Source organism: Moschus berezovskii, chromosome 15 (genome assembly GCF_049115385.1).
Source record: "Moschus berezovskii isolate FMDL1 chromosome 15, NW_MosBer_1.0, whole genome shotgun sequence".
Taxonomy (NCBI): Eukaryota; Metazoa; Chordata; class Mammalia; order Artiodactyla; family Moschidae; genus Moschus; species Moschus berezovskii.
The window spans coordinates 62,774,346-63,062,703 of NC_142474.1; the positions used below are offsets into that span (position 1 = coordinate 62,774,346).

The 288,358-nt window shown below is 39.9% G+C and overlaps 1 protein-coding gene and 1 long non-coding RNA gene across 2 annotated transcripts in view; both read left to right on the forward strand.

Annotated features, from left to right (window-relative positions):
* LOC129554606 (uncharacterized) overlaps positions 1 to 1,170 on the forward strand; it is an 18,858-nt gene extending 17,688 nt beyond the window's left edge. Inside the window, exon 3 of the long non-coding RNA XR_016039190.1 lies at positions 1 to 1,170. This exon is cut by the window's left edge and continues 7,758 nt beyond it. This is a non-coding gene — a long non-coding RNA (uncharacterized LOC129554606).
* A 40,946-nt stretch (positions 1,171 to 42,116) lies between these two features.
* On the forward strand, positions 42,117 to 172,559 carry NEBL (nebulette). Its single transcript, XM_055428212.2, has 28 exons — positions 42,117 to 42,770; positions 42,860 to 42,931; positions 50,301 to 50,405; positions 52,536 to 52,646; positions 59,966 to 60,076; positions 71,390 to 71,491; positions 72,396 to 72,497; positions 82,374 to 82,487; positions 84,054 to 84,155; positions 87,943 to 88,047; positions 89,783 to 89,890; positions 92,722 to 92,832; positions 99,648 to 99,758; positions 102,204 to 102,314; positions 109,763 to 109,873; positions 110,040 to 110,150; positions 115,113 to 115,217; positions 118,491 to 118,583; positions 121,590 to 121,682; positions 124,978 to 125,070; positions 126,728 to 126,820; positions 129,010 to 129,102; positions 130,318 to 130,422; positions 131,382 to 131,553; positions 132,911 to 133,003; positions 134,365 to 134,514; positions 165,031 to 165,137; positions 167,183 to 172,559. Exons 1-28 carry the CDS (start codon positions 42,690 to 42,692, stop codon positions 167,357 to 167,359), a joined length of 3,042 nt encoding a protein of 1,013 aa, XP_055284187.2. The 5' UTR covers positions 42,117 to 42,689; the 3' UTR covers positions 167,360 to 172,559.
* Positions 172,560 to 288,358: the final 115,799 nt, after the last annotated feature.

A 288,358-nucleotide genomic window follows, 5' to 3' on the forward strand; every position in this document is an offset into this window, starting at 1 on the left:
GGAAGCCTGATGGAAAAGCCCTTTGTATGATGCAGAAGAAAGGCACTGTTAAATAAAAATGTGAAACCAGGCTCGTGGAGATGGGTAAATGGAGGGATGTTTGGCTTTCCATTTTTGGTTTTTTATAATTTTGTTAAAATGCCATTGAGAAACCCAGGGAAAGCAGTGTAGACTGGCTTGGGAGAGTCAAAGGGAGATGTGTGTGTGTAGAGGAGGGGACTCTGCACTTGCCAGATGCTCTCTGAAATCCCTCCAGATTACACATGGAAAACCAAGTGGTGGTGATTATTCCTGAGGATCCCAAAATGTTATATTTTGAAATGGGGATTAATTCTGGGCAAAACATCCTCTGTTTTATGAAAGATCCCATTTTCTTCTTCCTTATGGTTTTGTTCTTTTAAGAAGAAGTTTTGAAATGAACTGATGTTTCTGGCCTTACTTAACCTTATTTAAAAGGTGGGAGGATGTTCAAATCTGTTGAACAATGTTGGATGACAAGGTCATTTTGAAGGACAGAATAGTCAATAATTAGAACAGAAAGAAATTAAACGATAATGAACAGTAATCCTAAAGAAGATTAAAACACGGAAAACACTGCATTATTTATTTGGATTCAGTGCAAGCGTGCCAAGGGAGAGGCAGCTGGCTTTCTGCTTTTTGGAATGTTTGTAGACTAGAGAAGAAGCTGTCAATCAAATTTAAGCTCTCACTTGATTCTTGCTCTCAGGTCAGATCTAACTGTAAAGTGAAGTGGGGAACAGACACAGTTAACGATGTGACTCAGGCCAGGAAAGACATGAATCGTAGAGATAAGCCGACCTGGGCTTGGATTCTTCCTATACATATTTCCTTATCACTCCCTGCTATTTCCTAGGCTCTGTTCTCAGCAGAACTTTGGGCCTTAAGAGCTGGTTTTAGAGGCAGCAAAGACTGGGGTTCGAATGACAGATTTCCTTTTATAACCTCTTTTTCTCTAGCAAATAGAGTCATAAAGTGTCTCTGCTTCATTTATTTCACTGTATCTAAGTTTCCACATCTGTAAAGTGGAAATTAAAAAATACTTTAACTTGAATGATTATTATGAGAATTAAATATTAGCTCTTGTAATTAAAACACTTGGCATAGTGCTCAGTGACTGATAGTTTTGTTATTATTGTGAAATAAACTGAAAATTGAGAAAAAATTTTGGCATGAAAATGTTTAAAGAGTCATTTTGTTTTTGTGGAAACAGTATCTCCAGTCTTCAAATTTATTACCATGTATAACCACTTTTTATTTTGTTTGGACATCCTCAAAATATTATTTTGGTTATGGTCACTCACAGTTTTGTATAAAATGTCTTCATTAAACAACATGGCAAAATTTTCCTGGGAACTAATGTCTATTGTAGAATTTTCATGGATGACTGTAGAAGTTTGTCCTTTCATTGACAGTGTGCATACTGATTTAATGATTCTCATGTATTGAGGTGAAAAAAAAAAGATCTTCTCATTAATGCAGCTCGGCACAGCACATGTTATAAGTTCGCAAATGAATTGTTTCCCAGTTTAGACTCATGTTTGGCTTCCTCACAAGCATTATGATCAATATCAGGGTTATTTAAATGCCAACTTCTAAAAAGGATAGAGGAGGTGGGTGGAGGATGAAGAAAACCCATATTTCTGCTGGAATTCTGTATTTTAACTTAAAAGGGTTGAAACTAACACTTCAATCCTGTTTCTGCTTCATCAGAAGGCACAGATTCCAGATTCAGTCTTTGATCTGCAGGAGGAGATCTGTCAATGTGCATGGCTTTGTCCAGGTGATATGGATATTTTAGGGCAGGTTGCTGCAGTGGGCTTGCTTGTGTTGGGGTTGGAGAGGGTGGAGATGGTGGAGGGAGGGTGGCACCTGCAGTTCTGTTATTTCTGTTCTTCTCCTGTGGTGCTTAGCGACTTCGATAAAGACATGCCGGGAATCATCGGCAGCGTTGGTTAATATCAGCAGTACTTGTATGCTCACGGTTGATGTTTATGGTATTTAACACAGTCATGGCAGAGTCAAAATTTCTGCTATTTTTCATCCAGAAATGGATTTGTTTCATGACCTTTGTTATGGATACCCGGGTTGTGTATTGCACAAAATCTACATCTGAGAGGGGATTGTCGCTCCTTCCTCAGGGCGACTTTTATAGCATTTATCACACTTTGGCGAAGAACTGATTTAATTTTCTTTCTCCCTAGTCAGCTAGACTGTGGTTCCCGAGCCCAGGGCATGTGGCCTGTCATATATTTAACCTCAGCACCAGACATTGTGCCTGGCATGTGTTAGCATCCAATAAATGTTTTAATGAATAAATAAAACTGTGTGACACTTTACTTCACCAATGCACAGCGTGTCAGTTTATTTTTCTACACTCCTTGATCTCCTCTCCTTCCATGTGGCTCCTAGAAGAGATATGTTATAATGTCTTAAAGATTTACCTATTAAGGAAATGTTAGCTATATTGTATGTGCTATGCTAGCAAATTATATGAATTGGAGTAGATGAACCTTTGAAATAGACAATCCTCAGATCTGAGCATAATAAAGTTTATTCCTCCAATGCAGTGGTGGTGGTGATGGGGGTGTGGTGTTTAAGGATTCTGCTCCATGGAGTCATTCAGTGATCCACCCCCTTCTATCTAGTGTCTCTGCTCTTGCCTGGACCTTGGACTTCCCCACTATGAATGAGCTACATCTGGCACGCAGTCAATCACAGAGAGGAACCATGGTGGATTATGGAAGGTGTTAGGGGCTTGGTCTTGCAGTTGTGTATATCACACCCATCTATATTTCACAGGCCAGAATTCAGTCCTGTGAACTCATTTAACTTCAGAGGGCTGGAAATACGGAGTAGTGGTATGTCAAGGAGAAAGGCAAAAAATGGGTATTAGTGGCTATGGTCGATTTCAGCCCTACAACCTTTTATCAAAAATCTGTCCTAGTTCAGTTCAGTTGCTCAGTCCCCATGGGCTACAGCGCACTAGGCCTCTCTGTCCATCACCAACTCCTGGAGTTTGCTCAAACTCATGTCCATTGAGTCAGTGATGCCATCCAACCATCTCATCCTCTGTTGCCCCCTTCTCCTCCTGCCTTCAATCTTTCCCAGCATCAGGGTCTTTTCCAATGACTCAGTTCTTCGCATCTGGTGGCCAAAGTATTGGAGTTTCAGCTTCAGCATCATCCTTCCAATGAATATTCAGGACTGATTTGCTTTAGGATGGACTGGTTGGATCTCCTTGCAGTCCAAGGGACTCTCAAGAGTCTTCTCCAATACCACAGTTCAAAAGCATCAATGCTTCAGCGCTCGGCTTTCTTTATAGTCCAACTTTCACATCCATACATGACTACTGGAAAAACCATAGCTTTGACTAGACAGACTTTTGTTGGCAAAGGTCCTAGTAGAGACAGAAAAAGTGTCAAATGCTTTGTGTGTCCTCTCAGGCTCTAAGATGCTCATCTTGTTCTCATAGAGCTGAATTTGAGTTTCAGGGAGAACTAAACACTCTCCATAGAAGAAGTGATACTTTGGCTTGAAAACTCTTTCTCTTGCCTTTGTGAGAACTGTGGACCTGTCTCTCAGGTCTGGCTCAGTCATGGATGAGACTAATGTCCAATCTAAAGTGGGTAGTGAGATCTTGCAATAATATGATAAAGAGGATCTAAGAAGTTCAACTATGAAATGCAGACTTGATTTTTTTCAAAGTTAATGAAAAATAGTCTAAAGTGAGTCTGTGTTTTCCCAAAAGTACAAAAACAAAATGAAATCCATAGTGTACCCAACTGGCCATTTATTGAACTGAGAAGTCCAAAATGGTCACAAGGAAGTTAATTCCTAGTCACCCATCTCTCCCAGATAAGAATTTTAGCTTGTCCCCATTTGAAATTGGAAGCTGGATGGAGGACAGGAGCCTACTGCCAATGGTGCTGTATCCAGATTTACTAAACTGTGGGGCATAGTGTATTGGGGGGGGTACTTTTTAAAGTTTACATTTACCTGACACCTCTAAGGATGAATCAGATGTATAAAGTAAAGGTATACAGCTAAGCCTTGAGGGTGGTGTTTTGTGAAAATTACTTTTGAGATATCTTCTTTATGAAAGAGTTTCTGAGTCCATTTGGTGACCTTCAAAACTGACAGTTCATTTGAGGTCATGGGTAACAGTTTATAAATTTACTCTGAAAGAGAATTTTAGCTTTCAGACCAGGAGAGATGCATGCAAATAGTGAATTATAAGTAACCTAAAGGCTTCAACTAGTTTGTGTAAACTCCTAGTTTACACCTATGAAACGCCAAACACATTGAGAGAATATAGCCTCTTCGAATGGATTGTGCCTTTTTTTTTTTTTGGTCATTCAAACTTGTGCATGTATTTTATGAAGTGTTAATACAGTTAGTATCTAATGTTCCTAATTTATGCAATTGGGTATTTCATAAATGGGTTTTCTGCATGCAAGCATTTGTACACATTAATATTTATGCAAGTATTCAAATCAATGCAAGGGCATCTGTCTGAGTATGTGATAAAAATATGCATATGCATGAACATTTGCACCAGGGGATAAGGCCCCAAAGTTAGTGATTGCTGAGGTTACAGTTTTCAACTTTTGTCCTTTTAACAAAATTTCCTTGACTGGAAAAGGCATGCACAGAAATAGCACAAGCACTAATATTGACAAATGAAATGGTTTTATTTAATGGTATTTAATAGATGTGTGTAACAAGTCTAAAGACTTGTTAACAATGTGATAATTTAGAGAATAGAATATGTATTTTAGAATATGTAGCAGTTTCACAAAGGGCTTTTATTCTCATACATTGCCAGTACAAAAAACATGCTATGAGTAATGAACTAATTTTTGTAAGACATATTCTATTGCTTTATTATTTATTTCTTTATTTTAGCTTGAAATCGACTCCCGGAAATAGTTGGCTCAGTTAGAACAGGGCTTCCTTTACCTTTTTTAAGGGTTCATGTGAGAATGTAAAAGATTAAAGAATGGATGGGGGGTTGGGTAGAGAGGAAGTGTTCCAATTTCACCTTCAACATGGTCATTGTTGATATGCGTGTCCATGTCATCTCAGGTGAGTCTGACTTCTGGAATCTTTCTCACACTGGAAAGCCTGGTGTCTGGGGTTCAGACTCATCAGGCAAGCTAAGGAGTCTCCACAAGGAGACCTGGACATTTCCAGGAGACTGCCATGAAGCACAGGGGTTGACAGACCTTACTGCTTGGTAATCTACTGACCCTCTTCCCTGTATCTTTGCTAATCTAGAGGAAAAATCTCTCTTTGGTCTCTTTATAGTTCTAATTCTGCTCTTTCTCATTATTAGGGTCAACTGACAAAGTGTTTTTCTTGGTTTATAAACTTATTTGTTGGTAAACTTCCAGCTCCCGATGTGAACAGTTCATGGTAGGACAAGAATAAACAGAGTTGATTCTGAAGTATCAGTTTTGTAGTTTAAAGATGTGTGAAAGATTTCTTTTTTTGCATCTCATTGGCTAGGAATTTAAAAGCTACCAGCTGTTTGGAAGAGATTGAGAATGATGGTGTGCCTTTGTCATGCTTAAGCAACATCTTCCCAGTGAAATTTTACTTAGCTTATTTTAAGCTGAAATGCCAGGGAATTAATTTTTTTTTTCATATGGAAAAGAAAGGACTGAGAGAATTATGAATGACTTAGATGTGAATTTGAAAGGAATTGCTTGCTCAGAGTTAGACTGTCCTTTCTTGAAACCCAGATAGTCTCTTTTTCCATGATTAACTGGGTGAAGGTGCAGATTTTTATTTCTGTGCTTCATATGTGGAGTTCAAGGCTATCATTATTTGAATAGCAGAAATGGCTAGTTAAAATGTTCCAGATCTCTAACAGGCATATAGTGTTACCTCTTTGAACATTTTCTAGTTAAATCATTCTAGGAAAGTCCTATGGTATAGCATTTGGAACCTAAATCACATATTCTTCTCTGTGTTGAAGGAGGCTTGGAACCAATTACAAGGAGGATTTTGTCTTCCTTGTGAATATTTGCTTGGTCAACCTCTAAGGAGAGGTCATCTATTTAGGCTTAAGACAGGAGTAGCTAGTGTAAAAATTTTGCAGCAGGAAGGAGTTTGGTATGTTGCAGGCAAGAAGAGAAGGCTAGAGAGAGCACAGGGGAAAGTGGCATAGGATTAAGGAAGAGTGTCTAGGCAGGGTCATGATAAAGAGTTGGGACTTTACTGTGACTATTGTGGAAGCTGTTTAAAGTTTTAAAGTAGAGGTGTGATCCAACTTGATTTATATCTTCAAGAAGATTACCTTGGCTTATGGATGGAAATAATGGATTGTGTGTGGCCAAGAATGAACACCGGGAATAATTATGGGGCATGGGTAAGATATAGTAGTTTGGACTAAGCTGGTGACAATAGAAATGAAGTGAAGTGAAGTGAAAGTCACTCATGTCCAACTCTTTGTAACTCCATGGTGTACACAGTCCATGGAATTCTCCAGGCCAGAATACTGGAGTGGGTAGCCTTTCCTTTCTCCAGGGGATCTTCCCAACCCAAGGACTGAACCCAGGTCTCCCTCATTGCAGGTGGATTCTTTACCAACTGAGCTGTCAGGGAAGCTGGTGGCAATAGAAATGAAGAAAAGAGGACAATTTCAAGCTTTACTTTGAAAGTAAGCCTCCTTCAGCCACATACTGAAGATGAGATGTTGAGAATGAAGGAGCAGAGAAAAAAACAAAGATGTCTCCAGAATTTCAGTTCTAACAAATGATTGAATGGTGTGGTCATTTAACTCAAATGAGGAAGACTAGGGAAGGAACAAGTGGAAGGCAGAAATTCTCTTTGGATATGCACATCCAAGTGGAGGCAGCCATTAAACTCTTCTCTCTACGTCATGGCACTCAGGGGACAGGGCAGGAAGGAGATACACATTTGAGAGAGTCATCAAACCTTGGATGGTACATACGGTATTTCAAACCTTGGAAAATGGCTGAGGTCACCTAGAAAGAAAGTGTAGAGATGAGAAGAGGAGCCAGAACCAAGCACCAAGCTCTCCACGCTTTAGAAGTCTGGTAGGAGAGGGAGAACAAGGCAAGATGGGTCTCGTGAGATGACAGAAAATTAGGTAAATGAGAAACAGAAGCCAGGAGAAGAGTTTTTTAAAAGGTCAGAGGTCAACTGGCAAATCCTGTTAAGGTGGCCAAATAAAGGGAGGATGTTGAAAGGCTCGTTAAATTTGGCACCATCAAGGGAGCTGCTGACCTTGGCAAGGGTAGTTCAGTGTAATGGAGGTGATGAATTGGAAATAGTGAATAGAGGCCAGTTGTTTGAGAAGTTTTGCTGGGAGGGGCTGGAGGTGGAGGTAAATTTAAGGTGAAAAGATTTGTGTTGTATGTATCATTTTTGATATTGTTTGTTTTTTGCCTGTGTGTCTGTGCCAAGTTGCTTCAGTCATTGTCTGACTCTTTGTGACCACATGGACTGCAACCTGCTGGACTCCTCTGCTCATGGGAATTCTCCAGGCAAGAATACTGGGGTGGGTTGCCCTGCCCTCCTCCAGGGTATCTTCCCAACCCAGGGATTGAACCTGCATCTCCTGCGGCTCCTGCATTGTGGGTGGATTCTTTACCACTGAGCCACCCGGGAAGCCCTTTTTATGCCTGTGGGAACTACCAGACTTTGCTAACAGCAAAGTATATTGCTTCCATATTGAAAGGATGATAATTTGGATATGTAGAGTTAAACCATATTGTTAAATTAATTTCAGTTGATTTTTTAAAATTTTCTTTTTAAAAGTAGTTATTAGAAAAATTTAAAGTAAGACTCACATCATGTTCTATTGGGCGGCACTGTTTTGGGGCTGTGCCTGAAAGAAAGGCTTATATCTTAGGTGTATGCTTGGTCATGTCTAAGAGCAGTTCATTTCTTACCACAGCTCAGGAAATTTGGCCTCAGAGGGTTGATGCTACTTGCTTAAGGTCTCAGGGCTGCAGAACTGGGATTTGAACCCTGGCTCTCTGGCTGCCTGCAGGCTGTGCCCTGGACTGTTCATCACATGGAAGTCATTTTGTGCATTCTTTCTCTTGAGTTATTTCGTGTTTATACTAGCAAAGGATATTTACATGGACACTTAAAGAACAGAATTTGGTTTTGAACTCAAGCAGTTGAAATTATGACTCTTCGGGTATGGTTTTAATGTACTGTTAACTGACTTTGTTTTGATTTAACTGAGGATACACAGTTTACAGTGAGGCCTCTCCCTGGCCTTGAACTCAAGGACTAACAGTCAGCTCTTTCATGTTTCTTATTTACTACTAATGATGACCACTGTTTGCTCTGTGCACTGGATCTGCTCTCACCAGGTGCTGGCATGCCCTCAGTCCATTTTCCCACATTTGATGATACGCTCCTTTTGTCCTTATAATTGTTAAATTCATGAAGAAAAGAGTTATTTATTTTTTATAGGACTAATTTAAAGTTAATATAAATTTTAAAGGGTTATGATCTACCACAGTAATCTATGGGCATCCGAAGGCCAGTGCATTTCAGACCGCTCATTATCCATTCCTCCTCTTCTTTTGAATTCCCTGTCTTGTTTAATGTCATTGTTGCACATCTAGACACTGAAGTCAGAAACCTCAGTCTTCTTCAACTCCGATTCTCTTCCATCACCCCCGGTAAGCCATCCTCAATCGTGGTGAAGTGATTCTCCACGTCCTTCCTGTCTCTCTCATCCCTTCTTTCAACCCACTGCCACTGCCAAGTTCAGATCTTCAACATCTTTAACTTTTCTTCCTGCTCCCATTCACTCATGATTGTTTACGTATTTATCTTTCCCATTCATCAGTCTCGGGAGAGGGGCCTTTATCTCTTTTATCTTTGTGTTTTTAGGTCTTAGCTGAGAGCTTGTGCTGTTGCAGGAATGTTCACAGGTTGATTCTCTTTTCATGTGCATCCTTCCCTCCCTCCCTCCTGAGTGCTGTTAGCGAAGCTTACTCCGTGTAACTCCCAGCTGGATGCACAGTCAGCAGCACTGTAGCAAGCCCTTCCTGAATGTAAGATCGCTCGCTGTACCCACGTTCCCACTTAGCTCACGGGGATCCAACGAAAATCTCGACCTGGCTACTCCAGCTAACAAGGGACAGATTGCTTTCTTAAAGCCTGAGTAATGTGTCTCTAGGGAATGGAATTGGATAGAAGTCCCTAGAATATGATATCTGATACTCCATAACCTTGGGACAAACTGTGGATGATTTCCATGTAGGTATATAGGCAGGGCATTTGGCCCACTGTTTATGAGCCAAAGCTTGCAATAGAAAACTAAAGAAAAAGTAAAAGAAGACTCTTAAGGAAGTATAATTCCATATAATCAAATCACAAGTTTAAGTCCTCTGAAAAATTAGTCAAATTTCATAAGGACAGCAAAAGAATGCTCTTAATATAAACAATGCCTGGAGTTCTGTGTTACCAGATTACTTCAGCATCTACTTTGAGTCTCTATCCAAAAGGGGTATAATTTCAGAAATGAGTCTGCATCCCTCCTGCCCCTGGTGAAAAATGAACAGTTATTTCTGTCTATAATGTAGCAGCAAGATGAGAGTAGCCGCTCGGGCAGGTTTCTGTGCATCTGATGCAGAGATATTGGTATTTGTATATGGCCTGTAGGATTTCATAGGAAGTATAATAGTTTAGCTAAACAATGTGTTCTTTTTCTGCTCTTTCTCAATTTTCTGGTGGCAAGTCTCAGAAAGGTGGGTCCCTATGTTATAAATACCCGTTTTTACACAGATGTGAGTGATCACACCTGCCTACTGAATAGGCAGTACTGCCTACTGATCACAGACAGCCTATTGATTTTTTTTTTTAGTTTTTTATTTTTTTTTACGGACTTATTTACTTATTTTTTTGGTAATTAATTTATTTTTTATTGGAGGCAAATTATTTTACAATATTATATTGGTTGGTTTTGCCATACATTGACATGAATTCGCCCCGGGTTTACATAAGTTCCCCCTCCTGAACCCCCCTCCCACCTCCCTCCTCCCTTTATCCTCCCTCTGGGTCATCCCCGCATGCCAGCCCCGAGCATCCTATAACATGCATTGACCCTGTGATTCGTTTCATATATGACAACATACGTGTCATACGTGTTTCAATGCCATTCTCCCAAATCATCCCACCCTCACCCTCTCCCATAGAGTCTCAAAGACTGTTCTATACATCTGTGTCTCTTTTGCTGTCTCGTATACAGGGTTATCATTTGCATCTTTCTAAAGTTGGTGGGAATGCAAACTAGTACAGCCACTATGGAGAACAGTGTGGAGATTCCTCAGAAAACTGGAAATAGAACTGCCATATGATCCAGCAATCGCACTCCTGGGCATACACACCGAGGAAACCAGAATTGAAAGAGACACATGTACTCCAATGTTCATTGCAGCACTGTTTATAATAGCCAGGACATGGAAGCAACCTAGATGTCCATCTGCAGACGAATGGATAAGAAAGCTTTGGTACATATACACAATGGAGTATTATTCAGCCATTAAAAAGAATACATTTGAATCAGTTCTAATGAGGTGGATGAAACTGGAGCCTATTATACAGAGTGAAGTAAGCCAGAAAGAAAAACACCAATACAATATACTAATGCATATATATGGAATTTAGAAAGACAGCCTATTGAGTAAGAGTATTCTAAAAAAGCTTAGAACTTTGGAACAATAATTAGATGTTTAGCCAGAGAGAAAGAAGAAACTGTCCAAACTAGGGTCAGTTAGAGACAACTCTGTCAAGATTCTTTGACATGAGTCAGCAGTCAATATGGTAACCCCCCACTCAAAATTGTGTGCCCTTGATAGCTTCTTTTCTAGCTTCTTTAAAAATTTTTTTTTGTTATTGTCCTCCCTGGAATTATAGTAATTGTGTTGAAGTTAGTTAGCAAACATCTCCTTTTCTAAATGTGAGAGTTAAGAACTTGTCAGTAATACATGTAATAATCAGTATGAATCAGGTTGCTTTCTTCACAATAAAGTTGGTGAGTGAGGTCAACCACTCTGAAAGGAGGGAGGTGTGATTGGTGGAGAGAAGTACCTTCTTAGGAGCCTGGAGGCTTTGGGAGAGGGGACAGAGAGGAACCGGTCAGTAGAGAGGAAGTGAAGCGTTGGGCGGCTCTGCCCTTGGGGTCTGGGGTTCTGGATTGTAAGAGGGGAAGGGTAAACGTTTGCTTTTTAAAAGTGTTCCCAGGAGGCATCCTAATGCTGACACAAATGGCACATCCATACGATGGAGTATTCTGTAGCCATTAAAGAAACGAGGTAGAAAATTTATGATTAAAAAGAAAGTGAAGAACAGACTGTGTAGTATGCTTCCATTTCTGTATATAAATTTGAAAGATTATATAGGCACATAAAGGGCTTCCCTCGTGGGTCACACAGTAAAGAATCTGCCTGCAATGTGGGAAGACCCCCTGAAGGAAGGAATGGTTACTCACTCTGGTATTCTTGCCGATGCATGTATCTGTGTGTGTGAGTATATGCAGAGAGTGTTTCTGGAAGATTTGTATAAATAGTAACTTGGCTCAGGGAGAGGAGGCTGGGAATCTGGGTTTGAGAGAGGATCTTTTTTGTGTGTACAGTTCTTTGAGTACAGTTTGAATTTCTATGCTCTTTACCTTTAAAATAAGAAAAGAGAACTAGTTAAATTTCTAGGGTTATTCTCTTACCCTTAGGAAAGTTGGTGGGGGAGGGGGAGGTGGGAGGCGGAATTAGGGAAGTGGGGGACAGATAATCCCTGTGTCCTTCTCGCTTCTGAGTCACAAAACTCAGGGCTCTGGTACCCCAGGACTCCTCTGGTTTTATTATCTCAGCAGGATTATGGTTAAATAAGCTTTTCTGGGCTGACCTGGAAATGAACTACTCTTTATAACCTCTTTCTATGGGGAAAACTCTACAGTGTGCCAGAGAACATGCTAAACTAAATTGTCTCCCTCATTCTTTCTCAATTTCATGTCTATTATCTTTATTTAAAAAAATAAGAGGACTTCAGACTTATTCCAGGAGAACCTATCTGACCACATTCTCACTCAGCTCATCAGAAATGACAGAAACACTATATGCAGTTATGTGCTTGAATACCTACTAGTTTTTTTTGTTTGCTAGTTTGTTTCCAACAAAATACCTTATGTTTTGCACTTTCTTCTCCAGCTGTCTTGTACTGTTTTTTCAGAGGAAGGGTAATGCTTTTTTACTTGTTTGCATACCCGGTAGAGAGCGACAGGCAGGCAAACGAGTAAAAAGCAAATATCTGTTGGATCAATAAGTTAAAGCGTGGATGCTGAAGCGGGCTGGTCACTGTAAACTCATAGATAAAACTTTCATGGCCTCAGAGACACTGCAGAAAAAGCTCTAATCTAGCACTGGGCTTCTTGACATGGGTACTGTAGACATCTTGGGTGGGATAATTCTTTTTGTGGCTCCACTGTCCTGTGCATCACACAGGATTAGCAACATCTTTCCCCCAAACCACTGAATGCTAATATGAACCCCCATCATCAGTTCAGTTCAGTTCAGTCGCTCAGTTGTGTCCGACTCTCTGCGACCCCATCATCAGAACAATAAAAAAATGTAGACATTGCCAGATGTCCCGTGGGGGCCACACCGCCCTTGCTGACAGTCATTGATTTGGAGTGATGTTAGATTTGGTTTTCAGTCTCCAAGGATTGTTCTTTATTGAAAAAGAAGTCGGCAAATCTCGGAGACCTAGAGGTGGGGTAAATCAAAGCTTCCTGAAAGTGTATGAAGTGCTTCTGTGTAGAATTAGAAGAGGTACCTCTCTATGCAGATGAAGTAGAAGAGGGCTCAGACAATAAAGAATCTGCCTGCGGTGCAGGGGACCCAGGTTCAATCCCTGGGTCGGGAAGATCCCCTGGGGAAGGTAGTGGCAACCCAGTCCAGTATTCTTGCTGGAGAATTCCGGGGACAGTGGAGCCTGGCTGGCTAGCGTCCATGGGGTCACAAAGAGTTGGACACGACTGAGCGACTAACACTAGGGGCTGGGGTGGATCCTCCCATTTGTCCCTCCTGTTATTTCCACTGGGTTTTTGGCTGCAAGGACTTCCTGTGTTCTGGGGCTTTGTCTGGCCACCTACCTGAATTGGTAAACAACAGATTTCGAGAGCAGCTAGGAACCCTGTGGAAAGATGGGGATGGAGTGACAGCTTTAACCAACTCTTTAGCATTCAGTTAGCTGTATTGTGGTCACTTCCAAACAGCTATCCAGAAAACACTTCCTCATGAATATGAATGAGAGGCAGATTACACTTCTCAGCTGTAGTCACCTAACCCATGCTTATTGAGGAGCTACCATGTGCCAGAAGGGAAAACACTCTTCTCCACTCCTCCCTTATTTCTGTGTGGTGTTCTATTTCTGCATGTTTGGTATGATCATTTTATTGTATATTATTCAGAATCTTTCTTATCAACACAAAGCCTTCTCTTTTTTCCCTTGCACTTAATTTACTTGCTTTCTGAAGGACCAATTATAATTAAAAAGAAGAGGAAGGGCAATCAGAGGATGGCTATAGTTTTCAGCAGCCGCCTTAGCTGTGTGTGAGTTCTCAGTGCACACACGCTGGGCTGCATGCTGGAGACCCTTCTCAGCTGTCCTTGTATTTATAAGTTATCCTACAGTGCATTGGCAAGTCAGCTGCTAAGGCAGTTTGTGGACTCTCCTTCCCTGGAGGTCTTTAAAAATAGAACTAAATACCCATCTGTCCAGAATGGTTTTGATGTGGTCCCACTGATTAGAAGGAATAGGCTAGGTTGTTCTGTCAAGGTTCGTTTCTGTCTTGAGTGCTCTTAAGTGAATCACTTTGCTTTTTGGTGGGGGGAAGGTGGGATGTAAAGTGACACTCTATGAATTTATTGATGCATCACGGTACACATCCCGGTGAAACAGAATACATTATCTCCCTCTGGTGCTTTTAATGTCTCTGAAGCACTCGGTGCATTTGGAGCCTCCCAGTGACTCTGTGAGGTGGGTGGGGCCCTTCTTTGGGTGCCTGTGTCACAGAGGAGTTGGCAAGGCATCCAGATGTTGGCTTGTTGGCCCAGAGCCACAGTCTGCCTGATGGAGAGCGGAGATGCGTTCCTGGCTGTCGGCTCTCCAGGTTCACGACCTTATCTCTTGACCCTTGTACTTCTTTGTGTTTTTGGTGTTTACTCTGTCATAAGGTGTCCAGACATTTGATTTAGAGCCAATTTTTCTTTCTTGTTAAAAAAATCTTGGTAACTAATTAGGACCAATACTTACTCTGTTTTTCCTGCCAAAAAAGTGCATTTTCAGATGAAATTGTGATAAGGGTTATTGCCAACTTCACACAGACACATATGTTCATATTTATGTATTTATTTGTGTATATATATGTGGTTGTGTGTGGATATAAGAATATAGGAGAGAATGTATGTATGTTTAGATGTGGATATGTAGGTATAACTCTATGTGTGTCTGTGTGTGTGATCAGGGTGCAGAAAAAACAGTAAGCCCACTTGATAGCAAATACATTTACTGGGGTGTTGAGGTTGTTAACGGAACAGGCACCCAGAGACTCAGAGAGTCATGACCGCATGTTGGACTGAAGCCTGTGGAGAACTGGAATCATGGTATCATAGCTGGGAGGATGAAGCTCTTACCAGAGACAGGCCATGCAGGAACGAGGGATCAGGCAGGAAATACCCGCACCACTCCCTTCCTCTCCCTCTAACCTTCTTTCCCTGCCTTCCACAAGTAGAGAGCCTGCCAGGAAGTCCAGGAGATGGAGTGCTCAGGTTTTTCCTCCTAAGGCAAATGGAAAATAACATGGGTGTGAGTGTGTGTGTGAAAGAGAGAGAGAGAGAGAGAATCTGTTCTTATTTTTCTAATTTCACCTTAAACCTGAAAAATTTGCCACAGATCAGCACTACTCTGGATTCTCTTAACAGTTTAGGTAAAATCTCAACATTTGTTCCCCGAATTAGAAAAAGGCGTAAATTCACTCTCAATGATTATCTCAGTCTGTTCATGAACACAGATTGAAAAGTCTTTTAATATTTTGATACCCATACTCGCAAGAGTCGGACACCCATTTTTACTGGGTTGTCATTACTTCTGGGCTTTCCAGCTGGCATAGTGGTAGAATCAGCCTGCCAATGCAGGAGACACAGGAGATGTGGGTTTGATTCCTGGGTGGGGAAGATCCCCTGGAGAAGGAAATGCAACCCACTCCAGTATTCTTGCCTGGGGAATCCCACAGACAGAGGAGCCTGGCCTGCTACAGTCTGTTCAGTTCAGTTCAGTCGCTCAGTCGTGTCCGACTCTTAGCGTCCCCATGAACCACAACACAAAAGGCCTCCCTGTCCATCACCAACTCCCGGAGTTCACTCAAACTCATGTCCATCGAGTCGGGGATACCATCCAGCCACCTCATTCTCTGTTGTCCCCGTCTCCTCCTACCCCCAATTGTTCCCAGCATCAGAGTCTTTTCCAGTGAGTCAACTCGTTGCATGAGGTGGCCAAAGTATTGGAGTTTCAGCTTTAGCATCAGTCCTTCCAATGAACACCCAGGATTGATCTCCTCTAGAATGGACTGGTTGGATCTCCTTGTAGTCCAAGGGACTCTCAAGAGTCTTCTCCAGCACCACAGTTCAAAGAATCAGACATGACTGAGCAAGCATGCATAGCATTACTTCTAAACACTGTGAATGGACAGGGCTAATAAACATGCATTTATAAGAAAGAAAATGTAGTATTGGCAAAATAACAATGTTAGTGATACCAAGTATACTGAATGCAGCATGTCAGAATACTAGAAATAATTCTTTTCTCTGTGGTTATGCTACTTAATTTGATGCATAGTTAGGTCCTTTTTTTTTCCTGTTTGGTTTTAAATTTTGAAGTTTGCACTTTGTAAGTTTTGGTTATATTTTCAGTTATATAACATGTTTACATGATTTTCCACAATCAGTTCAGTTCAGTTCAGTTGCTCAGTCGTGTCCGAATCTTTGCAACTTCATGGACTACAGCATGCCAGGCCTCCCTGTCCACCACCAACTCCCGGAGCTTGCTCAAACTCATCTCCATTGAGTCGATGATGCCATCCAACCATCTCATCCTCTGTTGCTCCCTTCTCCTCCTGCCTTCAATCTTTCCCAGCATCAGGGTCTTTTCCAGTGATTCAGTTCTTCATGTCAGATGGCCAGAGTATTGGAGTTTCAGCTTCAGCATCAGTCTTTCCAATGAATATTCAGGACTGATTTCCTTTAGGATGGACTGGTTGGAACTCCTTGAAGTCCAAGGGACTCTCAAGGATCTTCTCCAACACCACAGTTCAAAAGCATCAATTCTTCGGTGCTTAGCTTTCTTTATAATCCAACTCTCACATCCATATATGACTACTGGAAAAACCATAGCCTTGACTAGATGGACCTTTGATTTTCCAAAATCAAAACTATGAAATAAAGTATTTTAGGAGAGATCTCCTCCATTTCTTCCTTCGTGGTTGGTCCCTTTCTTGATAAATATTGTTTTATTTTTTCTTCTGATCAGTTTTGGTTCATCTTTTCCTTGTTTCTTCTCAAATATGTTAGTTATTGTTGAGGCACGAAGTCATGTCTGACTATTTTGCGACCCCATGGACTATAGCTCGCCAGATTCCTCTGTCCATGGGATTTCTCAGGCAAGAATACTGCAGTTGGTTGCCATTTCCTTCTCCAGGGGATCTTCCTAACTCCATGGGATCAAACCCGTGGGATCGAGCCTGCCTCTCCTGCATTGGCAGGAGATTCTTTACCATTGACCTACCTTAGAAGCCCCAAATATGTAAGTAGCTGTGTTTATGTAGCACATATTTTTCCCTGTGTGACATTCAGTATACAGTCTTCTGTATTCTATTCATGTATCCTGGAGAGCAGTCCATAGCAGTATATGGGGATCTGCCTTATGTACCTGACAGCTCCCTTGTGTGGCTGTAGTTTATTTAACCAGTCTCTTGTTGTTGGACATCTATTTCCAGTCCTTTGCTGTTGGTCTTGTAATGAATAGTCTTGTACATACATTATCTCATATTTTTTACTACTACTTTTGGGGATTGATTTTTATAAGAGGAATTGATGGGTCAAGAGTAAATCATATGTAATTTTGATAGAAATCACCCAATCCACCTCCACTGGTGTTGAATAGTTGTGTGTTCCCAACAGTAATATACAAGAGCTAGTTTTTCCCATCAACAGAGTATGTTGTAAGCTTTTGGAACTTTTGCTAATTTGAAAGGTGAGAAATGGGATCTCATGTTGTTTTAACTTGTACGTCTCATATCATTAATGAAGTTAAACATTTTTCTTATGCTGAGTACTGTTTGCATTTCTTTTTCTATGAACCGTGTGTTCCTATTTTGTCTGAATTGGGCTATTGATCTTTTCCTTCTCAGTTTCCTTATAAATTGGGGCTATTATTCCTGCATGATATATTATGTTTTTTTCTCTACTGTCATTTGCTTACAATATTTTATTAAGTTTAAGTTTTAATTATTACTTATTTTTATGCAGTCAAATTTATCTTTATGTAGTTATTCTTTTCCCCATTGGATCTGGATTTTGAGACAGGAATAGCTTCCCACTTCCAGGTTATAAAGTAAGCCCCAGCTGTTTTCTTCCATGTTTTCATTTTGTACATTTAGATCTCATTTGGAATTTGTCTTGTTGTGAGGTATGAGGAGTGGATCCAATTAAATATTTTCCCATGTAGTTCTGACATTATTTACTGAGGCATCTTCCTTTTTCCCAATTGCTGGAACACCCTTTATCATATGTACTTGTGTCTGCCTCTGGATAATTTATCTTATTCTATGTATTAATGCTCCAGGAGCATAGAGTTCTAATAACAGAAGCTTTATGTGTCAAAAATATTTTTAAACAAAAGTCATGATGCCTTGATTCCTGTGTTTATAGAAACGTGAAGTTTGAAACAGAAACATTTTTAGAAATACACTTGAATGAGCTGCTTTGTTATTTGCAAAGATGGGAATTAGGGCTTCCAGAGGTCATATGCTGCTGCTGCTAAGTCACTTCAGTCGTGTCCGACTCTGTGCGACCCCATATACGGAAGCCCACCAGGCTCCCCCTTCCCTGGGATTCTCCAGGCAAGAACACTGGAGTGGGTTGCCATTTCCTTCTCCATCCAGAGGTCATATAGACTCATCTAAAATTACCAAAATGATTACCACATAGCCAGCAGTGAGACTAGAACCCGTAGTCTCAGCTAATACACTGCATGATTTTCTCATAAAAATTTGGTTTTCTCAGATAATATAGGTAAGGAGTCTCCTAGCAGGGACCTAGACCCAGGTCGGATACCTTCTCTTGTTACAAAATATTTTCTTAGTGTTGAATATTTAAAATAACTTAAGATTTAGTTTATTTTACTTATAATATGTTCATTTTAGAACATTTAGAAAAGAATCCTACTACTGATTCCCAGAAATATATTAATATTTTGGTCAGTTTCTTTCTGGAATTTTTTTAAATGCCAAAATATTTTGTTTATTATGAGAGTGTTAACTGAAAACAACTTTGAGAGGATGGCAATAACGTTAAGCATTTATTAAGCACTTACTTAAGTACTTTGATTAAAGTGTTCTAAGTACATTCTCTGATTTAATTTTAACAGAACCCATCTAGGGATGCAGTCTTATTATTTCAATATTTTTTATGAGGAATGCTTGGCTCTAAGATGTTAAATAATTTGCACAGTCTCATAGAGCTGATAATAATGTGTTCTTCCAGTCCCTATATTTTAACCACTATGCCACTATGTCCCCTATATACAATTTTGGACCCTATTATTTTATTAATATTTTAATGGGAATGTTTGTTCTTGCTTCCTCAATGGTCATGTTAAACTTCATTTGTAATACCACCTTAAGAAGATGGAGTTAAAATATATTTGTTCTTGTTTTTTTTTTTCTTCAGATATTATTCATAAGATCTTGGCATCTACACAAAGATGTATCTTGGAAATAAAATAGAATTATTATGGCAGAGGCCAGTGTGAGACAGAAAAGCACATTGATTTTTTATAGACATGGTTGCTGCCTAATGTTTTATATAAGGTTCAGAGGGAGTTTACTTTCCTAAGTCGACCAAACAACCTCGCTGCAAAGTTTGTTTATATTAAATTTGCATAGCTACCTTTTTTTTTTCTCCAGTCTTTCCCAGATCCAAGTTGTCTCAAATTCTGAGTTAGAGATGAGGTACACTTTGCATAGTGATGTGTGGCTAAAGAGTGAATAGTTTGAAGCTCTATGTGTAGTCAGAAGTAAATAAAATAGAAATTTCTTGAACCTGCCTCAAATTGCATCCTGGCTCAACACTGTACATTCAGTTGTGATATCAATAGACATATCAGTAAGAAAGATGAAACATGATAGAGAAGACATTTTCAAGAGGGTAATGCTTTCAGTCTATCAGGCCAGTGTAAGTACAGTATTAATGACTATTACAGAAACAGTGGTTGGCTGGTAGCATTTTAAGTACAGTTTTGTATGTTTCTAGGCTAGGAGAGAACACAGCAGTAGATTCTGGAGTCACAACCTGCTTTTTAACTGTGTGAAGAGTTTCTACTTTCATAAACTCTGTTCTAGGTACACATGGGTTATTAAGCTAAACCAGGGTAGTTTCTGTCATCAAGGAGTTTACCAACACAACACTGTAAAGCAATTTTCCTCCAATTAAAAGAAGTTTATGGTTTAGTGCACCGAACTCTTCTTTTTCACCATGCAGTGCCTATCAGTTAATAAAATTCTGAGCTCATTTCTTGGTATATTTTATATGGATTGTAGCCTACCGGGCTCCATTGTCCATGGGATTTTCCAGGCAAGAGTACTGGAGTGGGTTGCCATTTCCTTTTCCAGGGGATCTTCCTGACCCAGGGATCGAACCCAGGACTCCAGCATTGTAGGCAGACACTTTGCCATCTGAGCCACCAGGGATGCCTATAAATTACATGTGCCATCAATTAGTAAAATTTTCTATCTTAAAGTTCAAGAGTAAAAAAAGTTGTTGATAGACATTGTCATGATTTTCCCTGCATGTCAGTGCAGCACAGGATGTGTGTTTCCTGTTTCAAATACCATTGATCTGTCACTCCAGTGGTAGAGGATAAAACAGTCTACTGCCATGAGAAACTTCACCTGGGGACATATTTTATCCCTAAACAAAGTTAGAAACTTTTAATCGAGGGAGTATTTGAAAGTTAAATGTTTGATTCAGAGTTGCCTAGGAAGGATTTCATAATAAGACCACAGATATTCCTATATTTAATGTTTTTATACTTTCAATGTGATAATTTGCTACTCTTTCTACCCTTCCTTCTTTTGTATTTGTTCCAGTATTGTTCTGTTTCAGAGTTGTATAGACTAAAATTGGGAACTCCATAAGCAAAATTCTGGTCTGTAGTTCTAGAATTCTGACATTTAGCAATCTGTACTCATGGCTCAGCTGGTAAAGAATCTGCCCGCAATGCGGGAGACCTGGGTTCGATCCCTGGATTGGGAAGATCCCCTGGAGAAGGGAAAGGCTACCCATTCCAGTATTCTGGCCAGGAGAATTCCATGGACTGTATAGTCTATGGGGTCGCAAAGAGTCGGACACGACTGAGCGACTTTCACTTCACTCATCAAACATCTAGTTAAATTAGATGACTGATTAATCACCTTATGATTCATTATGTTTCACTTCTCCCAAGAAAATAAAAAGCTAGTTATTTCTAAAATTAGGGATGACTTAGTTAATAAGGCGGAGAAGGCAATGGCAAGCCACTCCAGTACTCTTGTCTAGAAAATCCCATGGATGGAGGAGCCTGGTAGGCTGCAGTCCATGGGGTCGCTAAGGGTTGGACACGACTGAGAGACTTCACTTTCACTTTTCACTTTCACACATTGGAGAAGGAAATGGCAACCCACTCCAGTGTTCTTGCCTAGAAAATCCCAGGGACGGGGGAGCGTGGTGGGCTTCTGTCTATGGGGTCACACAGAGTCGGACACGACTGAAGTGACTTAGCAGCAGCAGCAGTTAATAAGGATTATAATATAAAGATAATCTTTTTTGTCTTTCTGGGCTTCCCAGGTGGCACAGTGGTAAAGAATCTGTCTGCCAATGCACGAGATGTGGGTTCAGTCCCTGGGTTGGGAATATACCCTGGAGTAGGAAATAGCAACCCACTCCAGTACTTGCCTGGAAAATTCCATGAACAGACTGTATCTATGGGGTTGCAAAGAATTAGACATGACTGAGCACACATACACACGTATGCTTTGTAACTGATAAGGTTATTATAACATTTGAAAATGAGTCTTAATAATTATGTTTTTAATAGAGTGTTCATTTACTCTTTAGACCCAAATATGTTCTGTTAGCTGCAGGTCTAATTTAAAACATCAACTTTGAAAATTTTAAAACCTAGTGCCTTATATGGGGCTTCCCTGATAACTCAGTTGGTAAAGAATCCGCCTGCAATGCGGGCGACCCTGGTTCGATTCCTGGATCAGGAAGATCCCCTGGAGAAGAGATAGGCTACCCACTCCAGTGTTCTTGGACTTCCCTTGTGGCTCAGCTGGTAAAGAATCTGCCTGCAATATGAGAGACCTGGGTTCGATCCCTGGGTTAAGAATATCCCCTGGAGAAGGGAAAGTCTACCCACTTCAGTATTCTGGCCTGGAGAATTCCATGGAAAGTCCATAGGGTTGCAAAGAGTCAGACACGAGTGAGCGACTTTCACTTTCAAGTGCCTTATGTAGTTAAATGTCTAAAAAAGTATTTGCTGATGAAATATTATTATCATGATAAGATCATTTATTCTTATTCATATTTTATTAGTGGACCCCAGCTCTATACTATAAAGAAGTTTTATTAGGAAAATATATAAAAAAGAAATCTTGAGAGCTAGTTTAATCAGTGTATGCTTAATTGGCTATTAAAGTTGTCCTGAAAATTTGAAATCATTTCCATTATTTTTACTCTCATACATTTCTTTTAAGGTTTGAACATCCGTTTGGATGTGTACTTACCTCTAGTTCAGAGTGATTAGCTTATCAATAAATTAACAACCCATACTAGGCCCTTAAGTTAATAAATCTGGTAAATAAAACAGATTCTAAAAGAAACATGTAGTTTACTGAAATTGATATTAGGGGAATTAGAAAAGCTGAGCAAAGTAATAACTAAGGAAAACATTGAAAAATATCATGAAATAATTATAAAAGGCTCCTGTCCCTGATCTTTTTTTAGGGATGTTTGATTCTAAGAAATGGCTAAAGGAAAAAAATGGATTTTTAGGCAGGATCTAGGATACTTTCATAGAAAGGAGTTGTAACATGTAAGGCTGAACTTCATGGGAACTGTGAAGTTCTTGGAAAGCAAGTCTCCTTCATCATGTGTTCAAGGGTTCATACGGTTCTTTGTCTATTTTTCTGAGCACAAGATTTTTTAGTTTGCATATTAGCATATGGATGAAAAATAGCTACCCACCTGAATCTACCTGACCTTATAGCTCTAGCTCTCATCACCATCTGATTATCTGCAGCTTAATATCTTTTGGTTCAATCTCATAAACCCTGTTTTATTGCTCATTGAATGGCCAATGCATTTCTCCCCGAGTAAGGTATTTCTGAGCTATAGCTGAATAGTCAGGTCATATGAGTCATAGTCTCATAAGAACCTGGGGCCTGAGAGTGGTTCACATAGGTAAATTTATTGATATGTTTGCTATAGCTTATTTATGAGTCCATCCTATTTTCAAGGAACAACTATTTCAAAGATACATAAATTGGCAGAGAGCACACAAAAAGGTAACAGCCTCAAAAGAAACTCCAGTTTGTAAACATAATGACTCTAGTGATGAACACATTTACATAGTTGGTCTATGTATTATTATATAAACAAATGCTATAAAATTGTGTTTTTTCAAAGAATAATCTATAGAAAACAGTATGTAATCTGAGAATGCAAGGATGGTTCAATATTAGGACACCTGTTAATATAATATAATGAAACCAATATGCTGTCTGTACTAAAAAAATCGAATAAGAAATGCTATCTGATGCTGAAAAAATATTTGGTACAGTTCAACAATTCCTGACACAGTATTTAAAAAACTTGGCTTTTATGCTTTTTGCTATTTGCAGTACACTATGAACATTTATTATTTTTATAACCAGAAAAAAATATGTAAAAGTTTTTAAAAGTCCTTTCAGTTCAGTTCAGTCGCTCAGTCATGTCCGACTCTTTGCGACCCCATGAATTGCACGCCAGGCCTCCCTGTCCATCACCAACTCCCAGAGTTCACTCAAACTCATGTCCATTGAGTCAGTGATGCCATTCAGCCATCTCATTCTCTGTTGTCCCCTTCTCCTCCCACCCCCAATCCTTCCCAGCGTCAGAGTCTTTTCCAGTGAGTCAACTTGTCGCATGAGGTGGCCAAAGTATTGGAGTTTCAGCTTTAGCATGAGTCCTTCCAATGAACACCCAGGACTGATCTCCTTTAGAATGGACTGGTTGGATCTCCTTGCAGTCCAAGGGACTCTCAAGAGTCTTCTCCAGCACCACAGTTCAAAAGCATCAATTCTTTGGCGCTCAGCTTTCTTCACAGTCCAATTCTCACATCCATACATGACCACTGGAAAAAACCATAGCCTTGACTAGATGGACTTTTGTTGGCAAAGTAATGTCTCTGCTTTTTAATATACTATCTAGGTTGGTCATAACTTTTCTTCCAAGGAGTAAGTGTCTTTTAATTTCCTGGCTGCAATCATCATCCGCAGTGATTTTGGAGCCCCCCCAAAAATAAAATCTGACACTGTTTCCACCGTTTCCCCATCTATTTGCCATGAAATGATAGGACCAGATACCATGATCTTTGTTTTCTGGATGTTGAGCTTCAAGACAACCTTTTCACTTTCATCAAGAGGCTTCTTAGTTCCTCTAAACTTTTGGCCATAAGGGTGGTGTCATCTGCATATCTGAGGTTATTGATGTTTCTCCCTGCAATCTTGATTCCAGCTTGTGCTTCTTCCAGCCCAGCGTTCCTCATGATGTACTCTGTGTATAAGTTAAATAAGCAGGGTGACAATATACAACCTTGACGTACTCCTTTTCCTATTTGGAACCAGTCTGTTGTTCCATGTCCAGTTCTAACTGTAGCTTCCTGACCTGCATACGGGTTTCTCAAGAGGCAGGTCAGGTGGTCTGGTATTCCCATCTCTTTCAGAATTTTCCACAGTTTATTGTGATCCACACAGTCAAAGGCTTTGGCATAGTCAATGAAGCGGAAATAGATGTTTTTCTGGAACTCTCTTGCTTTCTCCATGATCCAGTGGATGTTGGCAATTTGATCTCTGGTGCCTCTGCCTTTTCTAAAACCTGCTTGAACGCCTGTAAGTTCACAGTTCACATATTGCTGAAGCCTGGCTTGGAGAATTTTGAGCATGACTTTACTCACGTTTGAGATGAGTGCAATTGTGCAGTAGTTTGAGCTTTCTTTGGCATTGCCTTTCTTTGGGATTGGAATGAAGACTGACCTTTTCCAGTCCTGTGGCCACTGCTGAGTTTTCCAAATTTGCTGGCATATTGAGTGCAGCACTTTCACAGCATCATCTTTCAGGATTTGAAATAGCTCAACTGGAATTCCATCACCTCCACTAGCTTTGTTCGTAGTGATGCTTTCTAAGGCCCCCTTGACTTCACATTCCAGGATGTCTGGCTCTAGGTGAGTGATCACGCCATTGTGTGATTATCATGGTCATGAAGATCTTTTTTGTACAGTTCTTCTGTGTATTCTTGCCACCTCTTCTTAATATCTTCTGCTTCTGTTAGGTCCACACCATTTCTGCCCTTTATCGAGCCCATCTTTGCATGAAATGTTCCCTTGGTATCGCTGATTTTCTTGAAGAGATCTCTTGTCTTTCCCATTCTGTTGTTTTCCTCTATTTCTTTACATTGATCACTGAGGAAGGCTTTCTTATCTCTCCTTGCTATTCTTTGGAACTCTGCATTCAGATGCTTATATCTTTCCTTTTCTCCTTTGCTTTTCGCTTCTCTTCTTTTCACAGCTATTTGTAAGCCCTCCTCAGACAGCCATTTTGCTTTTTTGCATTTCTTTTCCATGGGGATGGTCTTGGTCCCTGTCTTCAGTACAATGTCATGAACCTCCATCCATAGTTCATCAGGCACTCTATCTATCAGATCTAGTCCCTTAAATCTATTTCTCACTTCCACTGTATAATCATAAGGGATTTGATTTAGGTCATATCTGAATGGTCTAGTGGTTTTCTCTACTTTCTTCAATTTAAGTCTGAATTTGGCAATAAGGAGTTCATGATCTGAGCCACAGTCAGCTCCTGGTCTTGTTTTTGCTAACTGTATAGAGCGTCTCCATCTTTGGCTGCAAAGAATATAATCATTCTGATTTCAGTGTTGACCATCTGGTGATGTCCATGTGTAGAGTTTTCTCTTGTGTTGTTGGAAGAGGGTGTTTGCTATGACCAGTGCTTTCTCTTGGCAAAACTCTATTAGCCTTTGCCCTGCTTCATTCCATGCTCCAAAGCCAAATTTAGGGAAGATAATTTTTTTTTTTGTATTCCAAATTTCTTATTCATCTAATCGTGTCTCAATAAATATTTTAAATGAATCATCCCATCAAAACAAAGTAGTCTAGGTTTTGAGAATTGTTAAGAAAATGAAATAGAATTTTTCTTTTTCTCTCAGAACACCTTGTTTCAGAAGTGTACCTTTTCCTGTGTACAGCATGAATGACCAATAGTGTCCTTTGAGGGTGAATTGCTTTTCTTTTAGAAGATGCCTTTGAAAATTGTTCTTTCTCCACGATTCGCTTCTGTGGACTCTGACCTCTTTTCCTGAGCTGAATCTGTGCCCAAATCTGACAGCTGTGCCTATCTAACTGATAACTGATACTCCATCTGAACAATTCCATCTTAGATTCAATATACTTGTGCCTGAGCCCATTTCCCTTTTTTTCCAGACAAGTAGAAATTCCTTAGAACAACCTCTCTTTCATTTTCACATCTTGTCTGTTGCTCAGCCTGCATTTTCAGTGTCTTCTGAATCTTTATCTCCATTAGCTTTCATGACCCTAGGTATAGGTTTTTATTTCTTGCCTGGACTGTTTTTCAGAAGTCTTCTGATATCCTCTTTCCTTCCACTTCAGTGTATTTTACCCACATTACGATTAATCTTTAAATATTGGATTTCTATGTCACCCCCCTGCTTAAAACTTTGTGAAGCAACATCTATGATTGGATTATGTTTAAAATTATTGGCTTGGAATTTGAAGCGGTCTTCAATACTGCCTTTCATGTATTTCTTATTTCTACATCTTCCCCATGCACGCTGAATTCTTTTCTCACTGAGGCCGTAGGGTGGTCATTCTGTTGTCTTTTCTCATACTTTGCCTTCTAGCCTCCCTTTTCTCACTTAAGAAAAACTAATTCATCCTCAGAACATGCAGATCCAAGACAATGTGCATGAAACTTTAGAGACTCCCTGGTAACTTGTGATTTCTTTCATTCTCTGAGCTGTCACAATGCTCTGTAATTCTCTGGTGACTTCAGTGTATTTCTAATTGTTTTATCTCTACTCATGGATTAAAAGCTCCTTGAGTATGATGGTTTTGAACTGTGGTGCTGGAGAAGATTCTTGAGAGTCCCTTGGACTGCAAGGAGATCCAACCAGTCCATTCTAAAGGAGATCAATCCTGGGTGTTCATTGGACGGACTGATGCTAAAGCTGAATCTCTAATACTTTGGCCACCTCATGCGACGAGTTGACCCACTGGAAAAGACTCTGATGCTGGGAAGGATTGGGGGTGGGAGGAGACGGGGACGACAGAGAATGAGATGGCTGGATGGCATCACCGATTTGATGGACATGAGTTTGAGTGAACTCCAGGAGTTGGTGATGGACAGGGAGGCCTGGTGTGCTGTGATTCATGGGGTCGCAAAGAGTCGGACACAACTGAGCGACTGAACTGAATTGAACTAAACTATGAAAACTAGATTTTATTGTTTTGTATTCTCATAATGCCAAACATTTATATATAATAGTTCAAACATTAATATTTTGAATCAAATACTGAACTATTTGAAAATAATATATTTATGAGCAGCATACATTTGTATTTCAAACTTATCAGTGCCACTGACTCCAAAGCATTCCTTTGGGAGATAGTAATACAACTGAAAATATAAAACAAAACTAATAAAGTTGATCATCTATTTTGCATTGGTCATCTAGTATCATTTTTTTAAAAGTTATTTTTATTTTTTCACACATTTACATTCATATTTGTAGGAAACAAATATTATTAGTGTGAAGAATAATAAAAGTCATTATTATAACATTGAGAGAGTATGTTAATTAAAGGGTAAGGAAAGGTAGTACTTAAGATAACAACTTCTCTCCCCATTTGTGATAACATGAAAACTTTATTTCTTTATTCTGAGTCAAACTGCCAAGAAATTCTTGCAACAGATTGAATGCTATGATAAATATCTGCTTTTTAGAGCTTTGGACAGTGTCATTGCTTGAAAAGCTAGCTTGAACTCCCCGTGAGATCATTGGAGAGATAAATGCTTAAAAGCTTTTCAAAGCAATACTCTTGGCTCTATCAGAATTTAATTTTCCACTGATTATGTTTATATCAATTTTGGAACACATGGCTAGGAATATACTCACCATAGTTACAACACCAGTGACTCCATGCCTTGGGACTACATTACTGTTTTATGTGCATATGGAATCCACTTACATTTTCTTATACATAAGTACCTTGATTTAAATACTCTGTTTTTAGACTAGACTATGAAAATGTTCTTGTACTGGTTTAAAAGCTTTGTCTTTTTAATATTTAAAAACATTTTGATGTGTGTGGGAACAGGCTTTATAAATATTCTGCACTTTGTCAGCCACTCAATCATACCTGATTAGGTTCTGAACTGTAGGCAAATACACAGGGTGTTTTTAAAAGTAGATTCCAGCTGTATGACATCACAGGGTTGAATTCACACAATGGATCTAAATGGTGTGGCAGTGCAAAAATATGTATAAGATCTTGGTCCTGATGATATTTTAAGAAAATACTGCATCCTTTTGAGCTTCAGTTTAGGGGTCCTGATAGTATTTACTTTCCAGAGAGTTGGTGAGTATGCCAAGAAATGAAACATGTAAAGAATGGTAAGAACTTATCCTAGTGTCTGCTATTCACCATAGGTGACTTCTATTTCTTTTGACCAAAAAAGCAAAACAAAACAACTGATTTGATCAAGAATTTGTTGATAATAATGTTGTCATCTTTGAATGTTTTATACCATGGTGATTAGTAGATAAGGTAAATTTGGTAATCAGATAATCATATAATCTCAGAACTAGAAAGGCTGGCCTGTTTTTACAGTTGAGAATATAAAGGACCAAGGATGTAAGTTGAGCGCCCCCCAGCCACCACACAGCAGGTGAATAACAGACTGGGGTTTTGAACCCAGATCTTGGGACAACTCCTTCTGAGGCACATTTTCCACTCTACATATCAGAACGCTTCCTCCCCAAGTGATGGCTCTGTGACTGCAGTTCATTCAGTGAGCAGTTAGTGGGCTTCAAATCTCTTCTGTCAGTCATTCTTGCCTGGCCACTTGTAGTGTTTTTGCCAGGTTAAAAAAAAAAAGTAGAATAAGTTCTGCATTTTGGTGTGGAATATGATCTGATGCATGTGTTCTGTTTTTTTAGTATAACATAAACTTAAGCAGAGAAGCCCCATTACAACTTTTTTCATGAGTCAGTTATGATCTTCATCAAATTACGGCCCAAATATAACCCTGGTCCTGTCTCTGAGTTACAAACATTATAAAAACCTGTAATTTACTTTAAAAGATACATTTTTGATGATATTTTGAAAACTATTTAGTCCTTATAAACATTTGAATATTTAAACAAAGATACTGTTTTCACTCCAGTACTCTTGCCTGGAAAATCCCATGGACGGAGGAGCCTGGTAGGCTGCAGTCCATGGGGTTCCTATGAGTCGGACAGGACTGAGCGACTTCACTTTCACTTTTCACTTTCATGCATTGCAGAAGGAAATGGCAGCCCACTCCAGTGTTATTGCCTGGAGAATCCCAGGGATGGGGGAGCCTGGTGGGCTGCCCTCTATGGGGTCGCACAGAGTCAGACACGACTGAAGCGACTTAGCAGTAGCAGCAGCAGCAGTGTTGTTTTTGGACAAGTAAAAGAAAATGCTGAACTTAAGATATAATAAAAAGATAAATTAAGTATAGAACTAGTTAAAGCATAATCTTTACAACAAAGTCTTGGCAACTCCATCCCAGTAGGTTAGATTTCATAATACAGATAATTTACCCCTTACAGGAATTTGCATTTTGAGTTGGCCACGTTTAATTGGCAATCAGGTAGTCTCTAAAATTCTTATAAAGTTTATTTAGATAAACTAAAGGTATTATAAAATTTATTATTATATTAAGCCCGTACAGATGAATAAGAAATTATACAATCTAGCTATTTAATCATTAAATTAAAATATGTGGTTTCCTTATTCATGACTATTTGTACAAGGGAATAATATAAATACCATAAATAATTGTCAAAGGAAATAACATATCCAGTGATTTTAAATCATAACATAAGAAACCGAGTACAACCTTGATCAAATGCGCATATAGTGATATTTCTATAAGAAAAAATATTTCATAGGTTTATGACAATAGTGATGTAGTATCAAAGCTTAATTAAAAATCTTGAAACAAGATGTCCTTGTAACTTTATTAAAGTATGTCAGTAAAAGTACCTGCTTTTCAGCAAACTACACCTAAGTAAAATTTTTACATGAAAAAGAAAACCTTCAAAGTGGGAATACTCTTTTTAAAGTTCACTTTTTTGGAGAGTTTATAATAGAAAAGCTTAAAAGTAGCTACTTCATGCATTAAATATGTAGCTCTACAAGAAATGGCTAGAGAACATGCATTTTAAAAATTATCCATATTGGTAAATGAAGTTCTCGTTTTCAGCTCAGGAGTGCATATAAGGCCAGTATTTCTTTACAATTACGATTGCTCTTAAATTTGGGGATGAATTATTCCTAATATTCTAGTCTAAATCTAGAGAATTTTTTAGTTTCTTTTTTTGTAAGTTATCTTCATCAGTTTTGTGTACATCAGAAAACCCTTACCATAAAGTCATTACTATCACACTATTTTCAATGACTACCTACTATATTCTTCTGAACTGTTAAGTATTAAATCTCATTAAAGAAAATACACCAGATCTTTTTGGGTGTCAAGGCAGCAATGCAGAAAGGGTAGGCTCTATTTGGATACAATGAAATCTGCCTGTTAAATTATTTTCCATTCTGCTTCCTTCATTTTGTGTTGTTATACCTTACATGCATCCGAATCATCATTAAGAGGACCACAAACACAGACTTTATGATCTCAGTACGTGATGATCAGAAGAGAAAAAGCACGGCTCAAACAAATCTGAAATCTTATTGTTTAGAATGATTTCAACATGCAGGTAAGGAACAGAATAGCACTAGGACATACTGGTTTATCTTGCAATGACCATTTTAAAATTTGGAAGGTTAGTCTCTCAGGTTGCCTGGCCACCCACGGTCCATTCACCGTAGGCTTTTGTTGTTGTTACTCGTGGCGCTTCATGTGTGATGCTCGTCACAGCTCATCCCATTCAGCTGTGCTCCACCCTCCCTCCTTCCCACACTTCCTTCTTTGCTTCCATTCTTCCCCTGGGAGAGATGGTTGTTAAATGTTTGCTGGATCACTATTGCTTATAAGTGTACCACTAATGAATGAAAAGTAGGAAAGCTTCTCAAATTAGGTTCCTGTCAAGTCAAGGATGCTCATCATGCTTTCACTGTTACCTGCTTCTACTTTTGCTTCTAACTCAATTGTCTCCGAACCACAAGTACTCTTCCTTTCAAGAACCATCAGTAATGACCATGCCTCTGAAGCTGGAAATTGAAAAAGATAATTGAAACTAATATTGCTAAAAGAAATCAGTTAGTAAGTGCTCTCTCATTGCTTTATGTTCTAATCGGTTTTATACTCTCTGAGTCAATATGCAGACATGGGTTGGAATCTCTTACTGTGAGAACTGAAGTGAGTTCCTTCTTCATCTCAGTGTCTCAATAGGGAAATGGACGTTGGGAGGATTGAGTAGGATTCTGTGTGTAACGCAGTGCTTTGCTTGTGGCTATTACTCTTTCATGTCCTCTCAGAGGACCTGGTAGGAACCAGGAGAGGGACTTCTGAGAGTTCTTGACTACCTCCTTCCATTTTTATATGAAGTTCATTTTTCTCCAAAATTTTCAGCAGAGTTTGTATGAGGGATAACACAAATGAAATTTAAGGCTTTGGATAGCATTTTATGTTGCAACATTTTTGATTCAAAGTGCTTCTTGGCATTTGGATATTATTAAAGACTCAACAGTTTAAAAATATCCATTTTGCTGGCTCCATTAAGGAAAGAAGCTGGGTCCTCCGTGGAACAGAAATAAGAGATGTTGTGTTTCCCCTCATTGCTCCAGATCTTTTCTGTTGAGTATTTGAGAAAGTCATATTTTTAATATAAAGTCTAACTTCAGTAAAATATTTAGGTTGTTTAAGTGATCTATCAGCTTCTTTATTAAAATCTCATGCTTCACTATGACACTGCTTTACAACATGGTTTCAAAAGAACTTATCTGGCCAAATTGATGAGCAAATTGGTGGCCTGAATTGCATGATGTGAGTTAAAGAAACATGAGAGTATTGATGGAGATATTTCACCATTTGGGCTTTTGTTATTTAGACAGAGAAAGAGAGAGTGAATATCTATTATTCATTCACATAATTGTCTATTTATTAAATATTAAGGAGTGAATATTTATCCCAAAAATTGCTGGAACTTTTAATTGTGTCATTCTCATTAATGAAACAAGATAGCATTTTGAAAATACGCCTTTGGTGAAGTTAATTAAAACATAATTTAAAGAGTTAATTCTTTATTTATAATAACAATTTAAACTTCTAATAAAATACATTCCCATGTAAAGAACTCTGATTTGGATAGTTCTGGAAACTAAAATAGCTTGCAGTTTTTATTTCTTGCTTATTAGGATTCTGAAATTCTCATCTTAAGTTTAATTTTATTTATTTATTTTTTTTTTATAATTCCAGAAGCACACTGTTACAGATAAAATTCATGCCATGTGGATTAGATGGTAAGGAGGGTCAGTCCTTAAATGCCATCCTAAACTGACAACCATCCATCCACTTGTTGCAGATGACACAAGATCCCACTGGATTCAGTGTGCTTCTGGAATTAAGTTTAATTTTAAATGTACTTTTTTTTCACATATTTTTTTGGGCTCCAAAATCACTGCGGATGCTGATTGCAGCCATGAAATTAAAAGACGCTTACTCCTTGGAAGGAAAGTTATGACCAACCTAGATAGTATATTAAAAAGCAGAGACATTACTTTGCCAACAAAGGTTCGTCTAGTCAAGGCTATGGTTTTTCCAGTGGTCATGTATAGATGTGAGAGTTGGACTGTGAAGAAAGCTGATCGCCGAAGAATTGATGCTTTTGAACTGTGGTGCTGGAGAAGACTCTTGAGAGTCCCTTGGACTGCAAGGAGATCCAACCAGTCCATTCTAAAGGAGATCAATCCTGGGTATTCATTGGAAGGACTGATGCTGAAGCTGAAACTGCAATACTTTGGCCACCTCATGCGACGAGTTGACTCACTGGAAAAGACTCTGATGCTGGGAGGGATTGGGGGTGGGAGGAGAAGAGGACGACAGAGAATGAGATGGCTGGATGGCATCACTGACTCGATGGACATGAGTTTGAGTGAACTCCGGGAGTTGGTGATGGACAGGGAGGCCTGGTGTGCTGTGATTCATGGGGTCGCGGAGAGTCGGACACGACTGAGCGACTGAACTGAACTGAAGTTATAGATGTGGAGAAGGAAATGGAAACCCATTCCAGTATTCTTGCCTGGAGAATCCCCATGGACAGAGGAGCCTGGTGGGCTACAGTCCATTGGGTCACAAAGAATCAGACACGACTGAGTGACTAAACAGCAAGGTATAGATGATCAAAAATGAAAAAAAAATAGCTAGTGATTTCCAGTTTTATAGCATCATGGCACAGCTCTTTTGTCCACTTTGGAGTCACTATCCAGTAGGGCTCATCTGAAGTGAGGTGTGCTATATCTGTAAAATTGAGACACACTGAATTTCAGAATATAAATAGGGTAAAATATCACAGTACTTTTTTCTACTGATTATATGTTGAAAGATTAAATCTGGGTACATTGAGTTACAGAAAATGTATCATTAGTCAATTTAATCTGTTTCTTTTGTGGCAACTAAAATATTAAAATTACATATGTGGCTTACATTACAGTTCTGGACAGAGATACTCCAGAGAATGATTTTGGAAATAGTTAAAACAACATAAATAAAGTTTTCCTGGGACAAGTCACTTTATGAGCAAATCAGAAGTAGGCCAAGCATACTGGGGTTATAAAGAAAAATCTTGCATACACAATTTAAGAAAAAAACAGGTAGATGGAGAAAACCACTTGTAGATATAACTAGTGTACAAAACGATAACAAATTGATAGCTACAAAATTATTTGAACATTGATAAAAAGCTTTTAAAAGCATGCCACATTTTAAAATGCAGTTTTATTGTTTGAACACTTAAAAATTGAAGTATAGTTGATTTACAATACTGTTAGAAAATGCAGCTTTTTAAAATCCAACAAGTTTATCATAGTATTAAAAATATGTATTTTAAATTGAATATACTAATGAATATTGATTTTCACCTGTATATTCAGTATCTGAAATATTGGAGATATATATGAAAGCTAATACAATGCCTTACAAAGTATATAGATGCTCAATATGTATATATTGAATATATGTAATTGAAATAGGAAGTGGTAGAGATTTTTGTTGATGTTATTCACCAACATTATCTGAGTATGTTAAAATTAAAATAGTGCCAGACCCATAGAATGCACACAAGAAATATTTGTGAAGGGAATGAATTTGGACACACACACACACACACACACACATGCACACACACACTAAATCAGAGAGAATCTAAAGTCCTCAGTGAGAAATTAACACCAATATATGTTAAACTAGTTCTCACTAAAAGGTACCTATTGTTTTAAACATCACTAACTTTATAGCTGTCTTAATGATACATTTACTTTAATTATGGTCTTATTTTGATAGTGTCTTACATTTTGAGTTACACATGAAGGAAACTCCATGAAAACAGTGGGAACAAAACTCAGGAGTTAGTGCTTCAAAAGTTACAAACTTGTAAGGGTCAGTTGTGTTGTTTTCCTGGTCTTAACCAATAATGAAATCATAACTTCAGGATAGAAATACTTAACCAGCTTAGGTACAGTAATTGGATGCTTAAGGTTCAAGTAAATCCCATGGATGGAGGAGCCTGGTAGGCTGCAGTCCATGGGGTCACTAAGGGTCGGACACGACTGATCGACTTCACTTTCACTTTTCACTTTCACACATTGGAGAAGGAAATGGCAACCCACTCCAGTGTTCTTGCCTGGAGAATCCCAGGGACAGGGGAGCCTGATAGGCTTCCATCTATGGGGTCACACAGAGTCGGATACAACTGAAGTGACTTAGCAGCAGCAGCAGCAGAAGTATCAATAACGTTTGTATAGTAAAAAGTAGAAAAAATGTGTGCTTTTTAAAATATAAGCATTTTAATGATAAAATCGTAATTATAGCAATGTAGAAGTGTGAAACTTATAAACACATTTAACATAATTTCAATTTAATTGGGGGGGATATATATACGCTTTTGAACTGTGGTGATGGAGAAGACTCTTGAGAGTCCCTTGGACTGCAAGGAGATCCAACCAGTCCATTCTAAAGGAGATCAGTCCTGGGTGTTCACTGGAAGGACTGATGCTAAAGCTGAAACTCCAATAGTTTGGCCACCTCATGCGACTCACTGGAAAAGACTCTGATGCTGGGAGGGATTGGGGGCAGGAGGAGAAGGGGACGACAGAGAATGAGATGGCTGGATGGCATCGCCGACTCGATGGACATGAGTTTGGGTGAACTCCAGGAGTTGGTGATGGACAGGGAAGTCTGGCGTGCTGTGAGTCATGGGGTCGCAAGAGTCAGACTCGACTGAGTGACTGAACTGAACTGATATAATACAAATGTATTTCCCTTGTGTATTTTTCTTCATTAGATACAATTGGGGATAATTTTTTCAGTATGAGTCTTCATAAAGTCCAGGTAAGGGGAATATTTCAGTTGGCCAGTGATAAAATGAAGGGGTAAAAATTAAATTCAAGGCACATGAAGGTGTAAAGTAGGTGTAAAGATGTTTCTGCGATTAGTTGACCAGGAAATGTGTTATTTTAAAAGTTTGTGACTCAAACCTACTTACAATCACTGTGTTAGGTAAGTAATTCCTACACATACTACGTGGAGTTCTCCCTGCCTCCCTCATCTCTCCCCATTTTATGCTCCAGTAGCATTGAAATCTTGGTTCCTCCAACTTTATTCTGGGTCTCTGCAAATGTTCTTTGGATGTCTTCCATATACCCCATTTCTTTGCCTAATTCTGGCTTAAGTTTTCTCTCTACTTGGTTTCTGCTAGATCTTCTTGCTCTGAGCTCATGTAACTCCCTACTTGCATTTTAGAGACATTGTTATACTTTCTCCAAAAAGGGCTGAGTTGTTTCACATGTGTTTACACAAGTTATTGTTCCAATGACTGTTTTCAATATGGCTTCAACTCCAAAGCCTTTCCCTTTTTCCTTGACTATAAGGACTTCCTCATTATTTCTATGTTTTAATGTATGATTCTTCCCGTCTGGAAACATGACAGAAACAGCTTTTCTCCATAAATGACTAGGAAATTATTTACTGTGTTTTCATAAAATCCATAAATCATGTAAGAAGGACATGCTATGAATTAATTGGGAGGACATCTATCTCTGAAGGGTTAAAGAATTGCCAACACTGATCAAGCCCACACTCTGGCTCTTGATATGGTGTTGACAGCCAAGCAAAGAGCTTCTTCAATAAATCCACTCTCATATTCAAGTTTTTCCAGATGTGAGAAGTAATTAAGTCTTTGCATTTATTGAAGCCTTGTATGCTTTTCAAGAGGAAACTGGCAGCTGTGATGAATTAACTCTGCTTGAGTGCATGTGTATGTTATGTGTGTGTGTTTTGCGTGTGAATGTACATATATACAAGCACACATGTGGCATTTGCCAATAGTCAAATGAGATCAGACCTTTTTAAAAAAGCAAAACAAAACAAAAAGCTAATTTTCATACACACCAAAAAATTTTACAGCTATAGCTCACAATTTAGAGAATATGGCTTTATCTAATATGACTTTCTTAATTTTTACTTTTACTGTATGTCAAAGGGAAGAAATGAAATTATTTGCATCTGTTAAAGGGTTTTCTTAAGGTAAGGTGAAACCAGGATTCTCATAAAACATAAAATAAACACATTTCAAAGATTTTAACTCATTAATTGAGGACACCAGAAGATATTACAATAGGTTAAAAGGTGAATTTGAAGAACCAAACATAAATAATGGGGGATGATGAATTGAATTTACAGATGGCTACAAAAGGATCTATCAAGAAGCCAATAATCAATTACTCTTCCTCAGGACACAATTAATTTGCATTTGTATGGCTAAAACATCATTAGCATTGTTATCAGTTTTCAATAATTTATGGTGTGGGTAAGTAGTTTAAAAATGGTGAGAGGCCAGATTAACCAGAAGGTAATGCTAGATAAGACATGATGTATTTTTTTTTTGCCAGTTTCAAAGTCGTTCACATTTTTCCCTGACACCTCTCACACAAAACTCTAGGAAAGGCATACTCTTTCAGAATAGTCAAGCTGTTTTTTTGGTGCTTGACACTTTGGTTCTGATTACAAGCTACACAGTAGCCATTGAAACCTTGGTCTTCTGTTGGTGGGAAGGATTTCAGAAGTGCTTATGGTTTTGGCTTTGTTGTTATTAGATTGGAACAAATAACTCAAGTAAGTAGCACGTTGAACCAAAGTCTTCTTTCAGTTCACTGGGTGCTTATGTTAATGTAGACTCTGAATAAGAGGACTCTTTTTTTTCCCCCTCTTGTCAATATACTTAGAAGAATAGATATTTAAAATTTTGGCATCCCAACCATCCCCAACCTGTAAATTGTTGTGCCAAAGATTATTTGTGGTTTCTTGTTCTTCTCTTCCTCCAACACAAGTGTAGATGTGTGGCTTTTGTTTGTGAGTAGGATCTATATTTGTAAAAATGGGAAGTTCAATACAGAAAAACACTATTAAATCTTATTTTAGCAGAGTTCCCTGTGCTATCCAGTAGGTCCTTGTTGGTTATCTATTTTAAACATAGCAGTGTGTACTTGTCGATCTCAGGTATGTGGCAGCACGGATAGGAGGTGGCCGGGTCGCTCTGCTGTGCACCTGAAACTATCACAATGTTGTTTATCGGCTGTGTTACTGTTGTTGCTGTTTAGTCGCTAAGTCATGTCCGACTCTTTGTGATCCCATGGACTGTAGCCCACCAGGCTCCTCTGTCCATGGATTTTCCAGGCAAGAATACTGGAGTGGATTGTCATTTTCTTCTCTAAGGCATCTTCCCAAATCAGGGATTGAACATGCGTCTCCTGCATAGGCAGAGGAATTCTTTACCACTGAGCCACCAGAGAAGCTTCATTAATCAGTTATACTCCAATATAAAATAAAGTTTAAAAAAAATCTTATTTTAATGGCAAAACTGGTAATAGTGACAATTATTCAGTTGCTTTGCATGCTTTAGATTTCTAATTAACAAACAGTAATGAAATAGCCATTAAGAAGGAGAGGAAAGACTTAATGAGTGTTAACTGTAAAAATAGATTGGGCTAATAATAAGCAGAACTCTTCTTTTTTATAAAGAAGACAAATTGCCCTAGAGAGCTTATATTTCTTGTTTTAAGAAACGATTTCTCCCCCTCATCTATTAGTAAAGTTCTCTTTTAGATAGATGCCAAACGGTGAAGAAACACATAAGGCAAAAGTAAAATAATCAGGGATTCAACTGAGAAGCAAGAACCTTCTGGGGATAGTCATTAAAAAAAAAAAGGCAAAATGAGTACTTGAAAAGACTGCCAAGGCAGGCAAGCTTCTCTCTCATTTACCATGTAGGGGGAATATATTATTATAAGATATGTTGAATTAATTTTTAAACTGGAAATATTCAGTTTATCTCTAAATATCCCTCAACACAAACCTGAATCTCAATCTATTTCAGTTGTTTATTGTGGGATTTCATTTACAAGTCACTCATCACCATGTTAGGGAAGAACCACATGTTCCATCACTGCAGAGAACAGAAAGGAGAAAAAAAGTGAAATAAATATGAAACACTTCTCAAAATTCAAGAGATTCTTATTGTATGTGACCTTAAGAACAAGAAGACAGTCAGACACTGTGTGACTTGTGATGATGGTGTAGACTTGCTTCCTTGGCCAGTATCTGTGTCTCCAGAGACCTGAATTACCCCTGGGACCTGTCAGTTATAGAAATAGACTTGCTTATACATAAACATCAAGCTATAAAAATATGGAAGACTTCTATACTACAAATACACAGATTAGCTCTTGTCTTTGGATTGTTATGCTGCATGAAGACTTCCTGGCCTTTAAAAACATATTGAAGGTTTAGAATTTACTCTTTCAAATGAGACGATCTTTGATATCAAGTTCTTTCCCTGGAACTGTGTACCTTTATTCGATAGTTGAAAACTGTTGTGTTTGTAAGGGGCTTTCCTGTTTTTAGGTGCTTTCCTTTTATTAACCTTGGGCAATTCAGTTTTTTTGCTTAATGATGGAGACTTTGAGCCAGAGAGGGATTAAATAATTTTCCTTAGAGGATGTGGTAGAGCCAGACCTGGACGTCAGAGGGTGTCTGACTGTAGATAATGTGATCCCATCCTTGGTCTCATCCTCAATCAGGGCATGGGTAGAGTAGGAAAGTAAAAGGTAGATGACAGAAATGAAATGCTTGGTAAGTAAAAGGGCTTAACAGCTACAGATGTTCCCTTTTGGCTCAGCCTAAGGTGAAAATATATATTAAAATACAGCATTTAACATGGTTTAAAAAAAAAAGAATATTGGGGAATTTTGAAACATGATAGCTATCCATGAAGAACACTTCCTTCATATTCCCAAAGTCCCATTTTGGAGCTATTAAGAGACCTTTACTGTGATGAAGTTCAGGGCTTAAAATATTTAACAGAAAATTTTACATGAATTTTATATTATACCTACAGGTAAAAAGGAAAAAAATGCATTCAATCAAAAGCAGTAATGCATTTAGCTTGCCAAACATTCCATTAAGGAGTTCCTACAGCAAGTTTTAAATGATTATAAAAAAAAATTTCCTACCTCATTTTAGCACAAATTAAATTTTATCCACCATTGCATGTCTAACATCAAATTCAATGTATGGAATAACCACATTTCTTTGAATGAATGAACGTAGGGCTCTAGTTAAATTTTGGTCCTAATGCTTCACTAGGTAAATTTGTGAATAAGAAAAATAATTAATTTCTGTTGACATCAATTTTGTTGTGTATGAAAGAGAGGGCCTTAGCAGGATAGACTTCTTAAGGACCATAGTTTTAAAATTCTGATTTTAAAACCTTACATGGAAAATTTGTGTTCAAGTTATATAAGGCATTTGGTTTTGATTTTCAAATTTTTGTGCATAATCTCAACAGATTATTTTCTTCCAGCACAGTGGAGAGACAATAAGAATTTGTCGTATGATGGAAAATGAGAAAATAGCAGCCACTTGGGGCTTCCCTGGTGGCTCAGAGGTTAAAGCGTCTGCCTCCAATGCGGGAGACCCGGGTTCGATCCCTGGGTCGGGAAGATCCCCGGGAGAGGGAAAGGGTAACCCACTCCAGTATTCTTGCCTGGAGAATCCCATGGATGGAGAAGCCTGGTAGGCTACAGTCCACGGGGTTGCAAAGAGTCGGACACGACTGAGCGACGGAACGGAACGGAACTGAATGGAACGGAACGGAAGTCTGACCAAGGTAATTCACCATAGAGAGGAGATGTCACCATGAGCTTTGCAAGTACTGTCACCTCAAACACTAGCCAGGCAATGCATCTCAGGCAGCTTTGGCAAGATTTTCTTCCTATGCTTCTAGAATTTTGCAAGAAAAGCTTATAAAAAAATATGCTTTTCCTATTTCCAAATAAAGATAATGTAATATAGTTTCTATAGAATACTATAATAGACATGAGTTTGAGTGAACTCTGGGAGTTGGTGATGGACAGGGAGGCCTGGCGTGCTGTGATTCATGGGGTCACAAAGAGTCGGACACGACTGAGCGATTGAACTGAACTGAACTGAGTGAAACAAGTAGAGTCCACACATTCTTCTCTTTTATGGAACAAATATAACATACAGAGAATTTCCTCATAGAATTCTCTACACTAGCATGACATGACTATGATTTTATTTATTTATTATTTTTATATTTTCTTGACCACGCCATACAACATTTGGGATCTTAGTTCCCTAACCAGGGATTGAACCCTCGCCCCTTACATTGGAAGCATGGAGTCTTAACCACTGGACCACCAGGGAAGTCCCCATTTCTGTGATTTTAAAGTTAAAGTTTCCAGTTTCAGAACCCTTGGGGCAATTCTTGTCATTTTGCTGGTAAGCAGGTTATGTAATGCCACTAAGTTAGCATTAAAAGCCGTTTCTTAAACGATCAAGAACTCTTAAAGAACACAACCATTTTTTTCAGAATAAAACAATATTTCCCTAAGTAATATTTCACAGAAGAATGTTAGTTTTCTGCAGTATCAAATGTCAATAAAAGAACAGATAGGTAGGTAGGTATGTAAGTAGGTAGTAGATAGGTTAGATTAGATTCGATGAATAAGCTTTCGTTTTGGGAATTGCTGGGTTAAGCAGACTTAAATAGTTCTTGGTTGTGGTTCTAAGGTGTGGTGTGGGAGCTTCTGCTGTGTCATTATGCCTTGTGGATCTCTAAGTGGCAGGGGTATTGATTAGTATACAGATTTCCCCAGACATGTTTGTTTAAGAAACTCCCTTTTCCCTTTCAGAGTGTTCTGTATAAGTTTAGCCTCATACAACACAATTTGAGACATCTATACATGATGATTGTATAGAATTTTTTTCTTTTCGGAATTTTTAGGCAAGGCCAAGGCAATTTTAAAAATTTAAAACTAAATATGATACTAACACAACATTGTAAAGCTATTATACTCCAAAAATGAAAAAAAAACCTAGATATGCTATTAAGAGAAAACATTATTATACTTTTCTGCTTGGAATGTATTTTTTGATTAAAGTTATGTTTTATATCATTTGTTTCATTATTCACCATAAGGTACTTTTTATTAAGTCCCACATGATATACTGCGGCTTTATAAATATTGATTTATCCTAGGATTTAAAAAACCAAATTGATAAATTGAACTGTATAGTCTTAGAACTACCTCAGTTGCCATTAAAGGATTTGCTTTGAGAAATACATTTTAAATTATATAACTGGTGATACATACTGCATTGTAAATATTGTTATAGTTTATTCTTCTAAACCTTTCCAAGCGTGTATTACACATTGAGAAATATACAAATATCTAGTGAAATTTGTAAAAATTGACCCAATAGGCAGAATTGAAAGAGGGTACTTATTATTTTTTGAAATAATGATGTTTCTAGAATTCTTAAATAATATATCAACCCATGTTAACTATAGCTTCTCATGTTTAATGATGTTTACAATTAAAATAATACAATAGCAATGTATGATTAACAACCATAATTACCTCAGAATAGATTCTTCGAAGTGGTTCAAAGGGCTTTTCATGATAAATTACTAGCCTTTAATCAGCTAATATAAAGTATTTTTTAGACTGAAAAAGTATATATATGTCTCATAAAAATTTTAATTTAACTTAATGAAATGAGTTTAATGATCCAGATTCACCATACCAACTCTGGGGTATGTCTGACATTCCAGTGAAAGCTTTATTTAGATGGAGTTGAGGAATCTTTGAGATAGTAGGCTTTACACTGTGTTATCTTGAGTGTTATAGCTGAGTGGTTTTCCCAGAATCTCCAAGTCTTGTTCAAACTATTTTATGAATGAATTGAATTCATGAAATGTTAATAAACTTGTCTCAGTTTAAAGAATGTTGACTTGAAAAGTTCACAAAATTGAATTTGCCTATTAAAATATTCTTTCCTCTTATGAGGCTGGTCCTTGCCAACCTTAGTGATCTGGTTCTATCCACTCACTCACAGCTGTGATAAGGAGGGTGAAGAGTGAGCTAAATGGGGAGGAGGGCTGGGCAAGGTCATTTCTGCCAGAACACAGAGATGCCAAGATCTCAAGGGTGCTGCAGTATATAAAAAGGTGCTGCACTTGTGAATTATATATATATATACCCACACACACATATATATATAAGGAGTAAAAATGAGGGTTCCTGTATTTGAGGATGTGAAAGATGAAACTGAAGAAGAAAAAACAGGGGAAGAAGAAAATGAAGAAGACAAGGTAGGTGAGAAGGCACTTGCTAAGGCTTGGTGTTTATTCCTTAAAGCTGATGATGAGAAAAATATTTCCTTTCCTTTTTCCCTGGGCAGGTATTCTTTAAGCCTGTTATTGAAGACCTGAGTATGGAATTGGCCAAAAGGTGCACTGAACTCATTAGTGATGTAAGTGGCTTAAGAATTTTTATCTGTTTTGCCTTGCGTATGTGGCATGATTATATCATAGAATCAGAGAGCTGAGGAGAAAACCCTGAAATCATTTATTTAAAACCCAGTGATTTTCCAAATCATGGAACTAAGTCCAGAAATGTTAGATGGTTTTTCCAAGGTCACCTAGACAGATAATTTCTGTGGGGACATGTCTCAATGTTCTTAAGCCAGAATCTGGTCTCTTCTTGAACACTGTCACTCTGGTGTGAAATCATAAAGCATCAAATTTCTGACCATATTCCATTGAGAATACAAAGCCTTTCATAATTCGTGTAATGATGTAGTTTGTTTTGAGAGGATCTCCATCTAAATGAATGGTTTTTAGCATTTTGAGTAGCTTTTATGGAATCTGATGAATCCAGTAGTTTTCTAGACCAGAAACATGAATGTTTCTATGTGCATCTAACATTTATTAGCAATTTAGGATTCACAGTTTACTGAACTGCATGTTGAGAACTCTGAACTGGATGTGGATGATGCGGAGCATTGTTGTTGTGACTTTTTTTTGTTAACTGGGATCAGTTTATGTTGTATATTGAGGGAATCCTAGAATTACAGAATTAAGTAATATGGGCAAACTCTGGGAGACAGTGGAGGACAAAGGAGCCTGGTGTGCTGCAGTCTTTTGGGTCACAAAAAGTCAGACACAATTTAGTGACTGAACAACAGCAATCTATATATTTTCTGTCTACCTATTTATCTGTAGTAAATATGTAAACTAGGATGGTAGAAGCAAGGGAAATGTGTTCTTCTCTGGGGATGAGAATTTAGAGAATTGCTGGTACACAGGGAAGATGGCTCATGAAGTGTGAGCAGGTGCCTGTCTTATCTAGAAAGGGGAGCAGAGAACTGGTTGTTTCTGTTGTTGTTCTTAAGCAAGATGATCAGAATAGTTTACAAACTTTTATTTGCAGAGGAAATCAATCCTGGGCCATATAGTCAGTATTCTCTGAAATCGGCCTGCCTGAGTAGTTCAACAGCAACCCTGGGCAGGCTGGCAGGACACAGTTCCTCAAGGGAAGTGTTTAAAATACTAAGATTAAGAAATAATAAAACATTTGAAGTGTTTAGTAAATTGTCTGGAATATTGTGAGTAAAGAGATGCTAGCGGTTATTAACAATTGTCTCTATAAATTAATTTTGTATCCATCCAATCACATTTTATATATGATTCTGTGCTCTCTTTTGGTTTGTTAGAAGAGCTGGTATGGTGGAAATCAGACCCCTTCCTGTATACATGACATGTAATGTAATTAAATTTTAAATTGAGTGTTTCTTTGTGCCATTTCTTAATATTCATCACAAGCTGCTATATGTAAAAGTTCTTTGTCAGCTATAATAATAATGAAATGATAACAGCAACAACAGTGATAGTAAAAGCAGCAGCAGCTAAGATTTATTGAGGACTTCAGTGTTCTTGCCTGGAGAATCCCAGGGACAGGGGAGCCTGGTGGGCTGCTGGGGTCACACAGAGTCGGACACGATTGAAGCGACTTAGCAGCAGCAGCAGCAACAAGTGCCAGGTAAGGCAGCTTGTGAGGCAGGTCCTCTTGTTTTCCCATTTTAGAGGTGGGGGAAAGGAAGGCTAAGTCCGAGAGGTTAAGTAGTTTGCCTGGATCACACAGTTAAGTAGTGGGAAGTAGGACTTGAACATGAAGCCCTGTCTCTTAGCCAGCCTGCCATGTTATCTGTCCTATAGCTTTCATGCAAAGTTTACCTTAGCTTTATTATTATGTATTACACAAATATTAGTTATGTGACTGTTTAAAACTTCAAGTTCCGTAACACTGGAGATAGTACCTCTTCCAGTGTTGTTTTGTTTGAGGTGTGTTTGTGGCTGAGTCAAGTTATATAAGCTATTAAAGTGACAACTTTAGTTAGTAGGTGATAAGAACATTTCTCAGTGATTTCAAAACCAATCTTGTAGTGAGGGGCGATGGCCTTTACTGTTTTCACAAAGCAAAAGCCGTGTTATTTCACTCTCATGTAGATGAAGTCAAATACGTGAGAGTAATTTCTGTTTATTATAGGTTTATATTGTATAGCCTGTTCTACTTAAATATTTAGATCACACTACTGTGGTCTAATTTACATCTGTGTACATGTTTACATTTTGTTTCCAAAGAGAATTTCATACTTATTAAAATACTGGTTCAATTTTTGAAGTTTTTATATTTACCAATGAGCAGTCTGAACAATTACTTTCTTTGTCTCTTAAAAAAAAAAAAGAATCAAGAGTTTGTACAATCATTTTAAAATCAGATTTTAATTTACCCTTTCTGGAAGAGTTTCAGGGATTGGACTGAATCAAATTTCTATTGTTTTCAGAAATGTAATTAAAGAGTATTATTAAGTAATAACTTGTTCATTCACATTTGGTATTATCAATGTTTTTATATGGAGCAGATTAACTTAAATTTGAAATTCTTTTCTTTGTTGTGTTGTCTGCATGACTAGATGGTGGTCTAAAATGTATATTTGAAATTGCATCAATACGGAGCTAAAAGCAAATATAGAAAGGACGAATTGAGTTAGATTGGAGTTCCAGTCAAGTCTTTATTATGTCTCTGATAGTGTCCATCTGTTCGTGCTCACATTTAATTTAGTCCACCTGTCTTTGCCCCAGTCTCATTCTTAAAGACAAACCTTGAAGGACTTTAGTTTTGTTTTATAATCCTTTATATCCCAAGGGGGAAATCCATGTGTTTACCTGAACATTTTTGCTTGTTTGAAGGCAATCTGTTTGCAGCTTGTCACCATGTGAATTTGGTTTTCTGTTTGCCTGCTTTGTAGAGTCCTACATCTTGAAGCTTTAAGAAGCTGGCTCACATTTTCTTATTTATGTTTGTTTAGCTGCATCATGTCTTTGTTGCAGCATGTGGTATTTTTCATTGCAGCATATGGACTCTCTGGTTGCAGCCTGCAGTCTTAGCTTCTCCATAGCATGTGGGGTCTTAGTTCCCTGTCCAGGGATTGAACCTGCATCCCTTGCATTGCAAGGCTGATTCTTAACCACTGGACCACCAGGGAAGTCCCAGGCTCACATTTTCTTGATCAAATCACACAGCTAGTGAGACACTGACATGGGATTTGGAACAAGGTCTATCTGACTCCCAAACCTTGGCCACCACGATGTCCTTTCTCTGCTGTTGTGTGCCAGGCACTCCACATGAAATACTGCATTCATTTCATGCCACAGTGAGCTAGTGCCATAGGCCCCGTGAGCCTTAGTTCAGAGGTGGTGAAACCCGGCATCGAGTAGCTTGTCCTTGGCCACCTGACTGGTCAGGGATGGGGACAAGAATCAGGTTTAGATTTGGCCAAGTCCAGCGTCTGGCTGGTAGCCCCTCACAACTCTGATCCATTTTCCATATGAGAAAGTTGGTTTCATGGACTTCTCTTCATGGCACAGTCTCTCTATATCCTCTTCGTTATCATTCTGATCATTCCTCTCTGGATCTCTTCGAGCTTTCATGTGTCTTTATCAGGATGTAATAACGAGAACTGTGTGCAGAGGTCCAGATGTGGATGGCTGTGATTATGAGTAGGGAAACATACTGTTTCCTGCCTGCTTTGTGATGATATTTGCAGTTTCTTGGACTAAAGGGGGCCACAGAAAGCTGTTAGATCAGCCTCAGTAAGGACAGCATCCTCAGCCATTTCCAGTCCTATTTTCTGACTTGTAGCTGATCATGTAGGGCCCATCCTCTTTTAATAGTCTGAGTGATTTTCCCTTGCTAGAGATGATCTAATCTGTAGTGGCCCACCCTCTCGCACAGCCCTTTGAGAGCTTCTGCTGTTTGTCTCTTTCAGTTTACCATCTCCCTCTCCATAAGAGTGAGAGGTCATCAGCAGACCTGCAGACTTCGCTGTATCATGCCCCTGCCAGACAATTCATTAAAATGTTAAGTAAGAATGGCCTAGAGATAAGTCCTGGAAGGCTTGCACTATTTAGAATTCTCCATAGAAAGAAATGTCTGTTTTTCAGATCAGATGGCTTCATTTTGGGGATCACTATGAGGCATTTAAAAAAAATTATTTTTTATTTATTTTTTTTTGCCTTGCCTAGTTTCTGCTTTGCACATGCTCTGCCCATACTGTGGGGTTTTCCCTCTGCATAGCTCACTTCCCAATCTTGAAAGACACCTGGTTCTCTGAGGCAGCCTTTTTTATTTTTCTCTTAGCCATGTTTTCATTTCCCCAGATATCCTCTCTTTGGTATTTTGTCCTGTTACTCAGCAATCTAATCAATTCCTTGAATAAATCAAACCCACTGACTACACTGAGCAGTCAGCATCATGGATCTGGGAGCCTTTTGTAGGGTGGTCATAAAAAATAGTAGGTTAAAAGGGACCCTTTGTATGTTTCTTGTAAATTAGGATAAAGAGTCTCTGCAGAGCAAGTGAGCCCGCATCTGCCAGAAGCCTCTGACTCAGTGTTTTGATTCAAACCTTTTTAGGGTGTTCATTTGTGTGGCAGCAGGAAGAACATTTTCCAGGCAAGTGAACATTGTTTATTGTGGGTAACCCTTCCCGATGCTGAAAACATGGGATTCCATGGTTACCCCTCCAGAGAAAGCTCCAATGGTGTTCAGAAACTTGGGAGAGCAGCCTTGGCTCTGAGCGCCTCAGTTAACATACAGTGCTGGAGCCGCAGTTCTGTCTTCCAGGGTTCATTGTGTTTAGCCAATGTGGTTCCATTTGTGAAAAGACTTCCTAGCTCCTTCTGGTTAAGAATGCTTGTAAAAGGAAATACCCTCTAACATTTCTACATCTGTCTTCTGCTTTCGGCCATTAGCTGGTCTCATACTAAAGTGAAAGAAACTAGGCTAAGAAGAGGAAGCACATTCAACTAATTTAAGTTGAACTGTAGTTGAGACATGGTGGGATTAATGGGTGAGGTCAGCAGAAAGTAAATTATTTAGGGCATCTTATTGACATTAAATCATCACCTTTGGATTGTGTTTTGGTTGTGAGTGCAGATGGCTGCACAGAACATGCAAATCCTAGCACAGGGTCTTAACAGATAGATGACTATTATTTTGAGATGAATCCTGGATCAGCCTTGATGTTATCGGTCTCTCAGGCTCCTTGCCTTCTGCTCTGCCATCATTGGTATGGTGGTTTATTGTCTTGTGATGGCCTGGTTCCTGCTGTTTTCCTGTGGTTGGGGAAGACAGAAGGTGGACGGGTGAGGTGTCAATGGGCTGTGTCAGCAAGTCTCTCCCCTTGTACGAGCGTCACCAGGAATAATGCTGGGGAGACTTCCAAGAATATCTCATGGCCAGAACTGGGCACCTGTCCTCCCCAACCGATCACTGGCCAAAGGGAATGAGAAAGCCATGCCTGTCTCAGAGCAATTTGTCCTTTGCGGCTGCGGTAGGGGCGTATCTCCTCCCATAAATACACTTGAGTTCTATTGTTAGGAAAGAAAGGGATTGGACAGGCAATCTATCCAATAGATGGGGCCATCTGTTAGATTTGGAATTGACTGTCTATTCAGTAATTTTTATTTTACCTAAGATTTAGTATTAATCATCGACGTGGTTCCCTTTCATCTATTTTTTCTAGTTCTCCTAGTATATGAAAGCTACTAATTTGCGGTATTCTTTATATAAAAATTTAAGATCATGTGCTTACTGTCTCTCATATTGTAAAATTCATTAGAAATACAATATGAGTGACAATAAGCATATAGTAGCTGTATGTGTGTGTGTGTATCTTTTAAATAAAGACCAAAGAAAGGAATGGAGAGCACACTTAAAACTGAACTACTTGCCTGCATAGCAGAGGAAGTAAATGCTTCACCTTTATCCCTAGCTCCTGTCCTGAGCATTCTGCTCAAGTCAGAGCTTATCAGAGGCTGTAGCCACAGCACATACCACTGCTGTGAAGAATGTGAATGGGAGAGGGAAGAGATGGTGGCGAAAGATAGAAATAATGAGCCAAACTTAAGCCTAATGATAGCTTATTTTCTCTCATGCTGAATTATAGAACGGAGATACTTTTTTTTCTCCTTATGATCAAAATAGCCTACTATTTATCATAGTGCCATTAACAGTTTAATTACTAGTGACTAAGGATGGTGATTTGCAGAGACCTAAAATTATGGCTAATCTCTGAGAAGAAAAAGCAATTTAGTGCTCAGATAAGATAAATATGTTCTAATGTTGATTTCATGAATAAAGCAAATGTTTAATGTGGTCAGCATCTAATATCTGAGTCATTACCATGAAATACGGCATTGAAAATAACGTTACTCAGTATGTTTGTGGCTGGTTATACCTCAGGTCAAATAATGCCCCTTAGGTCTGTTCAAATATGGTAAAATCTCTATGTCATGTTAAAGTGTAACATCAACATTAGTCATGTTCTTTAAGAACCAGGTAGTGTATACCGTTAAACTTCACTTTTAGGCTGTAATTAGAGAGGCCATGTAATTTATCATCTGAACTATGACTTTTTTTCAGTCTAAGTATTTACAGTCTTGGGTAGATAAACATGACTTTATTACAGGGTGATACAACTTTCAGCAAATTGCCTTCATCCTCCCAAACAGTCATAAGTTTTGCCTGCCCCGTTTTCAGATTGGATGGCAATTGGTGTGACAGTGGGATTACATTTCAGGTCCCTCTCTATAGTTCCTGACTTCTTTTTGACTTATCTGTCCATGCGGGATCTTCTCGCAGAGTAATCCTGGCCTCTCCCAAGGGGAGAAAGAGTGATTCCTCTCACTAGCGAATTGGAAAGAAGAAATGAGGATTGCTCAGCTAAGCATTTCTGAACTTTGTCCCATTTGTCTGCGGGCCACCACAAGGGGGCATTCTGCAGTGATCTCCACAGGTGACACGCTTTCTGGGTGGGTTCTATGCTTGGGGGAGGGGAGGAGGTTGGGGAGGCCTATGGGTTCCCATAAATTGGATATTCAACCTTTGATTTGAGTGTAAATAAGTTGACACATTGGAAAAGACCCTGATGCTGGGAGGGATTGGGGGCAGGAGGAGAAGGGGACGACAGAGGATGACTGACTCGATGGACATGAGTTTGAGTGAACTCCGGGAGTTGGTGATGGACAGGGAGGCCTGGCGTGCTGTGATTCATGGGGTCGCAAAGAGTCGGACACGACTGAGCAACTGAACTGAACTGAATTAGTAACCAGAATCCCACTGTGGCCACAATTTATGCCCCCTCCTCTAATCCAGCATGTCTAGGTAATACCATGGAGTATTTATTTCAGAGAAGAGACTTGCACAGGTTAATTCTTCTGTTCAAAAAGGGAGCGTTAAGTTGTTTTTTTCTCTTATGTAAAATGTTCTCTCTTTTAGATCCATTATAAAGAAGAGTATAAAAAGTCTAAAGACAAGTGTACGTTTGTGACTGACACGCCTATGCTAAACCATGTAAAACACATTGGTGCTTTTATTTCTGAGGTGAGGTATCAAAACTTTTTAAATGACTTGGATTATTTTCTATTTATGTAGATAAAAGTTTGTGTATTAAAATTAGAGAATCATGTTTCAGATAATACCACTTAATGTTGATATTAATAATATCTGTATATGTAATTCTATGCTTTATGTCAATTAACTTATGTAAACTGGTAGCTTATCATCTATTGTTGATACATTTTGTTATATATAACTATATTGACTCTAACCTTTTTTTATTTACATCAAATAAAAAGGATATATTTTTATTCAATAGAAAATACTGGCAAAATAGTCTCAGAAGTTCCATTATTTTATTTCTTAACAGACATTAGATATAAATGATCCAATCTCATTTTGAAAATAAGTCAAACTTATCAGCAGATTCCATAAAATGTGGTGCTTTGGTAAGTAACTTCAGATCAATTTGAACTATTTTTGGTTAGGATCAGTTCAACAGAGATACCTGCTATGGAACCATAGAGTAAGAAATGCGCTATGTTCATTTTCCAGCTGAAAAATGTATAATCTTTTTCTGAGCGCATGTAGAACTGCAGCTTATGTTGTCTTATAAAGCACAATGTTAACAGTGATTTTTATGATGAGGCAATGCCAGTGTCTGTGACTAGATCATTTTGAAGAGATAAACTCGAAAAGAAGATGATTAGATAGTGTTGTAGATGACTGACCTCTAGTGTTTCGTAAGTTATTGGAAAAAGATCAACATGACATTCTTGGGATTATTTCTGCCAACATGAAAGCATTTTGAAGAAAACTGGTAAATTTTAAGTATGAAAATCTGAAGAGTTATGGGAGCACAAGGCTTACACAAGCTATATGCTCAATGAATCAACACTCAAATCTGGCTCCAAGTAGGAGTAACATCAGGGACTTGTGGATAGAGTGGGGAAAGCCACAGTTTTGTTTACTTGGGTAAGCTATTAAATATTATTTCTCCTTCACAGAGAAATGCTTGGTGTTCTTAATTATTAATTGAGTTTTTTTCCTGAAGGAGTTAACTACAGAGAAAAAAAAGGAAGAGGGTAATCTGTTACATTCCTTTGAACCTAATCTTCCCAAGAGGAAACAGTGAATGAGTGTCTCTCTTTATGAGTAATGACTGAGATCATTTACAGGCAGTGCAGATTGTATGTGGGAAAGTGCAAAAACAGCAAAAAAGCTCCCCCACCTCAGCACCCCACCATTGTGGTGGAAGAAGCTAAGAAGACTTGACAAATTCTAATGACTTGTGTTTTCTGGAACAGCTCAAATGTCTCATTCTCATATATTTTTTGATGATCAAGTATATGAAATTGTTGATACACAAATAGAATTACTTTTAGAAATGTGCATGGGTTTAAGTAGAAAAATAGCCATTATTTAACTAAATTGATTTAATTAAATTTTCATTTGAGGTATAATTGACGTGGAATATTATATTACAGGATTCCATATTTGTATGCACTGTGAAAGGACCACCACAATAAGTCTGTCATCATATGGAGTCACACATCTTATTTCTTTTTTTCCCCTTATGATGATTACTTTTAAGATTTACTCTCTTGGTGACTTTCAAATATGTGATACAGTTTTATTAACTGTAGCCACCATGCTGGATTTTATGTCCCCATGTATTGATTTTATGACTGGAAGCTTGTACCTTTTGACCGCTTTGCACCTATTTCTCCTATCCCTCAGCCCCCCTCTTCCAGTTGTTATTTTCTTGCATGTTTGATTGAAAGGTTTTGCCATGATAAATTGGATTTATTTCTTCTAATGGGACCATCGGGTTCGGTATCTGAGATTAAAGTTGACTTTATATATTTAAAAATATTTTATTGGAGGATAGTTGCTTTACAGTGTTATTTTCTGCCGTACAACAAAATGAATCAGCTATTCGTATACATATATCCCCTCTTTTTTTGGATTTCCTTTCCATTTAGGTCACTATAGAGCCTGGAGTAGAGTTCCTGAGCTATACAGTAGGTTCTCATTAGTTACCTAGCAGTGTATGTATGTCAATCCCAACTAATTTGTTTCCTAAGAAAGTACTTTTCTTTATTCTCTTTCAATATTCACAGTAAAAGGAAAACTAAGACATATTTATTTTTCTTTTCTTTCTTACCCCCCTAGGCAAAATACAAAGGCACCATTAAGGCAGACCTTTCCAATTCTCTTTATAAGCAGATGCCAGCCACAATTGACAGTGTCTTTGCCAGAGAAGTTACCCAGCTACAGAGTGAGGTATGGTTCTCCTAAATTATTATATGATTATGTGAATCAAATATATACCTAATACACATTGTTTAGCATTCTATAAAGATCTGTTTGTCTTAGATATTAAATATGGAGTGAAACATTGGAAGCAGCTGATTCATGTTCTGTCCGCAGTCACGACAGTGACGGTCACTGATAGTCGCAGATCGGAACAAGGACCTGCCCGTGTGTTAGTTACATGGTACAGTCTTTCCTGGTCCCATTCACCACTACTCACAGAGCAAACATGAATCTTATTTAGACAATCTACTTAGATTACAATCTTATAGCAAATATTAAACTAGTCTTTGATTTAACTTGTGAGAGAACATACCCATAGCTTATTAAAAGTCACATAAAGAGTTAATGGTTAACCAAAGTCAGGACCCACAGATCTGTGCTCCCTCAATTAGATAAGTGGTTCCTGAATTTTTTTTTTTTTTCTCGTGGATGGTGTTTTCACTTAGACTTTCTCAGGCTCCCAAAAAAGCCTCCACCAGGTGGAAATGGCTATTTTAATGATTGCAAGTTGCAGACAGACTTAAGAACTATCATCATGTAAACTCATTTTGAATCCATGAGAGTTTAGGAGTAATTTTCCTTTTAGAATACATTAACACGGAAGGTCCTTAATGCATTTAATCTACTGTGTTCCTTAAAACAGAATTTCGAAATAGAATATTTCACCTCTTTCTCACTCATATTATTGCTATGTTTTCTTCATAGTACACTCTGATTTTTTTTTTTTGGTTACTTTATTCATCCATAAGAGAGCAGGAACCTCATCTGTCTTGTTCCCTGCTCCATCTCTGTGCTTAGGAGTCTAGGGACTCCTAGAACATAAGGGATGTTCAACAAATACTTGTAAAATGGATTTTTGTTCAGTTGATTAATTTTTTAAAAAGAAATGTTTCCTTTTACATAGTTTATATTTTTCATCCTTCATTTTTGGTTAATAATAAATACATAAAAATGCTCACTATGTGTCAGGTACTTTTCTCTTCATTTCACATATATTTATATCATTTAATGCTCACAACTCCATGAGATAGTCTCATTTTGGAGATGTGGAAACTGAAGCACAGAGAGGTTAGGTGACTTGCCCAAGGTCATACAGCTAACAAATAGCAGAGCCAGCATATGAACATGGGTGAATTTGCTCTAGAGTCTGGGTTCTAAGCTCTATCCATTACCACCTCTTTCTTACTATTTCTACCCGTCTTTTTTTTTTTAAATTAAACAAGTTCACTTCTTTCTCCAGAATCCTTTTATTTTTAAGTAGAGGATACATAGATAATTTAAAAATAGTCTGAAAATAGATTACTCTTGAACAACACCAAGTATAGTTATTCTTTGAAGAATATCTTTAAGTACTTCATTATCACAGACTTAAATGTCCACTGTGTACCCAGCTTGGCAGTAAGCTAATCTCAACTGTGCAACATGAGGCTAAAAATATATGTCAGGGCTCTGCATGGCTGACCATGACTAATAGGACCGCCCTTTTTTTCCCACCCAACATCTGGTAACCCAGCCACTTGCTAATCATACAGAGTACTTTATAAAGCAAATAATTAAAACACTTGATATTTGACAAGATTTTTGCGATAATAATTATAAGCATCAGTTATACAATAAAGAAAAGAAAAATCTTTTCTTAGTTTTATACTTACTTGGGAAGGTAACATTTTCAGATATTTACATTCTTAATTACTTTGGAAGTGTACAACTTTCCTCAAATTTTTATGGCATAAGCATGTCTATAGTACACAACTATGTGTACATAGAACTTAGCATAAAAAGTAATCCATATTGGACATTTTGGAATCTGTTCCTATTTTTTTCCAGAATTGTCACTTAATTGGTAACAGGTATTATTTCAGAGGAGAATATGCACCCTAAGAAAGAAATATATGTGCTCTCAAGAAGCATCACTGCCCAGGGTCATAATTAGTCTTTGAACTTGTTAGAAAGGGAATACCTGGATTCTGAAGAGGGTGTCTATTTCAAAGATTTATGTAATTATAATAACATTTCTTTAGATACACATAAATCTATTTTATTATTGTTAAAATTGGAATTCTCAGAGCTTACCTGATAATGAAAGGCAAGAAAGTAGAACAATTTAATAGTATCTGTGATAATTAAAGAACTAACCTTTTACTGTGTCCAGATAGTATCAGATTTGTGGCAACCTGAAATAGAATATGAGGCAAATTCTAAAATGTAAGCATGTTACAGTTTCTAGTGAAAACTATCCTAAACTTTTGATATTGGGACAAATTATTATCTTCAAATCAATTTGCAAACATTCTCAAATGCTTATATTCAGATTGAAGTGACAAGGTTAATGCTCCTTATAGAAAATGACTGATACATAGAAATCCCTTAAAAAAAGAGAGACAGATATAGAGATTTTAGGAGGACATATTGTTAGATAACTCTCACTAAAAATTTTACAAAGATCACAAAGAAAGTTTCTGGAAATGGATCGACTGTGCCATGAAGTGGTGAGACCCTTCTCACAGGGGCTGTCTCACGCTGAGGCTAAATAATCCCTTATTATAGAAGTGATACAGGCTGCTCAGGCATCTGAACGGCGAAGGTTTATGAGAGCTTATGTTTGTATCTACAGTGGCCACAAGGTCCTTTTCCCGGAGCTTCAGGGTTGCTGTTATGGGATTGGCTTCCCTGATAGCTCAGTTGGTAAAGAATCTGCCTGAAATGCATGAGACCCCGGTTAGATTCCTGGGTCAGGAAGATCTGTTGGAGAAGGGATAGGTTACCCACTCCAGTATTCTTGGGCTTCCCTTGTGGCTCAGCTGCTAAGAATCTGCCTGCAATGGGGGAGACCTGGGTTCAATCCCTGGGATGGGAGGATCCCCTGGAGAAGGGAAAGGGGACCCACTCCAGTATTCTGGCCTGGAGAATTGTATAGTCCATGGGGTTGCAAAGAACTGGACACGACTGAGCCACTTTCACTTCAGTACCTATATAGTAGTTATGAAATATACTGCAAATCAGAAATATAATACATCTTTTATATATGTAGAGATGAGATATAAACATATAAGATGAAATATATAAGATAAATGTATATATTCCTTGTGTAAACATATTTACATATAGTTTATGTAAGACTACTGCAAATATGTTCCCCTAGTTAGGTGTCTAGTGCCATAGCAACCTTAACTCACAAGGTATGAAGAACACAGTGTTAACCTAGGGAAATGCTGCATAATAACGACACATCCTAAGAAATCAAATTTATTAGAAAATTTATTAGCTCAACATACGTTTCCATTAGCTATTTTAAGGATGAAAATTAATATGATAAATTAAAGTTCAGCTGCCTCCAATTTGATGTAATCTTAATTCTAAAGTGGTGCTTAGTAGCAGCTATAAATGAAATGACTATTTTAATGCAGCAAGTAGAAAATTACATAGCCTTTTTAAGAAAGAGTGCTCTTTAAAATTGGGCTTGATGACTCACTACTTCTATGATAACCCACAAAACGATCAGCTGCATTGGTTATGTTTATAATGTCACAAGTACCACGGTCAAAAACACAGAATCAACCCAGCATCCAGCAGAAAGGAGACAGGCATATGCTAGTTCTTTTTACTTGTAGCAGATCTCATAAAAGTTGTTCCTTGGCTTGAGAGACTGGGCCACCCATTAAACTCCTCCCCCCACCGAGTTATAGAATGTAATGGAACTGGGATGATGGGCTTTCTCAGCCTGAATGGAGGTTCTTAATGGGTTTCTGTTTAACATAATTAATTGTTGAAAATTTTAAAGATATGTTCATCAAAATTAGATTTCCTGGTGGATTAAATCAGTGAACAATTTCTAGCAAGATGAATTATCACTGGAATAATATGAGGTGCTATATGGGAGGCTTAATAATCAGATGTAGGAACAGAGCTAAGCAGGAGTGAACAAGACTTAGGGGCATTTGTTGACAGAAATCTCAACATAGTAACCAAAAGGAAATTGGCATGATCTATGCAAGGAGATCCAACCAGACCATTCTAAAGGAGATCAATCCTGGGTGTTCTTTGGAAGGACTCATTCTAAAGCTGAAACTCCAATACTTTGGCCACCTCATGCGACGAGTTTACTCACTGGAAAAGAGTCTGATGCTAGGAAGGATTGGGGGTGGGAGGAGACGGGGACGACAGAGAATGAGATGGCTGGATGGCATCACCGACTCGATGGACATGAGTGTGAGTGAACTCCGGGAGTTGGTGATGGACAGGGAGGCCTGGCGTGCTGTGATTCATGGGGTCGCAAAGAGTCGGACTCGACTGAGCGACTGAACTGAACTGAAAGGTTGATCAACGAAGAATTGATACTTTTGAACTGTGGTGCTGGAGAAGACTCTTGAGAGTCCCTTGGACTGCAAGGAGATCCAACCAGTCCATCCTAAAGGAGATCAATCCTGGGTGTTCATTGGAAGGACTGATGCTGAAGCTGAAACTCCAATACTTTGGCCACCTCATGTGACAAGTTGACTCACTGGAAAAGACTCTGATGCTGGGAAGGATTGGGGGCGGGAGGAGAAGGGGACAACAGAGAATGAGATGGCTGGATGGCATCACTGACTCGATGGACATGAGTTTGAGTGAACTCTGGGAGTTGGTGATGAATAGGGAGGCCTGGCATGCTGTGATTCATGGGGTCACAAAGAGTCGGACACGACTGAGCGACTGAACTAAACTGAACTGGACCGATGGATGTATTAACAGCATATAGCACATTAGAGATGATCCCTAGATTAAACTGAAGAATTCTAATTAGGACCAGTCACGTCATATCTGGTATATTGTGGACACCTTAACAAAGAGGTGGAACAGTTGGAATTTGTACTTTTGAGAGTGTGTAGAGTATACAGGGGTTTAGTGCCTTAATCTGCACAGATAGTCTGGGAGTGATTGAGAGCTGGATTCCCACGTTTAGAGTTCTGTCCTATAAATTAGAGTACTCCTGTATGGCCAAATGGTTGCATTGCTGGGAGATAGATTTGAGTTTCATTAAAGGAAGAATTTTGTGTCAGAACCTGCAAAATTTCAAAACTGTGATGCCCAGGTTGAGTTCTCTTTCACTGGAAGTTAAAAAAAAAAAAAAACTTGGGTGGGGAAGTCAGAAAAGCAATTTGAACTTGGATAGTTGTACTAAGCACTAAGCACACATATTTTACACCAAGTAAGTCCAATTTCATTTAACATCTTATCATTAAACTTTTAACATATATTTTAATTTAAAAGTAATTCATTAATTTATTCTTGTTTTATTCTCAGTCAGTTCAGTTCAGTTCAGTCGCTCAGTCGTGTCCGACTCTTTGCGACCCCATGAATCACAGCACGCCTGGCCTCCCTGTTCATCACCAGCTCCCGGAGTTCACTCAACCTCATGTCCATCAAGTCGGTGATGCCATCCAGCCATCTTATTCTCTGTCATCCCCTTCTCCTCCTGCCCCCAATCCCTCCCAGCATCAGAGTCTTTTCCAGTGAGTCAACTCGTCACATGAGGTGGCCATAGTATTGGAGTTTCAGCTTTAGCATGAGTCCTTCCAAAGAACACCCAGGATTGATCTCCTTTAGGATGGACTGGTTGGATCTCCTTGCAGTCCAAGGGACTCTCAAGAGTCTTCTCCAACACCACAGTTTAAAAGCATCAATTCTTTGGCGCTCAGCTTTCTTCACAGTCCAACTCTCACATCCATACATGACCACGAGAAAAACCATAGCCTTGACTAGACAGACCTTTGTTGGCAATGTCTCTATTTTTTAATATGCTCTCTAGGTTGGTCATAACTTTCCTTCCAAAGAGTAAGTGTCTTTTAATTTCATGGCTGCAATCACCATCTGCAGTGATTTTGGAGCCCCCCAAAATATAGTTTGACACTGTTTCCACTGTTTCCATCTATTTCCCATGACGTGATGGGACCAGATGCCATGATCTTAGTTTTCTGAATGTTGAGCTTTAAGTCAACTTTTTCACTCTCCTCTTTCACTTTCATCTAAAGGTTCTTTAGTTCTTCTTCACTTTCTGCCATAAGTGTGGTGTCATCTGCATACCTGAGGTTATTGATATTTCTCCCGGCAATCTTGATTACAGCTTGTGCTTCTTCCAGCCCAGCATTTTTCATGATGTACTCTGTGTATAAGTTAAACAAGCAGGGTGACAATATACAGCCTTGACGTACCCCTTTTCCTGTTTGGAACCATTCTGTTGTTCCATGTCTAGTTCTAAGTGTTGCTTCCTGATCTGCATATAGGTTTCTCAAGAGGCAGGTCAGGTGGTCTGTTATTCCCATCTCTTTCGGAATTTTCCACAGTTTATTGTGATCCCCACAGTCTAAGGCTTTGGCATAGTCAATAAAGCAGAAATAGATGTTTTTCTTATTCATTTATTCACTTATTTATTAATTTATTCACTCACTGAGCAAATGTTTATTGCAGTTTATGTAATTCTGGGTTATAAGGATTTAGTGAATTAGACAATTGCATTCTAGTAATAGGAGACAGAAAATAAGTAATTTTACAAAGATGAAAGCTTGTAATTTAAACTTATGAAGGAAATAAACAGGATAATATAGGAATAGACTACCTGGAAGGGGATAATTTGCTGCCTTAGGGATCTTCTTTAATTTTTAACTCTGTTTTTGAGTTTGGTTATTTCTACTTCTGAAGTACTTCTGATTATTCTCACGCCTTCTCTCCAACCAGGTGTGGGGCAGATTTAACATGGTAGCGATGGGTGGCATTGTGAAGGTGCTTATTTCTCTAACAGAGAACAAGGCTTGACATATGTGAGACTTTCATTATATTTTCTCCTAAAGGTTAGGGCTTTTAATAAGGTTTATTTAATATTATAGTTGTGCCTCCATAGAATTATAACAGTCAATTAAAAAATGAACAATTCACTTTTAAATATCCAATTGTTTCCCCAGTTTTGTCATTTACTTTCCCAGGATTTAAACCTTGGACATATATTACCCTAAAATAAAACCTCTTGGTTGTGGAAAGATTTCCCAAAACTGTAGATGAGATTTAAGCTAGAGGAATACAAGTAGGGATTTTAGCGTGTGGACAAAAACTTGAAATAAGTGACACAGAGTTGGAATTAGTCTAAACAGAAGCACAAAGATTAAAGTATTGTGTATATTATTTCGTTATAAAGGCTTAGGCAAATTTGACCAAATACTACGTAAAATCCTAGCAAAACACTGAAATTTAACGGGTAAGAAATTTCATACACCTCCAAATGAAACCAACAAGTTATTTGTTTTCTCCTTCAGATTGCCTACAGGCAGAAGCATGACGCTGCCAAAGGAGTCTCAGATTATGCCCACATGAAGGAGCCGCCTGAGATCAAACATGCCATGGAGGTCAATAAGCACCAGAGTAACGTAAGCAACCTATTCCTCATGATTTTCTGGAAAATTGTAGTTAACTCGCGTCAGGGCTAGTGGATAAGTTGTTGAAGTTTAAATGTTACAACACTCCTGTTCAAAAAGGACTTTAAATCTTTTTTTTATCTTTGTCTCTCCATGTCCATTCAGAAGCACATCTGAATGATTCTCTCAGCGGTTATTAGAACCTTGTAAAATGCCTTTAAAATGTCACATATTTCTAGCAGACCTGGAAATTGGGTTTCCAACAGCCTTTCCTGTAGCTTCCTTGTCATGATGGCGATGTGCCCGTGTTTTCCAGTCTAGAACTGCAGAAGAACTGGGATGCTAGGGAGACTAAACCCCACTACAATTTCTTTTGGAATGCGGGTGGGGGCAGATGGTCACAAGACCAAAGAGAAGCAGGAAGACAATAGATGCCTGATGGCCAGCTTAGAAGCAGAAGCCCAGAGAGAGAGGAAACTAGCTTGTAGCAAACACGTTTCTTCTTTGGGTATAAGGTAGCTAGTACATCAATGCTTTTATGTGTTTACTTAGCTATCACTACTGTCCTGGGAACCTAGAAGAATATTTTTTCATGAAATTGCAGTGGAAGCTTATTTGTCTCCTTATCATGAATTCTTTGCTTTCTAGAAGGAATGTAGGAACTGTTTGTCAGGTTCTTTATGGGTTAGAATCAGTGAAGATAAAGTGTTTGCCTTTGTTGGGTCAGGAAACTCCCTTTTCTTTGCAAAGTACCTGAAGCATCTTTGTCATCTCACACAGGCTCTGCCCCATCACTTAGTTCTTTTACTGAATTGTGCCTCCAGAGCCCCAGCTGTGCAGCATCTCTTTGTAGGATGGCAACAGTCATCTGATACTAAATTGCAACAGGTCAATGCTTAAGTAAGAACTGAGTGAGGTTTTACATTTTAATTCAAATGTATAAACATATGCCAATACCAAAAGTGCTTTTCTAAGGTGGTTTAAGATTGATAAGGGACGAAGAAGCTACATGTCTGTAATTACCAGCAAGGCCATTTTATCAGGAGGCTTTGTAACAAGTAACAACTTCTTCTTACACAACCACTATCACAGCCATAATAACAACCACTTAGTGAGCACTACCGTGCATGAGGAACCGTGCCAAGACTTTGATCATTTCCAGTTCTCACAGAATCCATGTACTGATTCCCATTTTGTAGATGAAGAAAATGAGACTGAAGAATCAAACTCCCCGATCCATTCTTTCTGTTACAATCTGCTGCTTCCTCCTTAAAGGTCACGCTCTGGTTATTGTGTCAAGATTTTAAATGAAATTTTTAAAATATAGGTCAAAATAGATTATCATTAGAATTCAGATCAATGGATCCAGTGCTCTTGTGGGAGAGAAAAGTGGAGACCCTGAGCCTCCACTGTTTTGAGCTGAAGAAACTTTGAATTTCTGTAAATGGTGTGGGTTAGAAGGTGGTCGTGGTGGTCTGGGGAGGTGGCTGCCATTTTACAGACCCTCAGGAGACACTATCTAACTCTATAATTCAATGAAATTCAAATACAGAAGTTCCTTATCATGGAGCTGAGGTTATTATTTTAACTCTGCCTTTTCTTTTAAAAGGTCTTTGATTGAGGGATTGAGGGAATAGAGTAGAAAGCCCCTTTCTCCTCCATTCAATACTGTGTACTTATGGGAGAAGGATGTGTTTACTTACACTCCTCTGCCTGCTCGGCTCAATCTTTACATGCAAAGTTTGTACATATAATAGGATTTAGAAAGTGTTTAAGACTGTTTACTCAGATTTAAAGTGAGAATGATATTTGTATTCTACCTGTGAAGTAGTTGATATTCCCCTAGAGTCAAGTCACTTAGAATAATACATTTGTTGTCCCTATGATATGAAATTTGATCGTGGGTCTTGAAAAACACAGGAAAGCAAGAATATCTCTTGGTTCAGTAGGTGAGGCCACAGCATCTCCGTGAAACACAAAACTGTGTCTCCCATAAGACTTCAGTAAAATGAAATTCATTTGTAGAGAGTTCAACTAACAGAATTACCTTTTCATAATGTGAAATGTCTCTTTGCACTGTATTAATGACTTACTAATTTAAAACAAAATGTGTTGTCACATGTGTATCTGATTTTCCTAGAAACAATACACGTCAGCATCTTGGCTTTTCTTTTTATGTCTCCACCAAAATCAAGTCAACTTTCTGATGTCTGTTAGAGAACCAAGAAACTGGAACAATTACAGTTCAAAGCTTTTAATTTCTACCTCCTTTCTGGTCAGATTTTTTATTAGAACATTGATCAATGGGCCCAATGGAATCATTTTTCTTTCAGAAGCTGACTGTCCTTTATACCTTTGGAGATGTGAATAAGCAGGCTGGGAAGAGATTCTTTGTGACTAGCTGACTAAATTTCCACCTTGGAATAACTGAGAGTTCCAAGGGGAAGAGTATTCTGGGGGCAGTGGTCTTTTCTTTCACCCCCAAGTTCAATGATCATGAAACAGGAAAATATAATTTCTCATAATATCCTCCACTGTCACATAGGTCAGAAAAGGAGTTGGGAGTCAGGCCAGGGATAAAAGGCTTCTTTTGCCATATGTTGCCGGGATAACCTTGGACAAGTTACATGTATCTCCAAATCTGTTTTTTTTTTTTTCATATGTAAAATTGGGGTAATGAAATCTACCTCAGAGAGTTCTTGCAAGTGATAAATTAGATATGTAAAGGGCTCTGTTGAAGAGCCAGTTCAGAAAATACTAGTTCTGTTTGGTCCTCCTTCAGTTTTAAAGAGTGATTTAAGAGTTTAGGGTGGTTATCATTGTTAATTCAAAACAATGAAACGAGGTTAGATTTCTAAGAAGGCCAGATCAGTATGAACTTTATGTTAAGAAGCATTTAGGTCAGAAGAGCATATTCACAAGGTTCCTGAACCCATTTAACCACCTATCTTACTGTTATCAAAAAATAATTAAAAACAGCTCATCTGACTTTTTTTTTTTTTGTATCTTCAGGGATGTACCCCTGCCAAATTTTTCTAATGTAAGTAAAGAAACTGGAGATATTCTATCCTGTTACTTTCCCCTAAAGATGGGTTTGAAATGAAAACCACAGTAACATTATTAGTTTTCATAAATCTTATCAAAGGCATGAAGAGCAGTACTTCTAAAGTTAAGTTAAACAAATTTTAGCTGCCATTTTAAGTTTTATAAATAATGTGATCTGTGTAGATTTGTGATGAAATTAGAGTGGTAAGCTTTCCCAAAATACCATATTGGTAATCAATTCAATGTGTATTAGAAAGAGGTATTCATCAGGGGAAACCAAAGACATAACGCTCTTTTCAAGAATAATATATGTACTTTCTTAACATTAAGAAAAACTTATCAGTAGACAAAATTTCTATTCCATCAGAAAGAGAAAAATCTTAAGGATAAGTAAATCACTAAAAAGATATTGGAAAAACAGTTATTATCCTGTAATTCCCTTATGTGACTTATAGAAACAATGCTTTTAGAATTTAGTATTAAAATAGGTATATTAGGTTTTGTTCATCTCTAAGTACAAAAAAGATCTTCATGACCCAGATAATCACAATGGTGTGATCACTCACCTAGAGCCAGATTCCTGGAATGTGAGGTCAAGTGGGCGTTAAGAAGCATCACTACAAACAAAGCTAGTGGAGGTGATGGAATTCCAGTTGAGCTCTTTCAAATCCTGAAAGATGATGCTATGAAAGTGCTGCACTCAGTATGCCAGCAAATTTGGAAAACTCAGCAGTGGCCACAGGACTGGAAAAGGTCAGTCTTCATTCCAATCCCAAAGAAAGGCAATGCCAAAGAATGCTGAAACTACTGCACAATTGCACTCATCTCACACACTAGTAAGGTGATACTGAAAATTCTCCAAGCCAGGCTTCAGCAATACGTGAACCGTGAACTTCCAGATGTTCAAGCTTGTTTTAGAAAAGGCAGAGGCACCAGAGATCAAATTGCCAACATCCGCTGGATCATGGAGAAAGCAAGAGAGTTCCAGAAAAACATCTATTTCTGCTTCATTGACTATGCCAAAGCCTTTGACTGTGTGGATCACAATAAACTGTGGAACATTCTGAAAGAGATGGGAATACCAGACCACCTGACCTGCCTCTTGAGAAACCTGTATGCAGGTCAGGAAGCAACAGTTAGAACTGGACATGGAACAACAGACTGGTTCCAAATAGGAGAAGGAGTATGTCAAGGCTGTATATTGTCACCCTACTTATTTAACTTATATGCAGAGTACATCATGAGGAACACTGGGCTGGAGGAAGCAGAAGCTGGAATCAAGATTGCTGGGAGAAATATCAATAACCTCAGATATGCAGATGACACCACCCTTATGGCAGAAAGTGAAGAGGAACTAAAGAGCCTCTTGATGAAAGTGAAAGAAGAGAGTGAAAAAGTTGGCTTAAAGCTCAACATTCAGAAAACTAAGATCATGGCATCTGGTCCCATCACTTCATGGGAAATAGATGGGGAGACAGTGGAAACAGTGTCAGACTTTATTTTTGGGGGCTCCAAAATCACTGCAGATGGTGACTGCAGTCATGAAATTAAAAGACACTTACTCCTTGGAAGGAAAGTTATGACCAATCTAGACAGCATATTAAAAAACAGAGACATTACTATGCCAACAAAGGTCTGTCTGGTCAAGGCTATGGTTTTTCCAGTGGTCATGTATAGATGTGAGAGTTGGACTATAAAGAAGGCTGAGCACCGAAGAATTGATTCTTTTGAACTGTGGTATTGGAGAAGACTCTTGAGAGCCCCTTGGACTGCAAGGAGATCCAGCCAGTCCATTCTAAAGGAGATCAATCCTGGGTGTTCATTGGTGGGACTGATGTTGAAACTGAAACTCCAATACTTTGGAGTTTCCATCTGATGTGGAGAGCTGACTCATTTGAAAAGACCCTGATGCTGGGAAAGATTGAGGGCAGGAGGAGAAGGGGATGACAGAGCATGAGATGGTTGGATGGCATCACTGACCTGAGGGACATGGGTTTGGGTAGACTCCGGGAGTTGGTGATGGACAGGGAGGCCTGGCATGCTGTGGTTCATGGGGTTGCAAAGAGTCAGATATGATTGAGCGACTGAACTAAAGTGAACTGAAGGCAGAATAGTTAATAATATCTATTCTGCTTTCTTCATACGATTGTGGTGGTTATAAAATTAATCATAAATATGGGAACTTTTATCAACTGTAAAATGCTTTTATCAACAATAATAATACTGCTAATAATAATAAAGCTCCATCATTTAGAAAATTGAAAAGAATGTGTTTGTTGATGAATATCAGATCCTCCATTTACTTATATTTCAGAGATTTATATTTTATTTTAAAAATAATGTTTACAACTTATTTAATAGTTTTTTGCATGCAACATACCTAAACAGAAATAAGCCTTATTAAGATGATATTTCCAGTCCATGTGCCTACTTAATGACACTTGGAGAGCTTCTTTAATGTGAAAGTTTATGACAAAATAATTTCTCAAGGATGACTAAACTGGTGTTTTGAGATTATGACTAAATACAGATCATACTATTCACTTCTGTCCTACAAACCTATCCTATCCAGCAGTTTCTTCTTACCAAGAATCATTTTAACTTTCACCAGAGTAGTAAAGGGAATGAATAAATTTGGGGCCAGTTGGATTTAATTTCTTTTACTCTATCTGCTCACCTTGCCCTTGGCTCCACAGGTGTCTGTCTCTGGTTTCCATGCTGCCTGCCATCTCTCAGTTCTCAGTCTTCACATCTCCAAGTAATTGCATTTCACTAAGGACCATCATGGTGGAGGTTTGGCTTTTTTCTAGTTTATTAACTCACCTATTGAAGAATCTCAGATCACTGTTGTCAAAACATGAAAAGCTTGCTGCAGAGTCACTGGGAGTCTTTTGCTCAGTGCTCAGTCTGGCTGCACATGGATAATAAAGGCATCCATTTCACTTCATTTTCAATATCTAATTGAAAGTTTCTCTTATTGGCCAAGTACAACTGAGAATGATACAAGAAAGAAGATTCTTCTGGATATCTAGTTCCAGCCTTGGGAGGGAGAGTTGATGGAGCTGAGTTGAGTACAGGTTGGCACAACAATGGTGAGGCGAAGATTTACTAAATTCATGTGTACCTGGCATGTGGGATACCCTGCGTGAATGTAAGGAACATGCAAAAGACATGTCCTTATGAAACAAAAGTGGATTGATTATTAGGGGGGAATAAACTGAGGTTAAAAAACAATAAAATGAGATGAAAATGCAAGCTGAGAGGGAAAGTGAATATGGTAATATAAGGAAGAAATTCCATGACAGATTTCGATAGAATTAAAATTTTTAAAAATTTAACTATAATTGATTTATCAATATTGTATTAGCTTCAGGTGATAGAATTAAAATCTTTATTGGAGGCAATAAAGAATAGATTTGACATTGCAGAAAAACATATGAAATGGAGACTACATTTGGAGTTTGTAGATTCAGTAACAGAAATCCATCTCACATTAGCTCAAGTGAAAAATGAGAATTTATTGGTTTGTGTAAAGCTGCCTTCAGGCATAACTGGCTCCAGAGGCTCCACAGCGTCATGAGGACCCCCTTCTTTCCCTGTCTCTTGGCTCTTCTTCCTTTTCCATGACTTCATTTGCAGATCAAATCTGTCTAGCTGGTCTCAAGATTGGTATTTCCAAAACTAAATCATCTTCACTGTGGCCGATCCCAGAGGAAAGGACAGCATTCTTTCTCCCCCAGCCTCAGATCCATCAGTGACTCTGACCTTGCTTGTCTGCCCTCTGTTTAATCAGTTTCCAGAGGGTTGGGGTATCTGATTGGATAGCCTGTCACGTGGCTACTCCTGTCACCAGAAAGGGAGGCTGCTTCTGATAGCCTCACCAAATCACACGGAGGGAGAAAGGGAGTGGCAGGTTCCAATAAAAAGTACCTGGAGGATGTTTGGGTTTCCCAGTGGTGATGAATTCGCCTGCAGTGCAGGAGATGAGGGTTCGATTCCTTGGTTGGGAAGATCCCCTGGAGAAGGAACTGGTAACCCACTCCAGGATTCTTGCCTGGGGAACTTTCATGGACTGAGGAGACTAGTGGGCCACAGTCCACGTGGTCGCAAAGAGTTGGACATGGCTTAGTGACTAAAACAACAACAAAAGGTGGATAAAAAAAAACAAAAACGAACACATGTCCACTACAAAGAAACAAAGGAGTAATTTAGGAGAATGATACAGATTCATGGAAATGAGCAAAGAAGTAAATTCACTGGGGAAAATAAAAAGAGATCAAGCATGGATAATAATTCTAGGTGCTCCTGAGGAATAAACCATAGTTGGTCTTTTTGAAAATTCTTTTTAAACTGCTAAAATATACAGCAGTTTATCTTGAGTACAAAATAAATGTATAAACATGATATTAATGTCATAGTTGCTGTGTTTTAACCTATATAGGACCTATAGAAGATAAGGATGAAACTTCATTGAAAGCTATAATAAGAGATATAAAGAAATGGAGAAATGTACATTTTCCTCCTGGGAACAGACTAAAATATTGTTGAGATATAATTTTCCCTAAAATCATTTGGTTGGTTTAGTGCAGCGTTCATTAAAAGTCCATTTATTTCCTTTGTGGAACTTATTAGAATTAGTCTAATATTCATTAGTGAAAATAGCTAGTTTAAATTAAGAAAAAATTTGAAGTAGAAGAGTAATAAGGCAACTTGGGTTTAATGAATATAAATCCTTAAGAGTCATTCATTTAAGAAACGTGTGAGTGAGGCAGTGAATGTGAAGTCCTTAATATGTACCTGCTACATAATAAACTGGGCTTCTCTGTGGCTCAGCTGGTAAAGAATCTGCCTGCAACGCAGGAGACCTGGGTTTGATCCCCAGGTTGGGAAGATCCCTTGGAGAAGGGAAAGGCTACCCACTCCAGTATTCTGGCCTGGAGAATTCTATGGACTGTGTAGACCATGGGGTCACAAAGAATCAGACATGACTGAGCGACTTTCACTCACTCACATCATAAACTGCCTAAAAGGACTTCTTATTTCTCCTCCTTCTTTCCCCATCTTCTTCCTTCTTCCCTCTTTGCCCCCTTCCCTTTCATTGCTCCTTCCTCTGCCTTGTTTTTTATTCTCTCTTGTCCTCTGAGGACACGATAGGGAACGAAACATTACGTAAAACGAGGTAAGATAATCATGGGCCCTCAGGCCTGCACCTGTCTTGGGTTGATGACTTTTAGGAACCACTATCTTTCTTCTTATTCAAAGCAGTTTTATATAGAACACCATCTTGCATGAGAAGATTGCTGGAGAATGGGAGCCCATGCATTGTTCCAATTCAGTGAGCATTTAAGGTTTGAGTATTCAGAAAACACTGCATTTAGGGTTTGGATTATTATATATATATATACACACACACATATGTATATATATACATATATATTCTATATAAAATATATGTATATATATTTTATATAAAACTGAATATATATATATTGTGATACACACACACACACATATTCTGCTGCATAACATTTTTATTCTTTCCTGGTTTGGATGGGCTGAAGAAGGGAGAAAATACATAGTGCAGACATTTGAGAAATGTCATGAGTTTCCCTCAGTCCTAAGTCACAGGTGAGGTGGAGGAAGGTGAGTAGTCTGCGCAGGCCACATTGTCTCTGCACCACCCATGTTCAGACATCCTTGCAGGGAGCACGGAGCGGGAGCTTGTGGCTCTGTGTGCCTCAGCATCAGCCCCCGTTCCCGGGGAGTATCCCCAAGCCTTGATATCCTGGGAGATCTTTTCTCCTGTGTGGCTCCATGGTATCCGCTTGTTTGAATGTGCAGCTCGTGTCAATCTTAATATTTGTTTTGAGTCACATATGCCGGCCTCTAATTTGCAATTTACATGGATGATGGGGCCCCATTCATTGTCCCAGTCCTGTCTCCTTTGTGCTGTTCACCTCTCTCCACGCAGTCATTAGGCTGAACAGCGTATAATTAGGAAACCCATGTAAAGCATACATTTCTGAGAGGTTGCAGCTCTTTTCAAAAAGTAGGGGTTTCCATTTTTTCACTCATTCTTTTGTAAACAAAAAGACATTCCCCCGGATGGCTTTCATCTGAATGTAGTAACTTAGAAACAGTCATGTAGGTGGGTAGTAATTTTGGTTTGTTTTCACCTGAGAGTCCATTTTTGTTTACACAGCTTGTGTTTAACTCTGTGCAGCCTGAGGTTGATTGGCCATCATTTGTAGATCAGTGTGTTGCTTTTTGAAACCAATCAAAAGTGGCTTATTTTAAATCCCTGGAGATTTTAAATTTACCCACCCAAATAACTCAGTTTTCAGCTTATATCTTTTGCTACCTGTGTGCACAAAACTGACTTAAAAATGCTTGTTAAGCCTATGAAAATAGAAGTGGTGAAGAAAACAGATGTTCTTGCCAAAATTATGCTAATTATATTTAAGCTGTGTTCACTTGTCAGACAGGATCGTGATTATAATCAATGATTATAATAGTTTAGTCAAAGGTGAGGCCAATGCAAGATCTTAAATAGAAGTGTATATACATGCTTCATTGAAATAATATAATGCATTAGGGAGCCTATGAATGTATTAACATATTATCATTCCTTATACTTGATATTATTATTTAAAGAAGTAAAAAAGTACATTTTTTAACACTGTAGAGTTGAAAGGAAGATAACAAGATACATTACTATTATCTAGAACACTGATTTTTAGTGGTCAACTAGGGAATTCATTAAAATGCAGATTCTTGGGCCCCATTTAGCAAAATTCTATTATAGAGGATTGAGGATGGACCTCAGGAACCTAAATTTTTAATAAGTACTCTAGATGATGCTACTACAGAAAGTTTGCAGGCAACATTAGAAGTACTTGTTTTGTGGAATTTCCTAGAGGTCCAGTGGTTAAGACTCCATGCTTCCACTGCAGGAGGGTTCAATCCCCGGTTAGGGAGCTAAGATCCAGAAAACTATGTGATGCAGCCAAAAATTAAAAAAAAAAAGGATTATGTTTTGGGAAATTTGTGGGAATTCCCTAGGACTCCAGGCTTTCACTGCCAAAGGAGCAGGTTCAATCCCTGGTCTGGGAACTAAGATCCCAAGATCCCACAAGCTGCACAGTGCAGCCAAATGAAAAGAGAAAAATGAAACACCTGTTTTGTACAAATGCAATTAATTGTGACTTCTTTATAAATGTTCAGTTTTACTTTTCTGTGTTCAACCTTTTATGTCTTGAAAAAGTGAAGACAAATTTTGAAATAATGCTTAGCATTATAAATTTAATAAAATCTAATGTAATGGACAAGTTGACCAGCCCACTTACTGGTGAATTTGCCAAATAGAACTTCATCTTTTCAGTTCATGACTGGTCTCAGGAAATAGAGAAGTAGGTAGACAGTGAGATGTTGCCCATCAGGGGTTGTATGAGTTGGCTTCTGGTCTCTCCTCCCATTTGTCAGTCAAGTTATTCTGAATGACAACTGTCACCTGAAGCATATTTGGCAAAATTTATATATATATTTCTCTTTAAATCTCTGTTTTCTGTACTTTGGTTTGATTGTATCTAATGTGCATTCAGAGGACAGCTATTTCTTTCTTTTTTTGATGGCTATTTCTTAATGTGAATCCTTTTGTTGTTGGAGGATCAAGTCATTGCAATGATATTTACTGGAATAAAACTATCAGCACCCATCACTAGGCCTCCTAGATAAGGGGCATTTGAAGAGTCCAATCAGGAAAGGAAGAGAAGGTGTGGTTGGGAGTGTGCAAGGAAGAGTTCCAGAGTTTCACATACCCTCACCCCAGGAAATGACTTTCTACATTTGTGTACTGGAGCTTATCCTGTATCCGCTGGGAGTTAAGACTGTGTGATCGACAAGTTAATGCCCTTGATTGAGGATACTCTATATGTGAATATGCCTGTATACATTTATCCATAATGACATGCTTTTAAGGGTAGTGTATGTAAAATCCTATAAGCTTGGTTTTGTGCCTTGGTCTTGGAATTATAGTTTTTATGTTGTATGAATTCAGTTCATATGCAATAATGTCAATGAGTCACTGGTATAGTAAAAAGAGAATATAGTTATCCAAATAAATGTTGCACATAATAAAAAATTTTTAAAAGTTATGATCAGTGACTTTCTTAGATGATTATGGTGAGGATAAATTACATTAGGGACATTAAAGCTAGCAGCTGTGTGACATTACTCATTTCCTTTTTCTTTTTTTTTGATCAAAACTGTCTCTTCCATCAGATTTTTTATAGAAAAGATGTACAGGACACCCACATGTATAACGCAGAGCTTGACAGACCAGACATCAAGATGGCGACGCAGATCTCCAAGATCATAAGCGATGTAATCTCTCTTTTTTATCTTGAGCAGAATTGATTTCTTATTTTGGTGGAAGACAAAGCATGGCTTTGGTAGTTGGGTGATTAATTTAATTAGTGAAATTTATCAATCTGAATTAGTGACATCTCAATTTTTATCTGAATTATCTCTTTGATATGTGCAGAAATTGATCAAACTTGACTTGACTATGGCTTGTGTTGTAATACTTTAAAAAAAATAACTACTACTCAGGCCTAAGATAACATTCACGTGTTTCAGCCTGAGAGTCAAGTTTGTCATTCGTCTGGTTCTGTATTATCTCTTATCTTGTCCTAAAGAACTTCACTTTGGCCTTTTTTTCCATCTTGTTGCTGTTAATTGTGCGGGTTCTTGTTAGTCAGCATTTACCCATGCACATTTCCTGTGCATCATGGCTGTTTTTCTCTTCCCTAAGACATCCATCGTGGCAAATACCATTTTACTTAAACATATCTTACATTCTGGTTAAAAAATGATGACTGGAACCAAATGATTAAGTAGCATAGGCTGTACTCATCTTAAAAAATCAATAATTATTTACTAAATTCAGCTGCATGTTAACCAGATGGGGTTAGTTATTAACTCTAAACATAAAAGACATATATATGCAGAATGCAGGGTCTTAATTATCTAGAAATTCCTCCTGGATAACGTAAACACAATGATGATGATGACTGGATTCACAGACTCAAACTTAGTAATTATTTTACTACAAAAAACACTGTTTTCATACAATCAGTTTCTTCTTAGTAGTCAGCATTTTAGAATTTGTTGAGGTATCAGGAATTTTTTTTTATCGGCTGATGGTCTATTAATTTTATTTTGGCTATTGTCAGTGTGATTTTTCACTGGAAAATAGAAATATCTGACATTTTCTTATTCATTTTAGGCTGAATACAAGAAAGGGCAAGGAGTAATGAATAAAGAGCCTGCTGTAATTGGAAGACCAGATTTTGAACATGCTGTGGAAGCTTCTAAACTTTCTAGTCAAGTAAGAATCTAGCGATATTTCACAATGATTTTATTCAGAGATTTTGTTTCTAGCAGCACTGGAAAATATTTTACTTTAGATAATGTCTTTAATGGCAAGAATATATAAAGATAATGTTCCTGTAACCATATCAGATAGGATTACAATAATTGTAAATTTCACTAAGGGATAAAATATGTTCAGTTTTGAGCATGAAACTAAGTGTTCTTTTCTCCTGGCTCAAATTCTAGCTTTTTCCAATGAGTTCAGCCATGTTGTTACATTTCTTAGAATTTCTGGAACTTAGTGATAGTCATGTCAATTAGATTAGATTAGATGAATAATTAAATTTCTATCTATATGTTCATAAACAGAATTTTTAACTTAGTAAGAAAAACGACAATTTTCTCAATGTTTAAGTGCTTTAATCACAAATTTGAAACTAGGTAATGACAATAAAGAAAACACTGAAATCATTAAAAGGATCTGAAAAAGTATACAGACATGCCATATTTTTGGCTGAACATGTTGATAGATAAAAATTACAACTTTCCCCAAATTAGTACTTAAATATCATGCAATTTCCAATTAGAATCGAATAATTTTTTTGAAGTTTGGATAAATGATCTTAGAGTTTGAATGGCAAGGAAATGCCTTAAAATAGTCTTCAAAAGTATTAAAGTAAAGACCAGTGAAGGGGAACTGACATTGTGAGTTACTGAAATTAAATCAATATGGAATTGATATATAAGAGATAAAATAATCAGTAGGTTAGACTAGGGAATCCTGAAATAGACTCTAATGTGTATAAGAATTTAATATATGATAAAAGTTTTGGTTTAAGTCAGTGGGAAAAAGTTGTATTAGTTAATAAATGGTGCTGACATAACTGGCCATCCTTCAGGGTAAAAATAAAATTGGACCTGAATCTTCAACCATCTACAAAATAAATTCCAGATGGATTAAAGAATTGAATGTAAACAAAAAAATTTTTTTTTAATCTTAAAAGAAAATCCAGGAGACTGTATATACCACATAGGGATAACAGAGTTATTCTTAAAATGGAGATCCAGAAGCTCCAAAAGAATAATTAGACATGCTTGACTATATAAAAATTAACAATTCTTTCAATGGAAAAAGGTAACATTTGTAAAGTCAACAATGACAGCAAACAGTAATTTTTATGCATGTATATAGTGTTTTCAACCTTGAAAATGTCCTTTCTTCAAGTTGCAAATGTCTTAACTAGGTTACATTTCAAAATAGATAGACGTAAATGACTCACTGGAAAAGACTCTGATGCTGGGAAAGGTTGGGGGCGGGAGGAGAAGGGGACAACCGAGAATGAGATGGCTGGATGGCATCACTGACTCTGTGGACATGAGTTTGAGTGTACTCCGGGAGTTGGTGATGGATAGGGAGGCCTGGCGTGCTGTGATTCATGGGGTCGCGGAGAATCGGACACGACTGAGCGACTGAACTGAACTGAACTGAACTGACTGAAATGAGGAGAACTATAAAATATAGCTAAAGAACATAAAATAGTATCTGGACAGTTGAGAAGACCTGCTGTGTTCTTAGCTCTGGTGGGCCTAAGAAGGGCTGTGATTCTGAGCTTTTCTCGGTCCAAACAACACTTGCTGAAGTGGGTATTGGCACGCACCTGGTAGCTCTTCCAGTATTGCTTTAGATTTTCTGATTTAGGATTTCAGCCTTTTCTGGGGGCACAGAGGTCTATTGGTGGTGTAGAAAAGCTGTGCAGCTTGGCTGGGTAATTAATAAAAGGGCTGTGGAGCTGGACCCCTGAGCTCCTGGTTTTGCTGCTGGCTCATCGAGTGACTTTGGACAGCTGGCTTAATTTCTCCATCTGTAGTTTCCTGACCTGTAAAATGACATGGAGTAGTACTGCTTCTTAGGGTTGTTGTGAGGATTAAATGAACTACTGTGAGCAACTTAAAATATTGCCTGACCCATAGAAACACTGCATCATTTCCCAGGAATAATTTTACCGTAGCTATTCAGAAGAATTTTCCACTCTGTTTTTTTTTTTTTTTAAAACGAATTCATGCACAAAATGAAGTATAGTAAGACTGGCCCTTAGATTTCAGTCTTAAATTTTTTTCTTCACAGTCTTATTTGCAAGTCCTTAGAAAAAGTTTTAGGGGCTTCCCAGGTGGCTTAGTGGTAAAGAATTTGCCTGCCAGTACAGGAGATTTGGGTTTGATCCCTGGGTTGGGACAGTCCCCTGGAGAAGGAAATGGCAACCCACTCCAGTATTCTTGCCTGGCAAATTCCATGGACAGAGGAGCCTGGTGGGCTAAGGTCCATGGGGTCACACAGTCAGACACGACTGAAAAGACTGAGCATGCTCGCACTTTTTTTTAGGCAGACTTAAAAAAAATCTGAAATCATTTAACAGCTGAATGATCAGATATTTAAGCAGATTGTAATTTGCAAGTTACATTATATCTGTCATCTTCGCTTTTCAGTGAACTTTTTGCTGATCTCATGGTATATAAACTCATCAGAAAAGGGAGAAACTGGGCAGATGAATATTCAGAACTTCTGGAATGAACTCAGTATGATCTTTTGTATTTTCAGGTGTGTTGACTAAAAGCAAAGGCAGAAAGTGTAGTTTCTTATTTTCATTGACAACTTTGAAGATCATGTATTCTCTTGCTCCTAAACTAATGACAGATTATAAATACAGGTTCACACAAAGGCAAGCAAATATGCAGAGGGGAAATAATTTAGGAATGTAGTAAGCTGGGAAGCTAGGGGCAGAATGCAGGATGCCAGGGGGAAAGGGCAAGACGGGATTGTGAGAGAGAAGGCGATGATGGACAATGCCCGTGGTGTGGAGAGATAAGGGACCCTGGTGACAACACAAGGAGAAAGCGAGAGGGCACAATTCTCCTATTTTATCTGGAAACTGAGCTCTGTGGGACTGAATCCAGAAGAGGTAATGAATGGAAACAAAACTCATTCCTAATAGCTTTGCTTCCGTAGTTGTAAACTTTCCCTTTTTAAAGTCTAGGGGGAACATGAAATAATGGCCAAGTAATGAAAAGAAAATCAGTAAGCAATAAAAGTGAAATCTCATCTGCCAAGATAAAGAGATATATTTACAAATATCTTAAGTATTAGGGCAGTAGTTATTGAAGTCATCATCTTAAAAAAAAATCTTCTGAGTGGTTGTTTTGTTAGCATATTTATTTATCATCTTAATTTATGAATTGAAATTTGTTTATGTGATGAATGAAATATCTTTAGTTTTATAATATCAGAGAAAAATTTATATTTATAATGATTAGCATTTGTTCTAAAATTGCATGTGATGTATTTAAAAGAGTGGGTTTTAAACCTAAACATTACTTCTTAGATTGCTGTTAAAACTGAATAATAAGTATTGTCCTTCAGTTGTAAAGGTATTAATTGGTTTGAAGGGTCTCCCATTCTGGGCAAGCACATACCCTTCCAGCCTCCTTCCCCCAAACTTTTGGCTTAACTGTCACATCCTTGACTTGCTGATTTAAATTATATTGCTCTATTCCTCTTTATTCTGCTTTTCTTTATAGTTCTTAACACAGTGTGTATTAGTCATATAAAGGTATGTGTGTGTGTGTTAAATATCTGCTTCACTACCACTCAACAGGCTCTGTGGGGACAGGGTTTAATGGCATTAATGGCACAGAAAACGCTTTCAAGAAATACGTAGAGACCGATTAAACACATTTCTCTAGATCATTCACATTTGGTACAAAGTCAGTAAAATATTATTTTGTCATTAAAATAAGAGCAGGGTATATTTTGTGTAAAATTCAGACTTAAACACACTGACTTTATGATGACTTCTATGTAAAAATCTGTTTTTACTCTCCTCCTCAACAGCCTTTAGTTCAGTTTCATCCAAAATTGGAGGCAATTGCTCCCATGGATGTGTGGCATTGTGTTGTTGTTTACTTTTCATTTTCACTGATAATTAAGTGCACTTATCCTGTTTCCCATTTCTTTCCTAGCATTTGCTTGTGTGGCTCTGATGAAAAGCTTTCATTCAGGGTCTGCTCTTTTTCTGCTCTTCTGGCCCTTTGTGAAACTGAGCCATAGGTGATGCCATGAAGCCCAGTACCCCTTGTGCTGAAAGCTTTGAACTACTGAGTTGGGAAATCAAACTTTAGCCATTTAAACACAGCCCTGCCTGGATGCAGTTATGAGGGGCTAGGTTAAGTTCAGTCATTGTGGTTGAGCAATTCTAGTGTTTTCTCCTAGTTTGAACCTCTGAAAGTTCTGCTATCTGTGAAACTTCCTTACTCAACTTTTAAGTTTCATCCCATTTGCCTACCCTGTATTTTTCAAAAAGTTGGTAGATACCAGGACCATTGGATATGATATTTATGAGTAAAATCAGTAATAGGTGAAACTTTTCGTTTGTTTCCAAAGTGATTGATTTATGTGTAAGGGGTAACATTGTGCCTGAAAACCATAGCAAAGTCACCCAACACCTATTTCCTCTTGTCTCAAGTGGTCTTGAAACCGGAAGGAAAAATACCATGTTCCATGGTTGAGTCACCCATTATAATGAAAGGAAAGCATCCTGACCTCTTAGGAGATGTGGGTGTGCGTGAGCAGGTGGACACTTAGATGTGTGAACTGTGGATTGATGGTAAGACAGAATGTGCTGTGTATGTGTAGTTAGTGAGTGAACCTGTCAGAAGGTGAGTGATAGGACCTGTTTGAATTATTTGGCTATTTTCTTAGTTCATTTATGTGCAAACCTTACAGCATGATAAGAAACAGTTGAGTGTCAGTGTCTGGTAGTTGTATTTTTTATGGAATTCAGTTGTTTTACTTTTTGGTTAATTAATGAGGGAAACTCTTGCATTCTTGTTCTTTAGGTACATTTTGAATCAGATAACGCAGAATTCTGAAGGTTCAGTTCAGTTCAGTCGCTCAGTCGTGTCCGACTCTTTGCGACCCCATGAATCACAGCACACCAGGCCTCCCTGTCCATCACCAACTCCTGGAGTTCACTCAAACTCATGTCCATCGAGTCGGTGATGCCTTCCAGCCATCTCATTCTCTGTCGTCCCTTTCTCCTCCTGCCCCCAATCCCTCCCAGCATCAGAGTCTTTTCCAATGAGTCAACTCTTCGCATGAGGTGGCCAAAGTATTGGAGTTTCAGCTTTAGCATCAGTCCTTCCAATGAACACCCAGGACTGATCTCCTTTAGAATGGACTGGTTGGATCTCCTTGCAGTCCAAGGGACTCTCAAGAGTCTTCTCCAGCACCAAGATAAATTTCACAATACTTTGCTGATTATTAAACTCATTAGAAAAGTACATGGAGGACAGGTACACTTTAAATCATTAATGTTTAAATAACCTAGAAAGGTTATTTCCATTTTAAAATTCAAATTTTAAGGTCTATAGCCCCAGGCATAACTTTAAGAATAAAGTTTTTTTTATAAAAATCTATTACAAGGCTATTAAAAATTTTGGAGACACTATGGAAGTTACTTGGTCCTGATTTTCAATGAAATAATCCCTTCTCAATGTAATCTATCCATTTATTCGTTCAAGCAAAACAGTTACTGAACAGACATTACATCCTTGGGGTTAGATTTTCAAGGGTGAACAGGAAAGATATAGCCCATACCTTCACTGAACTGAGAGTCTAATGGGGAAGATCAATAGCCAGAGACAGTTTTACAAATAATTGCAGCAATGTATGATGAGGGACCACATAAATTTGGAGTGATTCAAAAATATATCAGCAGTAAGTATTCTAGATTGGAAGGTCAGAGAGGGCTTTCAGAAAGAAGTTACATTTGGTCAACTGCAAGATGTGTAGAAATTATTCAGGTGAACATTGGGAGGAGGTAGGGAGCAGTAATTGAGCAGGAAAGCAGAAGATAGTTCTACTGGTGGACAGATCAGCTGATAGAAAACTTCTGTTATAATCGGCAGAAATCTTGTTGGTCAACAGCTTCTGCCTGTCAACACTAACTTTACCTTTGGTTGCAGAACAAATGCTATTTTTCTATTTTTGCAAATATTTGAAGACAGTTTCCCACCGATTCCCAAATCTCTTCCAGGATAGCACTCTTTAAGGGTAGTAAGTGATGCAGAGTGTGCACTAGATAAGTAACTCCTAAATGAATTAGTTAATGAGGAAAAGTGTGGCACACTTTAAAACCACACTTTTAAAATACATATTTTTATGTATTTAGTATAATATAGACGCAATGCATTATTTTTATATCTATTATTTTAAATTTCCTTTTACCTTTTTTTCTCTTCCCAATAGATTGTTGTTCAAATCAGTTTAGCAATGACTGTGGGGATTGTGTGTTGGGGGAAAAGATTTGGGAAATTAGAGTATTATGCAGCCATGAAATTAAAAGACGCTTATTCCTTGGAAAGAAAGTTATGACCAACCTAGATAGTATATTAAAAAGCAGAGACATTACTTTGCCAACAAAGGTCCGTCTAATCAAGGCTATGGTTGTGAGAGTTGGACTGTGAAGAAAGCTGAGTGCCGAAGAATTGATGCTTTTGAACTGTGGTGCTGGAGAAGACTCTTGAGAGTCCCTTGGACTGCAAGGAGATCCAACCAGTCCATTCTAAAGGAGATCAATCCTGGGTGTTCATTGGAAGGACTGATGCTAAAGCTGAAACTCCAATACTTTGGCCACCTCATGCGATGAGCTGACTCACTGGAAAAGACTCTGATGCTGGGAAGGATTGGGGGCAGGAGGAGAAGGGGACGACAGAGAATGAGATGGCTGGATGGCATCACCGACTCGATGGACATGAGTTTGAGTGAACTCCAGGAGTTGGTGATGGACAGGGAGGCCTGGCGTGCTGTGATTCATGGGGTTGCAAAGAGTCGGACACAACTGAGCGACTGAACTGAATTGAACTGAATATACCTGAGGGTGTGAGTGTGAAAAGATGGTTGATTGCTTATCGTTTTCATCATTAATCTATACATTTCTTTAAAGAACATATATTAAGTGCCAGATCCATTCAAAGTACTGTGTTGGGTACTAGGGATACAAAAAATGAATAGAAATCTATTTCCTGCTCACTGTTTAATGGGAGAGCAGATATTTCAACTATGTCCAAAACTTAGAAAATAGTCTACTCTTGTATTTCCAGGGAAAACTCACCTTTAACAATAGGTTACTATTCACAACAATATACTTGTAAAAATATACTTCAGATTTTTCTTCTATATCTTTCAGAAATCAATGAAAATATTCTACTTAAAAAATAGGTTACTAAAGTTTGTCCTGTAAAACATCAGGTGAAAAAATGCAGGGTTCTGTTTGTATTGAAGTATTTAAATCTAATCAATTAATTCAGCTGAGCAGTGCTGGCTTGCATCAACTTTTCTTTCAGTTATTCATATTCTTAAACCTCAAGTATACAACAAGTGTCTTAGTTATATATTAGCTAAATGGCAAGAATAGGTCACATGATGCTTGAGCACAGAGGGTGCATCGTTCTGCCTTTGTACCCCCTGTAGTTCTCAGCATGTTACACTAGGAGCAGACACAGCACGAAGTGGGGCTGTTAACTTGGGAATTCGTCTGACACTTTCTCAACTGTTAACTAAACCAGGCGTTTGCTCTTTCCGAGTAATTGTGTATTTCTGAAAAAACTGTAACCAGTTCACTGGTGATGATTCCTTCCTTCCTCTATTCATTAAACACTGAGCCTGCATTGGATTCCTACTTTGAGTTAGGATGGGTTTCCTGCCTGAGTTTGGGAATGCTGATGTGAGCCCAGACACACTCGCATCAGGCCTGGAGCTGGTAATCTCTTCCAAAAGCAAATCTGATGGAGTCACATACGTGCTTGAACTCACTTCTGGTTGGGCTTAGCGTAAACGACCAGGATCCCTAACAGCAGCGGGGTTCAGTGGGACCTGACATTCCCAAGTAATACTTCCTTCTGTGTTGCCTCTGGGCTTAGTGTAACGGTACTGAGAACTGCAGGGGGTACAAAAGCAAAATGATGCACTCTCTGTGCTCAAGGATCATGGAACCTATTCTTGCCATTTAGCTAATACATAACTAAGACACGTGTGGTGCCTGAGGTTGGGGACTTATGAGTGACTGAAAGGATACTTGATGCGAGCCCATGTTACACAGCAGGATCAGTTGATTAGATGGAAAGAACTACCAGCTGAGAGTGTTCCTGCCACCGCAGAATCGGGCAGAATGTTTTCCTTGATCGCTGGACAGTGTTGGTGGATCTGGCAGAGTCGGGAGTGCCATTCTAGGGGAAGTCAGTTCAGAGAGTCTACGACCATAGTCAAGTGAATACCTGTCAGGCGCTAAAACCTAGACGAGACAAAAACACAGATTAGAATGTTGTGAAAAGCGCACAGCAACGGGGTATTGAGTGGAATTGCGTGTTTAGCAGAGGACCAGGTAGGGAGGATCTTGGCTTTGGTGCCAGTTTCTGTGGACAGTAGTGAAGGAGATCTAAATTGACTGCATTGGTGGTTTTGTCCCTGACTTCAAGATAAAATAATTTTCTGAAACTTGAAGCTTTTCTTGTTTTAGGGAGGCCTCGCCTCTTAATTATAATAAGTGAGATTTTGCTTGAAATTATAAGATGATGATCAAAAAGTATTATTAGCAAATGAAGCTGCAAGAGAAACTGTTGCATATGAACTGTCTTGAAATGTCTTCCAAGTATATTCCCACCAGGATTTTTACCAGCTCCCTTCTGCAGGTACCAGCATGTATCCCTGAGGGTGACCATCCCCCAGTACACACTAGATTAAAAGAGTAGCATGAGCCGTTCCCAAACCACCTTTTTTTCTAAAGGTTTCTGCAAGGCAGAGTCTTAGGATGTATGGATAAATGTGCATTCTGAATGTTGTAAAGAAAGAAAGAAGAGAGTGTAAGAATCATAATATAATAAGATATAAAAGGACAAAACAGCTTACTTTTGCTTTTGCCTATCTGCGTCCTTTCCTGGCTACAGGAATTAAAGCAGTTAAATAAATAAATGAGACTAGCTATTTTTGTTTTATTTTAGTAAAGAATTGTTTAGCTGTGTTCGATTCTTTGCAGCCCATAGACTGTAGCCCACCAGGCTCCTCTGTCCATGGAATTCTCTAGGCAAGAACACTGGAGTGGGTTGCCATTCTCTTCTCCAGGAGATCTTCCTGATCCAAGGATTGAACCCCGGTCTCCTGCATTGCAGGAAGATTCTTTACCATCTGAGCCACACGGGAAGCCATTTGGTTGCCTTAAGACTAGTTAAAAAAATAAATCCACAGTGAAAGTTGGAGATGGTTCTGCCACTGAACACAACTGTTGAGTGAAAGCAGAGAAATAATAAATGACATTAAATAGGCCCTGGATGTTTCAGAATACATAATCCCTAGCAATGAGTTTTTTAATAAGTGGGAAATGATGAGAAGAACCATGGTAGGAGCTCTGTCTTGCATTTGCAGTCATTCTTTTAGGAAAATTCATATTCAAATTCTGATATTTGGGACCTGTTTTCTAAATGTGATAGATATTAAGACATCTGGGGTCTCAATTTCTAATTGATCATAGATGTTAGGAATGCAGAAATGGAAACTGACATTTTAAAATCCTGAGATTCTATATAATTCTTGTTAATAGGATTTGAGTTCATGCATAATTGCATTTATGATCCATGTTCAAGTAGAGGTGTTTTTTTAATTAAAAAAAAACCTTTACGCCTAATTAAGCTTTATATGGGGGAAAAATACTAGGTATTTAAACTCTGCTGTCATACATTTTTAAGGTAGCTTTTATCTGATCTAATTAGAAATCAAATGTGTTGCTTTGAAAGCTTGAAGGTAAATGTGCTATGTAATTTTTCCTGTTTTTTTCTTTCATGGCAGATTAAATACAAAGAAAAATTTGATAGCGAAATGAAGGATAAGAAACATCTTTACAATCCTCTTGAAAGTGCTTCTTTTAGGCAAAGTCAGCAGGCCACTGCCCTGGCGAGCAATGTAAGTTGCTTTCTGCCTCATGATTGGTAATTTGCAGAATATTATTTTCAGTATGTTTTGATTCTTGTTTTGATAGATTTGGCTGTGTGGTAATTGTGATACTTAATCAAGATCATGTAATTTCCAAATAATTTTAGAAAACACTGAAGCCTATTTTCTTGAAGCTTTTCTGGGGGGAAAAAAGTGTTACTGATTACTAACTAATAAGTAGGAATAGTTTTATTAGCAAAACTATTAGTATTATAGCTGATCAAGAGTAGAAATAGATTATAGAGTTTTTCAGAAAAACAGTGTGTAGTATCATAAATGAATGATTATGACAATAGTTAGCTCATATAATTATGCTCATGAAATTGTGAATATTGTAAAATATACCTGGAACATAGTAGTATATCACAAGGAAATTTCCAGAAATTGTACTTGAGATGGCTAAACAATTCTTTCTTATCCCTTATGTAAATTCTGTGAAATACCTCTTCATGAGATTTGCTTTAATTTCATATCTCTAAAAATGAAGTTTCAATTTATAAGAAAAGATACCTTAATTTTTAATTAGAATTAGGAAGAATATAAAAACAGAAACATAGGAAAAATTAATTACTATAGTTGAATGATGCATAGAGTAACTTTTTAAATATTAAGTTTGACTGTTGTTGAACTGTTCCTTTGTTAGAGCATTTAAATCTTTCAATTCCTGTTGTATCTGGGGGACTTAGTATATTTTACTTTCGTTCCTGTTTTAGAAGGTACTATAATTTGTGTTCATTATCCAGATTTTATTACCAGCAATTGGAGTGGGTGTTTCTGTCTTTTAGGACCTTTGGGAATATTCTAATAATTCATTTTTTCTTATTTGATTATTTGTGTGTGTGTACAAGCATAAAGAAAATAGGGCAGGAATATATTTAAAAGAACCTCCAGCATGGTATTGAAAGCTCAGGGTTTAGAATCGGTGGTCTGGATGTGAATCTTGCTCCACCACCTAATATTACACTTTCGTCTCTCTGTGTCTCAGCTTCCTCCTCTGTAAAATGAGCATATTTAGAGTATTTACTTGCTAAGATTGTGGAGCGTACTTAATAAAGTGTTTAAACAGAAAAGTGTTTGACTCACAGTAAGTGCTTGATGTTTCCTGTTACTAACATTTTATATTTCCAAAGCAATTGATTGAAAAGAAAAGGTCTACATAGTAATACGATGAAAACTACCAAAGGTTCTAAGATTGACACAAACTATAATTGGAAGACAGTGGTAATTTCTAAAGAGTAAAGCTTCTATTTTCTTTATTTTCTGAAAGTAGAGTTTCAGTTAAAGTTACTTGTTTCTGTTAACATCACCCTTTCTGAGCACATAAACAATAAAAGGAGTTACCAAAATACTTTCAAGTCCCTGGGAAGTTTTATTCATTCAGCAGTAAATGAGCACCATCTAGTGGCTACTTGTGAATTCATTTAATTTAATACCATTAAATAATATTTGGTTGTGTTTAAAATAATAATGGCCATAATGCAAAAGCATAGTATTTTCTCCTCCTAGATGGTATTTTGTTCCATGTTATTTTCATAGGTGAAGTACAAGAAAGACATTCAGAATATGCATGATCCAGTTTCAGGTCTCCCAAACTTGTTCTTAGACCACGCTTTGAAAGTCAGCAAAATGCTAAGCGGAGTAAGTGGTCGTTTGTTGGCTAGTGTAGACCTGTGACTCCGTGGCGCCCACGTGTCTGAAGTGCTTATGAGCGCACCTGCTTCCTAAGGCGAGCCTGGCCGTCACTGCCCCTTCAGTAACTAACTTCATGGAAACTAGTGTCTGTTGCTTAAATCCCACCCAGGCTGTTGCTTTACAAAGCTGGCTCTTTAATATCTCTTGAATACAAACTTTCTTGTGGAATAGCTACTCTTCCAAGTGTTTATGTGGGCATCCTTTCTGTCTTTCTCCTTCCCCTTTCTTTGTAGTAGATTGAAGTCACTTGGAGGTCAGGCTCTTAAGTCAGCGATCTTTTATTTTATGCAGGCTAGAGCAGAGTGTCTGGTACTCAGAAGGTCTCAGTAGCATAAACGTTATCTTAGTCTGAATTATGTCTTCTCTAAAAATATATCTCAAGAGTGTTTGCACTGCTGTTGTACTTTTAGTCTTGTGAAGGTTTCCGTGTTTTCTTCAGCACAACAAGGAGGGGAGGGTATCCTAATTAAAATATCTGTGTCCGCTGCCCAGTGGCCCATTGCATCAGAACTTGGCTCTTAGGTGCTCTTTCCAACAGTGTGTCTGAACCCTGATGTCACTGGCTCTTATTACTGACGACCCTGGCTCACCTGTGCCTCTGTTTCCTACATGTCAGAATGCCCCATGTCAGGATGATGAACTCTAATTTGACCGCAGGTTATTTCTATGCCTATTTTAATAATGACTCACTCAAAAATTATCCGCATTTATTATATATCTGTCTTGGATCAGGCACAGATTTGATGGCAAAGTATACCGTCAAAGATCGTGAAAAAGTGAAAACAGTCATCTTCAGGAGATGTGCCCACAGTCATGAATGAGAAAACCCTGTAGTTATAACCTGCTTCCCGAACCATTAAATAATGAGATAACAACTTCAGTTCAGGTTTAGAAATGTCTACATTTGGCCTTGATATGTTGAAACTTCTGTTTGTTATTTTGTAATCGTCTTCTTGAAATGTTATCTGTGTGAATTCATATTTATGGAGGAAGTTAATTAATTAATTATCACTGGTCTTTGGAGGAAAAGCAGCCCATTATTCTTTCCCATCTGTTGAGCAGGGATCAAGGTTGGGAGACCGTCAGGTGTAGAATTAGACTAGGTCCTTGGACACTTAATTCCTGCTGTCTTGCCATTTCAATGCTCATCCTCCTCTGTACAGATGCTCCTGTTTCTTGAGCGACTCTTTCAGTTGCACATTTTTAACCACGACTCAGAGGTGTGCTTCTGAAAATCAGTATGTTTCTGAGATCAGAGCCTCTGATTTTTTCATCGGCAGTCTTTGCTTATCCAGCTTGATCATTGCAGTCACGCTTGATCTTGATTCTTCCTCATCCCTGTTTGGGTTAATTTCCTTCGGATGTGAGGATTCATGTATAAATAAGACAGCAAAAAATGTCATGGTCATAATTCAGAATTTTGGGTTACCGTGAAAAATGTAGGCCACTCATAGGCAATATTTCTTTTTGAAAATATTGACCTTTATTTTATAATAGTGGTGAAAAACAGTGATAGTAATTGTTTCTATTTTCTCTTTAAGAAAACCCATCAAATTCATATAATACACTTGTTTTATATAACACTTGTAAAATTTAAAACTTCATTTTTTCTAGATCATATTTTTTCTCCATAGAAAATTGTAACTGACCGGTTGCTTCATGAAGAGAAAATCTGAGTCAAAAAAGGTGTTACTCTGAAGTCTCTACTTATTAAAGTTGCACAGTATTACATTGGTTCAAATTTATTATATGTCAGAATTGCCTTCTTTTAAATTTTAATGTAAAGAGAATTAGAATTTTGTTGATTTATAAAGGCAACGTAATCTTAGTAAAAGATTGAGTAAGAGAATACTTAAACAGGCATTCTACCAGAATTAGTTGTCAGTTTGTTATAAATGGCTGGTTTTTAAAGACCTCTAAATGTCTTTGATATAAATCATAATTTGAAAATTTTTACTGCGTAGAGTAAAATTAGTGCCTTATTAGTTTGTACAACCATACTGATTAAATTGGGGAGGGGAGATATTTTTCTTTGGAAAATAGAACACTGTTAGCTTTCAGTTTTTTTTTTTTTAATAACTTTACATGAATTTTAAAAAGTGTATATTGTGTTACTATGTGTAACTCCCACTAGGAGGCAACAGAGACTATTATATAAGAAAAAGCAAGTATTGATTATTCTTTTGCAGATCTTAGTTCAAATAGGGTGATTTTCTTTGGTTTTTAAAACAGGAGTTTCTGAAATTCTCTGTAACTAAAATAGATCATTAAGTGAGGGGCAGTATTTTTTGTCCTTTTCTCAATCTATAACCATTATTCCAGATATGGTTCTAGACTTTATTAGTTCTGGATTTTAACTTAGTAATGGAATGTATCCTTGCTTGTTACATGCATTTCATACCTATTTTATAAATATATTTTATAAAATTACTTCTAATCAAATCATGACATCTCTAAGTATATTGTTTTTCTTTGAAATTATCTTTTAAAAAAATTAGCAGAGAAGCTAAAATCAGAACTTGTTCTCTTTGGTCAAGATGTACTGTGTGAACATTTTCATGAGCTTCCTGGGGATGCTATTCTCCCTTAACGTATTCTGGTTAGAGTTTGGGCGATACACGTCTTAGTTCCCTAATTGACCGAAAATGCCTTGGGGACCTTGCTGTGTCCCTAGGGAAAGCAGTTTTCCTGTGGAGGCCACTCAGACCTTCCGTCCTTCCCATCCTTGGCGCCGAGGCTTCCTCTTGTTTCACTCTGGATCACTGGAGCATATCTAGGCCTAAGTGTCCTAACTTGTTCCTGCTCCCTTTCTAATGCTGCTTACCTCTCCCTCCACTCTACACTAAATTGCCATTTTGATTGAAATCCTCATTGTCTAAGAAGTGACCAACTCTAGCTTAAGTCTCTGTATACCTGAGTCTTTGAGAATTACCATTTACCTCTAAAAGTCTTTTTAATAAGGCAAAATTACTAACTGTCCAATCTCCAGTGGTAAAAATCATAAAGCAATGTTTGTCTATTTGCTGCCTGCTGTGTTTACACTTGCCAAATTTGGCATTCTTATCCATTCTGTTCTCTTCCAAATTCACCTTTTTGTCTGTATGTATAAAAAGTGTCTTAATCCTTAAAAATTTTCTTCACCTTAAAAATTCAACCAACCATACCCAGATTCCTTGGTTTCTCTTTCAGCCACCTCCTACCTTCTCCTTTTAGGAAGGTTAGTTGAATTATTTCTCTCCCTCTCATTTTCCTTATGATCCATTACATACAACTTTTTTTTTTCCTTTCCTGCCTCCAGCTTTCCTTTCATCTGTTCTTCTTTTCTTTCCTTCTCTTCTTGTAGATGCGGTTATTAATAAAAACATTTCTGTTCTAGGATAAGGGCAAGACAAATTGCCTTTATTTTGCCCACTTTGCCTATTCACACAGGTTATGGGCTTTTCCACTGTCACTTCCCAGTGCTGCAAATATTATGTTGTTTAGAGCCAGTAGTACTCTGCTTCTCTTGAGTGTTTTAGATGCTCTTCACATGGGCCACCTAGAGCTGGTCTATCTCCCGTTGTCGCTTTAGCTCAGGGTCAGTAACCTACATAACCAGCTGACGGCAGATGGGAACTTAGTAGCAGCTTTGCAACTCTTCTTTGCTTGCATTTTTCAGTGTGCCCTCCTAAGTATTAGTTGCTTTAAACAGACTCCTCTATTCTTACTTTATTTTTGTGTTCTTTTTTTTTAGCGAGAATATAGAAAGGTTTTTGAGGAAAACAAAGGCATGTATCATTTTGACGTGGATGCTGCAGAACACCTGCATCATAAAGGCAACGCCATGCTCCAGAGTCAGGTACGAGGCCTCCCCTGCCTGGACTCAGTAACACTCACTGCTGGCACCTCCACCGAGAACGTGCAACCGCTGGGAAGGATGTGCGTCGTGAGAAAAATCTCAGACTCTGTTCTCTCTATATTTATTAGGTTAGGGAAGCTTGAACCACGTTTCGACAGGCAGGCATTTCATATTATAGTTACTATACACAATTTAAAACTTACAAGATATGAGTTAATTAATTAATGGTCAAATCTCATAATAATGAAAACTTCTATATTGTACTGGTCATTTTGAGCTGCAAAAGTATAATTTTCCAGGCATAAAGTTTATTATAATTTTTCAGCTCAGTTGTAAATGTGTTAAAAATGGGAAATTATCTTACCAGTGTATTCTGCCTTAATGTTTCTTTCAACTGTGAAATTCTATGCACTCTCTGAAAGAAACTTTTAAAAATATCTTTTTCCTTGAATACATTAAAGTTGATAGCTTTTTAAATTCTGAATTTCAGTAATTGAAAAAAGATATTATTTCTAGCATCTATTAAGATAAAATTTAAATCACTCTTTTAAATATACCCCGTGGAACATAAATTCCATAATGATTTGATACCTATCTTCATGTATTTAAAAAATATACAAACCAGCTCTCCTTTAAGGTATGAAAGTATACATTTTTTTCTCTTTGCATTTTAATTTTTATTTCATTTCCCCACAGAATTTTACCCTAACGTAGTGTTCACTTTCATAGTTCACTTTCATTGATCATTGTTCTCTAAAACAAAAATATTCCTAAAAACAGGAATTTAAAAATTGTTATATGTCCTGCTACCACAAAGCTCTGAGTTTTGAAAAGATTCTTTTGTATTTAAATACCATTAAAATTATTTTTATTATAATGCAGCTTAAGAACCAATTTTATTAGTAACTTTTATACATAAGGATTTTGGTGAAAATACATATCTCAATAAAATGAATCATGATCAAAACTATGAATTTAATTTAAAAAGGCGTATTGCTAAAAAAACCAACCACTCTTGCAGCTTGCGGAATAAAATTCTAGTTTTTGTTTTCAGGAGATAGAAAATATTGATCACTTTATAAACTGAAATAGATGAAGATTGGTTATAATAAATAATGCATGATATGATGTGATTAAATAATGCTTAGCAAGACTGAAGGAAGTCACTTAAAAGCTCCGCATGTGTGTTTCCGTCAGTGTCTATAGGAAAATTCATCAGTCCCAAAGAACACTGTCCTTCCTTTGTCAGAAAGACAGACAGTCACAGCTCCGGTTTTCTTCTTGTTCATGATTTACTGATAGGCATCAAAGTTATCACAGTGATCTCTCTTTGTTTCTTTTTCCCTCTGTCTCAGCCTCTCTGTGTCTTCTCTCTCTCTCTCTCTATCTATATATGTACCTATACATGTGTGTATATTAATGGCATGTGTGTATACATGTATAACTCACGTGTGATATATATCTGTCTATCCCAGCTGTTTACATATACATGTCCTAGAACTACATTATTTAATTCTAAACCATTCATATCCCTTAAAAACTTTAATATGTTACCTGTTTACTTTCTTTGTATATCATTAACCACAGGGAACCTAGTGATCAACCTAAATGACCAGAATATTGTGATTTTTAGAAAATAGGGTGATCGATTTTGTGCATATAGTTATTTTACTTTGCTCTGTTTGTATAAGGACTTGTGAGCTTTATGTGCCATTTATACTTGTTTTCAATGAAGGTGAAATATAAAGAAGAGTATGAGAAAAATAAGGGAAAATCAATGCTTGAATTTGTTGAGACACCGTCATATCAAGTTTCAAAGGAGGCTCAGAAGATGCAGAGTGAGGTGAGTCTTTTTGTTTTGCTATCAACTGTTTAGTGCAAATTTGATGTTTTGTCCTTGAAAGGAACCATTAGAGTGGTTCAGAAGGTTTAGTGAGTCTGGAGGAAAGTATACTGCACTGGCCAGACCAAGGGATCTGCACTATAGACCCAGGCATCTAGTCCAGGTCATTGATTTTTTCCCCCTGGCCCTCAGTTTTCCAGTGTTTCCCATTTGGCAAATAGGAATACTAGGCCAGGTGAACTCTTGCATTCTGTGATGATAAAATTGACACTTTCAGGCTGTGTCCACGTAAAATTACGATGAGCAGATAAAAACTAAAAGGAAAACAAAGGGCTGGTTCCTTCACTTACCTTTTTTTTTGTAATGAGAATTTGTTAAGTACTTACTCTGTGCTAGGTGACAGGCTGAATGTTTTATATATGCTGGCTTATTTAATCTTCTCAAGGTAATGATCCTAGGTAAGTATATTCCTAGACTGATAATGCATCCACTGAAATTAATTGTCTTACCTAAAATTACATATTTAATAAGTGCTAATGGGTAAGTTGACTCACTGGAAAAGAATCTGATGCTAGGAGGGATTGGGGGTGGGAGGAGACGGGGACGACAGAGAATGAGATGGCTGGATGGCATCACCGACTCAATGGACATGAGTTTGGGTGAACTCCGGGAGTTGGTGATGGACAGGGAGGCCTGGCGTGCTGTGATTCATGGGGTCGCAGAGGGTCGGACACGACTGAGCGACTGAACTGAACTGAACTGAATGGGTAAAAGTCATAAATGATTCCCTTTTTGCTGTTAATTTATTTAACTGATTCTCCCCTACCCCTGGCTAATAATCAGTGATATCAGAAAGTTTCCAGGAAGTTTCAAGACATCAAGAGAAGAGATCAATTATAAGTTGTTTATTTTTTTCTATTTATCCATTTAATTCTCTACTTAAGATAATGCTAGGTCACATCCACATAGTCACCTGACACTGGTTTCTGTCTACACCAGTGAGATTTCTTCTGTTTTTTTTTTGGGGGGGGGTGGCAGTGGGGGTAAGGTTGAGCAGAAGGGAATCAGACACCAGACACAGATGGTTTTGTCTACAGACACATCCAATTTCTGTGGGTACAACCAAGTTTTTACTTCAAAGGGACAGAAGTAGTGGGCAGTTACTATCAGCTAGTTACAACCACAGTGCTAGACTCCAGACATGCTCAATGGGCAAATCTTTTCTAGTTTTTAAAACAACATCAAAACAGGGCAAAATGATAATTTATTTCTTCTTTTTATTTGGCTGCACTGCGGGGCTTGTGGGATCTTTGTTCTCTGACCTGGAATTGAACCCCAGCCTTGGCAGTGAAAGCACTGAGTCCTAACCACTGGACCTCCAGGAATTTCCCAAGAAATGATCATTTCTAGACAGGAAAACCCTCCTAGGAATTTAGTAAACATTACTTGTGCTTTGTTGAAATGTTATGATTCATCTTCTAAGACAAAGGGCATGTAGATTACTGTGGCTTGTTGAATTTCAGAGTTGTTTAATTTCTTCTTCGGGGGAGAGAGGAGAAAATGATTACTTGTATTTTTCATATCTCATATTTTCTTGAGCCAATAAAGGGGAATTTGATCAAGAACGGTTCAGTGACTGTTTTACCTGAGTCAGTAATTTCTTTTTAAGTGAATTGACAGAGCAGGTAAACTTGATCAAAACTCAAAAGGCCTACAAAAACTCACATTTAATGGGGTGGCTCACTGGAATATCTTTTGTTCTAGTCTGTTTGGGCTGCTCTAACAAAGTACCACAGACTGGGTAGCTTAAGCAATAGAAACTTATTTCTCATAGTTGTGGAGGCTGGAGGTCTGAGGTCAGGGTGCCAGCATGCTGAATTCTGGGGAGCAGACTGCTGCCTTCTTGTATCCTCACGTGATGGAGGGCAGGGAGAGGAAGGAAGCAGGCTTGTTAGTGACTCTTTGAAGGACATGAGTCCCGTTCATAGTCGCCCATGTATGGTGGCCTCATCTAATCCTCATCACGTCCTGAAGGCCCCACCTCCTAATGTCATCATGTTGTGGGGAGGTGGGGGTTCGACATAAGGGTTTTGGAGGGACACATTCAGTCCACAGCACCTTGTCTGCATCTTGAGAACAGTCTTTCATGTATCCTTCACGTCACCTTCTTCTCTTTCATTGCTAGTTGCTGTTAGTGCTCATTCGAGTCCGTCATTGCAAGTGCCAGATTTCGAATTAATTTCCCTCTGACTTGTTGTGAGTGATCCACAGCCCAGATAAAGGTTTCTACTTTCACGAGCCATTTGGGTTCTCTGGAAGTTTAAGACTACGTGAAATTGTCAGGTAAATTTACCTGAGAGACACAGGTCTCAAAAATCATGTTCCTTTTCTGACAACGACACGAAGAAGGAGGTACTGGTGTCTCAGGGTTACCCTCCCTCTCTGCTGGCCCTGCTCCGCTCCGCTTCCCTCTACCTCTTCCTCAGCCACAGCAACACCCACGCCGAGGACCCTTGTGCCATTCTGGTCTCATGGTTCCTTGATTTTTTTCCTGTACTAGTTCACTTACTTTCTTCTCACCAAGAAATCCTGGAAGGTAAATGCATGATTAACATATCCTACTGTTGCATTTCTGTATTAGGAATGATGGCAGCTTGTGATCTGAGATATTATGTTAAGGATGGAGTTATTTTCCTGTTAGTAAGAAGACTCAGAGGTGATAGAATTATATAAGAAAAACATCAATTTTGTTCCAGGAACTCTTGTTCTGTTATCTTTTCAACAGTCACTGGTATTTTCTAAATTTAAAATTATGTGGTCTTATTTTACAGAAAGTTTACAGAGAGGATTTTGAGAAGGATATTAAAGGAAGGTCATCAATGGATTTAGACAAGACTCCAGAGTTTTTACATGTAAAGTACATCACCAACCTTCTGAAGGAGGTATGATCTTGCTATTTACTCTATAGTCTACAAAAGAAATAACCCAGAAAATATGCACTAATCAGTTCTCTACTAATTCTCTAATTCAGTGTTTGAGTTTTTCATCCATTACTGTTTCCTTCACTTTGACCATTACTAATAGAATTTTATGTTTTCATTAAAAACAGTAAAGTGTTAATATTTCCATTTAATGTTGAAGGATGAAACTACCCAGATTTCCTTGAAAAACTTGAAAAATACTTTGATTTTATGTTTGGCTTGTAGCTTAGAAACTCTATAAGTAGTTTTATAGCTTTATAGCAGTTAGTTTTTTTAAAAAAATACTTTCAGTGTGGATGAGGTTAGCTTGATTCTTTCAAATTTAATTATCATAAACCACATATTAGAACCAGCTTTTCCTATAACTTCTCTGCAGTGCCCTCATGACATTTGATATCAGAAATGAGGTGAAGTGTGAAGGTCTGGATAAATGGTACATTTATAAGTGGTTTGTGTTCTAAGTAGGGAAAAAATAATATATTTAGCATATACAGCGTAAGAATTCATTTCCATTTTTCATTTTATACTCAGCAGCATTTCCCCCCAACCCCTAAACTTAGTGGTGCATTTTGGCTCACAGTGTTATTAAATTTGTTGAACATTCAGTTCAGTTCAGTTCAGTCGCTCAGTTGTGTCCGACTCTCCACGACCCCATGAATCACAGCACGCCAGGCCTCCCTATCCATCACCAACTCCCGGAGTTCACTCAAACTCATGTCCACAGAGTCGGTGATGCCATCCAGCCATCTCATTCTCGGTCGTCCCCTTCTCCTCCCGCCCCCAACCTTTCCCAGCATCAGAGTCTTTTCCAGTGAGTCATCTCGTCGCATGAGGTGGCCAAAGTATTGCAGTTTCAGCTTTAGCATCAGTCCTTCCAATGAACACCCAGGATCGATCTCCCTTAGAATGGACTGGTTGGATCTCCTTGCAGTACAAGGGACTCTCAAGAGTCTTCTCCAACACCACAGTTCAAAAGCATCAATTCTTCGGCGATCAGCTTTCTTCACAGTCCAACTCTCACATCCATACATGACCACGGGAAAGACCATAGCCTTGACTAGACGGACCTTTGTTGGCAAAGTAATGTCTCTGCTTTTTAATATATTATCAAGGTTGGTCATAACTTTCCTTCCAAGGAGCAAGCGTCTTTTAATTTCATGGCTGCAATCAGCATCTGCAGTGATTTTGGAGCCCAAAAAAATAAAGTCTGACACTGTTTCCACTGTTTTTCCATCTATTTCCCATGAAGTGATGGGACCAGATGCCATGATCTTTGTTTTCTGAATGTTGAGCTTCAAGCCAACATTTTCACTCTCCTCTTTCACTTTCATCAAGAGGCTTTTGAGTTCCTCTTCACTTTCTGCCATAAGGGTAGTGTCATCTGCATACCTGAGATTATTGATATTTCTCCCAGCAATCTTGATTCCAGCTTGTGCTTCTTCCAGCCCAGCGTTCCTCATGATGTACTCTGCATATAAGTTAAATAAGCAAGGTGACAATATACAGCCTTGACGCACTCCTTTTCCTATTTGGAACCAGTCGGTTGTTCCATGTACAGTTCTGACTGTTGCTTCCTGACTTGCATACAGGTTACTCAAGAGGCAGGTCAGGTGGTCTGGTATTCCCATCTCTTTCAGAATTTTCCACAGTTTATTGTGATCCACACAGTCAAAGGCTTTGGCATAGTCAATGAAGCAGAAATAGATGTTTTTCTGGAACTCTCTTGCTTTCTCCATGATCCAGCGGATGTTGGCAATTTGATCTCTGGTGCCTCTGCCTTTTCTAAAACCTGCTTGAACATCTGGGAGTTCACGGTTCACATATTGCTGAAGCCTGGCTTGAAGAATTTTGAGCATGACTTTACTAGCGTGTGAGATGAATGCAATTTTGCGGTAGTTTGAGCATTCTTTGGCATTGCCTTTCTTTGGGATTGGAATGAAGACTGACCTTTTCCAGTCTTGTGGCCACTGCTGAGTTTTCCAAATTTGCTGGCATATTGAGTGCAGCACTTTCACAGCATCATCTTTCAAGATTTGAAATAGCTCCACTGGAATTCCATCACCTCCTCTAGCTTTGTTCATAGTGATGCTTTCTAAGGCCCACTTGACCTCACATTCCAATGGCAAACCACTTCAGTATACTTGCCTTGAGAACCCCATGAACAATATCAAAGGGCAAAATGATAGGATACTGAATGAGGAATTCCCCAGGTCGGTAGGTGCCCAGTATGCTACTGGAGATCAGTGGAGAAGTAACTCTAGAAGGAATAAAGGGATGGAGCAAAAGCAAAACCAATACCCAGTTGTGGATGTGACCGATGATAGATGCAAGGTCCGGTGCTGTAAAGAGCAATATTGCATAGGAACCTGGAATGTTAGGTCCATGAATCAAGGCAAATTGGAAGTGGTCAAACAGGAGATGACAAGAGTGAACGTAGACATTCTAGGAATCAGTAAATTAAAATGGACATGAATGGGTGAATTTAACTCAGATGACCATTATATCTACTACTGTGGGCAGGAATCCCTTAAAAGTAATGGAATAGCCATCATGGTCACAAAAGAGTCCGAAATGCAATACTTGGATGCAATCTTAAAAACGACAGAATGATTTCTGTTCGTTTCCAAGGCAAACCATTCAGTATTACAGTAATCCAGGCCTATGCCCCAACCAGTAACGCTGAAGAAGCCGAAGTTGAACGGTTCTATGAAGACCTACAAGACCTTTTAGAACTAACACCCAAAAAAGATGTCCTTTTCATTATAGGGGACTGGAGTGCAAAAGTAGGAAGTCAAGAAACACCTGGAGTAACAGGCAAATTTGGCCTTGGAGCACAGAATGAAGCAGGGAAAAGGCTAATAGAGTTTTGTCAAGAGAATGCACTGGTCATAGCAAACACCCTCTTCCAACAACACAAGAGAAGACTCTACACGTGGACATCACCAGATGGTCAACACCGAAATCAGATTGATTATATTCTTTGCAGCCAAAGATGGAGAAGCTGTATACAGTTAGCAAAAACAAGACCAGGAGCTGACTGTGGCTCAGATCATGAACTCCTTACTCCCAAATTCAGACTTAAATTGAAGAAAGTAGGGAAAACCACTAGACCATTCAGGTATGACCTAAATCAAATCCCTTATGATTATACAGTGGAAGTGAGGAATAGATTTAAGGGACTAGATCTGATAGATAGAGTGCCTGATGAACTATGGATGGAGGTTCGTGACATTGTACAGGAGACAGGGACCAAGACCATCCCCATGGAAAAGAAATGCAAAAAAGCAAAATGGCTGTCTGAGGAGGCCTTACAAATAGCTGTGAAAAGAAGAGAAGCGAAAAGCAAAGGAGAAAAGGAAAGATATAAGCATCTGAATGCAGAGTTCCAAAGAATAGCAAGGAGAGATAAGAAAGCCTTCTTCAGTGATCAATGCAAAGAAATAGAGGAAAACAACAGAATAGGAAAAACAAGAGACCTCTTCAAGAAAATTAGAGATTCCAAGGGAACATTTCATGCAAAGATGGGCTCGATAAAGGACAGAAATGGTAGGGACCTAACAGAAGCAGAAGATATTAAGAAGAGGTGGCAAGAATACACAGAAGAACTGTACAAAAAAGATCTTCACGAGCAAGATAGTCACGATAACGTGATCACTGACCTAGAGCCAGACATCTTGGAATGTGAGGTCAAGTGGGCCTTAGAAAGCATCACTATGAACAAAGCTAGTGGTGGTGATGAAATTCCAGTTGAGCTATTTCAAATCTTGAAAGATGATGCTGTTGAACATTAAGGCCCTCAAATCTAACAATTAAAAATATCATGTTCACAGTTTAAAAGTTTTGTTTTTGTTTCTGCTATTTTTTTTTAATAGTTTCTAAGTAACTTGGAACTCTTTCAGTTCTTTGTTTAAATAGTTTCTCTTTTCATTAAGAGAACACATCAGAGAACTCCATTTCATCCTAAATTTTGAACTGAAGAAACTGTCCCTGAAAGAAGTGTCTTAAACCAGTAGAACAGAGTATAATTACCTGCATAGATGTTAATCATCGTGAACTTCTTTAATAACGAAATACCAACTGGCTTTAGCATTTAACTACTCGTAGACTTAATGGTATGCAGGTCAGGAAGCAACAGTCAGAACTGTACATGGAACAACCGACTGGTTCCAAATAGGAAAAGGAGTGCGTCAAGGCTGTATATTGTCACCTTGCTTATTTAACTTATATGCAGAGTACATCATGAGGAACGCTGGGCTGGAAGAAGCACAAGCTGGAATCAGGATTGCTGGGAGAAATATCAATAATCTCAGATATGCAGATGACACTACCCTTATGGCAGAAAGTGAAGAGGAACTCAAAAGCCTCGTGATGAAAGTGAAAGAGGAGAGTGAAAATGTTGGCTTGAAGCTCAACATTCAGAAAACAAAGATCATGGCATCTGGTCCCATCACTTCATGGGAAATAGATGGAAAAACAGTGGAGACAGCGTCAGACTTTATTTTTTTGGGCTCCAAAATCACTGCAGATGCTGATTGCAGCCATGAAATTAAAAGACGCTTACTCCTTGGAAGGAAAGTTATGACCAACCTTGATAGTATATTAAAAAGCAGAGACATTACTTTGCCAACAAAGGTCCGTCTAGTCAAGGCTATGGTTTTTCCCGTGGTCATGTATGGATGTGAGAGTTGGACTGTGAAGAAAGCTGATCGCCGAAGAATTGATGCTTTTGAACTGTGGTGTTGGAGAAGACTCTTGAGAGTCCCTTGTACCGCAAGGAGATCCAACCAGTCCATTCTAAGGGAGATCGATCCTGGGTGTTCATTGGAAGGACTGATGCTAAAGCTGAAACTGCAATACTTTGGCCACCTCATGCGACGAGTTGTCTCACTGGAAAAAGACTCTGATGCTGGGAAAGGTTGGGGGCGGGAGGAGAAGGGGACGACCGAGAATGAGATGGCTGGATGGCATCACCGACTCTGTGGACATGAGTTTGAGTGAACTCCGGGAGTTGGTGATGGATAGGGAGGCCTGGCATGCTGTGATTCATGGGGTCGCGGAGAGTCGGACACGACTGAGCGACTGAACTGAACTGAGACATTTAATGTGCTTCACTGTTGTATGCTGGGCTGAAGTAGGCATTTCATGGAAGAGAATTCTTTCTACCCTATCTCTCTTCTCACTTCTGGTTCCTATAAAATTTTTTGAAGTTAAAAGCTGACCATGTGACAACTTCCTGCTGTTATTGTCTTCTTTTTAAATAATATGCACTGTTTACATGAATTTTTTAGAAGAGAGTATTTTTATTATTTACATACAAATCAAAATGTGAGATCTATTTTGAGAATTGTAAATGACTTTAATATACATGCTGTTGCCATTTTCTTTTATTTTTCTTTGTGAATAAATCTTATTTTAGACTTATTGATTCAGAATGTATGCATCAGTATAAGAAAAAAGCCCAGAGACTATGATTAAAAATTTTTTAATTAAGTTACTGATACTGATATCTAATTTTAAAAAGAGACTCATGACTTAATGAAATTGTGACTTTGTTTTAAATGTGTAAGCATTTAGCTTCAAATTTTCTTTGCATTCTTTATGGTTTTTGCATTTCTGTTGTCATATAATGTATCTTTTTATACTTAATTTGATTCCCTCAATTGTCCTTGACACTGGTATAGCAAGTATTTTTATTTTCATTTTATCCATGTGAAAATCAAGGCTCAGTTACTTAAAGTCCTCTTGAAGGTCACAAGACCAACAAGTGAAAGAATCCAGGTCATTTGACTCCAGAGCTCTTTCCAAAATTACATGCAGGTCATTACAATGTCTTGTAGGCTATTAGTTAAGCAGAGGACCAGCTAATTTAATTAAACTGGACAAAGAGAAAATAACATCAAATGAACCCTAGAATTAACTGGAACATGATTTCTTATCCTTAAAGGAAGTCTCATCTTTCATCTGACAAGTTAGTCATAAAGGCAACTTAGCTGAATTGTTTTCATAATTCAATTAGTAAGAAGACAGAAATTCATTAGCACAAGCCAAAAAAACCGTATTATATGTACAGATTAAAGACATTTGGATCTACTTAAAATATTAAGTTAAGATGGGTGAAATTCAGACTATATATTATCAATCTGTAGGAAATTATTTGGTTTTACAAATCTTTGAATAAAATGGAAACAAAAAATTGGCTATATCAGTCCTTTTGATTTTGTAATTTCTCAATCTTTTCCAGTTATGTTCTTTTAATGATTCATATTTTATAGACAGCTTTCAAAGAAATACTTCAAGTAGTTAGTAAGAAGCATGCATTCCTAATACCTTCCTTACCATTTAAAGGGAAGAGGGGTGGGATGGGGAGGGAGATGGGGGGGAGGTTCAAAAGAGAGGGGATATATGTATACCTGTGGCTGATTCATGTTGAGGTTTGACAGAAAACAGCAAAATTCTGTAAAGCAATTATCCTTCAATAAAAAATAAATTAAAAAACCGGAAGATATCTTTTTAAAAATATGGCTCCAATATGGTATCAAAACATGTGGGAAGACAGGATAAAAGAAAAAAGATTGATAGTATTGGAAACCACACAACCATGACTAAAAAAGAAAATGAAGTGTCTGTAGGAAGTAAAGAGCATGAATGCTCGGAAATCTGGTTCATTCCTTTCTAGAAATATTTTCTTTCTGTGGTCTCTGGAAACACATGTAAAACAGTATATAAATTAAAGAGTTTCCCAGTAAATTTCAAACAGTAATATTCTTGTTTCATAGAAAGAATATAAAAAGGATTTGGAAAATGAAATAAAAGGGAAAGGAATGGAGCTTAATTCTGAAGTACTTGATATTCAAAGAGCAAAACGAGCATCTGAAATGACTAGTGAGGTGAGTTCATTTATTTAATGATTGAGAATATATGAATTTTCAGCTGATTTCCTTGTCTGTAAGTCTTTCTCATAGATTGTAAAGTTGACCTTTGGACAAAATGGACTTAAACTGTGCAGGTCCACTTATGCATACTTTTCAATAGTAAATTCTGCAGTCCTCCACGGTCCATGGTTGAATCTGTGAATGCCGAGGAACCTCAGATGTGGAGGAACCTCTCATGTGGAGGGCTGACGATAAGTAATAGGGGAATTAACCCTCTTGTTGTTTGTGTTAACTGTATATAAATGTTCTGCAGCTTTTATGTGTAAGATGGTAGTAAGCAGTTGTGTCCTAGTAATCTTTTTGCAATCAACGAATTCCTTTAAAAAAGTGATACTCGGCATCTCCTATGTGGTATGAGAAAAATGAAGATTTCCTTATTTCAGAAAAAAATTCTATATACTTAACCAAAATAATTGAATAAGATTTAATGTCATCTTTTAAACTAGTGACAGACAGATTAGGAAGGTGGTCTGTTAGTAACTACAGTTTGAAAGTTCACAGGCTCACTGGCTGTCCCAGTCCTTCTCTAGCTACTGAGTCCACTTAAACCTCAAATGAAAGTGGCCGTCACTCACTTTACATGAAATTTTTAAGAATGAAGTGCCTCTGAAGTGCTATAAGTCCTTTAATCCTTGTGTTATCTCAGTACTTTGATAGCAAATAATGACACTGTCTTTGAGGAGAGTCTCACTGACTTTAACAGTGAAGAAATATAAGACTTTATCCACATATGTCAATAAACCATGGTGATGATAATCCCAATGATGATGTTGATGTGATTGTATTAGTCAGGTTGCAAATGATAGAAACCCAAGTCAGACCTGATTAAGAAACTGTTTTGGTTTGAGAACAGAAATCTGAGGATCACATTCAGGTTGGAATTTGAATGCTGTCCCTTTTCCTTCATCTCTCTCTTCTTTTATCTTCACTCTTGCTTTGTTCTTGAGAGGCTGTTTCTATGTGATGGCACCTCTTCATGACAGTCATGTCTGACTCTTTGCGACCCCATGGACTATATATTCTGTGGAATTCTTCAGGCCAGAATACTGGAATGGGTAGCCTTTCCCTTCTCCAGGGGATCTTCCCAACCCAGGAGTTGAACCGGGGTCTCCTGCAGGCAGATGTTTTACAAATTGAGCCATTAGGGAAGCGCCCTCTTCATGACAGGATAACTCATATCTGTGGCCACTAATCCCAGTAGGAAGTGAGCATCTGTTTGCTTACAATACAATTAAGGTCTAAGGATTGAGTCTTACTGAGTCACCTTCTGTCTTGTGCCCAGACTCAACCCAATCATTCTCTCTGGAGTCAGAGGAATGTCATGTGCTGATGATCTAGTATGGTTCTCACGGTCACTATTGTTCAGTTCATTTTCTAGTAGTTTAATGGTGTTTTAAGTATAAAATATTCTAAATTGATATGTGTTTTTTAAAGATTTATATTCATTTTTGGCTTGTGTTTTTTACATACATTAAAAGAAATATTAAAAGCATTTTAGTGAAATTAAAAATATATGTAGGAAAAATCACACTCACCCCAGAACAACCCACCCAGAGTTGATGGATTGAGAGAGGTTAGAGGTAATTCCTTAAGGGAAAATCGTGGAACTTTTTGCCAGAAGAGGCAGAAACAACACTGTCCACCGTGATGTCTTTGACTAACATTGTCACCATGCTTATCTATAGCAGTAACTTTCTATAAATTTTTTTCTGTTGTGGGTGATATATCTAGTGACATTCAGAGTTCAATTTTGTAAATTACTTATCAGTAATACTTGGGAAAGGTTTTTTAAACTCTCAGTGGCAGAGTTCATCCAAAGAGAGTTGATGGCAAGACAGTGGCAGAAGCACCAATAAACCAGGCCTTAGCTTGTGGATATAGGAGTAAAAAACTGGAAAAAAGCTATCAGTTACTGAAAACCCACTCTGTTCTGGACAGCAGGCTACATGCAGTCTCAATGATCCTGCACAGAGGAACTATAATCCTCATTTTGCAGATGAGTAAACCAGAAATGTGAAGAAACAGTCCTAGGATCACACACATGGCCACGAGAGCTCTGACCTCAAAGTCAGTCTTCTTTCTAAAACATCAACTCAATTAAACTTGCCTTCCAATCCTTCTGGCCCCAAGACAGTTGTCATGAAGACTGTCAACTGACAGTTGCCTATTTTATACAGGAAAAATCTTGAGAGTGTATATACTCTTCTCCACTGAGGACAGTGAATCTAGTTCTCAGCAGTTCAGAAAATTTAGGTCTAGGTGATCATTCATAGTACAAAGTAAGCTCTGTTTTCTTCTTTAAAAAAAAAAAACACGTTTAGCCATTTTTGGTATCATTGAATACAGATATGTCTTTGTCCCCTCAGTGTCTGAGTATTGCAAAATGTGGCTTTTTTATAGAAAGAATACAAGAAAGACCTGGAATCAGAAATTAAAGGGAAGGGAATGCGAGTTGGCGCTGACACCCTTGGAATTCAGCATGCCAAAAGAGCTTCCGAGATAGCGAGTGAGGTGAGTGTTGAGAGTGACTGATATAGACCTTGAGGCTCCTACTTTGGAACTTGACAGATCATAAGAACAAACTGATTAATACATGGACTTTTTCACAGCTTTCTGTGACTAGTTTAACAGTTTGGAATGGAAACCATTCACAATCATCATGCTTACTGGAAAAATTTACAGTTTCTGCTTTGCTCATTAACTTCAAGTATGTCAAAGAAAACTTGGAGAAGGGCATTTTAATAGAACACACAGACACAGACACGGATACTCTTTTTTACTTTATCCCATAATACAAGTTTCATGTTAATTTTACTCTATGATTAATATTTTCATACCATTTTTTTTTAAGGATGGATCATGTGCTACTTGGCGCATTTCATTTCCAGCTATGTGAGCAGAACTTGAAAATCACACATTGATATTGTAACATGATGATGCTATTTTTGTTTGTATGGTTGTGTGTTCTCAAAATATGCTCTGTTGACCTCAACAGTGTGTCTGAAATTTCTGTAGATTCAGTATTTTGTGTTGAAGTGCATTCATCTAAAACCATTTCTTCTTCATGTAATACATGAACGACAGGATATTGAAGTTTTGTCTTAGATGCTATAATGTGATAGATATAAAATAGCAAAGTTGTAGGAGTCAGATCTTATATGTATTTTTCGAATGAAATAGCCCAGAATCCGGAGAAGGCAATGGCACCCCACTTGCCTGGAAAATCCCATGGACGGAGGAGCCTGGTAGGCTGCAGTCCATGAGGTCGCTAAGCGTCAAACACGACTGAGCGACTTCACTTTCATGTGTTGGAGAAGGAAATGGCAACCCACTCCAGTGTTCTTGCCTGGAGAATCCCAGGGACGGGGGAGCCTGGTAGGAGGCCGTCTATGGGGTCACACAGAGTCGGACACGACTGAAGTGACTTAGCAGCAGCAGCAGCCCAGAATCAGTTCTGCCTCTCTTGAACTCCCCCAGAAATTTTGAAAATATAGAAGGGCTACTGGAGCAGAGAGTGTTTGGGAAGAGATGATTTAGAAGAAACACGTGGAAAGCGAAAGTTGGGGTGCAGGCTAAGGGGTGCAGCTCCTGTACCTTAAGGCTGGCTGGGGTTGAGGCTCCAGTAGCGCCACTCTGAGAGCTACGATGTGACACTTGCAGTTAGGCAGAGCTGGCTTAGGACTGACTCCCACCCAGGGAATCTGAGGCTGAGAAGTAGCTGAATAACTACCAGGGGAGTTACTGCTGTGCTGAGATCTGCCTCCATCCCCAGGGTTAGATACTGGCCAGGGGAATGGGATGGTGATAACTTTCTTTCAGATAAAGAAACTAGGGATGGCGTAGAATTCTTGACCAAAAGGGATTCCATTTAGAAATGGTGGGAGTGGGGTGGGAGGATGCATGCTGAACAGAGACTCGAAAACATTCTGCCCCTAATTCTACCCCTAATTCTGTCATCCTCCTGAGAGATAGCCATTGTTAGGAATTTTCTGTAGAGCCTTCCAGATCTAGTTTTCTGTGTATATAGGTAACTATACATTTGTGCAAGGAACTGAAAAAATAAATAAATACGATGTACTTTGTGCTTGCTTTTCTCACTGAGTATTATGGACCCTTTTCCATGTTCAGTTCAGTTCAGATCAGTCACTCAGTCATGTTCGACTCTTTGAAACACCATGGACTGCAGCACTCCAGGCCTCCCTGTCCATCACCAAATCCTGGAGTTTACTTAGACTTTTGTCCATTTAGTCGGTGGTACCATCTAACCATCTCATCCTCTGTCATCCCCTTCTCTTCCCACCTTTAATCTTTCCCAGCATCAGGGTCTTTTCCAGTGAGTCATTTATTCGCATCAGATGGCCAAAGTATTGGAGTTTCAACTTCAACATCAGCCCTTGCAAAGAATATTCCGGACTGATTTCCTTTAGGATGGACTGGTTGGATCTCCTTGCAGCCCAAGGGGCTCTCAAGAGTCTTCTCCAACACCAAAGTTCAAAAGCATCAATTCTTTGGTGCTCAGCTTTCTTCACAGTCCAACTCTCACATCCATACATGACTACTGGAAGAACCATAGTTTTGACTGGAAGGACGTTTGTTGGCAAAGTAATGTCTCTGCTTTTTATTATGTTGTCTAGGTTGGTCATAGCTTTTCTTCCAAGGAGTAAGCGAATTTTAATTTCATGACTGCAGCCACCATCTGCAGTGATTTTGGAGCCCCCCAAAATAAAGTCTGTCACTGGTTCCACTGTTTTCCCATCTATTTGCCATGAAGTGATGGGACTGGATGCCATGACTTAGTTTTCTGAATGTTGAGTTTTAAGGCAACTTTTTCACTCTCCTCTTTCACTTTCATCAAGAGGCTCTTTAGTTCTTCTTCACTTTCTGCCATAAGGGTGATGTCATCTGCATATCTGAGGTTATTGATATTTCTCCTGGCAATCTTGATTCCAGCTTGGGTTTCATCCAGCCGAACATTTCTCATGATGTCCTCTGCATATAAGTTAAATAAGCAGGGTGACAATATACAGCCTTGACGTACTCCTTGCCCGATTTGGAAGCAGTCTGTTGTTCCATGTCTAGTTCTCACTGTTGCTTCCTGACCTGCATACAGATTTCTCAGGAGGCAGGTCAGGTGGCCTGGTATTCCCATCTCTTTCAGAATTTTCCACAGTTTATTGTGATCCACACAGTCAAAGGCTTTGGCATAATCAATAAAGCAGAAGTAGATGTTTTTCTGGAACTCTCTTGCTTTTTCAGTGATCCAACGGATGTTGGCAATTTGATCTCTGGTTCCTCTGCCTTTTCTAAATCCAGCTTGAACATCTGGAAGTTCACGGTTCACATACTGTTGAAGCCTGGCTTGAAGAATGTTGAGCATTACTTTACTAGTGTGTGAGATGAATGCAATTATGCAGTTGTTTGAGCATCCTTTGGCATTGTCTTTCTTAGGATTGTAAATGAAAACTGACCTTTTCCAGTCCTGTGGCCACTGCTGAGTTTTCTAAATTTGCTGGCATATTGAGTGCAGCACTTTCACAGTGCTTTTTAGGATTTGAAATAGTCCGACTGGAATTCCGTCACTTCCACTACCTTTTTTCGTAGTGATGCTTCCTAAGGCCCCCTTGACTTTGCATTCTAGGATGTCTGGCTCTAGGTGAGTGATCACACTGTCATGATTATCGGGGTTGTGAAGATCTTTTTGGTATAGTTCCTCTATGTATTCTTGCCACCTCTTCTTAATATTTTCTGCTTCTTAATATCTTCTTTTCCATGTTACTTCATATAATTCTACCTCATTGTTATAGAAAAATTGTGTTCTGTAACATGGATATAAATATGCAACCATTTGCCTTTAATGTCCCATAGGCATTACCACATGTCAATGACACTTAAATGTATTATAACATAACATACTGAAAATCCTCATTTTTTTCCTTGGAGCTGCTTCCTTCTTTCACCACTTCCTTTGCAAGTGGTGTCAGTGAAATCCCAGAAGTTACTTTGATTCCTCTTGTCAGCAAGTTTTATTGACTCCACAACAATAATGATTTCCTAGATCCATCTACCTCTCCCCACTTTTGTCCAAGCCACCATCTCTGTCTCCTGGATCATTGCAATAGCTTCCTAAACAAGATTCTGCCTCCAACATTCACCTCATTCTCAACCCAGAAGCCAGAACAATCCTTGAAGAGTTAAGTTTTCTGATTTTTCCCACTGAAAACTCTCCAGTGGTTTCCAGTCATGTACAGAATGGGCACCATACTCCTTGCTCTGGTATGGTGCCATACTCCCCCTCCTGCTCATTCTCAACCCCTGTAGCCTTCTTCTCCTGCTCATCATATTCTAGCCTTAAAAGCTCCAGGCTGGCTGCACCTCCACAAGTTTTACGGTCTTTGTACAGCTCTGTTTCTTCCTGAAAGTACTTCCCCTTGTCTTTGCATGGGTGGCTGTTTCTTGTCCTTCCTTTCTTAGATTTATTAGTACTTCCTTATGGTGGCCTCCTTGGGCTTCTGAGTAACTGACTACCTGCTGCTGCTGCTGCTGCTAAGTCGCCTCAGTCGTGTGTGACTCTGTGCGACCCCATAGACGTCAGCCCACCAGGCTCCCCCGTCCCTGGGATTCTCCAGGCAAGAACACTGGAGTGCGTTGCCATTTCCTTCTCCAATGCATGAAAGTGAAAAGTGAAAGTGAAGTCACTCAGTGGTGTCCGACTCTTAGTGACCCCATGGACTACAGCCCACCAGGTTCCTCCATCCATGGGATTTTCCAGGCAAGAGTACTGGAGTGGGATGCCATTGCCTTCTCCGAACTGACTATCTAGCAACTATCAAATCCCTACTTATATTTTTTGTTATTTTTGTTATTATGAAGAGAGTGCAATATCCATTATTCGTTCAAGGTCCTGGATTGGACTGTGGGGGTGGGATGGGGAATTTGGAGCTGGAGAAGAGTCTTCACAATCATCCTCATAGGACTGAACTTGAAGACAAAAGAAAGTGTACTTTCTCTGGAGAAAATAATGTGGAAAGAAAAGAAATTTTGCATTTCACACTTTTACCTAAGAATCTTCTATGACATATTCCTTTTATGACAAGTTGGAGTGTTGCATGTCTCCTTAGAATGGTAATACATTAGTTTATTCAGAGATACACTGATTGAGATGTCTCTGTGTACCTTAGGACTGTATTCAGTTGACACTTGAACAACACAAGACATTAATTCCCATATAACTTATGCTCTGCTCTCTACATCCATGGTTTCTCCACACCCACAGGTTGAATCAACCACAGACCATGTAGTGCTGTAGTAGTTACTATTGAAAAATATCACCATACAAGTGAAGCTGCACAGTTCAAACCCATGTTGTTCAAGACTCAAACTCACTAGGAAAATGGTGCATTTTGGTTATAGAGAACCCACAGGAAAAACAGGCCTTGAAGAGTCAGCTGTACTGTGGCCCAGATCAATTCTGGTGATGCTGTATCTTTGTCATCCAGAGTCTCATTTGCATGTAATTATAGCTATGTTGCATTTTGCTCAAATGACAGGTTCTCAAGTCCTTTTCAACCAGACTTCAGGACTTTGCTATAGTTCAGCGTTTGTTTTTTCCAGTAAAGTGAATGTGCTATATTGTTAGACAGATGACTTCTCACAGTTCAACTTTCCTGGTGGGCTTGACCATGTGACTTTCATTAAAAAATCTGACTCAGGCTCTTGGAACATAGATGTCATCATGCTTTTAAGTTTTTCTAAGTTGTAAGATACTTTATTATGCATCAATATTAGCTGATGTGACTAGAGTCCATGTAGTCTGTTTATGTGCTTTTGAATGCTTTTAGATTTGAAAATTCATATTGGAAATATTAAATGACATATTTCTACCATGGATTTTGGTAATCTATGATCAATAATACCTCAGTTTCTACATATATTGTCTTTTTTTTAATTAAAAAATTTATTTTTATTTTTTAAATTTTAATTGGAGGCTAATTACTTTATAATATTGTATTGGTTTTGCCATACATTGACATTAATCCACCACTGGTGTACATGTGTTTCCCATCTTGAACCCCCCTCCCACCTCCCTCTTCATATCATCCCTCTGGGTCATCCCATATATTATCTTTCAAATGAAGTGTTTTGCTTTTGGGCCTTAGCTAAAAACAGAGCTTTTTACAGGCATAGTGATAATTTAATATTATTAGTTTGAAAGTTAAACATTTTTACTTGGATGTTTAACTTTATTATTATTTCACTTCAGGAAAGTGAAACTGAGACTGTAAGTCAGTGAAAATAGGCAGATTTATGTGTAGCAGACTTATGGGTAGATAGTAAATAGCATATCTCTAGATTGAAATTTTTGTTTACAGCTTCTCTAAATTTACAACATCACAAATAAGCAAAGCAAGATTTACTTTATAGCATGGAATCACAAATTTTGACTATGTCAGCATTATAGGAAATAATTGTTTTTGAAGAAATTTAATAGGATATAGTCAGTAGTTTCCTTTTAACATGATTTTCATTGAAGAATAACATACAGAAAAAATGTTCAATTATAGGAATAAGAATAATCAGTAGCTTTAAAATGTGACAAGAGTATCTTAAGACAGTTGTGTCTGTGTAATCATGACATTTTATAGGTAATAGATAACCCAGATCAAAAAAGCAGATAATTTTTATTGTTCTTGTGACCCAACAGTAGAGGAATTCTTGGGCATGGCTTAATCTAGGACTTAACACAGTGTGATTCTGTTTTCATTTCTGACTTTCTCTTCTCAGGCAGGTTTTCTTCTCCCATTTGCAAGGAGGCACATGGCAGCTCCCAGGGCTGCAAACTTCTCTACTCATGTCAAGAAGGAAAGAAAAGTCTCTTGATACATTGTGTGGAAAGACAAACCTTCCTTTCCTCAAATGTACCAATCATGAAAGGCCAGGGGTGGGGTATAATTATTTTCTTCAGCCCAGTAGGGTCCTTGCACTCGGGCCAGTCTCAGCCAAGTTGGAGGGCTTAGAACAGGAAGCAGCGAGTTGCCCAGTGACAAATCAAGGAGCAAATGAAGGAAAAACAGGAGTGAGGTTCCAGGAGGCAACCAGCAGTTATTCACTACAGAATGAGATATGACAATTTTTAAAAACAAATACATATTTAATTGTTTTCAAAGTATAACCTTTTGTCAACTAGTCAATAACAATGTAACACATGTATTATAAAGTTAAGTATATATTATCTTCCATAAGAGATATAACTATACTTTAATATAGTCTATTTACTATGGACTGGGGCTTTTGCCAGTAAAGATGAGAATATTCCAATGGCTAATAAGCACATGAAAGGATGCTGAGCATCATTACCATCAGTGAAATGCAAAAGAGAGCCACAACAATATATTGCTTCACACCCACTAAAAGGCTAGGATAAAAAAACACAGATTATAGAAGGTGTTAGTGAAGTTGTAAAGAAATCAGAACCCTTCTTGTATATTGCTGCTAGGATTGTAAGATGGAATACCCACTTTGGAAAACAGTTTAGCAGTTCCTCAAAAGGCTGAACAGTTACCATATGACCCAGCAATTTCATTTCTAGGTTATATATTCAAGAGAAATGAAAACTTATGAATGTAATATTTTTGTACTCACATTTTATTGATATTCATCGAGTTTTATATTAACCAATATTTTATCACTTTATTGAAATATAAAATATTTTCCTTCACCTCCCTCTGTTTTCTTTCTTAAGTCAGGTTAGCAGAAAAAAAGCTGCCTGAGTCCTTGTGGTCACTCCAAGTTGTGTTCTGCTGCAAATTAAGTCTTTGTCGTTTCCTAGAAAAAAAGAAGTGAATTTAGGTCCAGTTTATTTCTAAAAGCCATGATCTTGACATCAAAAATGACATCAAGCTTTTCAATGAAGATTTTCAAATTATTGTAAGGCCCTAATTTCAGGTTTTTTTTTTCTGCAGAAAGATTATAAAAGAGATCTGGAGACTGAAATTAGAGGGAAAGGCATGCAGGTGAGCACAGACACTCTTGATATCCAGAGAGCCAAGAAAGCATCCGAAATGGCCAGCCAGGTAAGAAACTAATGGGACACAAAGTTTAAAACAAACACATCAAATTCTGTACAGAAAAATATAAATGATGTTTCCACACGTGTGACATTGAGATTCAAACATGTAAATATCTGCGTTGCTGTGGAAAGCCATGCAAAGCTCTGAAGATTGTTTTCTGTTCTTTTAGAAAGAATATAAGAAAGACTTAGAAAATGAAATTAAAGGGAAAGGAATGCAAGTAAGCATGGATATCCTGGATATGCTTCGAGCCAAGAGGGCATCTGAAATCTATAGCCAGGTTGGTAGAGAATGAAGATGCTCAGGATAATATATTCTAATATCCCATCACCTTCTGCTCTGTGTGTCTCTATGATTTGTGTCTTTTTGAGGGCTTTCTTTTCAAAGTCATGCGACGAGTTGACTCACTGGAAAAGACTCTGATGCTGGGAAAGGTTGGGGGCGGGAGGAGAAGGGGACGGCAGAGAATGAGATAGCTGGATGGCATCACCGACTCTGTGGACATGAGTTTGAGTGAACTCCGGGAGTTGCTGATGGACAGGGAGGCTTGGCGTGCTGTGATTCATGGGGTCGCGGAGAGTCGGACACGACTGAGCGACTGAACTGAACTGAACTGAACTTTATTATAAAGTAACCACTGACCAAACTTGATTATCTCAATAATGAAAGGGACAACTGCTGTAGATTCAGCTCAACAAACATTATTGAGCATCAGAGCATCCCTATTAGGTCTCTCTGTTTTGAGGCCAAGGACATTTTGACCTTTTTATTTCCATTTATTTTATTCCATTGTGAACTTGGCTCTAATGCTTATCCTGCAAAAAAATACAAAGAATTTTCTTTTATCTACTTCATCATACATATTTTAATTTAAATAAACAACTTAAACTAAGAATAAGTTAAACTGTACAAGGTATAAGGTGAAATTGAAGATTAACCAAAATTTAATGTAAGATCTAAGTTTTGTTGATAAAATTTAATTTGCCAAGTGTATCTGTGACAAGTCCACCAGAAAACTGGATATAAGAGAAATAATGACCACACAAGAAAGTATATAATGGAAGAAAAAAGTTATTGATAAAATCTGATTTGAGCAAAGTTATTCATTAGTGAATAATTTATTTGCTATAATATTTGTTACAAAAAGAATGAATCCCAATGAAAAAGTAGTATAGGGGAATGAAAAAAAAAGGCAATGAAGAGATTGGATTTGGCTAATGGGGTTTATGTTGAAATAACTTTTAACAAAGTTTGGCCAAATTTGTCAAAATTCTGACTAACAAGCAAGGAATTGAAACATCCACTGGTTCAAAATGAGAGTGTCACAGGACTCAGGTTTACGGGTAGTCACGCAGGGATTCAATCTTGAGATACAAGTGGTGAGTAAAGGAAAGATAGCTTTACTGAGGAGGCCAGCAATCCTGGGGAGAAGGTGGACTCATGTCCCAAAGAACCAACTGTCCCTTGCTATCAGGGGCAAGAGTTTTTTAAGGGGAACTTGAGGGGTGTATAGGCAAAGGGAGTTGGTGCTGGACAGGGAAGCCTGGTGTGCTGCAGTCCATGGGGTTGCAAAGAGTCAGACACGACTGAGCAACTCAACTGAGGCAAAGGGAGGAGGCCTGTGAGCAGAGAAGAGTCAGTTCTGACAGTCGTCTTGAAATTGATCATGTGGTGGTCTGATCAGTGTCATCTTGATTGTTTTAAGTGCAGTTAGTCTTCAGTTCCAAGATTGGTTCGTTTCCATTTCCTTGAGTCCAGTTTTCAAAATTGCAGGATCGCAAACAGTCGGACACGACTGAGCGACTGAACTGAACTGATGTCATGGCAATAGTCTGTTTCATCATGTAGTTAACTTCTTCCACCTGGTGGAGGTTTCAGCATTTACAAAACATCTTAAAGGATATGACTGAAAATATTCTCTATAGCTCTTGAGGAAAAACTAAAGGTCCTTGACTTTGTTTAATGACTAAATTTTATTTGGTCTTGTTTCATTGCTTTCCTTTGTTTCCATATTTCTAAATTCTCTGATGAAATTTATTCTCTGACTAAAGTTTTTCTGTAGACAAGAGACAGGTGGAGGTAATGGGGGAGTGGAGTCTCTCCTGAGAAGTCCCCATGGGGTCCTGCTCCACTTCAAGGATATCATGATGCTAGAATTAAGTATTTATCAAAGGAACGGCCAGCTTCTCAGCCTTCTTCAGTGACAGAGCAGTTGAGATGCTCCTGAAGTGTGTTCATCTGTCCTCAGTGTCTCATGATGGCACACGAACTTGGAGAAGTTGACGCTAGTTGTATCAGCTAAACCAAAAATCATAGATTATTAAAACGGGCATATTGCCGTTTGATTCAGTGGAGAAAACTTGGCAAACTCATTCACACATTCAGTAGATACTTCTTGAACACACTTTTACATGCAAAATTAGACATCGATTTTTGCCTTTGGGGAACTACTAGGTAATCTAATTATCAAATAATCATGCGAATATAGTTTGACAAATTATGATATGTCCTACCAGAAAGTAAAGATAACCAAAGTAAACCTTTCCCATAGGAAATGGTGCTGAGTCGTTAGAATTCCTGCTTTAATTTAACAGTGTTGATTTTCTGAGTGTGATATGAGGGTACATCTGATTTTAAAGAACTTTAGTTATTTGAGATACAAGGGAATGTTTAAAAGGGTTTAATGATGTTGTAGTGCATTTCAACGTGAACAATATTCTCCTTCCTTAACAAGCAGCAGTATGCCATACAGTTACCTTCACTGACTTTGGAACCAGAGTGGCTGGGTTTAAATCCTGGTTCTGACGCTTAGCTAGTGCCTCAGTTTCCCCAAGAGTGGATAATAATACCTCTTGTGGGGTTATCTTTCTCTAATCTTCTAGGAGATATCTGTCATTCAGCAGGTAGCCATTCTGGACTTCAGCCTTGTTGCCTTGCCTTCACTGTCATGCTGTCCAAAGAAAGGCCGGGGCTGGAAGCTTCTCCTGTGACTCACTAGGGCCCACATTAGCACCGCTTCCTTTTTACTCCACTGCTGGAGTTGCTTTCCTGTTTCTCCACTGCTGGAAAGCCTTCCTTGCCCTGCACTCAGGTTTTGGGCAGCGCCAAGCCTCCCAGGATCTCCAGGATTCTATTTCACAAAGGAAAAGACTGGAGGCTTAGGTGTGGGGTCAAGAGCTACAAAGGGTGCAGCCTTGCAGACCAGAGCCTGTCTCTCCAGTTTGGCCTCTGGACACTCTGTTCCCCATCCCAACCCTAGGACCCTGCAACACTGCCTGCCCTCAGCCCACCATGGCTTTATTGCCCCCTTCCCTCTCCTTGTTATTGACAACCTTCCCCAAGTTTTGGGACCCAAAACCCCTGAGCCCCTGCACCCCGCCAACCCTCGCCTCTGGTGCTAGCTGAAGCTGGAATACCAGACCACCTGACCTGCCTCCTGAGAAATCTGTATGCATGTCAAGAAGCAAACAGTTAGAACTGAACATGGAACAACAGACTGGTTCCAAATTGAGAAAGGAGTATGTCAAGGTTGTATGTTGTCCACCCTGCTTATTTAACTTATATGCAGAGTACATCATGAGAAATGCCGGGCTGGATGAAGCCCAAGCTGGAATCAAGATAGCTGGGAGAAATATCAATAACCTCAGATATGCAGATAACACTACTCTTATGGCAGAAAGTGAAGAAGAACTAAAGAGCCTCTTGATGAAAGTGAAAGAGGAGAGTGAAAAAGTTGGCTTAAGGCTCAACATTCAGAAAACTAAGATCATGGCATCCAGTCCCATCACTTCTTGGCAAATAGATAGGGAAACAGTGGAAACAGTGACAGAATTTATTTTGGGGGGCTCCCGAATCACTGCTGATGGTGACTACAGCCATGAAATTAAAAGACACTTCCTCCTTGGAAGGAAAGTTATGACCAACCTAGACAGCATATTAAAAAACAGAGACATTACTTTACCAACAAAGGTCCATCTAGTCAAGGCTATAGTTTTTTCAGTAGTCATATATGGATGTGAGAGTTGGACTGTAAAGAAGGCTGAGCGCCGAAGAATTGATGCTTTTGAACTGTGGTGTTGGAGGAGACTCTTGAGAGTCCCTTGGACTGCAAGGAGATCCAACCAGTCCATCCTAAAGGAAATTAGTCCTGAATATTCATTGGAAGGACTGATACTGAAGCTGAAACGCCAATACTTTGGCCACCTGATGTGAAGAGTTGACTCATTTGAAAAGACCCTGTTGTTGGGAAGGATTGAAGGCGGGAGGAGAAGGGGTCAACAGAGGATGAGATGGTTGGATGGCATCACCAACTCAATAGACACGAGTTTGAGTAAACTCTGGGAGTTGGTGACACACAGGGAGGCCTGGTGTGCTGCAGTCCATGGGGTTGCAAAGAGTCAGACACGACTGAGCGACTGAACTGAACTACTGTGTAAATGCTGGCACTAGTAGAAGGTATTGTAGGATATATCTGAGCTCATAATAGTACATTTAGTAGCAAAAGGAAAATTGAGATTTATATCTCTAGTATGAAATACTAGTACCTTTTCCTTAGTCAAATGTATCTTTATCTGAAGTAGGAAGCAAAGTATAAATCTAGAAGCATGAAGACAAGTAAGCAAAGAGAGTCAGGTTACTGGTAGGAGTTATAAGGGCTATTTTGAACAAGAACTGGACCTGCTCATGAGAGAGTAGGTTCTAGGCTTAGGACTTCCATAGAGGTCAGGCCGTCCCAGGGTGTTCAAATAGTCTTGAGTGGGAACCATTGCCTGAGAGAAGGTGAATGTGTTTTCCTAGACTGTTTGCTTACTCTGTTCGCATATGCTGTTTATTTTTACTGTTGCGTAAATACATCATAGAGTTGGACAAGACTGAGTGACTGAGCACACACACACAAACACATCCACAACTGATTTGAATCCTAAGGTATAATTTAGAGCATGTTGACTTCCCTTGTGGTTCAACTGGTAAAGAATCCACCTGCAATGAGGGAGACCTGGGTTCAAGCCCTGGGTTGGGAAGATGCCCTGGAGACGGGAAAGGTGACCCACTCCAGTATTCTGGTCTGGAGAATTCCATGGACTGTATAGTCCATGGGGTTTCAAAGAGTCGGACACAACTGAGTGACTTTCACTTTCAGGTATAGCAGAGTTGGAAAAAGTGGCACCATTTTCTCTTTGTCTCTGTCTTTCTTGAATATGGCACACAGAGTTTCAGATTCACATTCACTTTATATTTTTAGAAAAAGTATAAAGATGAGGCAGAGAAGATGCTTTCTAGCTATTCTCCTGTGGCAGATACTCCTGAAATTCAGAGAATTAAGACAACTCAACAAAACATTAGTGCGGTGAGTAGCCATTGTCTCTTTCCAGTTGTCACCTTGAAATGATGTTTTGATAACCCTGTATACGAGACAGCAATTGAGACACAGATGTATAGAACAGTCTTTGGGACTCTGTGGGAGAGGGTGAGGGTGGGACGATTTGGGAGAATGGCATTGAAACATGTATGTTGTCATATGTGAAACGAATCACCAGTTCAGGGTCGATGCATGTTACAGGATGCTCGGGGCTGGTGTGCGGGGATGACCCAGAGGGAGGATAAAGGGAGGAGGGAGGTGGGAGGGGGGTTCAGGAGGGGGAACTCATGTAACCCGGGGTGGATTCATGTCAATGTATGGCAAAACCAACCAATATAATATTGTAAAATAAAAAAAAAAGAAAAAAAATATGAAAGGGGGCCTTTGTTCCTCAGTCTGATTTTTTTGTTGTCTTGCTTGAATTTTCTGTCAAATGCCTATCTTTCCTTCTTTAAAATCATTAGAACATCAAATATTCTTATAACTTATAATTTATTATGATTATATTAGAATTACAGATTCAAATTTCCTTTTTAGGTACAAGCAACAGCTACTTTTAGCTGAATTTTAAAATTTCACTCAGGAAAGATATCTTAATCTTAGACACATATTTTAGTTTGAAGATAAAAACAGTCATATGAAGTGATTCCCTCTTGGTCATTGATTAATTGCGTTGATAATATATCTAGGGATCACAATAAACTGTGGAACATTCTGAAAGAGATGGGAATACCAGACCACCTGACCTGCCTCTTGAGAAACCTGTGTGCAGGTCAGGAAGCAACAGTTAGAACTGGTCATGGAACAACAGACTGGTTCCAAATAGGAAAAGGAGTCCGTCAAGGTTGTATATTGTCACCCTGCTTATTTAACTTCTATGCAGAGTACATCATGAGGAACGCTGGGCTGGAAGAAGCACAAGCTGGAATAAAGATTGCCAGGAGAAATATGAATAACCTCAGATATGCAGATGACACCACCCTTATGACAGAAAGTGAAGAGGAACTCAAAAGCCTCTTGATGAAAGTGAAAGAGGAGAGTGAAAAAGTTGGCTTGAAGCTCAGCATTCAGAAAACAAAGATCATGGCATCTGGTCCCATCACTTCATGGGAAATAGATGGGGAAACAGTGGAAACAGTGTCAGACCTTATTTTTTTGGGCTCCAAAATCACTGCAGCTGCTGATTGCAGCCAGGAAATTAAAAGACGCTTACTCCTTGGAAGGAAAGTTATCACCGAGCTAGATAGCATATTAAAAAACAGAGACATTACTTTGCCAACCAAGGTCCGTCTAGTCAAGGCTATGGTTTTTCCCGTGGTCAAGTATGGATGTGAGAGTTGGACTGTGAAGGAAGCTGATCGCCGAAGAATCGATGCTTTTGAACTGTGGTGCTGGAGAAGACTCTTGAGAGTCCCTTGGACTGCAGGGAGACCCAACCAGTCCATTCTAGAGATCAATCCTGGGTGTTCATTGGAAGGACTGATGCTAAAGCTGAAACTGCAATACTTTGGCCACCTCATGTGACGAGTTGACTCACTGGAAAAGAGTCTGATGCTAGGAGGGATTGGGGGTGGGAGGAGATGGGAACGACAGAGAATGAGATGGCTGGATGGCATCACCGATTTGATGGACATGAGTTTGAGTGAACTCCGGGAGTTGGTGATGGACAGGGAGGCCTGGCGTGATGTGATTCATGGGGTCGCAAAGAGTCAGACACGACTGAGCGACTGAACTGAACTGAACTGAGCCAGTTCCTAAGGGCTTCCCTGGTGGCTAAGTGGTAAAGAACCAGCCTGCTGATTCAGGAGATGTGAGTTCAATCCATGGGTCAGGAAAATCCCCTCAAGTAGGAAATGTCAGCCCACTCTAGTGTTCTTGCCTAGGAAATCCCATGGACAGAGGAAAGTGGTAGGCTACAGTCTATGGGGTTGCAAAAGAGTTAGAAACCGCTTAGCAGCTAAACAACAACAACAATCAATTCCTAAACTTTCATATTTTTGTTGTGAGAAATAGAAATTTTATCAGCACCATTGATTAAGATAGTGGGCTTATTATAATGGGTATATGAACTTGAATTCTAAAATAAAAATTGATGGTACTGCCAATATTTTAATGTAGAATTAACTTAGTGGTTTAGCAAATGTTATTAAAAATATAAATTCTATTATTTCTGAAAATTTCTGGAATGTTTTCTACTTTCTAATAAATTGGAAATCTCTCAACTCTGCAGGTATGCTGTTCAGGTACCTCTAGGGTCTTCACAGGCAGGCTGTGCTAAGAGATGTAGAAATCTTGGGGGAAGAGAGGATGAGGGAGAAGAATTGTGTGGCCCTTACCACCTGTGATTCTAGATGTCTAGCTTTTGCAGGGGAACATCTCATATGTCCTGCTCTCCTGACCCCCACTGGGACCTGCTGGTTAACAAATATCAGGAGAGTGAACCCAAACTCAGTGCTCTGTGACAGCCTAGATGGATAGTGTAGGGAGGGAAGAAGGAGGGGGTTCAAGAGGGAGAGGTCACATGTATACCTATGGCCAACTCATGTTATTGTGTGGCAGAAACCATCACAGTACTGTAAAGAAAGTGTCCTCCAATTTAAAAATTAATTAATTTAAAAAGAGAGGGAGTAGTTCTGGCCTCGAATGACTTCCTTGTAATTAGTCTGTTTTTCTGTAGGGCACTTCGTCTTTTCTTTCGCTTTGTGGTTGAAAGCTCTAGGTGTCGGTAGGGATGGAGAGACGTGGGAAGGTTTAAGGAATAAGTGGAAGATAAGGAAAACAGGCTGACTTAGTGTTGATGCTGATGGTAAAGCTGATATTTTCTTTGAAGACAAGACTGTCTTTGCTCTCACTTGAAGAAGAGCAGTTGCTTGAAATTTCACGCTGTTTTTGAATTAAATGGTAACTGCTTAGTGAGCTTTTATCATATGTCTTTTAATTTTTCTCAGCTGCCCATGTGACATATATTTGTATTTGAAGGAGAAAACTTATATTCTTAGAGCAAGTAATCTGCAGCCATGTTGGGTACCAGGCATACCCTGGAACAGGTGGTAGAGGTTTACTTGTAAGACTGTGGAATACAAAACCAAAGTTCTGCATTTATTCCCATGATGGATTATTTAATTGATTAATGTAACATTGGTTCTCATAAATAGAAGCTGTATTCACGTTAAAACCTGAGAAATTTTCCTTTACAAGAATCGACTCTAGGACTTGAATTCTAATAAGCTTAGTTATTCTTTTCATTCTTTTATAATAAAGGTATTTTATAAGAAAGAAGTAGGAGCTGGCACAGCAGTAAAAGATACTCCTGAGATTGAACGAGTGAAGAAAAATCAGCAGAACATTAGTTCAGTAAGTTCTCTATGGCATTAATTATCCTTGGCAAAAGCAAACACAAGCTAGATAAATGTTTTTAGTTCTTTACAAAACTAGCTGCCTTTTTCTTTTTTCTTCACTTTGTTGAGACACTGTTTCATCAAATATCAAAGACCTAACTTTCAGAAGGAAACCGTAGCCTTGTTCCCCTTGAACCTAAAGCGATATTTCATCTTGATATATGTATATCATAGTGCATAAAGGATAGATCACTTTAATAGTACAGTAATGAAATCTAGGATTGGTTTTCATCCTTTTGAACAGAATTTTAGCTGTATTTCATTTTTTTAGAGAAAGGATACTTTTCAATACCTCCCCTCAACTTGGAGGAAAGAAATTTTATCCTGATAGAATGATTAAACATTTATCTAGAACATTTATTTGGTGGCTCAAGAGAAGGTTTCAAAGGCCCCATTTACCTTCTATTTCTTTGAGCTTCCAGCAAAGAAAAGCACACACCTTCGTTACAATTTATAAAATAAATTACCCCCCTCCCCAGTGCCCTTTGAACTTGGGGGAAGGGTAGAGGAGGTATTTAATGTTATAGATTTAAAACTTCTTCGCTCAGTGCTTGACATTTAGAATGGATCATTGCTACCCTTACCAATAGGTGTATTTGCTAATAGTTGTTATACAGTCATCCCTCGGTGTCCACAGGGAGTGGTTGCAGGACCCCCTCCCCCCCACACACACGGTCAATCACACATACTCTCACCAACATCTGCAGATGCCCACGTCCCTTACTGCTGGGCCTCCACATCTTAGGTTCCACATCAAGGATGTGAGGAGCTTGCTATGTAGTTTCTTGTTGAGGGTTCTTTCCTTCCCTGACCTTTCTCTTCATCTTCACCCTTGGAGGCAGAGTTTCTTTAAGTCATCCAAGTCAAACTGCCTTGATGAAACGCCTTTGTCAGGAACTCCGATGGTTACCTGGCATCCTAGAGTATGTGTGCACTGGCATTTGTGGAAACAGAGTAGGAAAGTTAAGGTAGTGCTGTAGGAAACAGACTTACAGAAAATGAACTTACAGAAAACCTGCAGAATGCGAGTGCACTAAAAGCCCCGTACAATGAAGGAATCTGATGTCCTGAAGAAAGCATAGGAAGAGGACCTGACGGTGAGGGTGCTGATCCACCGTGGCAGGAGTCTGTGTCAGGCAACACTCGAGTCTGGTGGAGAAATTGGTTCAGCTGAGAAATGTAAAGTGGTTGTTTCCTTCACTTCCAAATGATAACATTTGGAATGTACCCATCAATGTACTGGGGTATAATGTTATAAATGTTCTGTACTGCACAATTCTATTGCCTACAGCGAAATGACTGTGCCATTTTGATTAGTTTGGAGTCGTATGAAAAACAAAAATGTTCATCTTTAATCGTGTTTAGCGTCTCACCCTAGGAAAATCACACAGTCTATCATTTCTCCCGGCATCCCCCTGCCTCTTCTAGCAAACAATAAACGCATAGTTCTGTATCTCTGTGAGCCTGGGCCATAAACTCCTGCTTAGTATTCAAATGGAAAGTTGCCCTTTCAAGATTAGCAAGATCTGTCAAACCAAGATAGGATTCTCTAACATTTAAAGATCTCGACATTTTCCACCTCCAGAGTAGGAGCCTTTTGAGTCTTACTTTTCTCTCTCAAGAACTATTTTGGAATCTTACTCGGAAACAGTCTGGCTCAGTGTACTCTTAATTTAACTGTTTTGGATCTGGCCTAATATCTGGCGGTGTTACTCATATCACATATGAAATGTACAGATGCTAAAACATAGATGATAGCGAAGATATTTAGGTATTGAGGACTTCCCTGGTGTCTCAGATGGGAAAAGCGTCTGCCTACAGTGCGGGAGACCCGGGTTCGATCCCTGAGTCAGGAAGATCCCTTGGAGAAGGAAATGGCAACCCACTCCAGTACTCTTGCTTGGAAAACCCCATGAACGTAGAATCCTGGTGGGCTACACTCCACGGGGTCACAAAGAGTCAGACATGACTGAGCAAATTCACTTTCACTTTCTTCATGACTCTCAGCATGAATTTCAGCCTTAATCATTTTAAACATTACCAAGTGATTTCTGAAACGTATTTTGCATAGATCTACGTCTTTGCTAAATTTCAACATATGGCACTTAAGTCTAGCTGATGTGTCCATATTTATATGTATATATGTGTCCTTTGTCTCAATTCCAATCTTCTGTGCATTTTAGACATATTAAAATACCATGTGATATCATAGCATGACTAATCATTTTATAAGTTCAAAGGGCTTGTCCTGGGCATAGCCGTGTGCTAGCATTATCATTTATCTGGTTGATCTTCCTGTAAGTAGACTTGACTGAGGAGCTTTTGACTGTTGTGAATGTCGGGATGTAGGCGGGCTTTACATAACATGATTGTGCGGTAGAAGACACTTCCTGACTTTCTGCTCCTGGCCCTTCTATAGTGATCAGCACTTAATGGCCTCTGCTTGTAGTATATTTCCTCCCACCTTCCTCTTTCTCTTCTTTTATTTTTTTTTCTTATTCGAGATTATTCATATACTCTCAGTCAGATAATCAGTGTTTCTAAGACTTAGTAGCTAACTCAGTTTGACTCTTGTCTTTAAAGACATGGTGAATACACAAATAATAAATAGAAATTGCTTTTATTATAGAAAAATAATGAATTATTATATTAAGATAATTTCTAAAATTTTTGGTGCATCTGCCTGATGATAAAATTTATTTTTATAAGCAGTTTATGCTTATTTTAGTTAAGAAACCTCTCCAGTGATGGATAGGTGAATAGATATGGGTTTGTTTGTACTTGAAGATAAAAGAATCCTGAAAGCACTAGATGAAATAAAAATGTGTCTTCTCATTGAAAGAAAATTAATATTGGAATTAAAAAATAGGCTATGTAATAGTTAAAAATGGAGAATTCTTAACTATTTTTTAAAACTTATGTTGAATAAGACTTACTTTTTTTTTTTTAATAAATCATGCAGGTAAAATACAAAGAAGAGGTGAAACATGCAACAGCCATTTCAGATCTACCAGAACTCAAGAGAGTTAAAGAAAACCAGAAGAACATCAGCAATGTGTGATCACGTTTCTTTAAGTATTGTTTTCTGTGGGCATGACACTTGCACAGTAGAATGGATTAGAATGAATACCATTGTGGGAAGGCCAGTTCCTGAAAGATGGAGATAAGATTTCACACATCTTTGTGTTGGGCTAGCATTACACCAAGCATGTGCGTTTGCTTATTAAAGAACATGGTGTTGAATGCCTCCTCTGTTCTTGTCCTTGGGGGCATTCAAAGATGAGTGAGATACACCTTAAGATCAGAGGCTGTGTGTATTCTCAAGGTCTCTAGGAGAAACAGTTGTGGGGATAAATAAAGATTGTGCATTAAGTGCTCTAAAATAATTAACATTTGTTGAGTGCTTACTACCTTTTTGGGGTTCTTTACATGCAATATCTCATTTAATGTTAAATAATAACTCTGTTTTCAAAGTGCTGGGGAAATGCAGAGAAGGAAGGCTATGTCAGTGAGAGAGAGGGAAACCTTTGGAAAAAGAGTAGCATTTGAGCTACATCTTAAAGAATTAATAAAAGTTTGGGATGAATTTCATGAGGAAGGGCCCTCCTGGCAGTGCAAATTGAATATGTGTTCATGATCTGAGATCTGTTCAAAGAGGGGAAAGTTTAGTGTGATGAGTCCTTGGGGTGGAAGACGGCAGGAGAGAGATGGTGGAGAGAGAAAGCATAATTCAGGCCACAAGGAGGCTGCCAGCAGTGCCAGTGTCCCTGGTTCAGATGACCTGCCTATGCTCAGGCCTTGACTTATGAGTTAAATTGCTTAAATGTGTTCTTTAAAAAAAAAAATATTAATGTTTATAGGAGTAAAGTTGGTTTACAATGTTGTGTTACTTTCTGCTATACAACAAAGTATATCAGTTATATATCTATCCACTCTTTTTCAGATTCTTTCCCCATATAGGTCCTTACAGAGAATTGAGTAGAGTTCTCTGTGCTGTGCGATAGGTGCTTATTAGTTATCTATTTTATATATAGTAGTATGTTTATGCCACTTGCAATCTCTCATTTTATCCCTTCCCGCACCTTTGGTAACTATGAGTTTGTTTTCTACATCTGTGATTCTATTTCTCTTTTGTAAATAGGTTCATTTGTGCCATTTTTAAGATTCCACTTATAAGTGATATCATTTGATGTTTGTCTTTCTTCAACTTGCTTCACTCAGGGTGACCTGGAGATTGTCATAATATGTCCCTTTTTGTGAAAGAAGAGTTACACAGGAAGCTCACCTCAGGGATGAGCTAGAAATGTGGGATGAGGGTTGGGAGGGAGGCTCCGGAGGGAGGGGCTATTTGTTACATATAGACGATACATATTGTTGCATAGCAGAAACCAATACAACCTGGTAAAGCAATTATCCTCCAAAAATAAAATAAGAGTTTACTAGTTCTCAATTTATCATAGAAGCATAACACTCCCTTAAAATAACTATTTGAAAATAAGGAGTTAATTTAATAAAAAATACTAGAAATCACAGCTCAGGTGATACCTTGCATGGCGTATGGTAAGTGGTGTATACACGACTGAAATTTGAATAACTCTGGAGTATGGAGAACAATGTGGGCACTGGACTGTTGGTTTGATCCTAGCTCCAGACCCTACTTGCTGTATATCCTTCATAAGCCACCAACCTCTGCAAGCCTCATTCTCCTCATCTTTAAAACAGGGACTAGAATATTAAGTGAGATATTGCCTGTAAAGCACTCAGCATGTTTGTGAGTAGATTAATGCAGTACATGAAGCGTCTCCATGTCAAACTTGCATCCCCAAACTTACATCCACTAGAAACTGGCTGCAACAGTTTCTCTACATCAGTGATGCTGTTCAACAAATGTTTCTCCTCTGAACCCTACCCAGAGTCTCATCTTTCTTTGTATCCTGCCATCAACAAAGATTATTTTGGACCTTTCCTCACTTTAGGCGATTATCCGACACAGAATCTGCCTAAACTCTCAAACTGCATACCACGGTACAGAGAAAGAAATCACACTGGCAAGAGCCTGACCCTTTGTCATTTATTTTCCAGGCTTATCAGATATCTGTTCACTTGCACATGCAATGCTGAGGGTGTGCATCTCAAGTCCATTTTATCTGCAGACCTTGTGATGTCTTGCAAAAAAACAAAAAATTCCCTCACACTAAGTTTAAGCTCCAAAAAGTCAATAAGACTGTCCCTGTGGAGTTTTTCATAATGGAATTTTAACCTCTAGTTTTCCTTTTACCTGTCAGAACTTCATTTGGTGGACATGCTTTCTATCTCCCTGTGTTGGATCCTCATTTATTTCCTGGAATGTTGTGTAATTACTGGGAAAGCTGACCACACATGTTGGACTCTGATCCCCTACTCTAGCAGTAGGTCAGAAGTATCTCCATGATGGGACTTCCCTGGTGGTCCAGTGGCTAAGGCTCCACTTTCCCACTGCAAGGGGCCAGGGTTCCATCTTTGGTCAGAAAACTAAACTCATACTTGATGAAACTAAAGATTCCATTTGCAACAACAGCCTCATGCAAAGAGTTGACTCACTGGAAAAGACTCTGATGCTGGGAGGGATTGGGGGCAGGAGGATACAGAGACGACAGAGAATGAGATGGCTGGATGGCATCACCGACTCGATGGACATGAGTTTGAGTGAACTCCGGGAGTTGATGATGGACAGGGAAGCCTGGCATGCTGTGATTCATGGGGTCGCAAAGAGTCAGACACGACTGAGTGACTGAACTGAGCTGAACTGAAGACCTAGTGCAGTCAAATAAATAAATAAATTTTTTTTAAAAAGAAATATCTCCACGATGCTTGTCAGAGCATGGTCTTGCAATGTTGGAACTTGGTGGAGAAGGAGGTTCAGGGTTTGTTTTTATAGTGACAACCGATCACTGAGGTGAAGGCATAGGACTGGCATAACCCTTCTTTATAGTGATGAATCCAGAATTTTTATTTTTAAATGTAAATATAAAATGGTCATTTGGTAATGTCATTTTAGAACTGTGAAGAAATGAGCTCACAGAAGTGGTCGTTTATCATTACTGTTAGGATAAAACTCAGAGAGGCCACCAAGAAATAATACAGTTTGAAGAATAACAACCCCAGGTATAATTCAAAACATTTGGGCAAGGAAAAGCTTAGTTCCAGGAGCACTGTGATGATGACATCTATTAGCAAAGCATCTTTCACTGTAAAATCCTAGCAAAGATGTCAGCTAATGAGCGCTGTGTGACGTTTCTTTTCACCAGTTTCTGTGTGTTAGCTCACTCTTCCTTCCGGTAACTCCACACCATCTTGCGTTTGTCTCCCAGCTCAGGTACAAAGAGCCATGTGACAGAGCAACTCCAGTGAGCATGACGCCCGAGATAGAGAGAGTAAGGAGAAACCAGGAGCAGTTGAGCATGGTAAGTTGTTTCTGTTTTGCTCTTATATTTTACCAAACATTAGCTATTTTTCATCTTTACAATGCTTTCTGAAAAGCATTAGACACGCTACACCTTGGTCACTCCTTTTCTAGTGTCCCATACTGAAGGGTGTGGACTGTGCCACCCTTGTGGGAGTCCAGGAAGTTGGGAACTGCTTTGCTACTATTCGGCCACGCTTATTTATTCAAGAAAGCTTTTTTTTTTTTTTTTATGTGGACCGTTTTTCAAAGTCTTTATTGAATTTGTTACAATATTGCTTCTGTTTTATGTTCTGGTTGCTTGGCTATGAGGCATATGGGATCCTATCTCCCTGACTAGGGATTGAACCTGTACCCCCTGCATTGGAAGGCAGAGTTCCAACCATTCAACCACCAGGGAAGTCCATATTGAAGAACTCTTCATTAAGCAATGTGGCAGGCATTATTCTGGTCACTGGTACACAGAGATAGATAAGACCCCTTCCTATCTTCATGGGCCTCATAGTTTAGATGGTAAATCTCTAAAACTACATCCAAATCTGGAGACCTGGAGAGCAGCATAGTGGGTATGTTGTCAGTCTGAGAAAAGAGAAAGTTGTTTATTGGCGTAAGGCAAAAGAAGACCTGATTTGACTGGGGTTCTGAGATATAATGTCATGGCAGGGAACCTTATAAATAAAACAGAAAACATCAGTCATTCAGTGGTCTGCTGCTAGTAAAGCAAGGGTAGTTAATAATCATGAGGTTCATCTGCTAAATGCGTTATGTGATTCAGTGGGATAGGCATGATTTATTGCTCTGGTTTTTAGGAAACTGAGTCTTGAGAAGTCAGAGGACATGCAAGAACCCATGGTTTGTGATAGAAGGGCTGGGGTTTGAACCCAGGCCTCCCTAAGTTCAGAAATCTCTTTCAAATGTGTCCCCTAATAGTTATTTTTTCCATTTTTTGACCATTTTATGGAATTTTTACCACTGTAAACAGTAACCTTCTTCTTCTGAAACAGATAATTTTGAGACACTTTAAAATTTAAGAGTGACTTCTCCCAGATGGAGGAGAAAGTCGGCTGAATACTGCTTTATCCTCACAGTATCCCTGATAGTGGTATGAGTGAGGGGTCTTCAGCTTCTTCTGAAGGTGGAGGCTCCAGGGTCAGAATAGGAGTAAATGGCCTTCCCAGGCTGCCATGGCTAGTTCACTATAGTTCTCTTTTAATGATTTTTTTTTCCCCTATTTTTTGTCCACACACAGCGTGCAGGATCTTAGTTCCCTGGCCAGGGGTCTAACATGTGGCCACCACTAGTAGAAGTTTAGACACCATGGCGTCTTAACTACTGAACCGGCAAGGAAATCCCTTGTAAGGATTTCGTTACAGTGTCTTCCCCTTGTAATTCTGTTACATTTAGTCATGGTCTTTGCAATTAGGTTTTGTATTGAACACAGAAATATTTATTGAAAATCATTTTTAAGAAGCTCAACCAGCACTTGGTGCTTGCCAAGTCAGAAGAATCAGAAGCCAGATGTAGATTTGAACTGAAAGGCTGATACACATCTACAGTGGGAAAAATGATGTAAAAAATAATTTTGAGGCTTATCCTCTGTTGGTATTTGGTTGGAGACCATTCTGCTATTTATTGAAATTCACATTAATCCTCCACAGGTAAAATACAGAGGAGAGATTAAACAGGCGACTGCAATTTCTGATCCACCGGAGTTGAAGAGAGTGAAGGAAAATCAGAAGAACCTCAGCAATGTGTGACCTCAGTCACTTTTTTCTTATGAAAGCAAGCATATTGTCAACGTGTCAATGAAGGGATTGTGTTGACAAAGTTTTCATGACCTTGAGTTGATTGCCTCTGCTCTCAGTTGACTGTCAATTTATTGGAAAGTTTTCAGGGTGTTAGGTGTTGTGGGTCCAGTCAGGCATGCCCTGCTCAGAGTTCCCAATGACTGCAATGTGATTTTTGTCTGCAGGTTACTGTATATCCCTCTTATCTGCTCTTCGTGCTTGCAGTTTCTATGATTCTCCAAAGGGATACCATGGCAGTTTTTGGCATCTTGGCTCTACAAATAAGCTCTCCCACTCCCTTTCCTCCATAGTAATAAATTAATAAATGTATTCTTGATCTGTAGCCTGTCCAGCCCCATTTCCCTCTCATAGCTATCATCAGTTTATTTTTGGATGATGCTGGGAAAAAATTATGAAGTGTGCCTGGCTGAATAGGTCATATGAAACAGGTCCATTTTCAGGGCACTTGTTCAGGGCTGTCAGGTTTTACTCAGACACCAATTCCTGGCCTGTTCTAACTCCTTTCTGTTATGTAATCCATGGATGCAGTTTGCTGAGAGAGTCCCTTTTTATTTTATTTAAAAAAATTTAAAACAATTTACTTTTATTTTTTGGTTGCATTATGCAGCATGTGGAATCTTAGTTCACCAAACACAGATCAAACCCGTGCCCCCTGCATTGGAAGCATGGAGTCTTAAGCACTGGACCACCAGGGAAGTCCCTGAGAGAATCCTTTTTTCGAAGTCATTAATAATAAATTGTGTTCTTTGGAAGAGGAAATTTGAAAATCTGGTCAGTTCAGTTCAGTTCAGTTGCTCAGTTATGTCCGACTCTTTGCGACCCCATGAATCACAGCACGCCAGGCCTCCCTGTCCATCACCAACTCCCAGAGTTCACTCAAACTCATGTCCATCAAGTCGGTGATGCCATCCAACCATCTCATTCTCTGTCATCCCCTTCTCCTCCTGCCCCCAATCCCTCAGCATCAGAGTCTTTTCCAGTGATGCAAAGAAATCTTTTATTCTTCAAACCTTTAAAGTCCTTTGGCCAGATTATAAAGGAAAGGCAGTTTATTGTTAGGCATTGTCCCTGACAACTGTATTTTGGAGAAGTAGATACTCACCTTCTCCTGATGTATTCAGAGTCACAGTTGATGTAACTCCATTACTCTCTAAAGGGAACATGGTTCTGGAGAAGGAGGGATGGAGCATTGGGGAGAGTGCTGGCCTTATGGATCACCATGGTTACCACTTAGGCATCATGGCCAAAGTTCTGCCACAGTTAATTACTAAGAAACCATAATGGTCCAATAGCCTTCTATATGGGTAAGAGTACCTTAAAGTAACATCCGTGAAGATATTTTTTACCTTACTCCTTTGTGATGAAATGCTTATTACAGCTTTACTGATGGTATACCCATATAATGAGTACATTCACAGTGATTCTCTGCCATAGGATGAATTAAAATAGAATGATTTAAGATGCAAACATTTTAAAAATGACTAGACTCTGATCGGAGAAGACAATGGCAAGCCACTCCAGTACTCTTGCCTAGAAAATCCCATGGATGGAGGAGCCTGGTGGGCTGCAGTCCGCGGGGTCGCTAAGGGTCGGACACGACTGAGCGACTTCACGTTCACTTTTCACTTTCACACATTGGAGAAGGAAATGGCAACCCACTCCAGTGTTCTTGCCTGGAGAATCCCAGGGATGGGGGAGCCTGGTGGGCTTCCGTCTATGGGGTCATACAGAGTCGGACACGACTGAATTGACTTAGCAGCAGCAGCAGCAGCAGCAGACTCTGATGGGTCAGTGGTAAAGAATCTGCCTCCCAGTGCAAGAAACACCGTTTCAATCAGTGGTCTGGGAAGGTCCCCTGGAGAAGGAAATGGCATCTCAGTCCAGTATTCTTGCCTGGAAAAAAACCCCATGGACAGAGAAGCGTGGCAGGCTACAGTCGATGGGGTCGCAAAATGTTGGTCATGACTTAGTGACTAAACAACAACGAAGACCTCTGCTAGCCTCTTTTTTTTTTTTTTTTAACCCCCCTGCAGCTTCCTATCCTTGCTCAGTTCTTTAAAATAAGTACTGTGAGACTCTTGTTTAGTTAAATTGATTCACAGTACTCTGTTTTTTGTTTTCCAAAATGACAGGTTTATTATAAATCTCGGATGGAAAGAGCTACAGCTTTAAGTGTAACTCCTGAAATGGAAAGAGTGAAGAAGAATCAAGAAAATATTAGTTCGGCAAGTTGTTTTATTCACTTGGGGCTATCATGAAGGACATGTCCTTTATTATATATTTGCAGACCAAGAAGCTTTTGTAAGATATGCAGAAAGTACATGTGTTATTTCAGATGACATCTGAAAGCCGCCACTGTCTAACTTTACATTGTCCTGAACCCTACTGATGTTTCCAGATGTGACCAACACTTATATTTAAAGTTTCATTTTAAACTGAATTATGTTTATTTAAACAATGAATCATGTTATTTTAGCCAGTGTCTTTGAAAGTGGTAGTCTTTGATGTATAAGTTAAACAATTATCATTTTACAGATGTATTCCATTGAATGTTGATTGTTAAGTCCTCTCTGCAAAACAAAATAAGAAATGAATCATTACTCCAAAGTAAGGACTTAGAGGAAAAAACAATCTTTAAATATATTTAACACAGAAATCGGTTACTCATTGAAGTTCCGTGTTGCATGTCAGTGTCTTATTTGGGGAGTGTGCCTTCTCTCAGGAAATACCAGGGCTTCCGTTCTGAGTGCACGTATGCCCTCATGTCTGCAATAATCTGTGTCCTGATCTTATACAGAATCAGCTTCACAAAAAGCAGTGTTCTGATAGACAGATGTCAGAAAGAGCTTTATGCCTGGGAATCAGCATTTAGATTTTAAACTGTGCAGCTCTCTAGTGGCATTTCTGCCCAGAGATGCTGACTGTATTCAACATAAATTACCTTTAAGCTGTGGCTGTTTAGAGGGAACCTAAGATGGATACTTAATGATTCTTACCATCTGATCTGGTCAAATAAAAGGAAATATTGATAGAGGTATGCTTGTTATGCATACTTTCACAGTGTTATGGCAGAAAATGGGGAAATAGAGAAACAGAAAAAGAAATTTAGGTTCCATTTAGTTTTGGATTTTCCCTATTGATAAAGTATTTCCCACTTTTACAGACTCATGGTTAGTGGATGTTGGTCACTTACACATTTGTATTCAGTTGGTAGAGAGATTTAGGTCATCTTTGCTGTAGCCTTTAAAGGAGACCATCAAGAGTAAAATTTCAGCTCATTATTCTAGAAGGAAATGTAATTCACTAAATAAGTTACCTGGGAAGTAATTCAGAATATGTTGTATATGCCTCACTCATTTGGAAAGCTTGAAAAACTTATGTAATTTTTAAATTATAGTTGTCTTTTTGTTAAGTATGTTCTATTATTATTTACTTTGCAGATAAAATATACCCAGGACCAGAAACAGATGAAAGGTAGACCAAGTCTGATTTTAGATACACCTGGTCTCAGACATGTCAAAGAAGCTCAAAATCATATTTCAATGGTAGGGTCCACCAGGTCCTCCATCCGTGACTAAAATGTACTAAGGAGTGGCACCACCCAGTGCGCTGATGGCATTGTTCACCATTAATCTGGATAACTAACAAAGCATGGAAAGGCCCACGGGCCCATCCTTTGGGGGGAACTTTCTAATCTTACTGAAATGTATGGGAAATATTTAGTCTAATAAAATAATTTTTCTCAGTGATTTTTTTGGGCTGTGTTTTTATTTCTGACGTGACTACTGCTATAAATGCTTTTTATGGAAGATACTTGCTTGGACTTTTTTTCAATTAAGATGGAGTTTGGCGTGTTTACATGTTTAAAGAATATAAAATATGTATTTTTTAAAAAACAGTCTTATGAGATATATTTTATATACCATAAAGCTCACCCATTTAAAGTATACAAAGTGGTTTCTAGTATAATTTACAGAGTTAAACAACCATCACCTAACCTAATTTCAGAATGCAAAAAAACACGTGTGTTGAAGTATATGTTTTTGTCACTATATACAAAGATTATATATATAGTTATTTGTAACTTGCTTTCTTAATCTAATTTTAAATAATACTGCTTTCTTAAATAATTGTATAGAAATAGCTTATTTTATTGCATACTAAAGTTTAAGAGATAGGAAATTAATTTATACCTGAGTACATTTTAGAAAGTAACTAGGATTTGAAAAATAAATCTTTCAACACTTCTTACTTATATACAAACTTATATATTAAAAGAGCTGCTAACTGTAATGATGAAAAGCATTGTGAAAATGTCAGTACTTGATTTCTGACGCTAGGAAACTGAAATTTCATAGATTATTTTTGGAATAATTGGAAAAAATACATTTATGTAGAAAATAATCTAGATGCAGCTGGAAACTGTCTTTATATTCAAGTGTTGTGAGCTGTGTAGCATTCAGGAAACTTCAGTTTGAGTTACTATGGTTTTTCCCTCTTTCAGGTGAAATATCATGAAGATTTTGAAAAGACAAAGGGAAGGGGCTTCACTCCTGTTGTGGATGACCCTGTGACAGAGCGAGTGAGAAGGAACACCCAGGTCGTCAGCGATGCTGCCTATAAAGGTGTCCATCCTCACATCGTGGAGATGGATAGGAGGCCTGGAATCATTGTTGGTGAGCTGACTGGCCTGCTTGGCAGGTCTGCACAGTCAAAAAGATCGTGCTTTCCCTGTTTTTGTTAATAGAATTTGCTTCCTTATTCATTGGACCCCTCCTCAAATGCCTGACATGGTTCCCAGGTGAAAGTGGACCAAAGCCAAAGTGTTGTTGTTTGCACCATGTTGGAGGGAATTGATGGCCTTTGCCAGGTGTTGTTGCAAATTCATTCTGTAGTTGGACATTCTCTGTCTTTAATAACCTTCTGGTCTCGATGTTCCTACTTGCTATGCAAAGAAGCAGCCCGAATATCAGACGTAGGTGATAATAAAGATTAAGCAATTATTTTGTTTCCCTTTAGCTTATGTGGGCTTCCCTGGTAGCTCAGATGATAAAGAATCTGCCTGCAATGCAGGATACCTGAGTTCGATGCCTGGGTTGTGAAGATCCCCTGGAGAAGGGAACAGTTACCCATTCCAGTATTCTTGCTTGAAGAAGTCCACGGACAGACCATGGGGTCGCAAAGAGTCGGACACAACTGAGCATCTTTCACTTTCACTTTTAGCTTATTTTCTGATCAGTAATTGTACTGTAGACATTGTCTGCATGGGTAACAGAACAGAAGTAACCCCATATAGGTCCTTTGACATCAAATAGACATGCCTGAGAGATTCTGATGGTTTCCACAATGTGAGTAGCTTATATTTTTTGAATATTATTTCCGAACTGGGAGAATAGAGCTGTCTGAAAGTCTCACAAATCAGAGAGAAAGGAGCCTCAACCTGCTGTTCTTTCTTGTCATCCAGGGAAAATCTTAGGAATATAGTGTTGAGTGGTGACAGAGTGAGCAAGATTTGTACTAAAAGCTAAAAAAGGAAAGGATTCAGTTTGTTCAACATTTGTTTCTGTTGTTGGAAGAGAAGTTTTTTTTTATTTTTGTTTTGTTTTCTTAGACAAAAACCTTTAGGTTACCTCTTACAAATTACTCGCATGCCCTTGATCAGGAGTTTTAACCCAACATTTTCCCTGTTTCAGTGTGTGGAAAGCATGAATGATGAGGGTTTGGGGATGTGGGGAGTGGTGTGGTGTGCATGTATGATAAGTCACAGGCTCCCTGTGGAAGGTCAACAAAGAATAAACCAGGCAACTTATATTTGATCGCAAGGTTTTTTTTAGCAAATCCTGTGAGTGTGAATCACACTGTGAGTGTGAGTATCCCTCCGTTCTCTGAAGTCTGCTGCACAGTGGGTTTGCCTATATTACATGCTTGCTTTTTGCATATGCCCCTTTTCAGACTTTTGTTTGACTCTCTTGGGTGCTGATTTTTTTTTTTTTAATTCATTCTTGATTTGTTGATTTCTTCTTTTGGTAAAAGACCTCAAAGTTTGGCGCACAGATCCTGGCTCCATCTTCGACATTGATCCCCTGGAAGACAATATTCAGTCTAGAAGTCTACATATGCTTTCTGGTACTGCTTACATTTTGAGTTCCTCCCCATTTACATGGTTTTTGTCCTCAAAGTGAAGCTGCTGTGAGCTCTGCAGGTTCATTGTGCCTTCTGTGTAATGTAAACTAAGAGAGTTGCTGTGCTATTTAATATGCCACTAATCATTTATGAAAACAAAACTTATGAAAGAGCTTTTTAATATATCCTAGTTCTAGATTTATTTTAAAGGTGTCTAGAGCGACTTCACTTTCCCTTTTCACTTTCACACATTGGAGAAGGAAATGGCAACCCACTCCAGTGTTCTTGCCTGGAGAGTCCCAGGGATGGCGGAGTCTGGTGGGCTGCCGTCTATGGGGTCGCACAGAGTCGGACACGACTGAAGCGACTTAGCAGCAGCAGCAGCAGCAGAGCTTGCTTACACTTCTTTTTTATTAGTGAATATGATTTTAGAAGTTCTCTGGGCTTTGAAATGCAGCTATTTGGACTCCACCTAACTGCTAACTTAAAGATTTGTTTTATGAAAAGCACAACATTTTAAAGATATAGTTCTTTAATTTAAGGAATTCTTTGAAGACTTTTATATAAAACAGAGGAGAGATTTTCTACATAGCATCGTGAATGTCTTAAAATAGGTTTTCAAGTATCTTTAAAATTTATCTCTGAATTTTTATAAAATGCAAAATTTGTAGTTTACAGAGGAAGTTTATTTGACTTTTAACTTCAACTGTATGTTTATAATTAAAAGTAAAACCCAGATGGTTTGGATATTTGGGTATAGCAATAGCAAGGGTTGATCTTTGAAGGCTTTCAGACCGCACTTAGCAAATGGAAGATTTGACAGTTATGCGACTATTTTAAATATGTAAATAGATCTATCATTCAGGTCCTTCTCTGCCCCCGATTATGACTCTAAGTTTAGTTGTTAACATTAACAAAATTGAAAGCCCAAGGCAAAGTAGAAATTCTAATATTTTATAGTAATTTGATCCACATAATCAGCCAAATTGTCATCCAAATTTTCTAAAAATAAAGAAAAGGCAACAAATGCTGTATCATTAGTGATATTTGAAAAGAACTATTTATAACCAAACTTTTGATAGAAATTTACTAATTTGCCAGTGTTTTCTCAGTTCTTGTCAATTTCCCATCCCTCATCTCTCCTTTAAAATTTAGACCAAACTGAGTGTGAAGTCATTTGCATTGCTGATAATATGTGTTGAAGTTTGGGAATAGATGGCTAGAATTTATAATACCTGAGCTTTGGGGTTATAATTTAATGAGGGATTATTTTTCTTCCTTGTTAAATTTTTAAGTAATTTTTTTGGTTTCTTTGTTCTTCAAGTCACTTAATCACAAATATGAATATTTTCCCTCCAATATAGAAAAAGCGAATCTTTATAGGAGACAACGGTCTCGGTCTTACTCGAGCAGTACTTTTGGTACAGGTCTGGGAGATGACAAATCAGAAATATCTGAGATTTACCGTAGCTTTTCATGCTGCAGTGAGGTAACAAGACCATCTGATGAAGGAGGTATCAAACATTAACCACTCTTAGAAGTCTCTTTTAATATATCACAAGTGTGTCTTTAACAAATTCTTCACTTTTGCACAAACATATGGCATGGATATATTTGAACATTTTAAATTATATTTGGAAAGTTGAGTTTTTATAAAAAACTAATAATATGCATTTTTGCATGCTTGTTTTCCCTATATTTCCTCACTGTTTTCACTAAAAATGGATCTTTAATGACAACAGGGTCTTGGGATCTGCTGTGTGAATCTGTTTCACAGGAGTTGTATGTGATGGATATACACAGGCATAGTGGAAAGTTGAGTTCTGTGGAGTTCATATCTGATTTCCATTAAGGAAAATCAATCTTATGGTTATATTTGAGTGGCTCAGAGAGTGCTATGAATTTGTGTGTTTAAATATTCATATACAGTTGCAGACAGAGTTAGATCTTGCCAAAAAGAAATAGGGTATGTACTTGGAATATGAGATTTTTTAAAAATGGAAAATACTGTTGATTGTTGAAAATACTGTTAATAATCTTTGTATCTTATATTACTGTCTTTATCCTCTACATTCTTCTGTTTTCTGGATCCAAGCTGATGGCCTAGGTCTGGAAATCGGTCATTGAAATTGTTTTGGATGTTAAAACTAAGGTTAAGACTAAGGTACAGCCACATTTTAATGCAGTGGGAAGGGGGAGAGGAATGAACACAGAACAAAAGGAAAACTGAATTTCCGTTACAACCAAAGGCCATAGCACTGAAATCCCTAAGGCAGGAGATTTTGAAGTGGAGGAATTTAACATCTTGGGAAAAGTAATGTGACTATGGACCTGATGAAACTATGAAATCTCTTGCAATTGAGTAATTGTTTTTTTGCACTCATAGGAAAAACCCCTTTGATAAGAAAATCAATTACAGTCAATAATCTTAAATTGTACATTCAGATTTGCCTTAGCTTGGTAGAAAGATTTTTCTTAAATTTCAGATAAAGTGAGGTATAATTGACATATAAAATTGTAAGATATTTAAAGTGTACGTCCTGGTGATTTGATATATGACACGTTGTGAAAGGATTCTCCCCAATTAGTTAATTAACATATCCATTACCTCACAAATATATCTTCTTTTTTTCCTTTGGCGAGAACACTTAAGTTTTACTCTGTCAACAAATTTCAGTTATACAGCACAGTGTTATCAACTATAGTCACTGTCTTATTCTTTAGCTTCTTGTACCTTATTCATTGTGTAGCAAAAATTTGTACCCTTTTACCAATTTCTACCTATTTCCACCAGCCTCTGGCAACTACTGTTCTGCTATCTGTTTCTATGAGTTTGACTTTTTTTTCGGCTTGATCTTTGTAGAAAGTTTTTAAGAGTCTTCCTTCCTCTATGCTTCTAATGTGTATGAACTAGTGTTTCTTTCTTGTAGGTAAGGTAAATGTGTGAGAGTTCCTCTTTCAGTGTCTGCTTATCTAGCAAAGGATTCAGTAACTTTATTTTTTTGGCTTGGGGCTATTGATTTCTCCCTTCCATGTCCTCTGTGACTCTAGAGGTACAGAATAATATTGATGCCTGGTAAGATAAATAAAACCCAAAGCAAATACAAGAACAAATTTCCATCAACCTTATTTAACTTTCTCAGTTCAAGGTAGTAGAACTGATGTCTATCCCAAACGCGACGCACCTTAGAGTCTTTGCTTCATCAGGGAAACTTTAACTTCGTATCTGAACACACAAACACAGCATTCATTCATTTACTCACCAAATGTTTGAGTGCTCTTTGTGCATAAGCCAAGAGCTCGGATCTGGCAGTGTACATAGCACTGCGCAGCAGAGATATGCATCTGTGCTAAGGGGTTTGGAGTCTGGTGAAGACCCTGATCTTGAGCAGATACTTACCCAAGTAATCTATAATTATGAACAGAGTAAGTGCTGGGAGGGGAGCACTTGGGGGCCACAAGCGGGTACTCCATCTGGCCTCGATGTCAGGGGAGCCTTCCTTGGGGAAGGAAGATTTGAACTGAGATATGAATGCTAAATGGAAGTGAACTATGCCAACGGGCTTTGGGAAAATAATGTTTCTCAGAGACAGAGCAGAGCACAGAAATGGTGCATCAATGAGACGTTCACATGGAGGCATCGAGCAGGTAGTTAGAGTCCAGAGGAGGAGGCTGCGCTGGAGATAAATGGGAAGTCATCATCTGTGTCTGTGATCGGGTCTTGGATTCATCTGTGCAGAGGAGAGTTTGCGCCCCCTCCTGCAGGTTGCTCAGCTCCGTCTGTGCCAGGGAGGAGTTTGGCACTTGTCTCTGATTCTGTTGGCTCATCTAAGAACCCACTGTTGTTGGTTTATCTTCTCTTCCTCCTCTCAAGCCCCCACTACTTTCTAATTATTTCTAGCAAGAGGACCCTACACTATGCCAAAATGAATAAGAAATGTCTCCATTGAAAGAAAGCATACATAAATGTTCTTATATTTATAATGGAATTTGAGTAAGAGTAACACATGGTTCAGTTCAGTTCAGTTCAGTTCAGTTGCTCAGTCGTGTCCGACTCTTTGCGACCCCATGAATCACAGCACGCCAGGCCTCCCTGTCCATCACCAACTCCCAGAGTTCACTCAAACTCATGTCAATTGAGTTGGTGATGCCATCCAGCCATCTCATTCTCTGTCGTCCCCGTCTTCTCCCGCCCCCAATCCTTCCCAGCATCAGAGTCTTTTCCAGTGAGTCAACTCTTCGCATCAGGTGGCCAAAGTATTGGAGTTTCAGTTTTAGCATCAGTCCTTCCAATGAACACCCGGGATTGATCTCCTCTAGAATGGACTGGTTGGATCTCCTTGCCGTCTAAGGGACTCTCAAGAGTCTTCTCCAGCACCACAGTTCAAAAACATAAATTCTTTGGCGATCAGCTTTCTTCACAGTCCAACTCTCACATCCATACATGACCAAGGCTATCCATCCATAGCCTTGACTAGACGGACCTTTGTTGGCAAAGTAATGTCTCTGCTTTTTAATATGCTATCTAGGTTGGTCATAACTTTGCTTCCAAGGAGTAAGCGTCTTTTAATTTCATGGCTGCAATCAGCATCTGCAGTGATTTTGGAGCCCATAAAAATAAAGTCGACACTGCTTCCACTGTTTCCCCATCTATTTCCCATGAAGTGATGGGACCAGATGCCATGATCTTTGTTTTCTGAATGGTTAGGAGAAGGCAATGGCACCCCACTCCAGTACTCTTGCCTGGAAAATCCCATGGATGGAGGGGCCTGGGAGGCTGCAGTTCATGGGGTTGCTAAGAGTCAGACACCACTGAGCGACTTCACTTTCACTTTTCACTTTCATGCATTGGAGAAAGAAATGGCAACCCACTCCAGTGTTCTTGCCTGGAGAATCCCAGGGATCGGGGAGCCTGGTGGGCTGCCGTCTATGGGGTCGCACAGAGTCGGACACGACTGAATCAACTTAGCAGCAGCAGCAGCAGCAACACTTGGTTAAGAGAGAATAATTACATTTTTTTAAAGTGGAGGAACATCAGACTCCATGAAAGGTGGCAGAAGGAAGATTTTTGGCAGGAAGGAGTGTCTCCATAACTTCAATAATGCCTTGTAAGAAAAGCTGACTCCTTGGAGGTGTTTATAACCTGTCATTCTCAGTCACCTGTTAAAAGGCTTGTGTTTGGTGACATTTCCAATTTTGGAAACTTGATATTGAGGTATGAAGCAAAGATGTAACAGTAAGTTTTAATAACATTAACACAGTGGCAGAACCCACAGTGTATCTAGGTTAATTCAAAAAGGTTTGGGGATACCTGGGAATATGCTTCTACTTTTAAGTGAAGCAAATCATATTCTACTGATTGGTACCTTATGTCTGTATTCAAACAATCAGTGACATAGCTAACCTAATAAGTCCAAAAATGCCTCCCCCCTTCTCCACAACATTCTGCTGCTTTTCCAGGCCTCCCGGGTTGCTAAGTAGCGACTGCAACTTTCCAGATACTAACTTCACATCCTTAGGAATCGTCCTCCACGCTTGTCTTTTACTCACATCCACATCCAGACCCGGAGAAGGCAATGGCAAGCCACTCCAGTACTATTGCCTAGAAAATCCCATGGATGGAGGAGCCTGGTAGGCTGCAGTCCGTGGAGTTGCTAAGGGTCGGACACGACTGAGCGACTTCACTTTCACTTTTCACTTTCACACATTGGAGAAGGAAATGGCAACCCACTCCAGTGTTCTTGCCTGGAGAATCCCAGGGATGGGGGAGCCTGGTGGTCTTCCGTCTGTGGGGTCACACAGAGTCAGACACGACTGAAGTGACTTAGCAGCAGCAGCAGCAGCACATACAAACCATTAGCAGATCTTGCCAGCTCGCCTGGGACGAACACATCCAGAACCTGACTGCATGGTCCACCTCTGCCCCCGGCCCCTCACCATTCCCCCATTTCAGCTGCTGCCCTCTCTGCCTTCAGTCTCACAGAAGTTTCCAGACAAGTTCCTAGCTTCTGTTCTTGCCACCCCAAGCCACCAGCCCTCTCTCTGCCTTGGTCTGTTCTCCACCTGTCAGTCAGAGGATCTTTAGGAAACACCTAAATCTAACACCAGTTAGATCACATCATTCTGCTGCTGCCATTTCATTCTGAATAAAACACAAGTCCTTGCCGTTGTCTACAGGGCCCTCTTCTGACCTGGGCCCTGACTGCCGCCCTGAACCATTTCCTGCTTTCTTGGTTCACTCATCCTCTCTCAGCAGCCAGTCTCCCTGCTTTTTACCCACCTTCGCACCTACATGTGCCCCCAGCTTGGAACACTCTCCCTCCCACTGCATCGGAGCTATTTGCTTGTCTAGACCTATTTTTCTTCATATTTTTGCTCAGGATCACTTGATCAGAGAGACCGTAACTACCAGATATAAAACTGCACTGCTTCCCGTTCTGTCTGGCCTTTTACTCTTTGCTCTTTATTCATAGCACCTGACATCACCTGAGATATATATTTATTTGTTTATGTACTTGTCTGTCTCTCCTAACTAGGATAGATGCCCATAGTGAAAGTCAAAGTCGCTCAGTCGTGTCTGACTCTTTGCGACACCATGGACTATACAGTCCATAAAATTCTCCAGGCCAGAATACTGGGTAGCTTTTCCTTCTCCAGGGGATCTTCCCAACCCAGGGATCGAAACCAGGGCTGGGATATTGGCTGTTTTGTTTACAATTACTACTCTGTCTCCAGCTCTTAAAATAAGCACTCGGCAAATATTTGGTGAATAAATGAAATGGTCAAATTAATATTTTTTTCCCATTCATGCCATGCTATTTTTTAAACAGATTGAGATATAATTGACATATAAAATTATATTAGTTTTAGGTGTATAAAATGTTACTATCTGAAAAATTAGAACTGCATATATATATAAATATATATAAGTTTTAAAAAAATATGAAATTCTATTATGTAAGGCTTTCAAGAAAAGCCTTCCATTTTTGTTTTGATATGTTTCAGTGACATTAAAGCATATCTGAAAGAGAAAAAAAAGACCCTAAAGTGGAAACATTCCCAGGATAGTTTCTTTTCTGGTGGGGAGGCAAAGAAGTAGTATCCATGAGGTCCTAGTTGCTTTGAAATTTGGGGTCCCCTTTGAAATGCATGCTGTGCTGGGCCCTGGTCAGGAGGTGCTGAGTGAGTCTGTAGAAGGAGGTAACTTTCAGGGTGATGACAGCGGTTTGATGAAAACCTTTAGTGTCCTCAGTTAAACACATACATTTGTTTAAATACTATTTTGAAAATTGGAAGGGACTTTAGAACAATGCTTATTATTGGTAAGATGGAGAAAAAAGAGAATGTTTGTATTTAGAGATGCCATCTTTTTCTTTATTCCAGATTTTATTGATTTCTTTCCATTTAGGTTAGAATTTCATATGATAAAAAGTATGATGTCCCAGAAAGATGACCTTTCATGTTGGGCTGACTCCCTCTGTCGAGAAGGCATGTAACGTAGCAGCTTATCCTGTGGCGGACAGAATGGTGTGCAGGGGCAGGAGGCTTCAGCCCACTCTTGCACTGCTCAGTCTGGGGTCTTGGGAGGTCACTTGATCTTACCCGGCTCAGATTCCACTTCTGTAACAAGTAGCTTTTCTAAGATGTTTTACATTTCCTAAGCCAAGTGCCATAATTGAAATGAACTCTTTTTTTCTTCTTTCTCTTCTTTTCTATGTATGAGAATGTGTTTATGTCCTGAAGGTGACCTGCTTTACTTTGTGTATTGAATGACTGGACAGTTATGAGAATAATAGTTTTGGGGTCCTTTTTCTGAGTTACAGGAAATTTTGGTTGTTAGGACAAAGGGTTAAACAATCAGCTCATTTCCTTGAGGCAGAAGTACAACGTTTTCATCATTCACATTTGGTTTTCATGAGCATTAACATAGAAGCCTTCTCCTTTACATTTTTATCATTGTTGTAGTTAGGCACTTCTCATGATATTTTCCCATCTTGCTTTGATTGCTGAATATTTTCATTTTCTTATGGGGTTATTTTGGGCTTTCTTTAGTTTTAGGTCTACTTCCTAAGATATTACGTTACTAAGGGGCTTGCATTTTCCATCTCTGCTGTGTTGCCTTGCTTCAATAAAGGAGGCTTTTATTTAAATGTCATCTAATTTTGTTTTGATTCTTGAGTGGTATTATTTGAAATTTATTGCCTTTTGGTACTAGATTAGGTTAACTTATTTTCATTTGACACACATTTCCTTGAGTGGGAATAATCCTGATGATTTCTGCTTATTTCACTGCAAGGTTTTCTTTGATCTTTGTGTTTGTCTTTGGGTCACTTGCCGGCAACATGTATTTGCCTTCTGGTACTGCTTTGTATTTCTTTGGTTTCTTTTAATTCACAATGTTTTGTATTACTTATATTTTTATGTGTTTGCCATCTCACCCAGTGTTTACTCTTGTAGTTCAGTTTTGCTTCAGGCATTTTATGTGTTTCTGTTTTCCTCTGGAGCATAAAGGGGATGGGAGTGTGATGGGGAGGAAAAGCAGATGCACTTTTCAAAGCCGACCTTCTCAATGTCTCAGCCTTGTGAACTTTTCCATTTGCTCTGGAAGGATCTTATTGGACCAGAATCCTCGTCCTGCCTTAAGTGATGGGAAACAAGTTTCTGAATTCTGGGACAGTACTAGCTAGGCTGTGCTTTATAGCATTCCATTCTGTATAATATGTCCTCAAAAGAGGTTAGGTTGCAAGAGATGCTTCAGTACCTTCTGGAATTCTCAGTATATGGTCTATAGATGTGCCAAGAGGGCAGTGCACCAACTAGATAGCCAGTAGCCCTGGTTAAACAAACACCCATAGTTCCATTTGTCCATTAACCAAACATTTATCCAGGATCTCCCATATTTGTGAGATTCTGGAAACACAAATATAAAAGATAAAGTTATTGTCATCAGTGAATTTGTGTTTTGATGGTTGAACCAGATGCATGAACCCATTGTGCTCAGGAAGGCATTGTGATGGAGAGTTAGAATCAGCCAGGCTGACTGATGGGAAAGAAGTGTTTTAGGCAGAGAAGTAGCGTGTGTGAGAGAATATAGCACATTGGAAACAATGTGTTTGGCATCCATTAAGCCCGGGGGCTGTGCATCTAAGAGATGAGCCAGAGCCGGAAAGTGGGTGCTGCTGAGCCACTGTCTCTTCAGAGGCCAAGTTCTGCTGAATATAATTGAATGTGGTTTCTTTGCATGTTTCCTTGGACTTCATTGTGCAGGAGACGTAGAGTCTATTTAGAGGACCAGTTACCTAGCCTGGTAAGCCACTGAGTCTTTGCTTTGGAAGTTTAATCCACTGTGGGAGCTTGTCTAAGAATCCGTTTTGCTTTGAATAATCTTGATTTTACCAAGAGTCTTGACTCTTTGGGCATCAAATGACCACAAGGTCTTAATCAGTCTTCTGGAGGGATTAATGGTATAGAGACAGCCCTGTGGATTTTTATTTCAAATATCACAACTACTCTTATTGTTGACATTTGTGTAGAAGAGCAGAAACACTAAAACCTAAGCACCTTCCTTCCTACTCTAAGACTCCCAACTCCAGACAAAATAGTCAACAGTTGGATATTTATTAGGCATCTTAAATCTTATGTCTAGAACCAAAATATTATTTCCTATTTTCCCCACAAAACAAACAAACATCTGCTCTTGCCTTTGTTCACCAGCTCAGCTGATGACACAATACTTCAGCTTAGTACTGAGGCAAAAACCATGGCATCCCCCATTACCTTTCTTCCTCTCACACTTCACATCTAATCCATCTGTAAGCCCATCGGCTCTGTCTTCAGAATGTGTTTGTCTCATCCAGCCATGTCTCACCACGTCCACTGCACCCCAAGAGAATCACCATCCTGTCTCCTAGAGATTGCGGATATAGGCTCCTGATCTTTGTAATTCCATTCTTACTTGTTTGGGCTGGCCACCACTCGGCTGCCAGTTCAGTTCAGTTCAGTTCAGTCGCTCAGTCGTGTCCGACTCTCTGCGAACCCATGAATCACAGCACGCCAGGCCTCCCTGTCCATCACCAACTCCCGGAGTACACTCAAACTCATGTCCACAGAGTCGGTGATGCCATCCAGCCATCTCATTCTCCGTCGTCCCCTTCTCCTCCCACCCCCAACCTTTCCCAGCATCAGAGTCTTTTCCAGTGAGTCAACTCGTCGCATGAGGTGGCCAAAGTATTGCAGTTTCAGCTTTAGCATCAGTCCCTCCAATGAACATCCAGGATTGATCTCCTTTAGAATGGACTGGTTGGATCTCCTTGCAGTATAAGGGACTCTCAAGAGTCTTCTCCAACACCACAGTTCAAAAGCATTGATTCTTCGGCGATCAGCCTTCTTCACAGTCCAACTCTCACATCCATACATGACCACGGGAAAAACCATTGCCTTGACTAGACGGACCTTGGTTGGCAAAGTAATGTCTCTGCTTTTTAATATACTATCAAGGTTGGTCATAACTTTCCTTCCAAGGAGCAAGCGTCTTTTAATTTCATGGCTGCAATCAGCATCTGCAGTGATTTTGGAGCCCAAAAAAACAAAGTCTGACACTGTTTCCACTGTTTTTCCATCTATTTCCCATGAAGTGATGGGACCAGATGCCATGATCTTTGTTTTCTGAATGTTGAGCTTCAAACCAACCTTTTCACTCTCCTCTTTCACTTTCATCAAGAGGCTTTTGAGTTCCTCTTCACTTTCTGCCATAAGGGTGGTGTCATCTGCATATCTGAGGTTATTGATATTTCTCCCAGCAATCTTGATTCCAGCTTGTGCTTCTTCTAGCCCAGCGTTCCTCATGATGTACTCTGCATATAAGTTAAATAAGCAAGGTGACAATATACAACCTTGACGTACACCTTTTCCTATTTGGAACCAGTCTGTTGTTCCATGTCCAGTTCTAACTGTTGCTTCCTGACCTGCATACAGGTTTCTCAAGAGGCAGGTCAGGTGGTCTGGGATTCCCATCTCTTTCAGAATGTTCCACAGTTTATTGTGATCGACACAGTCAAAGGCTTTGGCATAGTCAATGAAGCAGAAATAGATGTTTTTCTGAAACTCTCTTGCTTTCTCCATGATCCAGCGGATGTTGGCAATTTGATCTCTGGTGCCTCTGCCTTTTCTAAAACCTGCTTGAACATCTGGGAGTTCACGGTTTACATATTGCTGAAGCCTGGCTTGGAGAATTTTGAGCATGACTTTGCTAGAGTGTGAGATGAGGGCAATTGTCCGGTAGTTTGAGCATTCTTTGGCATTGCCTTTCTTTGGGATTGGAATGAAGACTGACCTCTTCCAGTCCTGTGGCCACTGCTGAGTTTTCCAAATCTGCTGGCATATTGAGTGCAGCACTTTCACAGCATCATCTTTCAAGACTTGTAATAGCTCAACTGGAATTCCATCACCTCCACTAGCTTTGTTCGTAGTGACGCTTTCTAAGGCCCACTTGACTTCACATTCCAAGATGTCTGGCTCTAGGTCAGTGATCACGTTATCGTGACTATCTTGGTCGGGAAGATCTTTTTTTGTACAGTTCTTCTGTGTATTCTTGCCACCTCTTCTTAATATCTTCTGCTTCTGTTAGGTCCATACCATTTCTGTCCTTTATCGAGCCCATCTTTGCATGAAATGTTCCCTTGGAATCTCTAATTTTCTTGAAGAGGTCTCTTGTTTTTCCTATTCTGTTGTTTTTCTCTATTTCTTTGCATTGATCACTGAGGAAGTCTTTCTTATCTCTCCTTGCTATTCTTTGGAACTCTGCATTCAGATGCTTCTATCTTTCCTTTTCTCCTTTGCTTTTTGCTTCTCTTCTTTTCACAGCTATTTGTAAGGCCTCCTCAGACAGCCATTTCGCTCTTTTGCATTTCTTTTCCATGGGGATGGTCTTGGTCCCTGTCTCCTGTACAATGTCACGAACCTCCGTCCAGAGTTCATTAGGCACTCTATCTATCAGATCTAGTCCCTTAAATCTATTTCTCACTTCCACTGTATAATCATAAGGGATTTGATTGAGGTCATATCTGAATGGTCTAGTGGTTTTCCCTACTTTCTTCAATGCCAGTGACCTTTGAAAACTTGCACCTGATCTCATTACATCTTTGTTCAAAACAATATAGTGGCTTCAATCACACTGTGTCTAAAATCTGAGATCCAGTCTACAAAGTGTCAAATGGTCTGGCCCTTGGTTTTGTCCCCTGTTCATCTTCTCCTGGACTACCTGCTCCAGCCACACAGACCTCTGGGCTGTTGATGTTAGGTGTTCTCACATGTGGGCCTTTGCAATCTCTGATGCCTTTGTCTGGAATAGTCTATCCCAGATATTTCTGTGGTTTGCTCACTTCCTTCAGGTCTTTGATTAAATGTCAACTAATCAGAAAGGAGAAGGGGGTGACAGAGGATGAGATGGTTGGATGGTATCACCAACTCAATGGACATGAGTCTGAGCAAACTCCAGGAACTAGTGAAGGGCAGGGAATCCTGGCATGCTGCAGTCCATGTGGTCGCGGAATTGGACATGACTTAGTGACTGAACGACAGCAACAACAAATCAGAAAGGGTTTCCTTGATCACTCTATCTCGAAATCTCTCAACCCACACACACCCATAACTGTCCCTTTGCCTTGCTTTCTTTTTCTCTATAATTCTTTTTAAGCTCTATTGAGGCATAATTGACATATACATTTTGTACCTATGTAATCTATAAATTTTGATGAGTTCAGACATGCACATATGCCTGTGATACTGTCACTGCATTAAGGTGATGAACATGTATATCACCTGTAAAAATTTCCTTGTGTTCTTCTGTGTGTACATTTGTGTGTTGTGATAAGAATACTTAACATGAGAACTACCCTTTTAAAATATTTTAAAGTGTGTAATACAGTACTGTAAACTGGAGGTGCAGTTTAGACCTCATATTAGACACTCATGTATATTGTAGAATATATAAATATATTCTACTTAAATTTGATCTGAAATCTAAAGAAACCGCTTTGCTGCATGTGTTAAATCTCTAAAACTTGGCATTAGTCTTTAATTTGTTAGTGTTAATTAAAGTTAATTTGACTTGAATGTAGCTGTGCAATAATAATCCTTATTATAGTTTTTTAAAAAGAAATCATGTAGAATGTATCACCAGAATGTAACATTGAGACCTGTGTTTATTACAAAACCTGAGTTAGCTAATGACCTTTCATAACCAAGACATCAGTAAATTATTCCTACATTAACACTTCCATTCTCATATGAATAATTTTCTCTCAGTGCTTTGTTTATTGAGGACATCTGTTCTCAGTAGGGACTCAATAGAGTAGAAGTGCCCATCAGAATTCTGAAATTCATGCCTTTTATGGCTCCTTTCTCAGTGTACTCTAGCTTCTTGTTCAATCATGAAATACATGGAGACAGAGAATTGAATGGACCATGTGGCTTTCCTTCCGGTGCCTGGCACAGGACCAGGAGCGCTCGGTGAAGAGCTAGAACAAGTCATCGCTTTCCTAGGTTCAGTGCTTTAAGTTCCTAAAGGACAATAGACATCATGGAGAGCTAAATTTGCTATGAAACTGGGAGCAGAAATGTTAAATGCAGGCACAATAATAAACTGCTAGCATTTTGAAAGGGATGTCTATGTATCCAGTCAGCAGTGTTTCTAAATATCTTTTAATATGAATAGTGTCCATAAAGTCACAATACTTTGTCCAGTATTCACATTAATTTTTCTGTTGATTCTCTTTTCCCACTGAAGATTTCTGTCTTATGATTTACAGATGGTTTTCTGTCCCAAGTTCATGTTATTGGTTTTCAGTGACGAGCATTTTTAAAATTAGATGACCAGAACAACCTGCAAGAAAATACACTCTGGATTTTAAACTCTTTGCCTTCATTTAAAATAAGCTTTCCAGTATTTCTATTTTTGCCACTAATTCAGTTTTGTGATTACTGATTGACAACCCTTAATCCCCTGAAAAATAATCCAATCCTTCCCAGCCTGACTTCTGTAAATAAAGTACATTCAATAAGAGAATCCCAGTTATATCATTTCCCTTCTGTGTATTTGAGTGTTGTTTCCCATCTAGTTTTGAGATGTCTGCTAGAATCTGTCAAAAAAAGTGATGGTTTAATATCTTCATTTAAGTTTAGGTCTTCTCTGGTGGCTCAGATGGTAAAGAATCTGCCTGAGTGCGGGAGACCAGTGTTTGATCCTTGTGTTGGGAAGGTCCCTGGAGAAGGGAATAGTTACCCACTTGCCTGGAGAATTCTATGGACAGAGAAACCTGGCAGGCTACAGTCCATGGGGTCACAAAGAGCCTGGTGGGCTATGGTCCATGGGGTCACAAAGAGGTGGACATGACTGAGCAACTAACACTTTTACTTTAAGTTTAGGAAGGTTTAAGGAGTTGATTGAAATACTGAATTTCTGTGGTGAAATGAATCTATAGGAAAACAAATGATTCCTTTATAATATAAAATCCAGTTAGTGGACTATTTCATAATTATATTTAGCCATTTAGTCAGTACATCTAGCCTGGGATAAAAAGCACACAATGTAAATTGTTAGAAACTCTTCATTAGTTCTGTTGCTCCCCCAAGAAAAAGGTTTAGGGCTCTGACTGAATTTGAATTCCTTAGAGAGACTCATATTCCTAGTATCAATAGACTTGGAATGAAAGAAACGTCATAAGTTTCCTTTTCTGAGTGTGAAGTTGGGGAAAGGATCAAATACTAATGAATAGCACTTGTTCCAAGATACACATGTGTCTTTCATTGATTTGCCAAAATTAAATCAAAGGATTCCATATGTGTCTGAAGGAGAACCATCTGACACTTGGAAGTAGCAAACAATAAAACTTTAAAAATATATTTCCTGTGAAGCTAAGTTGATTGGGAAAAAGAGAAGGTTTGATCATCAAGAAGGATATAAATGTGGCTATAGCATCTGTGTCAAATGAATAAGCTTTGAAAGAGCTTTATAAATTGTAAGTGGCTACACGTAAAAGAGACTGGACATTCTTGCTTTCTGTTTAGTATTTTATTATTATCTATTATTAAGTATTGTTAAACATTAGCAATGAAGATGGGCAGTGGTAGTTTTGGTTTTTATGTAGATCAAAATTGAGGTCCAAGTTGGATAGTAGATTGAGTGTACATATATATTTACATTTCTGTCTTACACAAAACAATCAAGTTGTAATCTTATCTTTGTAGTCACAAATTTCCCTGTTCTCCCCCAACTTCCTATTTCATCCAGGTGCCCACATCCTCCTGCCCCAAGCCCCAGGCTAGTAGGTCATAGGGGTTGGATCGTGACTTTACAGGAACTACTTAAAATGTCCACAGGCTGATACAGCTGGGAGATGGATCGAGTTTCTGGCCTTCGTTTTTCTCATTAGCTCCTGCCATCCAGGCTCCTTGTTATGTGCTGCTTCTCTTGTGACCAGATTTCCTATTTCTTATTGTCTGATCTCTGCCCTCCTCCCAAATGCTCTGTGTATGCTGCATTTCTCAGACATTCTGGCTCTTGATCTTTATCTTACACCATATACCTGATCTTTGTACACCAAATTTATTTACTGTTCTTTCAGGCACTTTCCTAGAGCCTGTCTCAGTGTGCTTATAAAGTGTGTGTCTTGATCACAATGACACCTTATTCACCTCCTTACCTGACTGGGACTCTTCATACCTGTCTATTTCTCTGGCCCCCACCACTCACCTTGAACTTAGAGCTTGGACTCTGGGAAAGCCAGACAATCCTTGACATTCAGTTTTCCAGATCTCCCTATCTTCAAATCATATCAGAGACACATTGCATCAGTTTTATAAATGTTTTTTCATTGATTGAAAAACATGTGTGCTTATTCGCAAATGTAGTCAATACTGAGATGCGTCTACATGTGAGACTTAGTGTGGTTTGTTACTAAGGCAGTCTAATGTAAAACTATTCAGGAAGTCCTTGTGGATTGATGATGTTCCTTAAGAGTTAGTATCTTATTGGTGCTAGAATAAACTAAATGCATAGTCCAGTTTTATATCTTTAAGAATATATTACATATATTGATCCAATAAGTGTTTACAGAATTGCTTCTTCAATAGTGTTATGAGATTTTCTTTCATTGTACTTGAATAATGATGAATCTTGCTATGTAAGAATGATTTACACAATATCAGCAGTAGTGGTCACTGAGGAAAATTGGGATTTGCTGTGAGATGACTTTTCAGCCATGGCATAATTTGTGTGCAATAGCTAGTCTCAGTGGTATGGCTTACCTAAATGGAAACAGTGTCCCTATCTAACTGCTGTCCTTAAGTTCTTTATTGCTTTCATCTTATGAGAGAACTGCCCCAAATTGTATAGTTCTTGTTAGGAAACCACATATGTATCCACAGTGTGCATTCCTTCTATTTTTTTTTTTTTCAGTCTTATTTTGGAGTACTGTGTGCATGTGACTGTAGATAGAGATATGTGCAATGTGGATTTTGTGCCTTGAGAATATTATTAAAGACTGTCTAATTTGGGGCAGAAATTATTTCCTTTTCCATCAGTGACAGACCTTCTTGTATTTGTGGTTTGGGTTATGGTTTAGTTGGGGAGATTATTCTGGCTTTGATAGCTAAAAATTTAGAAATACATCTGAGAAAAAAACTATGCAAGGTGAAATTCAAATGTAAATGTAGGAATGAATTGACTAGATTATTCTGTAGCAAAATAGAAGATATTCTTCAATCCAAAGCATTCTATTTCTATTCAAACCACATTATGTCACAGCTCAGTTCTGTCAGTTCAGTCATTCACAGACTGAAGTTTTCCAGAGAAAAAACAGTTAGCTTTGAAATCAAAACGTATTGCTTTTCTGGTTTTTTGAGCCTAATTAAGTTTAGCTGGAAGATAATTTAACATATAACTAAGTTTGTATCTTTTTCAACATTTAGAAATTGCAGAGTCCCAAAACAATATTTCAGAAGTTCTTACTTGAGACAACTAAGCCAAATATGTAAATAAAATGGCCAAATGTATGTATGTATGGTTCTAAAAAGTACATAATTCATATATATTTTTCCTTTTGTGGTGAACAAGTAATTAGGAATATTTAACTAGCCGACATATTTGATTGAAGCAACATTTTAATTCTGTCATTTAAGTTCACGGAAGAAAATGTTTAGGTAGTCTCCTGAGCTTAATTGTATTTTCGGCTAGGTTCTTGATATGTCTGTGGGAATCGATTTGTCACTATGCTGATGATGAATTGAGGCAGTCACATTTTTCAGGCTGTTTCTACAAGATGATTTTGAAAACTGTTAGGTGGCCTCATGATGGGGGTCTTAGATGCTTACTGGAAAAGTAGTTCAAATCATATTAAGAGATGTGACTTGAACATAGACTTGAAATTATTCAAATGGGATAAGGTGACTGAATGTCAGTCATTCTGGGTAACGTAGGGTAGTATTGGCCACAGGAAGAAGATTAAACACACATTCACATGCACACTCCAGAGGCTTATCAGAGGCCAGAATGACCCTTAAAGATATCTGGAAGCTGTTGTTTCAGAAGTGATGCTACTGTCTATGATTTCAGCTTGCTTTTCCAAAAGCGAATGAATTATTCTCACTATAATTTGTTCCAGGGATGTTCAGGCACACCTCATCAACCACAGACGTGGGAACTTCTTGTGGAGTTTGTACCCTTCGTTTTCCACAAAAAGTCAGTGACAACTGGAGTTGCCTCTGAGATCATAAGCAGCCTGCCTTGTGCTTTTCCCCATTAGACCTCTTTCTGCTTTCTTCCCTCCCTCTCGCTCCCGTCTGCCCCACTGGTGGGAGTGTGTGGTTGATGCTGACTCTTCTGACTTAAGGTCATGCCTTCTCCATATCTAGAAGCTCCTCTCCACACCGTAGAGCTCTTCCACGTTTCTGAATTCATAATGCATATTTGTAGATTCATCTTTTGCTATCTTGTCATTTTGCCCATGATCATGTTGATGTGGTAAAGCCCAGAGTTTAGTTTCTGGAGTCAGATTGTTAGCATTTAAGTACTAGCTCCTATGTGGCTCTGATATTTTTGACCAAGTTACCGAATCTTGCTAACCTTTGGACTTCCTGTCTGTAAAGTGGGCATTTACTATCTGTAAAGTGGTGACGATTCCAGTTTGTGTACGTGACACACTAGGCACAGGGCCCTGCATGGTTTAAGGACAGGGACCAACCGTGCCAATTTACCCAAGACCAAGAGGGTTCCTGGGAAGCAGAACTGTCAGTACAAAACCTGAGAAAGTTGCAAGCTGAGCTAGTCCCCCTAATTGTAAGCATTTCATTTATATTATTCAAATTTATTGTATTTATATTTTGTATTCCTATGTTACATCTTTCCCCTGTTAGGTTTCACAGAGGCTTATATTTAGGTGCTTAAACATCTTCATGTGTACTGCATTTTCCTAAAAGAGATTTACATTACCTTATGGTAATAAAATTCACATACAACTAGAAAATTAAAACAAAGATGACACGGAGGAGAAATTTTTAGGAATATAGCATTGGCTTGAGAGATAATTTTTGATTTTGCAAAGATAGTTTTTTAAAATGTATTCCAAATGCTTAGAACAGTGCGAATAATAAAAGAGGTTAACTGTTACCTCCAGGAAAAAATTATACACAAAAGAAAATATAATCACAGATTGCTACTGTTTAATCAAGTGATCAAGCAATCCCAAAGCGCAGTGTGGCTGCAGGGCTGTCTTGCCACACTTCCATAAATGCAGCTGGTAAGGAAACAAAGAAGCCTTTATACCCACAACACAGCAGGCAGCATGGGCTTCATGTGGCAAGTATTCCGATTCCCTGTGCCCCCCCACCCTCTGAGTTCCAAGGAAGATATGGCAACGGGTTGTGGGTGCAAGCCCAGGTAGATGCTGAGCACACAGAGGTTGTGTGTTGCAGCTGAGAAGGGCTAAGCTTAGGAAACTCGCAGTCATGCAAGAGGATAACTAGCAAACCTGCCCAACTTTTGCCCCGAAGGGAGACACTATCTATATCAACCCAATTAGGAAACAAGTCTTCTCAGGGGAGGAAAGGGAAATTTTATTATTGGAAAGACATTTTTTGGCTGCAGAGTCTACATTTCCTCTCAGATGGCCCTGCCCTGGTCAACACCCCCTAAGTGGGGATTTTGTCCACCCCTCCATCATTGGTGCCACGTGGTGCTTGCCTTACCAGGAATGTCGCGTATTAGCCCCTCAGTTATCCTGCAGTGAGCTTCTTTTGGCTCAGCTTTCCTCCCAAAATCCCCAGTTGCTCCTTGAGTCCTGGGTTAAATATTTGCCCGCACAAATAAGGACACTTATCCCATTCATGAGGGCTCCATTCTCATGACCTAATCACCCCAAAGTCCCCATCTCCAAATACCACCACATTTTGGGATTAGGATTCAACACATGAATTTGTGGGGATACAGACGTTTGGCCCATTGCAGGGGGAGAGAGGGAATTTGGGAGTGGCATAAATAGGGTCACATGTGCCCCTAAATTTGTTTCAGGTGGAGAAGAAGGAATCTGGCGGTAGCTTAGTTGCTCTTCATTGTGGCTGCCCATTTGAATTGCCTGGAAGATTTAAAAAATAAAATACCAGTGTCCACTCCTTCCCGCTCCCACCCCAAGGGCTCTGATTTAATTAATCGAGGTGGTAGGGAGACAGGGACAACAGCCTGGCTTTAAATACTCCAGGTGAGTTTCATGTGCAGCCAGGGCTGAAACTCACTGCAAGTGACTGAATCCGCTCTGTCTCTTCCTTTTATTCCCATAGTGACCTCATGGACTGTAGCCCGCCAGGCTCCTCTGTCCATGGGATTCTCTAGGCAAAAATACTGGAGTGGTTTGCCATACCCTCCTCCAGGGGGTCTTTGCAACCCAGGAATCAAATCCAGGTCTCCATAATTACAGGCAGATTCTTTACCATCTGAGCCACCAGGGAAGTCCCAGATAGAATCAAGCTTATTGTTTAATATTTACTTCGAAACTAACAGCATCTGCATACTTTCTCTTTGAAGTTCATGTCTTCATTCAGTTTAGCCATTTTCCTGTGCTTGTCTAAATAGAGATCTTTTTTGTCCTTGTTGTTGTGTTTAGTCACTAAGTTGTGTCTGACTTTTTGCAATCTCATGGACTGTAGCCCGCCAGGCTCCTCTGTCCATGGAATTTCCCAGGCAAGAACACCGGAATGGATTACCATTCCCTTCTCCAGGGGATCTTCCTGACCTAGGGATCGAACCCAGGTCTTCTACACTGGCAGAAAGATTCTTTACCACTGAGCCACCAGGGGGAAATAAAACCCAATTAAATTCTTTGACATGTATTAGCTGATTAAACCATAGACAGGTGTTAGAAAATATGATGATTTCATTGCATCTTGTATTCTTTACTGGAAAATTCCTGAGGTCTGATTTTCTCCTTATTCTAGATTTTAAAAAATGCCTTTAAGTAAATCCCCAATTTATTTTCTCTGTGCATGTTGTCTATAGCAGCTATAGACTTAATGCTTGTGTCCCCCCAAATTCATATATTGAAATCCTTACCCCCAATATGATGGTAATGTGGCCTTTGGGAGGTGATTAGTTTGTGAGGGTGGAGTTCTTGTGAATGGGATTAGTGCCCTTATATAAAAGAGACTCCCTCCCCCCATATAGATAAATAATAAAAACAAGAGAGACCCCACACAGTTCCATCACCCTCTCCCCCTCCTGCCATGTAAAGGACTCAGTGAAAAGATAGCCTTCTGTGAATCAGGAAGCAGATCTTCACCAGACACCAAATCTGCTGATGCTTTACTTTGGACTTCCCAGCTTCCAGATCTGTGAGAAAGAAATGATGTTGGTTAAGCTGAAAGTTATGAACAACCTAGATAGCATATTAAAAAGCAGAGACATTGCTTTGCCAACAAAGGTCCGTCTAGTCAAGGCTATGGTTTTCTCAGTGCTTGTGTATGGATGTGATGAGTTGGACTGTGAAGAAAGCTGATCACCGAAGAATTGATGCTTTTGAACTGTGGTGTTGGAGAAGAGTCTTGAGAGTCCCTTGGACTTCAAGGGGATCCAACCAGTCTCTTCTAAAGGAGATCAATCCTGGGTGTTCATTGGAAGGACTGATGCTAAAGCTGAAACTCCAATACTTTGGCCACCTCATGCGATGAGTTGACTCACTGGAAAAGACTCTGATGCTGGGAGGGATTGGGGGCAGGAGGAGAAGGGGATGACAGAGGATGAGATGGCTGGATGGCATCATCGACTCGATGGACATGAGTTTGGGTAAACTCCGGGAGTTGGTGATGGACAGGGAGGCCTGGCGTGCTGTGATTCATGGGGTCGCAAAGAGTCGGACACGACTGAGCGACTGAACTGAACTGAACTGAGGCGACCTAGTCTGGTGTTTTTATACCAGTCCAAATGGTTTTATATCTGGGCAAGACGTCAGTACAGCATGATATTTATTTTTATGTTCTGCATGTGAAATTTGGCTATCTACTGTTATTCTATAGTCATTGTGAGGCTGCCAAAGCCTCCACTCTGTCTGTAATGACCTGAGACTTTCATTGTGGTCACTATGCAGAGATGGTTATTCTGATGCCTTCCTGGTTAACCTCCCAGCCTCTGGATTTTTATTCTCTAAAGTGGAAATTCAGTGACACCTGTATTAGAGGGTTGTTCTGTTTTGCTGTGGGGCAATATGTAAAGCACCAGGCATGTGGAGGATACCTCCATAATACTCCTTTTTTTCTTCTGCTTACTCTGGGTACCTCCCCCAGATGGGACATTTTTGGGTATGCTTTTTCTACTGCTAATTGAGGTAATTCTGCTTTTTCTTCGTTAAATTTTTTTGGTTCATTTACTCTAATCTTCATGTGTTTGCATGTGTTTCCTTATTTTTCTAGTTTAAGATTTCTGAAGGCTCCTAAAGATTTTTCTTCATACATTTTCACCTTCTGTTTATGGTCTTCCTGTCTACTTCTTTACCTCGATTTTCTTTCCTTCCATTATAAAACTAAACCTTAAATAGAAAATATTAGTGTTGGCTGTTTATGGAAGAATTTATTGGGCACTAGAAGAGAGATTTCAGTTTTATAAATACTATGCACGCATTCATGCTAAGTTGCTTCAGTCTTGTCTGACTCTTTGCAACCCCATGGACTATAGTCCTGCAGTCTCCTCTGTTCATGGAATTTCCCAGGCAAGAATACTGGAGTGGATGGTCATGCCTTCCTTAGCAGACCCTCCCGATCTTTCTTATGTTTCTTCATTGGCAGGCGTGTTCTTTACCACTAGTGCCACCTGGGAAACCCTTATAAATATTACAGGACATTCAAATAGACCCCAAAATCTGCAGAGCGTTAGTCAGCTTCCAGATCTCTGGTAAATCTCTGGTTTATCAATGTGAAATGGAAGTTGAGTCACACTTTCATGTTTTGTGGTTGCCTTAGTGTAATGAAAGCTATTGTTTTTGGCCTTTATTGTTTTGAAATAGATACTGCTTAACCTCAAGACTCTTGGGATGGAAGACTATCATACCTTTACCATCATCTGTACCAATGTGCGTGGGTACTGACCACTAGTGTATTAAGGAAGGCACTGTTGTGTTCTTCTCTTTCTTAAGAAATTCTTGTTCATTGCAAGTTCAGTTCAGTTCAGTCGCTCAGTCGTGTCCGACTCTCCGCGACCCCATGAATCACAGCACGCCAGGCCTCACTGTCCATCACCAACTCCCGGAGTTCACTCAAACCCATGTCCACAGAGTCAGTGATGCCATCCAGCCATCTAATTCTCGGTCGTCCCCTTCTCCTCCCGCCCCCAACCCTTCCCAGCATCATTGCAAAATTAGCCTAATATCTTACTTTTGCAAAACCGATTGAATTCCATATTTTCATGAACAATATCTTATACTCATCTTTTACTCAAATTTTATTAAGGAATAAACCCAATTTCCAGAGCTATTGCTTGAAATTTCCTTTTGCTTGTTCTACCTATGTTTCATAAAAAAACATTCATGTAGCAAAACAATAAAAAAGCAATGTTTGTGTCTGCTTTTAAATAGGCATTTGCTTTTAGTAAGTTGATTCCTCTGAGCTCTCAGTTATATTTTTATAGCCCTAATAGGAGCTTCCTAAAAGATCTTTTATTATACCAAGTATAAGGTAGATAACAAGTTTGATAACCCCAAAAGGACTTGTGTTAAATAATATAGCCAGAGTGGGAGATGAAAATAATCAGTAAAGGTGTGAGGAGAGACCATAAGGACAAGATAGTTTGTATTTACTCTGAGATTTCTCATTCTAAACTCTTCTGTTCTTTCCAACCCATGCATGTGCAGGATAAATACTTTCTTCTCCCTCTGTATTTCACAGTAGCTACAGACTCCTTTTGGAGGTCAGATTTGAACAATTAAGTATACATAAATTTACTTCTGGAGAAGGCAATGGCACCCCACTCCGGTACTCTTGTCTGGAAAATTCCATGGACAGAGGAGCCTGGTAGGCTGCAGTCCATGGGATCTCTAAGAGTCGGACACGACTGAGTGACTTCACTTTAGCTTTTCACTTTCATGCATTGGAGAAGGAAACGGCAACCCACTCCAGTGTTCTTGCCTGGAGAGTCCCAGGGGAGCCTGGTGGGCTGCCGTCTATGGGGTCGCACAGAGTTGGACATGACTGAAGTGATTAAGCAGCAGCAGCAGCAGCAAGTTTACTTTATTTTTAAATGCCAAAATTAGAGAACACTTTTAAAAACATTTTTTATTGGGGTGTAGTTGATTTACAATGTTGTGTTAGTTTTAGGTGTACAACAAAGTAAATCAGTTATACATATATTCATTATTTTTTAGATTTTAGACCTTTTCTCATATAGGTTATTAAAGAATATTGAGTAGAGTTTCCTGATCTACACAGTAGGTCTTTATTATCAATTTTATATATGATAGTGTATATATGTTAATCCCAGTCTCCTAGTCTTCTCTCCTTTTGCCTTTGGTAATCATATTTGTTTTCTACATCTGTAATTCTATTTCTGTTTTGTAAATAAAGCATCTGAATGCAGAGTTCCAAAGAATAGCAAGGAGAGATAAGAAAGACTTCCTCAGTGATCAATGCAAAGAAATAGAGGAAAGCAACGGAATAGGAAAAACAAGAGACCTCTTCAAGAAAATTAGAGATTCCAAGGGAACATTTCATGCAAAGATGGGCTCGATAAAGGACAGAAATGGTATGGACCTAACAGAAGCAGAAGATATTAAGAAGAGGTGGCAGGAATACACAGAAGAACTGTACAAAAAAGATCTTCACGACCAAGATAGTCACGATAACGTGATCACTGACCTAGAGCCAGACATCTTGGAATGTGAAGTCAAGTGGGCCTTAGAAAGCATCACTACGAACAAAGCTAGTGGAGGTGACGAAATTCCAGTTGAGCTATTTCAAGTCTTGAAAGATGATGCTGTGAAAGTGCTGCACTCAATATGCCAGCAGATTTGGAAAACTCAGCAGTGGCCACAGGACTGGAAGAGGTCAGTCTTTATTCCAGTCCCAAAGAAAGGCAATGCCAAAGAATGCTCAAACTACCGTACAATTGCACTCATCTCACACGCTAGTAAAGTCATGCTCAAAATTCTCCAAGCCAGGCTTCAGCAGTATGTAAACCGTGAACTCCCAGATGTTCAAGCAGGTTTTAGAAAAGGCAGAGGCACCAGAGATCAAATTGCCAACATCCGCTGGATCATGGAGAAAGCAAGAGAGTTTCAGAAAAACATCTATTTCTGCTTCACTGACTATGCCAAAGCCTTTGACTGTGTCGATCACAATAAACTGTGGAACATTCTGAAAGAGATGGGAATCCCAGACCACCTGACCTGCCTCTTGAGAAACCTGTATGCAGGTCAGGAAGCAACAGTTAGAACTGGACATGGAACAACAGACTGGTTCCAAATAGGAAAAGGTATACGTCAAGGTTGTATATTGTCACCTTGCTTATTTAACTTATATGCAGAGTACATCATGAGGAACGCTGGGCTGGAAGAAGCACAAGCTGGAATCAAGATTGCCGGGAGAAATATCAATAACCTCAGATATGCAGATGACACCACCCTTATGGCAGAAAGTGAAGAGGAACTAAAAAGCCTCTTGATGAAAGTGAAAGAGGAGAGTGAAAAGGTTGGCTTGAAGCTCAACATTCAGAAAACAAAGATCATGGCATCTGGTCCCATCACTTCATGGGAAATAGATGGAAAAACAGTGTAAACAGTGTCAGACTTTATTTTTTTGGGCTCCAAAATCACTGCAGATGCTGATTGCAGCCATGAAATTAAAAGACGCTTACTCCTTGGAAGGAAAGTTATGACCAACCTAGATAGTATATTAAAAAGCAGAGACATTACTTTGCCAACCAAGGTCCGTCTAGTCAAGGCTATGGTTTTTCCCGTGGTCATGTATGGATGTGAGAGTTGGACTGTGAAGAAGGCTGATCACCGAAGAATCGATGCTGTTGATCTGTGGTGTTGGAGAAGACTCTTGAGAGTCCCTTATACTGCAAGGAGATCCAACCAGTCCATTCTAAAGGAGATCAATCCTGGATGTTCATTGGAGGGACTGATGCTAAAGCTGAAACTGCAATACTTTGGCCACCTCATGCGACGGGTTGACTCACTGGAAAAGACTCTGATGCTGGGAAAGGTTGGGGGCGGGAGGAGAAGGGGACGACGGAGAATGAGATGGCTGGATGGCATCACCGACTCTGTGGACATGGGTTTGAGTGTACTCCGGGAGTTGGTGATGGACAGGGAGGCCTGGCGTGCTGTGATTCATGGGGTCACGGAGAGTCGGACACGACTGAGCGGCTAAACTGAACTGAACTGAAATAAATCCATCTAAATCCACCTTTCTAAATTCCTCATATGTGTGTTAAAATGTGATATTTGTTTTTCTCTTTATGACTTAACATCACTCTTTTTTTTTTTTTAGCACATTAATGTCATGGGATCACTTTATTTATTATTATTTTTTAAATTTATTTTATTGGAGGCAAATTACCTTGCATTAATATATTGGTTGGTTTTGCCATACATTGACATGAATCCGCCCCGGGTGCACATGTGTTCCCTTTCTTGAACCCCCCTCCCACCTCCCTCTTCCCCATATCCTCCCTCCATGTCATCCCCGTGCACCAGCCCCAAGCATCCTGTATCATGCATCGAACCTGGACTGGTCACTTATGATAATATACGTGCTACAATGCCGTTCTCCCCAATCATCCCACCTTCACCCTCTCCCACAGAGTCCCAAAGACTGTTCTATATGCCTATGTCTCTTTTGTGGTCTCGTATACAGGGTTCAGGTTACTGTCTTTCTAAATTCCATATATATGCGTTAGTATACTGTATTGATGTTTTTCTTTCTGGCTTACTTCACTCTGTATAATTGGCCCCAATTTTATCCACCTCATTAAAACTGATTCAAATGCATTCTTTTTGATGGCTGAAAAATACTCCATTGTGTATATGTACCAAAGCTTTCTTATCCATTCATCTGCAGATGGACATCTAGGTTGCTTCCATGTCCTGGCTATTATAAACAGTGCTGCAATGAACATTGGAGTACATGTGTCTCTTTCAATTCTGGTTTCCTTGGTGTGTATGCCCAGGAGTGCGATTGCTGGATCACATGGCAGTTCTATTTCCAGTTTTTTGAGGAATCTCCACACTGTTCTCCATAGTGGCTATACTAGTTTGCATTCCCACCAACAGTGTAAGAGGGTTCCCTTCTCTCCACACCCTCTCCAGCATTTATTGCATGTAGACTTTTGGATAGCAGCCATTCTGACTGGTGTGAAATGGTATCTCATTGTGGTTTGGATTTGCATTTCTCTGATTATGAGGGATGTTGAGCATTTTTTCATGTGTTTGTTAGCCATCTGTATGTCTTCTTTAGAGAAATGTCTGTTTAGTTCTTTTGCCCATTTTTTTTTTTTTCTGGGGGAATTGAGCTGCAGGAGCTGCTTGTATATTTTGGAGATGAATCCTTTATCAGTTGCTTCATTTGCTATTACTTTCTCCCATTCTGAAGGCTGTCTTTTCACCTTGCTTATAGTTTCCTTTGCTGTGCAGAAGCTTTTGATTTTACTTAGGTCCCATTTGTTTATTTTTGCTTTTATTTCCAATATTCTGGGAGGTGGGTCTTGGAGGATCCTGCTGTGATTTATGTCAGAGAGTGTTTTGCCTACGTTCTCCTCTAGGAGTTTTATAGTTTCTGGTCTTACATTTAGCTCTCTAATCCATTTTGAGTTTATTTTGGTGTATGGTGTTAGGGAGTGTTCTAGTTTCATTCTTTTACAAGTGGCTGACCAGTTTTCCCAGCACCACTTGTTAAAGAGACTGTCTTTTCTCCATTTTATAGTCTTGCCTCCTTTGTCAAAGATAAGGTGTTCATAGGTGTGTGGATTTATCTCTGGGCTTTCTATTTTGTTCCATTGATCTATATTTCTGTCTTTATGCCAGTACCATACTGTCTTGATGACTGTGGCTTTGTAGTAGAGCCTGAAGTCTGGCAGGTTAATTCCCCCAGTTCCATTCTTCTTCTTCAAGATTGCTTTGGCTATTCGAGGTTTTTTGTATTTCCATACAAATTGTGAGATCATTTGCTCTAGTTCTGTGAAAAATATCGTTGGTAGCTTGATAGGGATTGCATTGAATGTATAAATTACTTTGGGTAGTATACTCATTTTCACAATATTTATTCTTCCAATCCATGAACACTGTATATTTCTCCATCTATTAGTGTCCTCTTTGATTACTTTCACTAGTGTTTTATAGTTTTCTATGTACAAGTCTTTTGTTTCCTTAGGTAGATATATTCCTAAGTATTTAATTCTTTTTGTTGCAACAGTGAGTGGAATAGTTTCCTTAATTTCTCTATTTTCTCATTATTAGTATATAGGAATGCTAGGGATTTCTGTGTGTTGATTTTATATCCTGCAACTTTACTGTATTAATTGATTAGCTCTAGTAGTTTTCTGGTACAGTCTTTAGGGTTTTCTGTGTAGAGGATGGTGTCATCAGCGAACAGTGAAAGTTTTACTTCTTCTTTTCCAATTTGTATTCCTTTTATGTCTTTTTCTGCTCTGATTGCTATGGCCAAAACTTCCAGAACTATGTTGAATAGTAGTGGTGAGAGTGGGCACCCTTGTCTTGTTCCTGACTTTAGGGGAAATGCTTTCAGTTTTTCACCATTGAGGATAATGTTTGCTGTGGGTTTGTCATATATAGCTTTTATTATTAACATCACTCTTTATGGCAGTCTCTAAATCTGTCTCCACCTCTGAAAGTGGCATAATTCCATTTTTATGGCTGAGTAATATTCCATTGTATATATGTGCCACATCTTTGTCCATTCCTCTGTTGATCGGCATTTAGGTGGCTTCCGTATCTTGGCTATTGTAAATAGTGCTACAGTGAACACTGGAGTACATGTATCTTTTCAAATTATGGTTCTGAATCTAGAGAATACTTTTAAACAACATTTCTTGTGTTGTCATTACTGATGGGTGCTAAATCTGTGTAAATTTAAATGTGTTACAGCCTATGAGATAGCATATTTAAGAGTTTTTTCATCATTTTCCTTTCTTGATATTTCCCCCCCCAAATTTTAAGATGATTGTGCTCGACTCTGTACATCAAAATTTAAAGATCATCGTTAAATAGTGTGACAAAGGATTGAGAGTTTAATTTTTAATTTTAATTAAATTTAAAAGATTACTTATTTAATCTTAAGTATTCACATATAGATCAAGATAATAATGAAGAAATGACTTGTTTAAATGGATAAAAACCCAGTAGCCTGGAGATGCAGTTGGAGTCACTGATTTATATGTATTTAAGGAAATGCCTTAAGTATCCTGAGCCATTTCTTTAACTGGGCAAAGGATAAGTATCCAAGACCATCACAGCTATAGGAAGACAACTGGTTTTGTCACTCCTCTAATGCCTGCATGCTTTGAATGTAGTGGACAGTGAAAATTGTTCACATCCATGCAGGCTTACCAAGTGACAGGAAGGGTAGTAAGCTCTATGCACACATGAAGTCTTTTAAATATTTGCTGATAGTCAAGGGAGAAAATAAATGAGTGGTCAGTGGTTTTTGCTTCCAACACAAGGAAAAGCTTTTTTACTCAGCTAATTAATTAGGTCTAGATATTTATGGGAATTATTTTTTCTTCATGAGTGAATTTTGACAACATCGTTGACATCTATTAACATTAAATATTTAAATTGAGTTGATAATGTTAAAAAGTACTGTTTTCTGAAGTATTTGATGTTTAATAACTTTAAAATATACTGCAATCCAAGTGAAGTGCTTTCTCTAGAAAGACATTAAATAAACACAATTACAACATTATAATTGCATTAATTCAAGGACTACTTAAAAAATCTCCATTTAACCTATTATCACTGTTATATGGAGAATACATTAATATATTTGTAACTTTCTGATGATTAAACTTCTTTAAAGTTTGATGTTCTTATATATCATTAGAATGAGTGTGCCACTTATAAAATAGTAATTATTCATAATACCCAAGAATTATGTCTGCTTTATTCTTTTATTATAATGTCCTGAGTAAATCAACCATTATAATTACTTTATATACTCAACCCGATTGAACAAACAGGATATTCTATTTTGGGTTTTTATAGAACTTGTATCGTTCAAGTTTTACTATGATGAAGGGAATGTCTACTAAAATACCTTCATGTATAGCCCGTGATTCTGGTTACAAATACACACTACTGATTTTTGTGGGGTTTTATCTAGCTTCTTTCACTTTCATCAAGAGGTTTTTTACTTCCTCTTCGCTTTCTGCCATAAGGGTGGTATCATCTGCATATCTGAGGTTATCGATATTTCTCCCAGCAATCTTGATTCCAGCTTGTGCTTCTTCCAGCCCAGTATTCCTCATGATGTACTCTGCATATAAGTTAAATAAGAGGGTGACAATATACAACCTTGACGTACTCCTTTTCCTATTTGGAACCAGTCTATTGTTCCATGTACAGTTCTGACTGTTGCTTCCTGACCTGCATACAGATTTCTCAAGAGGCAGGTCAGGTGGTCTGGGATTCCCATCTCTTTCAGAATTTTCCACAGTTTATTGTGATCCACAAGAGGAGAGTGAAAAGGTTGGCTTGAAGCTCAACATTTAGAAAACAAAGATCATGGCATCTGGTCCCAACACTTCATGGGAAATAGATGGGAAAACAGTGGAAACAGTGTCAGACTTTATTTCTTTGGGCTCCAAAATCACTGCGGATGCTGATTGCAGCCATGAAATTAAAAGATGCTTACTCCTTGGAAGGAAAGTTATGACCAACCTAGATACTATATTAAAAAGCAGAGACATTACTTTGCCAACAAAAGTCCATCTAGTCAAGGCTATGGTTTTTCCTGTGGTCATGTATGGATGTGAGAGTTGGACTGTGAAGAAAGCTGATCGCTGAAGAATTGATGCTTTTGAACTGTGGTGTTGGAGAAGACTCTTGAGAGTCCCTTGGACTGCAAGGGGATCCAACCAGTCCATTCTAAAGGAGATCAATCCTGGGTGTTCATTGGAAGGACTGATGCTAAAGCTGAAACTCCAATACTTTGTCCACCTCATGCGAAGAGTTGACTCACTGGAAAAGACTCTGATGCTGGGAAAGATTGGGGGCAGGAGGAGCCGGGGACGACAGAGAAGGAGATGGCTGGATGGCATCACCAACTCGATGGACCTGAGTTTGAGTGAACTCCGGGAGTTGGTGATGGACAGGGAGGCCTGGCGTGCTGTGATTCATGGGGTCGCAAAGAGTCGGACATGACTGAGCAACTGAACTGAACTGAACTGATCTAGCTTCTGTATTAGTTTCTCTAGAATTCTGTTTTCTTCAAAACAGGAACTATGTGTTTTGAATGTCATTAATTAGTGTGAGACTAGCGCAAACTAAGTGAACTCTCTTTTTTTTAATGTAGAAGTTTAATGTATGAAATTATTTAAGTGGGTTTGGTTCCTAAGGTTTAGTAACATTATTCAACTGACTTATAGCCAAAATAAAATGATTCTTATATGATTCATGTATATGATCCATACATTATAAATAAAATTTTCTTTAAAGGGTTCAGTTCAGTTCAGTCTCTCAGTCGTGTCTGACTCTCTGTGACCCCATGAATCACAGCACGCCTTATTATTAACTGCTTAACAAACATTTGTTTCTAAACATATGCTATATTTACCATCTTTGTAAAGGTAACATTCAGCAGTATGTCTCAAAATTCTGAAAGCATCTATTGTTAAGTATTCAATATTTTGTGAAAACACTTATATCCTGTCATTGGTTTGAAAATCCAATTAAATGCCTTTAAATTTCTTTTTTTTTTTAAATTGACATATAGCTGGTTTACAACGTTATGTTAGTTTCAGATATATATCACAGTTATTCAGTTATACATTTACATGTAAATCTATTCTTTTTCAGATTCCTTTCCTTTCTAGGTTATTATAAAATATTGAGTATTGTTCCCTATGCTATACAGTAAGTCTTTGCTATAAATTCCTTTAAATTTCTTATTTTTATTTTGGAAAATGCCTACAAGGATCATACAGCCAAGTGAAAACATGATTTTTTTAAGAGATTATGGGAATTTTTATTATTTGTGTTGTTTTAATATGTAGCATCTGCAATAGAGCATTACAAGCATTTCTAACATATATTTGATTGCATGCTACACTGATTACCTATATATATGCCCTTAATGACTGAAATTTATAGTAACCTAGAGATCACGTATAACATCACTGCTCAAGTTTCACATGACACTGAAAATGGCGTTTTGTTCTAGAATTGTCTAGCTGAGCATGGGGTTATTTGAGGGCTTGGGATGGGTACTTTGAGGCTCATTTTAAGGATTCTTTGTGTGTATGTGTGTGTTTGTTTAATGTCCAGCACCTGTCCTTCCTGGAGCCTACCAGCAAAGCCATTCTCAAGGGTATGGGTACATGCACCAGACCAGCCTGTCATCTGTGAGGTCAATGCAACATTCACCAAATCTAGTAAGTGCCTGTTTGAAGTGCTCCTCCTTCCCTGATCTTCATAGTTGATCTCCGGAATATAAAAGCACATGGAATACAGTTGGATTGATTATGGTTCATTTTTTACATAAAATGTAAATGATGATGTGTTGCCATTTGTATAGCTTCTTCTGAGGAAGTAGAAGGAAGTAGAGGATATATAGAGGTAAACCATTGAAAAGGGAAAGCATGATGTGGAAACATGTAAACAATGAAACATACTAACGCGCTACCAATATTCTGTCCTCATTGTTACGTCATGATTGGAGATAGTCAACCATGGTCTTCATTCAATAAAAAAGCACAGATATTTGGTCATTTTAAATAGCTAATCAAAAGGGCCATGGAAACCTAAATGACACAGTCAACATATGACTTTGAGTTCTCCTCTTGGAAATCTTGGAGTGCTGACTCATTTATTGAATGGAAGACTTGGAAGCAGACTTCCAGACCAGTTAGTCCAGTTTGGCATCTTATGATGAAATTGCTTCTCAAGCTCCTGACACAGTCTCTTGGCCTTCGTCTGTGTTCTTAGAAATAGGTAGGTGGCCCTTCTAAACAGCTTGTAAGATACTTTTTAAAAATATATTTTTAAATATTATAATATTTTTAACATTATATTAGTTTCAGGGATACAACATAGTGATTTGGTATTCTTATAGATTGTGTACCATACAGAATTATTATAATATTATTGACTATTTCTCTGTGCTATACACCACATGTCTATGACTTATTTCCTTTAACGGGTGGTAAGGAGTCTTGATGCTTTTGAACTGTGGTGCTGGAGAAGACTCTTGAGAGTCCCTTGGACTGCAAGGAGATACAACCAGTCCATTCTAAAGGAGATCAGTCCTGGGTGTTCATTGGAAGGACTGCTGCTAAAGCTGAAACTGCAATACTTTGGCCACCTCATGCGACGAGTTGACTCACTGGAAAAGAGTCTGATGCTGGGAGGGATTGGGGGTGGGAGGAGATGGGGACAACAGAGAATGAGATGGTTGGATGGTATCACTGACTCGATGCACTTGAGTTTGGGTGAACTCTGGGAGTTGGTGATGGACAGGGAGGCCTGGCGTGCTGTGATTCATGGGGTTGCAAAGAGTCGGACATGACTGAGTGACTGAACTGAACTGAACTGAACTGAACTGAAGGAATCTTTAATCACTCTAAAATTCTTGCATCTTAGCCAATTTCCTCAGTCTACGAATGCACTTGATTTTGAGGTTGTCTGATATTATTAGCTAAATTCTTGGCCTCAAATGAAAACAAATATAGTAAAACTCAACTCATTATATCAAAGATTTAATTATATATGCCTCAATATTCATGACATTTATATGCTAAATGTCTCCTATCACATGATACAAAATCCTAATGAATATATTATGGATTTTTTTCTTTTTTAAAAATATTTTAAAGTAGAAACAAAATTTTTTAGTAAAGTTCATCACCTCTGCCAGGGGACCAATGGTTGTAATGACTTGGAAGTGACTTGGGCCTGTCTGCCCCTATGGTGGGTTTTGTTCTCTGAAGAATGTGGACTAGGGGAGAATCTACATTAAGGTTTCTGGGCTTATCTGAAGCTGGGGGAGTGGTTTTGTTGCTTCAAAGCTTACTTTTTAAAAAAAGCTTTTTATTTTGTATTGGGGTATAGCCAATTAACAAACAGTGTTGTGATAGTTTCTGGTGAACAGCGTAAGCATTCAGCCATACATAGCCCCCACACTCTCTGCCCTCCATCCAGGCTGTCACATAACATGGAGCAGAGTTCCAAGTGCTCAAAGCTTACTTTTTGACCGCTAGCTGTTGTATTTAGTGGCTTGCTCTGGTCCATAATATTACCCCTTTTGCCAGTCTAGTAACCTTGAAATGAACACAATCAGGACAGACAGTAGGCTCCAGAAATAGATGTGCTCGGAAAGGTTCCTGGCAGTTCCTTTATGTGTGGGCTGGTTTGTCGCGGTTGGCATTTGTACCATGACTGTCTTGGTGTCCATTGTGTGACCCCATCTTTCCTTTCTCAGAGGACCTACCGAGCCATGTACGATTACAGTGCCCAGGATGAAGATGAAGTCTCCTTCAGAGATGGTGACTACATCGTCAATGTGCAGCCCATTGATGACGGCTGGATGTACGGCACGGTGCAGAGAACTGGAAAAACCGGAATGCTTCCAGCAAATTACATTGAGTTTGTTAATTAATCATTTCTTCTTGCCCTTTGAGCTTTGTTCTAATGTATACTAAACCCAATCTTTTTAAAAGATAGAAGATACTTTTAAGACAACTTGGCAGTTATTTTACAATAATCTATCCTTCCTTCAACAATTAGACACGCAGGTACCAGGAAGAAGGAATGACTTCTGGGCTGAAAAACAGCAGCATTTTTGATAATTCGTATAAACAAATAATTAGGTCTGGAGACCTGGTGCTGCTAGTTGTGTTAATGGTTTCCTTTGATTGGCTATTGAACCCTTCTGGAAAATCGTATTTTTGTAGACTTTAATAGAGATGTTGATTGTCCCTTAAATGTCACAAATATATGAAAGTTCTTAGCTGTCACTTTGGAATCACCAGAAGCCAGTCCTCTTAATTCAATAACACAGATGATAATTTAAAAACCATTTAGCTTTTGAGTCACAAGGCAATTTCCAATTCAAGTGAAAATTGCCTAAATATAATAAATGTTAAGCAGTGGAAGAATGACAGTTCGGTTAAAATTATATTGACTGGTGGCCTTAGGGATCTAGAAACTTTCAATGAACAAAGAAATTTCCTTGTTCCCTGTGCCGACTTGGGTCTATTTGTTTCTCATTTGTACTGAGGCATATCCTATTCTCCATTTACATTCTATGAACCTAAATACACGCTTGGCTCTATAGAATGTCAGGACCAAATAACTTCACAGCTACTCTGCAAAGGGCAAAATTTAAGGTCATCTATGTTATTTCCCTAATACTAATAGCCTTTACCCTGTTGCATGTCATGTAGGTTCAAGCTTCTGTAACATAGGCAGCTGCACTGCCCTGTTCCTGTTATTCAAACAAAAAGTGTGGCCGATGCCTAAAAGCCCTACCCTCTAGATGCCAGCTCAGCAGAAAAGCATAACTTGAAAAGTTGCTTGAGATTCTCCTGCCGCATTGCACTCTAGTTTTGAAGGATTTACACCTTAGGACATAGATGTACATGCTAGCAAATAAGCGATTTAGGCATTTATTGAACAGCTTCCATTAACTTAATGCCACTGTTGACTTAAAAGTTAAGAAAACTTCCTAGAAGCCAGTGACAAAGCTGGAATATGAAGTGAGCTGGGAAAAACCAATGAACAAAAGATTGCCAGCTTCACACACAGAAAGACAGGTGATCTGGTTTCTTATTTGGGAAAACAGTATTCAGATTTTGGGATGGAAATCTAGCTACTGAAATGGCTTAATGAAAAGACTTCCTTTCCACTTTCTGGTTTTTATTTTCTAAATCACATTTGGAAATGAGAGGGGGATGTCACCAGAGATTTGACAAGTTGTTCATTAAAAAAGAAATCATTGTCACATTTTAATTTTCTAATGAGTGACTTTGCAGGCTCTTGCTGGATTCACAGCCATGACCATCACGTCATGAAATTGTTACCTGGAGTCCACAGTCAAGATCACTGGAGAGATTCACGCCCATCAGCAACTCTGGGTTTTTCTGATTGTGCCATTAGTGAGACTTGCAACAGGGCAGCAGTCATGTAGGGTCTGACTCTACAGCTGTGATGAAACTGAAAAAGAAAAATGTAATTACAAACATGTAATCAAATATATGGGCCTTGGGGATATCTGCCTTAATGATATATTCAAAGAAATTAACAAAATAAGCTGTAAAACATCTTTTCTTGAAATGTTTATTAGTCCAAAGACAAATATTAATTCATTTACACCTTTGAAAAGTAAGCACATAGTTTTGAAATATGTAGTCTCATTTTTACCAGGCTAAAAGAGTATTTAGATAAGCTTTATTACACTCAAGCAACATACTATATGACACTGATGTAAAACTGAGAAGAGAAAAATTCAGGCAAATAACTAGAGGTTATTTGAAGGGGTTTTACAGATCACCACATAATCAGCTTGCCTGATTTCCTGTCATTGAAATGATCAGTTGTGATTCAGTTGATTAAACCCCATATGGTTTTGGTGTCTTACACACAAACCTATGAAAACAAGCAGAACTTGGAATATGCTTGCAAAAATTCCTTTGCATTAAAACTGAGGGCAACAAGCTTGCTTAGTTTTATTATACCATTAAATAAATATTTATGATTCACCCAGACAGACTACTTTTTGTGATTATAAGAGAGTAGTTGTTGATTGAATCTGCAGACTAAATGTGGGATGGGTACACTTTTTGATAAGTAGCACATTTATAGGAAGCTCAAAGGAAACAGATTTCAAATGATGATTATAATGGGGAAGTAGTCATAAAGTAACAGCTTGATGTTTCATTGTTTTTCTCTTCCACTTATTTCAAAATCAGATTCACTGAATGTAAAAGTCAATACTTATTTGGGGAGTAATTTTCCCCAAATTTTAAGCTTCACATGTTTGCATAGCAAGATACTTCTGCTTCCAGCCTTTAGGAATTAAGAACTGATCAGAATTTAACTAGAGGGCAGTTATTTTACAATAACGACTGAGGGACAACCAGTTGCACACGTTCCTGATGCTATAATTTGATGGTGTTGTCACTGTTATTAAAGCCTGTCAGGATATTAAGCATCTCAGCAGAAATACAGAAGACAAAATATGTATAAAACCAAAGTGCTATTTTTACAGCATCATTTTCAAGACTACATTCTCAAACACCTTTTCCCCTTTCCACACACCAACCCCTTTATTTTCAATTTGGCAACAGTTATATCCTACATAATGTGACAGCTCAAGAAGGGTTTTAAAAAAACAAGTCTTTTAAAAATCAAGTTAAAGAGGGTTGTAAATGCCCAAGCACAGAGAGCATGCACCTGATTTTCTAATTGTGATGTGTTCTCAAACCTGATAAAAGCACAAGGGCAGTTGGATACGCTTTTAAAAGGTTCCAAAAACAGAACTTACATGGATCATCTCTCTCTTGAGCAGAGCATAGCAACCGAATATACTGCTTGTGGTGTAAGTTTTTGTAGTGAGCATTTTTACTAATTCTTGTTCTCTGGGAAAGCTTTCTATTTCTAACCTGTGACAAGGCACATCTTCATGTCTCCTTTTTATTGCTTACACATCCACGGTGCAGCCCACTTGGAAATAATTATCCGGTTGTCAGATCTCCACACTGTCCCTGCATCTTCTCAGGCTTCCCCCACCTCAGAGACCACACAGGAATTTGCAAGCACAGTTCCCAGGAGCACCTTTTATGAATGTGGATGCGATTAGACCAGCCCCTCTCTTGCCGCCAGGTTCATTATTTGAGGATGGCGAATGTAGAGTTTTGCCAGTCTCGTTACAGTCTTTCTTTCCTTATCTTGTCTGTGTTGAGCTTGACAACACTCTGGGATTTGGGAGGAAGATTTCCCCAAACACACAGTGGAAGCTTAAGAGGCGCATCTTTTCTTCAGGTTTGCCCATCTCCAGTGGAATGTTTTTAGTGAATAGGTTAAAGAAATTGTGTGTGATCCTTTAATAACACCCTCTATATAAAGTGGATATAGTTTATACCAAAATCATAATTATATAGAGATAAAAAATATCGGTGCCTTTTAGATTACCCTTGTTTATTCATTATGGTCTTGGATAGAAAACCAAGCAAGCAAGCAAGCAAGCAAGCTTCTGCCTATTCTATAGTAATATTTTATTATATGATTATTGGTATTTTTATGGTGAGGAAGTGAGATGCTCCTGATGGTTAGGAAAGGTGATAACTGATTGTATTTTACCTCTAGAGGTTTTGAACTTTAGAAAATACCGACTTCTTTCGTCTATTTCTGAAAGGTCCTTTGTGGATTTATATATAGTTGAGATGCATAAACTTTAGGTTTGAGATTTAAAATATCTATTGTAAGTTAGAAGAATTATGTTATGAGGCTGAATTCATTACAACAGATGAAATTCACTTCATAAATCCATTATACCTTAGCCATTTGCTTCTGATAATCTGAAAGTGGCTAGAGTGCAGTTGTTTGGGGTAACTTGACATGGAGGTGAGAAAGCTTTAGTTAATAAGAAGCTCTGTAAACCAAGAGAAGAATGGTGAAATGAAAGTCTCTTTTTGAAGTGTTCCACACTCATTAAAGGTTCTTTCCAGGCAATTGTCCACTAGCACTGATGCAAGAAAATTGTATGATGCTTCTGTGGCCATCATTCCTTGATGCTTAGACTACTGAATCCACAAGGCTGGAAGGACCACTAGGGCAAATCTATGCCCCAGTTGTCCTTGTTACTTCAGAATCTTCATGGGAATTCCATACGCTTTTTGTGTTTGATATATGGTATTCAATTTGCATAGTATACACTTCTTTGTAACCCAGTTGCTGTTAAGAACAATTTACTTTAAAGGGAAAGAGAAAACTACATCATAATTCCCTTTTTTAGTGTTCATACAATGAATGGCTGAACATTTATAAGTAGCAACAAGTGTATTACAGGCAGGGTGTGGAATCTTTGCTCTTTGACCTGTGATTAAAACATGAACTTGAATCCTTGTGCAGATTGGTTTCTGTTTGCTTCAAAATATGTAGAATTGTGGTTGATGATTAATTTGCAAGATTGTACTAACTTTGAGAGCCTACAGTTTTATAGAAAACACTTCATGTTTTAAAATGAAGGAGCTTACAGAATGATACGTTATTAATAGAATTTGGCTTTTGTTATGCAAATTGTTAACACCAGCTATTAAAATATATTTTAGTAGAAATGCTTTAATTCATATTTTTTCCTCTACACTGTGAATCTTTAAGCCTTGGTGGACTAGAGCAACATCGTGCTGCCCAAAGGACTAACCTATGCAAACTAGTTCACATTTTAGTGGATGTCACAGTAATTGTGTAATATGCCATTATTTCCCCCGCATAACATACAGCAGCACTGAAATAACACATTCAGCCGAGCATCGTGTATGTATAGACAGTTACTCACAAACCCTTCAAGGCTACCATGATCATTAGTATTATCATTCGTGTAAAAGCAGATTGCTGACTTATCTATTGAAACCATTTGAACGATGTCAGAACAAGAATGACAGATGGATGCATCGGCCATGGCTCCCAAGTGGTCCCTGCAAGTGTTCTCCTGTGATGAAGCCTCGTTCTCAGATGCACTCTCTCCAGGGTATTATTATTCTGTGTCTTCTTTCTGTATTTGTAAAATATTATAACGCTTTAATTTCCTATCTCTACACATTCGGTTTGCTTAAATAAATGCAGGATGTAACAAAATGGTTCCACTTGTCAGTTCTCACCTTGGTTTCTTAGAGCAGTGCTCATTGATAATACCCTGGGTGTGGGTTTATCGTGACAACTCACGTCAAATCGCCTCAAAGGTCTGTGCTGGCCTCAGACTGCTTACCTTGGTGAGCCGTTCAGAATGTGTCTTCCTCGTACACATAAACTTAGCTTTAAATGAAAACAATAGTATGCTTTTTCAAGCTGAGTCTCTTTCTGATTTTATATCAAAGTGCTCCAGTAATACATCATCGTAGTTCACTGCTTCCAAGACTGATTTCCTCATATGTCCTCAATAGTACGACTTTAATTTTCTTGTGTTTGAAAGATGAAAGAAACAGCTTGCAGCAAAGAGTAGAAAATGTTCAAACTGGGTACATGAAACAGGGAGATGCTCTGATTTCCCAACTCAGAATGGCTCATTTATCATAGAGGATAATTGCTTTTCCCCCTAATTTTCCCATAGTTGGAAAAAGTGAGTTTGTTCCTTTTTTTGCCCTCATGTAAATCTACTGAGACTAGGGTCTTAGCTTTATTGTGTTATTTTGTAACAGTTCTTTGATGGTGCCTAAATTCTCCTAATTATAAACTGATAAACTCTGCTGATGACACATTTAGTGCTCTTGCGCAAAGAATACTCTTCCTAATCTTGAATTTTCTGTTTTTCATTTCATATGAAATAGAAATATTTGTATGCTATTAATCATTAAACATACTTATAATATTTCAAATGGTAAATCAGTTTATTTATTTATTTGAAGAATTTACTATTTTTTTCTCTCAAAGTTTTTTTTTCCCCACTGTGCTCATAAATTTTACTCTTTGGAACTCAAGCCACAGAGAAATGACCAACTTGGTAAGGTTTTTTCCTGAACTAAAATGATTTAGATTTAGAAGAAGGTAATCTTATATTTTTATTAACTTAAAACCTCGTGAAGCCAGTTTTACAGATAATTGAGACATACATGACGACTAGAAATCTAGCAAAGTAACTTTTTATAAAAGTACTCATACAGAGTAAATTGAAAAGTAGATTAAAGGAAAGTTTTGTTCTTTTTTTTAACGTAATCTGCTTCTTCTATGCAGAGGGATTGAATAGAGTTTTGTGATGGCAGAAAACTGGATACGGTCCAAATGTGAACTTCAACTACTTTCTGCAGTTCTCAGCACAATCCTCAGGCCTTTGTCCATTTATATTTGTACTTGGGAGCACCAGAGTTCTGATGAAAAATAGAATGAGAAAATGGGTTTAAAGGGTGAAAAGTCAATATTAGAACAAAGGACCCAGTTACTGATTTTGTATTTATACCATGGCATTTTGATCTTTGCTTTCACTATTTTTTTTAAAAGTTTCAAACATAAAAGAGACTAGCAGACTAAAATAGAGAAATGAGCAAAATCTGAACACCTGTTATTCCATTTGAGAAAATAAGGAAATTTTCTGCACCCCAAATTTAGTGATTACATTGCTTTTAAAATGAACTAGTTTCTGTTTCTTGAGTCAAGATAGCCCACTTTTTCCAAAGGGTTGCTATCCAAGGCCACGTGGCCCTAATTAACTTTCATTATCTTGTCACTCTGATGACAGACAACTAGATGGATGTGATCTGACCAATCTATAGACTGCCCAGGAGCCCTTGACAGGAGCCATACAAAAACTTTACCCAATGAACCTGTCCGTGTCTCCCTGGGGAATCCGAGTTCACAGTATAGAGCTGGTTGGTTAACTGGTGTGATTACTGAAAACTAAGAGCCACAGAGAAAGAAGGAGGAAGTCAGGAGTAAGTGTCGCTGTGAGTGAGTAGAAAGCATGAGATGGAGAGAAAAGATTAGGACAGATGGAGCAAAAAGTGATGGGCATGATTGGTGGCAGCATGAGCCCTGAAGATGGGAAGACACCGATTCTTGTTTAAGGCAACCCCTGAGATTCAGCAGCCCCATCCCCTGTTGCAGAGGGAGAGACCACTTTCCATATCAGAAGCACATGGTTCCGTGCTAGTCTTGCTGCCTGTGGGACGCCACCTCCTCTTATCTTGATAACAGATTTCATGAATGTTAGGAACACTTGTGGGATGTCCCCAAATGAGACACCACAAGTGGCCAATGTGACTGAAATGCCAATTACATTTTTACAGTTGACATGTTGCAAACTTAAATCATTTTATCTTCTTTTATGATGTGGCATATTTCACTGTACATATCCTACTGAAAATCACTTTAGTTAGAAGTTGTTTCCCTGGGCTCTATGAAAGGTATCAATAATTAATAACAAAATAATTTAACTCCAACCAGTGGGTTTGTACAAAGAAAGGCTTGGGGGTTTGGAAAAATATTCTTATCAATTTCTAAGTGTTGGGCAAAGAACATGGGAATGACTGGGCTCCCTTAGAGAATGACACAGGCACTGATGTCCCAGGGACAAAAGCTGAATTGTTTCTGTAGAACTTTCAGAAATACCTAATTCTTGCAGGTTTCCTCGGTGATAGTTTTTGACTAAGGTGGAGGAAACAGTGACTGTAACTTATTCATTCAACATATATTTATTCAGTGTTTATGTGATTCAAGGAATAGAACACAGGGACTTTGCTACTATACTGGTAGGGGAAACGAACAACCAAGGATATACATTTATCCACATGTGTATTGTTGTGTATACGTATACAGCTAATTGCTTCATTGCGGTTTGAGACGTGTTGTGAGAGGGAAGCCTAGTCCTACCTGAGTTCTTGTAGCTGGGCAGCGGTGATCTGTGGTGGGGAGGGCGTGGAATACCCTGAGAAGCTGCTATTTGAACTTGGAGCTCGGTCCATCTAAGCCTTAGACATGTGGAAAAATTTAGTCACTGGCAGCTAATGGGAGAAATACTCCAGTCTCCTGCCCAATTTTAATTTAAGTAGCAATGCAGATTTTTGTAGTTTTCATACAATTAAATTTTCATGAACAAAAGTCGGGTTACAGATGTGCATGAATAGGTGTGTACGCACTACCCATTGATTATTCTAATTATGATTTAATTCCACTTAGAAAGTCAGCAGGTTGCAAAGAGTGAATTATATACACAAAGTTTTATATATTTGCAATGGTTCACTTCATTTTTTGGATAATTGGTTATTATGTAGAGTTTCCTGTGTCCTTATTTCCTCCCTGAGTATTTTTAGAAAGCATGTGCTTACTGGAGTTTACAGTCATACAGTGAGCAGCAGAACCATTGATTAAAATGCTGTTCTCTCCTGTTTTAGATTCCACAGATTTGGAAAACTGTCATTCCATCTAATATGTGATACAAGTTAGATTTGCAACATTAACTGGGCAACACAGGGAAAAATCACTCACAAAGCAAGTCAATTGCTGATGATTACTTATAATAGATGCCTTGCTCAGAGGTAAATCATGGCTTTGTTTATAGAATTCTGGCAAGGTTGTTGATCATCTGCCTCTTTCAAAAGTCTGATGATATGTTTGCACATTTTATCTTAGGTACCCTTGCCCCAGTTAATTCATGATCGATAATATTTTGGATGTGTTGTCTTCCTTCATCAATGCCTAATATAATGCTTGCTGCAGGAACACTTTTTGATATTTATAAACACTTCCTGGCTGCATGTACACTTTCTTTTAGAAAGAAATGTTTTGGCTTTCAAGATGGTGCCCTGCAAAGTGATTTCTAAACTTCTCCATCTCTTCATTGTGCCATTTTTCTTCCAAAAGAGTAGTTCTGATGATCCAACTACAACATCATAATTTGTGTTGTAATACAAAGTTTCTTTTGTTTACAAACCATGTGCCCACTATTTTACATTCATTTTAGTGGGGTCAGGAGAAGAGGTGCTTGAAAACCCAGAGGGACAAACTTGTTTTGTGTGATGCATCCCATAGTCCAGGTGAACGTGGCTTCTCTCTGCCTGCAGTCATCCTCCACCCAGAAAAACAAGGAACTGGCGCAGGAAGGTTTTTCCATCTTCTATGACTTAAGTCCTAAAAAAGCTATGACAGTGGAGGAGAGGATGGCTCCTGTGAGGATTTATTTTTCAAAACAGGAGAATGAAAAAATACTTATGGCATGAGAACTTCATTACAGTGTGTCACCTCTTAGTATTATTGAAAGATTTCCTGTTTGAAGAGTACCAAAACATTTTTCAGAGCTTCAGATAGGCCTTCTGGTCTTGATAGGCTACTTGTTCATGACAGAGACCCTAGAATGGTATTTTCATAATGTAGAATCCTTAAGCATTTGACAGAGTCAATTTATGATATTTCTGCACAGATCCAAGATCTACATGTGATTAATTGGGGTGGAGGGGAGTTACCAGCCAAAAGTAGTCCTATGCCAGACATGACCATGTCAGGTGAGTGAGAGAATGCCTGTGGAAGAACAGCATTACAGGAAAGAGAAGGAAGGAGGTAGCCAGGGCACGGGCAGATGAAGAGCCCAAGACTCCCTTGGATGAAAACCCGAAGTGTTCGCTTCAAGTGGAATTAAGTCTTTCAAAATTATTTCAGTATCAGGAGGTAGAGTCTCTCTGTATCAGCCTTCTTTATCTTCCACTTCCCATGCAGTCTCATCATGTCCATAAAATAATGCCAGGCTCAGCTGTGTCACTGAACTTTTCTGGGAGAAAGATTCCAGAAAGCATCCGAAAATGCTGAAAATTCACTTTGCACGAGTGCAAACTGGGATATAGTCTTTGAATTGAGGATTGTCTGATACCCCAGACTTTATGTCTTTTTTCCTTTTATTTTAAGTCTGAGAAAACTGTGTTCATTGGAAGAGAGCTGAGTAGGTCCGGCGTTCTGTTGAATCTGGGTGTCTCACATCTCTGGGTGGGATGCGTTTTCATGGGCAACACATGTGCCCTTCCAGGCACATGGCCTTTGGACTCACAGATTTTCAAGAGGAGCAGAGACAATCAGTCCAACGCCCACCTTCAGGAAGACCTGGCACGGTCGTCTCACTGTATTGATTAGAAGCCCAGGGTGACTCTGTCATAATCAAGTGGCTGGACTTTGAAGGGCGGATAAAAAGCCAGCTCCTCTATCTTCCATCACCGCACCCCTCCCCTCACACGCTGTGGCTCTTGATATCCGCTCAATCTGTTCACATAGGGAGGAGGAGAGTGAGTGCTTATCTGAAGCTGCCCTTGTTCCTTTAATGTCCCAACACCAGTTCTGCTGCACAGCTGTGGGCTGAGGAAAGCGATCCCAGGCGGTGCCTGACTTTGATCACCCAAACTAGGGCAAGGACCCTTTGGAGGAGCAGAAGAAGTGATGGTGTCCAGACTCTCCTATCACAGGTTGGGAAGGCAGTATCTCATTTCCTTTAAGACAACGCAACTGCAAATTAAGATGAAAGGAGAACAAGGTCTTCAGAGCACTGATCTGAAGTCAGAATGTGTTCTGTTCCGTGTCCAGCCCTTTTTTCTCCCAGGGGGACTTTAGTAGGGTGAGGGAAGCTGCCATCTGGTCCAAACTCAAACCTCTTGTTGTTTGAGTAGTCAGAATGCCTCAGGACTACTAACCAGCTTGTGTAAGTGTCATTTCCACAGGCACTTTTTAAACACCTTCATGTTTGTCCACTTGTGATGCCAGCACCATTGGATTTGGATTCTTGTGACAAGTCACCTCCTTCCCAATTATGAATCATCCTGTTTTCCCCTTCCTTGTCTTTCTTTTCTCTTTCATCCCTTCTGGTTCCTGCTTTTAAAAGAATGTGTTGGTTCTCTAGTTCAAAAAGTAATCCATTTCAAGAGGGAGGGGATCTGTGTATACTTATGGCTGATTCATGTTGTACTGCACAAACCAATACATTGTAAAGCAATTATTCTGCAGATAAAAATAAATTTTTAAAAAGTAATCCATCCTCCCTGTAAAACATTCAGAAGAATAAAGGAAAAAATGACTTCTAAGTCTACTATCAGAAACTGTGATGTTGATGTGTATTTTGTAGAATATTTATTGATACATATGCACATATTTTTAACAGTAATTGTCTTATAAACAATTTTGTGAACCTTTTCCCCATCTGACATTGTATAATGAAAATTTTTTTATCATTGAATAATATTTGAAAAATATTCCATCATATGTATAAATTATTTAGCCCTCTTACTGGACATTTACATTGTTTCCCTTTAAAAATAATGCATTGAATATTTTCATATTATTATTTCCATTATTATATCCTTAAGGGTAAATCCCATCAAAATGGAACTGCTGGGACAAAAGGATTGTATGATTTGAAGGCTTTTAATAAATACTGTTATTAACTTGTCATTTAGCACAATTTACAATTTGGATACCTAGTATCAATAGATTGTTCCTCTTTTATATCTTTTATTTCCATGATTGCTAGTGAGGTTGAACATTTTCTTCACATGCTTACTGGCTGTTTGCTGTTCATTCCCTGCTGTTGTTTGGGGTTTTTTTAATTTTCAATTTGGTATATGTGGCCAAATTGCCACCCAGAAATTTCTTCTAATTTATACTGCCATCAACAGTTTGTGGGTTTGTTGCATCAAGTCCTTTCTGACATCGAATGCTATTGTTTGTTTTAATTTTTGTGAGTATCCCTTTTAGTTACAGAAGCTGTTTTATGTCTGGTGAGTGTTTATGCCATTATTTTTACTCATGCAATTGCTGCATGTTAATACCTCACAGTACAGAGCAGAGAGACAGACAAGATTTTGCAGGAGTGGGAGTAAGACAATGCAGAGAAGAAGCTGGGAATAAAGGAGAATGGATGACTAGGAAAAGAGTCTAGAATCACATTAATCTGCTAAGGCTGCCATAACAAAGCAGTTGTTGTTCAGTCTCTAAGTCAAGTCCAGCTCTTTGCGATCCAATGGACTGCAGCACGTCAGGCTTCCCTGTCCTTCACTGTCTCCCAGAGTTTGCTCATATTCATGTCCATTGAGTCAGTGATGCTATCTAACTGGAGCTTCAGCTTCAGCGTCAGTCCTTCCAATGAGTATTCAGGGTTGATTTCTTTTAGAATCGACTGGTTTGATCTTGAAGTTCAAGGGGCTCTCAAGAGCCTTCTCCAGCACCACATTTCAAAAGCATCAATTCTTTGGGGACTGGGTCACTTAAACATCAAAAAATTTATTTTCTGGGGACTGGAAGTCCAAGATCCAGGTCTGAGCAGGACTGATTTCTTCGGCGGCTTCTCTCCTTGGCCTGCAGATGGCCCTCTTCCCCTTGTGTCCTCACATGCCCTTCCCTCTGGGTCTTTGCCCAAATTTCCTCTTCTTGTAAGGATGCCAGTCATACTGGATTAGGGACCATCCTCATCACCTCATTTTAAATTACTTACTCTTTAAAGACCTTGTATCTAAATACAGTCACGTTTTGAGTTACCAGGGGGTTAGGAATTCAACATATAAATTTTGAGGAGACAAAATTCAACCCATAATAAGAATGAAAAAAATCCTTACTTGTGGGCAGCCAGACACAAATAGGTGTATCTTGGAAGGGTCTGAGTTTAGAAAACTTCAAAAATAGGACTGTCCCCAAGGAAGACATTTGAAAGATAAAGAAACTAGGAAGGAGAAAGGTGAGCCTACTGATCCAAAGTCACGGCAAGTTCGTTATAGACTAGGACAGGGGCCCAGGACTTGGGATTTCAACTCTCCTGGTTTTCCTGTTGCCCCACACTCCCTCAGGGAGCTCAGCTCTGCAGTGTGGCTGTGCCCTTGGGCCCCTCCTGCTCTGACTCCAATCCCTGGCAGTGACCTTGAGCCAAGAAATTCACTGCAATAGGCTCCAAATGCCTGTTGCTAAATTACACTATGCAAAAGGATGATTTCCCACTTCTCCATTCTCTCTAAGGTAGAGTCAGTATAGCAGGATCAATTTCACTTGAAGCCCTCTCTGGAGGGAGCTCACCTCCTGCTCTGTTGCTCCACCAGAGGAGCTGGGTTTCTATACTAATGCGGAGGTGCAGGCTCCTCCGTGCCCTACATCCCACTTCCCTCACCCTTTCCCCACCTCTAAATCTTCTCCAGAATTTCCCCTTCCCACCTCCTTGCATACCTGGTTATATTCATAGAATGCTAGACCTCAGAGAAGGCAATGGCAAGCCACTCCAGTACTCTTGCCTAGAAAATCCCATGGATGGAGGAGCCTGGTAGGCTGCAGTCCATGGGGTCGCTAAGGGTCGGGCACGACTGAGCGACTTCACTTTCACTTTTCACTTTCACACATTGGAGAAGGAAAAGGCAACCCACTCCAGTGTTCTTGCCTGGAGAATCCCAGGGACGAGGGAGCCTGGTGGGCTTCCGTCTATGGGGTCACACAGAGTCGGACACGACTGAAGTGACTCAGCAGCAGCAGCAGCAGCAACTGCATCTCATGTCTGTCTCTCTTTCGTAAGTACTAGAAGCTCCATCGCTAAGGGTCGGACATGACTAAGCGACTTCACTTTCACTTTTCATTTTCACATATTGGAGAAGGAAACGGCAACCCACTCCAGTGTTCTTGCCTGGAGAATCCCAGGGACGGGGGAGCCTGGTGGGCTTCCATCTATGGGGTCACACAGAGTCGGACACGACTGAAGTGACTTAGCAGCAGCAGCAGCAGAAGCTCCATCTCCCAGGAGGTTAAGGAGTGAGACCTCACAGCTGGCCGGTCCTCTCGCATCACCACTGGATCCTCTCTATACGTGGTCATTGTGTGTAGCCACCAATTCAGTGTTGACCTGCGCAAAAGCCCACTTCCTAACTGTCCTGTAACAACATGGCTTGTTTTGCATTTTTTATATTCATTCTTGCTTAATATCAGATCAGATCAGATCAGTCGCTCAGTTGTGTCCGACTCTCCGCGACCCCATGAATCACAGCATGCCAGGCCTCCCTGTCCATCACCAACTCCCGGAGTTCACTCAAACTCATGTCCACAGAGTCGGTGATGCCATCCAGCCATCTCATTCTCCGTCGTCCCCTTCTCCTCCCGCCCCCAACCTTTCCCAGCATCAGAGTCTTTTCCAGTGGGTCAACTCGTCGCATGAGGTGGCCAAAGTATTGCAGTTTCAGCTTTAGCATCAGTCCCTCCAATGAACATCCAGGACTGATCTCCTTTAGAATGGACTGGTTGGATCTCCTTGCAGTCCAAGGGACTCTCAAGAGTCTTCTCCAACACCACAGTTCAAAAGCATCGATTCTTCGGCGATCAGCCTTCTTCACAGTCCAACTCTCACATCCATACATGACCACGGGAAAAACCATTGCCTTGACTAGACGGACCTTGGTTGGCAAAGTAATGTCTCTGCTTTTTAATATATTATCAAGGTTGGTCATAACTTTCCTTCCAAGGAGCAAGCGTCTTTTAATTTCATGGCTGCAATCAGCATCTGCAGTGATTTTGGAGCCCAAAAAAATAAAGTCTGACACTGTTTCCACTGTTTTTCCATCTATTTCCCATGAAGTGATGGGACCAGATGCCATGATCTTAGTTTTCTGAATGTTGAGCTTCAAGCCAGACTTTTCACTCTCCTCTTTCACTTTCATCAAGAGGCTTTTGAGTTCCTCTTCACTTTCTGCCATAAGGGTAGTGTCATCTGCATATCTGAGGTTATTGATATTTCTCCCGGCAATCTTGATAAGCCTGTGCTTCTTCCAGCCCAGCGTTCCTCATGATGTACTCTGCATATAAGTTAAATAAGCAAGGTGACAATATACAGCCTTGACGTACTCCTTTTCCTATTTGGAACCAGTCTGTTGTTCCATATCCAGTTCTAACTGTTGCTTCGTGACCTGCATACAGGTTTCTCAAGAGGCAGGTCAGGTGGTCTGGGATTCCCATCTCTTTCAGAATGTTCCACAGTTTATTGTGATCGACACAGTCAAAGGCTTGCTTAATATAGAAAACGTTATTCAGAGCTAGAAGTATATAGTACTTAGTAAGGAAACACAACAACTTAATAAAGAAACAGCAGCCATTTTTTCAACACTGATGTCAAACATGTCTTCATTGTCTCAGCTTCCTCTCACTTTAATCAGAGTGTTTTCAGGAAGCTGTATGGCTGGCAGACCATGAACTCACGGAGATGGCTTACTATGATGGAGGGATGCCAAAGAAAAGAGCAGTCGTCTGGGTTGACGGAGTTACAGGCTGAAGAATGACACCACCTTAAACTTCTTGGAAGGCACTACCTGACACCTGCGCCTGAGTTTCCTGATCTGTTTAACAGAGATAAGGTTTCCCTTTCATGCAGGTTCTTCGTATCCCGGTTGTAAAGAACGTAGCACGGACTTAGCTCATACTAGATGCTTAGTGAATGGCAACAGAGGCTACAGTGGTCTTCTCTGGGAGATGACCACTTGTCAGTTGTTGTAAAATAGAACTGGTTTCCATCTCATCTTCTAGGTGGCCATTGAGTGGCCAGTAGCAAAACATTTAGTGCAAATCCATGCACTCAGTGAGAGCAGATTAAATATTAATCAAGCACTAATTAAGTTTAATGAGAAAATACAAATGCAGGTGAAGACTTCCGGTATTGGATTACAAGAGGAGCTGAACAGAGTAATTATATTACTTTTAAAATATTTAGATGTTTATGCCAATAAGTTGTTGATAGAAATATTTGACATATTTTTACATACTGTACTTTGTAAATTAACATTTAGGTTATTAATTTCAGAAGTAGAAAAGTAGTGCTATGTGGTGACCTTTAAAAATTCATAGCTAATTGAATCCTGGCATTTAAACACTAATAGATTTAATTATATGAAAGTGACACAAGAGGGCAGCTGTGTACTGTTTCTGAATACCTTTTGCTACAATAGATTAGGCTAAAATTGAGTATGTGTATAATCAGTATGATAGGAAATTATCTTTCATAAACTTATTACATAGATGTCATAAAATTATTTTACTTAGAAATAATTTAATTCTTCGTACCACTCGAATCCTTATTGGCAAGTAAAGACCTACAAGTGATGATACAATTAGCATCCTCCTAATTATCCGTAGTTTCTACACTGACACACAACTTGTTGGTGATGCTTAAAGATCATTTGGCTGATATGAGGATGAGGTGGGAAGACGGAGGCAGGGGCTTATAAGCCAAGGCACAACCTGGTCCCCACAGGAAAGCTGTGTGTTGGAACTAAATGTGTGTCTGGTACACCAGAGTTTAGCAGTCCTGTGGGGCAGGACAGGAATATCTCAGCCTCCATATTTTCTCATGCATCTTGGAGGTTGGCTTGGTTCTGGTAACTTTGTTTGTCATCTCTGAACCCACAACGAGTAAATATCCTGCATAATACCTGGGTGTCCCTTCCTGGGGCTCAGAGAGGTCCTGGGCATGAGGATAATGTGCCTGAGCCAAAGGGCCCTGAGGATGCCTAGGATGTTCCAGGCCTGAATTACATCCAATTTAAGGGGCTTGGGCAGTTGCATGAGGACAGCAGAAGACAGGGCTGTGTTTCACTATGGATCAGGGATAGATGTGGCATGGATCTCTTGTGTCTCAGATGTGGTTTTGGAAGGATCAACCTGGTTTGTGAAAATGGGCAGCTGCAAAACTTACCGAGTTTTTCGCAAAGTGAGTGTAAATGGATCGTTGTTACTTAAATCACTTCAATAAGCACTTATTAACTTTCTACTTGTGTCCAAGTCCAGTTCATTTGGGTGCAAAGAAGCTACCCAGGGTTTTCTGGCAAGAACTGATCAGGGAAAGGGTAGTAGTAAGGAAATAGGATGCTGTATGGCCACGGGGTCAATAGTTTGTGCTGCAGTGCATTCTGGTTTGACAAATTCGTAGCAATACTAATGGAGCCTGGGGGAAGATACCCAAGACCCTGGTGCACAGTGTGTATGAATTCATGGGGAGAAAATATAGTGATCCAGTACTGGTCATGAGAGAAGGCAGGTCAGAGAGGGAATGGCACAGAGACTCAAGAACTGACTGTTCACCTAGAGACAACAGGGCAGGACTGTGTGTCCTAAGTCCTCGTGCAGGTCCAATTCAAGCATTAGGGACAAAATAGAAATGAGCCAGATATTCAAAATATCAAAATGGACGTAGTGCACGGGGTTTTCAATGAGAGGAAACAAGGAGGTAACAAAGCTCAGAAACTGAGAAACCAGGAACAGCAAATAGATGGGGAAACAATGGAAACAGTGACAGAGTTAATTTTCTTGGGCTCCAAAATCACTGCAGATGGTGACTGCAGCCATGAAATTAAAAGATGCTTGCTCCTTGGAAGGAAAGCTGTGACAAACCTAGACGGAGTATTAAAAAGCAGAGACATTACTTTGCCAACAAAGGTCCGTCTAGTCAAAGCTATGGTTTTTCAAGTAGTCATGTATGGATGTGAGAACTGGACCATAAAGAAGACTGAGCGCTGAAGAACTGATGCTTTTGAACTGTGGTTTGGAGAAGACTCTTGAGAGTCCCTTAGACAGAAAGGAGATCCAACCAGTCAATCCTGAAGGAAATCAGTCCTGAGTATTCATTGGAAGGACTGATGCTGAAGTTAAAGCTCCAATACCTTGGCCACCTGATGCAAAGAACTGACTCATTGGAAAAGACCCTGATGCTGGGAAAGATTGCAGGCAGGAGAAGGGGATGACAGAGGATGAGATGGTTGGATGGCATCACAGACTCGATGGACAAGAGTTTGAGCAAGCTCCAGAAGCTGGTGGTGGACAGGGAAGCCTGGCGTGCTGCAGTCCCTGGGGTCGTAAAGAGTCAGACACGACTGAGTGACTGCACAACAACGTGAAGATCGGAGAGTAAACCATGCCACCGTGAGTCTGGATGTGACTGATCACGGGTCAGGAAACACTTTGCTCTTTGTGCTGGTTTAAGACAATTTTCCTGGTAAGGACAAGAACATCCCCACAGCTGCTTGTTCTCTGGAGAGTCCCCAGTTTCTCGCAGAGTAGAACAACCTGTATAATAAAGGAGTTGCAGTCTCAAATGACTGGAAACAGAGAGCAAGCCTTGATTCATGTCATAAGTTCATGTCTTCAGGTGCAGCCAAGTTTCCTCCCAGGGTGCTGGAGGGATTCAAATATGCAGTCAGGGAGTCACCACTGGTAATCTTTTAAAAATCATGTACAACAAGAGAAGAATCAGAAAGCTAATGACAAGTAAATGTCATAAGTTATGAAAAGGGGTGGACCCCCAGAATTACAGACTATTAACTTTGGTCAACGTTTGGTCAAATTATAGAATGAATTTAAAGCAGATGTCTTATGAACACTTTGAAAGGAATGTGTTGACTGCTAGAAAACATGGAGTCACCAGGAACAAATCATGCCAAACTAACCTCATCTTTTATGAAAGTATTTTTTACTGAGCTGAGAGATCAGGGGAGCAACACAGACCTAGTGTTTCTTGGTTTAAGGAAAATATTTGACAAAAATCGGTCACGATATCACTGTGGATAATATGGCAAAATACACAGAGTAATTAAAAGTACTCTTGGATGGCTGGGACTTGTTTGAAAACTGTGCTCACAAGGTAAGAACAAAAAATTTGCTACACGGTGACATTTGATGAATTCCCCCACTGACTCTTGCAAATTCTTTCTGAAGGACCTATGAACACCAAGTGAAAATGAAAACTGAAACTAGGACTGCCTACCACATTAGATGCCAGGATCAAGGTGCTCATTTTACTAAATTCAAGGCTGATGAAAATGACAATCAATAATCTACACATAATTACCTACATGTAGGTAGAAAGACCTGTTCTTTTCTCCTCCTCTGATTAGTCTCCGCTTTAGGAACATGGATTCTATAAACCTTGGAAACTGGATATCTTCTCCTGAATGACAAGAAAGCCTCCATAAACAAAGCACAACAAAGTCTAAGAATAATTCTACAGGAAATGAATGGATTTATAAGAAGAAAATTATAGAATTTGGCTAAGTGATATAAAAGTATCAATAAACGGAGAACCCTATTCCTGAATTTCTTCCGGAATGAAAAGATCAGATATCATAAATGTGTTATTTCTTCCATAATTAATTATAAGTTTAATAGATCTTAACGAATTCGTGAGGAATTTCTTATTTTGGACTTGACAAAGATACAGGGGGAAAAGACTGAGGACAGAGGGGATGGCCTGTGTAAGGCCCCAAGGTAGGAGGACCCACAGGGTGTCTACAGAAGCCCAGAGTAGCCTGGAGAGGAAAGCAGGAGAGTCATGAGCGAATTAACCGGGAAGGTAGGTGGCTGGAGCACACAGTGCCTTAGAACCTCATGGATGGCGCTGGTCTTTATCCAAAGAGCCATGAGAAGTTATTAATGGTTTTTAAGCAGTGAAATAAAATGATTACATTTGAGATTTTAAAAGCCCACCCATCTGCTGTGTGGAGAATAAATTGGAGGGGTGGCAGAGAAGAGCAGATTAACTGATTAGGAGGCAGTGGCAATAACCAGGCGATGTGGTTGTACTAGGCTGGTGGCAGTGGCAAAAGAAACAGAAGAGAAAGTTGACTTACTTGAGTTCACCAGAGCATCCTGAAAACCAAGGCTGTGATACTACTGCTGGAAAATTGGACAAGTTTTTATATAAATGTCATTCTACTCTTATTATGGAAGTGTGGAAGGGAAATACAACAGTCTTGTTATAAAATCTTCTAATTTAGGTAGTGGATGTAGCATGTTCTAGATGTATGACTGCAGGCAAGTTATTTGAACATCATGAACCCTGGTTTCCCCCTATGCTCCGGGAGTTTACTAATACCTATGTGCGGAGCTGTTGGACTGTGTGGTAGGCACTGCTATTCGTCTCCAAATACCTATTTTCCCCTTCCTCCAGAATAAAATAAATTTTGACTGCGCCGATGGCCATCAAACAAAAGAATTCATTTCCTGGGCTCTTTGTACTCAGCTACGGTCATGTGGCAAAGTTCTAACAAAGGGGACCCAATAGAAGAACTGACTGCTGGTGTCCACAAACCTTCCTTAAGACCTGGCACTTGCTCTGCGCATCTCTCTTTTTCCTTCTCTCTTTCAATATCGCCACCTGGAAGGAAATGCTTCCTTGAATCATGAAGTCGAGGAATGACTACCTCTTAGGAATGATGGAATTGTGAGTGAGAAGGTGTCTGATCCCTGAAGAATCCAAGAAGGTCCCTAGGCCTGAATCTTGTTTTTCTGTTTTGTTGCTGTTTTTTGGCTTTGCTATAAGACAGAAAAATCACCAAAGAGACTTTCTGTCTTACTAGTAATCTAACTCTGTCCTAGCTGTTACCTAAAGACTAGAAGATGTAACATATGTGAAATGCCCAGACACTGTAAGTCACCTCTGATATTTTGTCTTCATGTGTCTTTCCCAGAAAAAGAAAAAAAAAAAAAAAGAAAAGAAAACTATAGTTCTGCTCTCCAGTTCTGGAGAATTTAATTGTCCTCTTAAATTTCTGTTTTTCTTAGACTCTGGAAAACTGGATTCTATCCAGGAGAAAATTCTCAAGGTAGTGAGCAGGCCTGGAAACCGCACAATACAGGGAACAGTTAATTACAAAAGTTGTGTTGCATTTGCTATTTTTAAGAGAAGTGTGTCTTTGACTGGATCTTGGGAATCTCAGATGAGTGGGATCCTGTAGTTTCATTTGGAACTGGCTTATCCACAGCAGGCCTGGAGGCCAGAGCTAGTCTCTTCACCAGGGAACTTGGAGGTTTGGGAGGGAGTTGAGGTGGCTGGCACACCCACAGCCTGGGTGAGGAGTGAAGCCCTGAGAGGACTGTTATGTACAGATGCCCTGCCCCTAACCCTCATCTCTGCCCTGATCAGACCACTCAGAGATCAGCAGTTTTCACCATGTCTCCCAGGGGGATGTGAGGGTCTGTGAAGGTGTCTCGGGTGCTGCCACAGGGGTGAGGCAGGACAGGAATCAGCTTCTTCTGTGAAGTTCTGGGCGGTATAACTTTTGGAAAAGGATTAGAGGCTTAAAGCTTTTGAAAATCCACATGTAGAAAGTCATTTTGAGGACTTGAAATCCCAAGTGGAGACCAAGAATGAAGCAATATGGATTCCCATTCAACCTGTTCAGTCGGCTGCTTTCAAACATGCCAAGTTGATTTGAATTTACTTCCAGCATACAGCCGGCCTCCTTCAGAAAGGAGCCAGAGCTATGAACAAAGTGTAAGTGAAAACGCTGAGTGCAAACAGGAGTCCATCTGAGGAAGCACATAAGCTACGCTGCTAAGTGCACATCAGCATCCACATAAAAGAAACTGTTCAGTGGGGAGTTAGTCACACCAATGGCTCTGTTTTGATGTCGGCAGCAACACTTTACCTCAGGAGCAGGAGTAGTGGAAAGGGGGTTCAGAAGAATAATGTTCAAATGGGTGCTTCTAGGTTTATTCTTATTGTGATAGATGACCTCAGACCTTGATGAACCCTTCACACTTGACCTGAATAGATGCACATCAACGTGCGTGTGTCCTAGGAAATTTCTGTCCTTCCATCCCTCCCTTGCATCATGTGATCCTGTCATTCTAAGTGACTTGCAATGATCAGAAGGAGACATGGTCTCCCACCCCTGCTTGCTTTCTGCTCCAAAAGCCTTTCCCCTCTGCCCCCCAGTTTAGTGCAGAGCTGTCATCACACTGGTCACAGTAGGGTCTGTCTTCTTCTCTGCCTTCCCTACTAGGCTCAGACAACTTTCAACTGTTAATGGTATGTTTGTTTGTTGTAACCACTTTATCCCACTAATAGTCTGGCACCCAGAAGGTGACTGAAAATGTATGTTGACCAGTTGAGTTAATTCTCCAACTCACCAGCCATTGTCACAAAGTATCCTGTCCCGAGTATCCTGTACCCTCAGAGACTTTTGTTAACTGCAAAGGCAGCCATATAAATCCAGCAAAATCTTGCGAGCTCTTCCAGGGCTCCAGGAGATCTCTAGCTGGGTGGTGTACAGTTGCTTTGTCAGACAGGCAGCCAAGAGTAGAGAAAACTCCAAAAGTGGGGTCACTGTCAGCTGGCCCCCAACTTGCTGTGTGACGTGGAACAAGTCTCCTAACCTTTCTGGGTCTTACTTTCCAGACTCTTTCATACTCAACAGCATAGTGAGTCTCACAGTAAGTCAGGGAGGGTGCCCTTGGGTAGCTGTGTAGAACACCATGAAGGAAGCATGAAGGATGCAGATAAACACAGGTTTTGAGGGGGAAGATCTTCTTCTCTAGTCTCATGTGGAAGACGCTCCATTTGGAGTAGCCTGTTAGATGACAGCCTCTGGTCTTTCCCTGCTTTGCTTCCTCTTGTACCTGCAGCGGGCGGAGAAAAGAGTCCTCTCCCGGGGAAGACACTGAGCATGCTCAGCCCCTCCCCTTCTCCTTGTAATCAATCTTATTTCAGGGGGCATGGCTTCTAGTGTGTCCTTCCACACCATCTGCCAGTCCTCAACCCCAGAGGGCTGCCTTGAGGTAGGAGCCTGGAGCAGTTAGTGGTGAGTGGGTGCTATGGACCACATATTTGTGTCCAGTTCCCCTACCCCTAATTTGTATGTTGAAACCCTAATCTCCCATGTGATGGAATTTGGAGGTGGGACCTCTGGGAGGTGATTAAAGTTAAATAAGGTCATGAGGGTGGAGCCCCTAAAATGGGATTAATGCATTTATAAAAATAGGACGATTTCTCTCTCCTTGCGCCTACACTACAACAAAGAATGGCCATTAAGGAAGTATAGGAAGAGAGCCCTCACTGAGTACCTGACCTCTGGCACCCTAATCTCTGGCCTCATTTCTAGTCCAAGCTCTAATGCATACTGTCTTTGCCAGATCCAGTGACTTTTCTGGCCCTCCATTTCTTAAACTTTAAAAGGCAGATGTTGGACTAGTGGATCTTTCTAAAAGTTTATGAATCCATGGTTGGAATCCACCCAAAGAAAATTCCAAATGAACAGGGAGTCTTTTATCTCTGGTAACTGCAAGAGATACTTAGTCAACTATTCAATACCCATTCACTCTTTTTTCTTTAGTGAGAAAGCTCAGTTTTTATTGGCTAAGAACAAGAAGAAAGAAACGTGTCTTCCCTTGAAGATAGGAAGCTTTGTGTAAGTCTGAGAAGGCTTTGTAAGGAGGCAGCAGACAGCTCTGAGGTCCTCTTTTGCCCTTCTGCCTTCCTCCTGCTTCCTTGGAATGTAGAAACACTGGCTGGAACCCCAGCAGCCAGCAAGGACCAAGAAACCATGTTGACAGTGGAAGCCACTGGAATGGTTGATAGAAAGATAGAAGGACATTGGGCTGTTGATGACATGGTGAAACTGCCACACAAGTCCTAAACTGCCTGCCTCCAGTTTTATGAAAATAAAAAAAGAAATCACTGTCTTTCTGATCTTTGTTGCCAGGAGTTAAATGAAATTTCTAAGTAATACAACTCATTGGGCTTTTTCTCATAAATGATAAATCCTTCAACAGGATGGAGAGTCTAAATCTGCAAAACAGTATCATCCACTTAGCACATCTTAGAACAGAAAGGTTTAATCTGCTTCCCAAAATCTATGTCCTGAATGGTGAGAGAAAATTAAATTCTTCTTTGCTTTTGGTTGCCAGTGGCATGATAGAACTAGAGATTCTCAGTTTCAGTCGACTCTGGCCATTAGTTAAATATTTCAACCAGCCTGATCTGAGTGTTTCTTCAGACATCTCTAATAGTTAACAACTGTGGATCCAAATAAAACCTGTTGGCCAAAAATTCTTTCAGGCTGACAGAATGTACTAATCTCTGCCAAATATGAAATAACTCTTAGTCATTTTAGATGAACACTATAAAGCATTGCAGTCGGGACTTCATGTGTTTTGCACCCTTATGAGGTAAGTAGTGACAGGAAAATAGATATTCAGCTAAATCAAGCAAGTGACATTCTCTTTTAAGCATCTCAAGATACTTCTACAAAGCTCCCAGATGTAATAAAGGTAAGGCTGTCCATGAAGAGTGCTGTGAATGTTTCTTCCACATGATTCTTTATGGCAAGTGTGGCATTGTGGGCAGCCATCTGGATGGGAATTGGGATTCCTGGACTTGAACATCAGTTTTTCCAAGTAGCAGCATGACTCTGGACAAGACATTCAGCATCCCTGAGCCTCTGTTTCCTTAACTGTAGAAATGGGGTAATACTCTTTATCTTGTAAGGCTACTTGTAAGGATGAAGTATCCAATACAGGTGAAATTTCGGCCACAGGACTCAGTGGAGAGAAAGATGCTATTTAATAAGCATCATGGGATGTTGAATTTGCATTGATGAATAAGCATTATGTTGAATGAAGTTAGAAGATGCTTGCTTCTTGAAAGGAAAGCTATGACAAACATAGACAGTGCTTTCAAATTGTGGTGTTGGAGAACTCTTGAGCATCCCTTGGACTGCAAGGAGATCAAACCAGTCAATCTTAAAGCAAATCAACCCTGAAAATGCATTGGAAGGACTGATGCTGAAACTGAAATTCCAATACTTTGGCCACCTGATGCAAAGAACTGACTCATTGGAAAAGACCCTGATGCTGGAAAAGACCGAAGGCAAGAGGAGAAAGGGGCAACAGAGGGTGAGATGGTTGGATGGCATCACTGATTCAGTGGACATGAACTTGGGTGAACTCCAGAAGACGGTGAAGGACAGGGAGGCCTGGCATGCTGCAGTTTATAAGGTCACAAAAAGTTGGACATGACTTAGCAACTGAAAACAGCAAAGGTTGAATCTGAGCCTTATGTCCCCAGATTGGTTATCTGGAATCCCGAATCTCATTCTACAGCATTTGAAGTATGGATTAGACATGTTAAAGTGCAGTCAGCCTTCTCCAGGACATCTGATGTTCAAATAAATTAACCTCCCTTGCCTTTCCTTTTGTTGACCATGATGGCTACTCCATTTCTTCTAAGGGATTCCTGACCACAGTAGTAGATATAATGGTCATCTGAGTTAAATTCACTCATTCCAGTCCATTTTAGTTCACTGATGCCTAGAATGTCGACATTCACTCTTGCCATCTCCTGTTTGACCACTTCCAATTTGCCTTGATTCATGGACCTAACATTCCAGGGTCCTATGCAATATTGCTCTTTACAGCATCGGACCTTGCTTCTATCACCAGTCACATCCACAACTGGGTATTTGTTTTGCTTTGGCTCCATCCCTTCATTCTTCCTGGAGTTATTTCTCCACTGATCTCCAGTAGCATACTGGGCACCTACCGACCTGGGGAATTCCTCATTCAGTATCCTATCATTTTGCCTTTTCATACTGTTCATGGGGTTCTCAAGGCAAGTATACTGAAGTGGTTTGCCATTCCCTTCTCCAGTGGACCACATTCTGTCAGACCTCTCCACCATGACCCGCCCGTCTTGGGTGGCCCCACACGGCATGGCTTAGTATCATTGAGTTAGACAGGGCTGTGGTCCATGTGATCAGATCGACTAGTTTTCTGTGATTATGATTTCAGTGTGTCTGCCCTCTGATGCCCCCTCGCAATACCTACCGTCTTATTTGGGTTTCTCTTACCTTGGTCATGGAATATCTCTTCACAGCTGCTCCAGCAAAGCGCAGCCGCTGCACCTTACCTTGGACAAGATGTATCTCCTCAAGGCCGCCCTTCCTGACCTTGAACGTGGAGTAGCTCCTCTTGGCCCACCTGCGCTCGCGCAGCCACTGCCTCTTGGACGTGGAGTAGCTCCTCTAAGCTGCCGGCCCTGACCTCGGTGTTGAGTAGCTCCTTTCAGCTGCCATACCTGACCTCGGGCATGGGGCAGCTCTTCTCGGCCACGCTTCTGCGTGTGGTTGGTTGCACCGGAGCCGGGGTCTCACGTCTGAGCCCGAAATGCAGTACTTGGATGCAAACTTAAAAATGACAAAATGATTTCTGTTTGTTTCCAAGATAAACCATTCAATATTACAGTAATCCAAGCCTATGCCCCAACCAGTAATGCTGAAAAAGGCGAAGTTGAATGGTTCTATGAAGACCTACAAGACCTTTTAGAACTAACACCCAAAAAAGATGTCCTTTTCATTATAGGGGACTGGAATGCAAAAGTAGGAAGTCAAGAAACACCTGGAGTAACAGGCAAATTTGGCCTTGGAGCACGGAATGAAGCAGGGCAAAGGCTAATAGAGTTTTTGCCAAGAGAACGCACTGGTCATAGCAAACACCCTCTTCCAACAACACAAGAGAAGACTCTACACATGGACATCACCAGATGGTCAACACCGAAATCAGATTGATTATATTCTTTGCAGCCAAAGATGGAGAAGCTGCATATAGGTAGCAAAAAAAAGACCAGGAGCTGACTGTGGCTCAGATCATGAACTCCTTATTGATAAATTCAGACTTAAATTGAAGAAAGTAGGGAAAACCACTAGACCATTCAGATATGACCTGAATCAAATCCCTTATGATTATACAGTTCACTTCAATTGAGTTCAGTCGCTCAGTCGTATCCGACTGTTTGCGACCCCATGAACCACAGCACGCCAGACCTCCCTGTCCATCACCAACTCCCAGAGTTCACTCAAACTCAGGTCCATCAGGTCGGTGATGCCATCCAGCCATCTCATTCTCTGTTGTCCCATCTCTTCCCGCCCCCAACCCCTCTCAGCATCAGAGTCTTTTCCAGTGGGTCAACTCGTCGCATGAGGTGGCCAAAGTATTGCAGTTTCAGCTTTAGCATCAGTCCTTCCAATGAACACCCAGGATTGATCTCCTTTAGAATGGACTGGTTGGATCCCCTTGCAGTCCAAGGGACTCTCAAGAGTCTTCTCCAACACCACAGTTCAAAAGCATCAATTCTTTGGCACTCAGCTTCCTTCACAGTCAAACTCTCACATGCAAACATGACCACGGGAAAAACCATAGCCTTGACTAGACGGACCTTGGTTGGCAAAGTAATGTCTCTGCTTTTTAATATAGTATCTAGGTTGGTCATAACTTTCCTTCCAAGGAGTAAGCGTCTTTTAATTTCATGGCTGCAATCAACATCCACAGTGATTTTGGAGCCCCCCAAAATTAAGTCTGACACTGTTTCCACTGTTTCCCCATCTATATCCTATGAAGTGATGGGACCAGATGCCATGATCTTAGTTTTCTGAATGTTGAGCTTCAAGCCAACTTTTTCACTCTCCTCTTTCACGTTCATCAAGAGGCTTTTGAGTTCCTCTTCACTTTCTGCCATAAGGGTGGTGTCGTCTGCATATCTGAGGTTATTGGTATTTCTCCCTGCAATCTTGATTCCAGCCTGTGCTTCTTCCAGCCCAGCGTTCCTCATGATGTACTCTGCATAGAAGTTAAATAAGCAGGGTGTGGAAGTGAGAAATAGATTTAAGGGACTAGATCTGATAGATAGAGTGCCTGATGAACTATGGACAGAGGTTCGTGACATTGTACAGGAGACAGGGACAGACACCATCCCCATGGAAAAGAAATGCAAAAAAGCAAAATGACTGTCTGAGGAGGCCTAACAAATAGCTGTGAAAAGAAGAGAAGCCAAAAGCAAAGGAGAAAAGGAAAGATATAAGCATCTGAATGCAGAGTTCCAAAGAATAGCAAGGAGAGATAAGAAAGCCTTCCTCACTGATCAATGCAAAGAAATAGAGGAAAACAACAGAACAGGAAAAACAAGAGATCTCTCCAAAAATTAGAGATACCAAGGGAACACTTTATGCAAAGATGGGCTCGATAAAGGACAGAAATTGTATGGACCTAACAGAAGTAGAAGATATTAAGAAGAGGTGGCAAGAATACACAGAAGAGCTGTACAAAAGAGATCTTCATGACCAAGAAAATCACGATGGCATGATCACTCACCTAGAGCCAGACATCTTGGAATGTTAAGTCAAGAGGGTCTTAGAAAACATCACTAGGAGCAAAGCTAGTGGAGGTGATGGAATTCCAGTTAAGCTATTTCAAATCCTGAAAGATGATGCTGTGAAAGTGCTGCACTCAATATGCCAGCAAATTTGGAAAACTCAGCAGTGGCCACAGGACTGGAAAAGGTCAGTCTTCATTCCAATCCCAAAGAAAGGCAATGCCAAAGAATGCTCAAACTACCGCACAATTGCACTCATCTCACATGCTAGTAAAGTCATGCTCAAAATTCTCCAAGCCAGGCTTCAGCAATACGTGAACCTTGAAGTTCCAGATGTTCAAGCAGGTTTTTGTAAAGGCAGAGGCACCAGAGATCAAATTGCCAACATCCGCTGGATCATGGAGAAAGCAAGAGAGTTCCAGAAAAACATCTATTTCTGCTTCATTGACTATGCCAAAGCCTTTAACTATGTGGATCACAATGCTGCTGCTGCTGCTGCTAAGTCACTTCAGTCGTGTCCGACTCTGTGTGACCCCATAGACGGAAGCCCACCAGGCTCCCCGTCCCTGGGATTCTCCAGGCAAGAACACTGGAGTGGGTTGCCATTTCTTTCTCCAATGTGTGAAAGTGAAAAGTGAAAGTGAAGTCGCTCAGTCGTGTCCGACCCTTAGCGACCCCACAGACTGCAGCCTACCAGGCTCCTCCATCCATGGGATTTTCTAGGCAATAGTACTGGAGTGGCTTGCCATTGCCTTCTCCGGTGGATCACAATAAACTGTGGAAAATTCTGAAAGAGATGGGAATACCAGACCACCTGACCTGCCTCCTGAGAAACCTGTATGCAGGTCAGGAAGCAACAGTTAGAACTGGACATGGAACTACAGACTAGTTCCAAATAGGAAAAGGAGTATGTCAAGGTTGTATATTGTCACCCTACTTATTTAACTTCTATGCAGAGTACATCATGAGGAACGCTGGGCTGGAAGAAGCACAGGCTGGAATCAAGATTGCAGGGAGAAATATCAATAACCTCAGATATGCAGACGACACCACCCTTATGGCAGAAAGTGAAGAGGAACTCAAAAGCCTCTTGATGAACGTGAAAGAGGAGAGTGAAAAAGTTGGCTTGAAGCTCAACATTCAGAAAACTAAGATCATGGCATTTGGTCCCATCACTTCATGGGAAATAGATGGGGAAACAGTGGAAACAGTGTCAGACTTTATTTTTGGGGGCTCCAAAATCACTGCAGATGCTGATTGCAGTCATGAAATTTAAAGACACTTACTCCTTGGAAGGAAAGTTATGACCAACCTAGATACTATATTAAAAAGCAGAGACATTACTTTTCCAACCAATGTCCATCTAGTCAAGGCTATGGTTTTTCCCGTGGTCATGTTTGCATGTGAGAGTTGGACTGTGAAGGAAGCTGAGCACTGAAGAATTGATGCTTTTGAACTGCGGTGCTGGAGAAGACTCTTGAGAGTCCCTTGGACTGCAAGGAGATCCAACCAGTCCATTCTAAAGGAGATCAATCCTGGGTGTTCATTGGAAGGATTGATGCTAAAGCTGAAACTGCAATACTTTGGCCACCTCATGCGACGAGTTGACTCACTGGAAAAGACTCTGATGCTGGGAGGGGTTGGGGGCGGGAAGAGATGGGACAACAGAGAATGAGATGGCTGGATGGCATCACCGACTTGATGGACCTGAGTTTGAGTGAACTCCAGGAGTTGGTGATGGACAGGGAGGCCTGGCATGCTGTGGTTCATGGGGTCGCTAAGAGTCGGACACGACTGAGCAACTGAACTGAACTCAACTGAACTGAACTGCCCTTGCTAGCTGAAGGAAGTAACTGATGGTGTTTAGGCAACTGTGACCCAGGGGGGCCCTGGGGAGGACCCGCTGATGGCTCCAGTGGGGGTGAGTGTGGCTAATAGTGTGAAGGGCAGTGTTGAAGTTAAAGTTTGACAAGTTTAATCATAGGCAGGAGAGCATAATGCTTTTTGGGAGGGAAAGTTGTCTGATATGGGAGGGCTGCCTTGTTTGCACAGAGAGGTAGTTACTGATAGTGGTAGCCCAGCAGGCACGCATTAGTCAGTGTACCAGCTGCCTCTGAATCCTGCGTGGGAATTTTTATGGAAGAAGTGCCAGGCGGAAACAGAAGCTCCACAGGAGCAGTGAGCCTTTGCATGATGAACTGCTCCCTCTCACAGGGTGTTCTCATCTGATACTTATTACAACCCTGGTTTGCAGCCAAGGCAGGTAGTCTGGTCAGGAAAAGAGAAGTTAAATGGCTGTGCTTTTGAAGCAGAGACTAGAACTCAGCAGGAACTTGGGTCTCTTATGAAATTAGGAGACAACAGCATCACGCTTCACACATAGCTGGTGGCAGTAAATGGTCTTATTGATGTTACTGACAAGGGGATTAGGCCTGGGGTTCTTTAGCCTGAAAATGATGCTGAAACTCAGCCTCTGTGCACTGGTGCCAATTGGAATCCTGGAGATAGAGTTTTGAGTGGAGTAGAGAAGAATAGTTTTATCGCTTCGCTGGGCAGAAGGGGCTAATGCCTCAAAACGGTGTGTTCCAACCCAGAGGGATTTGGTGAGGAGTTTTTACAGCAATGGTTCAAGGGTGGGGCTACTGATAAGGATCAGGGTTTGTGCAGGGTCTGCACTCCTCTAATCTGGCCTCAGGTGGTCTCCTGATGAGTTTCTATGGCTTAGGAGGTTATCAAACTGTAACCTTCTCTCTGGAATGAAGAATGCTCCATCAAGTAGTTAACATCTTCAATTTGTTATGGATTCTAGTTCTGCAGAAGAGTTCAAGATATTGCTATCTCTTGAGGCAGAACCAGGCTCCTGTCCCAAGGAGCAGCACTATTGTTTCTTGACTACTCTTCCCTTATCTCCGCATCCCTTCCCTTCCCTGATTAGCTACTGTTTGAGCCTGTCCTTTGAAATTCAGGGAGTCATGGAGGCTGAAGCCTATACCCTATCAACAAGAAACAGAGGGTGGGGAAGGTGCAGAAAGGCTTCCATGCCCAGAAGCCCCACAGAGTCCTGCTGGGTTTTAGAAGTTAAGAGAATTCTGAGGACTCAGTTGTGCTCTTTAAGGACATGTGGAAGAAGCCTGCCAGATGCTTTCCATCTTTTCTGAGAACAAATAAAGAGGGAATTGGTTTCAGCCACGTGTGGAATCTGTACATTCATCTTCAAATGAGCTTTCTCCTTAAAAAAAAAAAGAAAAAGAAAAGCCTCAGGATGCAAAGCTCTACAAAACCAGTCGATAAAATAATCAAATTAATGGCAGCAATAATACGTTCAAATAGAAGCTAACACAATCCCTACCATGGAAACAGCATGTTTGCATCATGTTCAACTCAGGTAAGAAACAGTATAAACTGGGCATTCTTGTCTATACTCACATCACTCCCAGCCCCCATCCCTCAGCTTCTAATAAAGACCAAGGAACTGGACATCTTCTATGTATATTACCTGCCTCCAGGGAAGGACACAGTTAACAAGGATGCAGGGAGGATTTATAGCTAGGCCTCTGAGCACTTTGTGGCCATAATTCACCCCTACAGTCCTGAGAGCTGACTGTCAGCTTGCAGTAACAGTCAGCAGGCTCTGGGCTCGTGATTCCACGACCTGGTTTGTTCACAGTCCTTTTGCTTTTTTCAGACCTCTGAGCTCTGGATTCAGGCAGCCCTCTGTGATCCTTCCTTCCTTTTTATTCCACCTTTGCCAGTTTACTCAACATCTCCCCCTTCCTCTCCCAGACCCACAATGTCCTCAAGATCAATGTCCTGGGGTTGGTTCAGATTCTGAATTGGCAGGTGTAGGTAGGGCCTGAGTCTCCTCTTTCCTAACAAGCATCCAGGTGTGGCTGCTGCTGCTGGTCTATGAGCTGCATTTTTGTGGCAAGGCTCTAAAATGCCCCTGCTTGGCAAGAGAGCCTGGTACCCTGCCCTGCATCCTCCCAGCCAGTTCACAGGGCCTGACCAAGGCCCTTGTGTGGCCAGAATAGAGGAACTGAGTGAGGCCAAGTCAGAGCAAAAAAAACCTGCCTTCTGAGATGGGCTGAGTGCTGAAGGAAGTGAAGAAATATCGCATCTTGAGAAACTCAAAATTTGCCTCTGTCTCCTGTAGTCAAGGTAAGTGTTTAACTTTGGACTCACCTAGAGACCAAACATTGACTTTGGACTCAACTAGAGATGAGTACAGGGAAGGAAATTATACCTGGAAGGTTCTTGAGCCCTTACATTGTAGGACCTAGGAAAGGATGGAGGAAAGAACCAAATCACAGGTGTTTGGTACCATTGTTTCGTACTCCCAGGTTTTTATTTATTTATTTAGCCAAATGCCCCAAATTCTAAATCACAGTAACATTTTGAACATTTTCAGAGCAAATCTCCAGCAGGGGTACTTCCATGTACACATAGACTTCATCATTGTAATGATTTTCCTGTTCTATGTGCAATGAGCCAAGAGAGAGTCTTCAAAACCTTTTTTTCCTTTTTTTTTTTATTACAAAAATGCATTTTCTCCCTGAAATATTCATTTAAGTAATTCAGATACCTACCCCAGGCTCATGATAAATTATTTAAATAATTGCTTTATTTCTCTGCTTCATTTTGCTAATGTAGATCTGGCTTTTGCTTATAGGTTTATTGCCAACTTTGTTTTTCAGGGAATTAGAAATAAAGTGTTGGTTGTTTCATTGGGGTTTACTGCTGAGGCATTAGGAATAACTCTGTGTCCTCATGTCCTACAATTAGAAGTGTGTGTGTGTGTCTGTCTGATTATCAGATGCATTAGAGACAACTTTCATGGAGGTGGGTAATAAGGGAGAGAAATCTCTAAGAACATTGGTTGAAAGTTCCTGTCTGAAGCTGTAAATATTTCTATTAAATATTGCATTTCAATTAGGCTGTCACACTTAGTTTTCCAAAAAACAATGTAATATATAAGTCCATTTTCCCATAACTTTGCTAACCATGATACAGAAGGAGCATTTCCTTCAATATGACATGATGTCTGGTAAATGCTTGGTAAATACATCCATAGGTCTCCCCTGAAGGTGTTATGACCTCGGATTGACTCGACTTTGTTCTGTTAACTTGTGTGATGTGATGTGACTGTAGCTGGAGGGCATTTGGTTGGCAGTTTCGCAGAGGAGGAAAGTGCACGGAACCAGTTCGGGAGTGATGCTCCAGCAGCTTGATGATAAGGAATGGTGAGAAAAGGAGCCCACCAGCTTAAAACATCCTGATGGCATCTTAGGTCCCTGAGTGAGAGAAACAAGAAACATAACAGAATCTCAAGGAATCAAAAGTCAAAACATACAGTAGACGTATGGGAAAAGGGAAAGAAAGAAACCAAACGTTTGAGAAATTGTGTAGGGCTTCTGAATAAGACTACAGCGTGTCTATCTAGCTTGATTCCATTTTGTCCCAAAACAGTCAAAGTGGGAGAAAGCAAGCCAGCTTTCTTTCTTTCTAACTCTCCATGGGTGGGGCTGGCTCCCTGAAACACACAGCCCAGGATTTCAGCATAGGAGGGGCAAAGGCTCTTAAACACAGCACTGTTTAAATAGCCACTTATAGACAATAAGTGCAGGCTTTAAGAAACGATATTTTGTTAAAACCAATAGCACTCTGTAGAAATCATAGTCACTGCCAGTTCCACCACAGTGTGCTGTTTTGAAGGTCTCAGTGTCCTTCACTGGACTATTTATTACTAAACCTAACAATCACTGCCTGAAATGTTCTTTTACCTTCATGACTTCCACCTTGTGGGTCTTGCAGCACTTTGGCCTGTGCAGCTGAACTTTTCCAGGCTCATCAAATTTCTTGTGGAGAAGGCAAAGCAGACAGCTGACTTTTAAAATATCCTGTAACACCTCAAATATTTTCTACATGCCTGGCCTGGCCAGAGTCATTTAGAAGGATTTCAACCTCACCCCGTTATCCAAACGATTTCGTTTGAAGAACACTCAATGCAGCACTGCTGGTGAGCATTTTTTCTTCTTATTTAAAGTCATTGATGAGCTGCCGACGTGTTCATAAAGCTGCAAAAGACGTGACTGTTTTTTTTTTTCTGTGACTACTGCCTTGGGCAGCTGCTGCTTTGGAATCTGAGAGCTGTGTTGGACTTTGATCACAAATTTGCGTCGTGGATTCTTTTTTTTTTTTTCCCCTTCTGTCTTCTCATCTTTGCTTCATCCACCCAGTTGCCTAATCCAGAAAACCGGACACCATTCTGGACTTGTGGCACCCCCTTTTCCCCTGCATCGAATTTTCTCATGGAGAAGCTAGTCATTTCTTTCCCTAATCACATCTTACTTGTATCATTTCTCTCTGCTGACATCTATTGTCTTTTGGATGAAGTCCACTCTTCATCGGCCCTGATCATCTGTTAACCTCTCCTCCCTCAGCTCTCTCCTTCTGCTGTGTGGGTACGAATCATTTAGGCCTTGCTCCTTAGGCGACCCTTGCCCCATAAGTCCTGCCCTTACACACAAGCATGCTGTCATCACCCAGCTGAACCACATGACAGAGCCCTCCTCTTCCCAGCTGTGTGTGAACCTGATGTCCTTGTTTCATGCAGCGTGTCCTTCTGTCTCTCCAAAAAAGTCTGGCCTTGGGCTTCATCCTCTACAGAGCTTGCCCAAGAAGGACAGAAAATTTTACTTGTCTCAATCCCAGCAGAGTCTTTTCTTTGATTGCCTTCTATAACAATGGCCATGGAAATAAGACTTAATGCAATCCTATTCTGTCATCTGCTCACCCTTACTCCAGTGAGGTGACCCCAGCTCCTTGTGCCTCTGGAAGGTTGGCATTCACAGAATCCCTCATGTGCTCTACAAACCAAAGGATCAGTCGGCTGGCCCTCGAAGTTGTGATGGCTGAGCCCTTCATGACCCAGTCTTGCTTCAGTTCAGTTGAGTCACTCAGTCATGTCTCACTCTTTGTGACCCCATGGACTGCAGAACGTCAGACTTCCCTGTCCCTCACTATCTCCCAGAGTTTGCTCAAACTCATGTCCATTGAGTCAGTGAGGCTACCCAACCATCTCATCCTCTGTTGCCCCCTGCTCCTCCTGCCCTCAATCTTTCCCAGCGTCACCGTCTTGCTTAGTAAATACTAATATCATGACTTATGTATAGAACCCATGAGTTAGGCCTATTGTTTGTGGCATCTGGCTAGGTTGTTTTTTCCCAAACCAGTATCCTAAGATCATGGCATCTGGTCCCATCACTTCATGGCAAACAAATGGGGAAAAAATGGAAACAGTGAGAGACTTTATGTTCTTGGGCTCCAAAATCACTGCAGATGGTAACTGCAGCCATGAAATTAAAAGATACTTGCTCCTTGTGGGCTTCCCTTGTGGCTCAGACGGTAAAGCATCTGCCTACAATGCGGGAGACCCGGGTTTGATCCCTGGGTCGGGAAGTTCCCCTGGAGAAGGAAATGGCAACCCACTCCAGTATTCTTGTCTGGAAAATCCCATGGACGGAGGAGCCCGGTAGGCTACAGTCCATGGGGTCACAAAGAGTTGGACACAACTGAGCGACTTCACTTCACTTCACTTCTGCTCCTTGGAAGAAAAGCTATGACAAACCTAGATAGTATGTTAAAAAGAAGAGACATTACTTTGCTGACAAAGGTCCATCTTGTCAAAACTATGGTTTTGCCAGGAGTCATGTATGGATGTGAAAGTTGGACCATAAAGAAAGCTGAGTGCTGAAGAACTGATGCTTTTGAACTGTGGTATTGGAGAAGACTCTTGAGAGTTCCTTGGACTCCAAGGAGATCCAACCAGTCAATCCTGAAGGAAATCAGTCCTGAATATTCATTGGAAGGACTGATGCTGAAGCTGAAGCTCAAATAGTTTGACCACCTGATGTGAAGAACTGACTCACTGGAAAAGGCCCTGATACTCAAAAAGACTGAAGGCGGGAGGAGAAGGGGATGACAGAAGATGAACTTGTTTAATGGCATCACTGACTAGATGGACATGAGTTTGAGCAAGCCCTGGGAGTTGGTGATGGACAGGGAAGCCTGGCATGCTGCAATCCATGTGGTCACAGAGTTGGATACACCTGAGTGACTGAACTGAACTGAACTGAAACCAGTATCCTAAGGAATTGGTATCATCTCAGGCAAAATTACATGAGAAACCATCTCTGATCAAATATATCTGGCAAGAATAGTACACTATAAATACTACTATACCTCTCTAGAAGGTGTTTATAGTATGGGAATTCCTCTAGAAAGGAAATCCACTTAATAGAGAGTTTAAATGTTTGTCCCAAGGTGAGACAGCTGGTTAGTGAGGAGGCTGATAGGAGAACCAGATGTGCTATAATTCTTACTACAGTTGTTCACATAGATTAGGCCATGGTAGCTCCGAATCTTCCTGGCTGGAGATTACAGACATTTGGAAGATGCAGCCACCACCTAGGCCACAGGAGTCTACAGCAGGCAAGACAGACACTGTGGCATATTAAGTCAGTTACTTGAAGTATCATAATCTAGTGGACAGAGAAAGGTCATTTGGGAAACCAGTCTCTGGATAATGACTCTTGATACCAAATCAAGTTACCTGACTAAGACTCTGTTTCAAAACAGAATTACTTTGAGGTTTCTTCAGCTGTGTTCTCAAAGTAATCACACTTCAAAGAAGACACAGTAAGCAGATGCCCATCTCATAGGATGGCACATTGAGATTTGAGAATCTGTTTCTATTCCACGTATCCCATTCTTGCCATCCCACACTTGGCAGACAGATGCCATGCATTATGCAGTGATTTCCCGGAGGATGGTTTGCATTACCAGTATCCTGCTCCCTTACTGACGTTCAGGACTGCACAGGACTTTGAAGAACTGTTAACTCCAACCTATTTGATTATCTAGTACTGAAAGCTCATAAATCAAAAGGCAGGTGCTTATGACCATAATAAAATATTGACTTACATCTATATGTCACAAGCAAACATTAGAATATATTAAAAATTATGAAAAATGTAGTTTTGCAAATGTGTTTTTGCCACAACTGGCAATTTCATTAAACGTCTTTGATGTAGGCTCTGTAGTCATTTCAAAAAGAGATTGTGAAATCTGAAGAGAAGTGATTCATGTATCTTTGTTGTCAAGTTTAGGTTGTCTCATACTGAGACTATGGGACTTGTAATGACATGGAAACTGTTGACTTGATAGAACACAAGAGTGAGTGAATTGTGCCCAAATGTAGGACTATGTCCTGGATGCTGAGAGACACATAGATAAACTTGATGGAGGTTTTTCTCCCTTAAAAGAATTTAGTATTTCCAATAATGGTGAAACCACATGTACACAATAAAAGGTAGGGAGTAAGAATATTAAAAAGCAGAGACATTACTTTGCCAACCAAGGTCCGTCTAGTCAAGGCAATGGTTTTTCCCGTGGTCATGTATGGATGTGAGAGTTGGACTGTGAAGAAAGCTGATCGCCGAAGAATCGATGCTTTTGAACTGTGGTGTTGGAGAAGACTCTTGAGAGTCCCTTATACTGCAAGGAGATCCAACCAGTCCATTCTAAAGGAGATCAGTCCTGGATGTTCATTGGAGGGACTGATGCTAAAGCTGAAACTGCAATACTTTGGCCACCTCATGCGACGAGTTGACTCACTGGAAAAGACTCTGATGCTGGGAAAGGTTGGGGGCGGGAGGAGAAGGGGACGACGGAGAATGAGATGGCTGGATGGCATCACCGACTCTGTGGACATGAGTTTGAATGTACTCCGGGAGTTGGTGATGGACAGGGAGGCCTGGCGTGCTGTGATTCATGGGGTTGCGGAGAGTCGGACATGACTGAGCGACTGAACTGAACTGAACTGAAGAAGTGTAAGGTTACTTCCTCTTGAGGACTGTAGGGGCGCCTTCATAAAAAGCAGGGATAAGGCCTTCCCTGATGGTCCAGTGGGTAAGACTTCACTTTCACCCTGTATCCAATGCAGGGGATACAGGTTCAAGCCCTGGTTGGAGAGCTAAAATCCCATATGCCTCAGGGCCAGAAACCCAAAACATAAAACAGACACAATACTGTAACAAATTCAATAAAGACTTTAAAAATGATCCACATCAAAACAAAAAATCTTAAAAAAACAAAAAATTTTCCTTTGAAAAGAAGGAAGGATAGCCTGGAGAATGGATGGACTTGGATATAGAGCTGGGGAGACATTCAGATGGGGAAGTGCTTGGATGTGAAGTGTCATCATGGACATGCCAGGCGCAAAGTTTCTACTTCGGCGTCATCATTGTCTGTCTCATGCGAGTCTTACTTTTGCAGCCTCAGGATTTTTCCTTCTTTTCTATTTTCTTAGTTAGAATCATATTAGTATCTTTATTCTCACATTTGTACTGTCTGCACTGGTTCTTAATTGTGTGTTCGACTTCACAGTTTTGATTAGATGCTGTTTTGAATCTATAGTTTTCTCTGTGTCTTATTGTAAGCACATTGAGGGCGAAGAATTTGATTAATTTGCTTTTGAATCCCAGATCCTGCCACACAGTCGTTATTAATAACAGTTTACTGAATAAAACATGGTATTTCCATGTGCAATAGTGCAGCTGACCTGGTCATGCCATTTTTCATATTAATTAAAATCTTGGTGCTTATCTTATAGAAATTGAGCATTCTCTAGCTCTGTTCTTCTCAGCACTGTCTTATCATTAACTTGTTTGAGTTGAAAGGAGACTGATCATCTAAGGAGGACATCAAGAAATTAAAATTACAGACTAGTATTTCTTATGGATGCAAATACAAAAATCTTTAACAAAATATTAGTGAATAGAATTTGGCAACATACAAAAGGATAATGCATCATGTCTAGGAGCTGGTTGTGTCTCCCAGCCAAAATCATACATTGTTCTAAAATTCCAATACCCAGGACCTCAGGGTGCAACTGTTTGGAAGTAGGGTCTTTAAAGAGGGAATTAAATTACAGTGCAGTCATTAGGGGAACCCTAATCCAGTATGACTGGGGTCCTGGTAAGAAGATAAAATTCACACACAGATGGAAGAACTTGTCATAACACAGGAAGAAGATGACCATCTATAAGCCAAGAAGAGAAGCCTGGAGAAGATCCTTACATCGTGAACTTCAGAAGAAACCACACCTACTGGGCTAACACCTTGATCTGGGCCTTGAAGTCTCCAGAGCTTGAGGAAATAAATTTCTGTTGCTTAAGCCAGCTAGTCTATGGCACTTTGTTATGTCCACCCTAGAAAAAGCAATACGCATCAAAATCAAAAATTAGCAGACTAAAGAAAAAAAATCATATGATTTCAAATAGGTTTAGAAAAGTCATTTGAAAGAATCAAAACCTATTTAAAATTAAAGACTTTCAGCAAAGTAGAAATACAAAGAAATGTTCTCAATCTGGAAAAGGGCATCCACCGAAAACTTAAAAGGGAAACTTGAATACTTTCTTCTAAGATCTAGAATGGGACAAGGATGCTTGCTGTCACCACTTCTATTTTATGTTGTTTTGAAGATTATAGTCCAATAAAGTAAGAAAAAGAAATAAAAGGCATAAATATTAGAAAAGAAGAAATGAAACTACCTTTATTTGCAGATGATGTTTACATATGACAAAAACCCTCAGGAAGATGCAAAAGAACAACTAGAATGAACAAGTTCTCAGAAAACGAGGTCACTATACAAAAATCACAAATATTTTTATAAATAATAACAAATACATGGAAAAAATTTTTTAAATCATTTGCAATAGCATGAATCTTAAAATTGTTAGGGATAAATTTAACAAAAGACATGCAAGTTTACTTTACTGAAAACCATGAAATATTGCTGTTCATGAATTAGAAAACTCAATATATGTTGAGGCATCAATTCTCCCCAATTTCATCTAGAGATGCCACTTATTCAAAATATAGCATTTGATGGACAAAACTGACAAGCTGATTATAAATTTGCACGGAAATGCAAAGGACCTAGAATAGTCAAAACAATATTGCAAAATAATAAAGCTGGAAGACTTACACTACTTGATTTCAAGACTTAAAATTATGGCAACAAAGACGTAATAATGGCATCCTATAGACAATGGGCGGAGAAGGCAATGGCAAGCCACTCCAGTACTCTTGCCTAGAAAATCCCATGGACAGAGGAGCCTGGTAGGCTGCAGTCCATGGGGTCGCTACGAGTCAGACACGACTGAGCGACTTCACTTTCACTTTTCACTTTCACACATTGGAGAAGGAAATGGCAACCCACTCCAGTGTTCTTGCCTGGAGAATCCCAGGGATGGGGGAGCCTGGTGGACTGCCGTCTATGGGGTCACACAGAGTCGGACACGACTGAAGTGACTTAGCAGCAGCAGCAGCATAGACAATGGGATAGAATAAAGTTTAGAAATTAGCCCTACATTTACATGGTCAATTGATTTTGACAAATGTGCTGCAGCACTTCAACAGGGACCAACCAATGCTGGAACTATTCGATAAACAGGATGAACTGTTGCGAAAACTGGAAAAAGGTGGCAGAGAACTTAAATAAAGTACTCAATATGATGCAGATAGGTTATGACTCCTAATTTGATGGCCTGGGGTAGTTTCTATTGCCTACAACAGATATTTTGAAAATACCTTGGTACATTTGTTTTTAGTTTGTATAAAATGTAGCCTGAATTATGTGGCTAGGTAATATCTCCAGTATGTTTTCTGATATCTAGTTCATTACTTAGGATTATTGAGATTTAGCTATGGGTGTCCTCCTAGGATGGTACATATCCAGCTGGCTACATTACATATAGTTTGATTTAATAAAAAATGCTAACAGTGAGAATCTTGCCTCTCAAGGGTTGTTTTTACCTAGCGCTATCTTAATGCCATTGAAGAGTATCTGTTTTCATTTTCTTTTTGTTTTTGAGTTCTTGGCTTCTTATATGAAACTCTTCAGATAAGCAATTAGAAAGAATGAGAGCTAGTTTCTCCTATTATCAGTTTCTCCTATTTTGATAATTAGTGAATTACAGTAGGATAAAGGTAGAATTGGATGAAGGCAGAGGGAAATGGATTGATTGACAGTTTCAGGTCAGAAAACCCTGGGGTCTGAGCATTGCAAAGTTTTATGTTTTCTGACAACCTGAATCCACAGGAGATTATTATTTTCTGAATCCAGTTGGATAGTTTTTAAACATGCTTTTAAAAAAGAATATCATGTAGAAAGCTATGTAAATATGGCAGAGCATGGGCAAAGAGAATACTGATGATTAAAGATGTTCATGAAGGCAAGGCAGAATGGGGTAGGTAGACAGGTTTCAGAAAACAACAAGAAATCTGGATTCCAATGGCATACATTCATTTGGACAAGGGTTCTGACATGCTAGAGAGATAGATACTCTGTGGAAATCTCTTGTATGTGTTGGAAAATTTCTGATATTTGGGGGCTATATAGTATTTGCAGCAGCAATTCCATAGGAAGGCAGTATACTAGATATGGGAAAGGACTTTGAGATCTCCACCCCACGTCCAAGGTAAGAGAAACCCAAATAAGACAGTAGGTTTTACACGAGGGCATCAGAGGACAGTCACACTGAAATCATAATCACAGAAAACTAGTCAATCTGACCACATGGACCACACCATTGTCTAACTCAATGAAACTAAGCCATGCCGAATGGGACCACCCAAGATGGGCAGGTCATGGTGGAGAGGTCTGACAAAATGTGGTCCACTGGAGAAGGGAATGGCAAACCACTTCAGTATTCTTGCCTTGAGAACCCCATGAACAGTATGAAAAGGCAAAATGATAGGATACCGAAAGTGGAACTCCCCAGGTCGGTAGGTGCCCAGTATGCTACCGGAGATCAGTGGAGAAATAACTCCAGAAAGAATGAAGGGATGGAGCCAAAGCAAAACCAATACCCAGTTGTAGATGTGACTGGTGATAGAAGCAAGGTCCAATGCTGTAAAGAGCAATATTGCATAGGAACCTGGAATGTTAGGCCCATGAATCAAGGCAAATTGGAAGTGGTTAAACAGGAGATGGCAAGAGTGAACGTCGACATTCTAGGAATCAGTGAACTAAAATGGACTGGAATGGGTGAATTTAACTCAGATGACCATTATATCTACTACTGTGGGCAGGAATCCCTTAGAAGAAGTGGAGTAGCCATCATGGACAACAAAAGAGTCTGAAATGCAGTACTTGGATGCAATCTCAAAAATGACAGAATGATCTCTGTTCATTTCCAAGGCAAACTATTCAATATTACAGTCATCCAAGCCTATGTCCCAACCAGTAACGCTGAAGAAGCCGAAGTTGAATGGTTCTATGAAGACCTACAAGACCTTTTAGAACTAACACCCAAAAAGATGTACTTTTCATTATCGGGGACTGAAATGCAAAAGTAGGAAGTCAAGAAACACCTGGAGTAACAGGCAGATTTGGCCTTGGAGCACGGAATGAAGCAGGGCAAAGGCTAATAGAGTTTTGCCAAGAGAACGCACTGGTCATAGCAAACACCCTCTCCCAACAACACAAGAGAAGACTCTACACATGGACATCACCAGATGGTCAACACCGAAATCAGATTGATTATATTCTTTGCAGCCAAAGATGGAGAAGCTGTATACAGTTAGCAAAAACAATACCAGGAGCTGACTGTGGCTCAGATCATGAACTCCTTATTGCCAAATTCAGACTTAAATTGAAGAAAGCAGGGAAAATCCACTAGACCATTCAGATATGACCTAAATCAAATCCCTTATGATTATACAGTGGAAATGAGAAATAGATGTAAGGGACAAGATCTGATAGAGTGCCTGATGAACTATGGATGGAGGTTTGTGACATTGTACAGGAGACAGGGATCAAGACCATCCCCATGGAAAAGAAATGCAAAAAAGCAAAATGCCTGTCTGAGGAGGCCTAACAAATAGCTGTGAAAAGAAGAGAAGCAAAAGCAAAGGATAAAAGTAAAGATATAAGCATCTGAATGCAGGGTTCCAAAGAATAGCAAGGAGAGATAAGAAGCCTTCCTTAAAGAACTAAACAGACATTTCTCCAAAGAAGACATACAGATGGCTAACAAACACGTGAAAAGATGCTCAACATCACTCATAATCAGAGAAATGCAACTCAAAACCACAATGAGGTACCATTTCATGCCAGTCAGAATAGCTGCTATCCAAAAGTCTACAAGCAATAAATGCTGGAGAGGGTGTGGAGAAAAGGAACCCTCTTACACTGTTGGTGGGAATGCAAACTTGTATAGCCACTATGGAGAATAGTGTGGAGATTCCTTAAAAAACTGGAAATAGACCTTGCATACGACCCAGCAATCCCACTCCTGGTCATATGCACTGAGGAAACCAGAATTAAAAGAGACACATGTACCCCAATGTTCATCACAGCACTGTTTATAATAGCCCGGAATGGAAGCAACCTAGATGTCTATCTGCAGATGAATGAATAAGAAAGCTGTGGTACATATACACAATGGAGTATTATTCAGCAATTAAAAAGAATATATTTGAATCAGTTCTAATGAGGTGGATGAAACTGAAGCCTATTATACAGAGTGAAGTAAGCCAGAAGGAAAAAGACCAATACAGTATACTAACAGCATATATATGGAATTTAGAAAGATGGTAACAATACCCTGTCTACGAGACAGCAAAAGAGACACAGATGAATAGAACAGTCTTTTGGACTCTGTGGGATAGGGCAAGGGGGGGATGATTTGGGAGAATGGCATTGAAACAAGTGTATTATCGCATGTGAAATGAATCGCCAGTCCAGGTTCGATGCATGATACAGGATGCTTGGGGCTGGTGTACTGGGATGAACCAGAGGGATGGGATGGGGAGAGAGGTGGGAGGGGGTTTCAAGATGGGGAACACATGTACACCCGAGGCGGATTCATGTCAATGTATGGCAAAACCAATACAATATTGTAAAGTAATTAGCCTCCAATTAAAAAAAAAAGACATATATCAATTTTTAAAAAAAGTCTACAAATCATGAAGAAGGAAATGGCAACCCACTCCAGTATTTCTGCCTGGAGAATCCCAGGGACAGAGGAGCCTGGTAGGCTACAGTCTATGGGGTCGCAAAGAGTCGGACATGACTGAGTGACTTCACTTCACTTCACTTCACAAATAATGAAAAAAAAAAAGCCTTCCTCAGTGATCAATGCAAAGAAATAGAGGAAAACAACAGAATAGGAAAGACTAGAGATCTTTTCAAGAAAATTAGAGATACCAAGGAACCATTTCATGCAAAGATGGGCTTGATACAGGACAGAAATGGTATGGACCTAATAGAAGCAGAAGATATTAAGAAAAGGTGGCAAGAATACACAACACTGTACAAAAAAGATCTTCATGACCCAAATAATCACAGTGGTGTGATCACTCACCTAGAGCCAGACATCCTGGAATATGAAGTCAAGTGGGCCTTAGAAAGCATCACTACGAACAAAGCTAGTGGAGGTGATGGAATTCCAGTTGAGCTATTTCAAATCCTGAAAGACGATGCTGTGAAAGTGCTGCACTCAATATGCTTGCAAATTTGGAAAATGTAGCAGTGGCCACAGGACTGAAAAAGGTCAGTCTTCATTCCAATCCCAAAGAAAGGCAATGCCAAAGGATGCTCAAACTACTGCACAATTGCACTCATCTCACACGCTAGTAAAGTCATGCTCAAAATTCTCCAAGCCAGGCTTCAGCAATACGTGAACCGTGAACTTCCAGATGTTCAAGCTGGTTTTAGAAAATTCAAAGGAACCGGAGATCAAATTGCCAACATCTGCTGGATCATGGAAAAAGCAAGAGAGTTCCAGAAAAACTTCTATTTCTGCTTTATTGACTATGCCAAAGCATTTGACTGTGTGGATCACAATAAACTATGGAAAATTCTGAAAGAGATGGGAATACCAGACCACTTGACCTGCCTCTTGAGAAACCTATATTCAGATCAAGAAGCAACAGTGAGAAGTAGACATGGAACAACAGACTGGTTCCAAGTGGGGGAAAGGAGTACGTCAAGGCTGTATATTGTCACCTTGCTTATTTAACTTCTATGTAGAGTACATCATGAGGAACACTAGGCTGGAAGAAGCACAGGCTGGAATCAAGATTGCAGGGAGAAATATCAATAACCTGGTGCAGATGACACCACCCTTATGGCAGAAAGTGAAGAGGAACTCAAAAGCCTCTTGATGAAAGTGAAAGAGGAGAGTGAAAAGGTTGGCTTGAAGCTCAACATTCAGAAAACGAAGATCATGGCATCTGGTCCCATCACTTCATGGGAAATTGATGGGGAAACAGTGGAAACAGTGTCAGACTTTATTTTTGGGGGCTCCAAAATCACTGCAGATGCTGATTGCAGCCATGAAATTAAAAGACGCTTACTTCTTGGAAGGAAAGTTATGATCAACATAGATATCATATTAAAAAGCAGAGACATTACTTTGCCAACAAAGGTCTGTCTAGTCAAGGCTCTGGTTTTCCCAGTCGTCATGTATGGATGTGAGAGTTGGACTGTGAAGAAAGCTGATCGCCGAAGAATTGATGCTTTTGAACTGTGGTGCTGGAGAAGACTCTTGAGAGTCCCTTGGACTGCAAGGAGATCGAACCAGTCCATTCTAAAGGAGATCAATCCTGGGTGTTCATTGGAAGGACTGATGCTAAAGCTGAAACTGCAATACTTTGGCCACCTCATGCGACGAGTTTACTCACTGGAAAAGACTCTGATGCTGGGAGAGATTGGGGGCGGGAGGAGAAGGGGACGACAGAGAATGAGATGGCTGGATGGCATCACTGAATCAATGGACATGAGTTTGAGTGAACTCCGGGAGTTGATGATGGACAGGGAAGCCTGGTGTTCTGAGATTCATGGGATTGCAGAGTCAGACACAACTGAGCGACTGAACTGAAGTGGACTATCCAACCAAATACAGAATATAGAGAAGCAACTGAGGCCAAGATAAGTTATTTATTCTGACTTGGTCAGGCTGATTCAGCCACTGACTCTTCTGGAAGAGTCCAGGTGTTCTGATGCCAAGGGCAAGACTACTGTCTTTGCATCTTGTCACCTGAAAACTTCCATACCTTCCCCCCTACCCGCAATGTCCAGGCAGTTTTAAAGGTCTTTGATTTTTAGCTGACAAGAACACATTCCAAAGACCAGTGTTGGCATCTCCATGGGCAGGGCTTGCTAATAGGTGGCTGAGACACAGTCATAGCCCCACAGCCACCTGCAGCCATGTGGGTGAAGAGTTGCCACTTGAGCATCTTACACATGGAGAACACTAACATCTACCACTCCATCACCATTCTGCAAAGACCTTTTGTCCCCTTAATATTTTTGGATTCCTCTCACCCCCACCTTAGAGAAACCACTAGCAGGTTTTGATTGGGGAGGACATTGAGGGAGGAGGAAAAATATTCCTATTCTAGGTTTTTGAATGTGGATAAGCTCTGAACTATGGGGAATGGAAGGAGCTATAGGTGGGATGACAAATGGAAAATTTTAATACGTGGTTATGGACTGTTTGTTAACATTCATCTGTTTATTAGGACCTAAGGTACCTAGAAGAAATTATAGATTCTTCCCACATCATGGTGGGGAAGGGAGAGCCATCAGAGCACCTTAGAGTGAAGAAGAGAAATCAAGTTGTTTCCTGTTTGTGAGTTAAGTGAGCCCCGCTGTTCCATGACATTGGCTAAACTCTTCTGGTTCTTTTCACACCCGTGAAGCATCTGTAGTCTTATCTGACTCACACTTGACTAGAGGGGAACTTCATGATTCAGCTGAGTTTGGGGTTGGGGGAATAATCTAATCTATCTTCTTGGAGATCACATGGGGCTATACATGTAGTCATGAAATTAAAAGATGCTTGCTCCTTGGAAGAAAAGCTGTGACAAACCTAGACAGAGTATTAAAAAGCAGAGACATTACTTTGCTGACAAAGGTCCGTGTAGTCAAAGCTATGGTTTTTCCAGTAGTCATGTATAGATGTGAGAGTTGGACCACAAAGAAAGCTGAGTGCTAAAGAGTTGATGCTTTTGAACTGTGGTGTTGGAGAAGACTCTTGAGAGTCCCTTGGACTGCAAGGAGATCCAACCAGTCCATCCTAAAGGAAGTCAGTCCTGAATATTCATTGGAAGGACTGATGCTGAAGCTGAAGCTACAGTACTTTGGCCAACTGATGCAAAGAATTGACTCCTTGGAAAAGACCCTGATGCTGGGAAAGATTGAAGGCAGGAGGAGAACGGGATGATGAAGGATGAGATGGTTGGATGGCATCACAAACTTGATGGACATGAGTTTGAGCAAGCTCTGGGAGTTGGTGATGGAGATGGAAGCCTGGTGTGCTGCAGTCCTTGGGGTTGCAAAGAGTCGGACACAACTGAGTGATTGAACTGAACTGAACTGATACTCATTGCAGCGTGATTGATCAGGCTTCTATGAAAGAAAATGAATTTCTGACTCTATCTTCTGAGATATGAGTGAAGTTTCCTTCCTAGGCAATTGAGCTCCCATAATAGTATTGGTCACTGATTAGGTGGTGTGGCCCTAAATAGGAAGAGATGCTATCTGTTGTCTAAGAATTACGCTTCTCAAATTCTGTAAATGCAGAACTCTAGTAGTTTCTTAAATCATCAAAATTTCTACAAGGACATTAATATGGAAAAAATTTTAAAAATAACAAGCAAGAAGACCCTTCAAGAGTGAAACATTATATAAGAGTTTCAGATTGCTTATAAAGCTGAATGATTCTAATTAATTCCCTGAAACTGTAAAATCTTTAAATCTGACATCATCTGAAACTGGTACAATCTCTAAAGTCTGAGTCTTTGCTTTAAGTTTTTACTCAATTATTATTTTTGTTTCTGGGGAAAGCATATTTTTAGCTTTGAAAAAATATAATGATTGCACAAATTCTTTTCAGCCCTGTAATTCAGTTGGCAGTTGTTCTGTCTATGTTATGTAGATGGTGGGAACATAGCTTTCTGATGAATTGTTCTTTCTTTCCATTAGATAAAGGACTTTAAAATATATTCTTGTTCTGTCTCCAAATACAAGTGGGTCATTATTTCCACTTCACTGTATCCTCAAAAAGATGAAGTCTTGTTCATGAGCTGTGCAGATAAGATGGTTGGCTTCAAGCATGCTGTCAAAAGGGCCATATCTTGGCTCATTGTGTTTTCAATCAACATGTTGATCTCAACAGCTGTCAACCTAGGGTGAGGGTCCAACTTTGCTACCTAAGGCTCTGCCCTATTTCCTCTTTATGCAGGATGTCAACAAATTATGTTCCTATTCCCCTTCCTGAATACTTTCTTTTATTTAAATTTTATTTTGAGTTTTATTGAAATATAGTTGATTTAAAGTATTATGTAAAATTTGGGTGTTCAGTATATAAATTCCGGTGACCAACTCCTTGTGACCCCATAGACTGCAGCCTGCCAGGCTCCTCTATCCATGGGGTCATTCTGGCAAAAATACTGGAGTGGGTTGCCATTTTCTCCTCCAGAGGATATCTTCCAGACCCAAGGATTGAACCCATGTCTCTTACATTGAAGATGGAGTCATTGCAGATGGTTTCATTACTGCTGAGCCATCTATAGCTATTATTATTTTAATGGGCATCAGTGTATCATATCAATGAGTTGATATGATCAATCAATGGTGGAATTTAGGGCTCCAGAAATAAGCTTGTTGGTGAGATATTTTGAAGAGAGGAAACATATTGAAGTCAATATTAGTTCCAGTATTTTCCAATGTCCTTCTGCACTGAAGGTAGAAAATGAACTCTCTGGCCAGAGACACCTATGCTGAGGTCCCAGTTCTGCCAGCTATGACCCAAATGACCGTGGGGAAATGACCTCTGTCCCACAGAATTATTTTGAAAACTTGCTCTAACTTTTTTCTCTCCAAAAGCAGATTAGGTGCTCAACAAATGTTATTCATTTGGTAAATATTAGCTTATTTCCTCTTCTATTCTTTCAAACAAAATCATAAAAGCCAAGAAATGTGACCCAAATCGATGAAGAATCACAGAGAAAAAAGAGCCAGGGTCTCAGCAGTCACAGCAGTAAAGCAAAAACCAGCTCTGGGTGTTTAATTAGCTCTCTAATGCAGCTTCCGTGATTTCCCAAATGTAAGCAGCTTCTTTGGGAGCTGGAAAGTCTAAAAGCACATTTGTTTAGCCCAGATATTCTGTTACTTGGATCAGGAATTAAAATCCTGGGACTCAGATTCTCCTAAGAAAAAGCTCAACTGTAACTTGATATTTTCTAATATTTGTTAAAACTTAGGCAATGGCTCAGTTATTGAGCCAAAGTGGCACCGTTAAGTATGTGAGAATCATGGATTCCAACAAAAATGAGGAAGAGGTGGACTTCTCTTCAGCCAAAGAGCTCGTTAGTGACCATGACATGACTCAGCCAGATGTTAACTGTCTCGTTAAAGTGTTCTTTTTAGCACATGGCTATTTTGAAAAATTCATTTATGCTTCTTGGCATAGACAGTTTTAAGAACTGTGATGCTCTTCGTGTTAGCTTGGGAGAGCTGCATAAATGAAAACGAAACTATTCATCTTATGGCATGATAGGTATGGAGAGTAATGAATTTCTGTAATTCCAACATAGCCAGTTAGATCTATCAGTGCAGGGAAACACTGTTAGGCTGTCTGTGGTCAAGTGAAATTGGCCGGAGCAAATTGAGCCATCCCACTGATGTCTTCTAGTGGGTACTCAATAAACTTATATTGAACTAAGCTGGAGAATTGTGGCTTCACTTTCTGAATATGTGATTTTCTCACTGAGCTGGAAAACCAAAGTGACATCCATGTGCTTTCAACCAAGCTGTGCCTCTGCTGGTGAAAGTATTATTATTTTGAAATTGAAATGAAATATAAAAGAAAATACATTAAGCAAAATAAAGTTAAATTTACTATAAAATGTTATGTGAAAGTAGCTCAGTCGTGTCCAACTCTTTGAGACCCCATGGACTATATAGTCCATGCAATTCTCCAGGCCAGAATACTGGAATGGGTAGCCATTCCCTTCTCGAGGGGATCTTCCCAACCCAGGGATCAAACCCAGGTCTCCCACCTTGTAGGCAGATTCTTTACCAGCTGAGCCACCAGAGAAGCCCAAGAATACTGGGGTGGGTAGCCTATGCCTTTTCCAGCAGATCTTCTTGACCCAGAAATCGAACCAGGGTCTCCTGCATTGTAGGTGGATTCTTTACTAGCTGAGCTGCCAGGAAGCCCCATAAAATGTTATACTTGACCAAAGCTAAGAATGTTGATATTTTGTTTCCTCTGTTTCTATGGTAATTAATAAAATAAGAGTACTGATAAAATATGTTCATATGGGTCCACAAATATTAGCTTCACTAATTAATTCACTTTAGGGATTCCTCATTAAAAGATTGCATGGTTTTGAATTTGTATGGAAAGCATCTGGTTTGGTTTTTTGTTATTCATTGTCATAGCATCAATATACTGAAGTCACACTCTTGTCAATGGATTTCATGGTCATGACCTCTTCAGAAACTTGTTGTAGAATGTGTTCTTTTGAGTTTTCCTCCTAATGAAAGTATCTTCACAGTAATTTTGAGAATAACAGCAATAATTAGATTCCTGTGGATGAAAATCACTGAAGAAAACAATAGCCCAGCCTCCTGTCTAGTTACTATTGCTAGGTAGCTTCTGACTCTTTGTAATCCCATGGACTCTAGCCTGCCAGGCTCCTCTGTCCATAGGATTCTCCAGGCAGGAAGACTGGAGTGGGTTGCCATGCCCTCCTCCAGAGGATCTTCCCGACCCAGGGATCAAACCCATGTCTCTTACATCTCCTGCATTGACAGGTGGAGTCTTTACCACTAGTGCCACCTGGGAAGCCCCTACTTACTATTGTACTGTAGCAAATTACTAGAAACTTAAAAACTGAAAGCCACCATTTTATTAAGCTAATATATTGTTGGCTTGATATTTGGAAAAAGCCTCTGGGAATAGGTTGTCTCTGTTGTATGATATCTGGGACTTCAGTTGGGAAGACTTCATGACTGGGGAACTGGCCTTATCACAATTTGCTAACATGACTGGCAGCTAGCGCTGCTTTCAACTGGGATCTCATCTGGAGCCAGTGACTAGAACACCTAGACATTGATTCTGCATGTGGCTATTTGAGCATCCTCACAGCATGGTGCCTGGGTCTAGCAGCGAGTGCCCTGTGGGAGCCAGGCAGTAGATGGATCATCTTTCATGATCTGGCCTCAGAGGTCACTTTGGGTCATGGGAGCCCTTGTCACAAGCCTTCCCAGATTAAGTGGAGGTGGCATAGACCCCATCTCTCGATGGGAAGAGTGTCAAAATGTCACGGAAAGAGGGCCAAATGTATGGAAGATACCGTGGGCATCTTTGGAAAACACAGCCTGCTCCATCTCTGCTCTGCGGGAACGAGCGATGCATGCCAAGACCCTGTGGCATGGTTTTCCCACGGCCTCCTGCTGTGGTTTGGCTACTACCCTGTGGGGGTCCCCTTGCTTCTCCCCTGGTGGCACCACGGGGGAGAGCAAGGTGTCGGCAAATCCTTGGCCTCGGATGTGGAACCCATTTTGCCTCCCTGCGCCGGAGCAGCGGGGAAGAAACCCCAGGGGAGGGGTGAGCTGGCCGCCCGCCCCACAGCCCTCCTCGCTGGAGAAGGACACTCAGACGCAGGGGGGGTTCTGTCAAGGCAGTTCCGCTTTATTGTTAGATCCGTATATAAAGGCAAGCATGGGGGTTTTGCAAGGGACTTCCTGCGGTCGGCTCCAATCATATTAAAGGTCAGGTCGTCACGTACTGATGTCACAACAGAGGTCTAGGGTGATCATGCACTGTTCATGCAAGGGGAAGTGTTCAGGGGCCAATCACAATTTTTTGTGATTATCTGGGGCCTCGCCCTCCTGACATCCGTCAGGCGCCATCTTTATGGGTGCGCCTTTGCCATGTGTCTTTTCTCAGCCGTGCGCCCTATATTTCCCCAAATTTTACAGTGTGGGATTAGCTCTCAATTGAGTCTAGTTTACAGCTGAGATTGTAAACCAAGGTGTAACAATTAATTTTGTGTGTCAACTTGACTGGGCCATAGGGTGCCTAGATATTTGGTCAAATGTTATTCAGAGTGTGTTTGTGAGAGATTTTTAGATGAGGTTGACATTTGAACAGGCTGGGTAAGTTGAGTGAAGCAGACTGCCCTCCCTATTGCGGGTGGCCCTCATCCATTCAGTGGAACAAAGAGCCTGACACCTTCCCTCAAAGAAGAGGAGACTCCTCCTGCTTGGATGCTTTAGCTGGGACATCAGTATTTTTCCTGCCTTCATATTAGAATGGAAATGTCAGCTCCTCTCAAGTCTTGAGCCTGCTGGCTCTCAGACTGAAATCAATACCATCGGTTCTCCTGGGTCTCTGGCCTGCTAACCCCCAATCTTGGAAATTTTCAACCTCTATTGCATAAGTAAGTTTTGTAAGTAAATTCTCTATCTAACCATCGATCTACACATACTATTGATTCTATGCAGAATTCTGACTCAAACACAAGGATTTAGGGTCTAGATTCTTCTTCTTCTCTTTTTTAATATGGACTAATTTTAAAGTCTTTATTGAATTTATTACAATATTGCTTCTGTTTTATGCTTTGGTTTTTGGCTGTGAGTACTGAGAAACCTGTATGCAGGTCAGGAAGCAGCGTTAGAACTGGACATGGAACAACAGACTGGTTCCAAATAGGAAAAGGAGTGCGTCAAGGTTGTATATTGTCACCCTGCTTATTTAACTTATATGCAGAGTACATCATGAGGAACTCTGGGCTGGAAGAAGCACAAGCTGGAATCAAGATTGCTGGGAGAAATATCAATAATCTCAGATATGCAGATGACACCACCCTTATGGCAGAAAGTGAAGAGGAACTAAGAAGCCTCTTGATGAAAGTGAAAGAGGAGAGTGAAAAGTTGGCTTGAGGTTCAACATTCAGAAAACAAAGATCATGGCATCTGGTTCCATCACTTCATGGGAAATAGATGGGGAAACAGTGGAAGCAGTGTCAGACTTTATTTTGGGGGGCTCCAAAATCACTGCAGATGCTGATTGCAGCCATGAAATTAAAAGACGCTTACTCCTTGGAAGGAAAGTCATGACCAACCTAGATAGCATATTAAAAAGCAGAGACATTACTTTGCCAACCAAGGTCCGTCTAGTCAAGGCTATGGTTTTTCCCGTGGTCATGTATGGATGTGAGAGTTGGACTGTGAAGAAAGCTGATCACCGAAGAAGTGATGCTTTTGAACTATGGTGCTGGAGAAGACTCTTGAGAGTCCCTTGGACTGCAAGGAGATCGAACCAGTCCATTCTAAAGGAGATCAATCCTGGGTGTTCATTGGAAGGACTGATGCTAAAGCTGAAACTCCAATACTTTGGCCACCTCATGCGATGAGTTTACTCACTGGAAAAGACTCTGATGCTGGGAGAGATTGGGGGCAGGAGGAGAAGGGGACAACAGAGAATGAGATGGCTGGATGGCATCACCAGCTCGATGGACATGAGTTTGAGTGAACTCTGGGAGTTGGTGATGGACAGGGAGGCCTGGCGTGCTGTGATTCATGGGGTTGCAAAGAGTCGGACACGACTGAGCGACTGAACTGAACTGAACTGAATTTGAGATTTTAGCTCCCTGACCGGGGATCAAACTTGTGTCCTCTCATTGGAAGGTGAAATTCCAACCGCTGGACAGCCAGGGAAGTTTCATGGGGGTCTAGCTTCTTGCCATGGAGAAGGCAATGGCAAGCCACTCCAGTACTCTTGCCTAGAAAATCCCATGGATGGAGGAGCCTGGTAGGCTGCAGTCCATGGGGTCGCGAAGGGTTGGACCCGACTGAGTGACTTCACTTTCACTTTTCGCTTTCACACATTGGAGAAGGAAATGGCAACCCACTCCAGTGTTCTTGCCTGGAGAATCCCAGGGACGGGGGAGCCTGGTGGGCTTCCGTCTATGGGGTCACACAGAGTCGGACACGACTGAAGTGACTTAGCAGCAGCAGCAGCTTCTTGCCAGCTCCAACACTGAGGTACCATTCAGGATAGATTTCAGGCCCTCCAAAGTAATGAGGAGTTATCTTCCTGGCCTTTCAGTTTTCCACCTTGATCCTGAATGTGGAGAATGGCATGGAAGAATGTGGGCTCCTGAGGATGGGGATAACAGACAACGAGAGACTGGCTGCTCAGTCTCCATCTCTGTGATGATGAGTGACAGGAGAAGTCATGGTGTAGGAGGTACTGGGGGACATGAATGTAGCTGCTAAAGAAAGCACACCTCACATCAATCTGGATGTGGCATATGTTCATTGGCATTAGGATGCAAGGTAACTGGCTTAAAAACATTGAGTGATTGAATGAGTTAATTCTTCAAAAACATCCCCTTCAGCAGAGGTCCTGTGATATTTGAGAGGCTATAGTGATGGATAGATGTATGCTGAAAGATCATAAAGAACTCTCAATTTAAAATGAAGGCATCTGAGCAGAGAATGAAAGGGAAATCAGGCTGAGCATAAATAATGTGAAGTCAAATATGTCTCTGGCAATGGGATGCTTTACCATTTGTGGGGGAGAACTAGATGCAAAATCCCCCAATCAGCACGTGGTTGTTACCCAGTTACTGTTGGGAGAGGCATGAACTGTGGTGTGGAAATTAGTTCAGCTCATTCCTTGCTCATGCTGGAAAGACCATTGACCTGTGCACAGCATGTATTTTTATTCTCAAACAGGGAGTGATTTGGTAGTGTTTGTTAGAGACAGTGTTCATAAACCATTTGTCATCTTCTGATGAGAGAGTTTGCATTATTTAAACTGAAAATGGAAATTACTTCTTTTGTTTTTTTCCAGATGATTGAACAAATGCAGCATTTGAAAGGTTTGGCAAACTCTGCCTCATGCACTGAACACATATACACACACGCACATGAGCTCTTTCTATGATGAATAACTGCTTATATGTGTGTATGGGAGAGGTAGGCAGGGAGAACAACATCACTGAAAACAAACCACTTCATATTTTGAATGCCAAACTGTTGAAAACCACAGTGTTTTCTCAGCGTGCAATGAGACAGCTGATTCTGGATGAATTCAGTTTTCCAGTCCAGGGGTCCAAATAGTGTGAAGAAGCTTTCTGAAGTTCACATGAGGTTGAGAGAATTTGTCTTTCTACCCTTAGAACAGTGCCTGGAAAATTCTTCCCCAAACTATCAATATTTCACAGCATTCTGAAAATATTCTTAGGTTATTGATCATGCCTAAGCTACTGCTTATGGTCATCCTTTTATCCTTTGATAGTTTTCTTAAATGTTTCACTTCTAGCAGGTACATTTATACATTAGATTAAAAACTCATGGGTAAATTAACTTTTTTGCAAAAGTCTTATTGTATTATTAATTTATTTGAATATTTTCTAGAGTGAACTTTAAAATTAGAAACTCTTGTTTGGTATTACTTTTGCTTCCCACATCTTCCTTTGGCATTAAAATATTTTTGGTATAAAATATACAGCAATCATTAGGTCTCCATCTGTGATACACTGTATGAGTCATGAAGAACTCATTGATTGGAAAGTTAACTAGCCAGCAGTTAGTGACTTGGGTTATTTGGCTCCTAAGAAGGGTATTTGTTGATGCAACAGGAGATCAAAAGCATTGGTGCTTAACAGACTAAGGGCACCAACCCTCTGTGCAGTTTAGAATCTTCTTGTAACTTTACAGAAGTTTACAGCTGACCCTCTCAACCAATCGCAATCCACCACTATCGTGTGGTATCATAATAAGTGTTTAGTGAAAAAAATCCACATGTAAATGGACTCGTACAGTTCAAATCTGTTATCCAAGGCTCCATTTTGTTTATATTTATTTACTTAAAATGTATTAGTGGTTAAATTTATTTTTTTTTTTTTATTTATAGCTTGCAGGATTCTTAGTTCCCCAACCAGGGATTGAACCCATGGCCCCTGCAGTGGAAGCAGAAAATCTTAATCACTGGAGAGCCAGGGAAGTCCCAAAAGGTCCACTGTATTGAGAAAAAAACACAAAAAATAATTAGACCAAGGGTGTTTTTTTAAGGCAACTATAAACTAGGAAAAAGGAAAAACGTTGTAATCATGGATTTACACTTAGTGTTTCAGGAAAAAATATTACATATATATTTACTCACATAAATCAATAGCAAATAGTGATTTACTTAGTGATATAATGGAAAGATGAGTGAGGGATGGTGTTGTTAGGATATTGTAAGAAAGATAAATCTTTATCATAATGTCTAACATTTAGAAAATTAAGATGCAAAAATAATAAAGCATGACTATTTAGGAGAACAGAGGTTACCAACAGAAGTCAGAGCTTAGTGAGTTAAAAAAAATCAGGACTGGGAACCAGGCCTAGAGGTGATGAGAGATACACAGAAGTCATTTTGAGATATCTGATTCTTTTCATTCTTTTCCCCTTTAGTTAATGAAATTAAATTATGTAAATGCAAAATAAGTTTATTTATGTAAATTGAAAAAGAATGATAGGGTATCCTTCAGATGAACATGGCTACTTAGAGCTGTTATCTGATTGGCTTTTGAATAACATTTTAAATTAGGAGTAAATATAATCCAAAAGATAGAGATCAGGGAATAATTCAATGATTTAATAGTAATCAGTTTCCTTGCTACTGAAATATCACCTCTTTGAAGGCAGTGGCAATTTGTTTTAGGAACAAACTAGACTTGTTTGGGTACAAGTCAGTAAATGACCTGTCTTTCATTGGTCTTTCTCCTGCCCGACTGATGTCTGAGCTGATGTCTCATAAAAGCCAGTTTCCTCTGGTTTTTAAAGGAAAGACAGTCTCTTTCTTTCCCATCCTCCCTTCCTCTCTCTCCTTTCTCCCTTCTTTCCTTTCTTCTCTCCTCCTCAGCCTCTTCCTCTTCCTATTTTACCTCCTCATTCTTCTATTACTATTTCTTCTCTTCCTTTTCCTTTGTTAGATGAGTCCAGTGCACATCAGTATTTTTCACTGGTTCTTGAAACCTCCTATATAATAAGCTCGTGAAAAACAGTTTAATGAACAACCTGGACATCATAGAAGTGAAGTTGTAGACCACATTGATTTTTTTCCTCAATGACATTCCTAGGATGGTATCTTTGATGATCTCATAGATTTTTCCTTCACTTCTGTGTGTTCATGTAGAGTCTTAGGTTCAGATTTTTAATGCTTATTTAGTCATAATAGAAAAAAAATGAAATGTGGCCTTATTGATCATGACTTTTTCCCCATCCTCTCAGCTCCCAGTCTGACACAGGATTAGAAGTCTACAGTGGGGAAGGGACTGTGGCTTGACATTTAAACTACTATGCTGGGCTTTTCATTTCCTGTCCTTCATGCTTCTGGTCCTGACTCTTCCAGGACTGGATGAATGGGGAGAAGGAGGGGAGAGCTAAAATCTCAGTTGGCAGCTATTGTCTGCATCTCTCCCTTGGTTTCCAAATGTCCTTGGTCATGGTAAATATTCAAGACTGACTCTTTCTCTCATAACAAACATTTCTTTTTCGTGTGAGAAAACACTCTTTCTCCTATTGGCTTTGAAACTGGTTGCTATGTTGTGACTGCCTGTGGAAAAGACCATGTAGCAATGAGCCGAGGGCAGCTCCCAGTTAATAGTAAGCAACATACTGAAGCCCTCAACATGACTCTCATGAGGAGCTTGAAGCTGCCTGCCTCCACATGAGATTGGAAGTGGATCCTCCCTGAGTCGAGTCCCAGATGAGACCACAGTCCCAACCAGCTTCTCAATTGCAGCCTTGCAGAACACACATTTCAGCCATGTCTGGACTTGTGACCCACGGAAACTGTGCCTTGTTTCCAAAGTTTACATTCTTGTTTTTTTACAACCACAGGTAACTAATAACTCAAACCGATTTCTTCATACATCCTCCCTCCTGAGGTTTCCTGTCATACTCTGACTAATATCTCATTACTTACCCTTCTGAGGCTCATCCCTCACAGCCTCTTTCTGTTGGGCTCACCTAATTCCTTGGCACACCATCTTGGGCAGTGTATCTTTCAAGATAAATCAAGTCCAGCTAAATTCTGTGAGGTCTACTCTTTTCCATGGGTAAATTCATCACTGGAAAGGCATTTTGCTTTCGTGACAGCTTCCCTACTTACTCTGCTAGCAGGACAATCCAGCTAGGACAACTTCTGATTTTTAGAATTTCTCCAAGTAAGTGTCAGGCAGAAGTCTCTGTGTTACTTGCACACAAAGGGACACATATTAGGTTCTTTCAAGATATCTGTCTCCACACTCTTCTAGGTCCCTTAGTAGAGAGGGACCCATGTATTTACATAGCTTGGCAAGTATACAGTCAGAGGACGTTTCTGTTCTAGAAAACGTTCCCTCATTCTTTGAGCAGTTCTCTGGAAGCCCCTTTACTTGGCGTGAGGTTGGGGTAGGGGAGCTGAGGTCACCTCTCTGGTTTTTATTCTATTGTATTTATTTATTTGGCTGCCCTGGGTCTCAGTTGTAGTATATGGGATCTAGTTCCCAATCAGGGATCGAACTTGGACCCCCTACCTTGGGAGCATGGAGTCTTAGCCACTGGACCACCAGCAAAGTCCCTTGTTTGTTTGTTTTAATCATCTGTTACCATGTTTTATATTGGTCATCCCCTTTCTTGAGAATATGTGAACACAAAATACATTCTCAACTCTGAAGCTTCAGCCAAAATTCTGTGATGACAAGATAAATTTAACAACCTGAAGGAGTCTTCATTTTTAAAATTTTATATATGTTATAAATGTTCATCTTTCCCTTGCATCATTGTAGTATGTGCAGGGGACCTGGAAGTGTTATTTTAAAAAAGGAAAAGAATGTAAACAAGTAACCTATAATTGCCAAGGGAGTAGTCTTCTTTTAACTTCTTTCATAGAAGCTATTAACTTTACTTTGAAAGCACAGAGAAAAGAGAAACAGCCTATCCAAATTGCTGAGCATAGGGTCTTGAGAGATAATTGGGCAAAAGGATTAGAGAAATCACAAAATAGTCACTGGGATCTGGAGGTCAGAAAAGATGAGAGGAATCCCTGAGAATTAAGATTAAGAACAAGCAGGAGGAAAATGGCAAATATTCTACTTCTTCACTTCCACACCGTGGCAGGTTGGATTGATTATATGGGGACATATGGATATCCTTAAACTAAATGAAAATTAATTGTATGATTTCTTATGTTCCATAAACCCTTCTCAATTAGACCCTCTTACTTGATTGTTCAAGTTTAAGTAGCATTCCCATGACCCAGGTGGGCACAGAGTCATCTGGAATTCCCAAGAATTTTTTCTGGCCAGGAATGTAAAAAATGGGACCTGGTGATAGGAACCCATAGGGCAAGTGATGCTCAAATACTAACCATCCTTAAGTTTAGTTGAGTCAATGGTTATTGATATGGTGACTTAAAAGGATTCATTCTTGGTCTAAAGCTGAGATGGGGGATTTGAACTGGGGCTATAGTTGGTTGGGTGACCTAGTCATCATCTCCCCAGTTTTCCACGTACCCATAGCCTGGGGTTTGCTAAAGTGCTGTCTGGCAATCAGTGTGTCCGAAGCAAAGTGGGGTAGAAACCATTCTAGAAACAGGCATTCTGGTGGACATAGCTGGCACTTTTGCATCAATAGTGCAGAGCATTTTTAGGTCTTTCTCTTGAGTTATTTGCTTGAATGTTCCATACTGGCCTTTCCTACAGTTTTGTCCTACAGGCTTCAATAATACTGGCTTTCAGCTCTTATAGTATGGGAAATGCCTATAGGAATCTTTTAAGAAAGCTCTGCCTAACAAGTCTGACTTTTACCATAAGGGGTGTCTTGTTAAAGGAGCCAGAAGATCTCTTTATAAACTTTGGTTTTATTATATTTTTAAATTTAGAATATAGAAGTCAAGTTTAGTATTATAGACTGTTTCTGGTGTATTCTCTGTATCTTTTTTTTACTGCTCTGCTGAAACTGTACCTTCCTTTGGGTTATTATTATCACAGAGGAACCAGAAGTTGAAGAAAAGCCAAGTGATTTTTCTATTTTTAAAAAATGTCCTGCAAAAGTTCTTTCTGGCTTCTCTTCATTTTTGTGTTTCTTACTCCTGGAGTTTTTCATTGTGTGCAGTTGATGAATGCAGTTGACTGCTAATCAATATTAGCAGCCAGAGTAGTAAAGATATTACTGAATTATAAATGATCTTTAAAGATACATTTCAAGAAGCAATCAGTTTTAGAGCTGCATTTGTTATCACATTGTTGACAACCTTGATATCAGGATTTTAATATCCTGCAGGATAATGAAATTTCTACCCGATGCAGATTTTCTCTGTCTTTGTACTATAATAACTGGATATTACTTCAGGTGGGTGAATGGTAATATTTTCTTGGCCTCTTTTCATATGAAGGTTCTTAAGAGGGCTTCTCTTTTTTTTTTTTCCAAGGCAGAGGAGTTCATAGACCTAAGGATAAAGTAACAAAGGAGACGTGCTTATCCGAGAAGAAAAAATCCTATTCTCTTCACTTCCAGCTGGTCCTGTGCTCCTGGCAGATAGCCTGCAGGTTGTGTTGGGGCTGTTGATCTCTTACCAGCAGTTGACAGGAACAATGACAAGAATCTAGGGAAAGAAAGTGCCTTTGTAGAGGTGAACACTGAAGGGAAGCTTGCTGATAAGCTTGTTTCATGGAAACGTAAAGTCAGAGTATCACAGGATCTCAAATAGGTATGAATTACAGCAATTGCGAGGGCCCAGGAGGGGAAGTGACCCTTGCTCCACTCAACTTGCTCCTGCTCTCTAGGCAGCTCTCCTATGATGTGATGTGTCTTAAATTTTTTTGTTTATTTTGTTTCATTTATTAAAATAAAAACAAATGACCAAAAAAGATAAAAAGAGGAAGTCAACATTTATAGCCTCTGTTGGTATTAGTGGCCAAGACAACATACTTCTATGTTCTGAAAATCATTATCTTGGAATGCCAGACATACACTTTCTAATGAGATTGGCTATAAATTATTACTGGTATTAGTTAATGAGCTTTGCTTGAATATCAGCTTGTCTTTAGAGCACTCAACCAGGCCCTCTTAATTTTCAGCTCAAACCTGCTGGCATTTAATTATATTCCATTGTATATAGACACCATTCACGTGCATGAGTCTAGTTTCCTGAATCACCTTGTAATGTCTGTGAGTCAGAGACTGGTTATCTCTTCTCTTGATTTTTCCAAAGGGTGTAGCATGTACTGCCCACAATAACTATTGACAGAATTGAGAGAAAACAGCTTATGGTGGTTGTTCAGTCGCTAAGTTGTATTCAACTCTTTGCAACCCCATGGACTACAGCACACCAGGCTCCTCTGTCCTTCACTATCTCCTGGAGTTTGCTCAAATTCATGGCCATCGAGTCAGTGATGCTATCCAACCATCTCATCTGCTGCCCCATCTCCTTTTGCCTTCAATCTTTCCCAGATCAGGGTCTTTCCCAATGAGTCGGTTCTTCATTCATATGACTTAATATTTAAAAAACATTAAAAATGGGCAGAAGGCCTGAATAGACATTTTTCCAAAGAGGATATACAGATGACCAACAAGCACATGAAAGGATGCTCCACATCACTAATCATCAGAGAAATGCAAATCAATACCACAGTGAGATATCACCTTACACTTGTCAGAATGACTGTCATAAAAAAAAAATCAACAAATAACAAATTGGCGAGGGTGTGGAGAAAAGGAACCCCAACACACTGTTGTAAATTAATGTAGCCACTATAGGAACCAATATGGAGGTTCCTCAAAATACTAAAATAGATAGCCCTACCATATGCTCTAGCAATTCCACTCTTGGGTACCTATCTGAAGAAAACAAAAACCCTAGTTTGAAAAGATACTTGCATCACAATTTTCATAGAAAAATTTTTACAATAGCCAAGACATGGAAGCAACCTAAGGGTCCATATATATCTCCCCAATGGAATATTACTCAACCATAAAAAGAATGAAATCCTGCCATTCACAGCAAGATGGATGGACCTAGAGGGTATGATGCTTAGTGAAATACATTAGATAGAGATAGACAAATACTGTATATTGTCACTTGTATGTGGACTCTTAAATATAAAACAAACAAATGAACATAACAAAACAGCTTACAGTTATAGAGAGCAAGCTGGAGGTTACCAGTGGTGAGAGGGAAGAGGCGAGGGGCAAAATTGCAGTGAGGGATTAAGAAGCACAAACTACTATGTATAAAATAAATAAGCTACAAGGATTTAGTGTACAGCAGAGGAAATACGGTCAATATTTGTAATAACTTTAAATGAAATAAATCTATAAAAATATTGAATCACTATGCTGTACACCTTAAACTAATATAATTTTGTATGTCAACTATACTTCAAATTAAAAGAAGAATAGATTCGAGGTATGAAATCAAAATAGGGTTATAGTTAGTACTAGTTCTTTTGGAAGTGAATTTAGAAACTGGGTCATCTTGGTGCACTAGAAAGAAGAGTTAAAACTCACGAGTGCAGTAGAAACTTGGGAGCATAATCAAACACAGCAGACTTCCTTGCTTTAAGCAAAAAAGGAAGCTGGAATGGCCTGCATCACTGAAGCCTGAACTTCTGAAAATCTTGTTGAGGCCTAAGAGATTAGAGAGTAGTCTGACTGAAAAGATTCCTTAGTTAGGGAGCAACTGGAGTAAAAAGTGCTCATGAACTGAGAAGCAGGCAGTGGAACTGAAAGGAAATAAAAAGGAATTTTTATGAAATGATACTAGAAAATTTAAGGAATAGGATATAGAAGCCGCAAATTAGACATGCTGTCAAAGGGGTGGTGACTACAGAGAGACATCAGAGAAAAATATATGCTTCTCTATTAGCAGGGATTTTAATGAATGACAAAAATGTGGAACATATGAAAACCCTGCCTAACTAAGGATATCTTTCCTACCAATGGCAAAGGCCAGGGTCATAGATAGGGCTATGTCTTATAAAATCATTGCTATAATGAGATCCTATGACAGAAAGGAGTGGTTGTCTGTGGGTGAAATCTCTGGAGCCTGTTAGCCAATGACAAGTGGTTGATACTGCATTCCTAAGGTATAAATAGCTTAAATTAATTACTAGCATTTTTAAAATCTAGCCATTCTAGACTACTGGCCCATGCACCAACTCTGTCTCTTTCTTCTATGTAATAGGAGCTCTGATAGCAACATTACAGAGAAAGCAAAAAGAAATTGAGAATGTTCTAAGTCTCATACATATTATGCATTATGCCACCTAAATTTTTAAGCTATAGTGGAAATTTTGTTGCTGATGGAAAGCTAGATAGGGTGAGCAATTTGGGCTTCCACACCAGAATATGATTTCTAGGTTCATGAAATAATTTAGTACGTACTCCAACCCCTGTGATTAACCATATAGAAGAATATCTGTTTTACGTGCTTAATGAAATTGAATTTATCAGCATAGCTTACTTAACTGCACTTGAATTCCTGAGTGGATCGACTTTAAAATGATTTTGAACTTTTAAAGCTTGTGATCATACACATGTCTTCCAAGTCTTGTCATTTTGGGGTGAATGGTCAGTTAGTCTCAGGAAGTCATTTGTTATTTCCATGGGCTTTATGTTCACCCAGGGCTTCCCTTGTGGCTCAGCGGGTAAAGAATCTGCCCGCAATGCGGGAGAGCTGGGTCAATCCCTGAGTTGGGAAGAACCCCTGGAGAAGGGAAAGGCTACCCACTCCAGTATTCTGGCCTGGAGAATTCCATGGACTGTATAGCCCATGGGGTCGCAAAGAGTTGGACACGACTGAGTGACTTTCACTTTCACTATGTTCATCCATGGGGGACCCTGAAGGCCCATGTAGGGTATAGTTCTCTATGGATTTTGAATTAGTTTATTCCTTTTGGCAGTTAGGGACATTAACTTAAGTAGAACAGAATGAAATAAAGAGAATGAAAATACAGAAGACTGGTGTTCCAAGGTTACCTTCTCTCTGGCAAGCAAGCCACACACCCTACAGTCTCTCTCCTCCACTGTGAAACCATGTGTAGTTCAAGTGAACTCTACTTGTAAATTTTCTTTACCAAAATGATCTTTGTAAAACCCAGACTGACATTTCATCCTATTTATTGGTGATTATCCCTATTCAAAATGTTTAAACTTTTTATAACAAGATACTAGGGTCCAGGCCTGTATCTGAGAAGCCATAAATTCAGCATGTTGGATCTTGAAATTAGAAATCAAAACCCACATAAGTACTCATTTTATTTTATGGCTTCTTTGTCCAACATAACATCCTGTGCTGAATGTGTATGCCTTCCTCATTGAGAAACACAAGCCTACTAATACTGACCACTTTACAGAGTTACTCATTTTAAAATATGCTGTAGTCTTCAGTAAAAAATAAGGTTATTTTTATAACTGCTAATTTCAAAGTGTTCCCACTGCAACTGATATTATTTTATTTGTTCTTGCCTATTTTGTGATACGTGATTTTTTTTTTTTTTGTAACATAAAGGAAAAAGAAATAAAATGAAACATAACCTGGACTACTTTTCAGCTATGGCAATTGCTTTTTACCATTTTGAAATTTCTCAGTCCCAAACCTTAAAAGTGCTATCTTAAAGATAAGAGCATATATCAAAAGACAGAAAAAGGGTCAAGTTATTTTTAAAAAAGTTTTAAAAAACATCCTTAATAGCTTAAAAACTTAGAGTTCAATAGTAAAATCAGCAACTTGGGAATTGGTGATCATTGTAGAAAAATGAAGATATCCAAAGGAGTGGAAAGAAATTATACAGAGCTATCTCTCTCTCTGTTTAATCGCCAAGTTGTGTCCAACTCTTGCGACCCCATGGACTGTAGCCTACCAGGCTCCTCTGTCCACGGGATTCTCTAGGCAAGAATACTGGAATGGGTTGCCATTTCCTTCTCCAGGGGATCTTCCCAAGCCAAGAATCAAACCTTGATCTCTTGCATTGCAGGCAGATTCTTTACTAACTGAGCTATACAGAGTTACTACTTACTAATGTAGGAATCACTATTTCTACAGCCCATCCAAGTGACCAACCAACTATTTCTTCGATAGAAACCCATGTCCCCATGAGTTTGGAGAGATTGGGTGTTTCATTACTGGAAAGGAATTGTTCTCCCACTGGGTAAGCTGGTATTTGTCCTTTACAATGTATACTTTTTGCCCTTAGTTCTTCTCCTTCCTATAGCGTAATTCCTCATTCTTCTTCTCTTCTGGGCCTTCAAATAAATTCTTTCTTAGTAAATATACTGAGTTAACCAAGGAGGTGGTATTCCTCCTACTTGTTTTGATTCGTACTCAGAGTAGAAAACATTACATTTTACATCATAAGCCATCATATACACATACACATGTATATATATACACATGTATATGTGTGTGCATGATTACAATTTTTTCATATTATTTTCCTTGATGGTTTATCACAGAATATTGAATACAGTTCCCTGTGCTATACAGTAGGACCTTGTTGTTTATCTATATGTACCAGTTTGCATCTGTTAATCCCAAACTCCCACTCCTACCCTCTCCTAACCACTCCCCCTTGGCAACCACCAGTCTATTCTCTATGTCCCTGCTTTTGCTTTGATTTCATAGTTGTTTCACTTGTGCCATGTTTTAGATTCCACATATAATGATGTCATATGGACTTTGTCATTTCCTTTATTACTTAACTCACTTAGTATGATCATCTCGAGCTGCTTGCATGTTGCTGAGAATGGTATTATTCCATTCTTTTATATGGCTGGGTAGCATTTCATTGTATTTATGTACCATATCTTTATCCATTCATCTGGACATTTAGGTTGTTTATGTGTCTTGGCTATTGTGAATAGTGCTGCTATGAACATAGGGGTGAAGGCATCTTTTTGAATTATGATTTTTGTCTGGATATATGTCCAGGAGTGGGAATGCTGGATTGTCTGGTAATTCTATTTTTAGTTTTCTGAGGAACTTCCATACTGTTTTCCGCAGTGCCTGTACCAACTTACAACAGTGTAGGAGGGTTCTCTTTTCTCTACCCCTTCCTCAGCATTTTTTATTTGTAGAGTTTTTAATGATAGCCTTTCTAACTAGCATGAGGTGATACCTCATTGTAGTTTTGATTTGCATTTCTCAAATAATTAGTGACGTTGAGCACATTTTCATGTGTCTGTTGGCTATCTTTCTTCTTCAGGGAAATGTCTCTTTAGGTCTTCTGCCCATTTTTTGATTGGTTTATTTCTTTTTATGTTGAGTTGTATGAGCTGTTTGTATATTTTATATTTTACTGATATCTTAAAGGGCTTCCCTGGTGGTTCAGAGGTTAAAGCGTCTGCTTCCAATGCAGGAGACCTGGGTTCGATCCCTGGGTTGGGAAGATCCCCTGGAGAAGGAAATGGTAACCCACTCCAGTGTTCTTGCCTGGAGAATCCCATGGATGGAGAAGCCTGGTAGGCTACAGTCCATGGGGTTGCTTAAAGAGTTTGGTGAAAAAGGGTCCATTCAAAAACACAAGAATACCAAGGGTAGAGTTGAACCAAACAGATGCTACTCAGAAACAGGAACTACTCAGAAGGAGAACTCAAGGTAGCAGCTCAGACTTCTGAACCTGTGCTCAAAGGTGGTAGTTATAGTCTGAGAAACCCACAGTATAAGAACCAAACATCTCCTCTTTTCATAAACATCATTCCCACACTTCCAATTCCAAGGGTATAGCATTGCCCTTGGGTTAGGAGCCAGGCTGAGGGGCAGAGCTACCATGTGGTCCAGTTCAATGACCAGTCCACAGTGTGGAAACAAGGGTGATGATTGTCAGCTTAGAACTCCACAGATCAGGAAATGGCTGTTGCTCCTGGTGGATGCATTACAGTGAAACAGAAAAAATTGTTTGATGATCTCCTTAGCACTTAACTGCTGCCTCCAATCAGTGCACATTTAATGAAGGACACACAAATTAATTAGTGTAGGTTATAAATGCTGAATAAGTGAAGGTAAAAGAGAAACAGGTGAAGAAGGTGACTTCTGTGTTTTTTTCAGGATCAGGAGAGTTTTCTTTCATTAGAAATAGCTTTGGGAATGACAAGTAATATGTGAAGAAAAAAGAAATATTACTTCTCACACATGGAGTAATTAAGTTTAAAATTCACAGTTGAAAATAAAACCTAAGTTACTTATGAATATTGTTACATGGCAGTGGAATTATGCAACATTTCCATCTATTGTATGTGATGAACTATCAACATAAAAATAGAATGATGATGAAAAATATTAAATTAGCTTTGAACCCCTGTTGTAAAGCACAGAAATGTTTCTGATTTTTTTTTAATGTGTTAGGCTCAAAAGGCTGGAAAGAGACCACAATATGTGAAAGCCAGAGGGATTTTATATAATATTTTGTTCCTCCCTTTTGGCAGTTAAGTAAGCACAAATCATTTTTGGAAAGGGATAGGAAGAAACAACACCACACGGTTACAGCCTAAACCAGAACAAAAACAGCATGTTTTAGTGTCAAAAAACAGTCTCATTTTTCCAAGTTGACTTGGAAATATCATTTCTTCCTCATATACTCATAGTCTCCCCCTCCATCATACCCTCCTCCTCCTCCTTCCTCTTCATTTTTTAAGAATTTCACTGTTCTTTAAATAGCTTTTCTAGCAGGATGATCACACAACCTAGTTTGCCAGGCACAATCAATCCTGAATTGTATCAGTTGCCCTGGGATTCATCCAAGTTGTGTCCAAATTCTTTCAAATATATTTTAAAAATTATTAATAGCTTCATTGACATGGTTTTTAATTATGATTAATCTTAGTATTAATAACTGCATTTACAGTAAGGGTGGAGGTTGATAGACTTTCATTTTATCCTTTCATCTTCTGCTATGGTCTCATCCCACGTTGTGTTAAAGGCATGAGTGAATAGTTTTCCTGTTAATAGCCTGAAAGCGTGGTTAAATATGAAAGACCATGAACAGTAACCAATCTCTCTTTTTATATGAGTCTTTCCAGACTCAAGATAACTAATAATATCCTTTTAAGGACATTAATTTTTCAGGACATCCAGTGATAAAGCCAAGTGTTCCTGGACACACAAAGGGTAAGTAACTCAATTCCTTCTTGTTTCAGATAATGATAGAAGTATTTGCTGCCAGTTACCTGTTTGCCAACAAAGGTCCGTCTAGTCAAGGCTATGGTTTTTCCCATGGTCATGTATGGATGTGAGAGTTGAACTGTGAAGAAAGCTGATCGCCGAAGAATTGATGCTTTTGAACTGTGGTGTTGGAGAAGACTCTTGAGAGTCCCTTGTACTGCAAGGAGATCCAACCAGTCCATTCTAAGGGAGATCGATCCTGGGTGTTCATTGGAAGGACTGATGCTAAAGCTGAAACTGCAATACTTTGGCCACCTCATGCGACGAGTTGACTCACTGGAAAAGACTCTGATGCTAGGAAAGATTGGGGGCGGGAGGAGAAGGGGACGACAGAGAATGAGATGGCTGGATGGCATCACTGGCTCTGTGGACATGAGTTTGAGTGAACTCCGGGAGTTGGTGATGGACAGGGAGGCCTGGCGTGCTGTGATTCATGGGGTTGCGGAGAGTCGGACACGACTGAGCGACTGAACTGACTGACTGACTGACTGACCTGTAGTTACTTGGTGTATCAGCTAGTTGTCTGTTAGCTTTGCTATAATCTTCAAGATGTATAAAATCATCAGGCTGCTGGTCAATGAAATCAGTGGAAAATTGGAAATTATATTTGTGTGAGAGCTAGAGACTAAACATTTCCACCACAGAGAATTTAGAGAGTGGTCTGCATGCTCTTACTCCAGTAACTCTTTCATTCTACAGGATAAATCTACCACTATTTATTTCTTTCATTATTTGGTAATTATTATTATTTTTTTTACAACAAACCATCCAGAACTGACTTAAAATGACTTAAAAAAGAGAAAGAATCCTGTGGTAAGCTGTAATGGAAAAAAATATTTAAAAAATAATGTCAGAAAAAGATATACATGTTTCCTGAAAAATTAAATACTGATTTTTAATTTTCTCAGACAAGTTGATGTTGAATGTGTAACTTAAACATTTCTTATCTGTGAGGCAGATGATCGTAATATCAGCGACCATATGAAGACCAAAAAACACAAGTCTATCAAGGAAGCATCTTTATCTTTTTAAAAATCAGTTATTTTCAGCTAACAAGTTATCACCGGCACTGCAGAAGGTCTGTTTAGATGTCTCTCTGAGAAGCACAACTTTTCATTTAGATCAAATGGATGTTCTGGTCATGCCTTCGGAGTAAGGGTCATCCTCTAGATTACACTGCTTGGTACGTGAAAACAAAATTTATCTTTGTAATAGAAAGGAAATGTGCTGCAGTGAGAGCTAGGTATTGTTAAGAAACTTGTCTCCTGCTTAGGATTATCATAACCCAAAAGGGTTTATCCTAGAGCATGGTCATGATGCTGTTCAGTTGATGGTAATTCTCTAGTCATTTTCTCACCTAATCCTTGCAGTGATTCTGAGGTGGCCCCGTTGGGTCTTAACGCCAAATTTTATAATTCCAAGTTAAGTACTGTTCCTTTGATCTTTTGCACTCATTACCTTATTCCTAAACTTTCTGGCTTCTCCACACCACAGTCTCTAGGGTCTTGGCTTCAGATCTCTGAAGATTCTCATTTATTTTAAGTGTAATCCATAAAGGCAGTATCTGGGTCATATTAAAGAGAGCAAGGGCCCTGGAGTGGGTCCCTGGGTTTCTTCAAGTGCAAAGTGGAATAGTAACAGGACTCAACTTAGAGAACTATTGGGAGGATTAAAGAGTTAATCAGTGAAAAGTGGTTGCAGACAATAGACACCAGAAAAGGTAACCATTACTATCAGACGTCACAGTACAGTTCAGTAGATACTGAATGAACACCATCAGTGGACCAGACAACACTCTGGGAAATGCACAGCTGAACCCACGTTCTCCTTCTCTGGGAGAGCTTACTGCCAGTGGTGGAGCCAGAGAGAGAACTGTGCATAGAAGAGAGGCACTCGAGAGGTTTTGTTCCATTTTTTTTCCTTTAAAAATATTTTTATTTTAATTGAGGTATAGTTGATTTACAATGTTGTGTTAGCTTCAAGTGTATAGCAAAGTGAGTCAGTTATACATATACATATGTCTATTCTTTTACAAATTCTTTCCCCATATAGGTTATCAGCATATTGAATAGAGTTCCCTTTCCTCCACAGTAGATCTTTGTTGATTATATATTTTATATATGGTAGTGTATATATGTTAATCCCAAACTCCAGATGTATCCCATCCACCCCCATAACATTTCCCCTTTGGTAAGCATAAGTTTGTTTTCCAAGTCTCTGAGTCTGTTTCCACTTTGTAAATACGTTCATTTGTATCCTTTTTTTTTTTTTTTAAGATTCCATATATAGTGATACCATATGGTATTTGTTTTTCTCTATCTGGCTTAGTGTGATAATCGCCAAGTGTATCCATGCTGCAAATGGCATTATTATATTCTTTTTTATGGCTGAGTAATAGTCCATAATCCTCTCCAGCATCATGTTTATTTTAAAACTGTTTTCCTGAAGTATAATTGACATACAATAAGCTGCATATATTTAAAATGCATTATGTGGTACATTTTGGCATATACCTGTGAAACCATCACCACAATCAGGATAAGGAACCTACCATAATTCCCCCAAATTTTCTTCTGCTCTTTCAAAGTCCCTCCCATCCCTCCCAACCCCTATTCTCAGGAATTTCTTCCATTAGAGATTTTTTTCCTCTGGATTAAGAAGTATTTTCTATTAAGAGAAAATCCTCAGAGAGATTAGACAGTCATTTATCTGAACTTTTCCAAATGGACAGCTGGGGTTTGAGGTGGATGAAGTAGGAGATAGAACAGGGAGAACAAGAAACCACCACATGATGGAAAGTGACAAGGTGATGGAGAAAAATTTAAAAAAATAAATAGGAAAGGAAGGAACCATTTGAAGTCAGAATTTTATTTTGATTGATTGATTTTGCTTTTTTGGGGGACAGATATCTTCACAAGATAAGAATTAAGTTGAATAAAAATGGCGAATACCGCATCTTTGCTGAGCTACCCAGAAAGCTTTGATGACTGAAGCAGAGAAATGGAATAAAAATAAAGTAAAAGGTCACAAGTTAAAGCCATGCAGTTGAGTAGAAATCATTGACTTATCCTTCATCTTCTGCAGTCCTGAAGCTGACATGGTATTAGCTGAAGTGAGGACAGGCATGATGTGGACTGCAGGAGAGAGAAAATCCTCTTTATGTGCTAAGAAAAAGCAGGTGCCAGGCACCATGGGGAACTGTGAATACACACCCAACTCAGACTCAGAGAAGAAATGTGCCTGAAAGCAATGTGAAAAAGGGAGAGATCAGGGGAGACTCTCCACCCCAGACAAATCAACAGAACAAAACCATTCTAATGTGAATGAAAAACTAGACATCAGAAGAAAGCAAAAAAAAAAAAAGGAAAGGTGAACAGCTGAGGTGTCGATTTTGAATACTTGGCAGTTGCACCCCACTTCCTGTCAAAACTCTTGCTGATGGCAAAATTCTTTAAAATTTCAAGTTCTTGCAAACATGTTACCCCTCACAGATGCAAGCCTGTCACCCCATGGCTTGGTCAATTTAAGCAAATGATTACGTCAACCTGTGTTTGATTGAAAGTTCGTTTTTGTAGCCACCAGGAGAAAAGTCAGTTAGGCAGTTCTCAACTCTAGGATACAGGCTAGAGAAGGCAAAATGAACAGTAGAGGATTCTCTGAAGCTTACTGAGACGTTTTCTTCTTCAGAATTCAGTACTAAATCCTGATCTCAGGTGGAGGGGCATTTCCTTTTAGAGCCAAGCTGTAAACATTCTAGGTACGAAAATTCAACTGCAAAACATCCAGAGTATAAACAGATGTTCAGGACAGCATTGTCTATGGAAGAGGACTTGTGGGAAGGCTTAATTGTAGCACCCCTGTGTGGAAGCCTGAAAGGATTACTTTAAAGCACTTCATGAATATTTATTCAAGTGGTAAGTAAGGATGGCTGATGGGTCTCTGTCTCCAGTATTGCAATATCCTGGGAGAAGGAAAATGTTGGAAGTGGTGAGGTTCTTATTACATGTGCGTCAGTATCATTTTATTCAGAAATGGCACAACCATACCGAATTGTAGCTTTTCTCCCCCAAATCGCTGTTGCATTTTACTACCCACTCTATTCTCTTTTAGTTGCTGCTTTTTACTTTCATTGCCTATGGAGCGGCTCAGTTTTGTTTCCTAGACTCACAGGTGGGGATATATTATCGCATGCTAGCTAAGCTCTGGGAAGCTTGCCTCTGGTCTCCAATGAGCCTAGGATCCATTTGGTGGAAAGTTAGTTATTTGAGGCTTTTCATTCTGCTATTGAACATCTTTCCTCTTCCTTTCAAGCTCTCCTTTCTTTTCCTGCTGCTTGAGGCCTCATTTGGTCCATCCACCCTGTTTTGTACCCTGTTCCCTCTGAAAAGCTTAATTCATCACCTGCCAATGAGACACTGTGATATTAGTGAACATAAATTTATGAATGATTCTCCCAGATAAAATTCTTGCCTTTATCCAGGAAATCTTAATATTTAGATACAAGTGCTCAGTCATGTCTGACTCTTTGCGACCCCTTGGACTGTAGCCTGCCAGGCTCTTCTATCCATGGAATTCTCCATTCTCTAGGCAAAAATACTAGAGTGGGTAGCCATTCCTTTCTCCAGGGGATCTTCCTGATCCAGGGGATCAAACCTGGGTCTCCTGCATTGCAGGCAGATTCTTTACTGTCTGAGCCACCAAGGAGTCTATATGTTCTATATGGTGTCTAAGATTTTGGCTACTTGGAAGCTATTTTTGGTAGCAGAACCTTATCTCAGTCTCAACGTACCAGAATTTATAAGTTCAATAATTTCTTATATATTTGTTGGTTATACTTAAAGTGTTTTTCTTAATTAAGAGAGTCATAGTTTTAACTCACTTTAACTTGGACTTTTTGTTTAGCTTCCTATACCAGGAGGGCACTGAAGATCAGCAAAATTCTCCTGCAGATAGATCCTAAGGTTTCATCTTGAGGTTAGATTTATCCTTACTTTCCCAGATCAAAGCTAAGATTAGCAAATGTTTCTAAATCTAATTCACAAGTTGACACTTTCTGACTGGATTATTTTTCAATCCATTTCAAATGTATGTTTTAAAGCCCAAAGATGGCAATACTTTTAAAAGGAGAGAGGTAAAAAGGGAGGAATTCCTCACATTTTGTGCCACAGTTCAGTGAAGAATCCTTGATAATTGCTACACTAACTCACTCATCATACTAAATGCTCACTGGATTAAACTGGGTTGAACTGAGGTCTGTATTTGAGAAATTATAATATGACTTTTATGCCCACTCTGTTTTTGTGATTTTTTTGAAATTATAGGGTTTTCCCAGTCACATTTCTACCAAGTAATGTGACAGTCAAGGTTCTGGGATCATGTTCTTGTCTTTGAATCTTTTTAGTTTATTCTTCTCAACAGGTCATATCTCTCAATCTATAGGTTCATGTCTGGTCTTCAATTGTTTCCAGAAGGTACGTCCCTGGCACCTTCTCCCACTTCACAGAAGTTCTTTGAACCCAGATTTGTACATCAAATAACTTGGCTTTGAAACCTCCAGGCTGCAATCTGGGTCCCTCCAAAGTCGCAGCTGTAACTTGTTTCCACAACATCTTGAGGAGACATGGTTGGTAAACACTGTTTACGCAGCCTCCTCTATCTCCTTGCATTTATTTGGTGTTAGGCAAGCACCACAGAAGTTTCAACAATTTATGTCATTTTGCATTTCACATGCTTAAGTTTTCTCCAGCTTGAGAGGCAGGATCTGTTACACTATGGTTTTCCTTTGTGTCACTGATCTTTGTTTTGTGAAGATAGTGTTATCTCAGGATTTCTGGCCTATCTTTAGGATCTTCAGGGGAATGGTAACAACAATGCTTGTGTTGGGGAGGAAGAAATTTTCCTCTACCTTTGTAGGTTTCTGAGTGGTCTAAAAATTAAGTTGACTTGAGCCAGATGAACAGGAGAAAGTCAAACAAAAGTCTAGTAATGTATACATGAGACAGACCCAGGTAACCTGAGTAACTCGCCAGAATGGCTGAAGCCCTCCCTTAAATACCATCTTCAGTTAAAGACAAAAGAGGATGTTGGGGATAGTGGTTTGGGACTTCAAGGGGGAGGAAGGAAAAGGAGCATGCATACATGTGTGCTAAGTTGCTTCAGTTGTGTCTGATTCTTTGTGACCCTATGGACTATAGCCTGCCAGGCTCCTCCATCCATGGGATTGTCCAGGCAAGAATGCTGGAGTGGGTTGCCATGCCCACCTCCAGGGAAGCTTCCTGACCCAGGGATCAAACCCATGTCTTCTGTGTCTCTTGCATTGGCAAGTGGGTTCTTCTTCATATAGAGATAGAAAAGCAAATGTTTGGTAAACAAATGTTTGCAGAGCCTGCAGAGACAATGGGACACAGAGAAGACCCTGATTTCTAGGCCCTGCCAAGTTTCCCCCACCACACTCAGCCCAGAATCTTTGCAGACATGTCTGGTGGTAGCTGTATTCTAGGAACAGGTGCTCAATCTAAATTCTTTTAGGCGGTTAAGGGGAAGGTCAAAATTTCTTCCTGAGTCTTTTGGGTCTGGATTGTGTTCAGTTTGAAATAATCCACATGCCAAAGAGACATTCTAGGTGGCAAATCTTGCTTCCCTACACTGGCTGGTTTTCACACATGCTGTCTTGTGCTTCTCTTCATGATCCAGTGAGCACACAACGAGATAGGAAACACATCAAGTTTCTGGTAGATGATGGAATTTTTCCCTATGCTCTTTTTCGTGGCACACAGCTACTTGGTTTACCACTAAGATCAAAGTTAACACTTCATTTTCACAATATACTGACATTTCAATGTACTCGTAGTGTACCATTTAAAATTTTTTTTCTTACAAATTCATACCAATGATTTTTGCACTGTGTCTTGGTTGAAGGCAAACTGTATACTATCTACTTTGAGTGCAGAGTCTAATAAGGAAAGACTCCTATTTGAAGCTTAAGAACAACTGTAATTCTGGGAAGACTGGAGAACGTGTATCTTCCTGCTTCGATTTCTACTTTTCATTAGTCTGAGAAAAAGCCTGTTCTTGTTGCAGGGATGACTGGATGGGAAAGGGAGCAGAGATTGGAGAAAGATGGATACCATTTAGTTCCTCCAGTGGCCCTAAAACAGCTTTGACTGACATGAATTCCTAGAACATCATAGTGCTCTAGTGTTCAAATACAGACACCCCAACTTGCTGCTGCTGCTGCTAAGTCACTTCAGTTGTGTCCGACTCTGTGCGACCCCATAGACGGAAGCCCACCAGGCTCCCCCGTCCCTGGGATTCTCCAGGCAAGAACACTGGAGTGGGTTGCCATTTCCTTCTCCAATGTGTGAAAGTGAAAAGTGAAAGTGAAGTCGCTCAGTCGTGTCCGACCCTTAGCGACCCCACGGACTGCAGCCTACCAGGCTCCTCCATCCGTGGGATTTTCTAGGCAAGAGTACTGGAGTGGCTTGCCATTGCCTCAAAGCTAAATACACATTTAAAAACATTATGCCTTTGTGGGTAAGAAGGGCATCACTGCTCCCTTTCAACATGTTGAAATTTGGAAATTGAATGAATGTTTCTGCTTAACAATTTTCCTTATATTTTAAAGGTTTTTTTGTTTTGTTTTGTTTTAATGTGGACCATTTTTAAAGTCTTTATTGAATTTTTTTTACAATACTGCTTCTGTTTTGTGTTTTGGTTTTTTGGCCACAAGGCATATGGGATCTTAGCTTCTTGACCAGGGATCAAACCCACATCCCCTGCATTGGAAGGTGAAGTCTTAACCACTGGACCACCAGGGAAGTCCCTCAACAGAGGACAAGATGGCTGGATGGCATCACTGACTCAATGGGCATGAGTTTGAGCAAACTCATCTGGAAGACAGTGAGGGACAGAGAAGGCTGGTGTGCTGCAGTCCTTGGAGTCACAAAGAGTCAGACATGACTTAGTGACTGAACAACAACAACAGCACTTGCAGATGGAGATAGAACTCTTAAAAAATACATGAAAAAGGAAATTTGACTTCTTAGCTACAGCAGTTCACATCCATAATCTTCTGTTCACCTTCACTCCAGTCATTAGCACCTGATATTTTGCAGCTGACTGAGCCAGCTGTTGTTCCCAGGATTCAGGTGGGGATAGAGTGACATTTCAATTTTTGTATCAGAGTGCTTTTGTAAGCCCAAGTAAGTAAATATGCAGCAGGTGATGCAAAGAATTAAGGAAAAGAGTTGAAAACAGATAGAACCTCATCATTCAGGCAGACATAAAATGCAAAATCTAGTCTGCAGCGTGAAATTCTGGAACACAGTCCATCCATAGTCTATCCCTCAGATGGGGTGTTTTATATCTGCAGAGTGCAGATAGGTGAGGTTTGTACTAGCTCAGAGAGTCTTTGTAAACAGGCCATCAGGGCCACTCAGAGATGTAAATTTGTCTACCAAGATGGTCAGATTACTAAATTATCCTCCTGATTCCCATGTTCAGCTCCATTTTCTGAGTCCTAAGTTAGGAGAGCACAGCTATTGCTTTTGAACTCTCCACTGTTAAGCGTCCAGACCTTAGGTATTCAGGACTGTATCTCCTAAAATGTGGTCCCTAATTACTTTAGAAACACTGCTCAGGCCCTGTGCTTCTCATACGAGAGGCCTGGGATGGTAATATGTTTTGTACTTAAAGGCTAATAACTATCTCTCCCGGAAGGGCCTCTTGGGACCAATGGTAGAATTAAGCCATCATTGTTGTGACACCTCTGGATTGGGGTTTGACTTCTAAGATCTGTTAGTGATGCATTCTTTTTGAAAAGTTGCTCATTTGAAGTCTTTTCCAAAAACTATAAAAATATCTTTCCCTTTCAATCTCAACTCAGAATCAAACTTTTTTTTTCTTTTCCAAAGCCAAGCTTATATCTCTCTGAAAACCTTGTGTAGGCTCCAGAACTATTCCTGGGGGGTTTCAGTTTGTTCATGCAGCACATCTGGGACAGGAGGAATATCATGGTGCAAATTTCCAAGTGAACTCTTGGCCAGGAGGCTTTGATCTCCACCTACACTTGAGAAGGGGAAGTAAGTGATTCTGTTTTCACGGTCAGTCCTCCTTGGGTGTCCTCTGGGATGTGACCAGAGCTTCACAGGGAGGTGCAAGTGGTCAAAGTCTTATTTTCAGAATTTTTGTGCTGCTAGAAGGCCTTCAGCCACTACGCCTTAGCTACCAAATAATGTTTCAACTTCTTAGTCTGGCTTATAAGATCTCTGAGCTTGTTTCATTGGTCCATAGTGACATTTCAACAAGACCATCCTTCATTGGGAGGGGCTGCCCTATACATCACAGGATGTCCAGCACGCATGGTCTTCCGATTACTCTGACAATCAGACAGGTCCACATGCTCCCCAGGAGTTGGTAATATTCCTGCTCAGAACCACTTTTTCAGAGTACGGCCCTGGTCTACCTTTCCCACTTATTTCCCATTATTCCAATAGGTGAATACTATGCCTTAGACATAGTGTTTGCTACTTGCCACTGTAAAGATGAAATGAGATTAATAAAGCAACTTGTCTACTCTTTGCACATAGTGAAGGCTCTGTAAAGGCAGGATGGCTTCCATACTTGCGTGTGTCTCATGCACAAATTTTCTCTTATCTTCATTACATCATTCTGGGTGTAATATACATTTCTGACCTATGAATATCTGAACCCTACCTTCTTTTAGGTACAATTAATGTGATATAGAAAATCTCTCTTAATCTCCTTATCTTCTAAGTTGTCTCACTCCTCAGGGTCTGCATTCGGCACTCCAGGACTTAGCTGGAGAGACAAACAGCCTAGTGTTTACTGTGTGGCAGGGGTGAGTACAGTGAGGGAGCATAGACCTCAGGGGTCATGTAGAAGAGTCTTCATGAAAGATTTTCTGCCAGACAATGCTTGCTTTGAATTTTGAAGGCAAAGTGTTGATTAGATGAAAAGGGAAGTGGCAGGCATATTCCAGCTAGAGACAAAAGTCATGTGTGAAGGCCCGGTACTAGCAGTTCATTCTGGTGGAAGTAACCATAGCATATAGAGAAACATCAGGCAAAGAGGCAAGAAATGTATCTGGAAGCCAAACCATAGAGGGTTATGTTTGATGAACAATGGAGTTTGGACTTCATTCTGCAAGGTCTGAATGTAGTTGAAAGATGTTGTTTCACTTTTCATCTTTCTCCACGTTACTTTATAATTACATATTTATATGTGTAATATCCAAACTGGACTGTATCTTCCTCAGGGACAGAGCCTACCTTTGTTTCATCTTTGTATTCACTACAGTTTACAAAAACATTTTGCAGATAGGAAATTTCCTAGGATTGTTTTAAATTAATCAGTGAATGAAATTGTATCATTTTATTCTCACCTATAGAATGCTTAGTCATTTGTTTCACTTTAATAGACTGACAGGGGCAGTTTGGATTTACCTTTAAGCTCATTTGGCGTGCTGTGATTCATGGGGTCGCGGAGAGTCGGACACGACTGAGCGACTGAACTGAACTGAACTGAACTGATCAAGTAACTTTTTTTTCTTTGTGTAAGCAGTTGGCTTCCAGTTACTTTGGGCAGTTGTCATAGTCAGTTGTGAGTTGAATCATCAATTCTTTGTTCTAGTATTCATGTTTGTATTCCTAAAACACATAAAGTGTGTCCTATAGTCAGTGATCATCTGGGCATGATAAATCAGAAATAAAAAACAGTGATTAAAAATTTGGGTCTAAGACCCATGAAACCCTTCTTTTTTCTTTGGAAATACAGTAAGTCCCTTTCATACAAATGAGTTCCATTCCAAGAGTGTGTCCATGAGTCCAATTTATTCAACAAAGTTAGCCCAGGGACCCAACAAACACAGTTGGCTGTATAGAACTGTACTGTAAAAATTCACAGAAATAAAGCATAAAACAAACACAAAAAATAAAGAAACCATTTTTAATCTTACACTAAGTAATCTTATAGACACATGAACCAACAAGGGATTGGACAGACGAATGCACGTTCCTATCTTTGAAGGTTTGCATGTAGGGGATTTACTGTAACCCGAACCTCAGATAATCCTGTCTCTCCGTCCTGAAGGCTAGCAGACTCCAGCCTAATGGCTTCTAGAGGGGAAGGGAGACTAAGGAAAGTAGTTCCTTCGTGGAAAAAGACTTTGTCTTCATTCTCCAAACTGTCAACATTCACACTTGGGCTTATCTCAGTTGACAGAAAATTGGAGGAGAAATATTTTCACATCCTCTTGGGCCCTGAGACTGGAAAGCAGACAGATCGCTTCATTCCCAAGGAGCTGAAACTGTGAGTGGTGAATTATCTTTGTCAAACATATAAAAGTACAAATTTCTGTCACCTGTCTATTTATACTCACACATTATCTGCAGTGCTCATTGACCTCTTCATTATTAGGAAGGAGGAAATAGCTAGAAAGTCTCAGGGTTCTGGAGCAGGAGGAAGGTAGTTAAATAGTTAAATTAACTTTGCATATCCCCCAGGGCTTATGGGAACTCCTGCTGGGAATAATTATTATAGTTCTCATGGTCAAGATTAATTAAGCTGATTTCATGTTTATATGAAGCTCTCATAAGGATGTGAAACTTTCAAAACAGTGCTGAACTTTGAGCAGGCCATAAACTTGTTTTACCAGCTTCTTTATTTGCTAATTTAAGTGAATGGAGAAAAAGATAAAACTTCTGTGTGCTCAGTGCAAATTAGTCTGCCCAACTAGAGGATCTCTGTAGGTCTATGAGAAGGTGATACTGTCTTGTCTGTGTGGTTTCTCACTGATTTTCAATCTGTGATATGGATGGAAATAATGTGAGGAAAAATGTATAATGTGTGTGTTCTGAAATGCCATGTGGCCATTGCTTTTTCATGCAGAAGTTTTGAAAATATTGGTAAGAGTTTACAAAAGTTCTGCCTCAATCTGGTCTCATTACAACAAATTATTATACTGAATTGACTCATGTGATCCTGGAACGTAGATAGTCTCCTGTTAATTTTATGGCCATTATATGTCAGTATTACTTTAAGGCAGAGTGTCTCAACCTGAGAGCTACTGACATATTGGGCTGGATAACTGTTGTTATCAGGACTTCCTGTGCATTATGGGATATTTAGCAGCATCTCTAGCCTTTAGCACTAAACAGAATAGGAACTCCCATCTCCACCCCTGCTCAAGACTGGACAATCAAATATGTCTCTGGACACTGCCAAATATCATGGGTGGAAGGTGAGCAAAATCCACAGCTTTAAAACATACTGCCTTCAACAAACATTCACTAAATAGAATTACAGCCTTAAAGACATTAAGAAATTTACCTCCACAGGTTACATAGCTGTGCAATTAACCATCATCCACCATCTTTATTTACATAGCAAACATTTATCTAGAAACTAATTCAAAACAACAAATAATCACTGAACAATCATGGTTTTGAAGGCTCCCTGCTTCCCTGGCAGCTCAGTTGGTAAAGAATCTGTCTGCAAAGCCAGAGAGGCGAATTCGGTCCCTGTGTCAGGAAGAGCCTCTGGAGAAGGAAATAGCAATCCATTCCAGTATTCTTGCCTGAGAAATTCCATGGACGGAAGAACCTGATGGGTTACAGACCATGGGATCACAAAGAGTAGGACACCACTGAGTGACTAAACCACCACTAGTGGGGATACTGACCAATAGCTAAATGAATAAAATATTATATTAAAATTAGACTATAGCTGTGTATTCAGATTTGTCACTAGGAGAGGACATTTGACATGAACTGAACAGCACATTTCAGCAAGTATTGGGACAAAGCTCATGGCCAGGCAGGGACTGGACACCCCAAGCCTTGGTTTTGCATGCTGCTCTCACTCACATTTTATCCCAAGTTTTAAAATAAATTATGAAGAATTCACATATACGTTGAAAGAGTTCATCTTCCCCAAAAGATAAGGGAAGCCTCATGCTTACTTACTTGTTTTGGCCACTTTCAAAAGAGACTTAGCATTTTTATAATAAAAGCATAATTTATAACTTGTTCTTCTCCTACTCTTCCTGGGAAAACTCATTCATACCCATGGCTTCAACAATCACTTATATGTTATGATGGATATTTTTTTTCCTGTGTCCAAAATTTTTTTTATTGAAGTATATTCACACAGTATAAATTGTATATAAGTTCACAAACACAAATTGTACACTTTAAACAAGTATCATTCAGTAGTTTCTAGTCTATTTTTTTTACAAGGTTGTATAACTGTTTTTTTGTTTGTTCTTAGACTCAGAGTTGTAGTTGGACTCATTCGAGATCTCAGGAATGTAGCCCTCCAGGCTCCTCTGTCTATGGGATTTCCCAGGCCAGAATATTGGTGTGGGTTGTCATTTCCTTCTCCAGGAGATCTTCCTTACCCAGGGACTGAAGCCACGTTTCCTGCATTGGCAGGCGGATTCTTTACCAATTAGCTACCTGGGGTGCCCTGTATAACCATTGTGCTCAGTCACTCAGTTATGTCCGACTCTCTGGGACTGCAGGGACTATAGCCCACCAGGCTCCTCTGTCCATGGAATATTCCAGGCAAGAATACTGGAGTGGGTTGCCATTTTTCCACTACTTAGTTTCAAAACATTTTTATCACCCCTAAAAGAAGTCCTGTACATATTAACAATCAATCTCTTCTCCCCAAATCCTTGGCAGTCACTAACTACTTTGTGTCTTGATACATTTGCCTGTTCTGGAAATTTCATAAAAATGGAATAATACAGTGTGACTGCTATGGTCTGAGTGTTTGTGTCCCCTCAGAATTCATATGTTGAAATCCTAATGTGCTGGTATTTGAGGTGGAGCCTTTGGGAGTGATTAGGTCACAGGAGTGGAGCCCTCGGAAATCCCACAGAGCTCGCACATTCCTGCTGCCATGTGAGGTTTAGTCACAAGGCTACCATCTAGGAAGTGTGCTCTCACCACACACTGAATCTGCCGGCGCCTTGATCTTGGACTTCCCAGAACTCTGAGAAGTAAATGTTTATTTCTTATAAGCTGCCAAGTTTATGGTATTTCTGTAATAGCAGCCTGAGTGGCCTAAGTGGTTTTTTGTGTGTCTGGCTTAGCTCTTAGCCCAATCTTTTCAAGGTGTGCTCTCAACTCAAGACCTGCTTCTCCAACCACCTGCTTCATTGCCTAACCTATGCCTTCCCTTGCTTGGTCTGGATAACTGACCCTTACCTCCCAGACTATTCCTGTTCTGTCAACGGTGCCCCATCACCCAAGCCATACAGCTGGAGACTGTCTCTGATGACTGGTGGAGGCATCTTGTCCATTTAGTGGACAGATTTTCATTATTCTGCCCCTAGATTTGTTGAACTACCCTTTAGCAGATTGTTTTGTCTTCAGGATCACTTCTCTATAATCCATCTGTTGGCACTGTCTTGCCTGCTTCAGTTCCTCAGTGGCTGCCCTCTGCTCTAAGGTTAACCTCCTCAGCAAGGCAATCATGCCTCTTCTGATCTGACCCTTTCCTGCATCTCCAGTCTCTTCCATTACTTTCCACCCAATTTCTACCCACCTTTTAGTAAAATAAAGTGTTCATTTTCTCTAACTTTCTCTGTGTTATAACTCTGTCATTGGCTTAGCACGTGCTGTTCCTTTGTTCTAGAGTGCCCGGTAGCTCCTTTAATCCTCCTCCAACAAGCCTTCTCTGATGTCCTCCACCTTCAATATGGGCATCACTTTTTTCTCTCATGCTTCCTTTTGTCACAGCAATTACAACACTGCAATTTGCTGTTTCTTACCTGTCCCTCTCTCTAAATAGTGAGCTCGCTGATGTAGGAATTGTGCCTTTGTATTAGTCTGTCACAACTGATGTAACAAAATACCACAGACTGGGTGACTTAAACACAGAAATTTATTTTCCTCACAGTTGTGGTGGTTAAGTCCAAGATCAGAGTGTTGGCGGATTTGGTTTCTTCTAGGTCTCTTGTCGGAGAAGGCAATGGCAAGCCACTCCAGTACTCTTGCCTAGAAAATCCCATGGATGGAGGAGGCTGGTAGGCTGCAGTCCGTGCGGTTGCAAAGAGTTGGACACGACTGAGCAGCTGAACTGAACTGAATTTGAGATTTTAGCTCCCTGACCAGGGATCAAACTTGTGTCCTCTCATTGGAAGGTGAAATTCCAACCGCTGGACAGCCAGGGAAGTTTCATGGGGGTCTAGCTTCTTGCCATGGAGAAGGCAATGGCAAGTCACTCCAGTACTCTTGCCTAGAAAATCCCATGGATGGAGGAGCCTGGTAGGCTGCATCCGTGGGGTCGCGAAGGGTCGGACACGACTGAGTGACTTCACTCTCACTTTTTACTTTCACACATTGGAGAAGGAAATGGCAACCCACTCCAGTGTTCTTGCCTGGAGAGTTTCAGGGATGGGGGAGCCTGGTGGGCTGCCGTCTATGGGGTCACACAGAGTTGGACACGACTGAAGTGACTTAGCAGTAGCAGGTCTCTTGTAGGTAGCCATCTTCTCTGTATCCTGATCTCTTGTAAGGACACCAGTCGTACTGGAGCAGGACCCAACTGAATGGTGCTGTTTTACCTTCGTGACCACTGTAGAGTCTCTGTCTCCAAATGGGGTCACATTTGAGGCCCTGGGGGTTACGACTTGTATGTGTGAATTTTGGGAAGGCACAGTTCAGCCGATAACAGCTTTCCATTTCACTTCACCAACATCTCGTGTTTAAGTAGACTCTCAGTATTTGAATAAATGAAACCGTACAAGATCAAAGGTCATGGAGAATAAGGTGACCAGAAAGAAGGAGGGAAAGAGAAGAAATGTACGTGTAACAAATCAGACCAGAAACCCAGGGTCAGGATGTTGCTAAACCTTTGTGTTGCATTTAGTGTGACCTCAATTCTGACTTCCTGAGGCCGGGGGGAAAAATGAAAGCACTAACAATTACCTTACAGTTTATAAATGATTATTGAATAGAGAGTTAATACAATTTAAAGCAATAGATATATTTTATAATTTTTAGTTTTCTCCTTTTCTTTAAGGGTATTCATTCTATTTCCTCTGGATTTTTGGAATATGTTTTAATTGAAAACCAGAAAAACTCTGTTCTAGGACTTATAAAGCTAGTTATAAAACTTAATTTCATTTATTTACTTGGCCAGGTGGGGGAGTGAAAATCAGTGGCATTTCAATAGAATTCACTTCTAAAAACGACTTTATTATGCTTAATAGAAGCAGGATTGTTGCCACATTCTCTGTTTCCACCCTCAGTGTGATTAAATCCTCCTACTGAGGATTTAACTTTGACATTTGAAGGGATTGATGGAAAACTGGAATCAGATAGGAAACCATTCATTAGCTTGTGCTTTGTTTTCAGGAAAGAGGACTTCTATAAGGTTGTATCTAATTTAAGAGTTCAGCAAAGCTCTTTGATTTTGAGTGCCATTGACAATGAGAACCACAGACACTTGAAGGTGGTCTTCCGTGACACCCAGTCCCTCAAGCACTCAACTTCTTCCTCTAACAGATGAGGGACTTGGGCAAAGATCTTTATGGAATGATCTGCATTATCATTTTGAAATTTTTGGATTCTGGGATATTCCAGAAATTAGTGTTTCTAATATTCTCCCAATAATTATAGTCTAGTAACTGACATCACTATCAATCATCATGATTATTGCCAACATTAATTGAATAATTAGCGTGTGCTCAGGCTGTGCAGAATGAGCACTTTGTATGCATTATTACTTTATACAATCTTTTCCACAAATGAGGTAAATGCTATTATACCCTTGCTGCTGCTGCTGCTACTGCTAAGTCACTTCAGTTGCATCTGACTCTGTGCGACCCCATAGATGGCAGCCCACCAGGCTCCCTCGTCCCTGGGATTCTACAGGCAAGAATACTGGAGTGGATTGCCATTTCCTCCTCCAATGCATGAAAGTGAAAAGTGAAAGTGAAGTCCTCAGTCGTGTCCAAATCTTAGCGACCCCATGGACTGAAGCCTACCAGGCTCCTCCATCCATGGGATTCTCCAGGCAAGAATACTGGAGTGGATTGCCATTTCCTTCTCCAATTGTACCCTTATTTTATATATAATTTTACTGGGGTTTAGAAAGAATCTCTAACTTCCAGCTAGTAGACAGAAGTGCTTCCAATTGAATGCTGGTTATGTGGTTTGGTTATACACTGTAACCATTATGTTATGCCATTAGCATAAGTATTTGGCTAGGACTGCACTTAGACTGAACTTGTTGCAACAAAGCTGGATTTTTGTCTCATGGGTTCATGTGTAAGTGTTAAGAATTTTTATATGTAAACCCTTCCACGTTTTTATGGCAAGATAGTAGGATGGATAACAAGAATAGAAAAAATTACAAATGATTCAATTTGCCACAAGAATTAATTAGGTTCCAATCATTAATTTTGTTTACATATGTGGAACATAAAAATCTTGCTTTTTTTTACTAGCTTTTCCTTTTACTTTGTTATAAATTTGTGATTTACTTGAGCTAAAAAGATCCCTGTCTTGGGTGAGAAACTTTATATTAGGCTAAAATTTATTTATGTAAAATAAACTGTGTTAAGCTAGATAAATTACCAGTTTGCCTTGTGACTCAGTGATGCATTTCTTTTAAAATTATAAATCCCTTGGAAGGATCAAAAGGTTCTTTTTGTTCTTTATACTTTAATGTGAAGCAATTTTATGAAGTCTTTTCTCTCCTAAAACCCAGCTGGTGGAGCTGGCAAGGAGGGCAGACCTGAGCATAGTCCCTCTATCTCTTGAAGACAATAGTTACCTGAGACAAGGGGCAAGGAGACTGGGGAAAGGAATATGGAAAGAGCAGCAGGCCACAGAGTCATCGATTTCGAAAGTTGGTCTAGGACTGGCCCTGCAGCAAGGAAGGAATGAGTTGATCCAGATCTGCCATCTCCTCTGGCACATGCCTCTTGGCCACTTATTTCCATATCCTGACCAGCATATGGAATGAAGATTGGAACCAAGAGTTCCATTATTGACCTACTTTGTAGGTAGGCAAAGTTTGAAGGCCTGTCTAGAAACTCGCCTTCTAGTTGTAACACTTTGTATGGCACCATACCTTCCATTTACAACAGCTTTTGGAAGGGGTCTCTGAAGCCATTCACGTTTAGATCTACCTGCCCCTATACAAGTCCTGTCTTAAGAAGACAACCCATGAGCAGGTGCTGATAGGGAGCAAACATTGAGGGATGCATATAATTTACATATAGTAAAATCTCATCCTTTGATAACTGCATACAGTTGTATAATCAACATAATCAAAGAATAGCTCTATTATCCCTCAAATTCCACCATGTTCCTTTGTTTCTTTGTATTCAACCCTTTGCCAGCCTCTGGAAATCACTGATTTTGTTTTCTGTGCCTGTGATTTTGCATTTTCAGAGGAAATTGAATCATACAGTATATGGCCTTTTGAGTCTGATTTGTTTCACATAGCATAATGCATAGTAGGCTTATCCATGTTTTCACAAAGGTTCCTGATGAGTAGTACTCCATTGTATGTATGTGTTTATCCACTCAGCAGGTGAAAGACCTTTGTGATTGTCCTTAGTTTTTAGCAATTATGAATGAAACTTCTATAAATACTCATGTGCAGATTTTTGTATGAATGTAAACATTCATGTTATTTCCTTACTTTTAATGTGAAATGCACTTAGGTCAATGAAAAGCTGCAGAGAATCTCTAACTTATTGAAGAATCTATAATGACTCCTTTTAGGAAATTGAGAAACAGATAAACACTCAACTGGGAAAGCAGGGAAACAGGAAAACCTCATTAATTCAGCCTGTATTTCTTAGCTGACAACTGAGCTTATAAGCATTTATTTTGGCAAGACATATATTTGGAAGTAGATTCAAGTCAAAGCAAAGAAAGGTGTTTGGCTCACATCTTTAAAGGAGGTCCTCGAACGAGATATCTTGTGTAAATAAAGCAACCACACAGTTTGGTAAAATACATTTTTTAAAAAAATGATTTCTCACCAGTCAGTGATAAGGATTAGTCAAAGCAGCTTCAGCTTCTCCTCTATCAATATCTATCACTGTGTAATTCAGAAAAGTTAGTTGATTGGTTTTGAAGAGCTAAAAGTGTGGACCCCAAGAAGACAGGTGGAAATGGTTCTATCCAGTTGGTACCCAGGTGAGTTGTTGAATGATTTTACTGAAAGTGTCATGGAAGCCACTTTTCTAATGAATTAAACCCACTGTGAGCCCTACTAGTTTTGTAGAGTCATGATTCTCTTGCCCAGAGTAAGGAAACCTAGTGAACAAGATTCCCTACAGAGTAAACATAATAAGACTGTTTAAGATTTTCTGTCACTTTCTTCTCGGGTTTTCAAGCAGCCTTCCTCAGCTTCTTTTCATAGATCCATTCCTATGTAGGTGTTTGTGAATCATTGAAAGCAGAAGTAAACATTATCTGAAACATTTCTTTGGAGGTCAAAGACAGAGGAAAAATTACTCCTGATCCATGTAGATTGTCTTATCCTTTTGTTTTTATATCAACTGCAATGTATAGATTTGAGAAATTGTCCTGGGTTCAAACCCTTTGTGGTGGTTACACATTTACTAGGTACCAACACCATACTTTTACTTCTTTTCTCAATGAGTGTTTTTGTTCTTAAGGGGGAAAAATGTGTTTTGCTATTAACTGAATCTTGTCTTTGAGTTGATATATCATTCAGCCTGCAATTTGCTTTCTGTGCCTTACCTCTAGGCTTTTGTTTGTTCTTTCTGTTTGTCTCTAAGGAAGCTGAAATGGATGCAGGCTGCCTTGCCATGTCAGGATCTTTTTGAACATCTGTCTGGTCGTCTGATAATCCATTTCCTCCTCCCACTTACAAAATCCCACAGAGATGAAACTTGCTCAGGTTTGCACATATGGCTGATGTTCACAGCTTGAAATTGTCCATGCTATTTAAGTTAGACTTTTATTTTAATGAATGCTTATCTTTTTGCCCAGAGATGAAAGCAAGGTGTTAGAAAACTCTAGATTTCCGGGTCATTAGATCATTTAAACATTAGTTCAATCACGGCTGCTCTGTTTTTAGTGGAGGAGCATGCATTAGTGAATACAATTCAGAAGCATCCACCTGAAAATTTTAGAAGGTCCAAAATGTACTTGAAGTATCTGATTTCAAAAGTTCCTTTGAACTTTTAAAATTCCATTTTAGTGGATTGTATGGTTACCACAAACTGCCAGAAAAGTAGTTCATAGAAATATTCGATCAGGAATAAAGCAAATGCATTTTTGACTCTGATGCTGGGAAAGGTTGGGGGCGGGAGGAGAAGGGGACGACGGAGAATGAGATGGCTGGATGGCATCACCGACTCTGTGGACATGAGTTTGAGTGAACTCCGGGAGTTGGTGATGGACAGGGAGGCCTGGCGTGCTGTGATTCATGGGGTCGCGGAGAGTCGGACACGACTGAGCGACTGAACTGAACTGAACTGAACTGAACCCCAACTTGGATCAAGGATTCAAGGCAGAATTCTTCAGCTGGGATGATGACCTACTTTTTACACCCTCTCTGCCCACTGGAGTTGTGACTGGCCTTTTGGGCTCCATCTGGCTTGTTTTTTGGAGGAGGATTTAACTAAGAATTGTACAAAGATAAAAGGATTTTGAGAATGATTGGACTCAGACTTTTCATATCTCCAAGGCCTAACTAACACACTTAATGGTCCATAAAAAGTTTCCAACAAACTTATTTGAAACAGAATTAACTATGGAATGAGAATAATAGTTCACCATACAGTTAACTGAAGTACAATTATGCTGTGAACCAGATGTAATACACAGTGGTGTTCCGATAAAAACTTCTAAGCTTTCCATTCTTCCTCAATAGAAATTGATGGCATCATCAGCCAAGTAGGTCTGGGGAATTCTATTTCAACTTACATGATTCATGTTCTGCTGATTCTGTGTGGAAAGTCCTGGGCCAGACTCGTCTTGTGTCATTCTGAATTGAAACTGACTAATGGACATATGAAGAGAGATATAACTAACTATATTTAAGCTTTAAAAAATGAGGAGCTTTAGTCTGAACTTACACCAAAAATCTTGAAGTTCACCCCAAATAGAGAGATTTGACCTTTGCTTTTCAGGTGGTTTCTTCTCCACCCAGAATTCTGCAAAAACACCCACTGCTGTTACTTATCACCCCGGCAACGGTCTGTCCCCTGGTGTTCTGGTATCGCAGCTCTTCTCTGTTTATCTTGGTCTCTTGCTCCATGGCATCTTTGATCCAGGCACTTAGCAGAGATGGGAACTGTGTTCTTAGTTTTTCTTCCTCTGTTGGGAAGAGTAGCTTGAACTCTGGGACTGAGTTGAAAACCTTCTCTGTGATGCAGGAAGTCATTTTGCATTCCCCACCTCCCCTGTAACATGGCGAAGCTTCCTCCTTTCCCTCATTTCATACCTACACTAAGTGAGCAACATCACACCCCAGAAATGCCTACTCTTTTCTTCTCTAAATACGGGAGTGAGAATCCCAACAGAGACGAATACACTGGCATGGAGGAGGAGGTGGTATTTGTAGTGGATTTTTTTATATGCCTATGTTTTAATAATACCCACGACAGAAAGTAAAATGTGACACAAAGCTTCTAGGCTGGTAAAGAGAAGATACACAGTAAGGGCTCTTTTTTCCTTTTCTTTTCTTCCTCCTTCCCCCTTCCCTTCTTTATTTCTTTTCTTCCTTCCTCCTTTCTTTTCCCCTTCCTTCCTTCCTTCCTTTCTTTCTTGTTTAAGGGAGACGGACTTGTTAGTTTGTCATAAATTCCTTCTCTACATCCCATCTCCTGGACTGATGTTCTGATTGGTTGGTGTAGGTTTGACCCTAACGTAATACTCAGGGTTCTGTTCACCCTCCATATGCATTGTTTCAAGTGTCCTATGCTTTCCTGATCAGCATTTCCCCTTCCATCTGCGCCTCACATGGAACTGGGAACATCCCCATACTTGCTCCAGGTGGCATTCCTTCCTCTGCCCTCTTCTGCCTGTGGCCAGCCTGGGTCCCACACCCTCAGCAGCTGTGAAAGTACAGTCAGACCTGGTGGCCAGCATTTCCTCATAGGGAAGCTGTGTCCAAACCCAGTGGGTCAGAAGTGAGAAACACACACCCATTTTTTCAGTTAGAAGACCTAAGCCAACAGTTCAGCATTTAGCCTCATAAGTAGGCATCTGTGACAGATAGTGACAGAATTTATGATGGGTAATGTGAGGGAAAATTTGAAGTTCTTGGGGCTAAGGAAGATTCCTTCACATAGGAGGGAGGGCTATTTGATGCCCTTGTCATGCTTTTAGAGCATTTTTATGGTTCGGGGTGGGGAGGAGCATTGCAAACAAAATCAAAAGCTTAGTGTTTTGACAAGAGTGAGGGACCAGATAGAATTTCAGAGTTTTTGCATCTTTTTATGGTTTTTTAAAATAATTTATTTGATCTTGTGCAACTTCCTTTGAGATCCAGTTTTCCCGGAATCATAACTGGAGCACTTCTTAGTAAAAAGGGAAATTGCTCTCTTTGTTAGAGAAGTTGGAAGTCTCTCGTGTGGCTTTTAGACATTTTTTTAAAAGTTTTTTTTTTTTTTTTTTTTTACTGGTTTTACTGGTTAGGTCTATTGGTCTTGATGGCATCTTCCCATCTTTCCTCTCAGAACTGCCTGTAACTTTCTTTCCATTTCTTTCCAGTTGCATCTCTCCTCTTCTGTACTATTCTTTCCTGCAGTGGTTTGAACTGAAGCATATCAATCATATATTCATCTCTTTTCTCCCTTGATTAGGTGAGAGTGTTAGCAAATAGGCACTCATTCATGAAATTGATTTTTAAATAATAATGGTGTGAACTCACTAGGTTAGTGTCCCAGATCATCAGAGCTCTCACGAGTCCTCCCAGTTCAATTTGGGTTTATTGTGATTGACATGTGCTCAGATCCGCCTCTCCATTAATGTCAGCAGTGGTGAAAAAGAAAGCTGTAGCCCTTTCCTGGGAATAAAATCAGGACCACAAGAGGAATCACAAATACATATGTTTTTTCTGGTTCCTCCTCTATAGCTCTCCCCTGCTCATAGCCCCTCCTTAAGTTCCTCCAGAGAAGCTGAGTTAGTTCCTAAATGATGTTTCAGATGTATTATGAACACGATTCCTCTTGCTATGTGGCACTGAGGTCTGCCCTCATTGTGGGATCCCCTGATGATTCCTGGGGGTGTAGCTAAATGGTTGGTGCAGATACAGCTTCTAGAAGACTTCGGAATGTTCTCTGTGTCCAGTGTCAGGATGCTGTCTCCTCCAAGGAGTGTGGGATCTCATGCCTGACTGCTGGGCACTGATGCTGTTGGGACTTGAACTTTTGGTGCCATCGATGTTTTGATTTTTATTCCTGTGTTTTATACTTTTGCCCATGAATCCATGGGTGAGAGGCTAGAAGGCTATATACATAAGAGAACTTTACTGTGCTTGGGATGGTCCTTTTCAATGCGAAGCCACTCTTCTACTGTTGTTGTTTAGTTGCTTAGTTGTGTCTGACTCTTTCCGACCCCATGGACTGTAGCCCACCAGGCTCCTCTGTGCATGGGATTTCCTAGGCCAGAATACCGGAGTGGGTAGCCATTCTCTTCTTCCAGGGGAATCTTCCCAACCCAGGGACTGAACCCACGTTTTCTGTATTGCGGGAAGATTCTTTACTGTTGAGCTACCAGGGAAGCCTGATTCTTCTATCACCAAACATATATAACTTAACTCTCCTGATATAATTCTCCCTTCTCCCCATTAACCTCAGGATAATTTTTGCTTCATCTGATAAATGATCTTCTGAGGATTTTATCCCAACCATTCTCCTGTCATTCTGAAATCCTAAAGTGAACGTTACTTAGGTTAATCTAGAAATCCTTCTTGGGCAGCTCCACCCAGATTACCCCATGAGTTCCACCCCTCTTTCTCTCCTGGAACCCTGGGGTCCACCACGTGTCAGTGGCTTTGCCCAGGCCATCTCCTACCTGAATTCTGCCTGCCTGGTCACACAGTTGACTCTTCAAGTCTGTGGGAAGATGTATGGTAATGTCCACCCAGATTGAACCCAGGAATCACCCAGGACTTTCTAATGTGTGCTCAGAATGGAGAAGCCCTGTGTTAGGCAAGAAGGTACTTCTGAATTGGGTGAGGTTTTGGTGAGTAAGGAAAAAAGCATAGTATGGAAAGAAAGGGATCTTTTCAGTAGAGAACACAGCAGTTCATAAGGAAGGTAATGCCATGATACTTCTGAGGTCCCTGTGTATTAGATTTCTAGGGCCACTGTAGCAAAGCACCACGTGGTCCCTCTGACGATGCTAAGGAAGCCTCCTTAGCTTCCAGCCCTACCTCCTAGCTTCTGGGAGTTCCTCAGCTCTTGTCAGCATGACTCTCACCTTCACAGGGCATTCACCCTGTGAGCATGGCTTTTTAAAAATCTGAACAAATTGATTTTATTTATGTATTTATGTTTATGTAATATATATGCATGTATAATAAACATATAAAATGAATACAGTCTATTTGGATATTCATGGGCTGTTTGTTTTTCCTGTGGTCATGTATGGATGTGGGAGTTGGACTGTGAGGAAAGCTGATCGCCAAAGAATTGATGCTTTTGAACTGTGGTGTTGGAGAAGACTCTTGAGAGTCCCTTGTACTGCAAGGAGATCCAACCAGTCCATCCTAAAGGAGATCAGTCCTGGGTGTTCATTGGAAGGACTGATGCTAAAGCTGAAGCTCCAATACTTTGGCCACCTCATGCAAAGAGTTGACTCATTGGAAAAGACCCTGATGCTGGGAGGGATTGGAGGCGGGAGGAGAAGGGGATGACAGAGAATGAGATGGCCAGATGGCATCACTGACTCGATGGAGGTGTGTTTGAGTGAACTCTGGGAGTTGGTGATGGACAGGGAGGCCTGGCGTGCTGTGATTCATGGGGTCACAAAGAGTCGGACACGACTGGGCGACTGAACTGAACTGAACTGGGCTGTTTGTGACACCTTATACAGCAGTGAACTGCTTTTATCAATATAAGGACACTGGTTATACTAGATCAGGGGCCCAACTCCATTATGACCTCATCTTAAGTAATTACACCTGTGATGACTCCTTCCAAATAAGGCCCCATCTAAGGTACTGCTGCTGCTGCTAAGTCACTTCAGTCATGTCTGACTCTGTGCGACCCCATAGACGGCAGCCCACTAGGCTCCCCCGTCCCTGGGATTCTCCAGACAAGAACACTGGAGTGGGTTGCCAGTGCCTTCTCCAATGAATGAAAGTGAAAAGTGAAAGTGAAGTCGCTCAGTCGTGTCTGACTCCAAGCGACCCCATGGACTGCAGCCTTCCAGGGTCCTCCGTCCATGGGATTTTCTGGGCATAAGTACTGGAGTGGGGTGGCATTGCCTTCTCCAGTCTAAGGTACTGGAGATTAGTAATTCAACATAAGCATTTGGGGGAGGGCATAATTCAAGTCTTCTTTCTGCTTCATGCCTGGATGTGGAACCAGTTTAAAATGGAACTCAGACTAAGATACAGCTCCTACCACTGCTGGGACCAAAGTACTATTGTGTGTTTTATGTAGACATGACCTAGATGTGCTTTTCAGAGATTCTGAATTTCTGACATTTTTCTCCAAGATAAATATGGTTCCTGAACAAAAAATAGAGCTTTAAGATACATGTGTTGTGCCACTAAGGGACTGTCTGAAGGTAACTAACCTCATAGTGCAAGTTAAAAATGAGAGGAAAATAATACAGAAACAACTTTTTAAAAAATTTATTTATTGGCTGTGCTGGATGTTTGTTGCTGTGTGGGCTTTTCTCTAGTTGCACAGAGTGGGGTCTACTCTCCAGCTGTGGTGTGCAGGCTTCTTAATGTGGTGATTTTTGTTGTTGCAGAGCACAGGCTCTAGAGCCCAGGTTTAATAGCTGTGGTGCATGGGCTTAGATGCTCCATGGCATATGGGACCAGGAATTGAATCTGTGTCTCCTGCATTGGCAAGTGGATATTTTACCACTGAGCCACTAGGGAAGCCCACAATTTTTTTTTTAAAGGAAGTTTTACTTGTGTTACTATGAATAATGTTCATAAACCAAATAGCATTCAGACAGACACTTTTAATTCAGAACTGCAAGTATGAGAAGGATTTTTGGGCTTGGACCAGCATGTATTTTGGCCACAATAATGATTTAGAATCCTAACAGGATGTTAGGGCGCTCTGTGTTCTACTGCTTGAAAGGGACAAATCTGCCGTGCACAATTATTTCTTTTAAGTCACTGCTCACTTAATGATCAGACTTGAAATTGAACAAGTCTTTCCAGTATTGATTCTGTCAAGGCAAGTATTCAGGAGATGAAGGAACTTGCAGACTTAATTTTTCAACTTGCTGTAATTTAATTTTTCACCTTGCTACAAGGTGGGGGGAGACGTTTACTTCTAAGGGTGGTTTTGAGAAAAACACTTAAAAACTCCTACTCATAAGCCAGTCTGTATTCAAAGAGGGGACTTCCTTGTAATCACTTTGTATCACGCCTGGCAGTTTGGAGAGGGACAAGCCTTCACGTGGGAGCTGAGTTTGGTGCTGGAGGGAGGTTGGGCTAGGGCCTGTGAGTTGTGATTTGGGGGCCGCACTCCATGACACAGGCCCTCCCTTCCCCCACTTACTCAGCGTCACTTGTTAAGCTTTTCCCGCCATGGGATTCAGTGGCTAAACTTCCACTCAGGGGACTCCTTGACATTACATGGGTTTATATGATTAAATCTCTCTCCTGTTAATTAAACCCACAGCAGAGGTTGTAACTTTAATTGTGGTCTCTCTGACTGATTCCCAGTGAAAGATAATGGTTTCTCATTTGATGATGCCATCATTCCTATGTTTCTTTCTGATACAATTAAAGGTGTCATTTGAGAGTAGTATTCCAGATATTTCTACTTGTTTCTAGCACTGTCTAAAATAAGAATGCTTATTTGTTTGGGGCTGACTGCTGTTCAACCCTCATTTGACCTAAGGCAGGAAGTGGTGCACCAAGAAATATGGACCATAAAATATTCATGACGAGACTGTGGGATTTATATGGGGAGGAGATGGGGAGAGAGAAGCAGTTATCTTGTTTTCTCCTTTTCCTCCCTCCTGAACTCCAGTCCATCACTAAGCCTCATCCTTTCTGCCTCCAACTCTATCTGAAGTCTGTCCACTCCTCTCTACCTGCCCTTCTCCGGCTGAGCCGCCCTCGCCCTCACCATGACCCTGCACCAGCCCTTCCTGGCACTCCTCTGCTTCTACTCTCTGTCCTTCAGACCCTCCGCCTAGAAACCTGGGTCATTGTTTGTGGGAACAGTCCTGGGCCTGCTCACCCTTTGACTAAACTCTAAACTCATCCTGTTCGTGGGCTGCGCCTGGGGTCCCACATACTCTGTCCTCCAAGCCACACGCCGGGCAAACTGCTCTCCTCACGGGTCTTCAAGCCTGTGGAGGACGTCTCTGTCTCGGGCCTCCTGCTTGGAACACTAAGCTTTCACCACCATGCCCTGCCAGCACATACATGTGTGCGTGCACAGAGGTTTACACACACACTCACACACACAGGCTGCTCCTCGTCACAGTTTTGCTGTGGAGTCTTCCTTCTTTCGTTACTTCTTCCTGTCAGTTTTCTCCACTAGGTGAGCATCTTGTCAGTTTTCTTTTTCAGCACTTACTGTGTTCTTCACACAAGCCTAGAAAATCATAAGCACTAAATATTTGTTGAATGGATAAATGAAGGAGACATGTAGAAAGAAAGGGGAAAGCAAAGAGAAAAATGAGGATAAATGGGTCTTCCCCACCCTCATAATCTTAAAGTTGAGAAAAGCTGTTGATTTTAAAAAGAATTATAGAGAACACTGTAGGCGAATGGTTATTATATAAACTATCTACTTGGATCATTACCTGTAATTTGTCTGGAAATTTCATTCTAAGCATTGTGCATTTTGAGTAGCACTTCTGCAAATGGAATTATGCCATGATAAAAATGCTGGCTTTTTAATTGGGAAAGAAAAAAAAAAGAAACTTGTAAAGTAATTTTTCTAGGTGAATCTCCAGTATTTTTTGTATCTAATAAGATATCAAATCTGCATATATTTCTCTTCCCAGCTTTCAAGACTTGGTCTACTTTTTCCCAGATATAAATAAATGATCTTATTTCTTGTGGTGTTTCAACTATGCACCCTTAACTACATTCATTTATTCAATATATATTTCTGAGTGCCTACTATGTTCCAATACTTTCCAGACTTTTGTACTAATTTCCATATTATTTCCTTTATTAATGCTACTTTCCTAAACTGGAAAATCACTTTCTATTATTTTTCCATTCAGCTTTCAGATTCTAGCTCTGTCCTACTTTTTCTAGGAAGTCATTCCTATTTTAACTCAATGATAATTCCTCCATATTTAAAACTCTTTTTGCATGTATGGTCTGTAACAGCCATTTATGGTTTAAATTAATTTTACATGGAGTAGTTTGCTCTCCAGAGACAGACAAAAGGATTTGGGGACTGGAGACACTTACCTGTCTTGTACATCATTCTACCTAGTAGAATTCCAGGAACATAGTAGGTACTTGTTAATTATCAGTGGATTTATTAATTGACCTAATTGTTGCTGCGGGTACATGGGAACCATAGCAGGTAAGCCCTATGCACGAGAGGCATCTATCCTGCTCTCTCAAGGACTTGGGAGTCAAACACAGTGAGTGGGCTTACTTGTGCTTGTGACTGAATGGAAGCCAAAGTATTATCAATAAATGTTTGAGCCCAAAGTTTTGGTAACTCTGATAGCTGAGACAAAACATATTTCTCCCCTAAATCAATGCCGTGATGTTCAAACACCATCCAGGGAGGAGGAGACTTCAGTCCATTGACATATGGATTCACTGGCAGAGCTATTCCTGTGGCTGGAGAGAGAGTCTGAGACATTATTCACTGTGAGATTCATTTTAAGATCCTCTTCGCTCCTGAGTTCTGCCTCTGTGCTTGCCACGAAATCCTCTAATAACTCGGTCTCCCAAACGCTTGCTTCTCATTAGATAACCATAAACAGGCATTCAGACTCCATGAACCTGATTAAGGCAAGCTTACCTCTGAGGGGTGGCCGAGCTACTTTGAAAGGGCTCAGGGAAATCAGGTTTCCTAACCTGCTAGCCTGAGACCAGTCCTTGGGCTGTAGTGACCTCATCAAGGTAATTGCAACCTTGTGGGAACTCTCTGAACAGCCAGCCATAACATTTGAAACTTGTTAAACTCTCTCCAGATAGTAATTTTAACCTGCATCTTGCTGTGGTTTATTTGAATAGAGGGGAAGAACATTCACTCCTTTGCACCACCTGCCTCCCTCTGGCAGCAATTAGGGAGAAATCTTCATCTAGACGTCTCTATAGGGGAGCGGGACGGGGCTGGGGGGTAGTGAGCATAGTCTCCCTCTCTTTTGTTTTAGGTCAGGTTTCCTGAGCTTCAGAATTTCCTTCAAGAGAAAAACAAAATGATGGCTTTGGAATTCCCCAAAGTCATCTTAACATTCATATCAAATTCTGTCACTTGTTCTTGAAATCCAGGAACAATTTTTAAAATTACTTAGACTAATTTTCCTAAAGTCAACAGTACACAGATCAGGAAAGTAAAGTGAGTTTGACAGGCGAATTGCAGTCAACAGGAGTTGGGTGGGGGCTGGGGGGCAGATTCTGCTGCTTGTTGTTTTTCAAATGTTTCTTTGCACTAATTCTGCCGCCGTCATTCAGACGTGTCTGCTGCAATAAGGAGACTCGGCAAACAGCAGGGGCTCCAACAAAAATATATTTGAGAACTATTATGCTGTTATGGAAGAAAATTAAAATGAAATTGACAGTAAGGTACCTCTTTAATTTTGTAAGGAATTTTTGAGAGAAGCATCTGTTTCACCATCACATATGCTATTTAACTTTCTTCACTTAAAAAAGAAATTTGAAAATATCAGTGATATTCCTTTTCCTTAAGGAATCAAAAAAAACTTAGAATTCACTATCCTGCCTTCACACAAAAACAGAATTATTGCCTCTTTAAATAACTGGTGAGGAATTTTCATGAAGACAAAGGGTCCCGTGAACGCCAACTTGTCTGTGGCATCTGAAATAGAGACAGATCTGTGATTCTGAAGCATTTACTCTATTAACATTTGGACTTGGGTCTCTGTGAGCTGGTAACATGGTTGAGAGAAAATTGTCATGTCCTACTGTATAGTTTTGCTCCAAGGCATTACCAGTCATCTCCAAGGGTATTAGAGGATATTAAATTTCTTAGATCAAAATTAATTTAAATATACTTGAATTTCAAGAGATATATAAAGTGTGAATTAGAGAAAGATGTAAGTGACTCCTACCACCAGAGGAGTATAAATCATGTCATAGGTGGGCAGTGCGTGCTTTGGTTTGCAGTGTTGATCCCATGGGCTGTAGCACCCCAGGCTCTTCTGTTCATGGGATTCTCCAGGCAAGAATACCTGAGTGGGTTGCTGTTCCCTTCTCCAGGGGATCTCCCTGACCCAGGGATCGAACATGGGTCTCCTGAGTTGGCAGGTGGATACTGTCTGAGCTACTAGAAAGCCCATTGGCCATCTTATGCTATGTTTGTTTATATATGTTATTTCATGTCTGCATAAAAATAAATCACCATTCTTTAGAGCAAAGGATGTTCACTAAAGTGCATAAAATACCTCTGAATAGTACCATGACTAGGTAGAAGGAACCATTGCAAAGCCAAGAGTGAGAGCTTCTGATGACTGAGGGGTTTCATGAGGGGAAGGACAGACATCTATGTTGAGGCATGAGGTGGCTTTCCCAGATTCGGAGACTTTGCTTTCTCTAATAGACGGTCTTCAAATTGTTGAAGAGCCAGGTAAGCAGATTTGGTCTGAAAGAAAATTATGAACACGAAAAACATTTCTCTGAAGATCCGGCCATATCTTGGGAGAGAAACAGAAAAGGTCTAAAAATCTGGGTTCTTTTCCAAAAGCATGTTGACCTGACTTAATGTTGAGCATCTCTGCTGGGTGAGTTCAGCCACAGGATGGGTGTCATGAGGCTCCTGCTTGGGAGGGTGAGAGGAGGAGAGGCGGGGAGTGAGACACACAGAGGAGTCCTGGGCCAGCCTGGGGGTGGTTGGGAATGGGCGGATGGGCAGAAGAATGTTGTCTAGATCTGATCTGGATCAGTGTTGGTCTTTAAGAAGGTCCACTCCTGGAGGTCCAGGGTCTTAGGACGAGTGTCAGTCCATGTCATTTGGCTCTGTGTGTATCCACACAATTTGTGAGGGTTCCTGCCTGCAGCGCTAGGAATACAAGTGAAAGGACTCAGTGACTAGAGAGAGACGTAGGGCCAAGTCAAGCTGACTGGCGTTTATGATAAGGTTTCCCTAAGAATTTAGCAGAAGCCCTGTCAGATGGACTTGGACAAAGAGTGAAAGTCACCTGACGGCCCGTGTGCAGTAGGCAGGCAGATGACCTGGGCTCACCGCAGCCTCCCTGGGCTCTGATTTATTTGCAGTGAGAGCAGTTTCAGGCGGCACCGGTTGGTCCACGAAAGCCTACTGATCTCTGGCCTACTTCGGTCAAGACTGATTTAGGAACTTGCCATCGGGCTGGGTTAAACTTAGTGCAGGGGCCAGGGAAGGCAAGAATAAATATTGAATATAACAGATTCTTTTCACTCTGATCAAGAAACCAAATATCAAAGCCAAATATCTGACATCTGAGTAAGTCCATGTGTTAAAACAAGTGAAGACAGAGTTGTTTTGCTTCTTTGAGCTCAGAGACTTTGCAGAGTTTGTCTTCACAAGGGTAGACCAGGCACTGGGTTCTGAAGTATTTAAGAAGATCTATGCGGAGGCAAAGTCCCCATATTTGAGGTTTTCACTGCAACAGTGTTCAACAGACAGCATGCTTCCTGTGAGATTCTTTCTTTCAAGTAGAAATACCTAGCTTGGCAATTTTCCTTAATCACCTGACTTGACTGTGAATAAAATTGTGGGTGTGCAACCTTGATCCCACCTGCAATCATCCTAGCCTTTGAGACTCAGAAAAAAACTATTTTCACTCTACAAAGGGGCATCCCCCGGTGGCTCATTGGTAAAGAATCCACCCGCTAATCCTGAAGATGCAGGAGATGCAGGTTTGATCCTTGGGTCACAAAGATCCCCTGGAGAAGGAAATGGCACCCCAGTCCAGTATTCTTGCCTGAGAAATCCCATGGACAGAGAAGCCTGGCGGTCTACAGTCCTTTGGGTCGCAAAGAGTCGGACCATGACGAGCGGCTGAGCACACACCACTGTACAAGTCCTAAGATGTCCAATGTCCTTGAAATATCTCTGAGTTTTTGGTTGCAGTTGTTTTTATCTATTTTTGCAGTGGATGGATAGGGGAGCTAGAACGTTGTTTTATGTGGTCTCTACTGGCTCTGAGCTTAACTTCATTGAACCACGTAAGTCTCTGAGTGATCTTGCTATATTTTCCAAGCTCTTCTTGTTCTGCCTTATGCACATGTCATTCTCATTGACCTCTCTCAAACACAAAACTGTAAAATGCAGCACAATTTTAATGATGTTTTGTAGCAATAGGATGGTTAATTACCTTGCTGTCCCTAGATGCTTTAACACAGATAATTAACCCTCAACTCCTCATGCATTTTGTCACTGAACGTTTCTCCTTGGCCATTTTCAACAATTTCCAACCTTTTACCATGTTCCTCAGTCTTCACTGCCTTTCTTTTCCCCAATCCTCCCTTTTGCCTCCAAACTCCTGTGAATTTTTTATTCAAAGTAGATTAGCTTTCTCTGTGTTTTAATAATTCTTTTCTCAGCTTCAGGTTGTGACCAATTATTGGGCTGAGAAATCCATTCTGTAAAGTGAAATAAGCATTTTAAGAAAATATAATCTAATAAGAAACACCCAAGTGCATTGCTCATGGGGAAGTGGAATTTTTTTGCAGATTTCATCCTATTGTGAAGTGTGTTTTACTCCACTGCTGCAGGCTATGCAGTATAAAGCTTCTTTCCACTCACAAGTGTTCTAGCAAGGTATTTTCCAAAACAAATGACATTGTCCTGTTACATTGATTCTCAAAAACCAAATCCACTGTTCATGGAAAACTGTGCTCCACCAATGCTGCTATGGCAGCACGGACTTTAAAAGCTGTTTTCAATACTTTGGCCACCTCATGCGACGAGTTGACTCACTGGAAAAGACTCTGATGCTAGGAAAGGTTGGGGGCGGGAGGAGAAGGGGACGACCAAGAATGAGATGGCTGGATGGCATCACCGACTCTGTGGACATGAGTTTGAGTGAACTCCGGGAGTTGATGATGGACAGGGAGGCCTGGCGTGCTGTGATTCATGGGGTCGCAGAGAGTCGGACACGACTGAGCGACTGAACTGAACTGAACTGAGGGACTTCCCTGGTGGTCTGGAGGTCAAGATGCCACTCTTCCACTGCAGGAGATGCGAATTCGATCCCTGGTTGGGGAAATTAAGGTGTCACATGCTGCTCAGAATGGCCAAAATAATAACAATAATGAGAAGTTTCAAAAAATCTTGGCATGGCAGGAGCAAAGGCTCATGTGATGATGTCTTTCAGGGCAACAACCTTTATTTAAATGTGTGTTGGCCTTTATTTAGGAAAAACTCCAAGCTGATTCCTCAATTTCATGCTACTCCTCTGTTACTAAATACTATAGAGTGAAGAGTGTGGTGAGGGAAACAGGGAGATGATCTCACTTAATTCACACATTTCTCATTTAGGTTATTGGTGTCAGTATTGCACAGCTGGGACCTGCCAGGTCAGGGTGCTGAGATCAAATGTGTGCGAGCACTGGCATTGGGCTGGCACAGTGGGAGATGAGTAATTAGGGTTAAGGACTCCAGTTTGATAAGCAACATAGGTTAAGAGGGAAGAGAATTGTTTAACAATTTGTTTTGTTTTCTTTTTGGATCACAGAGCGAGAATTTCCATTTAAAATGATGACTTCTTTTTATTTTATTTTAATTGGAGACTAATTACTTTACAATATCGTGGTGATTTTTGCCATACATTCACATGAATCAGCCATGGGTGCCCCATCCCATCCCTCAGGGTCATCCCAGTGCACCAGCCCTGAGCACCCTGTCTCATGCATCGAACCGGGACTGGTCATCTGTTTCACATATGGTAATATACATGTTTCAGTGCTATTCTCTCAAATCATCCCACCCTCACCCTCTCCCACAGAGTCCAAAAGTGTGTTCTTTACATCTGTATCTCTCTCGCTGTCTTGCATATAGGGTCATCGTTACCATCTTTCTAAATTCCATATTTATGCATTAATATACTGTATTAGTGTTTTTCTTTCTGACTTACTTCACTCTGTATAATAGACTCCAGTCTCATCCACCTCATTAGAACTGATTCAAATGCATTATTTTTAATGGCTGAGTAATATTTCATTGTGTGTATGTACCACAGCTTTCTTAGCCATTCGTCTGCTGATGGAAATCTAGGTTGCTTCCATGTCCTAGCTATTGTAAACAGTGCTGTGATGAACATTGGGGTACATGTGTCTCTTTCAATTCTGGTTTCCTCAGTGTATATGCCCAGCAGAATGATAGTTCTTGCATGTGTGCTCAGTCATGTCCGACTCTTTGCAACCATGTGGACTGTATCTCACCAGGCTCCTCTGTCCTTGGGATTTCCTGGGCAAGAATACTAGAGTGGGTGTCCATGTCCTCCTGCAGGGGATCTTCCCATCCTAGGGATCGAACCCACATCTCCTGTGTCTCCAACATTGCAGGTATCTTCTTTAAAATGATCTTCTGTCTAGCACTTATTCCTAGATCAATATTCCTATAAAATTAGAACTTTTCTCAAACAAATTCACAGAAATAATTATGCATAACTCATAAAGTACACACAGGAGTCATAGGAGGAAGTCTTCATCTGTAACAATGATTTGAAATTCCAGGGACTTCCTTGGTGCTCCAGTGGTTAAGACTCTAGACTTCCAATGCAGGAGGCACAAATTCAGTCCCTGATTGGGGAACCATGTCATGCAGTGCAGCTGAAAAAATTGAGAAATAAAAAAACTTAAAAATGAAAATTCTATTTTTCCTTGCTGAGTAAGACTACATGATTGATTGGCTCTGGACACTCAAGGCAAGAGAGCAGACTCTAAGACTCAGGATACTTTAAAATGTTTACGTGGTCTAATCTAGTATTCCAGGTCACAGAGAAAACCAGTTCTGTGCAGCTCCATCCAGTTTAGGGGAGGGAGTACATTGTTGTAGCAGTGGTAAATGACTACAGATGACACCTTCTTGGAAGATAATTTCTAAACCATTAAGTATTCAGAACTATTTGTAAAACATATTGATAGACTTATAACAATACTGCATTGTTATTAGAATCCATGATGCTAATGCTAGCTGAGTAAGGAGAGCTTTGACCAAAACAGATCGTAAAGCTTTAGAGCCTGTCCCATTCATTGTGTATCTGTGGTTATTTTCTGCTCACTGACCAAAAATCTTTATGGAAGTTTGATTACAAACAGTTACTGCCTATAACCAACTCCATTTATAGTAAAGGCTATTTTAATACCTAACAATAGAGGTCTCTACTTTAGACAGATGCTTTGAAATTTCCAGTGTCAGCAGTAGCAATGAAGCTATTTTTCAATTACTAGAATGCAAGGCAGCATTTATTCCTTTTTTTTTTTTTTTCTTAAAAGAGTACCATATGTCATTATTCTCCCTTTGGGGAAATAGCCAGTGTTCCTGTAGCACACTTGGTCATTCTCTGAGGCTACCAGAAGTAAATTGTGCATCATCTTCCTTATGCTTCATTTTAAACCATCATTAAGAAGTATTAGTTTCCACTTCTAGCTACAAGTACCTTTATTTCTGCTGAAACAACAAGACATTTTTAGATGAAACCTCCCCCTATACCCCTAGTAATATTTTTCTTTAAAACCATGGGATAGTGATGGACTCAAATACATGTGAAAGCATTAAATTTCCCAAAGATGAGGGCTTCTTGGATGAGTAAGAGACAGAAGATACTTTCATAAATGCAACCAATATAAAAAAATTTTTTATTAAAAAGTTTTATTTTGATTTATTTATTTATTTGGCTGCTTCAGGTCTTAGTTGGGGTACACAGAATCTTCATTGCATCATGCGGGATCTTTTGTTTCAGTACACAGGCCCTCTAGTTGTGGCACTGGAGCTTGGGGCTTAGTTGCTCCGTGGCATGTGGGATCCTAGTTCCCAGACCAGGGACTGAACTTGTGTCCCCTGCATTTCAAGGTGGAATCTTAACCACTGGACCACCAGGGAAGTCCCACAACCAGTTTCTGTGTTGGGAGCAGGTTGGGCAGAGGAGAGATCCTTCCAGGAAAGGACAACCTTTACTCTTTACCTTTAGGTTAGGATAAAGCAACCAGACTTTGTACAACAGCCTGCTGGATTTGGATTTTGGATTTGGAAAGGTTTCAGGAAATGGAGAGGGCTTCCTGGTGGCTCAGTTGGTAAAGAATCCACCTGCAATGTAGGAGACCTGGGTTCGATCCCTGGGTCAGGATGATCCCTTGGAGAAGGGAATGGCTACCCACTCCAGTGTTCTTGCCTGGAGAGTGCCATGGACAGAGAGCCTGGCAGGCTACAGCCCATGGGGGTGCAAAGAGTTGGACACAACTGAGGACTAACACTAACACTTCAGGAGATGGCGATGCGAGGCAGCTAGTGAAGGATGCTTGTCCTGAAGGAAGCAGGCATCTGGGTGAGTGAAGTAAACCAGGCAGGGCTCAGGAGATGGTGGTGGCAAGGCTTTAGGTTTAGAAGGCATAATGGTGTTACCAAGATCACCCAGGTTTCTGGACTTCCCCTTGTATCCCCAGCACTTAACATATATGATTGATGTCTAATAAGTATTCGTTGGCTAAATGAATGAATGAGACAAATGGTGCTGAATTAAATAGTTAACTCTGTAGAGGGGAAGCAGCATAGTGTTTACCTTTGAGGAGTCACTGAGGAGAGAGAGCACTGTGTAAATCCACAGGAGAGACACTGAAGGAATGTCTCCTTCGCTTTTGAACAACTTTGTGGTTCAGATTTAAACACAAATTGTGTTCATCGTTACAGAACTTGGCATTGTTTTAGTGAAGTACAGAAAAGAACTATAACATAAACAACTGCCCTTCTAGTTGTAACGGGAAAGACAAGCACATTTGACTTACTGAGTCAGGAACATAGTCTACTTTGCAAAGAGGCATAGGAGACTATTAATTGGATTGTGGATGGTGATGATCAAAGATGATCTGTCTATTGCTCTTGTCTGGGCCAATTAATTATATGGGATCCTGGGAGATTCCTCCTTGTGGCTCAGGTTGTTCTTTCTTAAAAACAGGACTTAGAATTTCTGAAGTGTTAAGTGAGAAGGGCTAATAGATTGCCAAAAACAATTTTGGTTGGCCTTCAGAACAAGTTGGAGCTTGCTACCTGAAGGGTATGAGCAAAGGAGCTGGTTCCTAATGCATCTGGAGAGCTCATGTGGGCTCAGTGAGACCTTCATGGAGATCTACAAGCAATGCCTAGATGCCCATCAGAGCGAAAGACCAGTCTTCCAGGGACTTCCTAGTGGTCCAGTGCTTTAAGACTCTGCACTTCCAATGCAGGGTGCACTGGATCTATCCCTAGTCTGGGAATTAAGATCCCACATGCAGCCAAAAAAAAAAAAAAAACACCACAAACGTTCCAGCCCCTGATGATCTGTGTCAGTTCAGTTCAGTCGCTCAGTCGTGTCCGACTCTCCGCGACCCCATGAATCACAGCACGCCAGGCCTCCCTGTCCATCACCAACTCCCGGAGTACACTCAAGCTCATGTCCACAGAGTCGGTGATGCCATCCAGCCATCTCATTCTCCGTCGTCCCCTTCTCCTCCCGCCCCCAACCTTTCCCAGCATCAATTTCTTTGTCCATATAATGGGGGTAATAACATGAGGAAATAACTTGTAACTGTTTCCAAGCTGCTAAATTGCTTTGAAAAAAAAAAAAAACTTTAAAGGCTCAGAAGGGGAAGAAAGCAAAACCTCTTGAAGAATTAAAATTTGGAGGATAGTCTGCCTATGATGTCAAAGTTATTTAAGCCATTTTGGGAGCCTGTACAAAGTACGTTAGGTCATTCACCTCTCCTTTACTACTACAAAGTTGTGTTTGCATGTGTGTGTGTGTGTGTGTGTGTGTGTGTGTATAAACCACCATTGCCATTCAGGGGGCAGCTTTTACAATGGCACTTACTGTCAGGAACCCACAAAGTCCTAGCCATTTCCTCTGTGTCAGTGGTTCTCAAAGTGTGTTCCAGGGACTACTTGGAGGGGGTGTGCCAAGACTCTCTCAGGTGAACCACAAGGTCAAAACTATTTTAATAACTAAGCTAAGATATTCCTAATGTTTTTCCCATTCTATTTCTTTCAAGAGTGAATAGCAATAGTTTTTCAGAGGCTACATGTCACATTAAGATGCTATTTACATTAATGTGTAATAAATTCATTATTGCCATTTAATAAATAAATACCTAAAAAATTCCCCCTTTTAATTTTGAATGTTGTAAATATTGATAGATGACCCTCATAAACAAAAACACTTTGGAGGCTCTCATAATTTTTAAACGTGTAAAGTGTTCCTGAGGTCAAAACAGTGGGAACTACTGGTCCATGGTAACCTAGAATCATTGAACTATGGGACTTGCCTTTTCTCTACCTGAAAAAGCATACCTAAAAGCTCTCATCTGCCCTACCCCCCAGATGACTAAATGACAAAATCTGAGGCTGAAAGCCAGCCCTAGAATCGGGAGGCACAAGGCTGTTTGCTTGTGATGCTTCTCTTGGCTCACCTGGGCTACAGGGTGTCCATGTATCTGAACCCACTGAGGAACCTGATGATCCCTGCCCGCAGACCCTATCTGGGCTCCTGCTAGCCTCCTTTGGCTCCTGTTGCGGCCAAAGCCTGTGGTGCTTGGTGGATGTCTCAACTGGTAGAGACTTTGCTAACCATGGGAAAAGAGAGAAGAGAACTAGGTTTGGAAACACAAGTACTTGGGCAGCTGAGAGAAGTTCTAGACTCCTGTGGTCCTAATTTGTCTGGACTTGTCTGCTCTTGCCTGAGACACCTTGAGGTCCTCTGAGTGCCCAGTCTCTAGGATTACGGGCTTTGCAGATAGGCTAAGATTTTTTCTAAAATGAATAATATTCAGTCCACAAACACATTCAGACTTTTTGCTGACCTAGATTATCTGCTAACTGCGTCTTTAAGTTGGACTCAACCCTCTGGTGATTAGCTCTCTACACGATATGAGCTAATCACCCATTATGGACTCACTTGAAAGTTCGTTGATGTTTCGTTTGACTTGCAGCTGGTGAAACAAATCTATTGGTGGTGGTGGTAGTGGTGGAGTTCAGAAAGGTCATTCCTTCTCAACTATGACTCTATTCTCCCAACATTTAATTATAACATTTTTCAAATACACAATAAACTTGAAGTATACAGTGAACACTCATTTTCTACAGCCTGGCTTCTACCATTATCCTATTTGATTTGTTGCTCGTCTGTCTAACCCTCTATTCAGTCATTAAATGTAATTTTTAATTTAAACTTCACCAAACAACTTTACCAAAACAAAGAAGTAAATCTGATTAGCTAAAGAATTTCCACGCGGGAAATAAAGTCTAACTTAGTAAATTTTTGTCTGAATCACTTAAACCGTCAGAAGCAAAATATTGATATCAAAATGCACTGTTTGGAAATTTAGTACATAGATGGTACATTTTGTCCTAAACAGTTTTCTCCTGATTTTATAGTGAGGATTTGCACATTTACTGATTTTTTTCCCCCTGGAAATATTCAGGGTATCTTAAGCTATGAAACCAATACTAAAAAGCTAGTAGGAGCAGCTGAATGAAACTTAGGCAAGAGATGGGGCCATTGGATTTTCCTGGGCAAAAAAAAAAAAAGTTAAATCCTTTCAAACGTTTTAAAAGTACAGAGATTTGAACACTGGTTTTCCAGTAGGAATCAAATTAGAGGAAAAACCACTTAACTTGCCTGCTGCAGTTGTTCAGTCACTAAGTCACTCTCTGTGACCCAGGGACTTCAGCGTGTCAGTCTTCCCTGTCCTTCACTGTCTTCTGGAGCTGGCCCAAGTTCATGTCCATTGAATCGGTGATGCTTTCCAACCATCTCATCCTCATCCTGTACCCTTCTAATTTATCATTTTCTACTGTACTTCCTTTAAGGTTTAGGAAAATTAAAAAAATCTCAGGGAATAATGGAAGCCTATGCAGTCCACTAAGATTTATCTTCTTTTAGTATTCCATTTCCCTCAGGACTCTGGTTACAGTAATTATTTCTTAAAAGATCTCCCAGTGTTCATATTTTGCTTTTTCCAGTACGCTTTCATATATACAAACTCATGATTTTTCTATAATTAAAACAAGAGTTGGGTGTGATTTTATGACATCTGTTTCAAATTTATTTTTCTTTATTTTGCAGTCATGCATGGAGCTTTCCTATGTCTTTTGAAGAAATAGTAACTGAGTTTGGCATTCACTAGGCCAGTTAAGACTTTATATACAAGAATGGAATTTCTCCTGAACTGTCTTTTATTGGCTATAAGTTCAGTTTTTATAAATTTTACTTTTTATGGTTTCTCCTTATAGTTTCCCTTTGCCCTTGTATCCATAGCCTTGTCTTTCAAAACTTTGCAAAAAATCTGGTAAAAGCCAAAAGAGACAGTGGCCAGAACTGGCCATCACCTCTTAACCCTGCTGTCAAATTTAATCTACCTGGCACCTTCCATCCGGCTCTTGGTTTTTGAACAATAATATTTCCAGCTGGGTCTTGACAATTTGAGGGACTCACAACATTTTCTCCATTTCATTGACATAATTTCAGATGCCAGTGATCAGTGGATCCCCGAATGCATATCGTATTTTTATATTCACTTTTTGCATGAGACAAGCTGAAGTTCATTTTTTAGTTTTCTATATCCTAGAAAAGTCATTTAAATGAAAATCAGTAGTATTCATCCTTCAATAATTGTGATAAGGAAGTCACACCAGCAAGAAGGTATTTCCCCACCTATAGTACTGATTTCAAGATTCCATTCATGTTAAACAGTGGACTTACTAATTTCAGACTCTCACCCTACTTAGGAAACCTCATATTTCTAAATAACCTAGATCTGGGCAAACTCTTAAATAGAAAAATCACAACATTGCAATTTAGGTGGCTTTGTTGTTAAGCCTAACCTATAAAAAGCAAAAAGAAAATTGCCAGAAGGCCTGAGAATTACAGTGGCTATTTAACTATAAAATAAATATAAGCTATGTGTCTTAAAAATAGGAGAGCACTTTACCATTGTCTCTGCTTTAAAAAAAAAAACAAAAAAACAGTCTGGATCTGGCTTTCTGATTCTTCCAAACTGATATTCAATCCTTGTGTTAAAAGAAGTGATTACCATCAGACCACAGGATATGAGAATTCTTTGACCAGCCAGGTCTCCAAGTATGCATTCTCTTGTTGGTAATTTAATAATCTGTATCTGTCACGTTACTGCTCATTTACCAAGCAGAATATTTTATATTATCTTATGAAAAACAAATGCCTTTTCTTCTTAAGAGAGCAGCATACTATAGAAACTCCCTGGAGGTAGAGTGAGGAGAGCAGAGGAAAGTTTTCATCCTGGTGTGGCCTGTCGCTGCACTTTTGATTCTTCATTGGCTGAGGCTGGTCATGCTCGCTTCACAAATTTCAGTTGAAGTAGGTGGATGGGGAGGCTGTTGCCTAGGGGGCTTGTGGCTTTTATTCTCGGAAGTATAATAGGTAGACATTCCCTCTGTAGCTTAAGGGATTCAGCTATATAATCTCTTCCAGTTCGAAATGTCTTTCATTTTTGGCCTTTTCAAAATGGGTTGGTTTATAAACACCACTCAGACCGTGCTCACGCATAATGCATTTTATAAAGAGACCATCTTATTTCATGACTTTTTAGTGTAGGTTAAAGCATCAACTGTTGTTTTTGAAAACACAAAGAAAGCACCTCTCTTGTGTTTCCTTTGGTTGGACCTGGTGACTGTCAGAGTACATGCGTCTCTGTAAGAGTTTCTAGGTGACATGTGTTTATGAACTCGGGTATAAGTAACCACTCTCTTCTACATGAAATTTCTGAAGTTAATTTGATTATGTGGTGATGGAATATAGAGAGAAGTTTCCCTTCTTCCAGTTAAGTTATACCAATTGGACTAGACAGATGGCTATCACTCTCAAGACTATATGTTTCAGATTATGATAGAAACTGAAGCTGGAGGTATAGGGGCTGAGAAAGGGAAGAGTGAATCCTTAAGCTTTCAACTTTAATTTCATTTCCTGGGTCAAATTTCCAGTTTTTAAAAAATTCCTAAGGTCCTTATTTCCTACTGCTTATCTGTATGAATCTACATCTGACAAATTTATTCCTGTCAATTCCAGAAGCTGAACTTCCAGTCTGTTTGAGCCTGAGCTTGCATGTCTTGATTACAAATGATTTATTGATGAAATCAAAAGTGTTGGCCTCTGTGGGGAGGGGATCGGCTGTGTGTAGACCTTTACCCTAAAGAGCCGGCATGGAAGGTCCCCATGCAGTGACCACATGAAGAGGCAGTGGAGTTGGGGACTTCTGTAGAGACTGAAGATGGCCTTGGGAAGGAGGTGTATTCTGTAGGGGGAAGGGAGCCTGTACTATTAAGATAAAAAAAGGTCCCATTTAAGCCATCAAATGCTTTGTGTGCTATTTTACAGAGTTTTTAACGTACCAACCTCACAAACGTAAGCAGGCATTCCCCACCTTTTCAAAAAAGTCCAGGACAGAGAAGAAAAGGTTACATCTGACAGGCGAAACGGCAGCTTTCTATAGTCCTACTGAGCAGTTGGCGTCTTGGTTGTTTGATGGGCTGCTTTTGTGCTGTGGGGTGTCATCTTTTCTTATTTTGCCCGATGAGAGAGAAACTGGCACAAGACTCATGGGAACGACGTGAACCGTGGATTTGTAGCATGTGTCAATAATATGTCTCCGTCTTCAAATACCGCCCTCAGATTGTTTTCTTGAATTTGATGGTTGAAATCTTTCCAGACAACATGTTTAAGCTGAGTAAGCAGAGGGAATAAATAGGCCCCCAGCCAAATGCACTGTTTTGGATAATGAGCAAGAATCTGGTCCATTGCTGGGACAAGGAGGCAGGTATTCTGCTCTAAGGTTGCCCTGAGAGAGTGGAGGCTGTGTGGTTGAGTGGGTGAGGGTGAGGGGAGGTGAAAGGATGGCCAGGGAGACAGAAAGGAGCGCATTGTGCATTCAAACTCGACCTCACTCTGTGGAAGGACTTGTAAGTGATGGATGTGGTGGAGAGGCCGTTCTGAGCAGCCAGCAGCACTTTTTAAAAATGTCACAGCAGCAACTCAAATGCATTATTCTCCATTCAAACAAAGATATCAAAGAAACTCAGCGGAGGGACTAAGAGAGAGGCAATTTCTGTGGAAAATAAACAGGTCTGAGGCAGTTTAATGAGCTCCTTAGCATGAGGTGAGGAAGGTAAGTGGTTAAGTGAAAGGAAAGAGAATTCAGTCAGCAAGCAGGCCTCGTTTGAAAAAGTTTCCATTTCTGAAAAAGCGCTCTTTGGAAGGTGAGCTTGGGGACATTTGTGCCGTTCCATCAGCACCAGGGTGTCTGTAAGGACTAAGAACCTGTCATTTTAATCTGCATGGCGTTCTTTGTTCTTTTCTATAATTATATTGTTCTTCAAAGAGGAAGCCAAGTATGCTGGGGAGATTTCTCTGAAAAAGAAAACCTGAGCAGTCTCCACAGGGATGAATCACTTGCAGTGAAAGAAACCCTTGATCATGATTTTCAGATCATTTCACTCCTATCAGAGAATATTCCCTAAGAAGGCAATGTGCGCTATTTAAGAGGTTCTCCTGAGGTCATGTGGCTCCCCTCAGGAGATGAGCTGGGGTGCTGAGAGCCCAGGTGGGATGTGTAAAGGGAGCAGGGCTGGGTTCTAGTTGGGAGGTGGGGCTGGTCCCCCAAAGGGTCTTCTTTAGGGTCTCAGATTAGGGAATTCTTGAGTATTAAGTGAGTAACTTCTAAGGGCTGTTTCCACAGTCAGAGATGAAGCTGCATTCTTAGAGCCATCATGGAGGAAGGAAATGGAGAGAGGAAAGGCCGTGGTGAGGTAAGAGTCTGCATCCCATTTACAACAAAAGCGACTCTGCTTGACTTTGCTTTGCATTAAATTTCTGTGTGTGATTTCATATACCCAACAGTTGGGAAGTGTGGTGGATGCCATGGTGCACTGCCCAGATGTTTGCTTTAGGGCCAGGCAGTCATTGTCCCAGCCACCAGGGTGTTGGCTGATGACAGCTCAGAGCTGATACCCTCTCCTGCCCAATCACAGGGGCAGCTCACGTCTGATGACCAAGACCCAGCCCCCAGCCTTAGTGGGGAGCTCATAGAAGTTCCAATCCAGCTTCAGAACTCAGGGAACTGAGTCTGTCATGACTGCTTCCCAACTTCCCTCCACCTCCTCCTCCTGCTTCCCTCAGTCCCAAGAAGGTGTTGCTCCTGACAGCATCTTCTTACTGAACAGGTTGTAGTCAAGTCTCCATCAGAGAGTTGGTTTCCTATAAAAACTGACTAGAGCAAAGAAGCCAGGAGACATTTGAAAACAACTAGACTCAGCGGTGGCTGTAGTTCTTTGACTCTGTATATTTATTCATTCAAGAAATATTTAAGGAGAACCTACTCTGTGCCAAGGATTGTATGATTCACTAACCCTGTGACTTGATGTTGGAGAGCTTTACAGTCTTCCAGATGCCTTGATTAAACTTGACCTTCTCCCATGTACAGTAAGTCCCCCACATATGAAGGAATTCCATTCCAAAAGCATTGTTTGCAAGCCTGATTTGTTCATAAGTCCAACAAAGTTAGCCTAGGCACCCTAACACAATCAGGTATATAGTACTGGCGATACAGCATTATAGGTTTGTAATACTTTTCACACACATAATAAATGAAAAAACAAACACAATAAATAAAGAAAACAGTTTTAATCTTACAGTACAGTATCTTGAAAAGTACAGTAATACAGCACAACAGCTGGCATAAAGGGGCACATTCATATCTCTGAAAGTTCACAACCTGAGGGTTTGTATGGAGGGGACTTACTGTATAATCTTAGAATATTCTTTGTACCTTGTTATCCTGAATGCCAAATCTGCCTGTAAGTCCCCCGCTCCCCAACCCCCGGGGACTTCCACAATGGCTCAGTGGGTAAAGAATCTGTCTGCAGTGCAGGAGACACAGGAAGCATGGGTTCGATCCTTGAGTCAGGAAGATACCCTGGAGAAAGAAACAACAACTCATGTTCTTGCCTGAGAAATCCCATGAATGGAGGAGCCTGGTGGGCTCCAGTCCATGAAGTCACAAGAGTCGGACATGACTTAGTGACTAAACCACCACCACCATGGAATAGTTTTAATGTTTTGAGTTAGTTGAAAATTTTGAAAAATAAATTTCATATAAAATCAAAATTCTGTTTGCTTCAAAAAACAGAAGATCTGACAATACAAGACCTGTGCTTCTGGAAGAAAACAATCAGCTGGAGCAAATTAATGGCTTTCCTTAAAACTAGTACCCATTCTATTTTATCACAGTCCCCACTATGCCCTATTGTGTTCTAGTTGGCCCATGATACTTCTACTTCCTTCTAGGTCTCGATAGGCATTCACATTTGTGGCCCATTTCTCAGTGACCAGGTCCACAGTGTTTCTCTCAATCTCTAGACCATTCCTAATGATCCTGGGTCGGAAGACTTTATATCTCTGACCTGCCCAGTCCATGGGAATAACCATCTCAAAAGTACCTGACATTCTTCTTCTGATGCATATCACTGAAAAAAAATTACCTTCATTCCTCTAGTTTCCTTCGTTCTTGAACAGGCTTTTGAGAAATGATCATTCGGTGTGCCTGCCATGTTGAGCAGAGGGATCATTAGAAAATTTGTGAGCCGAATCCATTCTCACAGCTCCATGCTTTCCTTCAACAGCCAAGGACTCAAACTAGACAGGTCTAGGGTCCCCCATGAGGCAAAGGCAGGAGTGGAGCCCAAGTTTCCTCCCATGGTCTAGGGCTGTGGCTCCAGGCTGTCCTGACTCTGGTATTTTAACTCACGGCAAATGAAGACACAGCAGGAGTGAAGCCTTGGAAGAAGTTCTGCTGAGAGAGACAGATTTGTTCTGGCGAAGTTAAGGACATTGTCTGTTACCCAGACTGTTCATGGAAGTCTTTGGCACCGAGTCCAAGTCAAATTGGGTTAAGAGACCCAGCCCATGGACTGAGGGGAAAAAACTTAATCAATAAATCAACTGGCCTGGAGAGCTCTGGATGCTCCCGAGCAAGCCAGGAGGGACCAGGAATTCACCATGCTAGGATTAGATAAGACACCCCTCCCACCAACATATCACCAGAGATAGGAGTGGAAACAGGGCCTAAGGCTCTGTCCCCTTCAATCAGGACTCAGTTCCATACCCACTCCTAGTATAAATCCTGCCAATTAACAGTAGTGTCCACTCCTTCCTAACAATGCAAATGAGTCACATGAACTGTCTGCCTTGAGAACATCAAGACTCTTCTCATCATACTCTTTATGTTTACCCCTATCAGACCCCACAGGAAGCATGGAATTTGAACCCCCAGACTCCAGTCAACACCCATCATTTTCTTCCCTCATTTCACCTGCCTGCCCCCTTCCAGACATCACCTGCTCTGTGGCCTCCATCCTCAGCCTTTCTGCTGACATCTACCATCACTTGCTCACTCTACCTAACACCAAACCTAGCCTCCTGAACACTGTCCTCCCTGGCAGCTCCTTTGAGTCATGGCCATTTCCTTTCCCACAGCCCTCCTCCCAGGAGGTCTAGAAATGAGATAACTTGACTCCTTGCTTCTGTGTCACTTGCAGATTATGCTCTGCCTCTCCTCCTAAAATCCCTCGGCAGAGCTTTAGGCCCAGCTGTGTTCCTGCCCATGGTGACCAGATCCTCAGGCTGTTCAACCCATGATCCTTTCATACTAGTCATCACCAACTCCCAAGCCATCTCCCTCAGTCCTTGATTTCAGCCACTGCCTCCCTGTCACTCTCTAAAATGGTGTCCTAGTATTTATGGTGATTTCAATATCCATAGAGGTCAACTCTGAAGTATTGTACCTTGGCCTTTGAAATTTTTGGTCTCCTCTCCTCCGATGACAGAGTCTTCAGCCAAGCACACCGTATCAGTTACCATTTTCAGGAACTGAACCCTCTGTCGTCTCCAATATTTTATTCTCCCAGTCCCCTCCCTGTGTTTCCCTGCTTACTCCCTCCAGGATCCCAATATCAGCAATTCCTTGCCCCTAACAAGGGTTCCACTGATCCTACGTTAATTTTGCGGTCCTTCATCACCCTTGCATCTGTACTTTCTGTCTTATGCAGCTTAGACTCCATGGTTTATCATCATATTCACTCCCTCATGTGAACTGTCTATGCTCTCGCCCCTTTCCCCTTTCGTTGCACTCACCAGGCAAATTCCTGTGGTTTGATCAAGTCCGGCTCTTAGCCTGCCCATCACCTGCCATGGTTCTGCTGAGCATGGTTGCAGAAAAACACAGCTGTGCAGACTGATCACACCTTCAATTCAGGACACTTAACTTTAAATGAATCCTGACTGCAATCTGAAAGTCTTATTCAGATTCCTTAGAGATTCAATCTCATATTCTTCTTGAAGAGTGTTTTATATCTTTCCCTGGATCTTCAAGCCTCTAACACTTTCTCTGTTCTCACCTTTCACTGGTGACCTTGCTTCTTATTTCACTGAGAAAATAGGAGAATTCAGAAGACAGCCTTTATAAGCTCCCACTAATAGAGTTTTGTCAAGAGAACGCACTGGTCATAGCAAACACCCTCTTCCAACAACACAAGAGAAGACTCTACACATGGACATCACCAGATGGTCAATACCGAAATCAGATTGATTATATTCTTTGCAGCCAAAGATGGAGAAGCTGTATACAGTTAGCAAAAACAAGACCAGGAGCTGACTGTGGCTCAGATCATGAACTCCTTATTGCCAAATTCAGACTTAAATTGAAGAAAGTAGGAAAAACCACTAGACCATTCAGATATGACCTAAATCAAATCCCTTATGATTATACAGTGGAAGTGAGAAATAGATTCAAAGGACTAGATCTGATAGATAGAGTGCCTGATGAACTCTGGACGGAGGTTCGTGACATTGTACAGGAGACAGGGACAGACACCATCCCCATGGAAAAGAAATGCAAAAAAGCAAAATGGCTGTCTGAGGAGGCCTTACAAATAGCTGTGAAAAGAAGAGAAGCGAAAAGCAAAGGAGAAAAGGAAAGATATAAGCATCTGAATGCAGAGTTCCAAAGAATAGCAAGGAGAGATAAGAAAGCCTTCCTTAGTGATCAATGCCAAGAAATAGAGGAAAACAACAGAATAGGAAAAACAAGAGATCTCTTCAAGAAAATTAGAGATTCCAAGGGAACATTTCATGCAAAGATGGGCTCGATAAAGGACAGAAATGGTATGGACCTAACAGAAGCAGAAGATATTAAGAAGAGGTGGCAAGAATACACAGAAGAACTGTACAAAAAAGATCTTCACGACCAGGATAGTCACGATAATGTGATCACTCACCTAGAGTCAGACATCCTGGAATGTGAAGTCAAGGGGGCCTTAGAAAGCATCACTATGAACAAAGCTAGTGGAGGTGATGGAATTCCAGTTGAGCTATTTCAAATCTTGAAAGATGATGCTGTGAAAGTGCTGCACTCAATATGCCAGCAAATTTGGAAAACTCAGCAGTGGCCACAGGACTGGAAAGGTCAGTCTTCATTCCAATCCCAAAGAAAGGCAATGCCAAAGAATGCTCAAACTACCGCACAATTGCACTCATCTTACACGCTAGTAAAGTCATGCTCAAAATTCTCCAAGTCAGGCTTCAGCAACATGTGAACCGTGAACTCCCAGATGTTCAAGCAGGTTTTAGAAAAGGCAGAGGCACCAGAGATCAAATTGCCAACATCCGCTGGATCATGGAGAAAGCAAGAGAGGTCCAGAAAAACATCTATTTCTGCTTCATTGACTATGCCAAAGCCTTTGACTGTGTGGATCACAATAAACTGTGGAACATTCTGAAAGAGATGGGAATCCCAGACCACCTGACCTGCTTCTTGAGAAACCTGTATGCAGGTCAGGAAGCAACAGTCAGAACTGGACATGGAACAACAGACTGGTTCCAAATAGGAAAAGGAGTGCGTCAAGGCTGTACTGTAGGCTTATTTAACTTATATGCAGAGTACATCATGAGGAACGCTGGGCTGGAAGAAGCACAAGCTGGAATCAAGATTGCTCGGAGAAATATCAATAACCTCAGATATGCAGATGACACTACCCTTATGGCTGAAAGTGAAGAGGAACTCAAAAGCCTCTTGAGGAAAGTGAAAGAGGAGAGTGAAAAGGTTGGCTTGAAGCTCAACATTCAGAAAACAAAGATCATGGCATCTGGTCCCATCACTTCATGGGAAATAGATGGAAAAACAGTGGAAACAGTGTCAGATTTTATTTTTGGGGGCTCCAAAATCACTGCAGATGCTGACTGCAGCCATGAAATTAAAAGACGCTTACTCCTTGGAAGGAAAGTTATGACTAACCTTGACAATATATTAAAAAGCAGAGACATTACTTTGCCAACCAAGGTCCGTCTAGTCAAGGCTATGTTTTTTCCCGTGGTCATGTATGGATGTGAGAGTTGGACTGTGAAGAAAGCTGATCGCCGAAGAATTGATGCTTTTGAACTGTGGTGTTGGAGAAGACTCTTGAGAGTCCCTTGGACTGCAAGGAGATCCATCCAGTCCATTCTAAAGGAGATCAATCCTGGGTGTTCATTGGAAGGACTGATGCTAAAGCTGAAACTCCAATACTTTGGCCACCTCATGTGACGAGTTGACTCACTGGAAAAGACTCTGATGCTGGGAGGGATTGGGGACGGGAGGAGAAGGGGAGGACAGAGAATGAGATGGCTGGATGACATCACCGACTCTGTGGACATGAGTTTGAGTGTACTCCGGGAGTTGGTGATGGACAGGGAGGCCTGGGGTACTGTGATTCATGGGGTCGCGGAGAGTCGGACACGACTGAGTGACTGAACTGAACTGACTGCCTCGACTTACTGATTGTACCTGGGTCTTAGCACCAGAGCTTGTCCTGGGACGGGGTGACTCCTGGCCCCCCTCAAAGGTCGAATCTTCCCTCTGTGCGTGGGAACCATTCTCCTCACACAGTCAAGGACAGTGTTCATACATTTCTCCTCTCTCTCTCTTCTGCATGTCATTTCCCCCATCTCCACACTTTCATTTATATTAGTCTAAAAACATGCTGCTGCAGATGACACCACCCTTATGGCAGAAAGTGAAGAAGAACTCAAAGGCCTCTTGATGAAAGTGAAAGAGGAGAGTGAAAAGGTTGGCTTGAAGCTCAACATTCAGAAAACGAAGATCATGGCATCTGGTCCCATCACTTCATGGGAAATAGATGGGGAAACAGTGGAAACCGTGTCAGACTTTATTTTTTGAGGATCCAAAATCATTGCGGATGCTGATTGCAGCCATGAAATTAAAAGACACTTACTCCTTGGAAGGAAAGTTATGACCAGCCTAGATAGCATATTAAAAAGCAGAGACATTACTTTGCCAACCAAGGTCCATCTAGTCAAGGCTATGGTTTTTCCAGTGGTCATGAATGGATGTGATAGTTGGACTGTGAAGGAAGCTGATCGCCGAAGAATTGATGCTTTTGAACTGTGGTGCTGGAGAAGACTCTTGAGAGTTCCTTGTACTGCAAGAGATCCAACCAGTCCATTCTTGAGGAGATCAATCCTGGGTGTTCATTGGAAGGACTTATGCTAAAGCTGAAACTGCAATACTTTGGCCACCTCATGCGATGAGTTGACCCACTGGAAAGACTCTGATGCTGGGAGCGATTTGGGGTAGGAGGAGACGGGGACGACAGAGAATAAGGTGGCTGGATGGCATCACCGACTCAATGGAGGTGAGTTTGAGTGAACTCCGGGAGTTGGTGATGGACAGGGAGGCCTGGCGTGTTGTGGTTCATGGGGTCGCTAAGAGTCAGACACAACTGAGCGACTGAACTGAACTGAACTGCTGCTAAGTCACTTCAGTCGTGTCCGACTCTGTGTGACCCCATAGATGGAAGCCCACCAGGCTCCCCCGTCCCTGGGATTCTCCAGGCAAGAACACTGGAGTGGGTTGCCATTTTCTTCTCCAATGTGTGAAAGTGAAAAGTGAACGTGAAGTCGCTCAGTCCTATCCGACCCTTAGCGACCCCAGGGACTGCAGCCCACCAGGCTCCTCCATCCATGGGATTTTCTAGGCAAGAGTACTGGAGTGGCTTGCCGTTGCCTTCTACTACATGCTAGTAGTCCTCTTATCCTAAAAAAACTCATCTCTAGGCTCCATGTCCCCTCCACGTCCTCCTTTTCTTCACAACAGTCTCCTGGGATGGCCTTGATGGTTAATTTTATGAAACAACTTGGCTGGGTTGTGGTACCGAGATACTTGGTTAAACATTTATTCTAGATTCTCAAACCATTTCCTCTTTCCTCACTCATTCTCTTCCTCAGACACACCAGGCCCTCATTGCCTGTGCTTGTCCTTTGCACTTGCTGACCTTTCTGCCTGAAATGTCCTTACCCCAGACACCAGCATGGCCAGTCCCTTCCCTCTATTACATTTCTGCCAGAATGTTCTCTCATTGAGATGTTTCCCCACCACTCTCCCCTCTCTACCAGCCTCCCTTCCTTGACTTTTATCTGTATCACTGCTTGACACATAAAACATTCCCTTGCTTATTTTATTGCCAGTCTTTCCCTACTAGAATGTAAGCTCAACGGGAAGTGGAGTTTTGACTCTTTTTAACCTAGAACAACAAATAAATGTGATTTCTAGAGCCTGTTAACCAAAATTGCTTTTTATTTGAGAATGATCTTACCATGGTTGTCATTTATCTCCATTCACAGTGCTGTGGGGTTACCTTTAGAACATGTGGCTGACAGCATATTCATCTTTATTTTATGTTTTTAAAGTCAAAATCAGCTCACTTTTGGTGATTTGAACCTTCCAGAACATTCCAATTACCTTGTTTCTCTGTCAACAATAGTCTGTTCTTTACTGACCTCTAACACTTCTTTCTTTTTAAAGTCATCTTCAAACACTTCCAAGATGATACATTCATAATCATGATCTGTAGTCATGTTAGGTCAGAAACAAGTCATACTTTTCTTAGATGATATTCGTTGAAATCCTTTATCTAGGTCATTTGATAAATCTTTAAACTCTCTAAGTAAACAGCAGTTGGGACAAAGGGTCGGCTGGTAACTAAGGTGTAACCATGAGAACATAAAGAGACGAAAGCTCCAGGGAATCTGAGAGACTGGGGCCCAGTGCTAAAACCAAAAGTAAATAGAAACCTCCCAGAGCAAGGACGTCCTCCGCCTACGAGATCCCTCGGTTA

Coding starts and splice junctions, on each gene's coding strand:
- NEBL (XM_055428212.2), top strand. CDS start 42,690: ATGAGGGTTCCTGTATTTGAGGATGTGAAAGATGAAACTGAAGAAGAA. Junction 72,498..82,373: donor CTTCTAAACTTTCTAGTCAA/GTAAGAATCTAG, acceptor CTTTCATGGCAG/ATTAAATACAAAGAAAAATT. Junction 102,315..109,762: donor CTTCCGAGATAGCGAGTGAG/GTGAGTGTTGAG, acceptor TTTTTTCTGCAG/AAAGATTATAAAAGAGATCT.